We start from the raw sequence: 285,821 nt of genomic DNA, 5'->3' as shown, positions 1-285,821 counted from the left end.
CCATAATTTAATGTTTTCTAATAAAACCACACCACGGATTCTCATACGATAACCAACAGTGCCCACGCCTTGTGTTCCTGACCCTGCGCTGGCGATCCCGGCTCACCCCGCAGGCTTTGCCCCTCTGTCCCGGTCCAGCCCCGCGGGGACAGGATCCATCCCGGATCCTGGATCGCCGCCTCCCTCCAGGGACACGAGCTGGGTGAGAGAAGCCCGGGAGCCCCTGGGGCAGGGCAGAGGAGGAGGATTGAGTCCTGCGGAGGAGCAGGGCTGGGGGCCAGGGAGGGAACGTGGCACTGAGGGGAGCGGGGTGTTGTAAAATGTGGAATATGTCAAGATTATCTTAAGTAGTAATGTTCTTTAATGTAAGATCTTTGCATGCTTTCAGCAAGAAGGAGACGCAAGCCGTGGGGCAGGCAGCAGCCAGCACCACTTACTCAAGGACATCCTGGAACTAATGAGCATTAAGGATGTAGTAAATTCGGATTTTGGTGTACATCTGTGTATACTTTGCTAATTTAGGAGAAGACTCAAGGCCCATGTATCCTATAGCTATGTTCTATGTTCATTATAATTCTAAAGACCCTGTGAAGACCCTTCCCCTTAGCATGTGGGCAACTTCTACAAGTTAGCTGAGGTTATGCAACTTGTAAATTACTAATCAATCCCGATATATGGGCAGTACTTGGAAAGTTAGTTAACTCTGAACTGAGTATAAACAATGGTGTGAAAAGCCCGGTGGGGTGTGCTGGATTTGTGGAACACCACGGAGCACCACGGCTCGCGCAACTCTGAAATAACCCATCAATGTGTCCGTCGAGTGTGTCACGACTGGCTTGCGGCACACCGGGAAAGCAATCCGAATTTGTGGGATGAGGGCTTGAGGGAGCGGGGTGGAAAGGGCAGCCATGAGGGGAGCGGGGTCTGAGGGGACAAGGGTGGGAAGGGCGGCCATGAGGGGAGCGGGGTCTGAGGGGACAGGGGTGGGAAGGGCGGCCATGAGGGGAGCGGGGTCTGAGGGGACAGGGGTGGGAAGGGCGGCCATGAGGGGAGCGGGGTCTGAGGGGACAGGGCTGGGAAGGGCGGCCATGAGGGGAGCAGGGTCTGAGGGGCCGGGAGGCGCTGGGGGGAGCGGGCTGAAAGGTCATGAGGCGATGAGGGGAGCGGGCTGAAGGGGTGGGGGACGCCGAGAGGAGCAGGGCTGAACGGCCACGAGGCGCTGAAGGGCCGGGAGCAGCTGAGAGAACGGGGCTGAAGGGCCGTGAGGAGCTGAGGCACGGCCATGAGAGGAGCGGGCCTAAGGTGTCGGGGGGACTGAGGAGAGCGGCTCACACGGCGGCCGAGCCCGTCCCGCGGCGGCCGCGCTGCCCCGGAAGAGGCGGAGCGGGCGGGCGGCCCCACGTGCGGCAGCGGTGGCGGCATGGCGGGGATGGAGCTGGGGGAGCAGACGGAGCCGCGGGGCGGCGGCGCGGCGGTGACCGACCCCCGCGGGGTGCTGCGGCAGGGCCGCGCCTTCCTCGACTTCTTCTGGGACATCGCTAAGCCGGAGCAGGAGGTGCGGCTGGCGGCCACTGAGAGCCTCCTGCGGCACCTGCGGGAGGGCAAGAAGGTGAGGCGGGGGCCGGAGGGTGCGGGCGGGCAGTGCAGAGCTCCTCACACGGCTCATCCCTCCGCTCCCCGGGGGAACGCGGCAGTGCGGACGGGGCACGGGCCGGGCGCGGGGGTCTGGCAGCCGGGCCGCGCTCGGAGCAGCCCGGACACCTTCCAGCTCGGTCTCTCTTGCAGGATGATGAACTCAAGTACACCCTGAAGCGGCTGGTGGAGGGACTGGGAGCCACCCGCGAGGCCGCCCGCCCTGGCTTCAGCTTGGCCTTGGCGCAGGTCAGTGCTTCCCAGCGCGGGTCAGAACCGTCGGCAGCCTCTGTCCATGCTCGGCGTCACTTTTGCTCTCTGTGCAAGGCTGGAGGATTCTCTTCTGTGCATATGGGAGGGAAGGCTCTCACAATAACCGTAATTTTAAATGGTGCTACTCTTCTTTAGAAACTTACAAAGTTATGAAATATACCAATATCACATTCATATTACAGTGTTCAGTCCTGCTTCAAGGACCATCCTTGATTTACAGATTTTGACCAAGTTTTCAATTATTCTGCATTTAGTACTATTACTGCTGCTTAAAACTGTTTTGCTCTTGGTCTTGGTTGGTTGATGTGGGATACCTGCCCTTCCTCTAGACCAGATTGCTCCAAGTCCAATCCAGCCTGGCCTTGAACATTTCCAGGGATGGGGCAGCCACAGCTTCTCTGGGCAATCTGTGCCAGGGCCTCCCCCCCTTCACAGGGAATGATTTCTTCTTAATATCTAACCTAAATTTGCCTTCTGTTAATGTGAAGTCATTCCTCCTTGTCCTGGCACTCTGGGACTCCAGAGCCCCTCTGCAGCTCTCTTGGAGTCTCTTTAGGCACTGGGAGAAGCTCTGAGCTCTCCCTGGAGCCTTCTCCAAGCTGCACAGCCCCAGCTCTCCCAGCCTACTTCCTGTTCTAGACATCTTTACTGATCTGGTTGTCTCTATTCTGGCCTGATAAAGCAGCACGTCTGCTGCTGTGCTGAACAACTCTTCAGCTCTATTTTAGCTTAACCCAGGATAATGTCATGAAATGGAAGAACTGCAAACAGCTACTCCATCTCTCTCCTCAGGTTTTGCAGGCTTTTGAGGAAATTCCACTGTGCAGCATTTTGGAACAGATAAAAGAAAAACACAATCTGGAAAAAGTGAAAAAAGTAAGTCAGCTCATGGCAACATTTGCCAACTGCTACCTTAAATGAATTGTTCTCTATTCTTTGAAGTCTTGGTGTATAGTGTAGTTTTGGGGTTTGTGTTAAAGCAGGTGACTATAATGAAGTAACAAATATTTCTAGAAATTGGAAGTTGACATTGTAATCTAACCCTGTTTTAGCTGAGATTTGTCACTGTGATGAAGAGGTACTTTAGGACAGTTCTTAAACATTGTGCAGGGGGTTGCTTTTCAGTATGCTCTCTTCCCATGGTGGGATGGGGTTCAAGGCAGGATTTTCCTGCCATCTTGCTCCACTGATTGTGTAGCTGTGTGTGAGCTCTAGCCTCTCAGGAAAGTAGATTTTTACCTATTTTCCTTTTTTTTTTCCCTTTCAGAAACTTGTGAGAAATGCTGCTTTTGGGAACTTTTTTGGAGTGATGGCTCTGTTCCAGTCTGGGCGGCTTGTGAAGGTAACACTGCTGTCAGGTGTGGCAGTTCTGCTCCTGGGGCTTCTGATGTGGAAAGAGGATTGACAGAGAAAGGCTGGACCACTGGCTAATCAGTGTAGTGGCACTTGAAGCATCAAGTTCAGTTCATTTCTGTTGTGCCATCCATGGACTCTTTGTGCCTTTTTAAAGTCTGTTCCTGAGTAGAGTGTAGGAACTGTGTCAAATAGTGCAGGAGGCTTCTACCTCTCCTGGAGGGAGGGGATCTGTTGTCATATCTGGCTGGAAAACACGTTTTTGGAAAAAGCTGAGTGACCAACAAGAAACAAAATTGTGTTTCTTATTACAAGTAGCCATAAGCATCTAAAGAGTGGATTATCAGCTGAGCCTTCAGCTGAATTTCTGATGTATGTCCTCTGCTTTTGGCTTATCTTTCCTTTGTAGGACCGGAAAGCTCTGCTGGAGAGCATCCAGCTTCTGCAGCAGCTGACAAATCACCAAACACACCTCAGAGATCTCCCACGCAAAACTCTCATTGACATCACCTCTGAGGTACAGGCACAGCGTGGGGCTTGGGGCTTGTGGGCCAGGGGGAAGAGAGGCTTTGCCTTTGGGGTCAGATTTTCCTTTAGTTTGTTCATAGCTGGAAGTTATAGGGGGTGTGGAAGAGTGAGTGTGGACTGTGGGAGCTGTCCCTATATTGCCTGTGGGCAGATGCTTGTGTTCTGGGAAAGGTGCTCTGCTTTAGCTTGGTTTGACTTCATTGTGGACAATCCCACAGCCTGTTGTGTCCATTTTCACTTGCTTGGATTATGTGCTCCTTTAGACAGATGTATGCTGAAAACTCTGAACAGCAAACCACCTTTTTTATGCAGCAAACCTGGGCCTAAGGTTGAACTTTGGGCCGTTGGGAATGAAATTATGTAGGGACAAGGAGTAAAGAGCTCTGAGTATGCAGTAAAAGAATAGAGTTTCTTTCCTTTTTGTAAATGGATATTATTTGTAGACATGAAGACTAGCAGTGTTAAATAAAAATAGAGAGTTTCCTTGGCCCTGGGTTGCCTGGCTGTACAGGCAGAGCAGTCAGACAGCAAGAGAACAATTGCAGCTGGAGTCAGTTGACCAGAATTGCTGTCTGATGACAGCATCCTCTCCTACTCCCCATGGTTCAGCACCTGCGACTGTCTGGCAGTCATGGACACATCCATTATTTATTTTTCATTGTGTCACCATAAAGACTATTTCTAGAGTTTCCAGAACACTGCAGGCTTTTAGTAAAATGTCCTCTAGTGCAGATACTTTAATGTGCTTACTTCACTGCAAGTTAGTAAAATGCCCTCAGCTATTTCTTACATGCTCTCACCCTCGTTCCTGTTTAGGTACCTGAAGCTGTGTTTGAGGAGGTCCTGTTTGACATCTTGCAAGGTGACCTCTCTTCAGCCTTCACATCTCCAGAGAACCTGCACCTTTTGCTTGTGGGTATGCAGAAATTCCCTGGTGTTCTGAAACCTAAAAAGCTGAAGAAGCTGTTTGGCTCATCTACTGTTGTAAATAAGGAAAATGTTTCCAGGTAAGCTCTTAAATAAGGAGGTTTAAATGAACGTTATTTTTCTCTTGGCTAGGAGTGAGAGAAATGTGGTTGTGATTCTGATTCCTGCTTGTATTTGCTACTGCAGGTGCTGCTAAGGGTTAGGTGTTAATTGTTCTGCAGGTTCCCAAGTTATAGTTGTGTCATTTCTCCCAGGGGGCACAGCCTGCAGTTTATAGAAATGTTCTGTGTCTTTCAGCAGGATGATCTGGCCTTCAGCAATTCCCTTTCAGGTCAGATCTCTCACATTATTTTATTTCTTCTTCTAGACTTGTAGAGCTTCTGAAAAGTGCTGCCAAGTCTGAGAAGGAAGACAAGAAATTGCCCAGTGTAGTGTTTGATTTGCTACAAGTTGCACTGAAGGAAGATGCCTTTGAATTGTTCTGGAATGAAGTTGTGGAGAATGGGCTATTGAAGGAGAAATCAGGACCTGTCAGGTTTGTTTTAACAAGCACTCTTTGTGGTTTCCCATGTTACCCTTCTGTTTCTTGACCCAGAGGCTTTGACTTCATCTCCCTGCATGCTCCTGTACCCTGCCCCAGCACTTCCTCTCTGTCTTAGCCCTGTGTGTGGGTTTGCTGCTGTGCTTTAGCCTGAGGGAATGTTCTTTGTTCCCACTCAGTTACATGTGCTACCGATTGCTGGGCAGTGCTCTCCCCTTGCTGTCCCTGGAGCAGCTGCAGCTGGTTCTCAAAGGGAAGGTGATGCTGCATTATGGAGAACACGTGGTAGCGACTCAGGTAGGTCTTGGAACAAGCTAAAGGCACAAGGAAGTCTCTGCCCCACTTCTAGTTTCAAATCATCTTGTATAAAAAAAGCTGATGTAATTTTAGACATTGAACTCTTACTAAAAGCAAGGTTATTGTATGACCACTGGTTGCAGTGGACTGAGTATAGCCTGTGTTTGATTGTCATTGCCTATTTTAAGGGTGTGGAAACTGTTCAGCACTGTCTCACCTGCTTTCAATGCTGCTGCCAAGAAAGCTCTACTGATGGGGAGGCAGAGGAAGGGCAGCCCTCAGCAAATTGACAGTGTCATGTGTTGTCCTTTAACAGTCCCATTGCTTTTGTGTGTCCAGAAGCTCCTTTTTGTTTATCATTGTGCTGGGTGTTGCATGAACATTGGAAGACAAAGGCAAAAAGGGACAACTCGTGCTTTTGTTTGTTAGTGCTTTTTTCAATAAGCACATCTGAGGTTTTAGCACAAAAATTATTTGGGATTGGATTTTGGAGCTCCTCTTCCTCTTTCCCTACTGGGAAGCCAGCAAACAACACAAACCTGCAATAAACAGAGGAAAAGTAAAAAGGGAGTACTGATAGAACTGGCTTTTAGCTTGGCTTTTTGTGGTAACACAATCCCAAACCTCCTCACGTGTGCCCAGAAATAGTTGTTGTATCTTGGGAGATAGGTCTGTGTGATCTTTTTGTATCAGAGCAGCTACAAGTGTGTGGGTTTGCTCTGCAAATACTGCATACTATGGTGCCTCCCTAAATGGACCAGCTTTCTCCAGGATCTATCCACTGGCTTAATAGTTTCCCTATTTCTTACTTTTTTGTGCTTGTTACACAGTAAATTAGGCTGTGATCTTCCATGTGCTTCACATTTTTTTTTATTTGGTTCCTGTCAGAAATCCCTGAAGCCAATGAGGTTAAATGGAAGAAGCTGCTAATGTTGTTGATAATGACAGAATAGAAAAGATCTTTGTTTGAATTTGATTCTGGTTTTGGGGTTTGTTTTGTTTTGTTTCTTGACATAGGCTGTTTGTTTCGAGAAGTAAATGCTGTTACCTTGTACATCCTTATGAGATTCTGGTGATTGTTGGAGATGGAGCTAGACAAAGCTGGAGTCTGATATTTACTGGCAGTTTTCTTCCTGATTCCACTTTTTTAATCAACAAGGGAGTAAAGAAACCTGATTCACTTGAGAGGTCCCTTCCAACCCAGGCTATTCTGTGATTCTATGATTTTTATTTACAGAGCCATTCAGTCTGAGTGTGAAGTTGCTGACCTGCTTCTTTGACCATGTTTTTCAGTCTCCCCAGGGATTTAAGTTTGCTGCAGAAATGGAGGGATATATAGATACATTTCTGAGTGGCTGCGATGACCCAGAGAGGCAGCTGGCTGTGATGATGGGCTTCTCTACCCTTACCAATCAGGGCAGGCCAGTGTTGCTGAGTGCTTCCAGGGTAGTCAGACACCTGCAGGCAGTGGCCTTGCAAAAATACATCTGCTGGCTCAAAGACATGTTCCTCAGGCCAGACCTGGACTGTTGTTTAGACTTCTCAAGTAACCGGCAGAAACAGAACCGGCAAAACGCAGACGTGTGAGTACCTGGGTGCTGCACCTTCCTCTCAGCATTTGCTGCTTCCCTTGCCATGGATTGACAATTGTTTATTTCCTCTGTCTCAGAAAGTTTAGCCCCAGCATCTGACTCTTTCACTGGGATGAAATTCAATTCTGCAAATTCTGCAAGCATATTGAGAACCAGCCAGCCTGCCCAAAGCAGACTGGATCACCAAAAGAGCCTTTTCTCTTCTAGTCCTGCCAATTGCTTTGGAGAATATGTCTGGTGGTTTCCTCTTTCACTTCTCAGGTCTTTCTAGGAAATGTGCCTCCCTTTTATTTGTGTGTTAGAGAGGCTGGCATTCAGGCCAGGTGATGTGTTACCTGGCACCTATAAACCTCACTCTACTGACTGCTGCAGTTCTTGAAGTGCTTTTTGCTCATCTGCAGACTCTCTGTGGGATAAATAGATCACCTTTTGCATAGTAAAAAGCAAACTTGAGAAGATTATATCTCTTCTTTTGTACTTTGTTACTACATAACTTTGCCAGTTTTAGTGTAAAGCCTCTAAATATCTGTAAGTCATCTCTTGATGCAGTGGATTGTGCAGTGTATTTATGTTGGCTTAGTGGTCAAACTGCTGACTGTGCCCACCTTCTTATTCAAAGAGCACAACAGAAGATTGCTCGATTGAGAAGATGGATCATGCACAGACTGGTTAGCATCATTGAAAGTGCCACCAGAAAAGAAGAGAGCCTTGTGATGGACATTGCCAGGTGAGACTGATGTAAAGACACACGTGTAGCTCAACAGCAGTATTCCAGATAAGCTGTCCCCCTGACACTAGGCAAATCCAGTAGTGGAAATGCTCCATAACAAATCATTTAGGAGACTAGGTTTTGTTTTCAAAATACCTTCTGCATAATTGGACTAACCTGTGTCCTAAGTAGTTGGCATTTAAAATCACATTAGTTCCATTTATTTTTAATAAATTTTCCATTCCTGCTTGCCTAAACTGCTTGAAGATACTACTTTTAACATCAGGTCTTAATAAGTGTTTATCTGTCACTAAAGTGCCTTGTAGAGTATGACCCACATCTGCCAGTCTTAGTATTGTGTTTTGTGGCCTTAAGTGTTGGTGCTTCAGTTTTGTGAAGTCCTGAGCATCTTTTTCTCTTCTTTACCCTGTGTATCTTGACAGAACAGTCTCATTGTAAATAGTGCTTTTTTCAGTGCTTGGACCTCCTTGAATGTGGAGCTGTTTGGTTTGCATGCATGGGCTGATTTTGCTTTGTTATGACCAATCTGGGTTTTCATTCTGTTCCTCTTTCTGTCTGTTCTAGGTTTTGCTTCTTCCATGCTTTCTTTGTTGCTAAGAAGAAGAATTCCCAGGTAGCTGAAGCCAGTGTCCTTCCATCAGAGCCCCTGAATGAACGGGATCATACAGAGACAGAAAACTACTTCTTTGGGTAAGGGTTTGATTGCATGCTTTAAGCTTGGAAATGTCTCTTTTTTCCTGAGGATAAGATGAGCTTGTGAATGGCAGGGCAAGAGGTTTGGAATGCTAGGCTGCTATTGGAACATTTCTTTGACTCTAGCACCAGGAAATGGCTTTTTTTATAGAGATGGATTTTTCAAAGATTGTGTTTTGTCCATGACAAATGAGTATATATGGGATGATGAGTATATGTGAGATGATATGGCAGGTGTGGAGTTGAGCTCATACTGCTTTTCCCCATAGTATTTCCATTGCCTCTATTGCAAACTGGAAGGGGAAGAACCCAAGAGGGGGGTGCTGGGGTTGTGCTGGTGGATTTCTGGCCACTCTGTGTGCGAGGTGCTGGTGACTCCACAGCCCTTCCTGTGCTAAGGAAGATAGATTGGTAATAGATGCTTTTAGATGATTGCCAAACCTCAGTAGAAGGAAAGCAGAGGACATGGTGGGACACAGAGTGAGAAGCAACTGAGATTAATAGTGTCCTTAAGAGCACTGGATGGCTTGGGACCACCAAGGTAATGAGCTTTTCACTTGGCTGGATGTGTGGGTTGAAAGTTGGGCACTGTCAGTCTGGGCTGCAGTGAGTGACCAGAGCTCTGGGATGAGAGTGCTTTGCTGCTGGGTATTATTTTAGTAAGTAGGAGGAACCATTTGATTCCTCTGACAATAACATGGTGGCTGTCTTTCTTTGCAGGTTACTTCAGACATTAAACACCCTGCCTGTTTTGGGGGATACAGCAAAGGCTGCAGCCTTGAGAGAGAAGCATGTCCATGGTGTGACTGCAGATGGGAAGCTGTGGATCTTTCTCCTTGTGGAGTATGCCAACAAGCTGCTCTCCACTGAGCATGTCAAAGCTGTGAAACCTTTTACCAAGGAACAGAGGGATATCTGGGAGAGGTGAGATGCTTGGGAAACTGGGTGCTGGGTTGGTGAAGTGAGAAAGGTGGGAGCCTTGATCTTGGTTTCTCTTTGGGACAGTAAAAGAGATGTTATGTTCTCTTTGCCTCGTGATGTTCTGCTTGCTGCAGCACAGCCATTTCACAGGCAGTGCCAGTTGGTTTTGTTCCCTTTGAGTATCCTGCACCTGACTGGGTTTCAGAGTATCTTTCTGTTTCTTTTCACCCCATTCCTTTCTTCCTCTTCCTTCTGTGTGTTAACTATGTGATTTTTTCTATGGTCCTTCTCCCACACATGATTGTAACCATCTACTTATCTTTTCTCTTAAAGATGCCTGTACAGACTTCTCAATGACTCCTTTCTGAGAGTCTTTTTGATTCCCCATTAAGGTCTAGCCTTGGCTGTGGTAGTAGGAATGTAGTCTGTGCACAAGTGCAGTTTTTTTATAACCCACATTCAGTCAGATACTATTATTGGGTTAAGATTGTGTACTAAAAGAGTATCCAATGCCAATAGATGAAATGTTAAGTACACAAAACAGTACTGTAGTTTTGGTCATGTTTTTAGTCTGGTCATACAAGATGATTTGCTGTTGTAGTTGTGAAAACTCAGAGAGGTTTCTTTTTTCAGAACACTTCAGTCTGTGAAGAATCTGCAGAAAAAGGAAAACAAATCAGACAGTGCCAAAGTTGGTGCTTTCCAACAACTTCTGCTTTCAATAGCCATTCATCTTTTCAAGGTAAGATCTCTGATGACTATTTTTGTAGCATAAAATAGCCTGATAGCTGGGCTTTCTGAACACAAAGATGGGGAGTTCCTCTGTGTTCAGAGATCCAGCCTTTCAGAACCTCTGGCTTCTGAAAACAGGCAACTTACACTGTCTGTAGACACATAGTGGGCAAAGCTTGGCCTGACTATTAGTTCTGCCCTTGATTTGCTGCTGACTGGAGCAATTTTTACTTAATTCCATGGATTTTTTTTGCAAAAAAGTTGTAGTTGTTGAATGTAATATTTGTACCTGTTTAGAGGGTCCTTAGATTTGGAGCATGTTCCTTCTGTTGTTGGTAGTGGAGAGTTCTGAGCCTGTTTCCTGTCTGCTTGTGATCAAACAGAATCAGTCTGAAACAGTGGAGGTTCTGGGTGACCTTCTGAACTGCACAGAGAAGGCATTCAGCAAAGAAGCCAAGAAGAAGAAGGCTGGTGAGTCCTCCCTACAGAAAGAAAGGGAGTGGGATTGTTAGTGAAGCACTCTGCATTGGTTCTGGCTTGATGCACTTACCCCCAGGAGAATCCCTTCATTCTCTTTCCACTCTAAGTCTTGTGCTCCAGCTCTCTGTGTGCACTGTCAGTGGGTTGTGTTCCTGTGTGCCTTGGGAAGGAGAGCTCAGCTTGAGCTGAGCTGAGCACAGCTGCCCTTGTTTGGGTGAGCACTCCAAGGGAGTTCATTCTCCTTGAGGCACTGTTCTGGGTGGGCCAGTGCCTGGTGGTCACCTGGTGGTGTCTGCCTGGCAGAGCTGTGGGCTCAAACACCCAGCAGGCATCAAACATGTTTCCTTCTTAGCTTGAGTTCTGAGCAAGCTAAATGTGTCCTCTGGGTAAACACAGCATGTTTGGAGATGGAGGCTGATCCTTGTTTAGGGCCTGTGGACCTCTAGGTTGGGACCTGACCAGGAAAAAACTTGGCTTGATCTTTTGATTTCCTCTCCGACTGTGGTCTTGTTCTCCTGAAATCTGTGTAAATCTATTTGAGGACACTGAAAATAAAAGCTGTAATTCTTTGGTGGTTTGGTTGGTTGTAGAGCAGGATTCCCAAACTTTTGGACTAAAGGATGAATTTCAAACGCCATCACTTTTCATGGGCTGCTGTGATTTCACTGGAAACACTATAAAATGCACATACCTTTGCTGACCAGCTGCTTTAATGTGACCAAGTATGTACCAGGCAACTTGCAGAACTGCTAATCTAAGTAATGATTTAATAAATAGTAGCTTTTGTTACCTGGTAAGCCTTTGCAGTGGTCAAAAGACCATTTCAAACATGTTTCTCCCTGTGGTTTCTTCCTCCCTGCCTTCTGCTCTGTGTTGTTGAGTGGTACTTTTCAGAGTCAGCTAGAAGGACAATTTTAATTTTTATTCCTTGGTGAATTTTTCTGTAGTTTCTTACTGATATACCAATGCCTCTTCCTGTCATTGTTTGTTTGTTCCTGTGCAGACAGCTCAGAGCCAGGATGGGTTGAGGTGATGGTGGAAATCCTTCTCTCCCTCCTTGCCCAGCCCAGCCTCCTCTTACGTCGGATTTCCAAGAGTGTCTTTGTGTGGATTTGCCCCAGCCTGACCAAGAAGGGCTTGCAGCTCATCCTGGATGTAAGTGAGGCACTAGCAGGGCCTTGTGCTGTTTGCCTGTTTAGCCCCTAACAGATGTATGTACAAGCATGTCTCAATTTTGGGTTTAATTTAAAGTCTACTTGATTTAGGAACTGTCCGATGATGTGTGCTACTGAATTTGAGCTGTAATTTAGAGAGTGTTTAGGCTATTTTTTGTTTTTGTGGGGGAGGAGTTTGGTTGTTTTTTTTACAGGAGCCTGAGATCTGCTAACTTCAAGCTGTATTATTTGATAGTTTTAGGCTGAAGAAATTCCTGGGTCAATTTATATAACTAGTAGATTTTATATGTGAGTATAAATGGTAACATTTCTTTTTTCTAGAAAGGTGCTTTTTTCGTAGAGGTCCTAAAAATAAGTGACACTAAAAATCTGAATTGGTCATACCACTAAGAAAGGTGATGCCTACTGAGAAAATAATATGTGGATTGCTAAAATGGGCTGTCAGGTACTTTGTGATGAACCTAATACTTCATTTCTAACAAACCAAGGTGTGTGATGCCACCAGCATCTTCAGTGTTCTCCACCTTTTTTGTTACTTACAGAAAGAACTTGGCATGTTAATTAGCAGAAATTGAATGCCCTTACTTAAAATTCCATTATTCAGCTGGTTTACTGTGCTGAAGTTTCTGTCTGTTGTACACAGGAAATGGTTAAAAACAAAACAAAAAATGCAAATCCCTTTTTTTTTTTTTTTTTGTAGGTTTTTGACCCTAACCAAGAACAAAATGAAGAAAGTGCAGTCGTTGTGATGGAAGAATCAAACAAAAAGACCAAATCTGCCCAGGACACGGTAATTGTGCCATTGCCAGTGACAAACACTCCTCGTATCCTCAATATTTAATGGTTCTCCTGAGCTGTGTTAATAGATGAACATAATTTCTCTACTTGAGGAAAATTGCTGTCACTCTATTAAGGTTTATTTAGAAGGTTCCACACACAAAAGCCTTGTTGGAAGTGCATGCTCGAGTCTCTTGGCCTGCAGCTGTAGGTGTGGCTGGTTGAACAGATGCCTTTCTGAGAAGAAATTGCTGCATCCTGAAAGGAGCACAGGCCTGGCCTTTCTGCAGCCACACACAGAATCGTGGCTGTGCTGCACAGCCAGCTGGATTCCAGATCTCACGTTTTTAGGACTGTAGATATTCAAGTCATGAAGCATTACAGGCATCAGCAGAGAGGAGGGTCAGATGGGAGCTGTTCCTTGGAAGCTTCTCTTTGATGCTTATTTAATGTGACAGAGAAGTCTGTATTATATTCCACTGTTAGCTCTTGTGGAGACCTGGTACCCCATTATCTGAGTGTCTCTACTTGGATCTGAGGGCTAGAAGGAAGGCAGGAGGGAAGGGGAGGGTTGAGGTTTTATTTCTGAGAATTGAGTTGGGCTTGTGTGGTGGGCTCAGGAGATGAACTTTCCTTCCTTAGGATGAAGAAGGAAGCGAGGACTCCTCGGATGAAGACAACACTGACAGTGAAGATGAGGAGAGTGAAGAAGTTGATGATAATTTTCGCAGTCAGCTGATGAAAGTTCTCCAAGGAGGGAATGCTTTGGTATGTTTTCACTGCCTACCTTGGTACAGATACCAGGAGGTTGGGGTGGTGAGAGATGATCTAGTAACCCTCATCCTGCCTGAACTCATGCAGTCTCAACCCTTGCATCCATCTTTGTATGGCACTTGAAACACTCATGATCTTAGGTGAGCTGTAGGAATAAGTCACTTGTCCTTTTATTTATTGTTCATATATCTTGAGCACTTTAGCTTGTTCAGTCTAGCCTGACACAGCTTGTGCTCCTGCCTGTAATAAAGGAGATTGATGAGAGCTAAAGCACTGAGGTACTGTTACGTGTGTTGGCTGGCCTGTGTGGAGGAGTGTTCCCTGAAGGCCACTCTGGAGACTTACTGTAGCAGTGATAGAGTTTGATTTAATGATCCCAATAAAGGCTGCAGACATAGCAACATATGAACCTCTTTACTGAAGGATCAACAGCACAGAGGGAGTCAGGTCAAAACCTCAGCCTCTTTCCTCTCCTGATTCTCTCTACATGTTAGTGCTGTGCAGCCAGATTACCTGATGGGAGATGTAAGTGAGATTTCTCATGGGTCTGAGCATCTGTGTTCCCTCCCTACAGTATTATTATGTTACACCCCTACTTGAGTCTGGTCTTGGCTCTAGTTCCCTCCCCACTGTCCTTTTGAAGTGTATGAGTTGATGTGTTCGGTTTTCTCTCCCAAAATCAAAAGGAAGAAGATAAGAGTGATGAAGAGCTGGATGATGAGGCCATGATGGCTCTTGACAAGAACATCTCAGCCCTTTTTGCTGAGCAGCAGAAACGGATCCAGGCGAAGAAAGATGAGAAGGACAGAACGCGGAAAGAGAAGATCCTGCGGAGGGATTTCAAGGCTAAGGTGGGAGAGAAGTGTTTGTGTGAAGACCTGTGCCTTATAGCATGTCAATTGAAGCCTCTGCATGCTGTGAGCTACCTAACACTGAACAGCTTGGACATTCTCCTATGTCATGAGTCCCTGGAAGCTGGGACTGGATTGTTCTGGCTTTGTGCAGCACCTGGCACAGCACTGTTGGGCTCAGTGATTGGGGCTTCACAGGCCTGTTTGAAAACCAGGATTTTGCTGTCAAAAAGGGCATCATGGTTTTCATTTGCTGATCTGAAATGCTTGAATTGATAAGATCCTTTCCCCCAGCTACCTGGGGGAACCCAAAGATCTCCCAGGACAACCCTTGTATTCCTGAATGCATAAAGTGCCATTTTCGGGTCATTTTGCAACATGAGCTTTTCTTGCCAGTAAAATTGGGGTTTTTACTAAACCCCCTGGTTGGTTGTGACTGTAATGCTGAGGTCAGGCCGCCTGGTGTCAGCATGGACCTTCTGGGACATTCCAGCACCCAGGGACAGCTCCAGCTGCTCCCAGACAAAAATGGGAGTCAGGAGTCAGTTAGCCAAGCTGAATAGTGAAGTGAGCCAGTGGCTCTACTGCATTTCCCTTTCTGTAGATGCTGTTCTATAAAAAGGCTGATTTTCTGCTGGTGCACTGTCTGTAATTCAGGGGGGCTTGCAGGAGTGAGATCTGTCAGTCAGTGCTGCTAACAGGGACCTGTGCCAGGTGACACTGATTCTTTTAACTGTTCTTTCTAAATGGTGTCACTGCACAAAATAGAGTTGGAACCAACAGACAACTCTCAATCTTCAGTTTCAAATTTTAATTTTCAGTTTCCTATGCCTTAACAGTAGAAATGATACCAGAATGTGTACAGATCTCAACTGTAAATAATTTTCTTCAGCCCTCTCCAGCTGCTCCTACTGGTAGGTGCTCTGGGTAAATCCATCTTATTTCCCTGTCTGCTGTACTCCTCACATGGATAACTGTGTTTGCAGGTGTTGGATCTGATTGATGTGTTCCTGGTTAAGCAAGCAGAGAACCCCTTGGTGTTTGATATCATTGAGCCCCTGCTTCAGTTGATTGAACAGTGCATGAGCTCAGACTCTGACAAGCAGGAGGTGGATTTCCTCCAGAAAACAGCTAGTATCTTCAAGTAAGTGTCCTTAGATCTCCAGGTAATGGACAATGGCTTTTGATAAACAGCTGTGGTATTGGTTGACCACCAGGAGCTGCTCTTTCTAAGGTTGAAGGCAATTGCTGTGCTTAGAGATTGTGTAGGTTAGATTACCAGCACCACACACATACACAGTGCTTAGTCATAACCTGCAGGAAAGGAATTAGGATCTGTATTTTCTAGGCTAAAGGACTTAAAATGTCAAACCTGTTTGCAGGTGGAAGCCTCAAGAACAAACACAGGTATTGCAGGTATGGAGCCATGTCACTGAACACCTCCATGGGCCTCTGACCTCTGGGTCAGACCACAGAACAACTCCCAAGGCTGACAGAGTTGCTGCTGTGGCTGGAACAAACTCTCAACAAGTTATTTCTGAGACAGGCAGAGTGCAAATTCTCTGTTAGGGCCAGAAGAGAGGGATCATACCAGCTCGAGACAGATAGAATGCATAGTGTGTCACATCTGTCCTCTGTGCACCACTTCTTGACATCCTCAGCACTCTCTAAAGCATTTTCAGTGCTGCTCTCTCCCCAGTTGAGAACCAGTTGTGAAGTAACAAGCTTGAGGTAGTCAGTCCCCTTTGTGGGAGCTCTGAGGGAAAGTCATCTCTGAAGCCTGAATTTGTGCTTGAAGGTGAGGAGTGTTCAGAGTCCTGACCTTTCTTGCCACAGCCATGTGCTGCAGGGCTTGTCTGCTAGCATTGTTTGTTAGCACTCACTGAGTTCTGCTTTTGCTCTCCCTCACCCTGACAAGTGCTAAGCACTCCTGGCCATCTGCTCCCAGAGCTCTGTCTGTGGGTGATGTTGGTGTTTGTTTCATGCTGTGCAGGAACTCGCTGTGCCGCAATAAGCAGTACTGCAAGAGAGTGGCCTCCCTGCAGGAGGATGTGCATGCCTTAGTGCAGAGACTGGTCAAGAAAGCCTGCAAGCACACTGACTCTGCAGTGGCTCTCTACTACTTCAGGTGAGTGTTCACAAGGAGCTTCTCTACTGATGCTGTGACATCTGAGCAGGTGTGATGTTGTGTGTTTGGAGGTCTGGGAAGCAAGAACCTTTCAGAAGGCTTCATACCAGCATCTGTGTCTTGCATAAGGACTAGTCAGTCCTGGCAGTCTGAAGCATTTTCAGCTATGTCTATTTTTTGGTGATTGTCTTTTATAGCTTCTGTGATACAGAAATGGTCTGGTACAGTGCTGCTGCTGGGAAATGCTTTCTTGAGGCTTCCTCTGGGAGTAATGCAGTGTGTGTGCTTCAGTGGGGGATGAGTGTATTTCCTTATTAACCTGTGATGATTGTTCTTTAAATGTGATGTTTGCTGTCTCCATGATAGCACACTGAGGGCAATAGCCATTGAGTCCTTCCTGTACATGCCAGCATTTTCTCCTTTGCTGTAGAATACAGGAAAATTAGGATAAGCCAGATACATATTTGTTAGAAAGATGAGTGATCTTGCTGTTCTGTAGAAAGGAGTGCTATTTACCAGCAGGCTCTCTTGTGACATGCAGCCAGTTTCATGAGGGTTTTCATACTCAATCTGGGATTTTTCAGCTCAGCTGTGTGTGCAGTGGGTACCATGTTGCATGGTCAACCCAGTGCCATTGGACATTGTTGGCTCTGCAGCACATCTCCCCCATGACTGTGCAGGAACCGTGGTACTTCTGGCAACATGGGGCTGGCTGTGTGTGCTGCACAGTTCCCTGGCAGCTTCCCAGCAGTGCCAGTCCTCAGTGGAGCAGTGCCCACTAAATTCTGCATTTCCCACAAGCACAGAGGTCTGCATGCTGTCCCAATGGAGAGTTCTCCAGCCTGAGTTCTCCAGTGCATGGCAGCTGAGGCTGAGGCCATGCTGCAGCACTGGCTGAGCTGTGCAGGCTCAGAAATCCTGGGCAAGGTGCAGAACTCCTCCAGCAGTGCCAGTCAAAAGCATGAGCTTGAGGAAACCAGGCTGACAGTGGAGATATCTGACTGTGATGACACATAATGAAATTATTCAGCTTCCTGTGGTTTCTCTGTCTTTAGGTCTGGCCAGAGTGGGTTAGACTGAGAGATGGGACCCTCTCAAATTCTGTAACCATCTTTGCTACAGAGTAAGCTGCCTGTGCCTCTTGGCCTCTGCCCTTAGGTAGCTTCACTGTGCCACTGTGCTAACTGCTGTGTTCTCCCCTTTTCTTTGATAGTGCCTCATTGTACCTGCTCAAAGTGTTGAAAGGAAACACATCCTCAACTGCTCCTCCCCCTGAGCCTGAGAAACAGAGTGACAGCAGAGCAAAGCAGGCATGTCAGGTAAGACATGAGGCTGCTCCTGAGGCTGTGTTTTTGCCAGTAAAGCTGCATTACCTGGTTTTGCAGGTGGGCCTTCCTTGTTCATTGTCACTGGGCCTGCTGCTTTCAGGTACCTGTCTACCTGATTTCCATGTCACTGAAAAGTTCCCCATCCCTTTCTGGCCCTCACCCTCCTGGCTTTCACCCTTTCCTGCCTGCTTGCCCGTAGGCACAGGGGCTGCTGATTTAGTGAATCCAGGTTGATGTCCAAAGAAGCCTCATGTGTATTTGTGCTTTCTCCTCCCTGATATGCTGTTTTTCCATTAAACTCCTGGCAGTCACTCTTGAGTTTTTTCCAGAGGCTGCTGAGGAGCAGGAAGACACACAACAGTGGTGGATGAGAGTAGACTCCTATTCCCCTGAGGTTTGGGCTAAGGTGAAGGGTGAAGAGTGTTTGGAACAGCCCTGATTTCAGTGGTAGTTGTTTGAAGGGAGACTTCATCTGCTTGTGCTGCAGGTGTCCATTACTAGGAGACCCTTAGTCTGATCCCCTTTCACCTACTGTCTCTGCTGCATTTCACAGGTCTCAGAGTAGGTGACCCTTTATATTGGGCAGCCCACTCCAGTCTCCTCCACTAGAAACTCAGCAAGCAGTGTCTCAGTCTCAGCAGCTGACCCTGGCCTTGCCTCTGAACCCCTCACATTGATCACAGGAATTAGTGCCTTCATCTTGCTGACATCTTGTGGGGTAGAAAAACAAACAGAGCTCCCTCCTGGAAATTACACACATGGAAGTATTGCTGGAGGCTGAACAGACAGCCAGTGTTTCTAGGGCTTAGGGAGAGCTGGAGGGTGTTAATCCAGGTAGCTCCTGTGCAGTGCTGGGCCTGTACAGATCTGGGGAGAATATAAACAACATCCTTGACTTTGAGGCTATAGTGAGGCATGCTTCACAGCATCCTTGTGCAGGGAAGCCTCTTGTTCCAGTGGGAGCAGTGTTCTGGTCCTGGCCAGGCAGGGACAGAGCCAGCAGCTGACATGAGCTGCCAGTTTGAGGGAAATGACAGCTCAGCTCATGTCATGCTGCTGATGCTGACTGACATTGTGTTGAGGCCAGGGAGGTTTTGCAGTGGGGAACCAGAGACAGAGGTGTTGTGTGTTTCCAGTGAGCTGTGCTCTGTGAGCATAATTTGGAGCTTTTTGATAAGCAGGAAAGTGGAACTAGAGCAGACACTAGGATGGAGTAGCCAAATTTATGGAAAAGCTATAGAAGAATTTTTTTTAGTAAATGTATGCATGGAAGGAGAAATAAATTGTTTCCCCTGCAGGTGTGTGTATCAAATAAGTGCTAAGTGGAGACACTCACCTAGAAAAAACTGAGGTCATATTTCAAGACCCATCTTCCTTGTTCTACTTTAGCCTTTAGTGTTCAGCTGCAGTAGCAGTGTGAGTTTGACCTGGGAACAGCACACCACATTAACTTCACTTTAGATTTCCATGGGGCTGTGGAAAAATTCCTTGGGCAAAGGTTCACTGCTGTGAAGATCACAGCTTTTTCCTCCTGGGCCCGAATTTTTCCCTCTTCCCAAAGAGCAGTTCTGCCCTGGCAGTGTGAGAACAGTCAGGAATGTTGGGATGCAGTGCTCCACACCTGGCTCTGCTGTGACTCCTGTTTGTGTAGATCCATGTAGCCTGAGCAGGTCTCAGCTGGTTGCTGTGTGTCTGGGATTCTCATTCCCCACCAGAGGGGGATATTGGAGCATGGACACGGTTTTGGGATTGCTGGATCCCTGAGCAGTGCTAGGGCTTGTCTGTGGAGTACCTAGGAGTCCTGGACATAGGTGCTAAGTGTATGTAGATACAGATATGTACATACACTAAAATATACAGATACCAGGAGCTCTTCAGCTGAGAACAAACACCATGTGCACAGCCCAGCTCCTGCAGGATGGGCTTGCAGTGCCCTGTGAGCCTTGTGTACTAGACATGCCAACCACAAACATAGAGCACAGCCCCCATACTGCATGGAGTGTGTGTAGTCCTGCTAGGAAGCTGTGCTGCCCTTCAGTGACAAGGTCATATGGGAGAGCATATTTGGGGCCCACTTGACTGTTTATTCATGTTTCTGTGTCATATCTCAAGCATAACTAGTTGTTGGGAAAACCTCTTAGAACTGATGAAAATTAATTTATTCATGGTTAGTGATTCATTCTTGTGTTTTACTGGAAATGCTTTTATTTTGTTTTCTTCCCTCCAGCTTTTGAACCCAGGCTGTTTGAATGTGAAGAAGGTGGCTGCTGTCTATCAGCAGGCACTGACCCAGTTCCTCAGCAAAAGGAACAGTCCCCTCACATGCTCCATGTTCCATGATCTCTTCAAACGCTTCCCAGTAAGTGCTGATGGCTCTGTTGTCTTCTGGTGCCTCCAAAGTATGATTATAATTCTGGGCAAAGTAGGGGGAGAAACTTCTCTGCTTTATTGCAGACTTTTGAAATTGCTGTGAGGTTCCCTTGGATTTTCACCTGCTCAGACTCTTAAACTCAGTTTTTATAACAACACTGGAGGAGGCCAGGATCTTATTTATGGTTTGGACTGGGATACTGCATGCAGAAAGCAGGTGAACAGCAGGCTGCTCTTTAAAACATCCTAAGAAGCTTTAAATTTTTACCAGTATTTAAGACAACATGGATGAGCAAGGTTTGCACACAGGCAAAGGTCACCTTGTTTGAACAACCAAGGTAGCTCCAGCTCTGCTCCCACTGCATGCTCAGTTTCTCAGTTTTCTTCCAAGAAGGCTGAAGAGTGTGAAGTCTAATTGGAATCTAATCTTCAAGCCTGATATTCAGACAGTGCAAGTGTCTGAAATGTTTGATGTATTTCCTGCAAGCTTGACCTAAGCCTGGGGCTGCTCTCCTCAATGAGGACAGCCAGTTTTTAAGAAACAGGCCATGGGCCTGAATGTCACAATTCTTCAGGGGGTTTTAGGTCAGAGCAAGCTAGAGACAGCTGCCAGAAGCCCTTTCTCCAAACCTTGGAGAATTGATGTCTGGTGTGAGGGTGGGAGGAGATGTAACTGGGACAGGATGCTTTCAGACTGAGGACTCCATCCAGCAGAGAGTTCTGCTTGCCAGCTTTCTTAGGGCACCAGCCCACCATGCCTTGTTTGAGAAATGGAGGGAGAGCAGGGCTGTGTGTTGCCCACATGGACAGCAAACTTAACATCCCATCTGCAGATTTCTAAAACCTCTAGATTCCATATAACTGTTCCTTGTGGAATTATCTTCTAAAATCACCACATCCACAGTCTTTCTAAATACCTCCAGGGATGGTGACTCAACCATTTCCCTGAGAAGCCTGTGCCAGTGCCTAACAACCCTTTCAGTGAAGAGATTGTTCCTTATACCTAATGTAAACCTCCCCATGTGCAACCTTAGGTCCTTTCCTTTTATCCTGTTATTTGTTCCCTGGGAGAAGAGACCAACCCACACCTGGCTACAACTCAACTTGTTCTTCTTTGCCTGGGTCTGGGGCTGTGCACAATGTGAATAGACACTACAGAAAGTGTCAGCCAGATGCAGACTTTAGTTTTCCCTTAGCTGAACACAGGGAGTGAAAAATGCTTGCCTGATTTTTCCAGGTGAAAAGAGGTGAAAAGTTTTGCTGCTGCTTTTTTGTTGTGATCAAGATTTCACTCAGAGCTGGTGTGAAAAAAGCTGTTAATTTTCAAATAAACTGCTGCTGATTTCTGGGTGCTTCTCTTTCTTGTGTCATTTTCTTGTTACTCAGGAGGCTGTGTAAAATATAGACTATTTTGCTTGAAAAACAAACCTGTCAGCAAACCACTAATGAGAGACTGTGTCTTTCTTTGTTACAGATCATGTGTAAGCCATTAGTAGATACTCTGGTTGAGTTTATCACAGCAGCAGCCAGGCAACATCAGCAGGTAAGAATGAAAGTAAACAAACAAAGCTGTGTAACAGTCAATCAGAGAAGTAACTTAACCATGGCAGCTCAGATGATTTTTAATATGTTTATAATATGCTTTTAGGGCTGCCCAGTTTTGGAAGTGGCTTTCAAGGAGGGCAGAGCTTTTGCAAACACTGCCTTGCTGCTTCAGGGGTGTGAAGCTGTGGAAGTGCCACACAATATGTCCACAATCACGGGGGTTCTTGGGTAGAATCTCCTTCAAAAACTGCCTGCAGCTCTCAGGGTTGAGGCCTGATTGTGATGGGGGCTGACTCCTTATTCCTTGATTACCTCCTTCTTGCTAAGATGTTCCTTGGTATTGATGGAGTGTGCTGTGGTCCCTGCCTCCTCAAGCTGCCCAGGGTCAGGTTCTTGAGTCTGTTGTCCTTGCTATCTCTCCTGCATTTTAAAGTCTGTGTGCTGCTGTATTTAGTTGAAAACCACCTGTACCACAGATCTGATTTTTGATGGTTGGTTGCCTGTGCCTGACTAACACAAAATTAGTGGAGCCTTATCAATAAAACATTGCAGGGTGAGTGCACAGCTCAGTGTTCTGGAGCAGGGAATGAGGCCTGTCTGGGTTTTCACTGCATTGGGGGGGCCTTCCACACAGTTAATAACCAAAACCCCTCTGGGCCAGTAGCACTGTCTCAAACTTTCCCACCCCCCAGCTGTACCCTGTGTCTGTCCCCTGCAGAAGTACATCCTAGATTGATCTCCCTGTGTCATAAATAGCTGCTTTATTGTTTCTGATCATTGGTGGGAATGTGAAAGGGTAGGTATGTGTTCACAGTAGGGCTGCTTTACATTGTCAGTGTAAATTGCAGCTTTACCCAACAGGAATGGCTTTGGTTTAAAGAAGACCAAAAAAAAAAAAAAAAGAGTGAATTGAGCTATTAATAATTTCAGTGGATGGTAATAAGGATGTGTTACACAAACAACAAATTAATTGTAAGGCACATACTTGATCCCATCCTCAAGAGACCAGAACAGCATCCCAAGCAGACAGCTCCATTATGTGGAGCTTCCATTATCTTTGTCTCTCCACAGGGAATAGCATTCTCCTTCTTCCAGGGCTTCCACCAAGCTGCTTGAGCTTTGTTTGCAGAGCCTGTTTGCCTGTGGGTGGGAGGAGTAGGGGAGGACATGTGGAGTGTGTGGGAGCTGGGCACAGAACATGGATATACTGCTGTTCAAACAGAGGCACATGGAGAGTGAGCTCTGGAAAGCCTGTGCAGCTTGGAGTTACAGCTTTACATTTTTCACACAGTGCTTCCTTTTCAGGAATATTGGCTTCCCAGCATCAAATGTCCAATTTGTCAGGTCTTCAGTTAAATTTCCCACTGATTCTCAGTGCAAATGTGTTTTGGTGGTATCCTAGTGGGTAGGGTAGGAGTCAGGCTAGGTGGCAAAGTGATGTGGGTAAAGCAGGGGGGTAACTTCTCCCTGGCAGGCTCTGGGAAATGAGTTGGAAGGACTCAGCTTCCAAAAGGGCTGTACTAACTCAAGAGTCCTGAAAACACCAAGGCTCTCATGATACTCTGCATTTGGCCAGCCCTGATGACTGAGAGGCAGGTGGGGTGGTCTTCTACTTTTAGCCCTGAATATTGGCTTGTAATCATTAAACTAGCTTAGTCCCAGGGACTAGGTAGCTTAGTCCCAGGGACTGGAACTTAGTCCCAGGGACTTAGTTCCTGTTCTAACACTCCCCTTGTTAGTGCTGACTGTTCTCTGGGTATGGCTGCTGCATCTATGGACAGCTGATCCATAGGGATTCTGATTTCCTGGCTGTGCAGACAGCTTCAGCAGGGTGTCCCAGGGCCACAGCAGCTGGGAAGAGCCATGCTCTGCACAGGAAGGTGGAGGCTCAGCTCTGGCTGTTCCTGTATTTACAGCAGGGCTGCTGCCCACTGCCCCAGCCAGCCTGGGGGAGAAGGAGAGGCACCTTCAGCTCGAGCTTTAAGGTAGTTGGGAACAAAATGAAAATGATGAGTGAAGAACACTAATTCTGCCTGCTCATCCTCTATACCTGGGAGGTTTGTGAGAGCAGCATGGAGGCAGGGGGTCTGCTAGACTGGTCCCTCTTTTTAGGGCCTGTAAGTAAGATGCTGTGGCCACTGGCCTACATGCCCAGCTCTTACTTGGAGAAGCTCTGCTCTTGCTGGGGCCTCTAGTGTAAAGTTAAACTTGGTCCTTAAGTGATTGCCCTGGACCAGCCTGGCTGAGGTGATTGCAGAACATTGTGTGCAGCAAGACTGGGGGCTGGTTAAGAAACAGCAAACCTGGACTGTGTGTGCCCTGTTGTTCCTGTGCCTGCTGCAGGTCTGTCCAACTCAGTTTCTGGGCAGGGGTAGCAGAGAAGATCCTGTGGGAAATGCAGGAGCCATTCAGATGCTGCTCAGCAGCTTGGAGAGGAGCAGCCTGGCCTCTCCAGCCCCAGCCATTTTTCCTGGGGACCTCTCTGCCTGCCTGCTGCCCAGGTGTTCCTGTATTTACATCACAAAATGGGACATGAGGGTGATTTGGCTGAAAACTCCCCTTGCCCTTGCACATGTAGTTTTTCTCCCCCTTTTGCCATGTTAGTTAACTTCAGTCAGGTCACTTACAGCAGAGACAGTCTGTGCAGGGGCAGGAGTGTCTGGCTGAAAGCTGTGATTTATTTCATCAGAGGCAGTGCTCATTAACATGAAATTATAGCTTCTGTGAACTCAGTACAAGAATATTGTAAAGGAGAGAACAATCTCTGATACAAATGTGGACTGGCTGATGAGCCAGCCAACTGTGTCTTGCAGTGCTGCAGCCTTTCTGTGCATCCTGTGTCCCTCAGTTGGTCACCTCTAAACCCTGGAGAGCAGCAAACCCTCAGTGGCAGTGCTGTGTATTTACAAGCAGAGATGTCTGTAGCTATTGGATGGGTTCTCCATGTTTTTCTGAGAGCTACTTTCCTTTGACCTGGGTGTTTGCTGTGGAGTGTTTTGGAGATATTTCAAGGTTGCATCTTGATGCAGAGTTTAGCAAAAGAAAAGAAAGCTTTAAAACTTTAGCTACTGTGAGTGACATTGTCAGCCCTTTTCCTCTGACACTGTTCCTACATGCCTAAAGGAGCAGTGAGGTTGTTCAGCTCCATGTTGAAGCAATTTGTGAGATAAAACAACACTTTAGGGGGGGTGAGAGCTCTCAAGGCAGTTTTAAGTGTGGCTGACAGTGATAGGGTTGGTTTTCTCAGCAGTAAGCTCAACCTGTGTAACAAGTTTTAAACTGTAAAGGTGAATTTGCAGCAGTCTTACTGGGACTGAAGCTTGTACCTGTGGCCAAGCTCTGCTCCTCTGATGTTACAACTGAGGCACAGATGCCTGCAGGAGACAGAAATGCAGCAGTTTCCCTGGAAAAGGAAAGAGATGGAGAGATTGGTGTTATTTGTGGGTGGGGAAACAAAGGCAAGGGATGTTTTAACCAGGGAAAGGGGGTGGTCATCCCACCCTGAATTCATTTATTACCTGTTTAAACCTCTACAGCAGAAAGATACAAGATGTGTGTGAGAGTGGGTCTGCAAAATCACCTTGTTCCAGGCAGTTCATGCTTCTCAGCTGGACTTCTCACCCATTGTGAGGCCACCCTGGCTGCAGGACCTCTGCTGGTTCAGATGCATTGTGCCTGTGGCAGCTGCTGCTCAGAATGCTCAGTGATATTGGCTGGCCTGTTTTCAAACTCTGCCTTTCTTCAAGTGGGAAGTTGAAGTCCCAAACATGCCTGTGTGAAAGTTAAAATGCTTCAGGCTTTAAAAAAATAGTGTTTGGTTGTCAGTTATTTATTGAACTGAGCAATCTGGTGGGGTTTGTGATGGTGTGGGTGGGTTTTTTGTTTTGTTTTGTTTGTGGGCTTTTTAATTTTGTTTTTTTTCTACAGTAGCAGTTGGGATGCCTTTCACAAACTTTTGTTGATCCTTACCATCCCATATGTATGTTAAACCAACATATAACTTAAGGCTGTACTTTCTTCTCAGAATATGGCCTGCCTCATCCCTGCCACGTGTCCTTGCAGTGTTCTCTGTTGTAGAAAGAAGTGACTAGAAACTATACAAAATCACTTGATTGCAAGCAGCAACTGTGAAGCTTTTAAAGAGGACCTTTAGAGTGGGAGAAGTGCTGCAAGTTAAAGTAAAAAAAGGAAGAAAGAGGTAAAGAGTGACTTTGTAGTGCAGTCTCATCTAAGTTGTTGAATGCAGTTCTGCAGACTGAGGTCTTAACAATCAGTCACACTGTGACCTTGTCCTTGCAGAAATGTCATCAGTGGCAGGAGAATGGGGCCAGTGCCCACATCACAATGTTTTGGTACATGCAGGTGGGTCTGAGAGCTTCCCTTTACACACAAGGTGCTACAGCAGAGTGAAGTGCAGCTGCCATTCCTGGGGGGCAGTGACCAGGCACACACTGGTGCTCTGAGTGCTCAGGCACAAATGGCAGCTGGGGAAAGAGACCCAGGGATAACTGGTATGGGACAGTGACACTGGAGCTTGCATTGTCCCTTTGAGTTGTTCTGCTGTTAGGGGATTGTGCTGTCTGGCACAGATATCTCACTGGCAGTGCAATTAGCCAGCAGAAAGTGAGTGGTGCTGACAGCATGGGGGAGGCTTGTGCTGTTTCATGGATGAGGGATGTTCCTGTCAGCCTGATGTCCTCCACAAGCACTAAACATGTTCTCTCAAATTCTGTGTGTGAGCCAGTCCTCACTTCCTCCTCTCTTAGGACAATTCATTCTCACTGCTGCAGTTGCTTTCCAGGAGACCTTGACCTTCAGATTTCCTTGTGCCTGTTTCAGTGGGTGTAGTGTTGCTCTTTCAATATGCACAAAAGCCTGGTTTTTTAGTTTGTGCTGATGGAGCATAAAGCAGGGATCAAGATGTGTTTAATTTAATGATTATTGCATGACTCAGCTACATACCAGAACCCTCCTGAGCCTTAGGTGAGGAATGTCTTCCTGGTTTATTTTTAGCTGTATTGGTCTGATGAGCAGAGCTACAGTAACATCTCATTCTGTAACTGTGCAGTCCTGGGCTGTTGCAGCACAAACCCCTCAGGGCTGCTCTGGTAATTGTGGTGAGGTTCTCACTGCAGTATCCCCCCATTCCCATTTATGGGGACTGCATGAGTCCATGAACTAATGTTTCTACCCTAAAAGCTCTCTCTGGTGAGCATGAGGATGAGGTGAAGAGGGACAAGTGTGGCTCCCTGCACTGCAGTTCCCAGCTGTGCAGCTGATGCAGGCTCCTGCAGGCCAGGGCTCCTCCCTGGAGCACAGCCTCTCTGGAAGCCTGGCCTGCAACAGCTCTGCTTTTCCCTCAGAGCTCCAGCTTGGTGGCCAGCAGCATTGGAACCAGTTTGGAAATGAGCACTGATAAATGAAAAGTACTGCTGCCAGGAGTAAGGTGTTGTGTCCATCTTGCTCGTGGCAGACACTTAAAACCTCTTTTAGTGTGAAACTTTCTCCATGGGTTTACAGAAATGGTTTCATGTCCATCCCTTGTTCTTTTCCTTTGGGAAAGGCACTGGGAGTGCACACATCAACACAATTGCTGAGAGCCTCTGCAATTACTTTTGCACTGTGGTCATATATCCATTTGAATACATTCCTGCCTTCTTATTTACATTCAAAGCTATATTAATTGAGGATGTTGCAGTAGCTGGAAGCATAATGAGGCTGTATTTGTCCATCAAGTGAGTTTATTTTCTGTGATTTGGCTGGAACTCTGCAGAGCTGATGTAAGTGCAGAGCTGTCATGAAACTAATAAAAGTAATTTTACTTAGTGTGGAAATGAGAATGGGCACTGAGACAGAGTTCAAAATGTCATCTTATGTCATACAGATTCATTAGTATTTCAGAATGTGTTTTTATAAAGCTGTCTGTGTCAAGGAACCCTTTAAGATCTATCTGATAGAGAGTGTATTTTAGGTAAGTTGCTAATTCATCTTGGTGCTTTGGCAGTCTCCCCAAAGGGATCAAACATATATAGACAGAATTTTACAGAACTGAAGCAGGTCTGTGCCAGAGCTGCCATCACCAGAAGAGTAAAATATGATCCCCAATTCCTGCCAAAGAGGTCTTGGCTGGTTGACAGTTGTCCTTCTGAACAGTTTATGTTCTGTGTAAATATCTAAGTTAAAAATTAATTAAACTTTAATGCAGCAAGAGCAGTGAAAGTGCTGCAAAGCCCCAGAAGCCAGCACCCCTCTGTGTGAGTGTTTGGGAGTATTTCACTTCATGCTGGGGGAGATGAATGGATCCCCACATTAATGCACCATGCCCTGCCTGTGTGCTCACAGATAGCTGCCAGCAGGTAGTGCAGGAAGAGCTTGTTGTGGAACATTTTGCATAAGCTGTTACTAAAAATGAAGCAAAATAAACCTCCCCAGATAAGAACCAGCACCAGTTCAGCTCTACCTCCTCTGCATGAGGAGTGAGCCCTGGGCAGGCAGCTGGTGAGAGCTGAGCAATGGGCCATGAGTGAAAGGCTCCCTTCCCTCAGAGCTCCTCTGTCCCCTGGACAGGGCACACACCCTGTGCCTGTGTCCTCTCTCAGCTGTCACTGTGGTCAGATTCAGGAGGTGAATTGTCCCCAGGCACTGAGATCCAAGGGATGCTGAGCTGGAGGGGCTGCTGCCTGTCTAATCCATCCTTTTCATCTTCCTGGGGTCAGTATGTGCCCTCTCCTCAATAAAAAGAAATCATTTGCAGCTGGAAAATCCATGTCAAACTGACATGCTTTGGCTCTAGCCAGTGTCCTGTTGCTGTTTTTGTTTTGTGTAAGGGGATGGTCAAGGAGAGTCTGTGTTTTGCAAGGTGAAGCTGAGCTATGGGTGGGCTCTTGGGCATTTTAGATCTATTTCATCACAAGCCAGCAAAGCCCTGTGACATGAGCTAGCTCTAGATATGCAAACTGTCCACTGAAGTGGAAGGGAAAGCAGTTGAATGCTGAAATGCTTTGCTGGGTCAGAGCCGGAGTGCTCTACATTTTTGTATTTAGTTCCCAGACCTTTAGGATGCTTGTGCATGTGGATTATTGCATCCCAACCTTGCATTTTTGAGAGTGCTTCTTGCAGTGGGATTGCACAGAAAAAACATTTTCCTTTGCTGAGCAGGAGAACATTGACAGCATCTATAAATAGTCTCTGATGTTCTTTGGAAAGGTGTCTGATGCCACAGCAGAACGTGTCTCCCTGAGGAGTTGCTTTCTAAGCTGTGTTTCTCTCTTACTTGTGTGAGATGGTTGAAAATTCAAAAAGGTGTGTTTACATTTCTCAGGTCCTCCTGACTGCATTTAAAGCTGAGTGCTCAAAATCCCATGGCATGAGTTTTTACTTGTATTTGCATTGAGAACTTGGTGTGTTTGTGGTATATTTCAGTTTAATGTGGGACCCCTGTCACTGAGTCTGCAGGGTCCTTTGGGAGCATCATACATGCTGTGACCTGTTTATATTTGTTTGTTTTCCCTTCATACAGGTTTGGGGTTTTTTTTGTTATACTTCTTGGTGCCTTCTAATGGCCTCTGTCTCTTGCCAGAAGTGTCAGACACTTGCCTGCATTGCCCACAAACAAACCCATAGTGACACCAGGCATTAATTGACTGGCACAGAGACACTGCCTGTTATCTTTATATTCCACCATACTCAGTGTAGCAAAGCAGAGCATGAAAAAGCTTCTGTTTACCTCTTTATTGTGATTCTGGAGATCTAAGCTGTGTTTATTCTGCTAACTGCTGTTCAGCTGATTGTGTTGATGATCATGTAGCAAATGGAGGAAACATTCTAGTTGGTTGCTGGGAAGAAAGAAGAAAATAAAAAGGTCACAGAAGCTCTAATTCTTGCTGTAGACACAGCTGCTGGTGAGAGCTGTCCAAGGAGGGAAGTGCTCCAGAGCAGTGACAACCCTGCATGTAGGATGGACTTGCTGAGTTAGATCTAAACCATATTGCAGTGATTTTCCAACTCTGAGTAATTTCCTAGCCTACTAAATTAAACTTGCCATCTGACACATGGGGAGTTGATAGTTTTTAAAAAGAGATTGAACCACCCAAGTGTGTTGTGCTCAGCCTCTCAAACACAGCTCCTCCAACAGTTTGAGAAGTAGGTGTTGGTGTGGAGCAAATGGGATAAATTTGCTCAGAGACAAGGTCATTGCCATGTATTTAATAATGGCATAACAAACACAGGAGGGGAAGAAGTTGCTGTGGTGTGAGAAAATGAGCTACTCTGTCATATGGACTCAAGATATATTAATGTTAAAAATATAAAAAAAATCAGGATAGAATCCTGTTGAAGTTCTGGGGAATGATTTATGTTCTCTTTACAGTGAGATCTTGCTGTGGGAGTACTAGGAGGTGTGTTGGAAGGGTGTTTTGTTGGCAAGTGAAATAAGATTAGGGCTCCTGCAGCATAAAATGAAATGGCAGTCTGGGCTCTGCTCAGTGACAAGGATGTCCCCAGGTGTCTGTACCAAATTTTGGTCCATTTTTGTTGTGGTATGGGGCTGTGGGGGTAGTGGGGTTGGGCTGCTTCTCTTCCTGCTCTCCCTTGGCACAGATTCAAATGCCACTCTGCAGAAGTTGAACACAAGAAAGGGGTTCAGGTGTCCCTGCAGGATTTCTCAGCAGCCTCCACACAGAGCAGAGTCTCCAGCCCTGTCCCTCTCCCCAAGGGGACTGTGCCCTCTGTCTTGTCATCCTGCCTCTCTCCATGGATTCTGCAAAATGAAAAGAGGTCTGCTGGTGAGCATCCAAAACCATGAATCTTCAAAGTTCAGCCCAGTACAATTTCCAACTTTTTTCTTTTTTTGCTTAGCAATGCTTTTCATTTCAATATTCCAAGCTAACAATTTTACTGTGCAAGTACCTTTTTTAATACTGTATGAAGGCTAAACTTCAGTGGCTGATGCTTGAGTGAATTGGAATTCTAATTTCTCATTATCTACTGATAAATGTTCTCAAAAGATGAAAACCTTTGTTCTTGCAACATCAAGCCTGGTCTGGTGTATCAGGGGCAGCAGCTAAAAGCACACAGTGCCTAGGCAACATGGGCTTTTTTTAAACATGTGCTGCTCTTAAGTCTCCTAAATTATTAAATTAGGCTTCAGCAAAGTCTCCTTAAATAGGCAGCATTATGCTGTAGCTGCTTTCTGAATTGCCTCAAGAAAATCCTGCTGCAAGTCTCTTCTGAATGGAGGGTTTGGCTGTGCAGAGGAGACAACTGGATTGGAAAGTGTTGGGAGGACCAGTGAGGGTGAGGCAACTTTGGTCTTGGTCTTGTGTGAGTAACTTGAGGTGTCAGTGGAGCCTCTTGGTGTTCAATACTACAATAGAAAAGTAATAAATAAATAGAAATTGACAAAATTAAAGCTCTGGGGCTGGTTGGTTTGTGGTTTGTTTTTTGTTTTTGTTTTGTTTTTTTTTTTTTTTTTTTGTTTTTTGTTTTTTGTTTTTTTTTTTTTTTTTTTTTGTTTTTTTTTTTTTTTTTGTTTTTTTTTTTGATAGGAAAGCCAGAGTTGAGAGAAAGTAGAATGTCCCAGATGATTTCCTGAGAGGTTTCTTGGTCATGTTTCTTTGAGCCTCAGATACTGGGTTGTCCTGTAAGAGTCTTTGCTTTGATTTCTTAACAAAAGAACATTTCCTGTTCTGATGTTTAGAGTGAGAAACTTGTAAAAACAAAGTAGAAATGGTCCAAAATAAACAGGGTCATATTAAGAAACCAAATTGTTTTACATTATTTTTTAAAATTGTGACTGTATCCTTAACAGGGGAGTGAAGAAGAAAATGGGCATATTTTCTGATTATTATTTTAATGTGGGAAAGGGAGGCTTGGTTGCATTGCCCAGAGTCCATTCCTGTTCTTTTCTCCTGTGCTCTCAGTGTGTTCCATGGTGCCAGTATTCCCCTCCAGGGTTTCACTCCTGTAACTCTGCACTACAGGAAGAGCAAAAAAACCATCAGAGCTCATGGATGCTAATTTGTGCTCTGCTGCTGATTTATCTTGTGTCCTCATGGCTCACTTAATTATGGCATCTTTTCATTTTTCAAGAATTTAGGGTAATAATAGATTGACCTTTTTTTTTTTTTTTTGAGCAAAATGTTAAGACTGATTTGCCTTCCTGATATGGTGAGTGGTTACCCCAGGGAGAAATAAATCTCTGTGTTGACCATAGCATCAGTCCAGTGTCTGCATTGCTGTGTCCCAGGGGTCTGCCTGTTGGCCTCTGTGAAAGAAGAGCACAAGGTTTTCCCCAGCCCTGAGTGCTCATGAGGGCTGATTTGAGATGATTGGTTTAAAGCATTTACAGCATGGTGTGGCTAAAGCTGACAGGCCAAGAAACACTTAAAATGTATTGCAATTAGCTGGTTTTTGATTGTGATGGCATTAATTAGAACATCTGTATTGTCTCACCCTTCTCATGAGACTGAAAATAGAATAAAAGGTTTTAAAACACCTCTCAGTTGCCCCATCTCTGGGTCAGAAAAGGGCTTAGTCAAACACTCACCATTCTGTTGTTTGCCAGTGAAATACTCAGAGCTGGTGGCTAATACCTGGCCTGGCCCAGGAGTGCTGTGTAATATTTTATAGGTTTATTGTTTTGAGTGCTCAAATCTCCTGCAGACCCTTCATCTGAGGCAGAAAACCTGCCCAGTATTTATCATGCAGGTATCCTCTGAAAAACTGCACTGTCAGATCTCTCTGTGGGTATGGACTCCTCTCTACTCCCTTTAAAACACAGCAACTTCTTATTTGTACCATTACATCTTGTTAGACTGTGGTGACCATAGGAGGAAGCTTTAATTTGTCTCCTAATTATTTTTTGCCTCTCCTATCTGCCAACAGAGCAGGGCTGAAGGAAGCAGCTGTACCTGTGCACTCTTGTATTGGGCTGTCCTGCTGCAATGAGCAGACTCTCCCAAGTGACCCCTCTGGTTTGTCAAGTGCAAGTTGAGGCTTTTCCTCTGGCAAGAACATCCTCCAGAGCACTGTTTGTAGGAGAACCAAGCATGGAAAAAGTCCATTCCTTGGCAGAGTGTGGTTTGCAGAGTCCCTGGCTGAACAAAGTAATAATGGTTTAGGGCATGAAGAAGCCTGTGTGGGTGAATGCTGTGTTTATGCTCTGCAGGCTGTATATTTAACCTGCCAGGACTGCTGGTCCTGGGATTTCTGCTGTCTCAAGTACATTTAAAACCCATCTGTTGTGACTGTGTCAGTGAAATCAATGAGTGCCTTTACCTGTAGGGTCTGGGCTGACACAGCTCATGCAGGTGCAGCTGCATTATACAAAGATGGTTTGTGTGGGATGGAGCTCAATCCACATTTTCAGCCAGACTGAGCAGCAGTGGTTAAAGTGCTTGTCATGCTGTAGCCATTTTCATGTTGTGGAGGAGGATGTGCCAGTGCAACTTATGGATAAACTTTCTGTTGTCTGGGAAGTGCTCAGTCACAGCAGAATGAGATGAGCAGCTCATTGATCAATCAACTGCTGCTCTTCAGAGCCCTGGAATCATAACAGGTTGCTCAACTTCTTGCTACTGCCCAGAGCAGGACATCTGAGCCACAGGTGGAGAGATTTATTAAGGATAATAAAAATAGAGAGGAGAGGGAGTTGGCAGGAGGAGTAGGAAGATGGAGATTCCTTCACAGCCAGTTTTGTCTCTGCTTCCAGGAGGCTTTGTTCTTTTTCAGAGGAAAGGTAGCAAAACTTGAAACCCAAAAGTAGAGCATCCAAAGTAGGGACCAAGGTCTGATCTAGCTCCACATCCTGGGGTTTTCCTCTACTTGGAGGCACTTTTGCCATCCCTGAGTCTTGGTCTTGAGCCTTTCTCATGGAGATGAGGGATCCAGTTCACCTGCTGCTTCAGCAGCTGATGAGCAGGTGATTGCTTTTCCATTTTTTCCATGGCTGAGATGGTGGCTGGGAAGTTGACCTGCACTGGGAATTCCTGTATGGATGTGTGTTCTAACAGTCCCAGGAGGACACACAACCCCTTTGGTTTGCAAATTGCTGTTCTGCATGTTTAAACCAGCCAGAGAGAGGGAGAGGTTTGGGAATAAAAGTTAAACCCATTCATCATTTATCATTTTTCATTCATCATTTTTGTGCTCAAGAAGGCCTAAACAGATCATCTGTACAATGGTGATGGCCAAATAAGCAAAACATGTCTTGTATGGCAGTTATTTCCATTTACTAATTGTATGTAAGCTGTTGTGAGTGGTTTTAAGGTTCCTGACAGATCTTTGGAATTCTGCATTTTTCCTGGGAAGGAGGAGCAGGTAAAGGTGCCTGAAGCTGGGCTGCAGTGCAGGTTGGCTGGTTCCAAACCACTGAAGATTCCAAGGGTTTGATGACCTAGGATGTTTGGTGGGAGTACACTGTAATTGCCTTTCTTGTCCAAGGTTGTAAAATGTGATTTAGGTGTCACTTAAATGCTTTGCATGTTGTAATTACCCAGCCTTACAAAATTTTTCTCATCCATTTGTGGCAGGAACTTAATTTAAGCTGTAAAACATCATTTGTTTTCATCACTTTTTAGCACAGAGAATTTTATTCCTGAGCTCATAAATCTCAAAAAAAATCTTTTTTTTTTTTTTTATTTTGGCAAGGCCAGGCTGAGGGAGGAACCTCCTTTCTGGCCCAGAGCCTGGTGCTGGGAGCACTGTGAAGGTGTGGGAGCAGGGGATGGTGGATGGGGGTTTCTGATAAGTTTTTATTTCTGCATTCTTCTGTGATCTCTGTTTCTGGAGGCAGAAGGACAGACCTGGAAATTGTCATCTGTGTCCTGCTCATGTTCTGCTGACCTTGGACAGCACCATCACACCTTGTCAGGGCTGGCTGAGGGAAGGCCTTGAAAAAGCCATTTCCTTGGTCTGAGGACACTGGGTGGTAGCAGGAATAACTGAATTCAGCTCCAGAGCCAGGTGATCATACAGGAGATGTTTTCATGGTCTTTGTGGGAGTGTGGGCTCCCTGTGACTGTGCTTTGAGGCACCAGGAGTCTGTCTAGTGACTGACAGTGTCCTTGTGCCAGCCAGGAACAGGGTCAGGGAAGGCTCTTTTGGGTCCCTTAATCAGAGGGATAAATTTGGGGTGAGAGTTGATGTCTGATTTTTAAACCAATAAATAGTTGTGTTGTTGCTCAAGGGTCCTTGAATGGTCAGTTCTGCACAGCTGAACATGCCAGCCACATTCTCCTGACTTACCCCAGAAGGTGTGAGCATTTTCCACACTGAAACCTTTCAGACAGCTACTAAATATCAGTCTTGGCTCTACTATTTGTGTGTGCCTTGTTTCAGTGGTGGTAAATGGGAAAAATTAGCTTTTGTTACCAAAAATAGTTTTCTTAAGCCACAGCCAGGGCTTTGTCTTGTCCTCCCTCCCTGTTGGATTTGAAGTGTGTATGAATCACATCTGTGTGCACCTGCTGTGTGAGGGATACTGCAGTGACATCTTGGGGATTGAGGAAAAGTCACTGGGCAAATGTTTCTTGAGCACCTCTGGCTTTCACTTTTTATATCTAAAGCATTCAAATAAGTTTGGTATGTTTTAAGTAAATAATTGGTGTTTGATGCTTGTTCAGTGAGGATACATGTTAAGGATCTTGAAGCATAATTTCTTGTTTGTACTTAAATTTGGGAGGAATCTTTGTCTTCCCCCAAGGAGGCCATGGAGATGCTCCAAGGGCTGAAGCCAGGCCAGAAGAGTGGGGGTGCTCACCTGGAGAGGAGAAGCTCCAGGGACACCTCAGAGCCCCTTCCAGTGCCTAAAGGGGCTCCAGGAGAGCTGGGGAGGGACTGGGGACAAGGGATGGAGGGACAGGACACAGGGAATGGCTCCCAGTGCCAGAGGGCAGGGATGGGTGGGATATTGGGAATTAGGAATTCTCCCCTGTGAGGGTGCTGGGGCCCTGGCACAGGGGGCCCAGAGCAGCTGGCAGAACTTCTCTGGAAGTGCTCAAGGTCAGGCTGGATGGGGCTTGGAGCAGCTGGGACAGTGGAAGCCATGGTAGGGGTGGAACAGGATGGGCTTCAAGGTGTCCCATTCCATGATTGTGTGGGACACAGAGCACACCTGACACCTACAGCCACTGCCTCTGAGCAGCCTGCTGGCAATGGGAACAGATCCATTGTTGTGGTTTATTGTCCCATCCCTCTCAGAATTTGTCCTTTTGAATAACCTCCAAGGCTGAGTTCCTAACTGGGACTCAGCTCCCAAACCAGTATCAAGCAGACTTGTAGCTGCTGGGCTCAGAAATACTCAAATGGATGAATCAAACATGGTTGAGAAATAAGAAGCCTTGAAACTCAAGACTGCTTCATTGGAGCCTTTGTCTCCAATGTGAATGTAAAATTAAAATAGTTTGACTGTATGAGCAGAAATGGGGGTAGATTGGCACTTGCTTCATGGCTTTGGATGCTCTTTGTTTTCTTTTTAAAAAAGATAAAAGGGTAATTGGAAGAGGCTTTTGCTGTGGTGCTCTGGATCTCCTGCTCTGTGGCTATAAATGACAGGTTGTTCTCCTGTAACCAATACCACTGTAAGGTGCAGCTTTTGGATTTTGGAGTGGGTTGGTTGGTTTATTTTAATCATGTAATAAATTACAGATAGCTGAGGAATTTATTTCATAGTTTAATTATTCACTGAAATTCAAAGAAAACTCATTTAGAATTACTCATAATCTTGGCCTCTGTTCTTTTACCCAGCTTTCCTGGTAGCATTTGTCACAAATGCAGCATCTGATTCATGAGATTGCAGTCTCAGAGGGCTTGGGAGGAGAGAATTTCTAGAAGTGCAATTATTTTTTGCCATATCCCTGTTGCTGTAGAATAGTCCTAATGCTGAGGATTACACACTGAGAGCTGCTGTTCTATGCTGTGTGCTGGCACTGAGTCAGATGAGCTGGCAGGGCAGGCTCTGTGCCACAAGGGAGACATCAGTGCTCTGGAATATCTGGTGTGATACCAGCTGTATAATTCTCTCTCCTGGACTTCCAAGAGCAGTGGAATGTTGATACTACTAAAAATCCTGATGCTTCTTCACTTCTAAAAGTGTATTTGAGTTGCACACACCTGTAATTTTCCAGGTAAAATGTTTTCTTTAAATATATATATATATATATATTTAACATAAAGGGAACGAGATCCTCTTGCCACACAGGTTGCAAGTTTCGTGTGGATGAACTTTGTTCATGCTGCAAAAATAACAGGCAAAAAGATGAGGAAAATCCATCTTCATGTCTTGGGTTAGCATTTAAACTCCCCACTCCTTACAAAGTGTAAGGAGATGTGATAAGCTCTTACAGTGTCCTGGGTCAGATTCAGTGAGAGTTTTTGTCCTGCCATGTGCTTGAGGCAAGCCAGGTGAACTGAAAGCTGGAATTGGCTGCCAGGGAATTTGGAAGGGTTACTCAGCTCTAACCTGCAAACTGCTTTGGGATCACCCAGCAGAGCAGCTGTGTGAAAACTCAGAGCTGGGCTTGGGCGTGTCACAGTGCAGGCACATCTTAAGGCTCCTGCTCCTCTGATGGGGGCAGTGGTGGCTGCTGATTTCAGTCTCTTTTCTCTCAGCAGTGTGCCTGGGTGCCAGGTTGTTTTCATTTGTTTGCAAAACCACCTCCAGCCAGTATCCTAAACCACCTGGGACTGAAAAGTGTGTACTTTTGCATCAGAAACAAATGTCCTTATATTAACAGAGTGCTCTTCCATGGAAAAACAACTCTGAATTTAGGTCATGCCTTCATCTCTTCAGGATTGCAAACAGAATCTCTACAGTATTGCCAAGGCTTATTTGTTCTGTTCTTTTTCTCTTTCACAACTGCAGTGATTGAAAACCTCTTGATCTGTTCCCCTCCATCCACCTCACCTGGCTGGTGACTGGGGAGAGCAACTTGTGACCTACTTGTGCTAGATCTCTGCTTTCAATGGGAGAGCAGGGGCTTTGCTAGGGGTTTAATCCATATTTCCCATATTCCATGGTTTGGCCAGATGTGTTATTATGCCTGTATATTGTTATGCATATATATTGTTATGCATGTATATATATATTGATATGCACAGATATCCCTGTGCAGGACAAAGCTGGGTTGTGTGCAAACTCCTCTCACATTCCTTTTTTAGTATCTAGGATCCTTTTTAGTATCTGGCTGAGGTGGGTGAGCACACCTGGCAATTACCAGCACATCTTGGTTACTGCAGAGAGCACATTGCCTGCTTCAGAAAGAAAGCACAGCCCTTTGCACAGAGTGGTATTTTGTGTAATTGTTGTAGATAAGAGAGAAATGAACAAAGGCACAGAAAACCTTAGGGTCAGCACTGCCCTTAGTTATTGTTTCTCTGCTCCCACATGGACTGATAATGAGCCTTTCTGCCTTATTTAGTTGTATGCTTGATCAAATATGTGGGAGTCTGTATGTCTATCTACTGTCCCTGCTTGTGCAGACTTCCCTTGTTTTTTTTTTTTTTACTATTTTTACTATTTTATAGTCTTTTTAAAAACTGACATTAAGGATAAAATGTTTTGATTAAGCAGCTGAGTGGCTTCTAGTGCACAGGATGCACTGCAGCATACATCCCTATAGGAAAAGCTCTAATCTGGCTGTCATCTGCTTGTAACTGTTCTCACACATTCTCATTTCAGAGTCTGTGCATATGGGGGGATCACAGTCCTCTTTCCTGAGCTGGACTGGAGTTTGGTAGCTGGGACTCCTGAGTCTTCTGCTATTTCTGTCCATTTGTGAAGTGTTGAGCGTGCTTGGCTCTCTCATAGAACACTCTGTCAGGAACACAGCAGGCTTGATTTGGCACTGAGAAAATGCAGAGAATCTTCTCTGACATTCTTGGGGACTGTATTGTTCTGCCAGCCTCCAAAATTGCCAAATGCTTGTAAGGCACTCTAAAATACCAGTGTTGCTGGGGAGGGCAGGAGGGACAGACACAACTGGGCTGTCAAGTGGTTGAACTCCAGCTCTGGATTTTGTGGAAATACTCTCCAAACTTCAAATTGCTGCTGGTCTGTGATTTGGTGGTAAAACATTTGTAAAAGACACATCATGAATATATTAGGGGTAAATAATGAGCTGTGAGAAATGACAAGGGTTGAAAGTATTGATGCAAAAGGTTGGAACTAGCTGGGGTGGCTTGGCTCCTCCTCAGGTGCTCTGTGGGTGGTTTTGTTGCTGACTGGAGCAGTTCCCCAGCTGCCCCTTGGCACTGGTGCCTCTGGAGTTCACCTGTGCTGCTGAGATAGCCCAGCACACCTCCACAGAACACCTCCACAGAACCCTTCTCTCTGCTCTACACCCACTTGCAGTATAAATGTGTTGGTAATTGCCAGAGAAGAGCTGGTGCCTGGGGGTTTGTGACCCTGCCTGGGCCTTTCAGGATGAATTGCCGTCTTTCATCCACTCCAAGGGTCACATTCTCTTTTTAATTGCACTGAAGTGACTTTCCACTCCATTTGGTAGACACATGCCATGATTTGTTCTGTAAGACACAGCCTCCCCATAATTACAAGGAATATGTAAGCCTGCCTGCCTTGAAGATGGTGTTGGGGTGTTCTCTGTCACTGAATGAGCATAAATCTTCTGACATGGCCTCACTGGTTCCCTGCTGCATTTTCACCTTGCAGTGAAGAGCAGAATTTCTGTGTGTAATAAAAGCTCTTTCTATTTGGATAGTTCTCTTCACTGGCCATACTGGTGCAAACTGGAGGTAAGCTTACAAGGCTGTGTGGCATTATCTGTTGTGAAACAGATACAAGTGCTGATATTCTCCAGGGAGCACCCTGTGTTCCAGTATCCATCTGGAATGTGTTGTGTGGGAAACACAGAGCTCCTTGAGCCTGTGACATGTTCTGTTTGCCTGCCCAGCACTCTGGCTGGTCACACTGCTTCCAGGAATTCCAGGGATTTCTTCTCTTTGCTCACTTTGAATTATTCAGTAAATAGCTCCCTAGAAGTTGAAACCCTAGAAACCCAATAGGAGTTTTCCCTAGCAATGAGCCAATGGAAGTTTTTATCCTCCTGCTCCATGTTTTTCAGGTTGTTTTTCTCTGACTCCAGGGGTCCCTGGAGGCCAGGTTGGGAATCACCAGGTTGCTTTTATCCTTTGAGGTCTCAGACTCTTAATCTCAATGATGTCTTTTGTAAGGAGCTTTACAAACTTTGCTCATTTGTTTTCTGTGATATGTGGTTAAAGAACAGCAGCTGTTGCTTTCTTTGGATGAGATTAGCTCTTGTAAATCCTTCTGATTTTTGATATTTGTAGCTGCATTCAATTTTGGTCTGTGTGATGGCAACTAGAGGCAACATTTTTTTGTTTTATGAGTAGAATTTGCTCACTAACTGTGCTGCTACAAAAATGTCCCTCTTAAATCCTCAAAGCTATTTGTACTAATCCTCATTACTGTATTTTGTGCATTTCTCTATTTTGCCTTTGACTAATGCTGCATTTTTCTCTTGTACCTAAGAAAGTCTTAAAACAGGAATTCTGGAATAGAAAAGGATATGTAAGAAGATTGCAGATTACTGTTGCTTTCTAGTGGCCATTCTTTTCATGGCTGTGTTAATGTAGAGGCTTAATGAGCAAGTTTGACCGCAGGCAAGGCCCAGTGTTGCTCTGAACAGCAGTTCCCATCCAGTGTTCCTTTGAGATGAAGCATTTGCTGTCCTGCCAGCTTTTATTTTTTATTATTTGTGCCTATTGCATTGGTCAGGGCGCAGTAAAGGTGCAGTCACTCAAAGGTGCTGCCTGAAAACTTGGGGGGACTGGCAATGATGCCCTTGGAGCAGCTGCTGAAGCATGTTTTGGGTATTTGTGCCTGAATCTAGAACTGTAATGATCCCTGCACTCCCCATTGAGCTTCTCTTTTCTATATGTGCATTCAGCCAAACCCCACCACCCTGTCTCCTGAGGGGTGACTCTGGAATGAGCTGGGGAAGGTTTCAAACAGAGCCTTTTGCTGAAGGAGAGCAGGTTTAGGTTGGATATTGGCAAGAAATTCTTCCTTGTGAGGGTGGTGGGGCCCTGGCACAGGGTGCCCAGGAAAGCTGTGGCTGCCCCATCCCTGGCAGTGCCCAAGGCCAGGTTGGATGGAAGTGGTCCATGTCCCTGTTCTGGTCCCTGGCAGGGCAGCAGAGATGATCTTTAGGCTCCCTTCCAGCCCAAATCAGTGTGTGACACCTGTTTGGTGAGGATGTGCAGCTTTGTAAGCTGGCCTCCCCTGGATGGTGTGTGCAGCTGTTTACTTAGCAGGGTATTTTCATTGCTGACACCTTCCCTGGAGAGTTTCATGTTCTTCTCTCCCCTTTCTCTTTCAGGCCATGGCCTGTTTGCTTCTCCACAGAGTTCTGCTACTTCATGAACTGAAGCTCTTCATTACAGAGGAGGAGTGGGAGGAATTGATCACCAGGAGCATCAGCCAAGTGACACAGGTAACAAACCCCAGCATGTTTGAGTTCAGGTGACCCCTCATGGGTGCTGCTCTCATTTGTCTGCTGCTTGGTCTCAGAGCTGCACTCTGGGATGGGCTCAGCTTAAATGGTCTTAGAGACCTTGTGGCTGATGGCAGCAGCTCTGAGTAGTGCCTGCCAGGTTCCAGAGTTCTTGCAACACCACTGGGATGTTCCTGGTCCAGCTCAGTGAGGCTGTGTATACATCCAAGAGAGACAGCTTGAATTTTAGGGAATGCACTCATACAGATCAATTTAAGGTGTTAAAGAAAGAAAAAGGAAAAACAATGGAATTGTATTGTGAACATTAATTTCAGGACATGTCATGCAAATTCTGTGTTGGAATGAACTTCAGGGCCACAAAAGCAGAGCTGAGGTGCACTGGACTTGTGACTCCTGGTGCATGGCAGACATTATGGACCAGACTGCCTTGCTGATATTGCTCATCAGGGAAACCTTAAAATACATTGGAAAATCCTTTGTGCAGAAGAAACAGTGACAGAAATTGCAGGGCTCCTGAGTACAAGTTGTACCTGAGGACAGTGTTTGGGTGCAGCTGTTACCTGGGAGATAGATGATCTGTGGGCCAGGAGGTTGAAGAAGCAAATGCCATTCACTTTTATTCTTGTGGATTGATGTGGGGGGAACCAAGCAGCCAAATTAATGTTGTGATGTGGTGACTAAACTTGATGACATGGGAGATTCCAGTCCTGGAGTTTCTATGTAACTGTAATAATGACCTCTTTCATTACTTACTCACATGCTGGCTACATGGCAATTTAGGCTGTTCTGTAATTTGCTATATTGAACAAGGACAATTAGATCTGTTTGTTTCTGTCAAGGAGGGACCAAATCTAACCAAGTTTAAAACCGGGAATTTAAAGATGTTTATAATCTGGATCCTCAGTTGCTTTACACACTTTTTATTTAAAGATTACATCAGGAATCCAGTGGGTGGAGTCAGGTATGATTTTGTTTCTCAGCTCCATAAAACATGCCACTCCTCCCAGCCTGCTCATTTCCATGCTTCTCTCTAGCAGCTGAATGCATGCAGAACTCAGTGATTCACTGGGAAACCACAAACATTTACAATGCCTTTATGTTGTTCTTGTCAGGGAGAGTTTAGCAACTTGCAACCCATCCAAGATTATGATGAGCTTTGCTATTAAAGTTTCCTCAGTGCCTCTCATTTCTGTGGTCATGTGTGTTTAAAGAAAAATTCCTGAGAAATACTGTCAGTTTGTTTGGGTTGTCCAAGGTTTACCCTGTGGGCAGGAGGCCTCCCATACTGTTAAGAAGCAGTGGCATATAGCTGCTGGTTCTCTTTTTGGCCTGAAAAAGTCCTGAGATAACATTTTTACAGACTGCTGGTGGTGTTCATACATGTGGGGGTTTGTCTCCCTTCCTCCTGCTTCCCCCATGTACTTGGCCCAGCTAGTGTGGGGCTGGGCCAGCTGCACAGAAGGGGTCAAGGACTTTATATTCCACATAAAAATAGTTTTGATTCATAACCAAAGGCTGTCACTTGTGCTGAAAGACTTTCTAAAGCTGCAAAAGAAATGCTGTGTCTTTTTGGTGGTGCAGAAATGCTCACTTCTCTGGTTAAGAGCTGTAAAAACATGTAGTGGCTCTGTGGTGTAGTAAAGCAATACTCACAGTGTCACTGATCTCTTTTAAAGATGGTAAAAAATGTCTTGTAGTAGAAGTCAGAGGCTGGGAACTGAGCAAATTTAGAATCTGTAGAAAGTATGTATTTGTCAAAGAGACTATTGCAGCACTCAAGTAACTTGCTGAAGGGTTTATGAGCCCTGAATCTCCAGGTGGAAGCTGTGTGCTTGGCTGACAGAGAAGCTGCAGGTGGGGTGGAAGTTCCAGGACAATGCTGGAGTTATGGGCTGAGTTTGTTTGGGAAGAGCTTGGACTGAGCAGCCCTTTCTGCCCTGCTGTCCCCACACACTCCTGCTGGGCTGGAGGATGTTTGCAGAGCTCTGAGCTCTCCTGCAGCTCAGACTCATCCCTTTTTCTTCTTCTTGTTTCCATGGGCCATTCCAGGCCAGCTGTGGTGTTAGAGGTGAGTTTGTCAGTGAGTAGGTGCTGGCTGATGTGGCTGCTTACCTGGGAGAACCTGGACTGGAAGCTGTGGGATGCTGTGGAAAATGATGATATTTATTGCCCTGCCTCTGGCTGAAATGTCTGTATTGGCCATTCCTGCCACTGTCCCTCACAAATAGCTGTTTTAAGAGAAAAAAAAAGATAATTGTGAATTCTGTACCTTTCTTTGACCCAGGGAGAGGTTTGCAACTCTTTAACTGATGTGCTCTTGTAATTCAGGTGGTGCTGCTGCTCACAAGGACACTGTCACCTGTGCCACACTCTGTGTCCTGGGTTACACTGGCAGCTAGGAGGCTCCCCATGTGCAGGACTGCCCTGGCAGGCTTAAGGCTGAGGACAGGATATTATCTCCTGGTGTCTTTCCTCAGGGGTTGCACTGCATACCTGCTGAGATCCCTCAGTGAGGAGCATCCTCACCAGGGAGATGTGGGGCTGGCTGAGACAGGGATGTGAGCTGGAACTGGGAAGGGGCAATGTGAGCCAAGTGCAGTCTTGGCTATCACTGAATTATGCAGGCAAAGCAAGAGGGAGATGAGGGAGAATCAACAGCCAGGAACATTAAGTGAAGAGACAGATTCCTGAAATAGCAGCTCTGGCTGCTGCAAGGCAGTGGCTCTTGTGCTTACATAAGCTAACTTGACCTTATTTGTTCCCAAATTGTTTAAGCATGCTTATAAAACATACATCACAGCCATGAGGGATCCATGTTTGCCTCTCCTTGGTCAGTGAGGCAGCTCTGGATGTGCCATCAGGTACTTTGGAGTTGATTTCTTTGTGTGAGAGCCCTGCTTGCTGTTGGTGCTCTTGGCTGGTGCTGCTGGGTCACCTGGGCAGAAAGTGTTGTCCACAGCCCTGCACTGCAATAGGTGAGGAAACAGAAAAACACCTCTGGCACAGTTTTAGCCTCCCAAATCCTAAATAATTACTTTACACAAAGCAGAATCTTGCTACAGTTGTTCAGGTCTGTTCTAACTGGGGATCTGGCTCAGTTGTGTTCATGGTATAAAGAAATAGAGTTCATGTTGTAAGTGACAGAGCTCACCTGGGATGCTGGAACATTTGACAGGAACATCTTCCTCTTGGAGAGCTTTGTTCTTTATCAGTTGCTCTCAAAGTGCTTTACAAAGGAGGTTCAAAGCAGTGAGTTGTTGATGTAATGGAGAAGGTATTTTGCAGAAACCCAAGACATAATGGATTTGGTTTGGTAGAGCTGCTCATCCTGTTTTACTGGTGACACTCCTTGGCTGGGAGCTGAGCCAAGAATCAAACTTGGCTCTCCTGAGACACCTCAGAGACCCTTTTTGTGCATGGACAATCTGACCATCTCTTCAGAACATCCCTGTGTGCTGGGCACTCATCTCTGTCCCAGCTCACCTGTGCTCACTGAGGCTGCCCTCAGGAGCAGGGAGGGAGCTGCAGAGCCCAACTCTCACCCACTTTTGGTGAGAGATCCCTGGGTTTGCTGCTAGGGCCCACACACTCTTCTTTACTATCTCCAGCATCTCTCCATTTGATCTTTCAGCTCTCCCAGTTGTCACTGTAGGCATGGTTTGGTGTTTGTTTCTCTTGTTAGATATATTCATGTTTTGTTTTTATTTGTTACAAAATTGCTGTCTTGGCTTTGGAGTGACCTGCACCAATTTTCCAGTAACTCACAGACAGATTCAGGGCAGGAAGTGCCAGGTTCTGAATACATAATTTCATTACCTTTTTTTTGTCATCCCTTTCCTAGGGACCAGCTTGCTCTCCTGAACTGAGGTGTTCTGTGTAACTCCCAACTTATGCTGAAACTCCCAGTTATGATGAGAAAGTCAAAGGGAGTGGGAGTAGTCCAGAAAATACATGTTTTGATGGCTGTGGGCTTCAAAACAGAACAGCCCTCAGAAAACTGTTGTTAAAACTCCTTTCTCTGCCTTGAACACAGTGATTTCCTGAGGGTTTCCTTTTTCTTCTGCAATAATTTCATAAGAAGAGACAAACTTTACTGCTGATTTTCCCTCTGCTTGTTTTGTCAGTGTGATAAGGATTGGGCAGGGCAGACAGGGTTCCACTTGGCTCTTTGAAACCCAGATGGGATCAAGGCACCCTGCACTGACAGAATCCAATACCTGGGTTCAGGGCAAGACCAAAGCACTGCCAGTCACCAGTTCTGGATAATTCAGATAATTCCCATAATCCCATGAGATGCATTTGATGCCTCCAGGTGTTGGGTAGGCTTGGACTAGGCAGGCATGGATGAGGACAGGTAGGGAATGACATGGCCTGGGAAGGGATGGCACAGATAACCCCAGAGCATGAGGGAGTTCCTGTCTGCTCCCTGAAGACCATTGTTGTACAGCATTCCAGGGTTTTGTTAATATGGTGCTGTTCAGCAAAGGGTTTAAAAGAATATCTGGAGTTACTGAGAGTTTGTAGGGGAGAGAGGGATACACTATCTGCCCTTCCAGTGCAGACATGCCCTTAATTTCTGAAGGGCATCACATTTGATTATCAGTGTCTTAATTTGTAGTGAGATAAATTATTAAAGTGCCTTCATCAAATCTCTAAAAAACCCATCCTTCATTTTTTTTCCTTGAAGATTGCCTGAACCTTTATCTGTCCATCTTTATAAATTCTTAATTCATTGCCCTTTCTCAGCCTCTTAGCTTGTAAAATGAGGCCAGTACTGATTTAACTGATAACTTTCAGAATACTGGATGTCTCTGTGGAGATTTCCTTTTCCTCTGTTCCCTCAGCTGTCCTGTGTGGTTTTTCCCTGCTGCATTTTCATATGGCATTTGGGAAAAAAAAAATAAATCATTAAACTTGGGAAAGTGTTGACATCTTCTGTGAGGATGGCTTCTGGATTTTTTGTCTCCTCCCTCTAATAGCTGCCAAATTACACATCACCAGAAATGTCTTTATTTACACCCTTCAGCATGTGGGTCTGCTTACTCCCCTGCCTTCCCTTCTTCTCAGTCAGGGGCAAGCAGAGACTTGGTGGTTCCCCCCCTTTGGGGGCATTTCTTCATGACTTGTTTGTGTCAGAGATGCAAGGGAATAAGGTTTGAACATTTACACTTTCAGTCTTCAGAAACTTAGTGAGAGAAAGTGGATGGAGGAGGGACTGTCAGTGCTTCTTTTCTGCCTGGAAGTGCTCCCAGCAGAGCTGCTGCTGGGCAGGTGAGTGCTGGGACAGCCTCTCCTGTGTGCCTGTGGTGTCCATGGGCTGGAAATGGATTTGGCTCTGGATAGATGAAAACTGGAGTGAAGAGACATCCTGCTCTGCCCTCCTCTCTTCTTTGTCTTCCACAGTTTAGCCCTGAGTTCTGCTTTGGGATCTGTTGTACAGTGATTATTATCATGAGAGGAAGGAAGTATTTGGGGCTGTTTGTCAGGGTTTGGGAAGCTCAGAGTTGATTCCTGGCTCTGTCCTGCTTTGTGTGGCAGCCTCTCTGTGAATAGGGGGATGATGCTGGTTCACCTCCTTCCTCTCAGGAGAGGCACAAGCAGTGACAGGTGAGGGGATACTGAGCACCTGTATGGGACAGTGACAGGAGCTGGGAGCACACAGAGCACTGCAGGCCCTCAGCTGCTGCTCAGTTTATGCTCAGCCTCTCAGTAACACAGGAAGGCTCTGCCCTGCCTGAGCCTCACCTGCCTGGTGACATGGGAAATCCTGTGCTTTGGCTACACAGCCTGTAGAACCCCAAATGAGCTCACTGGGCCCCTCTGGGTGTGATTCCACCCCAGGGACCTGAGCCACACCACAGCAAATCCCAGGCTGTGCCTTTGCTCTGGGATCCTGGTGCAGCATGGAGCTGGGGCACAGCTGGGAGCTCAGACCTCTGGGGTTGAACCTTTGCTGAGCTCTGCTGCTGGAGGAGAGGCTTTACTGAGAGCCCCAGGCTGTCCAGGGCTGTGAGGAGCTGCAGGGGTGTGTCTGCAGCAGGATTTGGTGGCCAGCCATGAATGCACACATTGATCCATCAGCTCCTGGTGTGCTGTGTGGGAGAAGGGCAGGGCTGGAGGTGGCACAGCAGGAATGCGGGCTGGCTGGGCTTCTGCAGCTCCCAGTGATGGATCTGGCAGGCTGATCCCATGGAGGGGAAGGGCTGCTTGTTTCAACTAGGCTGAAGGACATGCTGGGAATGCATAACTTTTGTATTTGCTGGGAATGTCCCAACAAAGGCAGGAATGATGCATCTGACTCCATGTTCTCAGAAGGCTGATTTATTACTTTATGATACTATCATATATTAAAGAATACTATACTAACTATACTAAAGAATACAGAAAGGATACTTACAGAATGCTAAAAAGATAATAATGAAAACTCCTGAGTCTCTCCAGAGTCCTGACACAGCTTGGCCCTGATTGGCCCAAGAGTGAAAACAACTCCCAGCAGAATGCAATGGAACAATCACCTGTGGGTAAACAATCTCCAAACACATTCCACAGGAGCACAACACAGGAGAAGCAAATGAGATCAGAATTGTTTTCCTTTTCTCTGAGGCTTCTCAGCTTCCCAGGAGAAAAATCCTGGGCAAAGGGATTTTGTTCAGAGAATGTGAATGCCAGACATAAATATGAAATGCTGTTCAGGCTCCCAGCTGGGAGCTGAGCTTGTCTCTGGTGGCAGAGCACTCTGTGGCACTTGGAGCTCTGCTGTGTCTTGTGAGTCTGGGCTGAGCATGGTCCCTGGGAAGGGCAGAGGTGCAGGCAGGTGTGGATGTGGGGCTTGCAGGAGCATTGCATGGCTCCCTGCAACAGCACATTGGCATCTCCCCTGCAGGGGAGCTGGGCCCTGCCTGGGATGCTGGCTTTGGCTCCAAGTGTTCCTACAGCCCTTGTGCTGTATGAATTTTTCACCAGAAGAATAATAAAGTGCTGGAATGCTCTGCCCAGGGAGGTGCTGGAATCACCATCTCTGGATGTGTTTAAAGAAAGCCTGGACATGGCACTGGGTGCTACAGTCTGGTTGAGGTGTTGGGGCATAGGTTGGACTCGATGATCTTAGAGGTCTCTTCCAACCCCATCATTCTGTGGTTCTGTGCTGTGTGAGGGGTTTCAGGGGAGTTTTGGACTTTGGGCTGTGTGGTTATAACTACCTGCCAGCTCTCTGTCCTACCTGTGTGACTGAATTACTGCAGGTATTCACCTCCTGTGCTCTAACTTGTTTCACACTTTGTGAAGATGGGGGAATGCTGTGAAGTGCAGTGTGGCATGGAATGAAGGCTGGATCCTGCAGTAGTTGGGATGTATCCATGTGTGATACAGGAATGAGTGATGTAATAAACCCCACTGATTGTTAAGATGCTGGCAATGTGCAGTTCTTGTAGGAATCTGAGAAGCAGAGAGCTTTGGATCCAGCAGTGCCCTCCTCCAGAAACAGCCAGAGGCTTTGGAAGCAGCATGTCTGACATAACAAGACAGAACCATCTCTGCCAGCTGCATCCACACAGGGTGAGGCAGCAGCTCTATTGCTGTGCTGCCTTGAGCTGAGATGGGAGTTCCAGCTGTGAAAATTGCCTCCATAGTTTTTCCTTTTGGAAAATGACCTGCCCAGATCTGCTGACAGCTCAGATGCGCAGACATGATTTACCATCACAGGTATTGCTGAGCTGGAGCTGGAACTACCCTGTGAAATGGGACTGGCTGTCCTGAAGCAGCAGAGTAAGAGAAGCAGAAAATGGCAGAAAAGCAACATAAATCAGCAAGTGATGGCAGTGTAGCTGTTGGGTATAAATCATGAGCTCTCTCTGCTTTTAGTCTTGTGTGATTGGGTTGTGTGACCCTTGGGCTGGTAGAGCTTTCAGAGGCCAGGGAGCTGGATACCTGTGGAACAGCTCATGGCAGAGAATCAAGGAGCAGTGGTTAGACAAGTTCTTCTGGGTTTTCCTTTCACTCTCCAGCACTGACCTGCAGCATAGCTGGAAGCAAAGCCCTGCTTTGTAAAACACATCTTTACCAGCCTTGTGCAAGTGTTTGTGATCTGATCAGTGTTCAAGGCTCTCCCAAGGGTGCTGCAGAGGACTGAAATACAACCTCTCTTTTAAAGGCATGTTTGCCATCTGTTACATAATAGCTTTTGCTTTGATTTTATGGTTGGATGGTGAACATTCCCCAAATAAAATCAGGCTAGGCCTGTAAAATCATTGACCTCTGCAATTGGGGTGGCAGAGCTGATTTCATCTTCAGGGACCTGAGTGAGGGAGCAGAACAATGCATGCAGACACTGCTTGGTGTCCTATGTAGGAAGTTTTATAATTACTTGAGATTAAATTATGTAAATTCTTGGGAAAGCTGCTTTTGACTTCTGGACCCAGTTCCCATTGAAGGGGTTTGGGTTTCATTCCCTGGGATCCATTTCCTCAGGCTTGCCAGCACTCCCAGCCCAGAGTCAGCTTCTTTTACATAACCAGAGTGAGCATGTTTGTGTTGGTGTCTCATGCTAACACAAATAACACAAATCCCATGGAAGCAAACAGTGCAGATAACACAAATCCCATGGAAGCAAATGCTCCATTCTGTGCACTCCCTGCTGCTGGAGGAGGAGAATGAAGCAATGCCTAATCAGAGATAGCATCTCATGGAATGCTGATGGGAAGTGCTCTGAGTGCTGAGATGAAGATAATGAGACTCTGGGCTGAGCAGGAATTGGGCTCAAGTCTTCAGGGAGGCTTGACTGTCTCTGCCTGCCACATACAGAGCTGCTGCTGGTTCTGTGTTATAGCAGCAAATTTGTTTTACACCCTTTGTAGCAGAAGGGAAAGGGAGGAGGCAAATGTTGAGAAAAAGTAAAACTTTATGTGAATCCAGCTTCCTTAAAGCCTTTCCTTCTTCTGGGCTAGAGAAAATTGTTCAGTCTGTAGGGATGAATTACCTGCTGCTACACCCTCCTTGTTCCTTCCTGGTCTTGCAGAGCTGTTTTCAAGTGATCCATTTCAGCAGGGAGCTCTTTGTTTGCAGAGCATCTCAATTGTACCAGTTTGCTTCTGGCTATTTATACTGGTGGAAGTGTGGTTGTGTTCCAGATCCATGCAAAACATTGCTTTAAATAAAGATGTTTAGTCACTAGACCAGTGATGTTTTCCATCTCCAGCTGGGCCAGCCACTCTTTTCTTTCCACAGATCTGCATGAACTTTTGGGTACCCCCCAACAGATGCATGTCCCAGTTTCCCCAGCACCTGGGGAAAAAAACCAAAACCTTGAAAATTTGTGTACTGCTGAAAATCAGCTCCTCAGATGCTGTTTCAGAGCTACAGAACTTTTCTGTTGACTTCAGTTGGATTTATTTCAAACCCTTCAAAGCATCAGGGCAGCAAGAACAGGCAGAGCCAAACCAGCATGATTTAAATGCACTTGTCCACATCACTCATGTACAGTGAGGAGAGAATGCAATTTATTTTTAACACCTTTTTAATTCTAAAGTGTTTGTATATTGAAAGGATGAAATGACAGTTGACTTCACTTTGGCTCCATCTCACAGCACTGCCCTGATTCTTCCTGTCCCAAGGAGCTGACAATCCATGCTGATTTTCTCACTGGGAACTAGTGCACAACTTAGCAAAATAAGGATCTCAACTCAATAGTCTCTCTGAAATGTGATCTAAGCACAAGGAAGACCATTGGCAATATTTTGTTCTTCAAATTACAAAGAGAAATGTTTGAAGAAGATGTTTATGTATATCAGTCTTTTTTGTTCATTATTATTTTATTATTAGTGGTAAGCTTAATAAACTGAATGTGCCTGACCCATGGGGTGTTACATCCTACATGTAAAGATTTCTTTTTTTCCAATCACACCTCCTATATTTGTCCCTGTTTTTACCTGGGTGACTTCAGAGCTGTGGCATTGTGTGACCTTGCAGGCTAATGACAGCTCTGGAATAGAGTTGCAGTGCATCTGCCTATATCAGGAGGGAGTAATTAGCAAGTTATTGATAGTCAGATGAAGTTGCAGCTTGAATTCCAGCCAGCAGAATGGCTTTCTAATACAGGGCTTGAGTGGACCATCCTGAACAGGACATAACTGTATCTTTATTATTTAAAAAAGGTTCTCCCAGGATGGGGAGCCTGTACAGATATAATAATTCTACTTGAAGGCTGCTGGTTTTGCAGACATGTTACCTTGTCTCCCCACTTTCTGTGCTGAAAGTGTTCCCTACATTCTTGCTGGCCATCGTTATTTTGTCTGTTGTGAGTGTCATTCCTGACAGAATTTGTTTTGGGGAATAAATTTCCTACATCTCTCAGTGTCTGCAAGGATTTTTTATTTTATTTGTCAACTTCATGCTGATGTAGATGGAGAAGAGTTTGCTGAGTCCTTAAATTGTTCCCATCAGGTTGGAATACAGGATCTGTGAGAGAGCCATGACACACAAGGCTGGGTACAGGCTTGGGGCAGGCACTTCTCAGCCTGGGGAACTGAGGATGCTGAGCATGGCATGGGCTTGGCTGTGTTGAAATGTCCAAATTCCAAGGAAGGGAGAGCTTGGCCACAAGTGCAGCCTTCTCTGGAGGAACAGGCTGTGATGGACAGGCCAGTGTCTGCAGCACACTTGTCCCTGCAAATCCTGTTTGATATTAGTGTGATCTGTATGGGCTTTGCTGTGCTGTGTGCCACACAGAAATGGAGTGGGGAGCAAAAGGATCATGTCCATGTAAGCAGGGATGAAGGACCAGCTGCAGGCAGAGGATCAGTGCCCCTGAGCCACTGGGCTGCCTCTTTATGGCTATTTTCTGCCCTTTCTGTAAATAACTGGCTTTTATTTGACTGTCTTTGACATGCTTTTCCTCTAAGCCAGGAGGAAAAGCAGGGTTCCAGTGTCTCAGAAACCCTGCAGCACACAGAGAGAGCACAGGGGGGATTTTCCCCTCAGTTACTTCAGGGAACCTTAGACTGACAAGCCCTGTTGCAGGCTGGCACCTGGGATTTCCTGGGCATAAGTATCCTTGGATTTTTGCAGTAATGCTTTATGTGTAAATGCCAGCTCCTGAAGCTGAGAAGCTTTGGTCCATCAGGTGTGTCTGTTGTCTGGCAGCTCCTGGGCCTTTCTAGGGTGGGCTCAGGGATTATTGTACCTCTTCTCCTCCAGGACAGCATCTCCACTGCAGGATCTCACAGATCCTGTATCTCCACTTGTGCTTTAGTGTAGAAGCTGTGGACAGCAGCAAGCTTGTGCTTCTGTAATATGTTTGCTCTCACTTTGTCCAGCTGTTTCTTAATTAAACTGGGTATCAGAAGCTTTCACCAAGTGCCTTCCTGAACTTTTCCAGAGTCTGGTGGGGTTTGTGTTCCAGAATTGCTTTGCTTACAGGTGAATCCTGCCATTCGTTACTTGTTTTCTGCTTTCTCCTGTGAAGTGTGATTTGTTTCCCCATCTCATGTCTGTTTCTTCTCAATCTTCTAATTTAATTTGCAGTGTTTGAAAACACTTGGAAAACCCATCATGAAGGCTGAGAAAGAGAAAGTTGCCAAGAGCTTGGAGCTGTTGAACTTTCTCCTTAAAACCGTGAAAGGGCAGGTGAGTGTGTGACCCAGTATGTGGCTGTTTTCTGAGGATTTTCTAAATGCCACACTTGGATTTTGCCATGTGATTGCTACATCCCACCCCCCTTCCTACCAAAAGTACCTCTAGAGGGAATGCCTGGTTGGATCTGAGGGCAGAGCAGCTCTCCTGTCTGAAGGAGTGATCCACAGTCTTCATGAGCTGATCTCCAGAGGAGAATCTGTGCAGTGTTCAGCAAACACTTGTGGCATCTGCTTTCTTAGCAGCAGAAATACAGCCTGAGGTACAGTGAGGGTGGGTTTTATCCCAGCTGATTGCTCTTTCCTCTCCACTGAACTCCAGAGATCATGATTCCCAAAACCAGACTTTACAGCTTTAAGAGCAGAGGTGAAGCTTTGTTCTGGGGCTTTGTTTCCCCTAATTAAAAAATACTTTTTTGAGCATGCATGGATTTTCTATAGGTGACAAAATACATCCTTAATGTGGTCTTATTTACTGGAGGAAAACACCACAAGCAGCAGAATTGCTGACGCCCAGTTTCCTACTGATAAGCCCAGAGCTCAGACCACAGCCTGTTAATTGTGAAGACCTAATAGGAAAATGGGTGGAGAAGAGAGATTATTTCCAAGGCTCTTGTAGGAGCTGAACAGCCTTTGAGACAGCCCTTTCTGCCTGGTTTGACTGAGGTTATGCAGTGGGTTACAGAAGAGGGTGCCAGATCTTTAGAAACCAGACTGAACACGCTGCTGCTTTTCTCCTGGATGGGTACAGAGTCAGTCCTGTGTCTTCTTCTCCCTGCTCCCAGCCATGCACAGGAAAGGAGAGCAGACTGAAGGACCCTCCAGTTCTTTTTATGCCACTGCAGTTCTCTCAGACTCCTGCCTCTCATGCTGGAAACTCAGGTGTTCAGGCAAACCTGATGGTGTGGTGTGACTCACCAGACTGGAGCGGTGCAAACAGGCTCCAGGAGGAGCCAGGCAGGATTGGCAATTCCTGCCAAAGCCTTCCCTAGGAATGGCCTGTGCCCTGCTGCTGTGAGTGCCCCTCCCCAGTCACTGTGCAGACTGCCTCTCCTTGCTCTTGCAGAAGCTGAGTGTGGAGCTGGCAGAGGTGGAGAAGGTGCTGCTGCCCCTGCAGCAGCTGGAGGACATTGGGAGCTCTCCTCGGCTGGACTCTCTCTACTGGAACGTCATGCGCTGGCTCGATCACACGTGCGTGGCCTTGCTCCCTGGGGGCCTGTCTGTCTGTCTGTCCTGCTGCTCTGCAGGGAGCTGGGGAGGGAAAGGAGCTCAAGGCAGCACCTTCAGGGTGGAGTTTAATGGAGCTCCTTGGTTGGTGGGGCTGAGACCCTCATTAATGCTCGTTTGGAATAATAGCAGCTCATTGTTCTGTGTGCTTACATCTTGGGATTTGTCCTTGATGGAAGGGCTGTACCAGGTGACTGACATGTGTGATGGGAACAGTGTAACATGTGACTGACATGTGTGATGGGAACAGTGTAACAGGGACTGACATGTGTGATGGGAACAGTGTAACAGGGACTGACATGCCTGATAGGAACAGTGTAACAGGGACTGACATGTCTGATGGGAACAGTGTAACAGGGACTGACATGTGTGATGGGAACAGTGTAACAGGGACTGACATGTCTGATGGAAGGGGTGTAACAGGGACTGACATGTCTGATGGGAACAGTGTAACAGGGACTGACATACCTGGTGGGAAGGGGCTCTGACAGGTGACAGGTGACATGTCTGCTGTCCTGTGCTGCCAGAAGACAGCAAAGCCAGGGCCACAGGCAGGCTTTACCCACCTCCATGGGTGATACTCATCCTCACAGCCTTGATCCTCACCCTGTGCTTCCTGCACCTTTCTGGCGCTGCTGCCTGTTTGTGGACTGCCTGTCACATGGCTCACACTGTTCCCTGGCTGTGAATTGTTGGTTTTTGGCATTCTCTCTGCAGGAAGCCCAAGAAGGAGAAGACAAGCACCAAGCCCAGGCAGGGAGCGGAGCCGCTGAAGCGGAAGAAGAAAGGATTCCTGCCAGAGACCAAGAAACGCAAGAATCGCAAGAAAGGCGTCCAGGAGAACGGGGTGGAAGCAGGGGAGGATGGAGAGCCAGCCCCAGAGGAGCAGCCCCTGCAAACACAAACCCCCAAGAACAAGAAAGGCCTCGTGCCTGGTGGCAGCAAAAAGCACCCAAGCAAGGGGGTCAGGGAGAATGGGGTGGCAAAGGCGGGAGGTGGGGACCTCCCCACTGCTGATGGAGGAGATGCTGTGGCTGACAAGAAGAAAAAAAGGAAGAGGAAAAACAGAAAAAGAAAAGGTGCTGCAGGTGATGAAGCTGAGCAGGTTTCAGCTGCAAAGAAAACCAAGGGGAGTGTTGTCCAGGAGACCCAGAAGAAGCAAGACAAAGCCAAGAAGAAAAGAAAAGTGAAACAAGCTCCAATGGTGCAGGAGTAAACTCCATGGACTCAGCCAGGTCTGGCATGGCTAGTATGGCTCAGTAGACTGCTGAAATATCTTCAATATCTATAGTTTTTATACTCTCCATGACTTTTAAATAAACCTTCCATCATGCTGAGCTCTAAAGCTGTGGGTCAGGCTTGTGTGAAGGGTTCAGCCTAGAGCACAGAGAGCTTCAGGAGGTTACATACCCTCAGGCTATGGGCACTCTCTCTTCTCTGGCAGTGACAGAGAATTCTGTCTCCATGATTTCCCAAGGCAGAAGCAAGAGTCTGGTTTGGATTCCTTGGGGAGTTGGGGTGGGTGTGCTGGCACTGCTGAGTTGGTGGTCAAGCCCTGTGGGAGATTCAAAACTCCTAAAGGCTCATCCCTGTCCTGCCCAGGCCCAGCAGTGCTCTCAGCTTTTCCAGTGTGGGACATGCAGCCTCTGAAATGGTTGGGGTTGAATGGGTTTGCACAGGCAAACTCTGGGGTCAGCTGTTCCCAGTTTGACCACCCTGGTATTGTCCATAACCACCATGGTCTGGTTTTTCTTGCCTTTTTGCTGCTGGGTGCTGGAGGGGTCATGGCCCCTGTGGTAGTGCAGGGAATCAATAAATCAGTGAAACAATTGAAGTGGTTCATTGATTGGCCACTGTGCCAGGCCTGCAGCAGGCTGGAAGTGACTGCCTGGAATTGCATCTGCTTATCTATCCCCGGGCTCCTGAGTGCTGGGATGCCACCCTCCCTTTGGAGAGTGCCAGGAGCAACTTCTGCCATCCCAGGGTACCTGGTCCTTGTTGAGAGCTGAGGCTCAAAGTGTTTGAAATGCTGCTCGTGCTGCAGTTGCCACCAAAGCCTCCCTGCTCCTCCCCACCTGCCCAGCACCCTGCTCCTGGATCCAGAACGTGGGTGTTGGTGCCTGGCCTGACTCCTCTCCAGCATCTGAGGGAGCAGTGCTGTGTTAATGCTTGGACCTGATAATCTTGAAGGTCTTTTCCAGCCTGAGTGATTTCTGTGATTCTCTGAAGGCCTCACTGCTCTCCTCCCTGCTGCAGGGGAGTTGGGTGCTGGCTCCTGGCAGAAGCTTTGCTGGGAGCAGGGCTGTGCCTGTTGTGCCTTCAGCTCTCATCCTGCAGGTGGGTCTGTACCACCAGGCAGAGATAAGGGCACTGGAAATGTCATATTGCTTTTGGAGGGGCTGAGAGAAGAGCTGCAAAGGGCTGGGTTTGCCTGGGGCTGTTTATGTGCCTTTGCAATGATTCTCTGCTGAGATGGCACAGAACTCCTGGGAGACAGCAGCACAGACATCCCACTGCAGACCCACAGCTTCCCCTGTCCCAGCACTGATCCCCCAGGCTGAGCTGCACATCCAAGGTCTGTGCTGGCTCCCGTGAGCAGCAGGTGAGGCTGGAGTTTCTGTGCCCAGGTTCAGCAGGGAATCCTTCCTGTGCCTCCCCCGCAGGTGCTCCCTCTGCACTGGGGCAGTCAGGGCTCAGGGCACTGCCTGTGGTGCTGCCTTGTGCAGGCTGGATGAGGAGGGCTTGGCAGGCTCTGGGCTCTCCAGGTCAAGATTGGCACAGATTGGGCAGGAGGTGAAGGGCAGCTCTCCTTGTGCCCACCCTGGGTGACTGTTGGGTACCAGACAGGTGGAGATTTGGGCTGCAGGTGTCCCCAGGACATTGCAGGAGGTGGCTGATTCCTGCTCTCCATGGTGCCCCCACGCTTGTCTGAGCAATTCAGGGCTGCACTCACCCTGCTGGACCTTTTCTCCCAAACCCTTTACTCATCTGGAGGTGGCTGTAGGCTGGAATTGCTGCTGTTGCAGCCTAAAGAGCTGCAAATCTCTATTCCCAGGCAGAAGGTGTTGGCAATTACTGCCAATCCTGTCTCCAGGAAAAAGGGCACCTCTGCTCCCAATGGGCCTGGGATTGACCCTGGGGATGCTGCCCTGCCTCTGCCATTTACTGCTGAGAGCTGCTTCATTGCCTCGTTAAAACCTCAATCCCAGCTAAGCCCCTCCAGCTGTCCCCAGTGATGACTTTTCATGTATTATGCAAATGCAGCACACAGGAGGCCAGCAGGTCACGGCTGCCCCTGGTTTAATGATCCAGGGGGGTTCCAAAGGGGACAAGGGGCTTCAGATCTGAAATGTCTCACTAATGATTTCTTTCTTTGTGCTTGTTATGTAGGACATGCTGGGATTTTGTGCCTCTGCTGTGTGGGACCAGAGGAGGAGCAGCAGCCAGGTGTGCTGGGTGTGGGAGGCAAGAGGGAGCAGGAGGAGAGGGCTCTGTCCAGGGAATCCTCACCTGCCTGCAGAGAGCAGCTGTGGCACCCAGAGCCACCACACTGAGGCCACAGGGCCTGGCTGAGCTCTCTGGGATTCCTGGCAGGGCCACTGCAGTGAGGAGCTCGTGTGGATCAGTTTGTCACTGTCACTGTCACCGTGGGAAGGGCAGAGCATGAGGCCAGAGCGGTGCCAGCTGCTGTTCCTGACACAGGGATGGACACTGGGCAGTGCCAGCTGTCAGCCTGGCTGGCCTCTGCTTTCTGTGTTCATGGGTGTGCTCAGCCTCCAGGACTGGCAGAGTGGGCAAGGGGGAAAGGGACAGGAGAGCTGCAGGGCACAGTGCAAGTCATGGTGCCCTCTTCTGCCAGTGAAATTCCCTGATTCTGGGCTGGCTTTGATGCACTGCTTATAGAATGCAGTCACTAATCCAACAAGTCAAATTGTGCTTCACCAGCTCTTATTTGGGCTTTTTTAATAATCACAAAGGTTTTGTTTTACTTGATTTCAGGTCCTGTCTGTGGCTTGACCATTAGGCCTTAGATGGCTGAGCATGCTCTGATTTAATGAAGCCTTTTCTTCTCAGCTGTCCTGGGCTCAGAGCTCAGAGCTCCGTGGCTCTTTTGGGTGCAGGAGAACAGCGCCAGGCCCTGGGCACTGAGCTCAGGGGAGGGTGCAGTGCTGGAGAATGGCCAAAGCCATGGGATAAATCCAGGGAGTCCTGTGAGGGTGGGCAGGCCCTGGCACAGGTGCCCAGAGCAGCTGGGGCTGCCCCATCCCTACAATTGCCCAAGGCCAGGCTTGGAGCACCCTGGGACAGGGAAAGGTGTCCCTGTCCATGGTAGGGGGATGGAATTAACTGGTCTTTATGGTCCTTCCAGCCCATTCCATGATTCTATGATTTCTGATGTAATATCCAGAGAGATTTTGCCAGGGACTCTGGGCAATGGGTGCAGTGTTGGAGTTGCTCAGGAGAGGTTGCCATGCAATCAGCACCTCTCTGTACAGAGTGATAATTGTACATGCACCAGTGACACCAGGGCCCTCAGCACACAGAACACGCAGACCAGCTCAGGAGAGGGTCAGGGCAGCCCATGGGGCTGCTGTTTGTCACAGCATGGGTGGCCCTGTGAGAGCTCTACAGGCACTGAGGGGCTTGGGAGGGTTTGTGAAGCAGGGATGGGGAGGGAGCAAATGTGTGGGGGCACACACATAACACATAACACACACACACACACACACACATAACACACACATAACTCACACATAAATAACACACAGACATAACACACATAACACACATAACACACACATAACACACATAACACACACATAACACACACACACATAACACACACACACACACACACATAACACACACACACACACACACACATAACACACACACACACACAGGGGTATGGCCCTGATCCAAACCCAGTGTGCACAGCACACTCTTCCTAGCAGTAGTTGATGGATGGAAGCTAAAGCTGCTGAGCTTCAAAGCTTATCTGTCTATCTGCTGGAACATCAGAATTTGGAAAATGATTCTTAATCAGGTAATTTACAAGAATGATGAAGCTGAAAGCCCCGAGAGGCACTGACAAAAGGCCATCAGGGATGGGTGTTTGAAGTGACAGAGCCTTTGCTTTTGTGGTTTCCTGGTGTGCACAGTGCCCTGTGCTGGGGGAGGGCTCTGAAGGAAGGCCCTGCTGTGGGGGGTCTCTCCCAGCTGGTCAGGGGAGCCTCAGGCCCCTTTGTCTGAGTGTCCCAGCAGCCAAGGCTGAGCTGCAGGGCTCTGATGCAGCAGGACCAGCCCCTTCTCTCCTTTATCCTGTGAGTTTGGTGGCCGTGGCTGCTGTGGGATCACTGGAGAGGGGCAGCCTTGATGCCCACTGTGGAACCACTGGGAATCATTTCCTGCCTTCCTGAGCACCCAGCCCATGAGCACTGAGCCATTCCCATCAGCCAAGCTCCTCTGCTGTGCTGTGAGGGCCTGAATGGGGCTGGAGCAGCCCCACCTCGGGCAGGCCCACACTGACTCCTTCCCCCAGCTCTGGGGAATGGGAGCTGAAATCCACCACCTTCCCTGCTCCTGCTGTTACTTCTCCACAATCTCTAGCCAGGCTGGTGTCCAGGGAAGTTCTTGGCAGCCCTGTGGCTGCTGGAGCTTGGAGCATCCTCAGCCCAGGGACCACAGGAGTGCACAGCCAAGAGGTGACACAAGAAAAGGAGCCAGGGGGTACATTTTAAATACTTTTATTTCTTAATTTACATAAAGGTATATATTTGGCTTATCTTTTTTTTTTATACTCTGAGATTCACAATCAATTGCTCTTAAAAAATAAAATAGTAATTTGCTTCTGAAAGAAATCAGAAAACTATTTTATACTCCTCCCTTGTATAACAAGAAAATGTGCTAATACTCCCATACATCACGCAGTAAAAGTGATTGTAAGTGCTGGTTTGCCAGACAATAAAGCCAATGGAGAAGAGAAGAAGCATTTGGGGTGGAGCTTGGGAGAGCTCTGCTTCCCAGAGCACAGCCAGACATTTCTGGGGTTCAGTCACCCTGACCTAAGGGGAGAGGCTCTTGGGGCCACCCAGACCTGCTCCAGCAGGAGCCCCTTGGGGTGGCACTTGCTGCCTTCTGGGTCATTCTCTTGCTTCTTTGGGCAGGTGCCATTGCCTCAGTGTCCCACACTGTACAAACCACCTGACTGCCAGTGCAGGATCAGCTGGGGGGAGTTCATGCTTTAAAAAAATCCCCTTTATAGAGTGGAGTAGAAGGAAACCCTCGTGATTAACTGAGGGGCAGCTGGAGCCTCCCTGGTGCCTCTGGACACTTGCACAGACCCCACTGAATGCAGCAAGGATCTGAAGAAGCCTGAGCCTCCCTCTCTTAGCCTGGAACATGTGGCAGCAGGGATTCAGGGACCCCTTGGTGAAGGCAGGACTCATTTCTCACTCCTTTGTTTGCTCCCTTCCCTCTGTCCTTGTTTAAACAGAATCCAGAGCATTTCCTTCAGGTGCACAAAGGATAAAACCAGCACTGAGCTCTGGCAGGGACTGGAGCCTGTCACAAACAAGGATTGCCAGTGACACTACAGAACACTTCAGTTCCCTTTTCATTGCTGACTCCTGAGAATTAAGTTTAAGGAGAATTCCTAATCTCTGACCCTTAGCAGAAATGTTCCATTTTGTTGACAATAAATGCTACAACAGAGAGCCTATCAGAAAAGCAATTTAGAAAATGTGGTTAATCTTCTTTGGTCTCTGAGATGAAATGACTGATTGTTGGGTTGCTTTTTGTTTCCTTTTAAACAGCTTACAAAGGAATTTCTTAATGGGAATCAGAAATTCATGTGCCTTTAAAGCCAAGTGTTTGGCTCCCAGACTACAGCTGCTGTGTTTCCCCTCTGAGTGTAAATAGTGGCACGAGGTAGGAAGTGAAGCACTGCTGGGATTTGCTTTGCTTTGTTATTTCTAGCACCTGCTTGCTCAGGCACTAGAGGAACACTCCTGGCTCTGGTTCTTTAGCCAACTCTTAGAGCTATTGTTAAGGAATTTCAGGTGACAGAACCCTTGCAGAGGAGTCCTGTGAGCTCTGGGGAGGAGGGAAGGCTCAGGGGATTACAGGAATCCCCAGCCTGGGCAGGGATTTGCCATGGGGTGAGCACCTGGCACTAGAACCATCTGTGCTGCAGGGCTGTGCTGTAGGTCCCAGCACATCCTGGCAGGGGATGGGAGATAAACCCAGATTTACCAACAGTACCCTGCTGTGCCTGAGAAATCTTATGGCACAGCCAGGACAGCAGCTCCAGCCTTGACTCACACCTAGTTCTGCTCTGGCATTTCCTGAGCTGATTTATTCCTCCTAGGAGCCCAAGTGCCCTTCATGGGGCAGCCTGGCCCTCTTCAGGACCTGTGCTCCCCTTCCTTCCTCCCCCATCCAGCTGACACAGCACAGCTTTGGCCTGTGGAGGTCCAGCAAACAAGACTCCAGTGGAATGGCACCATGGCAGCCTCTGCATTCGAGTCTCACCCAGTTCAGGCACTGGCCTTGTCTGACAGCTCTCAAGGCACCTTTGTAAAGGTACAAGAACACCCCAGTGCCAGCTCAGGCTGGGTGTGCAGGAGCCCAAGCACTGCTCTAAAGGCAGTGCCAGCCACCTGCTCTGGGCTCTTGCAGGGAGAATTAGCATTGACAGTCTGATATGGTATCATGTAAACAAAGCACGAGGTCACAGCAGTATTGCACTCCCAGGCCCAAGGTGTAGCCATTCAGCCAGGTGGATTTTGGTATTTTAAAAGCCTGTGAACCTCCTAGGAAGGCTGAATTTAGCATATGGAAAACTCTTAGAGCCTGTAGGAATTTCTGTCCAACGTTCTTCTGGGCCTTTCTGTGACAACCACCAGCATACCCAGTGCAGTGAACTCTCTCCTCTGTCCCATTGCTCACGCTCAGTGACAGGTGGGGCAGCCACTGGAAGTTTTCCTGTGGTGCCCTTGCAGGCCCTGGCACCAGAGCACTGAGAGGAGGAGAGCTATGGACGTTATTCATGTCTGCTGTGGTTGCACAGGCAGCTCCAGATTTCAAATGTTTAAATAAAAAATTTATCTAAGTATATATATATATATATATATATATCTCATCTAATGTCTCCAGCAGAGATAAAGCATCTTATAACATATTTAAATAAAAAATAATAATCTGAATCAAGCCTTCAGTGTCAAAGAAAAGGTGATGTACAGAACAGGTCCTCAACTAGTGCAGTCTGTGGGAGTGGGAGTGCTGGCAGAGCAGCAGCATTCCATAGGACACCAGCTGCCCTACAAACAATGTGGACTTCATTGCCTACAACTAACACCATGTACACAATCTACAGTTGCTCACTTGGGCAGCTTTTTCTGGCTCAGTGGACAGTTGGTTTCCATGCTCAGGGGACCCTCTGAATGTCCTCCCGTTCCAGAAGTTGCCACGTTCCCGCTGCCCTGCTCATCTCCTGGTGCCTGACCCTGCAGGCTGGGGAGAGGGATGGATCTGGTGTGGAGGCCCCCTCTGTGATGTGGAGCTGAAGGATCCACTGATACCCAGCACAGGAGGGCTTCCAGCTTGAGATTGGTGTGGTGGGAGCAGGAGTCCACGTGTCCTGGCCTTCACTGGCAGCTGCAAACAGGGAACAGAAGGTGTTACTGGGGAGCTCCAGGGATGGATGGCTGCTGGGGTGGTGGGGCCAGCTAAGAGACTGCCCTGGTTTGAAAAGGAAGTGAGTTTTGTTGGAGGCTGTGGTCAAACCAATGGGTGCTCAGAACTGAATATTGGCACCTGGTGTGGCCACTTAGGACATGGATACACCCCTGAGAACACAGGGGGTTAAAAGCAGAGAACTCCCAGGGGAACTCCCTCTTGGTTCTGGTCCATGAAAGAGTTCAGACCTCATTCATACTGGAAGTTAATAAAGTTCTTTCCTTTATTCCTAAGCTGGAGCCTGCTTTGCTCAATTTCTGGTCACATCTCACAGCAGACATTAGGGAGAATATATTTTCATGGGTGCACTGGCATTGCACTGTGTCAAACCATGACAGAGACCCCTGTGTCTGTGCAAGCAGGGGGCTGGCAAAGCCTGCCCATGGGGATGTGCTGAAGCCATTTGGAATGGGAACAGAGGCACTGTGACCCTGGCCCAGCCTGCTCCAGGAGGTCCCTGAGGGCAGCTGTGCAGGCACACCTGCTCCTGCTGTGGGCTGAGGCAGCACAGGACAGGCTCCACTCTTGCAGACTGCTTTGACCCCCTCAGTTTACTAAAGAGGGGCTGCCTTGTGCCTTAAATGGACATTTTAGAAACAGCTGTCCCCTGGAGGGCCCAGCTCAGTGTGCTGCTGGCACGGCAGGGCAGGCACTGCTGGTGGCCATGCTGCCTTCAGGGACGTGTCAGCACCTCTGCTCACTGCTGAGGCACCACTGGGTGGCCTCTCTAGCAGCCAACTGCTGTCCTAGACAATGGGGCAAGGATAACCAGTCCTCTCAGTGCAGGATTTCCTGTGACAGGGCTTATGCAGGAAATTGCCCCTGACCTTAAAAATTAGTGGCTGCTGCATTATAGAAAAATTCCCCTCTGATGGTGCCCTGGTTTCTTTCAAGCTGTATAAAACTGGACCAAAAAACAGAGAAGTGTAGTGAAAAACCTTGGTGTGCCCAGGACACAGGTAGTGTGGTTTATAAGTCACTGGTTTATAAAGCAAGTTTCAGCAACAGCACCAAGGATTTCTTCCCAGATTTGTTTATGGCATTTTTAAAAAAAAACCTCCAACTTTATCTAAAAGCTACTGCTAAATAATACTGTGTGAATGCACATCCAGCCCAGAGCCTGCAAACTCCAGGCAGCCCCATGCCCACATCTACTCCCCTCTGTGGAAATAACACATCTGCTGTGCTAGAGATTGCATGAAATCTTTTCCCTCAAAAGGCCATTCTGAAGTGTCTTATTGAGTTCTGATTTTCTGATTAGTCTTTCAATGCATTTAATTTATGGGAAAGAAATCTCCTCTTCAAAAAACTTGCTTTAATTAATTTTGGCTGCAGTAAAATGCTGGGAAGTGTTTATCCCTTGAGGCAGCTCCAAGCAGCAGCGCTGTGGCTGTGGGGGAGTGATAAGGGCAGCATGAACACAAGGACAGGGTGGGCAGCAGGAAGGGGACAGGCCCTGCTCCCTCTGGCTCAGAGGTGTCACCCTGGGTCCAGGGTTGCAGAGGGGACAGGGTCAGGTGCTGCCAGGGAACACTTTCTGCAGAAAATCTGGACTGTGCCAGAAGTGGTGGTGTGGCAGCAGCCCATGTTTGACCCCGAGGAGGGCAGCAGGAGGTTTTGTGGACACCAAAAGGTTTTCAGTTCTGGCCTGGGACAGTCACATTGGTCAAGGGACATGGGTAACGTGGGCTTTTCTGCTCAAAGAAGGAACACCAGGTTCTGGAAGCAACTTGATACCACAAAGGACACTTGAGTTGACCCCTGGTCTTGATTTGCCCTGCTTTGGGCTGAGGGTGGCAAAGGTGCAAACCAGAGCAGGCTAAGGAAACTTCTCTGCAATTGGTAAGGAAAGAGATGGGCTGACAGGGGTTTGGAGCAGAGCTGTAGCTTGGAACCTGCAGCTGGTTTGGGTCACTCACCGTCTCAGACTTTCACAGAGGCTGGTGGCATCACAAGCTGATTCACCCTGGTGGAGAGAAAATAAAAGTGTTGTGTGAGAGCTGCAATTAGCAAAGAAATGGATTCCTAATAACACACCAGCCTGGCAAATCCAGGGTTTGGTTGCTTAACAGTGTCCAAAGAAGTGGGACATTAAAAATTGTCCTGCACAATGGTATGAAGCTGCAACCTTGTCACACAGGGGTGCCTGACAGCAGTGCTGACAATGGCTGGAACATGCCAAATAACACTGCTGGCACCAACTGACAAGGATTTGGGAAGGGCCCAGAGGCATCCAGGTAGCTACGATTTCCCTAAGCCAGTACAAGATTGTGCAGTGGCTGTTGGTGTCCTTCAGCCTGACAGCACAAATGTAAATCACTGATAAAAATGAAGTTAAGGAAAAGTGAGTTGTCTTTCAGTTTGCAGCTCCTGAAGTCCTGCTGCTGTTCCAGGCAGCTGCTCCCCGGTGATGGGCAGCGTGTGGCAGGGACTGCTGTGCCACCAGGCAGGAGCTGTCCTGCAGGACAGTGAGGGATTGCTCCTGTCTGCTCTGAGGGACCAGGGACAGCAGCAATGGTCCTGCCAAGGCCATCCCTCACCCCTGCTGCTTGTCCTTGCAGAACATGCCCTGGAAAATCCGACCTTCCTCAGCAGCAGCTCCTCTCCCATCCCCTCCCACACTGTTCTTGTTACTGCCTTTGACAGTGACACACACAGCAGGGCCTGGGTGCATCCTCACACTCCAAGACCTTTGGATCTCTGTGGGAACACCTGGATTCTTACAACACTGGGATCCCCAATAATTACCATCCTCATCTAATTAGCACCCTCAGAAGCCATGTGGAGTCTCCTTGCCTGCCAGTGACCATACAGCTTAGGGGGACCCTGGGACTCCCCAGGGACCCTCAGATGAACCCCACCACCCCAGCAGTGGTTTGTAAATCTGCTGTCCCAGGCAGCTTCTCCCTGCAATAGTGAAACCTTCAGACAGTGCACAGGGAGCATCACAGAGCTGCCACTGCCCGAGGCCCTGCCAGGTGACAAATTCTCAGCAAACACCACACTCCTTTGGACACATTAAAACTTAGCTGTGGGTCTTCACCACACTGTGTCCCTGACCCAGAACACTTGTTTGTCACTGAAATGGGTTCAAATGTTCCAGGATAAAAATTAGGCAGTACTCAGGGGACACCTTCCAAGAAACCTCTGCATCAGGATCAGGTCCAGTTCAGCCCACAGCTCTTAAGTTCACACCAACCCCACAGCTCTCCAAGGTGCACAGAAGCCTCTGTGCTTTTTCTGCCTTTCCAGGCTATAGACTGAAATATTTCTAATGGAAGAGCTGACCCAAGTTTCTTCGTGCAAGTCCCATTCTTGGTAACCCCAGTGCACTGGAAATCACATTGTATTGAACATTGGTATTGTGCAGAATACACCAGAGAAAACTACCTGGGAGTGCTACAGCCAGCTTCAATAGTAGGAAGCAAGCTATGGAATGTCACAAAACTATCAGAGAACACTGAAACTCCAGAGGTTTGAGTGAGCCATAATGTTTGAAAGTCCTGTCCCTTGACACATCCTTCCACATTCTTAGAGGACACAGAATCGATGAAAATAAAGTCAGTTTTGCCATGACTTTATCATGGACCTGCATTGCTGACACAACTGGAAATAGACACAACTTTGCTGCTTGAATAACAGTCCAGCCTCCCATGGGATAAAATGTACCACCCTTTTATTTTAACACATTTCTCTCAAGTTCTGATTTATCTCTGTTTCACAGATGGGAACAGAGGCCTGGAGGGGCAAATCCTGAAATGTTTTTTGAAGATTTGATGGGAAATTAGACTGCATGTGACTTGTGAACCTGCTGGGGAGAGAAATGACTTTCAGGGATCACACAGGAAGCTGGTGGACAGGAGAGAGCACTGAAACAGTTCCCAAATTTGGGACAGTGCCTCCTCAGTCCCTCTGAAGCCCCGAGCTGCAGACAGTGGTCACTGCCACAACCAGTGACAGTGGGGCTCAGTTTATGGGTCAGGTGGGATTTTGTTTACTTTTCTTAAAGCAAATCTACAAATAATACATTTTAAACTCTATTAGGTGGCAAAATGTAGTACATGGGCTTAAAATAACAAGGCTCAAGAGCATCTAAATCCCTCATTAAGTACCACTTGCCTTTCTAATAATGATAATCCCACACTGAATGGATCACTGAGCATGGGCTCCCAAATTGTTCTGTTTGCTCTGCAGTGTTTTTTTAAGATTGTGAATGTTTTCATTCCTTGAAGAGAGCAGGGTGGGAACCAGTCTGTTATTTCTGGAGGAGGAGGAGGAAACTCACCCAAACTGCCTTTCAAGAACAGAAACTTTTTGGTTTTTTTTTTAGGAACTCCTCTAGCAGTTAAAAATGTGGCTGATTCTCTCTAACTCCATCACTTCCTCTCCTGTCAAACCTAAATATTTCTCCTAGATCCTATCAAGTCATTTCCATGTACTGTGACAGCATCTATAATTCTGAAGTATTTATAAGACTGTCTGTTTAATATTAAACTACATGCTCTAGAGCTGTTAAATATTTATGCTATGTAAAATGGATCTAATTTCACTGCACCTCGGCCGCTTAGAGACCTGCAAGAGGACAAGACAGCCAATTTAAGATAACAGATGACTGGCCAGGATCTTTTACAGGTGAGCCATGCTCTATTTCAGGAACTGGGCAGGATTATTCTCCAGATGCTCTGTGCCTTCCAGCCTTGCTGGTCCCCAGGCCAGCAGCTAATGGAGATTACAGGTTGTAGTGCAGCCAGCCCTGCTGGGCACTCCCAGGGCTTTGAAAGGATTCCTGCTGCCTACATCCAGAGCAAGAACCTTCTGCTCCACCCTGGGCAGCAAGGGGAGAGCCAGATGGCCCTGCTCAGCTGTCTGCTGCAGCTGTGAGGAGCACTGTGGATGTGTGTGCTCCTGCTGAGCTCCAGGCATGTGTCACCCCTGTCCCTGAGCTCCAGCCAGGAGCAGGGGGCCAGGAAGGAGGACACACCTCAGAGTGCTGTGCCCAAGGCTCCAGGAGAGGCTTTTGGGAATGCTGCCAGCCTGGTTCATGTCAAGTTTCATGCCTAAGTTAAACACCACCTGTGTTTCAGTATCCTGCAGCTTTCCCAAAGCCCAGTTTTCTTGATATCTACACAAGCCAGACTCTGGCTTTTGTAACTGAGAAGCACATTAGGAAATGTTGTCCTGGGTTTTACAGCCTGCTGTACTTAACATCACTTAATTTTTACAACCAACAATAAAATGCTTCAGTAGGGTCCTTCTAGACTGAAAATAAATCAGTTTTTGAGTTATTGAGCAGGAATTTTTTAGTATTGAGTTGTTGAGCTGGACCTCATTCAGCAGACAGAAGTACAGGGGCTACAGGGGCAGCTGGACCACTGAACTTAGCAGCAATTCCTGCCGGTGATTAAGGATCCTTGTCCTTAATTTCAGTGGAGAGAATTGTGTGTTCCTACTGCAATGTGCCATCAAGTGCCTGTTTGAAGCAGGTCTTTGGGAAGGGACACAGGGGGACCAGTCACTAATGGCAGCCCCCAGTAGATTCCTCCTGTCTGAACTTCCTCAGATGCTGGGAGGTCAAAAACATCTCCAGAAGGCCTTGTAAACACACTGAAACCTGAAATTTTAGATGATGAAAACTTCATGGCCAGACATCCTTCAAAGGTAAGGAGAATTTATGGCCTTAATCTATGAAAAACAAATCTATTTTCAAATACAGCCAGTTAAAGAGCTTTGCATCAGAGCAACATCACCCTCCAGCTGTGCCTCAGGGATGATGAGCAGCCCAGCCAGATGCAGCAGGCTGAAATTCCAGCTACTGAACCAGCAGCATTCAGAGCTGATGTTGCTGCCTGAGACTGGAGAAGGAAAACAGAGGCTAAGGATGGTCACTTGTAGCTCCACACCTGCTCTAAGAGTGAATTCATCACCTGATCCATGAGCACAGAAGGGACTTGCACTGCTGCTGCTGTTATCACTAATTCCTGCAGATAACTGCTGGAAGAGTTATGGAATAGGAGAGCTGGAGCAGCCCCTGGAACAAAGCAAAGCCACAGCTGCTCTTTCACTATTTTGCTCACTGCAGAAGCCAAAACAAACCAGAGATCTCTCAGCTGGACTCTGCCACACCCTGAGTGCAAACACTGGTGTCAGCCCTGCGCCACCTTTGCACCAAACACTTCAGGAGGAGCAAACCCAGCAGGGTGGACACTCCAGTTCCAGTGTGCACCTCCTCTGCCCTTCATTAGAGAGTTTTGGTAACAGTGCAGCAGGTAGCTGGGTTAGCCAGCACTGCCCTGCAGCAGCTAAGCTCAGTTCCCATTTTCACCTGCAGCTGGAAGGAGATGGCTTTGGTTCCCTGCTCCACAGCAGCTCTCCTGGGATGCTGAACAAGCTGCCACAGCCTCCAATCCTCCCCAAAAAAGCTGCAGAACATTAACCCTCACTCTGACCTGTTGCCTTCAGCAAGAACAGCAGAATCAAGGATTGCTCCCAGAGAGCAGCTCCTGCTCTGACTGACCTCAAGCTGTTCTGATGGTGAAGTCAGGAATTCTGGGACAAGATGTGATTGACAACATGAATTCCTGCAGAACTTCAGACTGCAAGCAGGCTGCAGCTGGAAACAGTGACTGAAAGGGAAGGAGAGCAACAGTGATCCATCAGCCTAGAGCTCCCAGTGAGTGGCACAAGGACAGGATGGCACAGTTAAAAATAGTCCAAGCACTGAGCTTCCTGATGCATCTGACAGGTTATCCAGCCTGCAGGAACGGGCTGTTGATGGAGCTGAGGTCAGTTTGCTGGAGGAAAAGGATGCTAAGAGAACTCTAACAAAATTCAGCCAACAGTCTGGCACAGCAGGAGTTTGCTTTGGAGCAGGAGCAGTGCTCACTGTGGCTGCTGCTTGTCTGTGCTCTCATCATTGCCAAGCAGGGGCTCTGTGCTCTCCACCCCAGGCTCACACAGGAGCTGGCTGTGCCCAGCCCTCCTGCACAGCTGCCCTTGCCTCTGCTCTGTCACTGCCCTCTGTCACTGCTGTCACTGCAGGGTCACAGCTCTCTGCTGGGGACAGGGGCTCTTCCAGCTGCACTGAAGAAATGAATTGGCTCAAATCCCCTTTTCTTCCTGCATGTCAGTGGGTTTAGTAAACAAAATATGATAATCATGTACAGCAAATATGTTTCCCCCTCTATTTGGTTCAACCCCTCAAAGCTGCACAGACTGTCAGTATTTTCCATCTGTTCATTTAATCCAGGTGCAGATTTGTCTCCAGAGGCAGAAACATGGGTCAGCTTCCCTTTTTCCTCTTTCACACATCTTTACTGAGGAGAAAACTGGCATAAAGGAAAAATCAATAACCTTTCCTGCTATTTTCCCAGGCAGCAGAACAGATGTGAGGATGAGCAGTTTACAGCATCAATCAGGGTCCCAAGGACCTAGATGGAAACGAGCTCCAGAGCTCACCAATCTTTGGGGGTTCTCTGCCACAGACCCCTGAAGTCTGTGAAGATGTGGCTCTTGAAACTTTGTGCCTGTCTCTGTAAGGATGATTCTGCCAGATATTGATGGGCTCAGTACTGAGGTGGAGGGTTTTAGTGCCACAGAAGATGTGTGTAACAACATACAATTATGTCCTCTGAAATAATGGAGAAAAGAGGCAGTGAAGTGCCTCACTTTTGATTGAATGATTGGATGGCAAGGGGGAGAAAACATGACATAAAAAGCAGATAAGAACGAATTAAATCTTAAAATAGAAAATCCTGTAGAACATCCTGATGGCACTTGATTAAAAACATACTTCTTATCCTCCAAAAGAACTGCCTCATGCTACAGCTCTTTTCACCAGCCTCTGAGCTCCCAGGTGTGGGAAATAACAGAACCATGGAAGGGGCTGGGCTGGAAGGGACCTTGAAGATCACCTCATTCCCACCCTTGCCATGGGCAGGGACACATGCCAGTAGATCAGGAGGCTCCAAGCCCTGTCCAACCTGGCCTGGAGGCCTCAAGGAAACATCCATGCATTCCACTCCACTGTTACAGTCCTGGCAATCCCCTGGCTTGCAGTGGTCTGGCAGAAACTTTGGGAATGACCAAGCCAGAGCACTTAGGACACACCTTACTGCATCACTGGAGATAATACTGCAACTGCTTGTCCCTGTTTCTCTAAAAGATGTCACTCAGCCTGTGCTGGGTTTGGCTGGAGTAGATTTGATTGAATTTTCCTCCCAGTGTCTGGAGTGGGGCTGTGTTTTGGATTTGTGCTGAACATGGGTGATAATATAGAGATGTTTTTGTTATTCCTGAACAGGGCTTGCATGGAGCCAAGGCCTTTTCTGCTCCTTGTCCTGCCATGCTGGTGAGGAATTGGGTGTCCATGGCAAGAGACCCAAACTGATATTCCACACCCTATGACACTGTGCTCAGGATACAAAGTGGGGGAGGAAGGAGGAAGGGAGCATGTTTGGAGGGAAGGTGTTTGTCCTTCATGTAATTTGTGTCTAAAGGGACCCTGCTCTCCTGGGGGATGGCTCAACACCCACCTGCCATGGGAAGTGGGGAGTGAATTCCTTGGTTTGTTGTGCTTTGTTTGGGGTGCAGCTTTTGCTTTCCCTATTAAACTGTACTCAACCCACAGGTTTTCCAGCTCTTACCCTTCCAATTCTCCCAGTGCTCTGGGGTGGCTGTGAGGGGTTAAAGCCTGACCCAGGTCAAGGACCCAGCCACAAGTAAGTTGCTCTAACACACCCACAGGCACAGGATCTGCCTTGCAGACTGCTGCACAAGGAGAGGTCATTGCTGCTCAGAAAAGCCAATACCTTTGCAAAATGCTCTGACATCAGGAAACAGCATGGCTGAATTTTTCATGATTTCTTCCATTTCCTTGTGTCAGAGATTGTTTCTTGCTTGGAAGGCTGCTGCTTTCTGCTCAGTGCTCCAGTCACCTGCGTGGGATCTGATCAGATTTTGTCTCTGTGCCAGGGCAGCCTTAGCAAAGGATCTGTCTCAGTGAGAATTTAAAATCTCCTCCTGCATGGCAAAGTCCCTGTATGCCAAGAATTCTCCTTTGCCATGCCAGTGCCAATTGACATGCTGGGTCCATTGGTAGCATATGATTTCAGTGCCCCTTGCACCCTGTGGGAAGGTGCCTTCAATCCTGATTTACATTCTAGGGACAACCTCTGCCTTCCTGGGGCTCACAGCACAGTCAGTAGCCAAGACAGCAGGAGAACTCCCACGTAGTTCTTGATCTGGAGCTCTTGGAAAAGTGAGCTTTGGCTTCCCTACAGCATAAGGCTCATGGAGAAGTTCCATTCTTGCTGTGGGAGAGCACTGAGGAGTAGCTGGGAATAGTGCAGGAATGTTGTTTTCCTTTCTCTGGCCCAGGGGATGGACCTGGGAAGGTCAGTTTGGTTTGGAGAACCCAGAGCTCTGCCCACAGCCCCTTCCACAGATCAGGGGTTCCCAGAGCTGTGCCAGCAGCAGCCTCCCCCATCCTTCTGCAAAGCTCCTGCTGCCAACACTGAGCTCTGACAGAGCATTTCCAACACCCTGCCAGGACCACAGCCGAGCTCAAACTGCCTGTGAGAACCCACCCTGACCTTTGCCACCCCCTGCATGACCTGCAGGAAATCCACAAGGTGGCTGAAGTGGCACAACAAATCAGCAATTGCTCTGCATGAGAATATTTTCCACCTGCATAGCACCAGCAGTTCCCAGCTGCAGCAGCATTTAAAATTCAAGCTCCAAGCTGTTACATTCTTGGTTTTGCTAGCTGCTTATGGAGTTACAAACATGGCCAGTAAGCAGGTGAGAAACCAACAGCTCTACAAGGAGCTTTTCCAGCCAATAGTAGAACCACTTACATTTTCACCACCTCTCCCCTTTGTATTCTTACCACAGATTCCATATAAACCATCTAATAGTCTAATCTTGTTCATCTGCAGTCTGTGAGTTTTTATCATGCCACTGTCAGATACTCAAAACTCACTCCTTGCCTCTCTCCTCCCATCACCACAGACCCTCTGCATTTAATCCAGGCTTTTTGCTGTTAATTCATGTGGCTTCAAAGGCCAACAATGTCTTATTTGGGCTAAAAAAAACATTGTGAGTTTCTACCACTGTAGAAATGTTTAATTATTGTTCTTTTGTAAAGTCAAAACAAATGAAGCAATGATATTCTTCCCCATAAGCAGCTGAGTGTCAACAGTGAGCAAACTGTTCTCAAAAATCCCTTTTTGGGAGTTGTTAAAATCCACTTGCAGCTTCTGAAATCCTCAAATCCAAACCCTGCCTCAATGCAGCACTGACACATCTCTCTAAAATAAGTGTCCAGCATCCCATAAACCCCTCTGTGATACAGCTCCAGCAATTTCAGAGAAGGAATGTTCTCTTTGGCAATGCAAACTACCAGAATGGGGCACACTCAGCACCAGTCAGCTGCCACCTCAACACCTGGGAAATGGTTAATGGCAGCAGCATCAGGTCACCTGGTGGGTCCTTTCTGCCTCCAGCTGCTGCCACAGAAAAATGAGAGAAAGGGAGGTTTGACAGCTCTGTGAGTCCTTCCCCTGTCCCACATAATAGAATCTGCAAAGCAAAAATAAGGTCAGACACTTTCAAATTGCTGCAATAGGAGAACTGGGAGATAATTTTGTATCCAGTTCTGCAAAAGGCTAAAAATAAGCCTGATAGGAGGCAGAAGAAAGAGCCTGAAAATGGATTATTCTCATTTTTCCTGTAATGCAATTTGAAGATGTGCCATGTTTAAGACAGCAGAAGTGTCTGGACTAGGGATGGTTCTTTTTGTGGATTTTGCTATCTCCTCTGTAGAGGATTTTTTTTCTAGTGTTTGTACATACCACTTTTAAAATTAAATGTCCACCAGCACTTCTACTCACCAAGAGCTTCCACATCAGATCACAGGTGTTAAGAGTAATTTTTTTTTTCTTATTAAATGTTTAATTTTCATTTTAGAAGAAAAGAAATACCTTGAGTTGTTTAAATAACCTAATTCTTATTATGCAAACAAAGGGGTGAAGGATTCAGGCTTGCAGGCTCTCAGGTGCTGAGTGGTCACTGGTTAAAGGCTTGAATTCTTTTGTTCTCAATATCTGCATCAGTGCAGCTTCAGCTTCAGTTTTGTTCTCAATATCTGCATCAGTTTATTCCTGCTCTGGCTGCACCAGGGATCCCCTCTGCAGTTGCATCCTGCTGCCTGATCTGCATTGCTGTGTCCTTGGCAGAAACATCAGCCTCTACCATGCACAGAGGGACTGAGCCAGTATAAAACTTGGACACCCATCCTAAGCATCTTTTCATACCTCTGGAAAAAACCAGAAAATCTAATGTTTCCAGGTGTAAAACCAGGGATTAAGTTTAAAAAAATGAACCAAACAAAGAAGAAGTTAAAAGAACAAAATCCTTTGAGGAGCAGAGTATCCCACACCTGCACAGGGTGATTTTTCAGGAAGAATCCAGATGAATTTGGTTTTCCCTCAGCAGCAGCTGGGAGTGGCCATGGCTGGGGACAGGGCTGCAGGATCACTGCACTCACTGCCCAGGAGAGGACCCTGCTACACACTAATTATGGTGATTTATATCCCTGGGACCCAAAAGCTGTCACAGCTTGGGAAAGGGACTTTTTTGAATCCCTTTTTCTAATTAAAAAATAGCACATTTTTCCTAATTATTGATGGAGTTTCTATCAAATACCCAATGTGGGCTTTTCTTCTGCAGCCCTGCAGGGTGAAGCTTTGTTTGTGTGCTCCACACTGTGAGTGAGGAAGGGATGCACACAAACCACAGACACAACTCAGCACTGCTGGGCTTCTACTTCCATGGAGAGAAGAACCTGGACTGCTCCCAGCCTTGGAAATGGCTCCTTAGCAGGGCTGCACAGGTACCTGGGATGGAGCTTGAGGATAAAAGTGCAATTATCAGATTTCTGATCCACTCCAGAGGGCTCTGCCATGGCAGGAGAGTCTAAAATCTAGCTTGGGTCTCACCAATGTCCCTCAGGCAGGTAAGAGAATTACAGGTCAGAGTGCTGATGTTTGGAAATTAAACACAACTGCTTTAAGTCTCCTCTGCAGAGTGCAGAGCAGGAAAGAAACAACAACACAGTCAAGTGATATCACAGAAGGATTGTACTTGAGTGGTTTAAAAAACAATTGAAGTATTTATCATTGCTAGTGCCTAAGACCTCTTACAGAACCCATTCTTTACTGTTTATTCTTTCTTATCACTTTGGAATGGTGGGATTAAATTTGTGTTATAGAACTAGTCCCCAGAATGACTGGATTATTAGCACAGAGTGATGTGCTATCCTGTTCTCTGCTAGTACTACATTTTCTAAAAGCCTCTCTAGGATGTCAGACTTCTGAAGCAGCATGAAAATGGTAATAAAAGAATTTTGGTTTAAAAAAAGAATTTCTATGGAAAGAATTTTTTCATTTGTGTTTTGTGAGCAGCCTTGTTGACTGGAATTCCTGTGCTAAAAAAATACAAAATATGCCAGGAATTGTGGCAATGATAAAAGTAGTGTGAAAGCCTGGAAATTCTTTTTTTTTGAAAGGAAGCATGGTGGAAACTGGAGGAAGCTTTACAGGAAAGAGTTGCTATCCTGGTATCTGCCCTGCCTGGAAGAAGAAATTATTTCTAAACAAATGCCCAGAGACGGTTACACAAAGAAACAAACAAACTCAGAAATCCCAGCAATAATTCCCTGAATGACATTTCACAGGAGTGTGGCAGCTAAAGCAGGGACAGCTCAGCTTCCAGGGGCTGTGGGAGCAGTGTTCCACTCCTCCCTTCCGTGCTGGGTCACTAGGGAGGTGGTGCAGTGCCCTGTGCCCTGTGCCTGGCAGTGATGGATGGCGTTAATCCCTGGCGTGCGGCGCCGCTCCCGCAGGTTAATTGATTTCTTTTGGCAAAGCCAGCTCCCAGCTCCTGCTGTCTGAGCAGCAGGACTGGCTGCACAGGGAAAACAAGGCAGCCTGAAATAGAAATTCCTCTGCACCCAGCAAGTAATAGGTAGGATGGAGGGGAGGACTGGCTGGGCAGAAAGCAGCCCCTGCCAAAGGTGTGTGATGCCAAGGGCAGATGGACTGACAGGTGGGAGCTGGACGGTGCATCTGGGGTTTTTATCCACTAATAGCAAAATGCTGTTACCTCTCCTCTCACAGGCAAGCATGGAGATGCTAACAAATAAATCCTGCCCCATAAATTCTGAGAAGCCACTGCAGCTGCTGGAGGGGGCAGATGGGACCTGGTTGACAGCACAGACCCTGCTGCACAAGGGTCCCTCCACAGTCTCCAGCCTTACTTCTCTCTCACTCCACTCTCACTTCTCAGTATCTTGAGGGAAGCTGCACTCCAGGAATCTCACTGCAGGATGCCACAGTGTATTTTTAACATAGGAGTGGGCACACCCCAGAAAGAGTACCCTTCCGAGGTGTCACTTGAGAGAAATTATTTTATTAACCATTATTTATGACACTTGTTCTCCCCAGTTTGCAACACAAAATATCTGTGACTGACTAATAAAAAATTCATAAACAAAGTGTGAGTTAGGAAAGGGAATGATGCTGAAAGAGAAACAAAACCAGATTTGAAACCTGAATGTTTTTCAGGTTTCAAAATTTCTAGATTTGAAACCTGAATGTTTTTCTTCTAAGAATGGAGCAGTGGCTGTTTGTGAGGTTGGTTGCTCTGGATGTGGACAGAGTACAACCAAAGCTGCTAAGGGCAGACAGCAGCAGAGGAATAAAATCCCTTTTCTGTAGGAGCAATTAGAGGTGTGGATGTGATCTCCCTCCCACATTAACACTGCTGTGCAAGCTGGGGCTTTGGCAGAACACCTGTGTAAGGCACAGCAGTGCTGGCAGCCAAGCAGAGCCACCCAGCTGGTGACCAGCCTGAGACCTGTGGTGTCTCCTGAGTGAACCAAACCCTCCTCCTTGAGATCTGCCCTGGAGCTGAGAACAGCTGGATACCACAGTGCCCTGCTCAGCATAAAGGTCCAGGTGGGCTTGACATGCTAAAAAATGGGAGTGACCTGGGACTCTTCACTGTCTGAACCCTGAGCCCCTCCTTCACCACCTGAGGTGCCTCATGACACACTGGCAGCACGTGTGATGCAAAGGGACACAAATCACCACAGCCAGAAGTGCAATGAGCACTCTCCTCTCTGAACACAGGAAAGACAAGCCCAGAAGCTTTGCTATTATCAGGTGAGCACCTTAAGCAAAGGAAAATGCTGCAGAGGGGGTTTCATCTGCTGCACTGACACCAAGTAGGACTTTTGGATCCTTGCAGCAAAAAAACCCCACCCTGAGCACTCAGAAACTTCTGTTCACCTTGCCATGTCACCAGGTGGTCACTGCCTGGGCTGGCATGGACAGCTTATCTGCACAAGCACAAAACAGGGCTGGAGAGCAGATCCATAGCTGGAGAGCAGATCCCACCTTCCTGCCTCATGCCATGCCAGGGAGGGAAACAAGGGACAGCTTTCGTGGCTTACCCAAATAATCTGCTGTAGGATTTACCTTGTTTTCTCTTAGAAAGTCCTTCCTAGCACCTAATCTCCAACTTCCCTTCCTGCCATTTAAGACTCTTGTATGCAGATAACAAACCAGGCACACACATCCTGGCAAAACCAGGATGTGATGATGTCCCCAAAGCCACACTGAAGGTCAACTCTGTAGGACTTCCCATCATTATGACATGAGGTCTTGTTTTTCCACAATGTTTAATAAAATAAAATAGAGGAACTTCTCCTTTCTTTGGTATTTCTGTATGCTAGTAAAAGGAGGGTGGAACTGCACTTACAGGGCCACAGCACCATCTGTGGCACTGCTTCCAAATCTCCTTCATCCATCTGATAAGACAGTGTGAGCCAGAAAGTATCACCCAAACTGTTCACACACTTATGTCAACTCCAAACATCTAATTTTCCTTCCACCTCTACTACACCTGGATTGATATTCCAGGGCCCTCCTCCTTAAGGTAAATCAAGGCTCCCATTCTCCAGCGAGGGAAAAGCAAAGGCAACTCACAGCCAACACCAGACTAGTCACCTACCCACATATTCAGCATGACATTACACATAGTAACTCTTATTTTTCAACAATGATGAGAAAGAGACTAACCCCAGAAGTTTGTATGTCATGTGGAAGCGTCTTCTGAATTACTGTAGTTGCCAACCGTGAGATGATCCGAATCGGTTTCTTTACTGAAAAACAGTAGCTTTTCTTTCATGAAGCTGGAAGAAGGGACTGGGAAAGACTCTTTATCATAGCAACCCTTGAGTGCACATGTCCCCACACACAGCTTGCTGCTTCCTTGCCTCATGTTCTTGGCTGGCAGAGGTGCTGAGTGGGGCTCTGGGGATGGAGGTGGGCGGGTGCAGCCTTGACCACCAAGCTCTGGGGAGCACCTCCTGCTCCTCACCTCACACTCCACCAGTTCCAGCACCCAGCAGCCCCTCACCATGGACAGCCTGGGCTCTGACATGCTCAGGCAAGGGTGTGAGGGGCCTGTGCTCCCCTCTGAGCCACGTGGTCAACAACTGAGATCCACCAGAGCAGAAGCGTGTAAAGGATGCCCAGCCAGCATGACCCAAGCCCCTGTGCTTCGTGCAGCCTCATGCACTCTGCTGAGCCCAGGTTCTGAACACACAACCCAACATCCTTTACCTGGAAGGGCCAAAGCCAGGGGAAGAGGACAAGCATAAGGTTCAAGAGAGCAAACAGGCTGTGGTGCCTCCCCGTTGGCAATGGCCAGGCTACTCACTGTTGCTCAGCTTTGGCTCGGTCACTGAGGAAGAAGAGGGCTGTGGCCAGGAAGAACATCCCTCCCAGGACAACCACGAACGGGCAGAGCATGAGAGCATAACCCAGGCTGAGGAACTCCCACACTGGAGACTCCTTTGTGCTTTGTCGTATCAGGTCGGAGATCTACGAGAGAGGAGCAGAAAAATGAATCACTCAGATGAAAAAGAGACACCATGAGAGTGAAGGGAACACAACTCCTGAAACAACCACCCACCAAACATGTGTGAGCTTTAAAATGGAACAGTGTGTTCAGTACAAGCTGAATGTCCCTCACACCCTTCAGCCTTCCACACTGGAGCCTGGGCAGTTTCTGCTCTGAGGCTGGGCAGGGGCTCTCCTCTTGCTGTCACTCCTCTGGCCTGATCTAATATTATTCCCACAGCCCTTTCCATGTTCTCCCAGGCAGTGCCAGTGACAGCATCAGTGGGTGTGTGACCTTGCTGCCCTGCCCAAACACCCTGGGGAGCCAGCAGGGCCATGCTGGTGCTGCTCAGGGCTGAGGCAGTGACCAATCTTCTGCAGTTCCTATCAGGTCCTGCTCACTCCCACACCTGATCTACCTTTCAGCAAAGGAAGGTATTAAATTCCATTTCTGTGTACTGAGTGGGAAGGGGGGAAATTGTTTTCCAAAGAACAAAAAAAAAAAAAAACCAAACCAGATCCCATCTGATTTGGAGAAAAATGATTGGAACCTGGGGGCTTTATGCCCATGTCTGAGGTATATGGGGCTCATTCCTCCTTCCAACCCCCCAAGCTTGAAGTGTAATTGTGTACAAGACATGGCTCTGTCCCAGGCTCAGACATGGGGCTGTGCTGGCACTGCACACCACCAAATTTATGGATCAAGTCAATCTGCACCTTCTGACAACCAAAAAGCATCATTACATGAAAGCAAACACAAATTATTTACACCTACACAAAGGAGCAGAGACATACAACAGCACTATTTAGTTTGTTATGAAAAGCTTTTGCTAAAACTCAGAAAAATGTAATGCACGTCTGTAGTTTAAACTTCCACATTTTAATATTTACTGCCCAGCAAACAATTTTACTCTCCATAAATCCAAGAGAGAGGTAGCAGCAGCTGGGGTGGGTCTCAAGGCATTGGGTATTTAAATGTCCAGCTCTGTTTTTATCCATGACCTTTTGTTGGGGGAGAAACACTAATTTATACCAAAAGACTGCAGGGAATTTGGAACAAAAAAATCCTGCTACTGTGCACACACACAAATCAGCTCCAGAAATAGTCAAAGCTTGTGCAGCAACTTCAAAACTGCCACAACACTGGTAATGGAAAAGTTGGAGTCAAACACAACCTACAAGCAAGTTCTGACATTCAAGGCTTAAATCTTGACAGAGAAAAGAAGAACTGTCACATGCAGGAGCAATCACCAGCTCACACCCTGCAGTGACACCGAAGGTAAATGTGTGTGAGGAGGTGCCTGACCAACAGAAGGTGCCAGGAGCATGATGCTCATGGGGGCTCCAAAGAACAGGTCACTGGCTGTGTTTGAGCAGGGAGATTTGGGCACTGGGGGTCTCAGTGTGTTTAGGCCCCTCTCACAGCCCAGCCTGGCTCCTGGGGAGGGATGAAAGGAGGAGCTGCCAGCCCAGTGCTGGAGGGACACTACTGCACATGCACATCCTGCCCTCCAGGATGGAGCCCCCTCCAATAAGGGGTGTGAATCAACACTGGAAGAGTGTAACTACAGAAAGAATTGAAGGGTTTTAGCCTCATTTCTCTGTTTCATTCCCTGCCCTAGAAAGGATGAGGAGAACATTTCAGTGCTTGGGATGTAGAAGAGTTCTAGTCCTCTCAAAAAGAACTTTATTCACAGTGTAAAACACACGAAGAAAAACACGAGTGTTGCAAACAATTCTTATGTGAGACTCAAGGAAAATAAAGTGACCATTAGTCAGAGAGATTTATTAAAAAACAGCAACAAGACTTGCATGTGAAAAGGATGCACCACAGGAAAGTAGCAGAATGTGCTCTGCATTCAGGGACATCAGCTGGTCATTAATTCCCTTTTGTATCCACACACCTTAATTCCAAACATTTCCCTTACTCTTCATTATGAACCAGAATTTGGCATCGAGTCAATGTCTCTGTCAGACTGCAATAGCCAGAATTGAGGATATTCTATAACAGAAATCTAAAGCACTTTTCATTTTGGGGAATGGATAAAATTATTCTCTAAAAGGAGCAGACAATAAATCACTTGACAAATTGACATGGTAAGTCAGCAGCAGAGGATGAAAAGCCATGCATGTGGTTCTGATTGCTTTCTCCATGGATGGTATGACATTCTAGGCTAAAAAACAGCTTTGAAAGTGTAAAGTCTCCAAAAGATAAATCTCCCAATGCAGTTTGTCTCACACCTTCCCTTCTAATGCAGCAAATTGTGTTGACCTTTTCTAGCAACAAATCATGTTATTATTAAATCTGCTGTATTTTTCATTTTTAACCAAACACATTCTGTAAATGCACAGTTTAGAAAAAAAATGCCTTTCCTCCCTTTCAAGGTATAATTCTTTCCACCAAGCCTGCTGGGCTTCCTCACCCAAGTTCCATATATAATACACTCCCCAGGGTCTTCATCTCTAAACTCTAGGATTTTACCAGGGTCCACATATATGTTTTTGCTGCTCTCTGTTAGCTTGTTCCAAACCACCTGCTAAGGCTGGAACTTTGGCATCTCCTCTCAAGAGGACACAGGACATAATTACAGACCTAGGCTCCAAGAATGACACACCGTTTGCCAAATGCTCTGCTCTGTACTGCCAATTCTGGGTTTTCCTTGCAATGACAGCATCCTGAGCTGGCCAACTGTGATTTGGCAGGACCCAATCAAGCATAATTTTTGGTGTCTTCTCTCTAAGATGAGTAACAAACTGCGGGGGCTGCGTGTGGCCGGTGCCAGCTCTGCAGCACGGAGTCGTGTGTGGGATTCCTTCCTTTGTTCCTCCAGCTGGGAGGTGCCAAAAAGCTTCAAAACATCTATGCAGAACGTGGGGGTGGAAAATCAAGAGGGAAGTCCTGTTGCTGCTCTGCAGTTTAATCACAAGTCTTTGATACCAACTGTAAGAGCCTGAATTAGAGATGCAGTGAAAATGCAATTTATTGGATCCAAAGTGTTCCAGCACTCCAGGGTGGTGGGTGACAGAGCTGTGCCCACAGCTGTCAGCTCCAGCTGCAGGCAGGCCCTGAGACCCTGAGTTTTGGTTACAATGCATTATAGACTTTTCTTTTGGTTACAATGCATTATAGACTTTGGGTTTGGTTACATTGCATTATAGACTTTTCTTTGCTGACCATCTTAATGCAGTAGAACCAGTCTGTACCTTAACTTTTATCTATAGCCTATCATAACTGCTATAATTACCATATTCATGTTACTGTTCTCCAATCACTAAAAGTTGGTACATTACAGTTTAAGCTAGAAGTTGTGTTTCAGTTTTCTTGCAGTGGAAAATTCTGAGATCTTTTTTTCTACTGGCAACATTGGCAGACTTGTTTGCCTGTGCTCTCTTTCTGCTTGGTAAAAACATCTTCTTGTTTGGGGTGGGTTTATCCTTTGCTCTAAGCCATAAAAACCCTTCTAACTCACACACCCTTTGCCTCCTTGGTTATCCAGTGAGACTGGCTCAGCAATTCTTTTCTTCTAGATCAAAACTTGCTTTCATTTCTATTCCTTCTTCAGATTCTACATTCAAAAATCTTTCTGCTAAGCATCTGTGAGACTTTCTTGTCAAACTTTCATCCTTCCCAACAACCAACCTAGCTGTGAAATTCACATCTCCTCCCTTGCTGTGCAGCACAGAGCTCAGAGCAAGAGGAATGACTTTGCTGAATAAACTCAGCTTGAGGCACTTTGAGAGCAGAACAGGACAGTGTGTGCTCAGCTGGTGGCAGCACCTGGATGGAGCCCAGCTGCAGACAGCTCCTGCTTTCTGCAGAACCAGCAGTGCAGCTGCAGTGGCACCATCCCAGCCCCAAACCCCCACCTGTGTCTCCATCTGAGTGCAGGAGACATCAGGGGAACAAAGGGAAGCTTCCTTACTGTCTTGGGAAGAGTGTGGTGTGTGCTTTGGAACAGGCTGCAGGCCATGGAGACAGGAGATGCCAAGGTGGGCTGGAGCCCAAGGAAGGCATCTGGATTCCATGTTCTGTCCCTCCTGAACAGTCTGGGTGGGTAAATTAACTGATTTATTAATTACACAGTGTAATGGTAAGAACATCTCTGAAATCACTGTTTCATTTGCTCCTCTCTTGTTGCTGAGTCAATATTTCAATTCCTCCGCAATTGGCTTCTCTAAGTTTCTGATGTTGCCACTTGGGCACAAATCCTGCTACATAAAAGAGTTTTTCTGGTACAAATATCTGATTTCCATGATTACCAGTTTGATACAAGCCAGGTTCTCCCTGGCTGATCATTTCAGTACAGTTCCTAACACAGTATTCCCTGTAACCCCACAGTGGTTTGAGATCCACCCACTCTCAAGTCAGAGTGAATATGAAAGATTTCTTTAATTTTCTTAAAAAATGGACTGTGAATGAAAATGAAGCTGAGAAAGCAAAAAGAAGGGATTTTATAAAGTAAACAATTTGCTGGGCCTGGGGGGGAGCAGAAGAGTTTACACTGTGCTAAGTGGCATGAGGAACAGTTTATAATAAGAGGAAGCAAACCTGTTTTTTTAATGATATTGTCCCTCTCCCAGGATGACCAGGCTGCATTAAATACATGGTGCTGCCTTGAAAAAGGCTACAGTAAATAAAGATACTCCATAGGGATGCTGCTTGCTGTGCCAGGACATGGACTTGGTACATCAGAGCAATATCTGCCCCATTTACCCTGGAGAGGGCTGGAAGTCTCTTTTCCTCAAATCATTAACTGCACTTCTCTCTGGTCTGGTGTGCCCAGGGATTTTCTAAGTTGAGATTGGCCTTTCTCTGGTCCCAGAGAGAGATGCCTCCTACCATGGGGCATGTGAAGGAACTGCCATGACCCAGGTAGGTGAATGTGCAGGGATGGGGGTGCCCATTCCCATGCAGAAACAGGTCTGGGGCACAGAACCTTTAGCAGAATCCCTGTCCCCACCTCCCCTGGCTGCATGGGCCCCTTCCCTGTCTGTATATCCCACAAAAGCAAAGTGAATCCTTGTGTTGAAGAGAATCTGGACACATTCTGAAAGGTGCTCAGCACCATGAAAACTGCCCATCTTGGGAGCATGCAGGATCCTTGGCAGCTCAGAGGAAGAAAACATTTATTTAAGGAGGTTTTCAGTGCACAGAGGAGTGACAGAGCAGATGAGACAGAGCTTGAAATACTCGAGTGCAACAATGACCTGCTTTGGATTTCTGGGCTTTCTCAACTGAGATACTTTCACCTACATGAAACATTTATCAAAAATACTGAGAACCTGAACATCTAACAAGGTCATGAACATGACAGATGCACAGAACTCTGAAAGAAAAAACACCAAAACCAGGCTGTGAACCCTGGGTAGAGAGCATTTTAGAGATGGGAAGTCATTTGGTATTTTATTAACAGACTTAAATTTTATCTGTTCCTGACTCATCAGAAGTGGGAAGCTTGTTAGCTCGCTGCAATGAGGAGATCAATCCCATGAGGACTGGTCTCCAGGTGGTTAATTCTCCTCTTCTTTTGCAGCTGACAGCTATGTCAAAAATTTGGCCTCCAGTGCACTATGAAAAAGGCTTTTAATTACTCAGGACCAGAGAAATCTTCAACTTGCAGTTACTGCTTGAAGAAACAGGTAATAAGGAGGAGGGGCTGGAGGTTCTCACCCTCACATCATTTCCCTGGCAAGCACAGTGGATGTTCAGACTGGCAAGGCCAAGTCCCATTTCACCCACCACAGTGTGGGTCACACCCAAGCATGAATGTGGGGAGAGATCTCTGCAGGAGGAGTGGTGCCATCAGGGTCTCACCACACCTGTCAGGCAGCTGGCACTTGGGAAAGAAAAAACACTAAAAACCATAAATGTGTGTCACAATTCATCTACCAACTCTATCAGCTGATGGGAGATGCTGCTTATACAGACCCATGTACACTATATTAGAACATGGCTGCAAAAGGCAACAAGACAGAGACCTCTGTTCCATCCTCAGCCCCACAAGAGCACTGGGATATCTCCTGATGGTCCATGAACCAGAGAGGGATGGCAGGATATTGTATTTGCTGGGAAATGGCCCAACAAATACAGGAATGATGAATCTGACTCCATGTTCTCAGAAAGCTAATTTATTACTTTATGATACTATCATATATTAAAGAATACTAAACTATACTAAAGAATACAGAAAGGATACTTACAGAATGCTAAAAGATAATAATGAAAACTGGTGACTCTCTCCAGCTTGGAGACACAGCTTGGCCCTGATTGGCCCAAGAGTGAAAACAACTCCCAGCAGAATGCAATGGAACAATCACCTGTGGGTAAACAATCTCCAAACCCATTCCACAGGAGCACAACACAGGAGAAGCAAATGAGATCAGAATTGTTTTCCTTTTCTCTGAGGCTTCTCAGCTTCCCAGGAGAAGAACCCTGGGAGAAAGGATTTTTTCAGAGAATGTGAATGTTACAGCAGGGGAGTATTTTGCACATTTTTGTTTCAGGACAATACTGCCTTTTTGACCTTGAGCTCATCTCTTAGCCTGCTTTGGCAGGAGGGACAGGGCTGTGTAACCCCCAGCAGGCACCTAATGGGCCATGTTTGAGGAATGGCTGCATGGGTCACCCAGGGACAGAACACCCAGACTGCAGCATCACATCCCAACCCCACCCTTCATTGCTATACCCTGGTTTTAAGTCAGACAGAAGTGGATTTGACTCCCAGTGGGCTGAGGTCTGTTTTAGTCTAGCAAACTAAACTGGAAAAAATATCCTTCCAGAGTAAGCATGTCCTACTCTGAAGCAGCCATAGCATTTTAAGCCATAAAATATAAATTTTAAACCATAATACATTAATTCTGCTTCCTCAGGCAGGCAAGTCTTTACACATAGAGCTACTTTCCATACAGATATCCTTGGTGAGGTAAACTCCTTCAAACCAAATCAACAAAAAGGCTGTTTCAAACTGGGCCAAGACTCTGTGAAATCTGCACCTCCAGGTATAACTTTCATTAAAAAGTATCTTAATTGCTGCATTTACCACAGTTTTTCTTGCCTTGCCCCTAATGAAATTCTGATCTGCTTGCCCTGACACTCTGCACCAGGGATAATTAACACTGCTCTGCTAACTACTTGCTAAAGGAAGGTCATTAGTATTCTTGCTGCTTAAATAGCTCATTAGGTTTATCAACCTGCTCAGAGGGAAGCTGGGGAAGGAGAAAAGCGAAAGGTGCCAAGGCTGGAGGTGGTGTCCCTCCAGTAAAACTGGAACAGCCCAGGAGGGCAGGAAGGATGGGAGCCACCACCAGAGGAGTCCAGGGAGCAGTGCTGGTCCATCCAAGGTGCTCCTGGAGGAGAGCAACCTCTGGCACTTCAGAACAGCCTCTCACAGGCTGATGTGGCCAGGGGACAAGGAGATACAGACTGGTTTTCATCCTCAGACCTTCTGAACAGCTGCACAGAGGAGATGGGAGGGAGCTGAAGCAAACAGCAGCAGGGCAGTGAGGGCAGTGTGTGCCCACAGAGCACCTGCCTGGCACACAGGGACAGCACCTCCTGCAGCAGGTCCTGCAGTTGGCATCACAGGCAAGGGTGGAAGAGAAAAGTGCTCAGCAAATTACAGACTTGGAAGAGAAAAAAGAAAAGGAAGGGAAGGAAGGGAAGGAAAGAAAGGAAAGGAAAGTGCTCAGCAAATTACAGACTTGAAAGAGAAAGAAGGAAGGAAGGAAAGAAAGAAAGGAAAGGAAAGAAGGAAAAGAAAGAAAAGAAATGAAGGAAAGAAGGAAAGGAAAGAAAGAAAGGAAAGAAAGAAAAAGTCCCAAGCCACAGCCTTGAAATAAAACTCTCCTTCTGCCTGCATTCAGATTTCCAGAAGCAGAAGAGCAGTCAGGGAGTGGAGGGGGACACAAGGAGAAGGATGATGTAAACCCTGAGCAGGGAAGACAGGTTCATGCCTGTGCACAGATGGACACAGGAGCATGGACTTACAACTGTTTTATTTTAAAGGGCAACCAAGATCAAACCAGAGTTAGTGATACAAAGAGCTGGAGTTGTGATGCAGCCTGACTAGAGTTAACTATTTCATGTGCTGCTGCCAGCTCCCTCCACTTGCTCTTCTGAGTCTGAAATGCTGTCTGGGCAGCAGTTGAAGACCTTTATCTGATACTCAACAGTAATGGTGGGATTTGGGGCATTTCTCTTCACACTTCTGTGCTCCAGCAATCGTGGGAGTGGTCAGAGACAGAAAAGTACTACACATATTTGGGTGCAATGCACTGAGCAGGTGAGATTTCTCACCTACTGCCTCAAGAATAAAGTGTGGAGTGACTCTGGAGGTGTTAAAAAGGAGTTATTTAAACCACAGGTTGGTTATCACAAAGATCTTGAAAAAAACTGCAGCTCTCTAGGAATAAAAGCTGTCTCATCTACTGAACTTCTGCAGCAATATCTATTCTTATTTGGAAATAAGCAGGCAGTGCTGATTTACAGTAAATGATCTCAGAGCTTGCCATGTAGAAAAGCTTTATGCAAATTGCAGCTGCCACCCTAAAGCTGTATTTGCATAACTCCTTTGTAAGTCAATCTTAAGCCTTTTTACCACAATAGAAGTTATCAATATTTAAAGAGACATGAAAAATAGCCACACATATGTGCTCCCTGCCACTCAGCTTTTAAGCACTAACGTGTATTTGCTGCTTGGGGTGGTTTAAGGAGCTGCAGTGCAAGATTTGGAATGGAGTGAAGTGACAGAAAGTCTGAGTGTGACCCTGAGCTCCAGGACACACCACAGAGCACAGCAGCAACTGCACACCTGAGGCTGTGGCTGATCAGCACCTTCTGTGTTTTATACAGGGATTTTAAGATCAATACCACCTTTATTGGTATCCAGCAGAGATAACTGCCTGCCACAGCTCGGTCCTACAAGGACAAGGGTCCCCAGCTCTTTATTAAGAGCATTGCTGGAAGGAATCTCACTATTAACTCATCCAAACCATGTAGGATTCCAGCCATGTTTGATCAAGGCACTGATCATCTAGTGGGGGAACTCCAGGGGAATTCTGAAGCAGTTGGAAGACACAGCAGATCCCAGGTGAACCCAAGTGATGAGGAGGTTGAGTTTCACCCATTCTGAGCCTGCCTGTTACTGCAGCTCACAGAATCATTAATGTTGGAAAAGATCTCTGAGATGGTAAAGTCCAACCTGTGACTGAATACCACCTTGTAAACCAGACCAGAGCACTGAGTGCCACATCCAATCCTTCCTTGGACACCTCCAGGGCCTTCTGCTGCTCTCCTTCAAAACCTTCCCCTGCTCCTGGTCTGCCTTGTGAAGAGTCTGGAGTCACAGCAGTGGGAGCTGATGCCCTCAGGGTGGGGATTCCCAGAAGGACTGTGGGAATCAGGTTCCCAAATTTCCCTGAAATCCAGCAGGAGCAGGTTCCTCAGCCCTCACACACTGCCTTGAAAATCCTGGTCAGAATCTGAGCCCCTTCTGCAGCCTGCCCAGCTGGGGTTTAATGCTGCATGGGGTTTCTCCATCCTGCACTGCAGCTGGACAATTCCTGTGGTTTCTAACACTCAGGGTCAGTGCCTGCCTTAGCTCTGGTGCAGAAGTTGGCTGTCCTTTCACTTTAAATAGTATTTGCTTTCTATGTTATGTGGAGCTGTGGCTGACCTTTCAGTCCTGGTACAGGGGGAGGATGAATCAGCCCAGCCAGAAAAGAGGCTGCACAAAGGGATGCTGGCTCCATCATGGCATGAGGGCTTCACTCCTCCTCTGCTGCACAGAGCCTTGGACCTGCCTCACCTCCTCCCAAATCACAACTGCCCAAAAATTACAGCATTGGAAAACGAAAATAATTCAAAAATAATAGCGAAGAATTCAGAAATAATTAAAAATAATAACGAATATTTTCCCAGTCTAAAGAAAGCCTAAAGCAGCTATTAAACTGGGGCTCTACATATTTCAGCCAGAAATCCTTAAGTAACTCACAACTTGCTTGATCTCTGAATACCAGGAGGGCAAGGCACATTATTTCTACAACCAAAGACCTTTTATTTTTAATCTATGACATCAAAGAGCCCCAGGCAACTTTCAAGAATAATTGCAATCATTCAGGGCCCTAGGAATTCCTCGTGGACATCCCTCTTCTGTAGGGGAAAGGATGAACATGCAGCAGTCACCTGAGGCAGCCTGGCCTGCCCCAGCCCTGCCTGGCTCCTTCTCCTCTCCCACACTCCCCACATCCTGCCCTGCATGAAGCAGCCTCTCCTGCAATTCCTTTGTTCTTGCCACCTTCAAATAACTTCTAAAATAAGATTGTTTCTCCCCAGGTGCCCAGAACATTGAAGTAAATAAGGAGTTAAGCTAAATTGTGCATTTTTATTCTCTTGAGAGATTTCTCATTTCTTTGGTCTTCTCAGTCTTATCTGTATCTGCCTTTTCCTGTGTGCTTCAGAGGGCTACAGAGCAGCCACAGCACTGCCACTCAAAAGTAAACATTGATGTATATTTAAACAGATATACTCACAAAATTAAGAATATATAAATAAATATGTGTAGCTACACACACTGGTGTCTACAGGATGAATAGATGAGCAATGATGGTTGTAAAAAATAAAAAAAGCCCCACAGCACCCAGCAGCTCTGTGTGAGCTGGAGGAGCACATCAAAGTCCTGTCTCTCAGGAGATGGGACCAGTGAAGATCCCAGTTACATCCCTGGGAAGCAGCACTTTCAACACACCAGGAACAGGGTCGCTTATGGATTTCTGTGGAAGCTGCTATATTTTATAAATTATGATCTGTGATCTCTGAAACTCCATGCAGCAAACTCCACTGAAGGAAAAAGACATTTCCCCAGTATATCCAGATTTCTTTTCCTCATTACACTTCCCAGGGTATTTATTTTCAGCTGTTCTCTCTCTGAGTGCCAGGTTTTGGAGCTGGGTCTCTTGTTCTGTTCTGCAGGAGGATAAGGGTGGCAAAGGAAGGGAGATCCTCAGTCAGACCAAGGCCACTGAAGCAATTTCACAGAAATGAACCCAGAGTGAACACCCCAGGAAGGAGCACTAACAAAACCCCTGGCTGGGCACTGCCCAGGCTCCCCAGGGCATGGCCATGGCCCCAGGGCTGCCAGAGCTCCAGGAGAGTTTGGACACTGCCCTCAGGCACAGCGTGGGATTGTTGGTGTGTCTGTGCAGGGCCAGGGGCTGGACTGCATGATCCTTGTCAGTCCCTTCCAGCCCAGAATATTCTGTGGTTCTGTGATTTACTGTCACACAAAGCAGGTACAGCTGCGTGCTGCTGCCCATAAACAAACAAGTATTTGGTTTCTGAGGTCAGTTAACAGCTAAACACACACATGACTCTCTTCCAACCTAATTTCTCTGGGCCCCATGTCCACACCACAGCAAGAACACTCTCTCTTTCCAGAGCTGGAAACACCTCAGGCTAAAAAGATGTGGAAGCTCATTTCCCACACCCAAGTAGTCCCCCCTGGCTTGAACTGCAGGTCACAACAACCCAACCAGGTAAAGAAAGTGGCACTGCTCTGCAGCACTTCCCATTCTGCTGACAGACACAGGCCTTCCTTCCCAGCAGGACCTAACCTGGCATTTCAGATGAGCAGTTTGGAAACCAGAGCAAACCCTGCCAGAGCCTGCTGTGAGCACTTACAAATCCAATGAGATAAGGACTGCCAGCATCTCCCAGGAGGTGTGAAGTGAAACTCTGCAAGGCCACTGCGGTTGCACGGCGAGTTGGAATGACCACGTACTGCAGAGAAGGGGAAAGAAACAAAAACAGGTAAAGAAGCTGAAATAAGAACCTGCCCATCTGCCTTGTACTGCTCAGGGCAGCACAAAACAAACCAGCTACCCAGACAGAGCACTGGCCAGTCCATGGCTGGCTCAGGCAGCTGGGAGCCACAGAAACCCTTCCTGCTCTGTTGGCAGGGGCTGAGGGGAGGAAGCTCTGCCCTCTCTGCTCCACTCTCAGCTTGCATTATCAGCTTTGCCCACAAGACACTTTGCTGTTGCTCCTCAGACTGCATTTTGCTTTGCTGATGGGAAGAATAAAATGTAAAGTTGCTCAACTGTTGGGGAAGATGAAACAGGAAAGCCTTATAAATATAATTGCCTGGGAAAAGATTTTGAGAATATGGAAACTATAAGTGAGATTGGAATGAAAGCAAGCTTTGAGATACCTCAGTTACTGAACAACTGGAAAACAATGGTGTGGCCAGCTGAAGGTGATCCCCTTTTGATGGAACAACACCCTCTGCTTGCAGACAGGCCCAAGGGTCAGAGCAGACCCCACAGCTTGGCAGAAGGGGCCCAAAGAGGAGTTTTTAGGGTTTAAAATGTAACACAGGATGGTAATGTAATGATTCTTACAGGCTGCATGTAAATGCTATAGGATTTGTATCTTGGATTGGATTGGTTAGTGAGAATGAGAATATTCAACACAGAAGAAGATTTATGGTATTGCAATGGGAACCTCACTCTCTCATCCTCTGTACCAGGCTCTTGCCTTCTCTCTCTTTATTTCTCTCAGTCCTGCTCTGAGCTGTGGCTGCAGCTCCCAGCAGGGCCCTGCACCCAGGCCCTTTTCAATAAACCCCAAGTTCCAAGCCCTGGTTTCAGAGATCTCTGTCTCTGTCCATCCCCACCATCCTGCCCCTGATGCTCCTACACTCAACACCATCAGCCTTCCCCTCAAGGACTGAGCTGCAACCTGGGAAATTTGCTTTGTTCCACAACAAAAGTTATTTTGTTTCCTCAACTACCAGCAATCCACATCAGTATGCAAGGTCATGGTCACACAGCCTCCCTTCCCACTCCATCTCTAGCCACTTCACATTTTTCTCAAAAATTTGTGATTCCATTTGTGAAAGTGACAAAGTCACCTTAGGAAAATTTTCCACAGCCAAGATCCTGTATTTTGGCCTCCACTCCTCTAATAGGACATGACACCCTTAGCCAGGTCATGCAGAATCAGTCAGATTACACAGGAGCAGTGGAAAACACAAATTACTTCCCCATGAAGGGACTAGAGCTCAGAGATAACAGAGCCCTAACCACGGAAGGGGATGAAAAATTAAAAAATAAAAAACCCAGCAACTCCCTGTCCTGTGGAATGACCTTAATTTTATAATAGACTTTTTAGAGGCAGAAGAAAGTAATTGTCTCTGGCATAAATTGTTAAAGACACTGGCTAAGGACATCTGCATCAAGTCCACATATCCCAGTTTATGAATTGATCCTGTCTTGATTTAAAGGCTGGAAGTAATGAAGAATTCAATAGGTCTCTGAATCCAAGTGAGCATTGTTTCTGCCTGTAAGCACTGATCTCACTGTGCTTTTTGCTGTGCCTCTGACAGGAGTGACTCTTGTTTAGCCCTTTGGAGACCATGATCACTTTTATTTATCCCCTTTCTCTCTGATGGGCTGCCTCCATCTTTCTTTAGAATCCCTGCCTTGCCAGGATCCTGCAATCCTTTCCCAAAGTAATTTATAAATGAAATGTGACATTTCAGGAATGGCCAGAGATACACAGAGATCCTTTACCTGGGCTGGCTGGCAGGGAGGACTCATTCAGGGCACAGGACTAAAGCACATTGCAGTGCTTGAACTATTCCTCACAGGGCAGGGGAAAGAATCACCAGAGAACCAGAAACAAAATAAAGAGCATTGAGAAAATCCACACTACAAGAGAACTGATGCCTATTTAAAATTATCATCTCATTCCAAGCACAGACAATTCTGAATTATGACTTAAATTAGATTAAATGCTTTTCCTTAGGGTTTACCATGTGAGATCAGATGAGCTGCCAGTTCTTTCATCCCTGCTTTGACAAAGCTGCAAAGGCACACTGCTAATGCACTTTCATGCCATGTATTAAGCAGGCACCCTGTTCAACTTCTTTTGTGCAACAGAAGAGCAAGATATGTTCAGATCCAGAGCACCCAGCCAGCTGTGGATGTCAGGCCCTGCCCTCCTTTTGCATCCAGGATCTCAGAACACGACTTGAAGGGAGAAATCCCAAGAGGAAAATTAGCTCTAAACTTCATTAGAGACACAGAAATGTGCTAAAGGTCAGGATGTGAACAGTAGCACAGCCTCACAATTCATTCCCACTCCCCCAAGAGGCAGATAATGGATGCAACCTGGATAGACCAGACAGAAGAAAAAAATAAAATTAAGAGTGAGTTATTTTTGTTCTTCCCACCTGGCCCAGTTCACACAGGGGCAGTGGAGAAATATTCTGCAGGAGCTCTTTGGGAAAGGGCATCTGAGTAGATAAAGTGAAATTCTACCTAATTCAAGAGTTGTGCATAAATGTGAAACACAAAATTTAAAACCTAAAATATTTTTTCTTTCTGTAAAGTTTATGTTAATCTGGAGAAAATAATCTGCCTGGTTCTGTATTCTATCAATTTTTTGTAGCAAAAAGACAAAATAACTGGCACATTTATTAAACATTTACCACTTTCAGGGAGTGGCAGTGAATTGATGCTAATAAGAGGAAGAAATCTTAATGATAGCTGTATCATATGTGTGCATGCATATATAAATATTTATGCACATGAATACACATTTATATATCTGTATATATGAATATAATATATTCTAATATGGATATATTAGACATAATTTTGCATGTGTAGCTATATTATGCAAACACAGTTTTGCAAATAGGAGTTCAGTTTCCAGCTTAACTGAAGAAGTTATTGATAGCTGAAACACCATGAAGTGCAAAAAACTTGGTATATTTGTTCTGGAATTCAAGAGACAAAGCCCCCCTCAAAGCAAAAACCCAACATGTAGCAAGCAAATGAATATGATATCCTTGAAAAACATATTGGAAAGAAAGAAAAAAAAAGTTTAAACCAGCACCTCCAAAAAACAACAAAAAATACTCCACCCTATCCCTACTTAAAAAAAACCATTTTGTTCAGATGGACAGGAAGCAGCTGGTAGCAAACATCTACTGTTCTTGGAAGACAGAAGTAAATTATAACTCTAAATGGGCATTTCAATACTAAAATAGACCTAAATTCAAACCATGCACAGCCTGGTTTGGACATCCCACAGAAACTGGAGGTGGGAGAGCCACAGCAGCCAAGGAGGAAGCCTGTGGGATTGCCCTGGCTCATCCCTGATTCCAGGTTCAGAGGCAGCACAGAGGATGGGCAGGGGGGCTGACCAAGCAGCCCTGCTCTTTAAATAGAGGTTCAGAAAGGCCAGGGATGGCTGCTGACATCTCCTCCCTGTGATGAAACCAGCAGGAGATGGTCTGAGAAAAGATAATGGGGAAAGCACAGGAGAGATCACTGCTCTCCCAGGAAAAGGCCACGAGCCAAAGAGGGAAGTTCTGATGTTTATGTCTAAGCTTGAATAGAAACTCTACTCTCTCAAGCACTCTGCTGCCCTTTCTGGGTCAGGACAATTCAAACTGGCCTCTTTCAGCACCAAAGACAAAGAAAACATGCACTAGCACTGTTCAGCCACTGCCAGAACCTGGAAAGAGCCCAGCTGTCCCTGCTGCTCAGAAAAGGGCAAGGCTGGGATCCAGAGAGACCCTCCACAAAAGCCAGGCAGACACTCTCTAAAAACAATGCTCCTAAATGAAGAGAAAGGAGGCTGCTGTGGTTTGCAGTTCCCAGAGCAGAACACCTCCACCTGCAGCCCTTGGGTGGTTTGGGGTGGGCTGTGCTCCCTCATTCCCAGGCATTCCTCCCCTGCCTTCAAATCTAACCTGCAGCACTTGAGTATTGTGTGGAGACACTCTGAGAAACAACAAGAAGAACCTCTGGAAATGCAATTTATCTTTGGCTATAAAAATAGGGCAGCATTTTGTACTAAATAAATAACTGGGTTTTATTTTTAGGGAAGGTAATCAGAATAAAAGCAACATTCCTACATGCCTATGGCACAGCTGAGCACCAGTCTGTGCCTGTTTCAAGCCTAAAGGAAGACTCTGACTTTATAACAAAACATCAAAGCAGCTTCTCCATGGCAGGTCATGACCACTTAGAAAGAACTCGTGTTTTAAAAGAAAATAGAAATATGCAGAGCAATTTTTTTGCATGAATGTCAGGACTATGAATAAACTGGAGGATGGCTTTTCTCAGCAAAGTCCTAAAGAGACTGTGATTGAAATAGAGGCACTTTAAATTGCTTCATGGCTCTTACACAAAAATTCCAAGCCGCTGTCCATCACCTCTGCTTTTGAGATGTGGGATGGATGAAACCCCCACTATTAGCTCCAGATTCCCACAAAGCCCCACACACTGCACATGTCTCAGAGTGTTCCACACTTGCCTGATGCACTGAAGCTCATTCATTGTTGCTGTTATGAGGCAGTTTTAATGCTACTTTGGGGTTCTGGTAATTTTAAGGCCAATTTGCAAAGATGGCTGATGAAATCTGTTTCATAATTAGCAAGCTCCATACAAAACATCCCCCCTTTCCCCAAGCACCATCTGAGCATGTGCCTGGGAGGAGATATGGAGAGTTGTGCTCAGGAGAATCAGACCTGTTTTGTACAGATTTGCATTCAGAACAAATATCAGCCTTTCAGGATCTCAGGCAGTGCAGAGCTCTGCAGCACTGACAGCTTATCAGAGCCAGCACTTGGCACCTTGGACTGCAGAAAAAACAGGAGCAGGGGATGCAATGCAAGCACACAGCTAGGAAGAGCCAACAATTAAATTGGAAGATAATAAGCAAACATCCTTGTTTTGCCACGGAAATTAAACTTGCAAAGCCTCTGGAGGTCCTTAACAACTTGCCCGATAGGATTCTTGAGCAATCATGGGATCTGTAAAACTTGGGAAAGCTGTGAGAGATCATCTGGGAGGCAGGTTCCAAAAGCCTCATTCCTGGCATAATGAAATCAGTGTTCAGGCAGTATTGAGAGCTTTTATCCATGAAAACAGGGTAATATTTATGTATAGGATAAAAGTGTTGTTAAGCTTAGGCTAATAATGCTTTTAAACTCCTTCCCAGCCTCAGGCAAGAGCAGACACACTTCTGATTACACCAAATAAATAGTAATCAGGAAAATTAATTTGCCAAACATATAAAGTGCATCTGCTAAAGCATTTCCACATCTTTGTCTGGCAAGGACTTCCCACCAAGCTGTCTGTCAAACGTGGCTGTAGCCTTGGCTCTCACCTATTGTCAGCCTGAGCCCCCTCTCATCCCCTGTGTGCTCTGTCTGCTCTCCAGCCTGTCTGCTTCTACTCTGACCTCATCTAAGTGGTGTTTACATTTATTTCTTTAAAACTTTCACACATCCACTCATGCTGTTAATGCATCAAGCTGGGCATGATATACAACACTTAGTCCATTTTCCAAAACAGACCAGAGAACAGTGAGCTGAAAAGCTGGCAGCAATTACCAAAATCCATTTTTCAACATGGCTTTAGTTTCTTTGCTGTGTTTTGGAAAATTGAGCTATTATTTCCAATCATTTCTTATGGAACTCTTTTGCACTAAAGCAACATAAATAACTGCAAATGCATCCCTACAAAATGCAACTGACTATAGGATGCTGGTAAGACAGATGGCAAATCCTATAAAAGCTGTTAAAAAGCTACAGGACATTGAAGTCACATTGAAATCAACACAAAAACCTCTGTAATTAAATGGGCCAATGATGGTAGCCCTAATACCCTTGACAGAACAGAGCAGTTGGTTGAAAATATCTTTTGGGGTTACCTTGAGACAACACAGGTCAAATTTCAGGTCTGTCTCTGGCCCAGATTTTCTGGAAGACCTTGAACATGTCTGACAGGATCCTCCCTCCTGGCAGCTGGGACCACCCCAGCTGAGCCCTTACCTGTGCCAGCCAGTGTTAAGAAGGGTATAAACCAGCTGCTATTTAAACCTCTCCACTAATTCTGAGTGGAGAGAGCTGGGATTGCTCCTGGGAACACCACAGCCAGGGGCAGGATGCAACAGGAAGCTCTGACAGGAGGCAGGAATGAGCAGCTACACACATTGTACTGTCATTTCTTCCTCAGCACAGCTGTCTCCAGGCTGCACATCTGTGCAAGTGTTGAGATCCCAATTATGAATGGCCACAGCAGCCTTGAACTCAGCACAAGCTGCAAAATCCCATGGAAGCCCCAGGGAAGCCCCACAGAGCTGGCAGGAGGAACCTTGGGCATTAAAAGCCACCCAAGGCTACCAGAGTACACTGACAACCTTTGTTTCTCTGAGCTTACCCACACTGAGAGGAGAGGATTTAACCACCCCACCCCACCTCTCAAAGAGCTCCCTGCACAAAGGAGTGAAAGATGGAAAGTTCATCAGGCAATGCAGTGATGGCAACTGCAGAGCTACTTCAAAATATAAACACAACCTTGAACTTCAACATAAACACAGCTTAAGCACAGAGGCTTGAAGTTCTTTGCTGAACCAATACATCAACACCATTATCTTTACATCTCAGAATACTGAACCCGATTGTTTCCTTGCTGGTGTTAGCATAACCAGCAAATACAAGTCAAGGGAGTTTTCTATTGATGCCAGACTGATTATATTTTTAGTTCTGTCAACAAGCTGACAAAAGACCTCAGGAAAGTCCTGTAATGGTCCTGTGCCTTAGTGCCTTTCTTTTCATACAATTAGCAACACCTCCTTCACAACAGGGCTTCAACACAAGTTCTGTTTGATGGGCTCTGATGGAAACCTCTACAAAACATGCAGAGCTCTTGAACAAATGTCCAGACTGTTTCATGTGAAAATGGGGCTGCTGAGGTCAGCTTGCTGATTTGAAAGACTTAAAAAGCTCTGTGGTGGAGAAAGAATAGAAAATGAAGGACATGAGTTGAAAAGTCCCTGACAGTTTCCTCTTGGACAAGGTGAACATGGTCCAAAAATTCTTTATACTTTCTTTTCCTCTCTGCTCTCCCAGAGGTGGGTTTCTATTGTGTATGTGTTGAATGGTAGGTAGATGGGCTGCCTTTGTGGTCACAGGAGGGAGGGAAGGATTTCCTATTGCAGAACAAAGCTGAGTTATTGCTAACAGAGCCCACATCCATGCTGACCATTAGGAAATGCTCCCTGAATTCTCTGCATGTGGGGGTCTTGCAAAAACACTTAAAATTTTGGGAAATTATTTGAATTCAGAAATGTTGTCCTTTCTGGACATCTCTCCCTGGTGCTCAGAACAAAGGATCTTTTTTCTCTCTTTCTTTCTCCCTATGTCACTTTTCAGTAAGTAAAAATACTAAGAATGAAAACCAGAACAGGCTAAAGTAGGGACTAGGATCTAGAAGAAATTGTGAACTTCAGGTTGCTCTTGCAAGTTGCCAAACAGCTCTGAGCACAGAAAGAGGCTGTTCCAAAGTGCACTCACCATTAGTATGTCTGCTGTGATAGCCCAGTTTGAGAACAGAAGAGTTTCTCCGATAAAAATGCAAATCTGTTGTAACAAAACACACAAAAAGGAGAAGATTTATTCACTTGGCATTCAGAGGAAAAATAACCTGCCACAAACTTTCTTTTGTTGTGTATTTTTCTCATACCTACACAGCACACTCCTTGTTGCTGTTGTGGTTTATCCTGACTATCAAGAAACCATAGACTTGTATCAGAGCTCTAGAGGGCTGAAATGTTGTTATTGTAAACTAAGTTTATGATCTACAGAGCAGCTAAATTAAAGGCTGACACATTTGATTTTAGAAGAACATGAAAAACCAGCATGAAGAGACAGCCCCAGGCTTGCATACTTAGAATCACAGAATTGTTGAGGTTGGAAAAGCCCTTTAAGGATCATCAAGTCCAACTTGCACTATTCTTTTCCAAAAAGCCAGTTAGAAAAGGCAAGAAAGCCACAGCTCCCCAAAAGCACAGCTATTTCCATTCCTGGGAACCAAGTTTTGTGTTCAGCTCTGCAGCAAAGCAGCTGAGGTTCTCTGCAGAGAGCTCTGGAGGATCCCTTCCCTCCCTGACAGCCTTCCACAGGTAATTCCTGTCCAGTGGAGACTGGAATTGACTCTGGCCTTTGCTACATCAGTGTCTTGTGGTGAAATACAATCCTTGCCTCTGTGGAGGTGGTCAGCAAGAGACATTAAAAGCCACAGAACTGCAAGAGTGGCAGCTGTGCCATGATGTGACCACTGCCACTGTCTGTCCCACACACCAGATGAGGTTGCTCAAACCCCTCAGACCACCCTGTCACTGCCAGGAATAATGTGCTTTATTTAGCAAGTCTTATGCACTGGCCTACAGAAGCTTCCTCTATTTGTTTCTAAAATTGTCTTTGTTTCCCAAATACTTTCCCTCCCCATCCCCTTTTTCTGTGTAACTGGATCTGCTTCCTCTGTGATGGTGTCTGAGCCAGTCATTACAGCCCAGCTGCACTTATGAAATCTCTATTTCCATTTTCCCACTGTCCATGGGTCTGCCTTGAGACTGGCTCTCCCTGGAAATGACAACTGCCAAGGTAAGAACACATCCAATAAACCAAGGTGCTTCTCAGGAGTTGATGCCATGTGTCCCATGGGTACCAGATCCATACTCAGACCTGCTCTGAAATCTGTCCTGCTACAGCTTTGCAGCTGCTCTTGCTGGGTTCTGTGGCTGGAGAGACCAAACTGAGCTTGGCAACAGTGGAATCACACTTCTCAATGCAGCATCAGCCTGTCCTGCCAGCACTGCAAGCAGGCAACTGCTGCCTTCAGCTGGTATGAACTGCACACATTTGAATTGCTACAGGCAGCAAGAACGTGTCCCTTGTGCAGGAATTTAGCACAAGTCCTTTAAATAAATCACTGAAATGCTGCAAACTTCAGAGCACACCAGTTCTGAGCTGATGAATGTGTGTTTCAACCAATCCATGAAACATGTGATTAATAGCTGGGTACTGGTAAAAGAAAAAGAGGAACAAGAGGAAGATCAAAAAGCAGGATAGAAGATACATTAAAAAGTCTGTCCTTCAGCTGCTGATGGGGGCTTGTAAAAATGAGTTCACCCACTGCAAAGGGCATGTGAGGATATGTGGCATTTCTGCAGAAGGGAGGCTCCAGGGAAGCTTCCAGCAAATAGGGCAGCCCCAGAGCAGATTATAGCTCCTGAAATGCTCACAGTTTTGACTCCTCACACACTTTTTGAAGCCTCATTTTACACTGAGACTTCACCTCTACATATAAATCTGTTTCTGGCTCCAGCTGTGCTGTGTAACATCTCACCACGTCCATTTGGTGTCTGACTGCTCATCTGTGCTTTTCTGTTTAAGTGATCAGTTATCCAGTTCTGACTCCCAAAAATGATAAATAAAGCAGGGTTCAGAGTGGACACACCAGCAGCTCTCACAGCAAGTTCTAAGCAGGTGACAAATGCCTTCCATGACTGCTTGCAAAGGGTGTATCTATCAGTATCTTCATTATTTGTATTTCTCTCTGAAATGGTGGGTAACACACCCTCATGTACTCCTGAATTTGGAGCAATTCTGCCTCCAGCTCAGTTCTGGGCAATATTGATGCCTCAGAAGCAGGCAGGTCACCAACAACATGACAACAGAAAGTCCCTGGGGTTGAGACTAAGCTGCTGTAAAAGCTCTCTGGCAAGGTTTTACCCTGGGATTTGCTGTTTCTGCAAGACCATAAAATGTCTTTGAGGAATTGAAATAGATGTTGAAATTGAGGAATTTGGAACAGTGTCAAAGGAAGGCAAAGCAGAGCACCTCTCTCCAGTCACTTGGAGATTTAAACAAGTGTAAAATCTGCAGTTGAAAAGTCTGAGCACTGTGAGATGATGATGCCACACACATAATGGGTTTCCAGAGACAGGTTTGAAAACCAAGTTTCAAAGAGTTTGCATTTCAGGAAAAGTGGGACTTACAGATATGCAAATTGGTGCTTTAAGGAGCTGGATTACAACACACAAATCCACACGCTGCAAGGCAAACTGAGTAAGAAGTGATTGGACTATACAGCCAAGCAAGATAGTAAAATAGAGAAATACAGGTGTCTGGGCAGCTAAATTATACAGAATTGTTGTTTTAGTCCACCTTGCCAGCCACTTTACCACTGCCAATAATTTACTGGATCAGTATGAAAAGATTGGCTGGAATAAAGTCACCTGTCTACCTGCCTCAGGTGGGAGTGGCTGCTACAGAATGGGAACAGCAACTGCCCCCAGGGACCAAAATCAATTGCAAGAAAGGACAAAGCAGGAGAGAAACAGTACAGAGCTCAGGGGAGGGAGAGAGCAGACAGTACACAGCATGTAAGGGGCAGGGTGATCCTGTTAATGGAAATTCAGGTCTTTTCCAGAAAGATAAAAACCTATAAAACCAAGAAATTAAAAAGCAAGGGCTCTGCAGGCTCTTGCTGGAGTGCTGAACACTTCATTGAAGCTGATGCCTGTATCAGTCAGCAATAAAGCTCCCAACTGTTAACTAAAGCAGGGAGGAACATGGTGATCTGGTGGCCACTGCAGCTCTCTCTCCCAGTGAGAGAGAACATCATCTCATGGGAACTCACCTAATGGCTTGGAAGTGAGAATTTTAAGGCTCTGAGCCAAGGAGGGTTGCAAAAACATTCACTGTCAATTTTTGCACGGTGTGATCCATGACAGAAGCCTGAGGACAGCCACAGTACAGAAGGTTGGCAAATACCACCATGCTGGGGGACAGACATTGCCTTGCCTTCCACAGACACAGAACTCAAGGATGTGAGCCAGCACAAGCTGTCAAGGAAGACATCAGAGACAGGAAAATCAACCCATAAATTTTACTGCACTGTTTCCAGGAGATTTCATCATGGACTTTGAGATAAGGAACCTGGCCCATCATTCTGCCCACCAGCCACAGAACTCTTCATTATGGACCAATGAGACTTAAAACAAAGAGCAATGAGAAACTGCTACACCATGCAACCTGGCAATGCAGGCCCCCTACTCCTCTTCTCCTTGAAATACAAGGGAATGGAACTCTCTGGAAGTCTGCAAGATTGCAATAGCTCTCTGAATGGCATGGAAAAACATGAGTTTGTCTTAGAAACTTGCCTTGGAAAGTCAATTCAGTGTGGCTCTGCTACAATAATGAGACACTGGTAGCTCCAAGCCAGACCTGTCCCCTCTTTCTGGGCATCAGGTTTCCAGCAGCAGAGTATTTGGGGCTGTGGAGAGGCAGAGCTTCTTGCTCCAGCCTAATAGATCACAAATAGGCTCATATTCCCTACACCACCTCCATATGCAGCTCTAACTTCCTTTGCAAATCATTGACTCTTTATTAGATTTACTGCTCATCCATAATAAAATAAATTGCTTCAAGGATTGTTTAAATGATACCATCTATATTTATATACTTAAACAATGCAGAATAGTCACATGGCTATTAAAAAAATAGAAAAAAAAAAGATAAAAATGAGATTAATAGCCACCTCCTGCTGCACAATTTCTGAAAACAGTATTTCCAGCCTAGAAAGGGAGAAGTTTCTGTATAAAGAGACTGAACACCACAAATGAACATGTCTGTCACTAGGTCTGGGAAAGGAGAAAATCACAGCTCTGTCTGCACAAAGAGGTGGAGGGAGCAGGTGAGGGGTGTGATAGATCAATGAAAGGAGGGTAACCAGTAACACCTTCTAACAGGCTGGCTGAGGTGAGCATTTTCTGCCAGTTCAAATGTTAGTTCATGGTCACAAACCAGAGACCTGAATCTTAAATAGCCAGAGGAGGTATTCTTGGCTGTGTCTTAATGATTTTGAACTTTCACTCTTTCTGGTTGTGCTTGCCCATAAGTGTGGCAGCTGCTGAGAGACTCAGCAAATAACCATGGCCAGGCCTGTGTGGAAACACAGAGAAAGGAGGAACAGCACTTGGCTGGTCACTTGTACAGGAATTCTCCTTGCTGGATGAGCAGGTGCTGCAGTGTGGAAGGGAAGGGTGGGCTTCAGAAGGGAGCCCACTACTCCAAACATCTCATACTTTCCCTTTATAAACTTCTCCCAGGTCCCAGGCTTCTCTCATTCCGACATTAAAAGGGAAGCAGAGACTTGTTCAGTGCCTGGATTTCTACTCCCTGCTGAAAGCAAGATTCTAGCCTGAGGCTGGATTATTTCAGTTGAGCTTTTCTTTTTCCCTTTAGTCTAACTAAAAGAGGGTTGGTTTAGATGGGATGTAAGGAAGGAGTTTTTTTAAAAGGTGGTAAAGCATTGGCACAGGGTGGCCAGGAGGTGGTGGATGCCTCATTCCTGGAAATATTCAAGGCCGGATTGGAGGGGGCTCTCAGCAGCAAGGTCTAGTGCAAGTGGGGGTTGGATGACCTCCAAAAGTCCCTTCCAACCCAAACCATTCTATTTATCTGGATCTATTTGATATCTTTTCATATAATTCAATTATAAGCACTCAGGGAGGGGCCACATTTTAATCTGCATTTGTGCAGCATCAAGCACTGTAGGTTCCTGGGCTATGGTAACACAGATAACAAATTGAAATCACTGGGTTATTAATACTGGCCTGGTGCAATCCACCTGGTTGTGGAAATGAATGGTACTGGAAGGGAGCCAGAAGCTTGCCCACAGACAAATTACACTGTAATTGTCATCTGGTACCACTGCAGCTACATCACCCTCACTGCAAGGGAAGTGCTCAATCTTCCTGTACCAAAACATTAGGCAAGAGCAATAAAGGTGTGGATTGAGGTGCAGATAGAACAGCCCAAAGGCTGTGGGTTTCCATGGAGCTCTGAATTCTGATGGCAGCAGGGATAAGCAGCTGAGATTTCAGGCACACTTAGATGGTGCCAGCATGCCAAGAGGCAAAAAGAAGGACATTCAGAAGGGCAAAGAGAACATCCCAGGCTTTCTGCAGGGGACAGAAACGCACACAGCCCTCAAGGAGTTTGCTAGGGGCTGGCATATGGAAAGGATTTTACTTACATAGGCTCCCACAATGCTGCTCTTGGCTGCCACGAAGATCAGACAGATGAAGATGGCTGAGCCCAGCATCCCAACAGCACAGACAAGAGGATCAGCTCGCTGGGTCTTGGACCTGCACCATTTGGTGGCTCCTGCCCCTGTGATTACACCCAGGAAGCCAGTGAAGCACGTGATTGCTCCAAAAATCAAACTGTCCAAAAATAAAAAATGAAAAAAAAAAGGAAAGAAAGAAAGAAAATAAGAGAAATGTGGGAGGATTTTTTTGGAGTTTTTCCCCAAAATGGGCATAGTCTCTGGGTATTATATTTTATTAGGTACTATTATTTTATTATGTATTATTGTTTTATTAGTTATTATTATTTTATTAGGTATTGTTATTTTATTATTAATAATATAATTATTAGGGTAAACTGACTAATTTGCACCATTTGCATAATGGCTTTGCAAATTTTAAATAAAACAAATGCTCATGATTTTAGCCCTTTCCCCCTGCAATTAAGAAAAACACAGCACAGGAAATTGATCATTGTACACAGGTTGTGATCTATGGGCAAAGGGGTGCAAAGGGCTCACACTGCTTCCCTCAGTGGAACTGGGATTCCTAGGAAGAGCCTGCCCAGCTAATTATGTATGCAAAAAACTAATTAATAACATTTCATTGATCACATGAGGGGAAATCATGGACAGGCACCAGGAAGCTTCAGGGCAAGGAAACCTAACAGGACTCTTAAACACCAGTGATTTCCAACATACTTTGACTTTATAACTCCTTTCAGGCCACTTCAAAGAAGCTTTTTGCTGTTAGGTTATACATTTGAAATGAGTTAATTTCAATTTAAAGAGCCAGGAGGATTCTCCATATGATATGTGCAGGACTTGGATTACAGGGCCTTGGGCAACCACATCAGAGTAGCTTGAGGACAGCTCAAAATTGAGGTGTCATCAAGGAGGGGGAAATTCTCTTTGTAAACAGCAGGCAGGCAGTCAGGCTGGAGCTGTGTGTTTGGCTCACTGCATTTTTGTGGAACAGCCTGAGCTTGCCTGCTGGACACCCTGGTTGATGGACTCCACACCACTAACTACCTTAATTGAGATGGGATTATGTTATGGCAAGAAGGTTTCCCTAATATTATTTTCCCTCATGAGCTAAAAAGCAAAAGATCTGACAAAAAGCTTTTTTAGTATCTGTTATTTACCTGGAGGAATGCTTTTATAGCATTTCTTGGTTTGTGCCCCCAATGTAAATCACAAAATGAAGAATTACTTTTCACAGCTTATGTGTTGCAAGTGATATTCCATAACCAGGACTGAAAACAAACCACTGTAAAACATCAAACACTCCAGCCCAAAGTGTCCCAGATCTCTGGGACATCTTCAGCAAAACTCAGCACACACAGCAGTTTACAGAGCAATAAAACAGAGAAGTCCTGCCTCACACAGAAACAAAAGCCTACAGGATTAGTCCCTGCAGCTTTAGGGAAACCATTCCAACCTCTGAATTACAGGCACCACTGGGGCTTCCTAACCTGCCAGCTTATTCTGGGTCCTAAGGAACCAAATTCTCAGCTCTCCAAACATCCTCCTTAGAGGATTTCTCTTTTCTGCTCTGCACCACAGCCTGGGAACTAAGACAGAGCTGAGGTCATTGCTTCTCCCTCGGTTTGACTTCATGCAATGAAGAAGAGAAATAAAGCCTAGTTTACAACCCCAGCATTTCCTATCATTGTTACAAGGACCTAGAGGAAATTACAGACATTCTAGTACCTTGTCTCTGTGGGACTTGCCTGTTTCCTCTGGTAAATAACCCCCACCCCCTCTCCCCCTGTGTGAAGCAGCTGACTCTGGCTCTCACCTATCTTTGGTGCCACAGGGCTGGGAGCTGCAGGTCTCTGCTGTCTTCTGCACAACCTGTGCTCTGTGAAGGTACAGAGGGATCCACATTCCAAGGGCCCCCGTGGCAAAGGAGACAGCTGAGGTGGCCAGGGATGAGAACACATAGCTGCGGCTGGGAGACAAAACCAAGAGAAGGTTCAGTGAAACAAATGGAAAAGCAGGACCCCCATGCAGGGGCCAGGGCTTCAGTGACAAAGGCCAGTGTCCCCCCACACCTGCCACTTCTCTTTGCCAAGGGGCAGAGGTAACACAAGGCAAAAAGGAATGGAGAATAAGAAGCATGGAATATCCACATGTGATGCTCCACTTATAATAACAAACTGAACTCATCAGAGTGCTACCCAGGGGCTGTTTGAGAAGGCAATCAGAACTTGGTCACTAAGACAGGATATGTGACTTTCAGGGCTTTCACCCTAATGTCACCTGTTTACTTGGAGGAGCAGTGTCACTTCTCCCTCCCCATCCATGCCACCATGTGGTTACTACTTACACAAACTACCAAAGGCAGTAACATAGAAATAATGCTAAATTAGCTCACATTGCTCTTCATAGTCCTTTGGCCCTGGATGACAATACCAGGGAGGTGTTCTAGCCAGTAGTTCCATCATAAATTTCCCATCAGAATTACAGGGTAACCCTGAATTCACAAGTGAAAGTATTTGCACATTCACAGGCCAGACTTCTGGAAGGAAGTGCAGCTGCTGAAGCACTTGTGAGCATGTGAACCTTTATGCACACAGACAAGTGCCCAAGCACATTCAGTTCTCATGGATTCAGCCACCTGTGGTTGTTCAGATATATTTAAACTTGCCATAGTTCAAGCTTCTGTGTGGTTTTTTATCTTAAATTGCTGAAACTCTTTTCCCCCTCAGCAGAATAGCTCTTTTAAAGAAGAAAAAGGATCTAAGTGTCTGAACAGCAGTGGCACAACAATTAATACAGGAACACAGCAATTTCTACACTTCAAAGGCCCTGATTTGTGTGAAGTATGAGCCAAGCAAAGCAAGCTTTTTCTTAGATGCCAATCTTGGAAAGGTTAGAGCAAAACTTGGAATTCATCATTGTCACAGCAGTCAATACCTCATGTAAGTGTGATTTTCTTCCCTAGGTCCACAGACTAAACTTCCTGCAACTCCCTGCATGTCATCACTTTCCAGTCTCACTGTGCTAAATCCAGACCACTGGATGTTCCAGAGGCAAAACATGGTTTTTACTCATGCTCTTACTTTCTAATCAATGCTTTCATGTCTCTCAGCCATGAAGTCCGAGCCTTCAGCTGTCCCCCAAGCTGTTCAGCATTTCCTCTTTTAGCAGCAGGCACAAAAATCAAGATGAGTGTCCCTGTTATCATTCCCAGGAGTGGAGATACCTGCAAGAAAGGAGCAGGGAATTAGCACAGGAGCCAGGAGGGTTTGCTTTGACTGGTCAGGAAGAAGCAGAAGACATCCTTTTGGTTTCAGTGACTGCTCCTCACAGCCAGCCAGAACCTGTGAGCATCGAGGCATCTGCTCCTGTCCTTCCTCCATGTCATTCTCTGGGCTCTCTCATCTCACTCTGGACACATGCAGCTTTGAAATTACCCTGAGTAAGGCAGTCCATTGTGTTAATAAGTACCAAGATTCATCTAAACATGATTCTTGAGTGATGTTTAACTCTTTGGAAACCTACTCCCAGCTGGCCTGAGAGACCAGCTGGTTTCTGGGTGAGTGCAGAGGCCATTTAAAGGCAATTAAGATTGAGCTGAAAGATCTCTGGATGTAGGGAACATGCTGGTTTTGAAAACCCTTGCTTGATACACATCCCTCTTCCAGCCAACCCACAATGGCTTCCTGTTTTCAGGCATCTTCCTCGACCAAGAACACTGAAAGACACCGACCAAGAAACACTGAAATTCAGGCTGGAAGATAGGGAAACAACACATTCAAAGGCTTGGTTTCCCAATATCCAACCCTTTCTCCCAAGTACTAGGCAAAATTACAAAGATCCCACAGCATTTATAAGAACTATTCTTGTTTTGACACTGAAATTCCATTATTGTCAGAATGGAAAACAGCTCCATCAGGAAAATAGGAACATGGATTTCACTGAACTATCATCTCATCTAGACATGCTATTTAAAAAATAATTCCTGTTCAAGAAAAAAAAAAAAAGCTTCCATTATTAACCTAAGAATTGCCTTTACACATGGAGCAGTGTTTCATGTCCAAAGATGACAAACTCACAATCCTTCTAGGAAAGGAAAGACAAAAGTATTTCAGAATTTAAAAGTCAGGAAAATCACTCATCCAGGAATACATTGAAGCCTGATACAGTATCCTAATGACACGTGAACAGAAGACACAGAACTGGTAAAAAATATTGGAAATGCTGTTTTTTCTACAGCCAAATGATTGCAAGTGTCTTTGATTTTTATCTAAAAGCTTAAGTACCCATCAGGACAATATCCATGGGCACTCAGTAATGCTGCAGTGAAACACTTGCTTTATTGTTAGATCTAGAGACAAAGCTGCCACTTGTCCATGTGCCCTGCTGTCTTTTTCAGCCCACTGAAGTGTGGATTATTCCTGACCTCTTCTGTATTTGGAGCCTACAGGAGATCACAGAGGGAAGCATCATCTTGGGGAGTCATTCCCATCTTGTAAGAGCACACAATTGCCACAGGGATGGAAGCTGCTTTACACTGATGTCTGGATGCTTTTTAGATGTGCTGTGTGACTACAAAGACTGAGCAATGGTGTTCAAAGCAACCCCCACAGATGTGTGCAGCCCATCAGATTCCCCAGATTTTGTACAGCCAGGGAGTCCTGCCCCAATGTGTCATTTATAGTAGAAATCATGAGCTGTAAGGGGTACAGTCTTGCAGATAGCTGGATTTCTCAGGATAACTATGAAGACACCACCTGAAAAGTTCTAGTAGTGATCTCTTTTCACAGATTAACCATTTGGGTTTTCCAAGAGTGCTCCAGTTAAAGCCCACTGACCAGAGGACAGGCTTTGGGGTTTTTACTTCTTGTGTTTGCCTCTGCTCAAAAGTTCATGTTACTCTTAAATATTTCTGCTAATGAGGCAGCATCCTCCTGGTGGGAAGCTTTAGGCTACTCCACTTTCCACTCCAGGTGCACAGCTGGAAACTGCCCTCCACTCTCCCAGATGAACCATTCATGGTGATGCTCCTGGCTTTGCTTACCCTGGGCACGGCCTGTGTCACAGAGGGTGTATTTGCTTCAGATGGGAACCCTTGCATTTCATCACCAACTGTTATAAACAGTGCTGGCCTGAGCTTCATGAGATTCATGGTCCCCATGAAGTGCCAGAGCCAGAGAATGCACCTCACATGCCACCCACAGCACCAAAGGTCAGAAACCAGTTCTGCTGGGCCACTTCCTCTCGGCTCTTTCAAGACATCTTTGTGTGCAGAAGCTGTTTGTGAGCATGTGATTGGAGTGGATTATCTTTTCAGCCCATTTATCAGGGTCCCAAGAGGTTAAAATAGAAGGAAATGGAGTGTCTCAGGGCAGAAAAACAAGCGGAAACTGGAACAAAGTGTTTTTTCCTCAAAGCCGGAAGCCATTCTCAGAGTTTCTTGACAGCAGGAGACTGAAAGACTGTGGAGTTGATTTAAGGCCAATGCCTCATCTTCCTGCCCCCATCAAAAAGTCATGATTGATTGATTGATTGATAACAAAGTGATTGGAAAATTCTTGCTCCCAAGCAGGGAAAACTCCAAGTCCCACAAGCTCACAAATCTTTGCTTAGAGAGTGCATCTGCCGTGCACTCAACACCCACAGATGTAACCTCCAATCCTTCACCTTTCAGGTACAATAACAGGTTGGGCCATTGTGTGATGGAACTCTTGCTAACACTAATCAACCAACCAGCTCTCATTAAGGTGTGCCATTAAGAGGGACTTACCCGCAGTGCCCAGTGCCAGTCTCCAGCAACCTGCTTCACACTCGAGCCAGTGATGTACCCCAAGCCACTGCAAGAAAGGCCAAGAGAGAGCTGGTCAGAGCCTGAAGTGTGCCACACTCACAGCTGTTCTTAGACAAAGGCAAAGAGAGGCACAACCAACTGTGTGCCCTCAGCTCTCTTGTCCTACAGGAAGAGAGATGGGGATTGAAGCAGATGGTGGCTACTATGTGACTCTACCCAGCAGTGCTGATCTAAAAATGTCCAAATCTGATGGAAATTTGGAAGTTTATAGCTGACCTTTCAATCTACAGTGGATGGAAAGAAAGACTTTAAAAGAATTTATTTCCCAATTTCACTTCTACATCAGGCCTTTCTCTGTACTTATATGAATATTGAACAATTTTATGTTCAAGCTTTCAGTTAAAAAGTGCCCTTCAAGGACAGGCCGTATTCCATCATTAGATTATTTTTCTTCTTGCCACTAAATAATACTTGGTTCTAATTAAGCAGGAAGAGACTGCTTGCTGTTAGCTTGGAAGAAAAACCAAGAAGAACATACAAGAAGTTTGCTGGGAGACCTTCAGCCACATGTAAGACAAAAGGTGCATCACAAGAGACTAAAGGTGAACATACCACATACATTTCTTTCAACATGAACTGAAGGTAAATACCCTTTTTCAAAACTGCTGCATTTGTTGCTGAGACTGCCTTGGCTAAAGTTGCCAGGATTGCAATGGGACAACTGTGAACCCCCCTCCCTGACCCCCCTTCCTTTATTGAAGAGTCTGCTAAGCTTTGGAGGTTGTCAGACCTCCCTAGAACTGGGCATTTTACCCAGACAGGCCCCAAAATCAAGCCATGAATCATCACAGACTGGTTTGGGTTGGGAAGAAACTTAAAATTCATCCAGTTCTATCCCCTGCCATGGCAGGGACACCTCCCACTGTCCCAGGCTGCTCCAAGGCCTGTCCAGCCTTGGGCACTTCCAGGGATCCAGGGGCAGCCACAGCTGCTCTGGGAACCTGTGCCAGGGCTTCACCACCTTCACAGGGAGGAATTTCTTCCTAATATCCAATCAAAGCCTCTTTCAGTTTACAGCCCTTGTCCTATCCTCCATGGCTTTGTAATCCACGCTGCTGCTGGATGTTGAGACAATGAAGTCCCAGAATCAGGTTCAACAGGATGAATATTTGTAATTTCTTTTAAGTTCATTGAATTTTCTATGTGAATCCTTGGTCCTCTTGGCAAATTACTCTTTTCACCAGTTAAGGATCTGTTTCTCTCTATTTCCTCAAGAGCAAAAGGATGTTTGTGAGTTTTATCTCACAGGTAAGTGCTCCAGCTTGTAAAATGCACCACCAGAAGTTTTTCTCTGAGTTTGGAACATGTTGCCCATGGATTCCCTGCTGGAAATGAACCCATATTGCCCTTTTTCCCAGGATGTTGTCCAGCTCTGGGAAACTATGCAAACTATGCAAAGCCACCTTGCTGACAATACCACAATAGAGGGTCAGCCATTATTTTAAAAAATAAAAATAATGACAGATTCCCTCCTGTCCCAACAATCAGATACTGTGTTGGGCTGATAAAGAAATTCCACTGGAATAAAAAGTCAGCTAAAATATTTTTATTCCATTTCCACCCCATTGCTGTAAAAATGGAGGAAAAAAACTAAATAAACCAACAACGAACTTCCCATTAGTTCCCAAAAGTCACACATGAACCAGTAACAGGGCAAAAAAAAGAATCTAATTCCTGCAACTAATTAGTCACTGCTCACAATATTTTCCTGTCTACATTCCAGCCAAGGTCAAGAACTATCATCATTAGCAATTTCAGATCTATGTGAGTTTATTTAAGAGAGAAGCCATAAGCAGATTGAAGAATCTTTGTGTCACTTACCTGCCCAGAGGAATTGCAAAGTAGAAAACAGAGAGCATCAGGGTCCTTGTGTTTTTGGTGAACAGGTCTCCGATGATGGTTGGTGCAATAGTAGAATAACTCGCTTCACCAATGCCAACCAAACCCCGGGAGAGCACAAAGAGCCAGAAATACTGAGAAAAGAAATAGAAACATTAGCAGGTCCCCCCTTGGCTTTTTTAATTCAGGATGGACAGCAGTCAGGGAAATACAAGTTCATGTGACTGGAAAATGATGCTCCTGTATGCATTTATTTTTAGAACTTCAGAGCTGTTTCATTTGTCTTTTGCCCAGAAGAAAGGGACTATAAGTTTTTGTGAATATTTATAGGCATGAAAGAAAAGTAATAATAAAACATTTACTCAGTGACATTCAAGAACATGTCCTAAAAGAGGCAGAAGACCCCCAGTTTGTTGCCAGATCCCAGCTCACTCTTGCTGCTTTGGGAAGGCCTGGGGAGGTGGGTGAGTGTAACAAACCCTGCTCTGGGATCCAGGAACAGCAACTCCTGCTGAGCACAACCCATCCTTCCCAGTGTGCCAAGGACAGGTTCTACTGGGAAATCCTAAAGGCTATTCAAAGCTGGGAAAGAGTGGAACCTGCAACCCCCCAAACTAAATGTCTTCCTTCACTAAAAGCTATGGAGTAATGGAATCTTTCAAAGGTGCTAAGCACCCATCTCACTCCACTTGCCTTGAACAGCAGCAGACACCTCCCCAGAACTCTCAGAGGAGACCTGAGCTTCACTGGGAGCCCAGGAACATCTGTGTCCTCTGCAAGCAGGACCTGCAGGGAATGATCCAGAGCCACACAGGGCAGGGGCATGCAGGAGGCATTCAGCTGCCCAGGGAGCACTGCCTGGCTGGCTGAAGGGCAATCCCACAGGGTGAGGATATATCAAAAAACAGGCGACCCCAACATCTGGGAATGACTGGCAGCTGACTCCATTGATCCAGAATGCTGAACAATTGCTTTATTAAAACTACATTATATTACATTATACTGTACTATATTAAAGAATACTAAAAGGATACTATACTATACTATACTGTACTATACTATATATACTAAAGAAAGATCATGACTGTCTCCAGACAGTCAGGACACAGCTTCTTCCAACTGGCCAAGGAAACAAAACAATCCTCAGCAGAATCCAACTGACAAATCACTTCAGGTAAACAATCTTCCTAATATTCCACATGTGCAAAAACAACAGGAGCAGCAAGTAAAGATAAGAGTTGTTTTCTCTTTCCTCTCTCTGTTCAGAGAATGTGAATGCCACAAGGATACACCTCACATTCAGCACAACTCAATCTAAAATGGCCACAAAGAATTTGCTTATCCAGTAGAATTTTTTTAATGGGCCATTTCAATCAACACTTTCATGAACTGTGAGGACCTGATTTTCAACCTAAGCTCTTTCACTGCCCCTGCAGTTTTCTGGGTGCTGCTAAGTGCAGGCTAAGACACAATGCTTTGATGCCTGAATACCAGATACATGAGAACAAACAAACTCTCAGCCATCTAAGCAGCTTGAGCTACACCCAGAAATAATTGCAGGGACAGAAATGAAGCAGTCAATGCAGAAAGTTGTAAGCACGGGGAAATGTATTTCTACAAATTTAACCTCTATAAATCCTCAATTTGCTGTCATTATTCTGTAGATCATTTGTGAGAAGAACAGCAGGGATTTAAACTGAAGGAAGGCATGCTTAAATTAGATATTAGGAAGAAATTGTTCCCTGTGAGGATGGTGAGGCCCTGGCACAGGATGCCCAGAGCAGCTGTGGCTGCCCCATCCTTGGAAGTGTCTAAGGCAAGTTTGGATGGGATTTGGAGTAACCTGGGACAGTGGAAGGTGCCCCTGCCCATGGCAGGGGGTGGGATGGGATGAATTTTAAGTTCCTTCCCTTCCTCTGTGATTCTGTGCTTATGATATGTCCTTAACCATGAAAGTGCTTTGGGAAAAACGAGCAATTACCAATTCTCCTTCTTCAGATAGGAAAAAGTCAAGGGAAATGACTGATTTTGTGCCTACAACAAATCCAAGCTAGAGTACAAGTCTCATTCACAAACATGGAAAACACCATGCAGACTCCAAGCCATGTGCCTCAGTCATAAATACATCCATCAGCAGACAAAAATCTACCACTGACACGTTTGCATTGTTTACCTCACTGGATTCCCTGGTTGAAAAGAACATTTTGAGGATTCCAACAGCCACAAAAACAAAATACTTTTGTGTACTCTTCACTTCCTCATATTTTGGTGTGAATTGTGGAGCAATATGCATTTTCTGCAGGAATACAGGTTCCTTGTTTGCTGGCAGGGTGCGTGCAGTGCTGCTCACGTTCATACATCTCCCACAAGCTGCACACACGGAACTCACACACGTGGGTGTGAGCAGAAAGGGCAATACTGTGACTCAAGGGATTTAATTTCTGCCAATTTCCCAATGCTCAACCACTCCACTGCAGAAATATGCTGGCAGTCATTGGTGCACAGGTAACCAATGTATTTTGAATGAGCAACAGTATTTATAACGTGCTGAAAGGCTTAGTCATGCAGAATTAGAAAGCAGGGAACTGCAGGCTGGCTGTGGTTTCTGAGGAGGTTTAGAGCTGGATCACAGAGAGGGTGACAGGCAAAGTAGTCACCTGCCTGGGATGAAATGGGCAGTGTTACCTACAACTGGAGAATGACAAGTTTGTAAATGCACTGGATGTTCCTGAAATTTGAAATACCTACAGCAAAATGACACAAGTCTGTGCTCACCAGCTGGTATTGCCCCCAGTGAATGCACTGGGTAGGAATTTCCTCCAAACAATGCTGTGAGAAGGTTCCTCTTACAATCCTTGTGCAAAGCAGGAAAACTGTACCAAGTGTTCCTTTTGTGGTAGAGTGACTCAGTTTCATCAATACCATGGAATCAGATGCCCAATACCATGAAATCATCTGCAACAAGTAACACATACACTCTTCCCTCTCAGTTCCTCCTCAGATCCTTCTCCCTGGCTTATCCCATGCTGACACACTCCAAATATCTGTTTAATATTTAAACTATGTTTTTTGAACCAGTGGTATTCAAACTTAAGTAATAAGATTTTTATTTCATCTGGGAATAAAAGCAGTCTTAAAAAACATAATCCACATAAAGACCTGAATAGTATTGCCCTTCTGAGATCAGATATGCAAGACTACAGACCATCCAGCCATTAGGTTGTGACAACTAGATTAAACATACAAAAATCTAAAACAATTTAGGGAATTATTTATAGTTGGTTCTATGCTGTGCCTGGGTTTGGAGCTCTATATCTAGGATTAAAGAGCTAATTCCTCTTCTTACCAGTTCTTTGGGATCTTTGGCTAGCATGCACCCTGTTGGAATTTATATGATAAAATTAATTTGCTAAAATGAGCTGGGACCCCCCGTCTTCCATCTCTAATCAGTCACTCAAAATTTATGTTTTAGCTCTGAAGAGGGACAGCTGGGGAGCTCCCCAAGGCAAAAAGTGGCTCCATCCATGACAGGCCTTGTCTTTTTGTCTTCCATATAAGAAGAAAAAAATACAAACAACAAAACAACTCTAAAATTCTTATGCTGCTGCTCATTTGCACCACAGGCAAATTCCATGAACCACTCAGAAACTGGTCCCAAACCCACTCCATATGCAGTACAGACAACTGCTATTTTTTGTGTACATTTGTACAATTCCACCCATAGAACATCCCTTTTCCTCTCCAAGTGTATGTGGACATGACAACCTGCACAAACACATGGCAAAGTCAGATATTCCACATGCTGAGGGAAATTGTGTTCTCTTCCACAGCTGTAGCAGAACCTCTGCCATTTCCTCTGCACTGGATTTTCCCCCCACTGCTTTTCCATTTATGTACTACCTCAGGGTTCTCAGGAGTTTAATGAAAGAAAAAGGGCTGACACCAGCTCAATTCTGCCAGTGCTCAAAGCAGAACAGGCAGCTCAGACTTTAACTGAATTTCACTGTTCCCCAAGCAGAAATTGATATATATTGAAGAAGCCAGTTTCTTTCTATATGACTTGGTAACTCTGCTGTAATTTGTTCATCTGTGCAAGTAGGTTTCTGGCAGGAAAATTGAAAATATCTGAGTCAGCTTTCAGGACCTGAACTAATTCCCTCCCCATAGGTTAAGCCCCAGCAGCCTCAACACTTACCAGCAGTGTTTTCCTAAAATTAAATGCCTGAAATGGAAGTTTTTTTGAAACAAGGTGCTATTAGGGCAAGCAATTAATTTGTCTTTAATTTTGGAACGCAGTTATATCAGAGACTGTCTGCACCTCCATGAGAGCTGCCACCACCTCCAGGTTTGGAGAGATGCAGAGGGTTTTCATAGCCTCAATCCCCCTCGTTGCCTGTGTGCCAGCCCAAGGTGCAGCTCCCTGGCTGTGCTGGATTCTGCAGCCACAGAGCAGCTCTGTGGCACCAGCCTGGCTGTGGCACTGGGAAGGGACACCTGGCCCACACAACCTGCCTGCTACGAGCTCCAGGAGCAAGCCAGGGTACAAAATCTGCTCCTGGAACTCACAGCAGGCAGGTTGTGGGGCTCAGGGCTTCCAGTCCCTTTCTCCAGCTTGTGTGGCTGGTGAGACACAAGCCAGGGAAGATTCCAGTACACCATAAACCATCAACATATGGAAAGAATGTTGGCTGCAGAGACCCAGAACTGTCACAGCCTTCCTGGGAATTTCCCTTCAAGAGATGTCATCAGCAGAAATTAATGCATGGAGAAAGCACCCACACCTATGAATGGGAGGTACAAGGGTCAATGGATGTGCTCTCTTCTTCCCATCTCCCAAATACATAGAAGGAAAAACAGCCTCTAGCCATAAAACAAAAGAAACCAAATTCCCCAAAATAGAAGTGAGTTTCAGAAGGGATACAAATCTTTATCCCTTGGGGATGTGCCAATAAGGAATAGAACATTTTACCTGCCAACTTCTACATTTCTTAAACTATCAGCAAGGCATAGACAGCAAGAGTGACAGATCATGAGGTCCAAGGGACCTGGTCTCATTACTGTCACCAGTGTCACCAAACACCAAAAGCTATGGATGTGACACTCCTTCCAGAATTTACAGCTGAAAAAAGCTTTCACAGTTGGAGTTAAATATTCATAATACAGAACCATTGAATTGTTTAGGTTGGAAAAGACCTCTAAGAACATCAGGTCCCACAGATAAAAAGTACAATGTGGTTTCTAGTCACACCTTCATACTGACTTTACTCTCAATCTCCTGCACACATAAATGTTTGATGGCCTAGGACACATGACTGGCTTTAATCATGTTTGCTGAAAGCTCCTAATTATACATTTATCCTGGTTGTATAGACCATTCAGGGAGTAATATGTGTTTTAAGAGGTCTAATTACAGCTTGAAGTTCTTTCTCCTTTTTTAATTAGCTAACAAAAGGAGTAAAGCCACTGGGTCTTTAAAAGATTATCTGCCAGTGGTAAACCTATAATCTGCCAAATATGTGTACAACTCTGAGCCACCAGATTTACTGTCTAAAGAATCATATGATCCTTAAGCTTTGTTTATTAAGTATTTGCATTTGAATGTGGAATAGCTTGTAAGGGTCTCAAGAGAAGCTGAACACATGCTGCTTTCAGATGAGGGACACATGGACTGAGAGATCCCACAGACAGAGACACTCTAGAGTTATGAATTCCTGGGTGTGCACAGCACCAATGCAATCCATGTTTAAATCTGCTGTTGCTGGCCTAAAAGAAGGATCTTTTACACTGCTGTACCTGTACCCTTCCCTATATGAGGATGCTGATAACTCCTGTGGATAATGCATTTAGCTGATGTAAAAGAGGACTCAGTACCATTCAATTCCTCTCTGAGCTGAGTTTTGCCATATATTCCTTCTTTTATTTTATAAACATTATGCAAAATCAAGAATATGGAATCAGAGTTTGCATCTTTTGAAAGAAGATGTGCATGAAGTCATTCCTCCCACAGGCAGCTGGGGTTGCCACACAGAGCCTAAAATGTGGTGAAATGACAATAAACTAAGGAGAAAGCATTGGGATTGACCTAATTTCCCTGAGTTACACTCCTGTATTTCTCCAGCTGGCTGAGCCTTGCACTAGGCAGCCAGGGTAGCACAGCAGTCCCAAGTGATCAGTTGGATAAATCTGAGACACTGCAGGAGCCATTTGATCAAAGTAAAGCCCACAGGGCTCCAATATTGATCCAAGGGCTGCACAACAGTGCTTCCCTTTGACAGCTGCACTCACAGGCAAGAATTTGCCCTCCTTGAACAGACCCTGCATTTTCTGGCCAGGCAAACACCACTTCCTCCTCTGCTCCAGTAAGTTTCCCCAGCACTTTGCAGGGTTTCAGTGGTTGATGATGACACACCACACCTTTTGCCAAAAGATGCACCATTAACTATGAGGTAAGCCAAAGCAGGAACCTGCTCTGAGTATCGGGGTGGTGACTAAGAGCATTGACTCCTGCACAGTCACAGCTCAGATTCCAGCTCATTAGCTGAGAGTCACTGCAGAGCTGAGCACTGGAATGACATAACATATTTGCTTAAACACAAAAAGCTCCAATTCTCTCAGCCCTCCCAGGAATGAGGGCTCACCTTGAAAAATATGAGAGTTTCTAAGTCAAACAAGGACACTGACATTGCACAAGAGACAAGCTGACATTAAACAATGAGGTTGGTGTTTCAAATTCCATTCTGTGCCTGGCTGCATGACAAAGGCCACAGCAGAACAGATGAGCTTAAATACATTTTCCAACAGTGTGCACCCCTAAAGCTTTAAGAATTTTGCATATATATCAGCAAGGCACCTGGCTTCCATTGCTGGATACAAGTTCTGGGCACAAATACTTGATGGGAATGCTATGTCAAATCTAGATATGAAACTCAAAGTTACATGCCTCACCTTTTCAAACATCAATGGTTCTAACTCTTCTCTAATAAAAGCAGAATAAATATTGTAAAGAGCTAGAGAAGGACTACACAGTACTGGTGAATTGTTCCATGCCAATCCTGAAGAACATGTCCTCCTGTCAAGTTCAGCCCAGATTTTTAAGTAACTGAATATTCATTCCAAATTTTGGCCATCTGATGTCTTACCATCTGGGAGATCTTTGAGCAGAAACAAAGAAAGATGAATTTCTTTTTCTTTATTGACAAGTAATCTTACCTAATCCCTCATGGGAATTGCCAGCCAAGAGACCAAAATACAAACCAGCATGAGGGCAAAACCGTGCACTGAGATGTTTTGTTGATCAGTACTTTCCTCCCCTGTTCAGGGGTTGGCCAAGCACTGGTTTCAGGATTTCCTACAAGCAAAGGGAAATTTCATTTACGTTTAAATGAAATTTCCAGTATTTTAGTTTGTGCCCCTTGCCTCATCTTTTCACTGGGAACCTTTGAGAACAGTCTGGCTGCATCTTCACAGCTCCCATCAGGTTATGCTCAGTCTCTGGGTGGTACAGAGGGACCAGCAGGGCACATGCTCAGGTGGAGACTGGCTGGAGACAGGCTGATGGGTTATCAGCTCTGAGTCAATGCTGACAGCTATCAGTGTTTATCTGTTTGCTGTAGAGATACCAGTGCACTGAGTAGCTCATGCTAGAGCTACCTGTCAGATAAATCTAATTATGAACCACCCTTCTCACCTCCACCAAGAGTTCTCCCCTTATCAGCCCTGAGTCCTGCACCCAGGGCAGAGGCACTGCAGCTGCTGCTTCTGCCGTTTATCCCTATGCAGGGAAGTGATTGGGTTTAAACTCCTCTTTTCTTCCCTCATTGTGTGTATTATCTCTCACTCCTGCCTGCTTCTCACTCCCCATCTCTACTATCACACCCACTCTGTAAGTCATGACTGCACACAACATTTCCCAGAACTTCCATCACCACTGGATTCTATTTGAGTTCTACAGTTTCCTCCCTTCAAAGGGAACTCTTGATGCTAAGTCCATCTTCCATCACCATTTTTAAACTGCTCTTCTCCTTTGCAGACACTCACAGAATAAGAGAATACCTGAGACTGGGAGGAGTTTTGGAGATAGTCTGGTCCCTGTCCCCTGGTCACAGCAGGACCAACAACAGGCTGACCAGGATAATGTCCAATTGAGCTTTGAGTAGCTCCAAAGATGGAGGAGCCACAGCCAGGCTGGACAGCCTGTGGCAGTGTGGGACCATCCTCAAAAATTGCTTCTTCTTACGTTTAAATGAAATTTCCAGTATTTTAGTTTGTGCCCCTTGCCTCATCTTTCCACTGGGAACCTTTGAGAACAGTCTGGCTGCATCTTCAGAGCTCCCATCAGGTATCAACACACACCAAAGCAGCACTAGGGGCTCTATGGGGACAGCAGCACTTCTGGAGTGAGGATGCCACTTTGACAAAGGTAAAGTATTTAAATTCAGTTAAATCCATATGGCAGACACCATCTCACGTTTGCTGTGTCTCTGCCACATTCACACCAGCCAGGTTTTGCTTCACTCCTTTTCCCTCAAGCCTGCTTGGCATAGAAAGTATCCTAGTTTAAATATTTATGTCTGGCAAAGGATGCTTCTCTTACCCAAAGATCCTCCCCTCAACTCTCACAAGCAGGTCACTAAAATTCAAGTGCAAATGCTCCAGGCTTTCTTCCTTCAAGTGTTCACAGGTTTTATTTCCACATTCACATTAGTTTTATTCACATGTATTTATTCCACATATGCTGGCTGGAGGTTATAACTGTGTTACAGATGAGACCACACCAAAATTTAACAGCAAGCAACTGATTTACTGAAACCTTAATCCATTTGATTAATCATTTCCTCAAGGGTCAATACTGAAACCCTTTGCATTTAGGATGGACTTTTACAACAGCTTCTAAAGCAGGTCTGATTCCTCTGCAGCATCCATTTACACTTTGTCAAACACTTCCAAACTTCAGCTCATTTGGATGCATTAAGTGTCTCACTGATTCTCAGCTCTGAACACCTCACCTTTGAACAATTCCCTTTTGGGAAAATTCAGCTGCTACTCAGAGCCCTAAGAGGAGAAAAGAGACTACAGCAGGCAGAAAGAGGTCAAAATACATATTTAAATATAAAAATGAGCAAGGGACATGAAGCAAAGTCCACTCACCTTTCCTTTGATTGCCTCTAGTATTTGTTAATGGCTTTAGTTCTCCCAGGTAGCCTGTTCAGGCACACTCAATAGAATGTGGAAAGTTTTATTTGGGAATGCATTTAAGATTCTGGCTGATTAAAGCATCCCTATTTTATGAGATTTATATTATTATTTAGTATATAAAAACAACCAGTAAAGACTGTAAGATACTCCTTTTTCAACTCATCACACCCTTCAATCAGCAACTAAAGTGTTTAACAACTGCAAACCTACAAGGAGGTTCTAAGGTGAAACACCCAATTAAGTGCTCTGGAGATAAAAAACAAACCCAAAGGACCTTGGAAGTAGCAAAACTCCCACAGCCCTTCTTCCACAGAGCTGCTTTGTGCTTCACAGGGCCAAAAATCTGTGGCAAGGTTTTCTGAGCTATTTACAAATACTGAATGTGAAAATCCCTTTCAACACTAAAATTTCAGTGTCTGAAATCCAGCTTCCCATCACTCTCCTCCTTGCAAAGCTGTGGCACTCCTGAGGGAATCCTCTGATGCTTTTCAGTCATTTTTGGGCAGCACAAAGAAAAACCAAAAAACCAAAGCAAGCCCAATTCCCATTCTCCATCCCATTAGAGAGTGTAATTACAAGACACTGGGTGATGAAGCAGCACCACCAGGTCCTGACAATAAACTGAGTAAAGACAAAGCAGCATTTTAGCTCCCTAACTGAAGGGCTTTTCATTTGATTGACCTGCTCATGGTAAAAATACTACAACATGCAAATGGTGGGATTTACATTCTCCTCAGTTTAGTTTCTTGGTCATTAATATTGGATTAATGACAGGGACCTGGGATGAAATTAGGAGGGAGGTACCAGGTTACTCACACACCAAACCCCATCCAGCAGATGCAATGTTGCTGTAAAATAGACCTGAAGAAAAAGGCTGATGTTCAAATAAATCACAGGGTTCATAAAGAGCCCCATGTTCCCAGTGCCTGGTAGAAGACAGTTAAAACATTTCTTTTCATCCTTGGCTCTGGTGTAAGGCCCAGAGGAGCCCATGGCCCTTCACATGGCTGAAATAGTGATCATTTGTCCCTGTTACAAAACCATTACACCAGAATGTATCTTCCAAAAGTGTTCCCCTAAGAACACTGATAGTTCTGGGTCGGAAGCAAATGGCTGCTTTTTGTTCCAGATCTGTCAGGTGGGACACACTCACCAGCACTTGCCTCCAATATCTCTGGCATTAGGCACTATCACAGTTTCCTTCCTGAGATGTGCAAACACAGCCATAATCACAAAAATAGGCACTGGAAAAAATGCAATGTATTTTTGCAACTGTGGAAACACTGCAAGGTTTTTGACAGACTCAGGTTGCCAAATGCAGCTGGAATATGGGGTGGCATTCACTGAACCAAAGGATATTCACAGGCAGTAATGGGCTACTGTGGCCCAGCCACAGATGAGCCACAAGCAAAGCCTAAATCCAAGCAACAAAGAGATGCCACATTTTTCAGAACAAACATTTTGAGGCATTGGTACCTAGCACTAACAACATCTGCACCTCCAGTGATGTCTATAGAAATGTGTGAGATCCAGCCTCTTTAACATGATGGGCCATCTTGGCTCAAACTCCTTAGTTTGGACCAATTCTTAAGCAAAAATTTAGTCAAATCCATCAGGTTGGATTGGAGATTCTTGGAGAGCACAACCCCATGTCCCTACCCCTGAAACCATTGCAGAAACAGTTTTCTCAGTTTCTCAGCATCCTTTGAAAAAAGCTTCATCCAACTGACTGAGACACCCAGGTGAGAACACTTTGCCTCCACTGGACAGGTTTTCAAGTGTAGAACAAGTTTTGAGAGTGCATGAAGGACACATTTTAAGGGAATCCCTCAAGGTTTAAATGAAATTAGCACAAAGTTACAGTCCCTGCAACTTTTCCCATACTGTTGGTTCTGCTGATTCTTGGCATCTTTTGCTTTGCATATGCTAAAAGCCAAGTACACCAGCAGGTCAGCTCTTGCAGCAACTTTGCTGAAGAGCCATTGAAATCATTCCAAACTCTGATTTTTGCTCCTGCTTTCTCTTTTCACGCTTCCCTGGGCTTGCTGACTCAATCAAGATCCAGAGGCCTCCAAGAACCCTGCAGAAGGCTGAGCTTGCATTATGTTTGGCCCATATCTGAGAGATGCCTCTCTTCTAGCATCAGATTTCCAGAGAGAAAGTGGTGCACCCACCAATTCCTTCTACTTTGGAGTTGCTTCTTTTTCATGATCTTCCTTGAACAGTTGTCATGTTCCTTTTTGAAGTGTTATTAATTGACAAGGTTTTGTCGTGCTGTAGCTTAATTTCATTCTTTAAATCCAGCCTATCTGACAAAATGACAGCCTATTAAACCACACTAAACACATTTGGATGTTTTGTGACTATCTTCTCATGAGGCTTCATCACTCATGTTTTCAGATTTGATGATCATCACCACTGCCAGGGATTTCCAGCTCAAAATCTATCAAGGAGGGTTGAGATTAGTACTCTAATTTGACTTATCTGAATTGCAAATGCAGTGTTTTGTGTAGCCTGGGAACTTTATACATTTAAAAGAAATGTCAACACTTCAAAAGACTAATTTAGCACCTGGTACTGTAAAACATTTCCCTTTTTCCCACTATTTGCACATGACTTAGAACATAATGGTCCTTTTCTCAGCCTTTATGCACAACCCAGGAGGCCAAGGCTGTGTGGCCATTGAGGCAGCACTTACACTTCCCAAGGAGTGACTGATGCATTTGGATCAGCAGGCAAGCAGGAGCTCAACCAAAGAAAGGCTCAAATCCATACTTTTGCATCTGAACAGAAGCCAGAGCCTGAATAACACATTCTTTCTCTCCTGCATCCTTGTTTTTCAGGACAATACACACAACCTTCAAGAACCATCCTGCTAATGGAAAGTTTAGATTTGTTTCCAGGCCTCCTAATGAGCCTAAACCTGGGATGAATGGATTGTTTTCTTTGTGAGGCACCATTAACCAAACTCTGCTGAAGCATTGTGCTTCCTCCCAAGGCAGAAGCTCCAAGAACACCATCCTTAAACTGTCTCACATATATCCATGCTGAACACACATCAGTTTACAGCCTTCAAAAATGGTAACATTTCTCCAGACCCATATCTGACCATCCCAGTGGATCATGAAGGCACACCTTCCACACCACCACCTTGGCACCCTCCCTGTACCCTGAGTACACAGCTAGTTGGGAACTCATTCCCAAACTAACAGGGCCACCCAGGCACTGCAGCAGTGACTGCTTTGCCCTCTCAACTCGTCTGAGCAAGCCAGGCACCCCCTGTGGAAGCCCAGCATGCAGCCATGGACCCCACACCAGGAATGATGGTGTGTCCCTCAGGCCACAGCACCACTGCAAGGATCCTGCCAGGCTGATAGGAAATTTAACAATTCCTTTGTATTTTAACATTTGCTTGGAAACTCACATGCAGCACTACTGGGGTTTTCTTTCATTTATTTTTTTCACACCAACTGATTAAACCACAATCTATTTAAGGAACATTTTCCCTTTCTTCCTTTCCTTCAATGTTTTGAACAAGGTTGAGCTTAAGATACTGTCATAATTACTTATAAAACATAATGCTAAAGCATTATAGAGATTTCCACTTACACAGAGTTAAGAAATAAGACATCATTTGTGTTCCATCAGCATGGCCTGGGGTTAGGCCTCTGCTGCAGCATGACAAGCAGAACATACATTTTAACAGACAAGACAAGAAGAAGGAATATTTCCAAGACACACACAGCCTGGAAATAAAACAATCATGCCTTCTTCCCTCTGCCTCCTTAGCAAATAACTGGCCCAGGTGAGATTCCCTGCTCAGGCACAACAAAAGCAGGACAGGTGGAATGTTACAGGCAGGCATTGCTCCCACACCATCCATCAGCTGACACAGCAGATTAACTTTCCTACTCTTCAACCCAGATACTATAAATTCAGCTTTCTGCAAAAAAAGTGGGACAAACCTGTAAAGGTCTTTGGCCTGCAAAAATCTTTCATGCACCATGCTGCTGTCTCTAAGCTTTTCCATGATCCAGTGAAACAGCACCAAATGTGTGTTGATGTAGGGTCTGACTCAATTGCCACAGACACACAAAAGGTTCCCACAGACTTCTAAAGAAGGAGCTGAATCAGAGCCACAATCACAGACCCTGTGATAATGGTTTCAACATCTTCCAGTAACCCAGATAACAAAGAGTGCTCTGAAACAGGACAGGCAATTACAGAGGGCCCTCACTGGGACCCTGTGCACACCAGCACTGAGCTCTGAGCCTGTTCCTGGGGCTCTCCCAGCACAAACCTCTGTCCACCTGCTCCAGAAAATGCCTGAGCTCTGAGGGGCAGCTCTGACATCTCAGTGCCAGTACCTGTCCTCATTCCACTGAACTGGAATCACAGCCTCTGCTGCAGTACACAGTGAGCGAGTTCTGATGCTAAGCAATGGAAACATCTCTTCTTTCATACCCACAGTGTTTGATTCAGATACTGTGTGATTTCAGACCAACTAATGACCTAAAAGGAGGTGCAGGAAGCACATTTGTGGACACATAGCTGCACACAGCTGGGGTGATTTGAGGAATTTGAATAGGACACGGTGCCAGACTGACCCCAACTGGGGGGTGCATCTGGGCTGCTCTCAGGTCCCAGAAGGGAGAGCAAAACCATTCCTGTTCTAGACAGCTGCAGATGGGAAATGCAATGTGTGGTAGAGATATTCCTTATGATAGTTACTCGAGGCTCATTTTCCTCATCACAGGAATAAGCCTTCTGAGCAGGCTGTGGAACTGTGCCGTGTCTCTCCTGGCAGCCACCACCAGCTGTGTTGTCAATAACTCTTCCCAAATGCTTCACAGGTACATGGACACAGATACTGGATGGAAAAACCCCAACACTGAGCAGAAAATACACTTCAATTTCTGGTAACACCTTTGAAAAGCTGCCTGCTCTCACAGATTGGCTTTTCTGGGTCTGATGCTCTGAGAACACCTTAATCTAGTTTTCATTTATAGTTTCCCTTGGAAGAGTGACAGGTACAAAGGGACAAGGTAAGAACATAAAATGACCAGGAGACAAACACATGACAGTAATTCTGCACTCTACAACTATTTCATTTATATAAATCTTTTCCCAGTGCTTCCATCCTTGGTTAGCAAAATCTGAGGGAGCAGTGAGGACCCAAGATTGAAGAGTTCAAATCATTGCACTTGTCCGTGCAAGAGAAGATGTTCTTACAGAAAAACAGTTTTTCATACAATATTTGGAATCAGCTGTGCTGAAGATGATAGCAGACTTGACAGATACCCAGAGTACTTTAAGACCAGCTCAGTCAGTGCTCCATTATTAAAGGAATAACCAACAGTGTATTTTTTACTACAGTACACCTCATATAATCCATATTAAAAGGTGTGAGATAGTGACACATACAAGAGCACTGGGAAGACCACTTGGAAGGAACAGCAGGTGCCTTCTTGCTGCTGAGGGGTTAAAAAAATGGTGCTCTTCAATTTCCACATGGTGATGCTGGGTTAATGGCTGGACTCCATGATCTCAGAGGTCTTTTCCAGCCTTAACAATTCTATAATTCTAAAAGGGGCTGTGGGAACTATCTCTCTTTAAATTACCTCTCAGAAATACAAGAGAGGGCCAGTGGGGCAGAATCAGTGCATACAGAATTCCACTCTGCAGTGTAAAGCAGAGATGAGAGCCCTTATCCTTTCCCTCTCTTACTGGGACTTCTGGGCCACCTTAGCCCAGCACCTCCTGCAGCTGGCACCCAGTGAGCCCAGTGCCCCTTGCAGAGGAGGGAGCTCTGCCAGCTGGAAGGAGAGGACATGCAGGGACTGCCACATCTCCCTTCAGAGAGCAGAGGGCATCTTGTGGTGCAGGGGCACTGGGGCAGCACAAAGGGGCAGAGCTGCACCTGGGAGGGATTTTGGAGCTGACACCACCCACACAGGGAGCACCAGCACCCACCTGATGCTGGTAACAGAGTCCACAGCAGGGAGCATTTCTCCTGAGCAGTGTGCAGAAATCCCAATGTCAACAGCACTTGCTTGTCTGCAGGGCTCCTGTGCCACATCAGAGCTGGTAACCACAGCAGAGCCAGCCAGGAGCTCTGGCCATGCCCCTCTTTAGTGCTCCAGCATCACCTGTGTGACAGCCTGGGCTGCTGGGAAGTGCCTGTGAGGGAAGGGACTGGATGCACACACAGCTGCCTGCCCAAAGCTGCTGGGAGAATCCCTTTGGCCTTTTTCCTACAAGAGAGCTCTGCTCAAAAATAACAGGCCGGAACAGTAGGATATAAACATTCCAGTAATTCAGGGGGACTTCAAAGACAACACTCAGTCTCCTAACATTTAAATGTTGGCTTGGGGATTTCAGTTTTGTTTATGTTTTTCAGGCTGTGTATTTTTCTAGCACAGTGGAACCACAGGCACAGGAGCTGTATGTTTTATATTACAACTTCTGCTGGAGCACTTAAAACTAAAGGCTTTTCTTTTTTTCCTATAGTGAATCATCATGTGTAGGGGGTGGTTGGATTATATTTATGTTTTTAAAATTAACCCAGCTAACCATTTGTTCCATACTGCACACAATTTGTTGCTTCTCTTTTAGAAACTCCTTGAAAGACAAGTTTTGGAAATAAAAATACATCTGGCAAGTCTGAAAGACAGGACTTGAGCAAGCACTGCAGACTAACTGGAACCCCACCGTGGACAATTTGCTTCCTCTTCCAGAGATAAATCAAAATAAAAGGAAAAGAAAACAACACTAAGAGAAATACCTATCCAGAGGTAAATTGCAGTGGGAGCAAAAAGGTTTTATCATGTCAGCTATATCAAAGTCTGAACAGAAATATTTACCCCAAGAACTGGAGAATTCACAAGCACATTCCTGGTTTACCTTGTCAATGCTTTGCTTTTCCATTTCCCAATTTTCTGGCTGGTGTCTCCCAGCCAACCCCCATTCCCACAGCCTGCCCTGGCTGCTGATGAGGACTCCTGGTCTCCCAGCCTGATGGAACAGAAGCCTTGGCTCATTGGTAAGCCAGCACATCCTTTACACAGGAATATGCTTTATTCAAGGTATTTACATGGACATAGCAGTATTTCAGAAGACTAGAGAACAGCCTGCAAATGTTCACCTCCAAGCTCTTTCTTGCTTTAAGATAGAGGTGTCTGCCTATCTTAGGGGAGAGGGATCCTGGTGTCCCAGAGGGCTGTGCTGAGAGGGGCAGGAAGTTTAGCACCAAACCCCAGGGCTCACCTAAGACAATCTGCTGCTCAGACAAACCAGCTGAGAACATTTATCATGACCAATAGATGTGGAGATCCAAGCAGCCAGAAACAAACTCTCCTGATGATCACTCCTGGTAACCAGGTTGCTTCATATTAAGCTGTTCAGAAAGAGAGAAATGGTGCAGTTGGGATTACAGACCCTTCCCAATGACACCTTGGAATATAAACCACCTCAGGGTGATCAGCCACCACATGCAATCAGGCACTGTGCTCATCAAAATGCTACCCAGGGAAATAAACTGGTTACTTATTAAATCAGAGTTTATATTGATGCAGAGGAAGACAAACATATATTTAGCTTTTTGTGTGGTGGGAAACATATCCAGGTAAAGAAACTCTATGAAGATTGTGCCCTTGGTGCATTAATATCCAGGTAAAGAAACTCTATGAAGATTGTGCCCTTGGTGCATTACTTTGGGATATGACTCTATACCACACAAAAGCCTTCTGATTTTTTGTTGCTTTATTACAGTTCATGAACCAACAACCAGCAAGTGTTTTCCCCAAACGCCTGGCAAAAGCCAAAAACGACACAAGAAAGGGTTTTGCAGGTGAAAGTGCCAAAAGTTGTGCTGATAGGTGCAGACCTGATTTAAAGTCAGGTTTAAAGGGAGGAAATCTCTAAGCAGGTGTTTTTGTACTCAGAAAATAAAAATTAAGATACATAGATTATTTATTGAAGCTTCTATAAATGGAGTTAATCTGGAGATATGTCTGGATATGTACCAACTTTACATAATTTTAGATCATTGAACAAGTTTGTTAATGATTTCTTAATGGAACTTTTATTTTAGTAAGTGCTAAACAGTGTTACAGAGGAGAAATATGCAAGTACCAAAGCAGAGGAGGCCTCATGTGTTATCCTTCCATAGAGAAATTTTGTACTAACATAAATCAGCAAACAACATTAAAAAGTGAGCTTATCAATGTTATCTCAGTCTTACTACTTCTGGTGATTTTCTTGAGTTAAATTTATCATTAGCTATTTTTATCCATGGAAACAGGTGTATTTATGGAATCAATCTGTGATACAGTATTTATTTGGTTTCTTACTATGATTTGTTTCAAAATTAATTTAAGATCTCATGAACAATAACCAAGCTTTTAAGCATGAGTTGTCCTGTTTCTATTTTGCTATGTGTGGAATTCATGCATTGCTCTTTTCTATCACCCCCTACATGCACTGGAACTACCTCCAAATTTTGGTCTAATTTTCTTTTTCATTGTGAGAGTCTATTATCTAATTATTTAGTACTTACCAGCAGATAAGACATTAATTCTACATTTATTTGACAGTTATTATTCCATTTTAGGAACCCAGAGATACTTGATAATAAATAACTAATGATATTTTAAAAAGGCAGAGCTCTCTAATAACTGTCTGCATGGCACATGTATCCAATTCCTGATTTATCTGCTAATTTTCAGTTACTTTTTTTAACCCAAGCAGAATAAAATAGCATTTAGACAGTATCTTAGATGAGCTGTTTACTGCACTCCAATCCCTTTGTGCTGGGACAGAGTTAATTTGGGTTAATTTTTGGCTGGGACAGAGTTAATTTTCTTCCCAGTAGCTGGGATGGGACCATGTTTTAGATTTGTGCTGAGAACAGAGCTGATAACACAGGGATGTTTTCATTGCTGAGCAAGGGTTACACAGAGCCAAGGTCCTTTCTGCTCCTCAGCCCCCAGAGAAGGGCTGGGGACACAGGAATTGGGGGGACACAGCTGACCCCAGGGACAGCCAGACCACAGGGCACCATGCTCAGCAGATGAAGCTGTGGCAGGACAGTAGCACAAATAAGAATGAACATGCCTCTCTCTGTACATTTGTCTGCACAATAATCTAGCCATTGACCCAAACAACTGCATTTTTCATGGCTTCCTTTAGATGTTCAAATTTTAGCCAGGATCTGACACGGTACCAAAGAGCTTTACAAACTGGGTGCCTTCAGAGTTCACCAGCTCTGTAGCTGCTCTTGGCCTTTGTTAAGCTGTCTCTTTCCATTTGCACTCCAGATTTCAGCTGTGTGCTGTGCATTCTATTTAATTACACAGAGACAGGATGCATGAGGCACTAGGCTCCATCAAAATGTGGAGAAAGGCAATCCCTGAAGACAGGGGTTCTGCTATTCCTCCTGAATTCCTCACCTAATTCAGGGTTTTTGGTGCTGCCACATAAAGGAGTTCTCTACCAGGCTCAGCCTGTGTCAACTTGCTCCTTCCAGCCCTGAGTTCTCTTGTCAGCTTGCATGTGAGAACTTCTCTGCTCACAGTAGTTTTACTACTGCTTTTGTTTGTGCCAGCAAAGAATTTTTGATATTTCAGCTCCCTGTCCTCCTTCCCAACAAATACATATACTGTCTTAAAAGGAAAAAAAGTGTTGAGAGAAAAAGCAACATTTTACTCCTCAAATGAATCCTAGACAACAAAGATCAGGAAAAATGCCTACATGTGAAAAAAAAAAAAATAAAAAAAGCTCTTCTCTGACCCTTTTAGCATGTCAGGAATTCACCTTGTTCAATGTGGCATGTCTTCCCAATTAGGGATCAGGGCTCCAACATGGGCACCAAAGTGGGAGAAATAACATGGAAAGCTGGATTATTCTTAGGACCTTGCTCAGCTGCTGCAGCCACTGGGTAGAGAACATCCTTACAGCAGCTGCAACATTTTCCATTACCTCCTGGAGCCAGTAACAGGAGCTGGGCATGAGAACTCTGGATTAATAGCAAAGTCTTCTGCTGCAGTTGAGGATTGCGGGAAAATCAGGACAGGGGATTTTTCCAAGTATCATGGTGGTTTTTGTCAAGATGGTCTTTGGAGTCCAGAGTTAGTACTGATGCATATCCAGGATGACTTAAAACAGGTCTGGCTATGTTGATCTTGTCTCTCTTATGACTTCCAAAACATTGGGGTTTGGATTGCAAACATAGGCTACTGCCACCCTGAGCCCCTGTGTATAACTATATATATTAATCCCTGAACTACTTCAGCTAATAAGCTCCAAATCCTTAAACTGCAATTCAAGTCTGAAAACATCAGTCCAGTTCCAGTGTTCTCCTACTTCCAGCTGTGGGACCCAGTTGCAGGGAGATCAATGAGAACCTAAGCATAAATATAATGTCTGTAACACAGGAAGTGTTTATAAGAAGGTCACTGGTTCTCTCTAAAATGCTTCTGCCTTTGGGCTCTGATCAAAGCTGCTTTTGCAGAATGTTATGAGAAACATTTAAAGAAAAAAAATTAAAGAGAAAACAAAAAAAATCCTTCTTTATTTTAGATGAGAGACATTCTTTCTCTGGTAAAGGTGCTTCCTGGCCAAGGGTAACCCAGAACAATTTCCTGAGTTAAAGGCTTCCACATTTGGCCACATGCATTTTGCTTTAGAAATGCAGCAACAGCCAATCCTGGTGAAAGCCCCACTGACATGAGTGCCACTACCTGCTTTAAGTGGAAACTCTCTTTTTTTAAAGACTGAAGAGCATGTGGGTGGGCAGGATGGAGAAGGGTGGAGAGGTTTAGTCCCTGGCTGTCATTCTTTAGGCGTGACCACAATGCTGCAATCTCTGGAACGCAGCTGGACAGAAAGGATGAGGAATGCCCCTGCCTCCCCTGGGGAAACCAGTCTGATGATGCCAGGAGCTGTGATTTGTCTCTGCAGGAATGTTGCCACCTGCAGCAATTAAATCTCTGCTATAATTTGATTTAAACAAGAGGATATTTTCCCCCAGAAACTGCCAGATCATTGTTTCCTCCAAATGCCTCTGACAAGAAAATGAATGCAGTGAGGAGTGCTCAGAATGGGGCACTGCAGCTGTCCTGGGAGCAAGAGAGGGATGCAGAGCTTGACAAAATTAGGTGAGCCTGACAACTCCATCGCCAGTTTCCCCAGATAAATCCATTGACAAGTGTTAAAGGAGCTGAAACTGTGTCTGATCTCTGGGTTATCATCCAGTTTCTCTGCCTTGGTGGACAGAAACCAAAGTGCATCTGTAAAACCACTGCTGGATGCATTTTGTTATTCCACATACCACGAGCAGACTTTCCAACAAAATCCAATGGCTTTAGTTACATATCAGAAGACAAAAGAACCACTTGTAGCCATAGATTCATTTTCCCAAGACTTTTGTAAAGCCTTTTAAAGCTTCTTTAGGATCTCCCTCAAAACAAAGCCCTTATGTCAACAGAAACTCTTGCTTAGATATGCTTCATCTGTTCCTTTTTATGAATATGCACAATCAAAGGGTGACAGCTTTCACAGTTAAGCAAACACAGTTACACAGAGCACACTTCTCCCACAAAAGGTCAGATAATACAGCATGCTAAATGTTAAATACACACTGGAGGGATGTGTTCCCCTTGAGCACACTGCAATGGGGAGTTATTTAGGAATATATTGTCCATCTTTTCAGGACAACCTGCAAAGTGTCTTTGCAAAGATCTTACCTGTTCAGTGATGAAGGAGCTTGAAAAAGTGACAGCTGACCAAAAGAAGATGCCACAGCTGAGAATGATCTTTCTGTTGAAGCGGTCACCAAGGTAACCAAAGATCGGCGCCGCGACCATGAAACTACAGATAAAAACTGAAAGGAGAGAAAAAGGGAAGAAACATTTAATAAACATCAGACCAAGAACAGGAAGACTAATTTTCTGCAAGCCAAACCCTCTAGAGAACAGTCCCAAATAATTAGACACTCTGCAGCCCTGCCTTGCAGAGTTGTGCAGGCCAATAGGCTTTCTGATGTCAGTGCTTCCTTAGTGAAACAGATTCTTCATTCTCAGAGAAACTCTGGCCATGGAACTCATATTACTTGAAAGCACCAGCCCCTCACAGTCAGCTGAGCTCAGATCTAGGGATGGGCAAAACCAGGACAGAATAAATTAAGAGCTTCTGCTAAATGTTACTGAGAAGGTGGAGGTTGGAAGGAGTTTCAAGCAAACAGAAAACAAGGGAAGGGCTCCTGTTGGCTCTTGCAGCAGAGACCTGAGAGAAATGGGCCACAGAAGCTGAGGTTCTTTCACCCTTCCTATTTAAATAAAATTATGAAACAGTGAGGAAAACCAGTAAACACCACTATCATCCTACTGACACCAGCCCTGTCTCCTCACTAGGTCCTTTCACCATCACTAAACTTGTATTTAAACCCATTACTGAGTAGCAGCCTCACTAGAACAAAGAGTTTTAACCTACAAAGTCCAAACAGGCCAGGATTGTCCTCATCTGAAAGACTTCAAGTTGACCCGTGGTTCCCTCCAAACCCCCAAAGCATTAACCTAAGAGCTCCTGTCCTGTAGGAATGAGGCTCCTGACAGAGAAACTTCTGCAAAATCACCTCAATTCAGAGTTCATTCCTCTGCCCATCTCAGAACAACCTGGCCCGTGAACCCTCTGAGAACACCTGAAAAGGGGCACACACAACATGTTCCTTATTAATTTGGATTTTGGCAAAAATTGCCATGTTTTAAGCTGATTTTTACCTGGCTTTTGTCTGTCCACATTAGAGAATTGGATAAGGGCAATTACATGGATTTTATTGGTGTGTAGTATGAACTCTGACTATAACTGGCTGTCTGGGATTCAGCAAGTCCAAAAGGATTTGGGTAGGACACCAGAACACCCTGAGGTCTCTCTTTGGTCACACAGTCCTGACACTCATTTGTTATCAGGCAGTCTTGGAGGGCACTGTGGGCTTTTGGCACAGCCTAACCCCAGCTGTCTACTTTTCATTGTATAAAATGGGTTGGGGGGTAGAATAGATTAAAAAAAAACCAAAAAAGAGCAGAGCACACACCCTCTTGTGGGTGGAATTTGCATATAAAATTAAAATGGTTAAGACCCAAATAATGAATTTTTCACAGATGATGATATAAGATAGTTCAAAAATGTGCAGAATGCTGAACTATGACTAAATGTCTTTTTTTTAGTATAGTAAGATGTCAAAGCTGCTTTATAAATAATACACATTCATTTGCATCTGTGTTTTGTGATCTATGTGAATGTGTATGTATTTTGCACTGTGATATTTGATCTTAATTTCAGGATTACTCTTTTTACATTTAGAGTAAAATAAATCAAGATAATAGAGAAATGTTGAGGCCTGAAATGCAGCACATGCAACATATCACACATTCTTCACTAGTAATTTTAAGAACAGTTTTGCTGTTTAACTCACACATAAACCCTACAGATAGAACTCAGTCCCTGCATCTATCCCAAAATCCTTGTGCAAACAAAACCTACCAGTAGAACTCCAAGCAGTGTTTTCATCTCTGTTTTACAGAGAAGCTAGACCAGCAGCAGCTCACAAATCTCTGCTCAGCAAGGGCACATCTGCACTGGCCCCACTCCAACAAGGCACTTAAGCACATGCTTATAGGAGGTACTTGAGAGTCATCAATTCCATGATTAAGTGCTTTCCTGAATTAACACCAAGGGCTTGGCACCTTGCAGGGCTGGTGCAACAACCTGGCATGAAGGATACGTGGCTGTTCATTGGGAATGAGAAGCAGAAAATGACTGTGACTCGTCCAGACCAGTGTGAGCACTGCCATTTGATCTTTCTCTTGGAAGGACACTACAATTCATTCAGCTCTGAATCCCATTTTCTGCCATTTTTACGATGTAAAAAGACACAAAACTGAAAAAGCTTCCAAGGGAACATTAGAAACATCCAAGTCAGCATCCCACCATTTCAAGTATCAAATAAATATGGTTAATTCGACTTTGAGACAAGCAGGGTGTTCATTCAAAACTCATATTAATCAGTGGGATTATTAGCTTCAATGACCTCTGGATCATAAATGACAAGTCTAATTCTGGAATCTGAGCAAAATGGACAAAGCTACTCTTTCAAATTAAACAAACAAAAAAAAAGATTGTCCAATGACTTTCCAACAGTATACATCCTTCTGCTGCTCAAATCCCTTTGGGGGATTTATTTTTTGAAGACTCTGAGCTGTGAGCTTTGTCAGTGGCAAGCAGCTGACTTGACAGCTCCACAAGGTGTAAAATGAAAGGACAACAGAGCCAAATAAATAACAGGTAATAGAACACAGCTGTCACAAGAATAAATGCAATTTATATCAGAGTATTTATGACCCAAATATGCATCAGAGCATTGATTGACTCAAATAAATGCAGGGTATGATGGCTGTGTGGTCTGTCAAAAGGATTTTCCTGTTAGAGGCATTTCCCATGAATCAATTTTTGCAATGACTCCTGCCAGTGACAGCCGAGACTCCTGCACCCAGCCTGGGCTGGCAGAACTGAGGTGAGCAAAAGTGGGGCACATCCCCAGGTGGGATAGAAACCTGAGGTACCCTGCAACAGGAGGTTCTGGGAGGTTCTGGGACAACAAAACACCACAAAGGAGAGACCTCATCCACGAGACACAAACCTGCAGCACGTTCAGTGGGAGAAGGGGCAGCAGAAATGTTCAAAAAAAGTTCACAATTTACTCAATAATACACAAGATGCAGTGCTTGGAAGAGTTCAGTACTGATAATTCCCCCCCTTTTCCTGACTGCAGAAACAAGATTCTTCCAAGGGTTAGCCCCTATGTTCCCAGCAAAGGATATCCTGAAGTTTGCTTTGTTCACCTTAACTGAACAGGTAGGCAAGAGCATAAGGCACTAGGCATAAAATGCACTCCAGCAAAGGATCCTGGCACTTGTGCCAGCCTCTTCCTCTCTGGCTTCTCTCCCTTCTTCCACAGCATTTTCTGTTCCTTGCACTCCCCCACTCCCAAATTAATAAAACTGAAGTGACACCACAGCAGCTGCTGCTTCAGCTCAACCACAGCCACAAATCTTTTCTATTAGGGCAGCAGTGGGACAGAGGTTGGCATTGCACTTTCCTCTTCCCAATCAACAGCTCCTCTTCCCATTTTCACTTAGAGACATCCTAGAATATTACAGCTCTTGAAGAGACATAGAGTGCAAGTCAGGGCAGAGTCAGAAACCCACTGGGATTTCAGATGAGCTACTGTGAAGGCAGTGATGGCACTGGAGCAGCTGTGGGCAGGTATAGCTCTGGCAGTCCCATTATGGATGTGTACAGCTCATTTCTCCTGGTAAATGATCTCCAGCAGTGCCAGCAAAAGTGGCTCAGTCCCAGCACAGGGTGGAGCTGAGATACATTTCTGGAGGAGTAAATTATTATGTGAGCAAGGGCTGAATAAACAGACACACAGTGAATGCCATCAAGGAGGGAGGTTCTTTTAAATACAGGTATTTTCAAAAGGAGAACCCATTTGTCTTTATTCCTCCCTTTGTGGCTTAGCCACTGAAACACTGCCTGTGGTGAGAAGGCAGGAAGAGTGTAATTGCCCAAACAGGATGGCTTGGTGTCTATTTCTGCCTCTGGATGCCTGTCCCACCCTGTACAGGTGCACAAGCACTTTCTCAGCCAGCACTGCCCAGCTTTTTCTGTGCATGGCTGGAATTACAACAATGTGCAGCATAAAAAGTCTTACATGTCCCACCCAAACACCCACCAGACAAGGAAATCATCCTCCCAAGCCTCTATTGCTGCTCCATGTGCTGCAGCTTCAGTCCTATTTCAGGATTATGGCCAGGGAGCTGCTATTCAGACACACTTTCCCCTCTAAAGAGCTGCCTGTGTACCCAGGGGAAAAGTAAATCCAACAGTGGAAGCAAAGGAGATGAGAGAAGAGGAAGGAACTCTATATAAACTTTATATTCAACAGTCACAAAAAGCTCCTGCCTCCTGGAACTAGACACCATCACTTTTATTTTTCTCTTCTTTCTCTCCAAACAAAAACTTTACCAGCTTGACATTACAGCTGTTCCCTGGAAAGGCTCTGACCTGCCCAGCTCTCCACCCTGTGATTCCAAAGACACTTGCCTCCATCTCTTCTCTTTAGTGGACTTTTGTTTAGTGGACTTATCAACCCAGGGATAACCTCAGAGAGGGGCTTCTCCTGCCAGCAGGTCATCCACAGAGTAGAATCAAGAAGGAAGAGAAGCAGTGACAGAGGCACACACAGGAGCTGCTGTTCCTCAGTTCCTGGAAGGTTGAGCAGATCACAGGCACCTCTGAAAAAAGGTCCCTTCTTTTGGTTTTGACTCTAAGCACACAGGGATTATTTTTTCCTATCAGGAATAATGCTGGAAAGGTCCAGGGTCAGGTGAAAATAGCTTTCTCTACACAAGGATGCTCAACAAAAAAACCCTAGTGGGTATCTTTGAGCTTTGAGTCAGCAGAAATCGTGTGTACACTCTAATTGAGTGCTGACACTGAGCTTGGCTCTGTGGAGGGCAAACCCAGACAGCCTCTGCCTCAAGGGACTGGCATCCACTGAGACACTGCTGAGAACTATGTGCTGAGAGGCTGATAACATCTTCCCAACAACAAATTTCCAAACAATGAGAACACCTAAACAGGCAGCTTGCCCTGGATGGGATGCTTTATGGGTGTGTACAAGTACAACCCTGGGATTTGGTCAAGCCACTTCTACCCCAGGGACTTTCAGTCATGAGTGCACGTGTTTCCCAAGCTGCTTGTGACACCAGTTACCATCTACCTGCAATGGGGAATAAAACTCTCCAACATCCCAACCAGCTCCTCTACTCCAAAGACATGGTTTTGCAACGCTTCCCTCTTTTAATTTTTATTTTGTCTATGATTTTATGCTATAATAATAGCATAAATTCAGTACATCCAACACATTTAATCACGGTGAGGCATGGGACAATTTAGAAAGAAAGTTAAACATTAATTTCTACTTTAGGGCTAAGGAAATTAAGATACAGGAGAGTGACCTGCCCATGATGAACTACAGACATCTGGAACACATACACATCTTCCAGCTTCAGCAGTGTCCTCTTTATATGATCATCTCTATGTTGGAGGGATTTCTGAAGGTCTACAGCCACAATTAGAAGTGTTTTTTTTTCTTACAGCACCATTTAAGGTAAGAAAGAACAAAGATCCCTTCATGCTACTTAACCATTGAACCTGATCTGTGCCACAGTGCAGGCACAATGTGGTGATGGGCAAGCACTGGAGCTGCACTGCCCAGGGCAGCAGAGAAATCACCATCCCTGGAGTGTCCATGAACTGTGTATTGTGGCATTGAGGGCATGGGTTAGTGGTGGAGTCAGCAGTGCTGGATCAATGGTTGGACCTGATGATCTTGGAGGTCTTCAACCTTATTTGTATGATTCAACCTGGACTGTATGATATGACCAAGGTAAAATTGATACCCAATGGTGGGGCAGTCCAAGGCCCCAGGAACCTCAGCAACGTGATTTTACACATTCATCTTTTGAAGGAGGATGAATTAATACAATAGAATTTACTTCAGAAAATACCACCCTGAAAACCATTCCTGCCACAGACATTATTATAGGTACTCTGTTACATCCCTCTGCACATGGGCTTTGTTTTACTTCATTGCTAATTCAGCAGCCAACAGATGGATCATGTTACTGCACTTTGCTGGGTGCAAAACACGAGACCACCAGGTTCCAGACTCATGCAGACAAGAAGTTTCTGACAAGTGTGAGGAGCTTTGAAACACCATCAGTTCCATATGCCATGCAAAGCTGTCACACAGTGACAATGTTGAACACAGGAACATTAAAAAAGAAATTAAAAGCTTGAGAATGCACCAAATCAATTGGAGTTAGGTATATGAAGGTTTGGGTTGGATGTGGTCTGAAATGTTCTCCCAGAACAGACCACAGGACAAAATGGAGAATTTTATAAATGCCTCATTGTGTCCTTGTGCTTGCTCAGGATGGCAAAGTGAAAAATCCTGCACTTCAGCCACAGCCCAAGGCAGTGCCACAGGCTGGGGACAAAGTGGCTAGAAAGCTGCCCAGTGGGAAAGGATCTGGGTGTGATGGGAAAGGATCTGGGTGTGAAGGCCAAGAGGGGCTGAACATGAGCCCAGATGTGCCCAGGTGGCCAAGAGTCCGATGGCATCCTGTCAGGAAAGCGTGGCCAGCAGGAGCAGGGACACTGTCCCTGCAGTGACCATGGGTGAGGCCCCAGCTTGAGTGCTGCACCCAGTTCTGGGCCCCTCACTGCAGGAACAGCATGGAGGGGCTGCAGCACGCCCAGGGAAGGGCAGCAGAGCTGGGGAGGGGTCTGGAGCACAAGGATGGTAAGATGCAGCTGAGGGAGCTGGGGGAGGGCTCAGCTTGGAGAAAAGGAGCTTCAGGGGGGACCTCCTGGTTCTCCAAACTCCCTGACAGGAGGAGACAGCCCATGGTGTTCAGACTCTGCTCCCAGGGAACAGGGACAGGACACAAAGGAACAGCCCCAAGCTGTGCCAGGGAACACTCAGGCTGGGCTTCAGCAGGAATTTCTTCACTGAAAGGGTGTCCAGGCATTGGAAGGGGCTTCTCAGGGAGGTGGAGGAGTCCCTATTCCTATAGATGTTCAAGGATCACCTGGACATGGCACTCGGTGCTCTAGGCTGGGTGCCAAGGTGGGAATGGGTCAGAAGTTGGGAAGAGAGGAGAATAAATGTTTTGAAGGTGTGGCCCTAACTCCTCACAGTGTCTGTGTTTTCCAGTGTGTGTTTCTGTTTCCCAGGACACTCTAGACCGTGTTTCCCTCACTGCAGATGCCACTCATCAGTATTCAAGCTCCAGTCCTGTCTTTTCCATAGGGAGAACACTGCACCATGAGGTGCCAGTTTTTTTCCTTAGCACAAGCTGATACAAAATGTAAACAACATGTTTAGGATGAGTATGTGCACACACAGTTGACACACACAGAGAAGGAGGCTGTGGTACAACACCACTCAGTCCCATTTGCTGAGACAGGGTCAGAACCTGGTTACAAAAACACCACTTCAGGAGCCAGACAAGGCCTGCACACAGCTTGTCTGGCAAGTTCACAATTCCCTCAATAATACACAAGATGCAGTGCTTGGAAGAGTTCAGTACTGATAATTCCCCCCCCTTTTCCTGACTGCAGAAACAAGATTCTTCCAAGGGTTAGCCCCTATGTTCCCAGCAAAGGATATCCTGAAGCTTGCTTTGTTCACCTTAACTAACAAGAATAATTGCTTCAGTGGGAAATGCTGGGAAATCCACTCCTTGGAAACAGAAAGTAAGATAAGACTATCCAGAAACCCAGCACTCAATTTTTAACTGCTTTTTTATTAATTTTCTATATTATGTCCATTGAAGCTGTACTTAAATATTCAGCCACTCATATCTTCATTATTGCTGAAGTCATAAGGAGATAGTTACAGTTATCAATTCACAACACTTCTATACATCTGAGGTTCAACTCCATCCTGCTGTACTTCAAAATTTTTACCTAAGTGTACAGTGGAAAAGCCAGAATTCTACTGTACTGTTTTATCTCTCTGGATGTCCAGCAAATTTACTTGGAGCAGGAGCTGACCTGCTACAAGATTAAATTTTGAACAGCTGTACAGAGACAACATCATTTAAATAGAAAAGAGGAAACCCCATACTTCTGCTTTTCATTGTGGGAATTACAGTGATCACATTAGCACTGTTTTAAAGGGATTTAAACCTGAACATCAATAGAACTGTTACTCAAGGGATGGCTCCAGCATCCAGCTCCCAGTCCATCAGTTTCCTTGTGCCTGAACTCCAGCCCTGTGGAGCAGCTTTTCCAATCAAATAAGAGCAGCAGAATGTCTTCTGTGGCTATGAGAGCACTTGAGGAGGAGCAGACACCACCTCTCCTCATCAATTAAAAAAATAATATTCACATTAGTGAGTTCCCCAGTCTGGTTCATTCCATGCAGAGGGAAGAGGAGGCTGTGGCACAGCTGGGTTTCCATAGCAGTGCCATACAAAGCCATGCAGATTATTGCCTAAAACAGCATTAGATTGCTGGCACTTGACAGCAAAGCCCAGAAAACGTGCTTTTCTGGCAGTGTTTAAACTCTGCTTTTGCATTTCTTACTGTTCAGAAGTGATGGATTAAATAAGCCAAGGCCAATTCTGTTTTACAGCTACTTCCACTTTGAGTTGTTTTCCTGCAAAATGCTTTCAGTGTGGTTTCATTTAGACTCCTGACCAAAGCTGATGGAAGACTCCTTGATTCAGTGGGCATTACAGCTGAGAATTTTGTTTAGATAGAACTGCTCATGGCTTCTGATGGCAGCAGAGATCAGAACCTCTGTGCCAATAAAAACACTTCTGCACTAGTAAGTTTACTGCATCCCTGTAATATTTAAGGTTATTACTGAGAAAGGCACAGTAGGCATCAAAAAGAATTGCCAAAAGGACAAAACAAGTCCTTTTACAGTAAAACATTAAACAACTGGAAAAGGAACAACCAGTGTAAGATATGGAGGAGATCTAATACCATCAGTGACAAGGGAAAGGGGAAAACTGAATCACCTCCTCTCTTAGAAGACTGACCAGCCAGGTGGCATCAAATAAGACTGGCAGCTGAAAAACACAAATCAAAGGAGACCTTAATTCACAAAACTTAACTAAACACTGGAATTTTAGCACAGGATGCCCCAGGAGCTAAGAGTTTATGGTTTTTACAAAACAGGATGGAACAAGACCCTGCAGGAATACTAACTGAAGGGCTGCTAAAGGTAGCTCCTCTTGTTCAGGACATCCTCAGCTAGCCAGATGATTTGGTATACCCAGGAACTACCACCACAATCTTGTCCTGTTCATCTTTTTCTTCCCTACATATGTGATCACAACAAAAGACTGGCTAATATACTGAAAGGATGTGGTCTGGAAATCACAACTGTTCTCACAGTATTCTGGGAAAAAAAAAAATAATAAAACAAACAAAATTTAGGAAGACAAAACTGCATCTGCATCACTTCCACCAGCTTGATCAGGCAATAACTTATTAACAGATCCCTGAGCTGCACCTAACTTATATTCCAAAAGCTGGAATGTGGCTCACAGTTACATTTCTAAAACCACTAGTTACTTTGACCCTGTACATACACAGATATGAAGCTCCCAGTCAGAGCTTTGTCCTGTTGCAGTTTCTCCTCCATTTGACTTAAGCAGCTCTGAGTGTTTGAGAACCTTCTGGTGACCCAGGGCAGCAGGACATGTCAGCCCTGCCCGGTGCGGTGCTCACACAGTGCGTGACAGGGCCGGTTTGCCATTGTGCAGTCAGTTGCAGGGAAAGTTCATTAACTTAGTTAGCCAATTAGGATGGATTTGTATCCGTTCTGGTCAATCCTGAATTAGACATGAGATCCCAGAGGTGCAGAGACTGGTCAATAGCTGTGCAGCACTGCAGCATCATGAGTGACACAGCTACGACATGACCAAAATATACCTAAACCAGTCCTGGCTGCTGTTACAGACACAGCCAGCAACCACTCTAGCACTCATGAAAGTCTGCATCTGAACAAACAGCAGTTTTGCTTTTCCCTTTCTGTACAGTTTTCCAGGATGTTCTGCCTGTTTTCCATCCCTCTGAGAGCTGCAGTCACAAATAACCCTCCAGCTGGGAAGAGGCTGCTCCTATTTGCCAGGAGGATGAAACACCTACACCCAGGGCTCACAGCCAGAGAAAGGTGTCTTAAAAAAGCATTTAAATAGCCACAAACCCCAAAGGAGCTTTATTTTGTTCTGCTCCCTTCCTCTACTTGAAGAGCTCTTTCTTTAACCATTGCAATTATGACTCCAGGCACACGCACAGCACCACATCCGCAGGAGCCTTCGGAAGCAAAGGTGAGATCTCCTCAAGGAACTGCTCAGACTTTCCCTGGTGCCAGTGCAGAGCTTGTGTGACCATCTGGAGAGCAAAGTCTGGGGCCTGCTGAGGGCTGAAAACAAATCTTGTCTCTTTTCTGGCAGCATGAGCTGGAGGCTGGAACTACAGTGAGTCCCTGGGGGCAGGGACAGGGACGTGCACCTTCGCCCTCAAAGCCTTTCCAAGCACAGCAGACACTGAAACACATCAAGAAAGGACAGCCTAAAGCTGGTAATGCAGGATAATCTAAATCCCTTGATCCTTGAAATCTGCATTGAGTACCATGAATTAGATTTAACTAGCAATAAAATACTTTAAATCTGTTATTCTCATAATAGAATGATGCTTCATTTGTATGAGGTATAAAGAGAAATAATGTTCCTGGTTCCTATTTGAGATAGAGAGGGAAGACTGTTTTCATACTAAAATGAGCTTTGCCATCCTTCTTTACAACAGCACTGCTAATCCTGCATCCTTCCTCAACGAACATTTTAATTTCAAATAATTAACTAGGATGCAATAAGAATTATTCTGTCTCAATCTCAAAATCTACTTCCTGCAGCAATAGAGAACAGGATAGAGAGGAGACACTTCTACTGGGTATTACTAATAAATTCCTTGCTACATGTTATTTACTGACAACAGCAGTTTCCTCAGAAAAAAAAAAAAAAAGAAAAACAAGGCAATAGGAAGTGCTTCCCCTTCTCTTTAGAGTGGAATCAAGAGCTCCTCATGTATTTGTGAGGGAGATCATCTGATATATTCCCATCCCACATCTTTCAGACTTAAGGTTTGTTTGGGTTTGTTTTTTAAATGAAAACCCTAAATAAATGACTATTCCACAGTGGGAATGCCTCGCTGACCTCTACACACAGCTCTCAATATCTGCTGGTTGCATTACAGAGCGTTACAAACTCTGCAGGAACCAAACATTCCCTCCCCAAACACGGCCCACGCAGCCGGGGCTCAGGAGCTCGCTGGTCCCTCCCGGTGCCAGGGATTTGGGCAAGGCTGGGACAGGGACTGGTTTTGCCAGCAGTCTTGGCCACAAGGAGACCCCCAGCCCCTGCCTTCCACCAGGGCCACAAGCCCAGGGGATTTTGGAGCTACCAGTCCTGATGGCTACGCTGCTGGGAGCCAAGCAAATGCTGAGAGCAGCGAGGAAAAGCTGCATCAAAGCCTTGAAATCCACACGGATCTGCTTTGGGAATGGGGAGGGGGACACAGCTCTTTGCTGCCATTCTCCCCAGGCTGGCAGTGGCACTGATTGATTTCTTTTTAATTATTTTTACAGTTCTTTAGGGGGCTGTTGTAGCATCTATTGTGGGCTTGGCAAAACACATGCTCCCTCTTTGGAAGGGAAAATGGCCAGAGCTGCATTTTAATGATGGAATTGGCTGACAACTACTACAGCACTGACAGCCTTGGGACAGCATCTAATCTGGTAGGACACAAGGAGTAAATGAAAGTTTCCTCTCAATTCTAATGTCTGTCATTGGCATCCACCAAAGAGAGTTAAAACTGGAGACATTTCTGCAGATTATGTGCTCAGGAAAGCACGTAAGCACAGGCACATGGGCAGGAAATGCTCTGGGGTGAATGAGAGACATGCAGGACACCCCAGATCTTGTTGCAGTGTTATCACCAAGGCACAGGAGCAAAGCACTGATGTCCAGAGAGGGAAGGACAAGGGATCACATTCACACTGTGTGTTTGTGCATGTGCAGATAAAAGTGTGTCAGAGCTTGGCAGCAAACTCCTTCCACACCATTTTGCACAAAACTGTTCCCTTTCCAACTCAAGCCATACATCTTCAAGAGTGCTTGTAGCAGATCAGTAAAATGCCATCTTTTGAAATCAATAAACTCAATAAATAATGAAATTATCAATCTGAGGGGAAAAAATACAGATTCATCTCTGTATTAGAGCTGACTTCCTTCACAGGGGTCAGTTCACATCTTTCTGATTTTCCAAACACACTGACTTCACCCTGGTCTCACACTGCCTGCCTCTAGATATGTGGAGGAAGGCAAACATTTGTCAAATTAAACTGAATTCTAAGGGATGAAAATATATTACTTCTCATCACGAAAACTTCAAGAGGACATCTAAAATATCTGATTTTTATTCACTTGCTCTGAGATGCAGGCGGTGCCAGCAAGGGGTACTGCTCTTTAAATCCTACCATCTGCAGCCTTATGCTAATTCACTTTTTTTAGGAATAGAAATCACTGTGAAATGAGAATATGCTAAAATTCACAGAAGATATGGATATTAAAGCCTTTGTGGGTAATTGCTTTGGTTTGATGCTTATCCAACAACTCAGAATTGTATTATTTTCCTCAAAGATTTCCCTCCTCCCAGGGCCATTAGTGCTATTGATAGGTTCACCTTTATTTGCAGAGGAAACACACACATTTCATAACACTGCCCAGCCAATCCTTACTTCTGAACAGCTTTTTGCTGGTCACAGAGGGAATTTCAGTACTTTTCCTGCTCAATTACCTATTTTTTTCTGGGTTGCCTGTAAAATGCAAAGTACCTTGTGCAATGACAGCTTTCTCTATAAGCTGCCACCCATTAGGGACTGGCCCAAAACCACACTAACTTTACAGGGGAAATTTCTGCAGTGCTGAGTGGGTTTCAATTCAAAGCACCAACACAGAAAGAGAAAAAAAAAATCATCTCACTGTGGAATCTCACAGTTTCTCCCTAGCAGCCATGTCCATCTTTCTGCCTGAGGCATTGCCAGTGAATAAATAAGTCCCCCAGTAAGATATCTTTCATTTAACCTCAGGAGACCACTTCATAAGAACACAAGAACAATGACAACAGATCAGAAAACCATGTAGTAGCCTTGCATCCTGTCTGTGGCAGGGACAGCAATCAGATCCTTCCGAGGAAAGTACACAGAATTCCTACACAGGCAGCTGAACCACTCAGAGGCTGCCTTCAGCACTCCCAAGAATTATAATGGGTTATCCACACAAAGATCTGGTCTTTTAAGCTCAGGTCCTGACAATATTCCTCGTGATATTCCACTCTTCCTTGAGAAGTTTTTGGAATGCTTTCCAGCAAACTGACCCCTTTCTGCATTGTGAGGAAAAAAATCAGAAAAACATACACTCCACATCCTTTTCAGGACATTCATTATGTTATGTGATTTTACATTACCCCCTCTTATTTTTGAGGACAAGCAAAACAGAACAATAATTTTTGAAACTTCTCCTGTCAGAAGGAAGTGCAGGGTGTACGTGAGAGTACAACAGGGGCCAGGGCTAGCTGCTCTGGACCAGACATGCTGGCCCAAAGTGTGGTTTGTGTGTAAATGTGCTCACTGTCTGGTTTCATTATGAATCACAAGTCCTCTACAAGCAAGGAAGGAACCATTTGCTCTCACTTACCCTGAGCCCTGATGTGATTCTCATTTATTACCCATCATTAAACTCACCCAGGCACAGAAACCGTGAGCTCGGACACAAACAATCACCACCAGCTGCAAGAGACAGGTAATAAAGTGCTGCACCATTTCCTAGGCTGATTAGCAGCACTGTGAGGGTCAGAGAGGAGTCTGAGCCACCAGACAGCAAGATCTGCTTTTGGAAGAAAACAAGGCTCCAGCCCCTCAGCAGTTGTCAAGCTGCTTTCTCCTGTGGTAAAGCACACCAGGTAACTCCACCTATTCTCCTCTGAGAGTCTGGCACCTAAACTACAACACAGATATAGATATAAAAAACTATCTACTGATTCATCTATCTAGATATAGATAGATAAATAAAGACATCTTTATTTTAAAATACTACAGGCTTTCCAGACAACCACCAAACCCCAAGTAACAAGATCCACAAGCAGGCCAGAGGCATTTTGAAGATGACCTTAGGACATCCATAATACCCTCATCTCCCACCGTTTTTTATGTCCAGCAAGCTTTAGAGAGAGTCTCACCATCATTCAAGCACCAGTGGTCTGAGAACAGCTCAGGGACCATAAATATTTTCTGCTTCCTATCCCATGCCACACGATGCCCATCAGCACTTCCATGGGCTGATCCATCTATTATTCCTGATGCCAGTAACATTTCAAAAGGCTTTGGCATCACAGAGTAAATGCAAGAAACCATCATCATTGACTGCCATTTGCAACTGTATGTTGAGGACTAGGACAAGAGCTGAACAACCAGCAGGCCACAAATAAACACCTGCAGTGACAGCAGCCTTCACCCCACAGTGAAGAGAAGCCCCAGGATGCAGGGAAGCCTCTCACACCACTGCAGGTGCTGTGCAACAGAATTATTTGCCAAGTCAATGTTGTGTGCAGTATTTAGAAAAGCTCCTGCCTCTCACTGTTATAAATGACAATTTAGACAAAGAGCAAGTGTTTCACAGTGGCTGGGGGGCCTTCAAAAAGGGACAAATTAGTTTAAGGAAATTGTTGAAATACTGGTATATCCCAGTGTTTAACTTGCCACAGTTCAGAAAAGGATCACAGCTACACTGGAGAATGAATCTCTGTGTGCCTTACAGAATCTCTGTTTTACACTTGTTATTTCTAAGATTATCACCCATGTGTCATTCCTGACTTGGAAAAATATTCTAATGCCAAGCTGAGCTGCAGTTCCAGGAATGAGCTTTGCAACCGAACTTGCTCCTGTGGATAAAAGAACATGATATCTGTAGAAGACTCCAGGGTTAATCACAGTGTGAACAGCCATGGAGTGTGACTGGACCCTGTTAAATAATCCCTCAGTTTAAATTTCTTTGGACCAGTATCTTTCTGGGGGAACAAGTACCACTGGGTAAAAAAACACCCTGAACAAACACTGCAATGCGCAAGGTCTGCAAACGCAATTCCTTCATGCATCATCAATTACATTAATGGAGAAAAGGAAAGGCAACACTGGCTAAATCCAGGGATTGTCAAGGTATTAAAGAAGCCCATTTCAATTAGGTCTAAAAAATGTAGAAGGTGGGCCTGGGGAGTGACCAGTGGCCCATCTGGTGTTGGTTTGTGTTCAGTGCCTGCTCCACTCCCTCCCAGGAGCCCAGAAATGCCCCAGGCACCAGCTGAGCTCTGCTATCACAGCCCTGCTCAGCTGGAACTGAACCTTGGGGGAACACTTGGCATGGTGCTGCCCCAAGTTTATTTGTCTGGTGACTGGACAAGAAACCAGTTTCTGCATTATGAACCCAGAAAGAATAACTTCAGTAAGTACAAATGAGACAATTTAACACATCTTTTATATACAATGCAAATATTTTCTCTGCTCAGTGTGTAATACACTGTCCCAGGCTCTGGAAGGTGGAACATTAGCAGCTGGTAGCAATATCTCACTGGGGAGCTTTCAGTGAAAATTCAATATCCCTTGTATAACATCCTTTATTATACCTCTTCTGCCATAGAACATCCTCTATGAAAACAAGGAAAACTTTGGACAATTTGCTTTTAAGGAAAATGTTTGCTCTCCTCATGTTTTTTGGTTTTTTTTTTTCCCCAGACATACTTTCTTTTAATATTTTCTCTTTGTTTTGCCACCCTCCCCCTCGATATGACATATTTGCTGTCACACTTGCTAATAATTTTCCCCATTATTACATCCATGGGTTTCAAAGCAGTTGACTTCTAGCCAAAAGATAGAAGTCACTGAAGGCTCTGGGTGGGTATAGCAGGAATGAATCCACCTACATTTTTATAAGAATTTTCTAAGAATTGCAACCCAATAACTCTTAGAGCCTCTTTCCAGGCCCCCATGACTAAGCCACAGAGCTGAGGCAGTCTCAGCTCCCTGAGCTGTAACAGCAGTGGTGCCTCACTGGTGCTCCAATGTGATGGTGGGAGATGCCAATTTAAAAATAAAGCAGGAGATGGTGAGAACTAAACCAGCAAAAATCATGAGACGTTTTCATGCTCCTGTTCTGTAGTTTTACTTTCAAGAAGACAGATAAAGGAGATGGATTTATCTAGTGAAATATTGCATGGTTCTCACTGTAACTACTGTTTACATCAGCTCTTCTGAAATAATATCTATTTTTAGTATCAGGCTTTTAAAAGATTCTTAGCTCAATCACTAATTTTGAGCTTTTAATTTACCCTGGGAGCAATTTTTCAGGTGGAATTAGTGCCACTTCACTTTGATTTGCAGGCACAATTAGTAAGTTAAGCATTTCTATATCCTAAACTACACCTGGAAAATGGAAGGCTGCTTTTCAAAAAAGCCCATATGCTTAAATTGAATCGAACTCGGTGAAGACTTTCTTCTTTTCCTTTTCTTTCCTTTTTTTTTAATTGGTGGTAAAATTATTCTTTAACTCACCCATCTTTCTTAACATGACTCATTCTATCACAAAGGCTCTCATGAAACAATTCCTTTCTTTGTCAGACTTTGTCAATGATTTCTAGTGCTCAAGAGGTGTGGCCAAGGGCACTACAAGAATTTTATTGTTATTTGTACTCCAGGTAGGTTGGACAAAACCACAGGATGTTGAAGACACAAACACAGTGCTGACAACTGATACCATCAATTGCTGAGGTGACCAGGACCACTCACAGCCCTGGGTGAGGCAGAGCCAAGGAAAAATACAGTAATTGTGAATAAGGCAGAATTAAAAACAAAGAATTCAGAGCATACTTCAAACATCCTTCAAGGAAAACAAACCAAATCCAACCCAACCCCAGACAGACAAATCCTCTGCTGAAAATGTCACTGTGTAACTCTTAGCAAGGTCAGCTTTAACAGGCATTCCTCAGAGGCTGACAGGGGATCCTCCTGCCTCCACAAGCTGATGATGCAGACAAAGAAGGAAGCAGGCAAATGGCACAGAGAAGAGAGCACCTTGGCCACCACTGTCAGTGGAATGATCCCAGGCACAGGGTGGGATTGTTGGGGTGCCCTGTGCAGGGCCAGGAGTTGGACTTCATGATCCTTGTGGGTCCCTGCCAACTCAGAACTCTCTATGATTCTATGAATTGTAAATTCATAGAATTTACAATAAATAAATCAATTAAAGCTCAAACTGTTTTACCTGTACTGCCTCCCTAATTCACTTCCAAGTCCACCCCAAAAGTTATTTATTTTAACCATCCATTTAAAGTTAGTGCAGCTTCAAATAAGCATGTTTTTGTAATTCCTTAGCTCTTTAGGGCAAATCTTTGCAGGAAAGGTCTATTACTATTAAAGTTCTCACTTCAACACCACTGTCCCACAAGGAAATAAATTAGAGGTGCCTCATCTCCAACTCAGCTCACCTACAAAGAACAAGGGCAATGATGCAGTAGGAGAATATGTAAAGTGAGTCTTCTGTAAACATTGGTGGATGAAAGGTTTGGAAGGAGCAAATGGTTAAAACTGTTCAAATGTTTAATTACTAATAACCTAATGCATAACTGAGGGGGGGAATAAAAGACATCAGAACTGAACTTTCCCTAGAAATGTCCTTTCCACTGAAAACCAAACCACTTCCCTGCTTGCAGCAGCAAAGACCACAAGAATGTGTGAACCCCTCCTTCTACTACTCATCCCATCAAAGAACTGTTTGTTTTTCACCTGTGATTTAAAAACCTGAGCCTTCCACAGTCATTTGACTACCTTGAAAACAACTGAAGAGAGTTTTAGCAAAAATGTTTATATACATTTACATAACTGTACATGTACAGTGAATTAGGGTAAGTAAAGGAACATGATCAGTAATATTTTCTCTCCAAAACTAGGCTTCCCACATAATTTAAGCAGAAAATGGGTCTTTGCTCTATAATCTTACATCAGCATACAGGAAACATCCCCAAATATGTGCATGTACTGGGAGCAGGTGGAGAGCATGGGGAGATTGCTACAACAATTCACCATTCATGCAAGTCAGGCTTACTGGTGTTAATTGGAATCTAGTTCTGCAGGCTGCTAACACTACCCAATACCACGAGGAATGTTCACTTTTTACATAAGTGATGCCCTGGAATTCATTTGCAAAGCCAGGTACAAGTGCCTATGAATGAGTCACTCCTCCTCAGGTGCATTTGGGTCTTTATATGGGAATGACTGCAGCCCTGCTGACCTGTTCTTGCTTCTGCCATGGCTACAGATCCCAGAACTGTGGCCCACAACATAACAGAATGCTCTTTCCAGCCAGACATGTAGCAATGCTACTTTTATAGTGATAAATCACTACACAAATTTGATTGTAAGGATGCAGAGTGGTCTGGTACACAGCCCAAAAGGTTTGAGAAGCACTGGTTTGGAGGAAAAGTCACCTGGAATTCCAGACAGGACATGAGAGAAGGAAAACAATTGCATGGCCTGGTCCAGGACCCAACATTCCCACTCCTGCAGACACAGCCCTGGATGCCTGCTGTGTTACAGGAACCAACCTCAGAGCTCTTCATTCCCACCTTCAGTGCTCCAGAGTCCTTCACACTCTGTCAAGAATATTTGGGGTGTCCAAGTGATCCCTCTCTCAAATCCAACAGTACTGTGTCACCTTGGGGATGTCCCAGTGGGCACAGACCAAGCCTGACCCCTTTGTCACCTGAGCTCACCCAGCTGTTCTCATTCTCACTACACCATACACTGCCCTGCAGAACTGCAGGGCTGTGCTCTGAGAAAACTGAGAGTTCTCCAGGTGTGGGAGAAGAGACAAAACCAAAACAACCTTAAAATAAATCTTTTCAGAGAAAGCACTTGAGGCTCCCCTGGGATGAAGCATGCTAAATATATAAAATGTACTATAAAAATTAGGCCTATTTTCTCACTCTCAGTTAATAGAAGACCCTGATTCAACTTCACTTAAAGTCAAGGCAAAAAAACCTTTCTCTTCTGAGCTAACACTTACCTTTACATTGGGCCCAAGGTGTATCAACAGCAACTGATACCATACTGAGGCCACACACAAACACTCCCCTGGTCACCCCACTTGAAAATTAAATTTATAGGCACAGTGAAAGCAAGAATTAAAGATAAGCAGCTTTTCCACTTACTACCAAAAGCTTTTAGTGCCACTGAAGAAGGGGAGGAAAAAAAATAACCTACTTAGAAGGTTTTTGAATATAAGTCCATGCTTCCTTTGCAGCAACTGGTAGCCATAAAATACATAATAACTGATAATGTAAATGTTCATTTCCCTCTTTCATAATCACAGCTACTGTGGTAATGAAAAAAGTCAAGGGAGCCAGACCAGCCCTTCTGAACTATTTGTGCACAAAACTGTGCAGATACCAATTACATGAGACTGCACTGCTGGTACTAAGAGGAAAGTGTTGTTTGAAAGTATTACACAATACCAACAAAAATCCTGTCTTGCACTCTACAGTGCTTGAATCAAATTCTGAGGTCTGAGGAACATACATGGGGGGATGGACAGGCTGTGTTAAAAGATGTGGGACTTTGGGTGGAATAACAACTACTTCTCTAAAATCTGTGGGAAATCTTTCCCCTCATTATTATAATAAATTGCAGAAGTGAAGACAACCCTGGCAAGAGGTGTCTGAACTACAGCCTGAGGGAAAATAGGCCAATTTCTACTAATAGAACAGATGTGCCACAGGCAGCAAAAGTGCAAGTTTCCCTCACAACACCCAGCCCAAGTACCTGAAAGGCCAATAGTGAGGACAAACTTGCCTTGTGCTAAGCAGAAAGACAGGATGGAGGAATGAATTTTTATCTTGTGCTACTGGCCATGCATTATCATAAAGTGAAGATATTGATGTGAAGATTTTAATGAAGACAAGGCAGTCGGGAGAGTTTCCCTGCTCTAGTAGCCTGCACTCACTGCCACAAAGAGCAGAAAGACAAAATACAAGAGCAGCTGAAGCACTTCCCTCCTCTCAGCAGGAAGCAAGGACACCTTCCCTTCCCACCCTGACCATTTCATCCCCCCCAGAGAAGATTTACTTTGCAATCCAGGGCTGTCCAGTGAGAGCACAGGCTGTAAATGGCATTTTTATAGTTCAGTCCTTGGTGCATGGGCACTGGGCCAGGGCACAAACACGTTTTCCTCCAACCTGCTCACTGATTCAAGACAATACTCTTCTCCTTCTTGATTGCAGAGGCATTTCCAAATAGGTTTAAGGGCTTTCATGAATCAGACCCTCAGACTGCCATGACTTCTCAGGAAATCAGACTGTTCTAGCACGCAGGAAAAAAAGACTGAACTTGTAAAGGATGTAGGTGGGAAATGATCAAGCTCTGGACTTTGTCAGCTCACTCCAGTAAAATAAGATCAACCCTTGTCCCAACATTAATGAAGGCATATTGAAAGTGCCCTGCTTTTTCCTCTTCATTGCTTAAACTGACCTTGCTTAATCCCTACATCAGCAGAATCCTACAGAAGGTAGAAAAATGTCAGAGAAAAGGACTCAAAGTCAGGGATGGAGAGGGAAATGGGGAGAAAGGTTTTGCTCATTGTTGAAAGGCCTTGGAGGATCTCCTGGCAGAAAGAGAGGTCCACCTTGTCCTGCCACTTTGAGCCAGACTGCCAGAGAAGTAACCTGGATTTAAGAATGTTTAGTGTTGTTGGAAGCAGGGTAGGACATGGTGGACCAAACCATTTGCAGTCAAAAGAAGAGCAAGCACAAAGTATTCTATAAGCATTCTATCTGACCTCCTGGCTTGGACACCTGAGGAACCACCTCCTTGGGAAGTGCTCAGGTGCAGGAAGCCTTTACCCAACAGGAAAGCCCATGAAGTTGAAATAGAAAACAGAAAGTGTTTAGATTATGATTTTGTCTGTTCTAGAAAGAAGAACAGTTAAGTGGTGGAGTAGGAAGCAAAATGTGAAGATGTAGTCCAGTTCTGCAGAGCACAGCTGAGGAGAAAGTGTCCATTTAGGGAGAAGCAGTGGGAAAAGAAACAAGCAGCACCTGCACCTCATGTAATGTACACATATTCAGGGGTAGCACCTGGAGAATGCGGTTTCTGCATGGAATAAATAAAAATGTTAGAGAGGTACAGCTGCCACAATAAGCCAATGACAAGAAGATGGGAGTCAAAGGGAACTGAATTTCATCAAGTCTGATTTATCCCACCATTGTGCTGCAATCCACTATGTCAAGACCCATTCTCAATGCATGTGTTTATAGCTTGGTGGGAACAATCAAAGCACAAGAGAGCTGATTGTGTATTTGTGAGGTTGTAACCTCCTGAAAGGTTACACCATGTCAGCTCAAGAGGTAGGGCAACACAGGAAGATAAAAGTTCCACTTTTCAAATGAACAGAGATTGTAGCTGGAATTGACCCTTACAGGAAAAGTGAGCTCACAATAAGATTTATGAAAAAGTACCTGGCAAGGCTTGGCTTTCTGGGAAATCAGGGGCTGAAAGGCATCTGGGGGAATGCCCATCCCTCTGCACATGAGGAAAGATAAGGTCCTTCAGAGCCCCAGTTATCTGTGATTATTCACCTTTCATGAGTCCTTGCTGACCTCTCACCTCCTTACATTTCCTGGCTTGTGACCTTACACTGCACACTTCTGCCTGCCAGGGTTTCCTCTAATGACATCTCTAAGCTCCTCCTGGAGACAGACTTCCCCCTCTGCATTTCCATGGAATCCTTGCAATAACCTCCATTTGATACCTCTCAGTTTCCCCCTGCAGAAATCCCTGAGCTGGAGCTGTCTGGGTTGGAGGATGCCCAGTAACAAGCACCCAATCTCTGGGTCTAAACATTAACCTCATTAATTAATTAATTCATAAACTAATGCTGCATGTTCAGGAACAGGACTGTAGTTCTCATCCTGGCTCTGCCTCAGACCTGCTGTGCCACTTTGGGCAGGTAATTTTTCCCATTTGGCTTTCTTGGTTTCCCCATGTATAAGGCCCAGCCTTATAAGCCCTCCTGATATAAAACATCCTGAAATCTTCGGGCAACAAACTGTATCATGAGCCAACCACTGCTATTATTAGAGCTCTTGTGTGCTACAGAGACACTGGCAAGAGACACAAAAGCAAAATAAATTCAAGGGCAGAGAGAGCAGACAGAGCAATAAAGCACAAAAATTGTAGAAGGAAGAGAAAATAATCTAGTGAAAACCAGAGCACAGCACTGGGGCATTACTCCCATGGTGTAGTGTATATGGAAGGATAACACTATTCTGAAGCAGTTTAAAATCCAGCTGAAGCAGTACAAATCCAGTTGTCCACCACCTTCTTAGTCTTTGTGTTCCTAGTGGCTGTAGCTCTGTAGCTGCTCCTAACTCCACACATAGATAAGACTTTTTGTATGGCTGGGTTTATAAATGTATTGACTGGATACAGCCAGGTTTATCCTTTCTCTGGCTGGGAAAAGCAGCCAGTAAGAACTGAAAAGCACAAGAAAGCTTGGATGCAGACCTATGGGATGGTCAACTAAACCAATATTTACACAACTGCATATGTAGTGCTTTAAAAGGGAAGAACAGCACACAGTTCCCAGCATCATCTGGAGATAAGTGGAGCTCAGATCACCAGTTTTATGGGTGCTACTCTAGAATGCTACTGAGCAAGCAGCAGTTGTGCTCCATCTGTCAGTGTGTCCTCTGCTGTCACTGGATGCTTGCTGTAGAGCAGACCATGGTCTGCTTCTTTCCATTATGGATGAGGCTGGATTGTCCTGTGATTTTTCTGTACAGAGAATTACAGTGTATCTATAACCAGTTTCTCTTGGTTAAAGAGCAGCTTGTGTGTCAGGATTAATATAAATGAAGACAAAAATTCTATTTGTGTCTGCAATTCCTAAGGAACAAGTCACCTTTGCTTTCCAGACAGCATGAGAAGCTGAGAGTATGGACTGGTTTGGAAGTGATCAGAGGGATACCAGATCAGCTGTGCCTGCCAAGAGCGGGGAGTGGATGAACACAGGGTCAAACATTATCCTTGGTAGATTTCTTTTCCCTGCTTTCTGTTTGGATTTTCAGAACCATTTCCTCCTAAAAATTTGTGCAACCTTGTTTCTCAGTTAAAAGGCTTTTTGAATTTTTTAAAGTTTTTTTTATTTTATTGCCTTCTTGATGAGTGATATGAACTGCATATATACTACATTTCACTCCCCCTCATTAACGTTGTAAATTAATTTAGGACTGATTTAGATGCAGGATTAACAACCTGAGGACTAATCCACTCTTTATTCAGAGGACATAATCAGGATGAGCAGTCTTTCATCTCACATCACTCCATTAGTTGGCAGGACCATCTCATGGGAAGCAAACAGTATTTGTATGTCTGCTGGCATAGGAACTGTTCAGGGTTAGGGCAGGAGGGTGGGAGACACCTGGCCTGGCCCCAGCTTTGCTCCAGGCTTCTTCTGCAACCCTGGGCAAGGGCTTCTACACTGCACCATTTCCCCTGATTTTACCATTGGGAAGTCTGGTTTAGAGAAAAGACAAAAGATTAGAAGAATGTTTGTGGTGGTTTAGGGCAGCATCTTTTATTTAAGCAGGATTAAGGATACCTTAATGGCCCTGGGCCATGGGCCACCTGCCAACACAGAAACTTGGGAGGCTGGAGGAATAGATTTAATAAGCCTTCAGTTACATGCCTCTATCCTTATTTACATGAAATGGTGGTCTATTTTCTGAGCACTCTTTTCCTCTGATAGCATTGTGATTAGTACATTATTATCTATATTGCAGAAGCAAAGTCCTCAGTTTTCAGATCAGCAAAAAAAAAGAGAAAACACTGCTTTTCTAAAAGCAACAATTACCTGTTAAAAAACTTGACACACTCAAGAAAAACCCTGCACTATCTCAGTGATGCTGTTTTCAGATGCCCCATGTATTTGCTATAGAAATAAATAATATATCTTGCAATTAACAAATGAATATCCTGCTGAAGTTAGCTTTTACTTGCTGTCAATGAATAATCTTCAGAAGGATTTCATCCACTGAAGTGAATAAAGATTAAATATGTGCTTTGGCAAGTGTCCTTTTCCACCAGAATATTTTCTTGAAAGCACTTTGTGTCTAATGATACATTGAGGACCTGTTCCCCTGAGTACAATAAATAAATACAAATAATTGCTGTAGAAAAGAATCTGACAGACAGGCAGTGCCATTTTGGGCATAACTGATTGATGCTTTGTATAATCAGTGACACTTTTAAAGCTGAAACCTTCTGTTCTGGACACATGCTGCTCACATCAGATGAGCTGAGCTCTGCTGTCCCACAAGGACAGCATTTTGTAAAAATTTAATACAAATTGTTATTAATTGTTTGCATTACAACATTACCAAGAAGCTGCAAGCACAGATGAGGGCCCTGCTGTGCCATGGGCTGCAGGAAATAAAAAAGGAGGGGATATTGCAGTGGTTCACATTGTTTGAAATCAAAGACCAATTGATGGAGCTCCAGAACAGTCTCACCTTTAGTGAGATCATAAAGAATGAATGATGTTCTACAATTCAGTGTTGGCCACAATTTCACAGACAAGCTCCTGACAGGTGCTGGGTATCCACCCATGATAGCACAGGAAAACATGTCATGCTGGCACACTATTTCAAAACCTAACAGAATTCTCCCTTTTTCAGAGATGTAATTGTTCCAGCATAGTTCCCTCAGACAGATGACAGTGACGAGACAGCTACAGCACCACAAATCCATGACTCTAATTAATAGTTCTGGAGGAGCTTTTCAAAGCAGACTGTGTTCTTAAAATCCTGCATTTCTTAAAAATCCTGCTACTCCTTTCCACTCTCCACGAGGATCCAACTGTGCTGCGGTGTCTGCACGAGACTGACTCAGTGTCAGCCTGTGCAGCTCACTGATACAGGCCCTCCTCTAAACCCCTCAGCACCAGAGGCCACAGAAGCTGAGCCTCTTTCTCCTGGGCTTGTTCAGCTCTGCCTAAAGATGTCTGAGACATGAAAATGCCTGCTCCATTAAAAGGACATCAGAATTGAAATAATCCTTCCTTACACAACAAGGGAAATGCTGGAAGCTAACAGCAGAATTCCAGGGCTGTTGTTAATCCAGGAGTTCTCATGGATGCAGTGGTTGTTAGCCTTGCCTCAGCTTTCATCCTCGGGTTCTTGCCCCAGTGAGTTTTACATTTTCATGCCACACCATGCTCCCAGGGACTGTCCATTCAGCAGATTCTCTGTCAAGCACTTGAAGGGCAAAATACATCACACTTATTACCAATTAAATAAGTGAACAGGATCCTGTGTTGGTTTATCATGAGTTTTCTAATCTAGGGGAAGGAACCATCTCCTGTTTGAATTTAGTTTCTTGTAAATAAAATAATTATTGGTCCATTCTACACTTAAGTCATTCTGAGACCCAACCTGCTGCCCAACAGCAAATCAAGGCCAAAAAAACCCCTTTATGTTCATTTAGCTTCCCAGTAGGAGTGTACTTATTCACCTTTCTACAAGTAGATTTCACAACCAGTAATGCCCATGCATCAGAATGAAGAAATCTTAGGCACCCATCAGACAAATGGAATGTTTCAGAGAGCAGGGAGAGAGGAAACCCTTTCTTACCTGTCTGCAGCAAGCCAGCCCCACTGTCTTTGACTCCAAAGTGCTGCTGGATGTCCAGTAAAACACCTACAAGGAAAACAGAGAATATGCTCAGTGCCTTCAGCCTTTGACAAGCATTCAACTCAGACCTTTTGTGATGCATCAGCAAAGCTTCAAATGCCAGTTTAAACACATAACTTCTAAAGGCTGTACTTTTTTTTTTTCCCTAATCATGCACTCACAGTAATTTTGGGCTACTACAATAAAAGCAGAGGTGGGCAGATGCAATATCAAACAATGAGCCTGGGAATTAAATCCTCATGAATGGAAACTGGTCTTTTCTTTCTACTTAAATAAGATCAGACTTTTCTTTTTGTGTAGGTTTTTTTTTCATAATCCAGACCTCTTACTTCTGTTATTTCACAGAAATACAGGGAAACTGATTCTGCACCTAAGGTGCTTCAAATGGTTTGACAAGACAGATTGAATCCAAGACAAGTTTTAACAAATCTCTGCTGGGAGGAGATATGACAGAATGATAGCAATGATGAAAGGTTTCATATTTAACTAGTTCTGGGGAGTTTCTACTTTCAAAGCCAATATAACAAATATATTTAAAATACCTTAGTTTCTACTTTCAAAGCCAATATAACAAATATATTTAAAATACCTTAGTAAAGGTGGGTAAGTGACCAGATGCTCAGATTTAAAGCAACTACAAGCAGAACCAAACCAAATCTTCTGTCTTCCTTCAACCCCAATATATTAATTGGCACAAGCAAAATTAACAGGTTTTGAAGTATCTACACATTCAACTAGATTTAACATTTTTGTACCAAACATTTTCACACATGTAACATCAGGTATATGGGACAGCCATGGTTTTGTAACCAACAAACCAAGATGAAAACCCAGAGCAGAGCTTCCATAGCTCATTTGGGGGCACTCAGGTTTGCCAAGCCCTACGTGGCCCAGTGGTCTGAGATGCAAAGCCATAGGCCTGAATATTTGTCAGTGGTCCAAATAACCAGCATCTGACTTCCTGGGTCTGGAATTGAGGCTGTTGCTCTCTTTAGATCTGGGACTTCCTTGTTTTGACCACTGCCTTCCCCAAACCTGAGTTATGCAAGTTTCTTTTCTAAAAAGAAGAAAACCATTCTCTAACTATGCTCGACATCCACAGAAGTTCACCTCCAGCTCAAATTCTGATCCAAGGCTTTATCCAAAGCCATTCTTCTCATCTCTGCAGGTTACAGAAATCAGCAACCTGAATCATTCACCATAAATGTCCCAGCTTTTGGGACTGCCAAGATCACACTAAATGACAAACACAGAGAGATAAAAGACCCTGAGATAACTATTCCCAGAAGACATCCGGGACAATGCCAAGGGAACAGTCATAAATTAAAGATACTGAAGGAAAAGAAGATGGAGAGAAGGAAAGAAAAAGCAAGAAAGCTCATTTGAGCTATTCTGTACTATTTCTATATCACTATTCACTCAGGACAGGATTCAGGTGGGCTTCAGGCCTCATTATCTGCCCAGAAACATTAGTTCAACCTCCTGCAACACCTCCCACTTCCCAATTCTCTCATCAGACTGCTTAGCCCCAAACAAGAGGGCTGAGGGTGGGGAAGGGTGTGACCCTAACTAATGTATGTCACTGCTGATAAAAGTGGGTAGATGCAGAGCCAGGCTCCTCACACTGGTGCCCAGTTAAAGAGGCAAAGGGCAACAACTGAAATCTGGCAAAGTCCATGTAAACATAAGGAAATGAATTTTTACTGTCAGAGAGGTCAAGCCTGGATGTTCAGAGAGGTTGTGGGTTCCCCATCCCTGGAGATATTCAGAACCCAACAGGACACACTCCTGTGCACCCTGCTCTAGCTCACCCTGCTTTTAGCTTGGATTAGATGATCTCCAGAGGTCACTTCTGACCTAATTATTCTGTGATTCTATACTTTTCTGAAGCATTAAGTGCCTGATTACTTCCATTCTGACACAGTGTTCCCCTGGCCTTTCTTTTCCTTTGGAACATTGCTGTCTACTACAATTTCAATTTGTAGAAATCTTTGCTTTCTCTTGGATGGTAGGTTTAACTCCATTTACAAAGTGCCCTGGCATTTTCTTGTCTGTGCTTTTCTAGTTTGCTCCATTAACAACTGAGCAACTGATGAGCAAAAATAAATTTGCATTTGCCTAGCAAACCCCTCAGTGGTGTAGCTGACCTACCTGCTCCCCTTGGTTTTCCACCCTTCCACAAAAGAAATGTTTCTCATGCCACCCAACTTAGAAACCTCACTGAGCTTAAGCAGCTCTGAGCACTTTGTGCTCCAGTACTGCTCGGTCCCAGACTGCCACATCAGGTAAAGCTCAACAAGTCAAAACAACTCCTGGGCACTATCATCCCAATTTTAGGGACAATGAACTCAACAACATCCCCAAGAACAACGTGGAAGAGAGAGGAAATGCCAAGTACAATATTTTCTCATGCTCTCCTATCATCACTCAGTTGTGCTGCACAGAAATGCAATATCCTACTCATTGCTTGCAGGTGAGCAGGGGGTTGGACTGGATGGAATATATTCCACCAGGGAACACACACACATGTCAAGAGCTCCATCCAGCACCCTGAAAGGTGGCTCTCCTACCTTCAGCACATATTCCCAGCCATGACAGAATGCCAAAGAGGCACATTAAACTTCTAAAAGTATGAGAAGCAGGAGCCTGGGATGTGATGGAAAACAGACTTTTGTGGATTTGCATGAAAAACATGAACAGAAAGTAGAGGGGAATATAATGGTGCCTACACAAAACAGCAGAGGAGAGTTTCCAGTTTGTGACAAGTTATTTGTCCAGTGACAGTGGTTTTGCCATCCTGCAGACCTTAATGAGTTTTACAAGCTTGAACTCCTGTAGCCACAAATTAAATACATTTTGGACACAGACATGCAGACACTTGGATTAATCCTACAATTTTATCCTGGTGGTGGAAAGTAGGTTCTGTGGAGAGTCAGTGCAACAGGACAATGCAGAACCACAATTATAAGTCCTGTGTGACCTTGGAAGGTCTCAGAGGATTAAGAGAGATCTGCATGTCTAAATGGCATGGATTTCCTACTCCAAGTTATTTTATATTCTCTTTAGACTACAGGTGTTTTGATTTGGGTTTAGAGCATTAAATTAGAGGCAACAGTGGGCAGATGATGCAACACCCCTGTGAAGTGATAGTGGCTGTCTGCTGTGGGAGTTTTCCTGCTCAGCCACTCACCTGGGAAGACACTCCTCCTCTCCTGAATTCACTCAGCTCTGTTTCCACCTCACTGTGGCAATGACTCACCCCAGAATTTAATAAGATTTAGGGATACAATTAAGCAATGATAGACCAGGGGAGAATACAGGAAAATGATAGAGCTTTTGACTTTCCCTTCTGCTCTAGATGATGGGAAGGGAGAGAGCTGGAGCCAGGCTGCAGACAATGACCACGTTGCTTGCAGTGCTGTGTCTCACAGCACCTGATGCAATCCAAGAGGTGAAAACACACACGTGGCTGGCGAGGTCTTTCTTGGATTAAAGCTCATACCTATGACCCAGGAGGATCTCAAAATAGCCAAGAGCAGCCAGCAGGCACCAGCTGGCTGGTTCCTGAGAGCCTCTCTGGAGGGCTGCTGCCTTTTGGGATGTCTCTGTGATTACATAGCACCTCGTGCTCTCCCACCTATTATTTCTTAAGCACATTGTGTATTTTCAGGGCTGAGCAAACATACAGGAAATGGGGTGCCAATCTCCCAGAGCATCTCAGCAGCTGAACCAGACACTGTTAATGCTGATGTAGATTTGGAGCTCGATGAGATGAAACACAGGCAGCACCCAGCCAAAGAGTGCAGATCAAGATGGGCACAGGGACAGGAGTTACTGGGAACCCAGACAGAAGAGCAAAGACTGGTTACTGCAGCCATCTCCAGGGGACTTGTACCAGGCCTAATGTCTAGGAACCTGACAGACACCAAGGCAGCTATCAGACTTTTGTGGGCACTGGGCACAAGAGGACTTTGAGGAGCAATTTGGAGGATAAAAGGGCATGGAGTGCTACAGATAGGGAGGGACATGCCTCACCTCATCCACTCACAGGGTCAGAGGGTTTCTAGGGTACTGCTGATATTTTTACTGATCACTTCACAATCAGGGATTGTAAAAGACCTGATTCTGAGGCTTTTGGAATGCAAAGCCACGTTTAATGGCTCAGGTTATCTCTGTTTTAGGGGAAATACTTTGGGAAAGCCAAATTTTCCTGGAAGTGAGCAGTTCACACTTCAAACAGGGAGGTAGGTGGCCCAGATGAGACATGAGGCAATCTGCTTGCCTAAATAGGTTTTGTGTCCCTGATCTAAATAGGTTTTGTGTCCCTGATCTAAACTACAACAAATCAAAAGCTGCAGGATTCTGTGTGGGATCTTCACCAAATACTGCTGCCTCTATACATTGGCATGATCAGAAACAGTGTCCATTAGCTAAACCACAGTGAAATGACAATTTCAAAGCAAAAACACATTAGAGCTTCCCTGGGACAGCCCCATTTTCCAATCACCAAAACAAAACATCATGATTTGCTTTCAAACTGCTTCCAAGGCAGGTGCCAAATGTAGAGCTGGCCTGTGCACAGAGTGCAGAGCTATAGAAGTGAAGGCACAGGTTTGCAGCTCACATTCTTCAATACTCTGTGTGTGCTGCAACACAACTGGCCAGCATAACTACTTACTTAAGAAAGCATGTTCATTTTTAATGGAGAAAAAGGACAGTGCTTGAAAGGAACCAGCACATGGTTCTCCACAGGATACAGGATGTGTGCCCCTAGCACCCTCCCTCCTGCCCCACTGCAGGTCTGGACCTCCCTATATGGAACTCACACTCTCAGCTCCCTGAGAGCCAGTGCAGACTCTGTACTGGCAATACTGTTTCTTCTATTACCTCTTGCTGCCCACCTCTCTTCCTTACAAAGGCATTTCCTTCCCAGACTCTGGTCCCTGGTACTTCCAGGGCCTTCCTCAGAGGGAGGTAGCTAAGCAGGGATAGCCAAGCCCTGGCCTTGTATGCATTAAAGACACAAACCACCTTCCTCCCATCAGGCTCTTCCTCATGCCTGCAGCCATATTCAACCTCCTTCAAATAAAGCATTAAGGAGGCAGAGGGGTGGTGCAACACACCTGTCTCTTTAGAGACATGTGAACAGATTAGGTGGAGAGAAGTTTATTCTGAAGTCTCTGTGATTGTATCTTCTCTGCAACCCCAAGGTGTAGCAGCAGTTCACACACTGATCCCTGAGCTTCAAACGAGCTGCTTCAGCTCAGCCACCCACCAGCTATTAAACACCAGCGTCACAATTTGACTCCTATTTAAATATTCAGCTGCAGAAAACCACCGTGGTAGCCCTAGTGATATTTGTACCTCAAGATAAATTCCCACTGCTGCCAGAACTAGCAAGTCTAGAATATAAATGCAGTATTACCTTCTTTGGATTGCCATGAAAGCATTCCCTGCCTGCTCTTCAAGTACTGATAAATGCCTGGTGACATCTGGCTTGAAAACATTGACAGGAGCTTCCTTAGGATATAAACACCAACTTTCATTTTGCAAAACTAGTTTCCACTGTTGCATGACACGACAATACACACTGGTGAAACAGTCTTTGGTTTCGAAATAATGCTGCAGGATTAAAAAGAAACAAACAAAACAAACCCAGCAATTAGACAAATCAAAACAAGGGTTTCCTAAGATCTGCTCACACTGGAATGCATGAAACTTGTGACCTAGAAAGCACTGAAAAGCAACTGCCAACACCCACAGCAGCGTCCTTTGGAAGGGGTTTCCCTGAGTAATAGAGTAGAGTGCTGGGAAGAGACAATCACAGCAGCTTGAGCTGAAGATCAGAGTGAGACAGGATCCTGATGTCATTCACAGGACATGAAACAGTTGCTTAAAAATCACAGAATAGAATCAGAGAATACCCTGAGCTGGAAGGAACCCACAGGGATTATCCAATCCAGCCCCTGGCCCTGCACAGACACCCCAACAATCCCACCCTGGGCATCCCTAGAGCTTTGTCCAAACTCTGCTGGAGCTCTGGCAGCCTCGGGGCTGTGCCCATTCCCTGGGGAGCCTGGGCAGTGCCAGCACCCTCTGGGGAAAGAAAGTTCTCCTGATATCCAGCATAAACCTCCCCTGACAAAGCTCCAGCCATCTCCTAACAAAACCCCAGAGAAGTGTGAGAGTTCACAGCCTTCACAGGCACTGAGAGCCTCCCACACCTGCAGAAGGAGATGAGGTGGAGGCTTCTCTGAGATGATGGTGCTGGACTGTCAGGACACAGCAGAGGAATTGCTGCTCACTCCAAGCAGCATTTGCAGTGGGTTTTTGGAAGGACAGGTGCTGTGGGCTCTGCAAAGCACACACTACTGCTAGGTAATGAAACAGAAATGCCTGTCTGAGGTGACATCCCTCTTCTGAATCAAAACCAGTGTTACCCTCAGAGACTCACACCACCTGTCACACCCACTTTTTCCATTCACTGTTTTTGTCATTATTAGAGTATCAGCAGGGAAGTATCTGAGCTATTCATTTATTCATTCATTCCCAAAGGCTACTGCTGGCTTACCTGCATAGCTCGTAACAAGTAATTAAGCATCAGGGAAAAAAAATAAGGAATGCGATTAATCAAGAACATGGCAAAGAAGTATATTAAAAAAGCAACTTCTTGCTCTGGCAGTAATAAATGATGGTTTCTCTAACACAGCTCAAACTCCACTGTAATGTGGTATGCAAAGCCTGAGCACAAAATTGCCTGGAAGACTGGGAGGAGATAAAAAAGTTCATCAGGTGTAGAATCGATTAGCACAAGGCATAATTAACACAGGGTCAGGGTGTCTGGGGAAGGCAGCACAGGACGGCCAGTCTTGTTGGGATTCAAAAAAAACCAAACCAAAACAAATAAGAGTTTGAATGCAACCATGGCTGCCAAATGCTGGGTGCCTCATTGGTAAACCCACACCCTAATCAAATCCTTCATCTCCTTAATTACAGTGTATGTCTGTTCCCAGGACTATGGCTGGGGAGGATGTTCCCTTGTCAAATAGGGAACATGGGATGCTTGGCCAGCATGAAACAAAGAGCTTAAATAATTTCCAAAACATGGAACATTTTCCATTTATGACCCATTTCAACAAAAGCTCTCAGCAGTAAGACTTAAAAATGACATGGGCCAGATGTGAGGAGAAGCTCACAGTGTCACCTCCCTGTCCTCTCCATCTGGGACACAGCTCCCTGCAAGGAGATCCCTCATGTCACCCCTGCCTCATCTCACTTGCAGACTCCTGCTTAGCCTATATAATCAGCCTGGCAGCTCCCACAAGCCAAGGGAAGACTTCAATTAGAGATAAGTGACAGGATTTGGCTCAAAAGACAGACTAAAATGAATTGGCACCTAGACCTGAACTTAAAACCAAACTTATTTATTGAGACTTGGAACAGCTCCTTTATGTGGAATGGGAAAAATCAGAACCTCTTACAAATCTGAAAAACCAACAGAAACTGAAGTAGTAGCTGAGGTTTATATTAGTCATCTGAAAGGATAGGAACCATTAACTTTCAGGCAATGCTTTCTCCCACACCCAGCATCTCCAGCTCGAGACTCAGTTTAGACCAAATTTCTGGGGGTTTTTATCTCATGCAAACACAGAATGAAACACAATCTTTACCAGAGGAAAAAAACCTACTCTTGGGACATTTTAGATCTAAGCAGCAGCCTCACCAGATTTTCACATCAAAGAGGAGAGCCTCAAAAAATAATTTTATTATTTAAATTATTCAAGTCTCAGAAAATTCAGATACTCCCCCAATTCACATTCTCCTCATGGACTCTGTAGCAGAAAAAATTGGGCCTGCCACCAGAAGCTCTACTTGTCTTCTGCCTTTCTAATCTTTAGACAAGACTAACAAGTTGAGCTAATTCATGCAGTGAAACATATCTCAGAGACTTTGTACATGAACTAATTAAAATAAAGAAAACCAGTATGGATAATGATAGAGCAAATCAAGTGCATATGAATTCAGTCAGTGACTCACTGCTCCCTTGTTTTCCTTATTGGAAAACTTGGCTTATCACCATACCGGGGTGACGATGAGTCAGGAAACTGGCATGAGCCACAAATTGCAAGGAAATTAAAATAAGTATCTACAGAATCTCTTTTTTGGAGAGATTTTGGAGATTTTTTGCTGTCTTTGTATGGATGTGGTTATACAGTTCACAGTTGGAACCTCATGCTTTTCTGACTAGATAAAATCAAGAAAGGAAAGAGGCATTTATGAGTTCCAGAGACAATACATAGTGATTGGGCTCTTAGAATCAGGTTGATACCTTTACTTTCATAAAAGTAAATATTTTAACCAAATACATTTGAAGCATATTACCATATTCTACTGAATGCTTGATACTACCTTATCAAGTAAATAGGTGGGTATTAATCACTTGGAACCAATCAAAGCACATGCAAATATTTTAACAGCCCTAAACTGAGAACTAACAGCGTGCATGGCATGAGGTTAACAGTTCTAAACCCAAGTCTGTGCCAGCACAACCACTTTGCTGCCAGCTCACTCACACAGACCATGAGAACTTGCTCTGTTACACCTTCTGACACAGCACCTGTTGGATTTGAGGTTTTCAGGCAGGTTGGGAACACAAATCCCACCAAAAATCCTGGGCTATTATGTGCACTTCTATGTACAAGCAGCTGTGTCGCTGGAGCTCATTGAGTTTATTTCAAAATAATAAAATTCAATTCAAACAGTTAAACTAAAAAAAAAGAAAATCAGAGAGACAAAAAAATGTAAATTTCAAGGTTGTGACGGTGAAAGGAAGAAATCCTCAATGCTCTCTAGTTCCACACTCCAGCACTTTTTACCCACTTCCTTTTCTCCTACAGCTATGCACAGTTCTGTGACACAGGAGACTGAATGAACTGGGCTAATTAGTGACTGATGATTTACAGCAGATGACAGCTAATTTCTTCAGTTAAGAAGATTTCTATCAAATCTGTAGAAATGTGCACTCAGATTGGACATACTTCCAAGTGACTGCCTCTCAACTCTCATTTGCATTTTGCTCTGCTTGGCAGTGCCTTGCAGCTATTTCAGAACATCACAAGCTGTCCAGGGCACATTGCTATATTGTATGGAATTGTAAGGAGCTCGCTATTCTTTTTTACCACAAAGAATGTTCTACAGAATGCAAGGGAGATGCCAGATGCAGAGGTACCTTGTACAGGGTGATCTGCAGAAGGGCAGCAGCCAGGAGCAGAGCAGCCCATCAGGGAATGTCAGGCACATTCCAGGCAGGTTTCTGCAGTGCACGACTGTCACATTTCTCAGTCAAAGAATGAAACATCCACTGCCATGGTCCTGGGCTAACAAAGAGCTCCTGTCACCAACTTCCTGCCAGTACAGGGGTGTAAGAGCACACCTTCAGTGCTCCTGCACGCTGATTTTCACAAGGGACTGTGCAATGGTAATGCCCACCACACAAATCTCCCTCTGTGACCTAGACCTGGACAGGCTCATGAGGCTTTAGGTGGACAAGCAGGAAAAGCTGGAATTGTCCACAGCATCTCATCCACAGATTAAAACCTGGAAAAAACTGGGATACAAACTTGGTGCTGCCACCCTTTTTTAAGACAACAGGAAGGAAATCTGTAAAAGAACCCAAGGCCCCACTATTTCAAGTAGCTACTTAAACCTTGTTTAAAATTCCAGATGAAGAGGCTTTTGGACTCAGCTAAAAATACTTCCCCTAACTTTAGTAATCCAGAATAGCCTTTTACTCCTGGACACATGCTTTAAACACCCCTGAGACTGCTGCTGAACATGGCAGGTAGGTTCATGAATCTCTCATCCTGCATAAAGAATCATGGAATGGTTTAGGTTGGAATGGCTGTTAAAGCTCATCTTGTTCCAAACCCCTGCCATGGCAGGGACACCTTCCACTGTCCCAGGCTGCTCCAAGCCCTGTCCAACCTGGCCTTGGGCACTTGCAGGGATGGGGCAGCCACAGCTGCTCTGGGCACCCTGTGCCAGGGCCTCACCACCCTCAGAAGGGAGAATTCCTTCCCAACATCCCATCTATCCCTGCCCTCTGGCAGTTTGAAGCAATTCCCCTTGTCCTGGCACTCCAGGCCCTTGTCCAAAGTCCTCCTTCAGCTCTCCTGGAGCCCCTTCAGGCACTGGAAGGGGCTCTACGCTCTCCCCTGAGCCTGCTCTTCTCCAGGCTGACCAAGCCCAACTCTCTTGGCCTGTGCTCATAAGAGGGAGGATAAGAAGGGAGGATAAAGCTGCTCCAGGGCCACCATAACACAGTGCTTCCTTTCATCCACCTCTTTTCTCTCTAGAGCACCATAATTAGGACTTTTGGGGTCCCCTCACCCACCCTGATCTGGAGGGCACTGTGACCACTACAGTAGCTTCTCATATCCAACACACGTTCCCTTCCTCCTGTTCCTTCTCTCCATCCTGGTATTGAGCTGGGAACTTTCCAACACAAGTGCACTGATCTGCAAAAATCCCACTATCTGCATGATGTGAATAAATCCAAAGGTCCTGTTTTATCCTCACATGCTCTGAGGGAGATGTTTTTCCCACAGATGAGGCTGAATGGGGCTACATTCCTACACACTGCCCATGTTTGGTTGCTGGAACCACCCTGAGCTTTCTGTCACAAGTGTTTAAAGCAGACACTGCAAGGTTCTAATCATGGGCATATTTTGATTTATGTATGAGTGGGAATGCCCTCCTGTCACTGCCCATTCCAACATCTCCCTCAGATTAAAACACCTTTCCCTGAGCACAAAGCAATGTGACACTCCTCACATGCATTTATCTCCCACAGAAACACACTGAGTGTTTTTATTTCATTCTGGGTCCTGATCAAGCTGTGTTAGGTCACAAGTGAGTATGGTGCCCACCTGTCCATTAGTTATTCTAAGCAAAGTGTCTTTAAATTAATCTCACTGACAAAGCAAGTGCCTTTAATTAGTAAGAGCACACAGGTATTCAAAGATCTGTGTAGGGCACAAAAGCCTGTTAAGGAACCCACAGCTTACCCACAGCACTATTAGAGAAAAGAAACCAGCTCTGGAGTTATCACAGGAGATATTTAAATGCATTGGTCTAACTTCTTAAAATGGTCTAGAAAAGAATTTCCTATGTTCCACAATGGGTGGAATGGCTGATATAGCAAAAATCTGTGGAAAAAAAACCTTATACCTGCATGAGAGTGTGTACTCAGATGAGAACAGGGGACACTAAAATAAGCATGGGTTATTTTTTAGAAGTGAGGGCCTCTCCAGACCTGCAGGGACTCAGTGATGTGGGCATGTGGCTGCAGTGAGACCAGGAAGTCCTCACAGCACAAAAAGGGCTTGTCCTTTTTTCTTTCTTCTTCTTCTGTTTGTTTTTTTTTTTTTTTTTTTTTTTTTTTAATAGAGTGTTTTATTCAGTGTAAGTTGCAGTGGTTTCTGAAGCTAAAACACCCTTCACAGCAAGGTTTGTGATTCTGCCAAGCTGCACTGCCACAGGATCTCCATGAGAAGGGCCATGGTAACAGCACAGTGATGCACACTCCTAGGTGACAGAGCAAAACCTGAATTCAGCCCTGAATTAGGAGATAGGGCTGCTCTGTTCTCAATCCTGACACTACATCACTGTTTAACCTTGGGCATGTTACTTGATCATGCAGAATTTCAGAGTCTGTATTAGCCTAATGAAGATAATAACAATAATCATGTGTGTCACAGATACAGTTGGGCTTGGTTATTATGTTCTCATGAAGTGCTTGGAAGAGCCCCAGATGAAAGGGAAATTAGGAGAAGGAAGATTAATTATAAGATGTGCATCCTAAATAAAAACCAGACAGGAACATTGTTGTTGCTGCTATTAGTGGAGAGTCTGTCTTATTTAGGCCAGCTTTTACTTCTCTGTTGGTAAAGCAGACCCATTTTAATCACTTTCCACGTTCAAATGTTATTTGTAGATGGTAGGCAGCTGATAAAGGCTGCTGAGCTTCTGATACTGCAGACATAAAAGCCTTTGATTGAAGGTCTGATTTCACAGTAACCACTGTCTGTGATAGGACAGGCCTGCCTGTGTTTTTACTGTTGTGAGTCAAAACAAGGAACCAAAAGTTTACTGCCACTCTGAAGGAAATTGGGATTGAAGAAAAGGAAACATTTCCTGTGGCTAAACCCACCACTGTGAGCATAGTCAGAGTGGGAAACATTACACTGAAATTATATTAACAAGCACTTGGGTATTTAACAAAAACTTGTGCAAATGGAAGCATCTTTCCTACAGTGATTTTGTCTCAGGAAGTACCAAGTATTTCTCATTTAGATTAGTATCACTGCCTGTTTCAGCATGGGAAAGGGACACAGGGAAAGGCACAGTGATGCATCTGAGCTCACATCTAACTGAGCAGGAAAAGGGACACAGGGAAAGGCACAGAGATGCATCTGAGCTCACATCTAACTGAGCAGGGAAAGGGGACACAGGGAAAGGCACAGTGATGCATCTGAGCTCACATCTAACTGAGCAGGGAAAGGACACAGGGAAAGGCACAGTGATGCATCTGAGCTCACATCTCACTGAGCAGGGAAAGGCACAGAGGTGCATCTGAGCTCACATCTAACTGAGCAGGGAAAGGGACACAGGGAAAGGCACAGAGATGCATCTGAGCTCACATCTAACTGAGCAGGGAAAGGGACACAGGGAAAGGCACAGAGATGCATCTGAGCTCACATCTAACTGAGCAGGGAAAGGGACACAGGGAAAGGCACAGAGATGCATCTGAGCTCACATCTAACTGAGCAGGGAAAGGGACAGAGATGCATCTGAGCTCACATCTAACTGAGCAGGGAAAGGCACAGAGATGCATCTGAGCTCACATCTAACTGAGCAGGGAAAGGCACAGAGATGCATCTGAGCTCACATCTAACTGAGCAGGGAAAGGGACACAGGGAAAGGCACAGTGATGCATCTGAGCTCACATCTAACTGAGCAGGGAAAGGACACAGGGAAAGGCACAGAGATGTATCTGAGCTCACATCTAACTGAGCAGGGAAGGGGACACAGGGAAAGGCACAGTGATGCATCTGAGCTCACATCTAACTGAGCAGCACAGCCCACAGAGACCCAAGAGTTTCTCTGAGCCTCAGCCTGGGCTGTTTTCCCCTGGAGCTGCCTTCCTCCTCTGCCAGACACCAACCCTTGTTCCTCCTGCTGAGAGCATCCCAGACACCCCAGAATCACTGAGGGAGGAAAAGATGTCCCAGATCATGGAATCCAACCTGTGCCTGATTCCCACCTTGTCACCCAGCCCAGAGCACTGAGTGCCACCTCCAGTCATTCCTTGGACACTTCCAGGAATGGGAACTCCATCACCTCCCTGGGCAGCTCCTTCCAATGCCTGAGCACCCTTTCCATGGGAAAATTCCTCCTCTTGTCCAATGTGAGTCTTCCCTGGTGCAACTTGAGGCTGTTTCCTCTTATCCAGTCCCTGTTCCCTGGAGCAGAGCCCCACCTTCCCCTGGCTGTCCCCTCCTGTCAGGAGCTGTGCAGAGCCAGAAGGTCCCCCTGAGGCTCCTTTTCTCCAGGCTGAGCCCCTTTCCCAGCTCCCCCAGCCATTCCTCATGTAACTGACTCTCCAGACCCTTCCCCAGCTCCACTGCCCTTCTCTGCACATGCTGCAGCTCCTCAATGAATGCCAAACTTAAATTCAGCATCATCCAGTGACAAATACAGTTCCAACTCTTACTCCACTGTGATACCAAATTTTATTAAATATCCCTTGGGGTATTCAGTAATGAATTGCTTAAAAAATAGATGAGTACAGGAACCTGGGAAAAAAATTAATAATTGCAGATAGTTTCCAGGACACACAAACTCCTTGCTTTCACCTTGCATAGAAAGTTTTCAGGTTTAAAAAAAAAATAGAATGGTATTGAACCCTTCATTTCTCAAGAGTCAGATTTTTGAAAATTGCTGTCAGCAAGTCACCTACACCTTAATTTGTGGTCATTTACAATGCAGTAGAAGAAATAAAGTACATAGCCTCCACTTGTTTCAGGAGACACTGCAAGACAGCTAAAGAAGGAGTTTCACCCCTTAACTATAAACAGTGAAAGGCTCTAATTTGTTCAGCTTCTGCTCATGAAATGTGCATTAATTCCTTAATGACAGGTGCACCTTGGAGTCAGGACAGCTAATCACTAGATCAGGAGTTAACCACAGTACAGGGCTCAGAGAAGCCCACATCTTTTTCAAAGAAAGCCTTGGCAAGGTCCCACAAGCCAGTTCACAGCAAGTTTATAGCAAAAGGTTATTTCCTAAAAGCAGAACTAATGATCCCTCTTTTTCTATGGCTTTATGCTTGAGACAGCAATCTCCAAGCTTTTTCAGAGGTGGTGGATATTTAAAATCTTTTGCCTTTGTGGTTTCTTTCACATCTCATAAACATTAAGCTCATCTTCCAGGGACTCCCTCCCTTCCCTGGCTCCAAATGTCTGTGAAACCTCCAGCAGTATTGTATCATGAAGAAATCTTCCTTCTAGTGTGGCCAAAATTGCCAATGGATTAAAACAGTTAGGGAGGAGGGAAATAATGAATAATCCAGAGAGAAAGCAACTTACAAAATACTCTCTGTTTAAAAGAAACTGTTTCCATTGCAATTCACGTCTCCATTTATTGGAATTGCTGAAGTTCTTCTATTTTCTATTCCCCATTCTTTCCCATAGTGACTTTCCTGTTTCAGAACAGCCATCTGCTGTACAGGTCCAGAGTCAGCCCCAGCAGCTCCTCCCCTCCATACAGAAGCAGTATTATTCCACTGCATCTATGAACTTGGAAATGTGTGCATGATCCCTTGTCTCCTACAACTCTCTCTTCTGTTAATCAACACTGTCAGTCATTTAGTAAGATAAACACCACATAACTTTGGTGGTGGTTGGTTTTTGGGGTAGTCCCTAACTCCCATTCCTCATCTCAGGATGTTATGTAAGAAGTAGAAAGCTGTGAAAAGTTCAGAGATAATCAAAATCAGTCACAGGTGCTGCACACAAGGGACTAACACTGAAATAAAGCAAACAGACCCTTCTTTTGCACAGAAATACCTAAACAGCTGAAGAGATGGGGTCAGGAAGAATCTGCTTAGCCACCAAATGGAACTCAAAAGGCAGAGCTTTGATGAAGAAGCCTCTTGGTGTCCCGTGAACTTCCTTTCTCACTGAGAGAAGAAAAAGAAAAGATCCATTTCAAAAGTAAAAGGCAACTCAGTCCTGAATCTGGACAGTCAGTAATCCACACACTGGTCCTGCACTTCAGTCACTGGTATCAAAGGCACTTCTTTCAGGAAAAATGTCAATCCTTTTGTTCATTTATTCTTGAGTTATACAGCAAGCAGAAAATGAAACACTTGAGCTGTATGCCCATTAGAATGCTGCATTATGTCTAGGGGAAGAAATAAAAACAGTGCCAGTCTGAAGCAAAAGGAAAACCAGCCTCAGTGTTTGGGTATTGCAGGCAATGCACATTATAGCAAAATGCTTGTGTGACCAGTAAATTTAGAGTAAATGAGGATTCAGGAAGTACTGCAAACTCTGAGCACTGAGACCATCAGAAAAAGTGATTGTTGGATATAAGAAACTCTGTGTCAAGCATTCTGCTGTGGGACATGCATGTTGGAGGTGGAGAGCAGGCTTAAGACCTCACCTAAGGGTGCTGTGTCCCACAGACTTTATCCTGCTCCTGCCACTGGCTGGAATCATGCCTGGCTCCAAGCACCCTCCTGGTGCATGAGGGCTTTGCTGGGCTGTGGAGCACCTGCTGACCCTGCTCCCATCAGTCCCTCCCCTGCATGAGGCGTTTGCTGGGCTCTAGAGCACCTGCTGATCCCTGCTCCCATCAGTGCCTCCTCTAACATGAGGGGTTTGCTGGGCCCTAGAGCACCTGCTGATTGATCCCTGCTCCCATCAGTGCCTGTCCTACATGAGGGCTTTGCTGGGCTGTGGAGCACCGGCTGACCCTGCTCCCATCAGTGCCTGCCCTAACATGAGGGGTTTGCTGGGCTCTAGAGCACCTGCTGATCCCTGCTCCCATCAGTCCCTCTCCTACATGAGGGGTTTGCTGGGCTGTGGAGCACCTGCTGATTGATCCCTGCTCCCATCAGTGCCTCCCCTAACATGAGGGCTTTGCTGGGCTGTGGAACACCTGCTGATTGATCCCTGCTCCCATCAGTCCCTGTCCTACATGAGGGGTTTGCTGGGCTGTGGAGCACCTGCTGATTGATCCCTGCTCCCATCAGTCCCTGTCCTACATGAGGGGTTTGCTGGGCTGTGGAGCACCTGCTGATTGATCCCTGCTCCCATCAGTGCCTCCCCTAACATGAGGGGTTTGCTGGGCTGTGGAGCACCTGCTGATTGATCCCTGCTCCCATCAGTCCCTGCCCTACATGAGGGGTTTGCTGGGCTGTGGAGCACCTGCTGATTGATCCCTGCTCCCATCAGTGCCTCCCCTAACATGAGGGGTTTGCTGGGCTGTGGAGCACCTGCTGACCCTGCTCCCATAAGCCCCTCTGTGGAGAAGGAGGAGGCTGCTGTGGAGGGAAGTGCAGCACACCCCATGGTGCAGACACAGGTGCCACTCAACATGTCTGAGCACATAAGGGCAGCAGGTAAATCCACCAGGACCTGACAGGAGACACAGGTGAGCTGCCCCAGCACAAAGAGCTGTTTTCAAACAGGCCAGAGCCAAGCTAGCCAGGGTGCTTTCAACTCAGGCCAAACCCTGCTGTGAGTGCCACCCAAAGCCAGCAGATCCCTGTGCAGGTCTGAACAGGCAGCCAGGTGCCCCCAGGAGGGGTGCACTCCACCAAGGGAGTGCAGCATTCCTCAGCAGCCTCCGCACTGCCATGGTTTTCAGCCAGGGCCCCAGAAGCAGTTTATTCCTTAAGCTCTTCCCCGCAAGGTATTGGGGATGATGGAAATGAGAACAAGAGAAAATTAATCTTTTTATTAATTTAGAAAGATGCAATTCATGACTCATAGCCAGCTTGTATAAATAATGACATTGTTTAAATCTTATTTGTAATTATACTTAAAGCCAGAGACTTTCAAAGCTGCACTGAGAATAAGGCATCCAACTGTCTAATTTATTGTTATTTTAAGCAGGTACTGTATGCCCAAATTCCCTTGGCAGATTATATCTCAGTTTAAGTGTTTTGCTAGAGGTAATTTTCACATGTTCATGACAGCAGCAATGAGAGGAAGGAAATCAAACAAAAGAGAATTCCATCTATGTCATCCAATTTCTTCCTCTCTCTGGCAAGCCTGGAAGTGCTTTGTGCATGACTGAGAAACTGCACATTCCCTCTGCTCCACCTGGTTTGGCAGGGAAGAGAAAGTGGAAGTGAGGAAGGACCAAATGCAAGTGGTTTGGGAAAGAAAACAAACCAATAGGCTTTCTTTATCTTCAGTGCAACCTTAGAAAAATGAAAAACTGCTCTTTGTGCAACTTCTCATTTCTATGAGGCACCTGTTCAGTCATTACAGCAACGGTAATAAGGAAACACAAACTCACTAGTAGATCATCTTGAAAGTCTTGTTCATACTTCTTCAGACTCCTGCAATCCCCAACCACAGACTTAAATTTAATAAGGATCAAAAAATATGTATAGAAAACTAGAAGTTACCAAGGGGAAAATAATTTGTGCTAATGCATATATAAACCTGGAACAGCAATCTGCCTGGGAAATTAGTCCTATTAACACCTCTCTTGAAATACCCATGGCATGCTTGGAGGGCACCTGCTGATCCTCAAGGAAATTGATGCAATTTTGAGGACCTGTCATACAGCTGGTTGATCTGGAAAAGTTGGACAGAGAACAAAAATGGTTGGAGAAGTGCCTAACATGTATCTACTGCTTTTAAATCCTTATCACAGTGCTGCACTTGTTGCATGAAATCCCAGATGTAGCAAACACATGGAAAATTATCAGCCTCCTAATATATAGAACTGCTAGTAGCCAGAAGGATCACAGTCACTCATTTATTCAGAGCAGAAGTTGGGCTGGGAAAAAGTTACCATCCATCTTTCCTTGAGATTCTGTTTTAACCATGAGAATTTCTACATGTAAGTATAATCAAATCCTAAAATCCTATATTTACTAAGACTGCAGGATATGTACTATATATTCAGAAAAATTACACCCTAAATCAGTTTAACTTTTTTCTTTCCCTGCTCCTAGGAATCTGGGCTGCTCCTCCCAAAATGAAGAAACTTGCCTTTCATGTCAACTCCAATTCCCATGCAAGGGATTTCATTTTTGTTTTTTCTCCTACTCATTTTGTTCCCACTTTGTGATGGAACTGACACTGAGAAATCAGAGCTGCTCCTTGCACACTGAAACTGAAACCAAATAGAGCAGATTTTCCTTCTGTGTTCACAGCCAGGATCAGCAGTTTGACTTTTACATGGCCATTATTTAAAAACACACAAACAGCCTTTTCCAACCTGGAACTGATTTTCAGTTTCTTTCTTGATTTAGCTGTATCCCTGTCAGTGTCTGCTACAGGTAAGAAAATACAGCTTGATAACTTCAATGGCAGAGACTGAGAAATCTCTTGCAATTAATCCATTTTAAATGACCTGTAATTCCAGAGAACATCATTAATTCACCTCCTCACGTGTGGGGTCACAAACTGCTCTTCCCTCTCTTCTGATACACTAAGGGCCCAGAGGAGCACTGCAGATATTGAGGGACAATAGACATTAGATGTTAAAAATTCAAGTGTTAGAAATGAAAAAGACATTTATCAAATGCAGACACACTCCATCCTACTCCTAGCCCTCTTTTTTGTATAATTTCCTCCTTTTTATATTGTTATTAATGCCATATTTTGGGGAGAGAGGAGGAAAGAATATTCACCTCAAGCACACCACCCTAGGATACATGAAAAAGAAAAGACTGCATAAAACATCTCTAGACATAAAGTTCCTGCTGTTTGCTGGAGGCAGAGTATATCACCATTCAGCTAAATGGTGCAATATGGAAGTGGAGAAAAACTACAGAAATTGCTCTGAAAACAAAAACAAAAAACTGCTTTCCTGGAGCTATCATCAGGTTTGCTTGTCAGATCGAATGCTTTTTTTCCTATGCTCCATTCAAATGCAAAGAAAATGCTTGAGGAAAATTGCTAGTTCTGATATTTACACCCTTCACATATGCAGCTGGAATGAGATTTCTGCTGTGGTGGAGCAACAGCATCAACAAAATAGTCTAAGCCTAATGGCAGTCACACTGCAAGCACTAATTAAACATATGCAAAGGATTTCTTGATTCCCTGCTACATATTTTCTAGTAAACTTCATGCTTATATAATTTTTAAGTACTTATTTTTACAGCAAATTTTAGGAAAAGGGGCCAACTCAGGGTAAGATGAGTTTGCAAGTAGAAGTGGAGGAAGGAGGTTACTAAAGGTAGATGGAGTAATCTGTAGATGTGGGATTTAGGGACATGGTGACCTTGGCAGTGCTGGGAATACACTTACACTTAAAGGCCTTAAAGGTCTTTTCCAATCTAAACAATTCTTTTATTCCCTGAAAAGCCTCCCCACTGCAGCAAGGAAAGCAGAAGCTTCACAGGAGTTCCACACAAGGCAAATCTTCCCTGAGTCACCAGCAAACGTTTGTTGTGTTTTAGTTTCCATCTGACAGCAGCGCACGCTCTGCCTCATGCCATGGCTTTCCAAGGAAGCACTCACAGAATCAAACCAAATTTTTAGAGAAGTAGGATTTAAGAAATGCCATCTCCTATGAGATTTGGCGTTCTCCTAAAACAGCTGTTACTGAATACTATAAGACTAAGCTCTACAAACCCACATGGTTGTACAAAAAATCCCCCAAACAGGAAAAAAACAGGCTCCAAATGCAGAATACAACTCTGTCACATCCAAAAGCTATTTATCTTTCAGTTCAATAGCAAAATTGAAAGGTCTCATCATTATAGTGGCCACAGTTGTGGCAATTATTATCTGTAGGGTGTAAATTTCCATCAGACTTCAGCACCATATCTTTTATTTTTTTGCAAACAGAAAAATGATGATTCCTGACACAAAAATCTTGCTCAGACATAAGACCACAGATTAATAGAAACACAAATGAAAGGAGAATACAAGAAAACAATGCATGATTTCTGTTCCAGAGTTTTAGGGTGGAATATCTTCACTGAAAGGGTTGCCAGCCCTGGCACAGCTGCCCAGGGCAGTGGGGGAAGCACCATCCCTGGAGGGGTGTAACAGATGTGAGGATGTGGCACTTGGGGACATGGGGCAGTGCTGGCCTTGACAGTGCTGGGGGAATGGTTGGACTCAATCTTGGAGATCTTTCCCAACCTGAAGGAATCTATGATTGTATGCTGATCAACCCAAGGCTTCTTTTTACAATAGAACTGCTGCAAAACAAACTCTGCAGCCACAGAGCTACAAGTAAATAAAATCCTCTGCCTTTTGATTTGTTAACAAAATACTACTATGCCTTAAGGATGTTGTCTGGGCTTTTGCCCCCACAAAAATTTCATTGCCTAATCTGTTTTATCCAATCAGCTGCTTATCTCCAGAAACCTGCCCTGCCCTGATCCTCTCACTGCTGCTCCCCAAGTCACCTGCCAAAGCAACTGCTTGTGTGGCCATGGCCAGAGTAGAGAGGGAGCAAAATCACCTGGAAGGGAAAGGGAAGGGAAAGGGAGAGGTGTGTTATTGAATTACTTTCCCCTCTCTGCAGAAAACAATGGCTGATTTGCCTTATAAGACAAAATTAACAATGCTCCTGCCTAAAAATATTCCAGCAAGCCTTCAGAAAGGACCAAACATATTATTCCAGCTGAAGTTTGTCCTAATCCTCACCTCCATTGCTCCAGGTAGATACAGGCTGGTTCCAGAGCCTCCTAAAGTGCTCTGAGTCGCATCAATTTCCTCTTCAAGTCCTTTATACCAACTGATAGGTTCTGAAACACATCCATTTCTGTCACAGTACAGGTATTTAAAAGCCCTCCATCAACCTATTTTTACTTCCAGCCCTTGCCCTCTTTCTCCCTTTCACACACACACACTCTCAGAATAAGCAGGGAAAGCTTCCTGTTTTAATGCACACTTCCATCAGTAGCAAACAAGAGGTGTGAAAGGAAATTAGGCATGCAAGTCAGCTCATTCACAAATTAAGTGCCTATTCATTTGCAGGAGCACTGGAAGGCCCTGCCAAATAACAGGAGGTGAGCAGCAGTGCTTTTCTAGCAGCCTGGAAACAACTGGAGCAGGTAGATGACAGACACCTCCATTTCTCTGAGAAGCCATTTCAGGATCAACTCCTGGTTGCTGCTCCCAGTTTCCAAGCACAAGGCAGACATCAGCATCATCACCAACTCTACAGTATTGATGACCAACTACTGACTTACAGGGCCACTGTGAGCACTGATTATTTGGGAGGAGTTTTCATGTGCCAGAGAGCCTTGCTGTGCTGAGTTATCCCAGGGCATACAGCAGGTCTGAAGAATGGACCTGGAATGGAAGAATGGAATGGAGCTTGTCCCTGTGCACTCCTTGTGTGCCTGCTGAAGGACCCTGACATGACTGAGCCTCCCCTCTGTCCTTTTAACCCTTGCTGTCCTGCTGCCAGCACCACTGCCAGGGTGCAGCAGCTGAAGAGCACAGAGGCTTCTGCAAGAGGATCTGCCCCTGTGGATCTGTGGGCTCTGGGCTAATACAAACAGCAACACTCCATGGCAGTGCCCAAAACCAAGCTTGAGCTCTCTGTCCCTTCACCCATTTATCCTGACACAGGGAAATCAAATAGTGAAATCCAGATCTCAGTTGTACAATATAAACACTCTGCAACTGCCCTGTGTTCACACTAAGAGACTTGAGCCCAGCTATTTTCCTTCCAAACTATATATTACTCAACTTTGATCAAGATAAGCCTATCCTTTCCTCTCTGAAACTTTTCTCCCCAAAATAAACATTCCTCTTTCACAATTTAATGTCTTTCTAGAAACCCACTACTAACATTTCACAGCACATTTGAAAAATAGATGCTTGCAGCCTATCAAGTAAAGCATTTTGCTTAAATTACACACTCCTCTTTCATGAAATTCCAGCATGTGGTTTTGCCTTCTCTCCATTGCTGGGCCTGCACTAGAGAACACTGCTGTCCATATTCTGCTTCATGTTAATCAACATAAAACCCCATCAGTGTGTTGAGGAGCAGATAAAGATGGTCAACCTTATCACTGAGGGCTGCCAAGGGCAGAGAGATGGAGGTAAGGAAAAGGCAGTGAAGGAATCCATGCCTCTGGCTAGGGCACAGGTGATCCATGTGCTAAGCAGAGCTCAGATCCTGGAAGAGCCCTTAACTGCAATTCCTGAGTGTGAATGGAAACAGTCCCTAATTGCTGTATAACCAAGGAGCCTTCCCCAGGCATTTCAGACTCAAGATGCATCCATGACTGCTTTAGTAAGCATCAAGACTTCAGTAAACTTTAGAGCTGAGCAGAAAAGTAAAAATACCAAGAGCTGAAAGTACCTTTGTACTTGAGACTGACCTCCACCCACAGCTTCAGTGGCCTCACAAGCCCCTGAAGATCTGAATAGTTGGTTAATTGCATTTACTTCTCATGTCCTCCTATTGAGAGATCCACACTGAGGCTATGAGAGCAGTGACAGTCAGAACAACAGCAGATGCCAAGAGGATAAAACCGATGTAAAAAGCAAACAACAAAGAGTAAGGTTAAATTTCTTTGGACTCCAAAAAAACCCCAAACACAACAAAACCAAGATAAAACCCAACTGAAATGATGAAAACCAGATCAAAGTGCAACTCACATCCATCTCTCCTTTCATCTCAGCATTTCAAGTTCTGAGATAAGATAAAAAATGATATATTCTTTCAGTTTATGACATAACAGTTAAATATATGGCATTAAATGAAGAGAATGGGTGCTAGCTGAACCTCAAAGCATGTAGCTAATGATTTCAAACCAGCCAAAAGCTCATAGCAATAGCTGATCCTTCCAGCAGCTGATAGGAATTATACAGCAGGGCACAATATTTGGAAAATTCTTGGATTTTCCATAACAGAATTCTTCCCACAGTGTCTTGATCTCACACATTGAAGTATTGCAAAGAGGACAGCCAGTTTCTCCAGCACACCCTTCTGCTGGATGGCTGCAGTGCTTTCCACAGGGTACACATTTACAGCTAACACACAACCCAGGTGCTGCCTCCACACTCCCAGCAGCCACCTCCTGCACCCCTGCTCATCCTCCCTGCCTGCCCAGGGCTTTCTGTCCCAGCAAACCCAGAGCTGCTCATCCTCCCTGCCAGGCAGGAGCCTCTACCTCCACCAAACACAGAAAAACCAGGCTGAAGAGTTTAAAGTGCTCAGAATTCCAGCTCAGAAAGAGAGAGCTGCCCATGGCCAACATTTCTAAAGGCAAAATTACAGCATGTGGGAATTACAGATCTGCAGGCAAACCAGCAATTTGTGAGGAATTCAAGTCACCAGGAGCGACAAATTAGGACCACAACGCTAACAAAATTAGACACAGTCTCCTTTTAACCCCATCTCTATTTAAAGAGCTTTTTTTTTTTTTTTTAAAAAGAGAGGGTTTGTATTTATTTTGTTGTTAGTTTCCATGACATTGGGCTGAGACTATTTAAGAGCAATATTCCTCCATCATTTACTCTCTTTACCTTAGGATGTGTAAAATTATGCCCATGCCTTTACAAGGAGGTTTCTCTCAGCCATTGAACAGTGACAAAGTCACCCAGCAGAGATAAAATTCAGTAGCCACGTGAAAATTTCAAACATGCTGCTTGACTGAAGGCTGTCAGCTCTGGGATTTTTTTTTTAGGTTCCCTTGCATTCTTCAGTCTTCTCCCAACTGGAGGCAATGCTAGAATCAAAAGGCAGCTCTTTCCCAATGAGATTCTCACTCATCTACAAGTCAATAGACTGAACTATGGAAAAACAAAACAAGAACCGAGCCAATTTCCACCCTCTCCACTCAGTAACAATAAAATCACACAACAGCATCTTTAAAACCCTGCCTGTTCATTTGGATAATTACTCTAACAGCCCATCTAAGCATAGCCTCAGCCCTGTCCCCAATGGAGAGACCCAAACCTGAAAGAGAAGGAGGAAACAGCTCATCTGCTGAACACAATGTTCGGAAATGTGAGGTGAACATTCCTCACCACAGCAAGATATATGTTCCCACCCCACAAAGAAAGGGTTCATATTTCATATATTTTCCATTGTTTGAGCTTGCTTATACATAAGCAACTACATTTAGCAATTACCAATGGGAGAGAGTGAGCAGCTAAAAAGATTATCAGGTTTTTAACAATGCAACAGCAGAATCAATGAGGGAGGCTACACCCTGTTCAGTTCCACTAATGCTCCCCAATTGCAGCAGAGAGACACCTTTCCATGGGTACTGTTACCTGCCACACTCACTCATGGGATGTGCATCATCTGCTGCACAAATGAACATTACCCATCACAGGAGAAGTCAAACACCACCAATTTAGTGCTTAATCTCACCAGGGCTCTTATAAAGATCCCCTGTGCTCATCCTGTCTCACTGGTGTCTTTAGTGGTAGAAAGGCAGTGGATACACATCTGTATGGAACCACAGAATTCTGGATTGAAACAAGTCAGTACTTTGAAACATGAAATATCACAATGAGATGGCTTTGTGACATAAGGAAATACCCTGTAGGTAGTGATGGAGATGGTGGTTTTGGACTGGTTTGACTCCAAGGAGTTCATCAGGCAGTGAAGAGCACAGAGGAAGGACTTGCACAGCCCTGGCAAGTCTCACAGCCTGGTGCCTGTTCCACACTCGTGCTGCTGCATCTCCACCTTGCCCAGACAGCAGCTGCTGTGGCTGGCACAGGGTCCTGCCCAGGGAGAGGGCAGCAGTCCCATACTCAGGGAAGGCACAGTGCCCAAGGATCTCAATAGAAACAGCAAGAAAGGCTTTACTGACCTACAAAGGGTTTCAAAGAGAAGTCTGCAGTGTTGCACGAGTGACTGCTCCAGCTCCAATGACACAGCATCCTCACACAGTTATCACTGCCCAGCAAGTGCTGCCTTTATGTGTTTAACAGAAACTTCCTAACACTGCCTGCTCTAGCTTTCACTCTGTGCTCTGAAAGCACTCTTCTACTGGGCCCTTACAAAAATAATGCAGAGTGTTTATGGACAAAGACAAGCTTTAGCAGGCTGGCAAGGAATTAAGTGTCCTTAGAACTATTAATTGGGATGGAAGGAACAGGGAATGCTTATCAGCACAGGCTGCTGGCACACGAGGTCACAGCAGCAGCCAGACACGGCAGGTGCAAGCGCTGAAATCTGTGTGCACGCTCTGGAGGGACAGCTTCAAACAGAGCTGCTCTTCTCTGCTGTGGCTGCTGCTGCTGCTGGTTAATTTGATCACACACAAGTGAGGCCGGGGGGAGGGAGGGGAGGGAAGCCAGGCCAGGAGCAGAGGAGGAGGGCCCTCGGGCACCCGTGTGGAAGGCGCTGGGTGCCCGCAGCTGCGGTCTGAGCCCCGGGAAATGACAGGGGCACCAGGGAGCTGACACGGCACGAGCCTCCGCGAGACACAAGAGGCCTTGCTTTCCCCTCAGCAAACCACATGCCACATAGCAATTTGGAGTGGAAAAATGCTATTCTGGATTTAAAGGGAAAGGAATCTGCTAAAAGAAACAGATGCTGGAGCAGAAGGGTCAGCAGTCCCCGTGTGAACACCCCTCACACACACTGAGACACTTGGGCCCTAACACTTCTGGGTGCTCCATTCTTCCAGCTGCCCACCAACCAAGTCTTCCACTACCTGGCTTTCTAAGAGCTGCCAAGAGACTCTTTTGTAAGAATAATCTCTAACCTGAAATTATCCAAAGCGTGCTCTTGCTTCCCTCTAGCCCTGACATCTTACAGAAGAAGCCTAGGAGAAGAAGCCTGTCCTTTAAAAGACAGAATAATTCAGTCTCTACTGAATTCTGGGTTAAAAGGAAAAAAACCCAAAGCAAAAAACCCAGAGTCTAGAATCAGGTCCTCCACACTAAGCCTAAGAATATCACTAAAGAAAAATTTTTCTTGTTGGGATATTTAGATACAAGATATTTTTAAATCTACCTTAAAATGTTATGACACTACCTACCAAAGTCTAATTATACTTTCATAATTATATGTATTAATATCTAAAGTGTGTAATTACAAAGGAGCCGATATATTTTAGAAATGCCATACTTATAAACCTATTTTTTTAAATAGAAACTTCCTGCATGACTTTAAGATCTGTATTTTAGTTCTTCTGTCTTGATGACTCAATACTAGCAGAGGCAACTGGAGTCCACATGTTTGAATGGAAGCTGCAAACAGGGATCTTCTATATTATGTCAAAGGCATTGATCAAAAAACCCACCAAAACCTTGCTCCTGTAGAATAAAAGAAACACCTGAAAACAGTGGAGAAATAAAATAAAATAAAATAAATAGTAAATAATTAATGATAATAAATTTTCTTTTTAGCAGCTTCCTCATAAAAGCAAAAACTTTTATGCATTTGTTTTAATCTACAAAGAGAACTGGAGCATTGAAAAATAGAGATCTTGCCAGCCAAAAGGGTGATTAATGGAATTTACAAACCTCTTAATTATCAGATCAGTGGTACAAACCTACTAACTAGGGGTGCCCACTCCAGGGCTGAGCCTGCCTGCTGTTTTCTGGACAGAGAGCACAGGTGGAACATCCATGGCTGCCTGGACAATGGGAGCTCTCCCACTGCTGGGCTCATGCTGTGCACACAGAGCTCTTCTGCAGGCAGCAGTGGCCCAGGAAATCTCTGCCACTCAGGACTGAAGAGGTTTGTGCTTCAATTGCACAAGTCTGAGTGAATAAAACCAAACATCATCAGGTTACAAAGCCCAGTAATTTCTAAATGGTGATGAATGTATTTCCCATTCATGTAGAAAATGAGAAGGGATGGTATAATAGAGCTTGACTAACTATGTAAATCAAAAATGTTAAATCCTGATTCAGATTTGATTGCATCTGCTTACAGACAGAGACCTTCCTCCAGCCACTCACATAACTTCTGGTTTTATTCAAACATCAGCTCCACTTCTGATTTATTCTTGTTAAGTGGCTTTCAGCAATGCAATGATTTAAATGCACACTTGAGAGGCAAATGTAAGCTTGCAATAAGGTGCAGTTTGACATTTAAACCATTACATATTTTTGAACATAATATGACTACAGAAGCTTTACTAATTTTGGCCACTTCCAAATAGAAGTTTAAAAAGCACAATGAAATGCAGACCAAAAGCGATTTATTTCTCTTTTCTCCAGCAACTGTTGCAACTCTCTTGATTCACAGCCCAAAACCCTGAAAATTTTGGTAGCTTTGTAGTAACATAAAGTACTGCCACTGCACCTTAAACAGCTGGAATTGCCAACATGTAAGAGCTAAAAATTTTGACTACTTAAAAATATGTTTGATGAAGGAAATAGCAAGTGACCCTAAACTTTAGCAGATGTGCTAAGACTCTTCTATAATGAAGTAATGAAGAGAAGTCGTTGATTTGATTGCCTTGGCAGCTCTTCTGTACAGTTCAAGGTACACCCCAGAGCTGAAAAGCACACAGCAACAGACACTGGGGAGGTGTTGCTAACTGCTCCTGAGCACCCAGCATCTCTGTACCTGTAAAAAGGAGATCAAATAAACAGGAGGTAAAGGAAATCAAGTTACTGCCTCAATATGCTAAGAAATGCTGTTGGAGAGAAGGGCAAGGGAGGAGAGCAGGAGATGTACTCACTCTGTGGGGCACCAGTGGCTCCCAACAACCTCATGTTCTGAGCAGCGGCTCAAGGTTTTTCATTATGGATTGAGTAATTGCTTGTGCAGTCTGTATGTAAGTGCAGATGAGCAAAAGCACCATGATTCCTCTCATTTAAAAAAAAAAAAGCCTGGATGTGGCACTTGGTGCCATGATCTAGTTGAGGTGTTAGAACATGGCTTGGACTCGATGATCTTAAAGGTCTCTTCCAACCTAGAAATTCTGTGATTCTGTGATTTAGAGGAAAAAAAAAATCTTCCTTGTCTTAATACCAGCTGGGAATAAAATAGGCAAACACCAGATATTAACTGATCAGCACATTGTTCTTACAGTCAAAAATCAGTGACTAGAAGCCAACACTTGGCATTTTCTGTACCTTGTTATAGGAAAGTCATCATGCAGAGATTAATGTTGGCCCTTCCAAGCACTATTACTCAGATACTTTGGTACTTCTGAGTTATAAATTCCTGGAAAATTGCAAAGGAAAAAAAAAAAGTCTCATATCCTAATACTATTAGATTAAATAATTTTTTGTCCTCTGTCTTCTCTTCCCATGAGAAAAGAAACTAACATCCAAGACAGAGCTGATCAGGAACTGTCAGTTTTAATCAGAGCACTGTAGCTGTCAGTCACCAGTGGCCCTTGGGTATTTTGTTTCCTGAATATATAAAAGATTGTTATCCTGAAAGTTAGTCAGCATTTCTGCCTGCTGCACGGAAATAACAAGACTATTAGAAATGTTTTAACACTGGTATAGCTGCAGCAGAATTTGAGTTCTAATAGCTCAGCACACCAACACAGGCAATGACCTCTCTTTATGAGCCACACTAGTGCAATAGAAATAATTTCTCCTTATTGCATAGTTTGCACTGTTGGTATTTATTAATACTGTTGCAATTCTGTATTAATTATTATTTAGCACTGAGAACACGCCTGAAACTGCACAAAATTAGTGCCTGGCCCAAAGTGCTTAAGCAGCTCTGATTCAGCATCCCATAAACAACATTTCATCCACCAACCTGCCCAGGGACTGAGGCCTGGCCAGCAGTGGCACTTGGTCAGCTGATGTCACATCAAATTATTCACATCCTACAGCTTGGGACAGCCAAGCCCCAGTGGGTCTGGCTGGGGCAAAGTTTACAAGCACCAGTCTGATGGAAAAAACACCACACACTAAAGGCAATGTGAAAATGAGAATACAGTATCTTATGCAAAATTCTTAGAAAAGAAATCCTGTCACAGTCTCCCATTTTCAAATGAAAAGTCTCGCTGAAGAGGACCAGAGCAAGAGCACTCAGTGATTTGTGAACTCCCCAAACTGCCCACCTGGTAGGAAAGCTGCACTAAAGCAGCTGCCTCAGCCAGGATGAAAAGCAAAACTTCCAAGGTCATGACCACCACACAGGCACAAATCATGAAATGCAAACGTGACAGGCAGAGAGAAGTGAAAATCACAAAATCACAAATCACCAGCAGGGCAAGCCCCCCCCCACACACCTTTCAGATCCATACTGCTTTGTTGGCAAAGCCTCCTGAGGGATCACTTGTCTGCAGTGAGAATATGCAGAGAGCACAGATCAGCAAATGCCAGGACAGCCATGGGAATCAGAGGTAACCTTCAGGCAGGTTTAATTCAGGCCCTGCAGACTTCACACACACACCAGTCCTGCTGCCACTGTCAGTTCACCCATTTTTGTTGTTTTCCATGTTGCCAAGAACACAGAGCTGTATTCTAGGACAATAATGATATGTTACTAATACAAATAGGGAAAATAGGAAGCTATGAAACAAATAATTAACTGTGATCTGTTATTTACATAATTATTGGCAGAAGCCTGAGCAAGGAGTAAGATGGATTACTGCAGTTTTGGTTCAGTGCAGCCTTAAAATAAAAAAATTAAACAAAAAATCATCACATGCCAAGGCTGAAAGGATTTTCATTCCAGCATGGGGTTCTCTCACTGTGCCAGCCAAACTCCAAGCTGTTACTGCAGCTATTCTCCAGATAAACACTGGTCTTTTCCCCCTGCTCTTCTGTTCAACTACTGAAGTTGCTGGCCACCAGCAGAAGCATAAGAAATATATTTAAAAAGAAAACAACAAACCAACAAAACACCCAAAAAAAGAAACAAACAAGAAATCTCTATATGAGATAATATTGTTCACCAACAACATAAGCCTGGTATGTTCATATTGCTCAAGCCTGAACTTAGGAAAGGCAAGGCATAAAGCCTAGTTTTTCTTCTGTATTTCTCTCCCTTCTCTAAAGCTAAAATTGCTCAATGATTTCAGTTGTGGCAGGAGATCAGTTCTGGAGAAGGAGGATTGATCGATTGATTGATTGATTGATACCTATCTCCTCAAAACCAGAAGCACAGATTAGGTGGGATGTTGTTCTCACAACATGCTCCATTGCTGTCTAGAAGGTTCAGCCTGACAGAAGAATTCTTTCATTTTTTGATGGTGAGAGATAATGTGGTGGTTCCAGCCATGCCTTGTGCAGAGGCTTCCCTGAAAACACAGAGCAGCATGAAGAGTGGACAGAGCCACCAGAGCATCCTCAACAGCTCGTTCAGGAGCCTTCCAAAAGAAACCTTCAGCCACCCCTGCCTGGAGACAGGTCCAAAGTAATGACCTCAAGTGGGAATGATTCCACATCCCTTCAGTCAGCCAGGACCCCTCACATTGCCATCCTCCTGATTTTCTACACGCTGCTGTAAAACCAGGAGCACGGATATGAGTGCTCCCTCCCTTTCACTTCCTTTGCCTGCAACCCTACAGAAATAGCTGGGTTACATCAGACAAAAACACTCAAAATAACAATGAACACAGATGTGTCAAGAAAAGAAAAGCCATGCCTGAGATGCCTGCTGTGCTCAGCAGTTCAGCAGTTCTAGGTGGGGTACTCATTCAGTTGATGAATTGCAGGGTGAGAGGTTTTACAGCACCAGAGTCAAAGGGGGCATCTAGTACTTAAAAACTCATAGTAATGACTGGGGGATTGTTGTTTGGTTCAGGTTGTTTGGGGGTTTCTTTCTCTTATTTTGCCCCTACCTATCTCAGATTTGCCTCTTGATTTTCAGACCAAGAATTTCAGACCAGTTCACCAAAAATGCAATTTACAGGAAAGGTCCATGCCCAGATGTGTACTCAAAACTTCTCTGGAAACCATGAGGAGTTGTTCACCTCACTTACACCTCTCTGGGCTCTGAGCCCAAGCCCATTTTGCTCAGCTCCCATTACCTTCCCTGGCCCCTTAGGCACCTCACAAGTTCTTTGTAGAATTCATTTTACACGCACACATTTTTTCTAGAACATTCATCACCCTACATCCACAGTACCAATTTCCACAAAACTCTCTCAGCCAGAAGGGCATCAACCATTTCCAACAGACATCTTCATCCTTTCTCCTGTGATGCTCATCATTTTTGGAAGATGCTGTTTGGAAACTCTTGTTGAAAGTTGCACTTCTCTTCCCTCAAGTCCCTCCTCACCCCTTGGCTATACTGCCTACCAAAAAGCCACATCTGCTCATCTTCTGGGACCCCTCCCACTGACCAGTGCTGTCTCTTGTGTCCCTCTGACTCTCCACCCTTGGCCTGCAGCTTTCTGATACATCTTGGAGATATGGAGATAGATGTGGACCATAAATACTTTGGAGGCACCACCTAATTCCATAGAAACTGCACAACAATGTCCTGGTCTATAATGTCCATCAAGCACTGATGATGCAAACAAGCAACACAAAAGAGTTCTGATATCTGGAGTTCCTAATTTTTATCTGTCAAAGAAAGTCATGGTTTCCCATTGAATCTCCTGAAGAGGTACCAGGAGCTTTTTCTGATAGTTATAAGGACCCTCAAGACCTTTACAAACCTTATTTGATGTAAGTGATGCATTATAACACCTTTCAACCACGAGTTCCTCAGCAATTGAAATACCAAGCAAGAGCTATGGGATTTTGTATTGCAGGAAAAGTCACCAGTTTTTAACAGTATCTGTTCAAATTTATAACCATCATGCTACATCATCAGCAGCTTATTTGCTTCTCATGCACAGTGTACCAGAAAAAATGAAGAGTAAATGTTCTCAGTTAGTCCCATTTATTAGAATTGAACCCTCTTGCAGCTTGGTGTGGTATTTGAAAAGTCTGAAGGAATGATTACAGATTTCCCACACTTTTGACCAGAGAAGCTTTATCACAAAGCTTCTGGTGTTGACAGTCACAGAGATCAAGGGACTAGTAAGATCATTACATTATTCTTAAGAACACACTCAATATTTATGAGCATATTAACTCCATGTAATAAAGGCCACATTCTCTGGCTGTGATGTCTTGGATGCTTTGGGGATAAAATTAATCAACATGCATGAAAGAGGATCTCAGAGTCAAACAGGAAAATCTGCACATAATAACAAAGATAGTTAGTATCTGGCAAACCTACAGCACAAGGAAGAAAAAAATACTATGATTAAACATAATAAGACTTCACTTGAAATGTAAAATACTCTGGAACAAACCCTGCCAACTCGCATAAGAATCAGCAAAGAGGAAGCAGCAGCCCTTGCAATAAAGCCCATCACACAGGGAAAACAACACCAGGGAACAAGATGCTGTGGCACAGTCCCCATCACTGTGCTGCAGAGCACTTTGTCTCCTGCTTTTGAAGGCATGAGGTTCAAGTCTAATTTCTGCTCCCAAAGCAGGACTTGTTGAATTTGAGTCAGTAGCAGGTCCCTGCTGCCCAAGTAAAACACTGTTATCCTTTCACCAACTCTCACATGTGTGAGCTGGCAGCACTGCTGCCTCAAGTGCATTCTGTCAGTATCATTTTCTAATATTTTCCAGCATTACAGCCCCTCCAGAGCTGTGTCCTGGGTGCTTGCACAGCCTCTTAATACTTCCCTCCCTGAAGCTATGAGCACTGAGCATAGTCTTGTTACAAGGGGAGAAGGGGCTCTTTTTATCCCGTTCCACGTGAATTCTCTGACTACATTCACTAAGATACCCTCAATGGGGCACTATGCCACTGTCAGAAATGTGAGCTCACAAGTAAAAAGAAGCAGTTTTGGCTCACAAAGCTCTTGAATGTCTTTGCACTTGAGAGTTAGCGCTGAACCTTTCCTAACCCTTCAGCTGAGTCTGTACTACATAGTTGTAAACTTGACTTTCAACTTTCAGTGATCATTTGCATGTGTGTATCTTCAAAGAATGGCATTTGATTTGCAACTGTGTGTTGTAATGAGAGGCTAATTAACACAAATACAGTTATTAGCAAGTTGCAGACATTTAAAGGACAAAACCAGCAGACCAAAGTCTGTGACATACTGTGTGACAGGGATGGAGATCCTCAAGGATGAACTGATACCAGCCAAGGCTCTGCCACTAACTCCATTACCACAGGCAAATCACCAACATTCTACTACTTGGTTTCCCCTTCTGTAGTGGGATAGTGAGACTCATTTACTTTGCTGGGTAGTTCTCCAGCTTAATTAAATCGTTACCTTTAAATTAAAGCACTACAGAAATGCCAGGAAGTAGCATCTGAATTAGAAGGTGGAGGTGACACCCTAATGAAGCAAGAATATTTTCATCGTCAACAGCAGGCACAGTAAAAGGTCACCCATGGTATAATTGTGAAACCACATTCCAAGCTTCTGAAGGCAAGATGACTTTTCCCAAAACTTCATTAAGGAAGAAGATATGTCCTAGCATCATGGGATGGCTGAAATCCTGTGCAGTTTCACAGGAAAACTGCAATGGTTTCATTATTTTTGTTTTCCCCTTGTTTGCTATCCTAATAACAGCAAAATATCACAGCTTTTGAAAGAATGCTTTCTCCACAGGCAGCTGTTATCAGTATGGTCAAAGACCCATTAAGAAAATTGCAGAGGATCATTTCCCTTCAAGTTGGTAATGCTCAGCACTGATTGAGTTTTCAATCTTTTCTTTACAAGAGCCACAGTAGCAGCACTGGCACTTTTTGTCTGGGACTGCTTTTCCCAAGTATCAGTATGTTCCACATACTCCACACACGCTGGAAATTTCCAACTCTTTGTAAACATAAGGACCTTATTGGAATACACACTACTGCTGTGCAGACTCTTTATTTTTAAGTACTGGAAGAAACTCATTCTGAAACATTAAGAAACAGGCCAGTCCTCAGTGGAGGCCCATTTTCATCATGTATTCCCAAAAAAGCTGCAAACTTAGTGTCAGGTTGAAGCTGTGTGTGCCCTGTATCTTGGAAACTGCACTCAAGCTCTGTCCCAGATACCAAAAAGGCACATCCCATCATAAGCTCATTTAGTCCATACTGGGAAGTCATTAAACCAAAACCAGGAAAACAGGCAGCTACTTCCTTGTGGGTTGCACTTGAAAAAACAGATTACCCAAACCCAACTCATTTTACACAATGTTTATGTTTCCAGAGTGCAAACACCAAGAAACAACACATTTGCTGTTTGCTTTGTAGCAATGCAAAAGCTTTTTTACTTTTAAGGGCAAGATGTGCTATAGGACAGGTCAGCCTAGTTCTTTCTATTACATAAGATGCTCTTACATTGACTGGATACATGGCACCCAGCTTCTGTGAGGCTGTGTTAGAAAACAGTGGAAGATACTCAGGAAATTACAACTGGAAATAACTCTGTATATGATTTCCCCCCCCCTGTAAATAAATACATACTTGAATATACTTGTTACATATATATATATATAAAATTTTTATTTATATATGTTAAATATATATATATATACACACTAAATATATACTTGCTTTTTCTTATACTTTTTGGCCAACTAAAATGATTGCAACTAAGTTCTCAAGGAAGACAGAGGATGTACTTGGAGTATTGTGCCCATACAGCTGGATACTCTGTTTGCTTATGTCTGTCTGTCTGTCAGCTGCCTGCTAATTGCTTTTGAGGCCACTGACCTACCTTTAACTAAATGTGACAGCAGGAAGAAGTCCCAAAGCTTCCAACACTTTCATTTTAAAAAAATGATTGGGTAGATGCAACTTTTATAAGACAAGAAGAGAAAGGCTAATGACAAAGGTCAACTTATTTGACATCAGAGAATCCACAGCAGGGATCACCCTGGAGACAAATCCTCAGGAACCAGTTTCCATTGGAACTGCTGCTCTTCTAACACTTGTTTCAAATAGAGCTGGAACCAGAAATTAATTCCAGTTCTCACAACATCCACTGGCCTTAGGTAAATCATAACTTCTGACGCTACTTCCCCTGCCATAACGTGGCTGGTGTTAAAATCCCTTATTACGTTGCTGCAACAATTCATATTTGAAATGTACTTTGAAGGTCTGGAGAGTTGTATTTACTAATTATTACCTGTCTTGAGACATGAGCTGCATATTCAAAGTGCTAGCTTGATTCATCTGCAAGTGCGCATCACATAAGCATGTGGTATGCACTAAGACTCAAAATACAAAAGTAAAGATTACTTTTAGAGAAGACTTTATAATCAAGTCAGTTTTGAGCTCAAAACATATAATTTTTATTACCACAACTCTTCCATTACACTGGATTTAAATTATTTCATGTTTTAGATTAGCACTTTATATAAGACCAGTTTGAAAAGTAAATACCAATTGACAGAAGACAAAAAGCCCATGCAAAGTTTGATTCTGTCCCCAAAGGCAAGTCTGATGTCTGAGATCTGAAACCTTTGATACCAAGCTGAATGTTAATAGATAAGCTCCACAGGGCAGTTATTGAGCACAGTAATACCAGAGCTTGTCCTAGGAATACCAGCAATCACAGCACTGGGTTTGGCAATGCCACATTACAGTAAGCAGGCATTTTTATCTTCTGCTTGGTCAGGCACTTTCCAGCCTTTCCAGAAAAGAAGATGCTTTCAGTTCTTGCAGGCAGAAAAATCAGATGGCAAATGTCTCGGTGGAAGTGCTAAAGCAAACAGGTGAACTAGATGTGATTTTTTTTTTTTTTTTTAAGATTGCATGATGGGGGAAATAGCTTCCTAAAAAGGAAACTTGCCATGCATTAAAGGTGCTTTGTAGAAAAACTCCACTTAGAGAGGTCCCTATTTGAGGGCAAGGGAGTACACTACAATTTCCTTCAACAATAACAGGTTAACCTTCTATCTTCAAGCTTCCTTCTGTAACAGACTGACTACCAGCTGAGTACTTAATATCTTCCAATACTGGCCTTTACATTTCCTGAAGGAACAAGCCACATCTAAAAAGAAAAACAAAAAAGCCACAATGGTGCCAGCTAAATTCTCCTTCTAATCCTCCCCATCTCCTTACTCCAGACAAAATAAATACAACCTGGCCAATTTATTCTAACAACAGTGATTTAGATTTATGTCCCTTGGTCTCTATCACTGCCTACAAACATATATTATTTTAATGTAGTATAAACAAATATTGGATTTGCTTAACACCACATTGAGTCCTAGTGATTAAAACATATATATGCATAGAGAAACATTTATACATGCACAAACCCCTTTGTAAGCTCTAAAGATAAAATTATCAGTATTGCCAAACAGAGAATATGTATTATATTCTAATGACATGAGACAGTTGATTACCAACAAGCCTACTTCATTTCTAATTAGAAAAAGTTCAGTGATGATCTCCTTCCCTGCTGTTATTGCCTGACAAGAATAAACAAGGAGTCCTCTCTAGGGATGGCACAGTAAACACCCAAACAGACATTTGCTTTGGAGCTGAGCTTCACCGTAGTAGTGAGTACTGAGGAACATAGTGGCTCACTCACTACGGCTGGTCACACATCCAGCAGCGCATGATTTTGAGTGTTTACCTTCAGAAAACCGAGCTTTGCAAAGTGCATTGCAGCTGCCTAGCCGCTCCTCCTGCGCCCGCTCCTGCCAGCTCTGCTGTCACCCGCTCGGGAGTTCTGCTGGGAAGGGACCCTCCTTGGCACAGGGCTGAAGGGCAGCCGGCTGCTCCAGGCTGGACGCACTCCGCAGAAACAAAGCAAAGGGGATTTGCTTCGCTGCGATTTTCACCCAAGGACACCCCGCTCGCCCGTCTCCCCCCGTGTGGCAGCAGGCTGTGTGTGTCTCTCCGGCCGCAGCTGCACCTGTCGCCCGCAGCGCTCGCCCTGTGCCGGGATCGATAACGCGTCTGCCATCACCCCGAGCCTCGCCGAGCGCCCTCCGCTCTCACCGCGCTGCGGACACCGGTCCCTCCCGAATCCCAGCGAGCACCCATTCCATTTCATCGAGCCCACACAAACAAAGGGCGCTCCTCTTATTTTCGATAAAATTCACACAAACTAGAGAACAATACCGGAGGGGCCGCACAATGGGCACCGGCCGCGCCGCATCCCTCACGCCATCCCTCCTCCCCAGCCCCGGCACGGCGGACGAGCCCCGCTGACCCGAGCCCACGATAACCCTGGGGACGGCGGCGGCTGCACCGTGCCCGGGAAGGGCTGTCCCCGGGCAGCGGGGGATGCCCTCACAGCCGCGGGGTGCGCTCACCTGCCACGGTGTACCGGTCCAGGTAGTTGAGCACGTTGCCCACACTGAGGATGCCGGCGGCCGCTACCCGGGCCCGGCCGAGGGTCGGCGCCTTGCGGAGGGCGGCGGGGCGGTCGGGGTGCTTGCCGGCCGCCGGGGGGTTCATCCTGCCCGACAGGGTCTGCACCTCGCCCTCGGCACCCCGGCCGCAGCAGCCCCGCTCGCCGTCCTCCTCCTCCTCCTCGTCGCCAGCTCGGAGCCGCCCGCCGCAGACCGGGCTGCTGCCGGAGGAACCGTCGCTTTCCAGGCACATCATGGGCTGCGGGAGGGAATCTCGGCGTGCGGGAGCCCGGGCGGGGAGACCGATGGACGGACGGACAGACGGAGAGAGCGAGCGGAGCGCGCTCAGCGCCGCATCCCGCGGTCGCCCCGAGCCTGCCCGGGACAGGCCGGTTTCTGACAGCCCGGGCGGGGCCGGGGGCCGGCGGGGCGGGGGCCGGGGGAGGCTCCGCCCCTGCCCGCGCCCCGCCCCGGCGGCCGTGCGCGCCCCGCCCCAGCGGCCCCGAGGGGTCCGTGCGGCCGGCCCGGGGCGGCGCAGTAGGGCGGTGCCTCAGCCGTCCTTGAACCGGCCCTAACCAGTGCCCCGTCAGCTGTGCTCTGTACCGGCCCTTCAGCCGTCCAGGGACCAGTCCGTAGGGGTGTCCCCTCAGCCCGCCTCGGGGCGCCTCCTCAGACCGGCCCTGAGGGGTCCGTCAGCCGCTTCAGGTCGGCACCTCATCTGTTTTCAATGTGGCCCTCAGGGTGTCCCTCCAGCCCTGAGGGAATCCCTCAGCCCAGCCAGGAGCGGGTTCTCCCTCAGCCCGCCTCAGACTGAGGCTGTTCCTCAGAAAGTTCAGCTCGGCCCTGAGGGGATCCCCCTCAGCCCAGCCCTGCCCGGGCATGAGGAGGTTTTCCCTCTGTCCGCCTCAGGTGATCCCTCAGCCGGGCTGTGAGGGGATTCTCCCTCAGCCGTGCCCGGGCATGAGGAGGTTTTCCCTCTGTCCGCCTCAGGTGATCCCTCAGCCCGGCTGTGAGGGGATTCTCCCTCAGCCGTGCCCGGGCATGAGGAGGTTTTCCCTCTGTCCGCCTCAGGTGATCCCTCAGCCCGGCTGTGAGGGGATTCTCCCGCAGCTCACCTCAGCCCGGGAGAGGCCGGGTCTTACCTACGCAGCATCACCAGAGCATTGGGTCATGTAATGAATTTCCTTTATCTGCCTTTGTTATTCTTCAGCACTGCACAACGAGCTTCAAACACACGGGTGGGTGGAAGCGTGGAGGTAGCTGGAAGAAAAACGAACCCACCAAACAAAACCAATGGCTCAAGCATACCGGCTTGTACCCAACAATGAACTCCATGGGGGTTGTGCGGGCCCACCCTCAGATGTGGATTTTAAAAATAAATCTGTCCAAAAGTTCTTCTTGCTTATCCTGAGTGCCCAGAGCTGTTTCCTGGGCAGGGAAGGGACAGTGCCATGCAGGGCGAGGGCTCGCTGGGATGTGCCACAGACCTCACAACTTCCTGCTTGGCCCCAGATGATTTTCCTATTCCACAAAAGTAGCTTCAGGAGCAACACACATCTTCAAAGGAAGTAAAATTGCTCTGGAGTTCCCCCCACTGCAAACAGTTCCATCCCGCTCCCTATAAAATTCCACCTTTGAGCTAAGAACGGCCAAGAAACATTTTATTTCAAAAGGAGAATCTTCAAAGACATAAAAGTGTTCACAAGCAGAGTGGCTCCAGCCTGTCATACCTGTCATAAAACTACAAAAGGTAACTAAAACCAGAGAAATAAAAAGGCTGCTGGAGAACCAACACATGTCCAAAACCAGCATGTTACAATTTCAGATTTCTCTCAGTTTGTTGATATTACCTAAGAAAATGTGTCGTGATTAAAGTCTTTGTCTCTCGGGTATTTAAAGAAATCAAGAAATCCCCCCTGCCTTTCCCTGAGGAACACAGAGCTGCTTGCAGCACAACCCGTGTGTGTGTGTGTGTGTGTGTGTGTGTGTGTGTGTGTGTGTGTGTGCTCAGCATACCTGGCTGTGTCACACCCTGCCCACCAATGACACCAGATTCAGACTATGCCAGAAATCTGGGGAGATACCACCAACGTAACCCTCAGGATGCTACCAGAGAAAAGGGCACTTTTTGGTGAGTCACCTGCAATTCAGGGCTGTTTGTGCAACGCTGCTGAGGACAGGAGCAAACACCATTTCCGGTGATAGGTGACACTCCCAGACTGTGAGAGGTGACAATGCAGACCATTGGGAATGGGTCTGCACAGATGTTGCAGAGTTCATTCCCAAAACAGAAACAACATATCAGGTTTAATGATAATGTTCAGGTTGACTTATTGAAGTCTGGGTGATCATTTTTTGCTCCATAGCAGCATCTGCAGTTCAGATGTATATGGGAACAGTTACATTGACAAAAGTGCTTATTCATGCCCCCACTAATTTCAGAATTCTAGTGGTGTACCTCATTTGGTTAAGTCACGGTGCTCACATGTTATATAGCCCAAAAGGAAACACAAAAACAAACCAACCAAAACCAACAGAAAATGGTAGAACTGAAAAGAAGAAAAAGAAAGAAAAAAAGGAAAAGGTAGAAAATAAGAAAAAGGAAAAAAGAAATGAATTGGCTTCACAAGGACCACTTGGCTTGCACAGCAGTGGCGGCAAAACTCATGGTTTTTTTAACTTATCAGGCACTAAACACAGCTGAAGTGCCACTTCAAGGAGTCCCACAGAGAGCAGCCAAAGGGTCCAGGAGCCCTCAGATACAAATGGTCTGCTCCACAGTCTATTCTACTCTCTGCTATTAGACTCTCACAGTCTATTTTCTCACTGCTTGGTCTACCCCAGGCTCTGCACACAGAAAACAATGTTCAGAAAATGTCAATGAGATTAAAAGGTAGGGTAAAATTAAAGACCTTAGTATCCTGAGTCAGATGGTTCTCCTGAAAGCAGCTAAGAAAGAACAGTTTTCTTAAGGAACAGGTGTTTAATTTCATTTTTTCTTTTCATTTAACCAGTATCAAGCACACAAACACAGCTAACACTGGAGCCATGGTGGCTTAATGCACATTAGAATAACTGCCTAAAAAGACTAGGGAGTGACTTCTCCAAATCTCCTCAATCCAGCAAATCCCCAAGAAAAGAAAAAATCATCCCAAACACCAACTTACTGTTAAAGGTCAACATATATGTTCCAAAGACTAGGCAGACTTCTGCTGGCCATTGAACATGCAGCAATGTTCATGCTCCTGAAGGAGCATGGAAGAGCATCCTTTTATTCCTGATGTAGGGAGAAGTTTCAGCTCAGAGACAACCACAGATACAGCACAAAGACCTTGGTTGGGCAGTGAGTTATGTGGACATACAGGGTCCTGCAGCCAACCCTAACACCTTCAACTGTTCATGGAAAACTCACAGACAAACACAGACGATGCCAGTGCATCCATGTCATGAGATTTATGTAAAGAGAAAGCAGAGGGAACTGGAAAAAGTGTAATAGAATGGTCTTTACTGGCAGGATGAATCATATAACTGAGCTGCTTTTAAGAGGAACAGCACAGATTCTAGCTCAGAGACATTGCTGGGCTTGGCTGTTAAGGGTATTGAGAGGCAGGTTGATTACACTGTGCAAGTTCTAACATGGGGAGAAAAACACCAGTTTTAAGAGCTTTAATCAAGGGGGAAAAGGCATAGCAGGAACCAGAACAATGCTGAGAGCTGGAGTTAGAAAAATTCTAATGAATCATCTGGTTCATATTTGTTACAGAGTGATTATTCTCTGGAACAAAATACTAAAGGAGTGTATTCTCTATCCCTTTCTGTCCTCTGATCCAGGTTTGATTGCCTTTCTGGAAAGTGCATTATTGAATTCAAGATGAGCTCTTGCACTCCCTGCAGAGAGAATGAGCTGTAATTTGATGATACAGGAGCTCAGGCTAGGCGGGTTGAAGTCCTAGCCCTGAAGATACCAGTTCTCACTCTGCTTACCAAGCACACATTTTCTGCACCTACCTCAGTCATTAGATTGATCTGAGCACAACCCTAGGAAAGCACATGACAACAACCCAGTCTTGAAATGGTGACTGCACAACAGCAGTGTCCACATAGCCCAGGTGACAAAGATGGACAGCATCCTCCTGGTACTGGGCATACTTTGTTTGGTCTAAAAGCTAGGAGTCTCCATCCTGGGACCACTACCAAGAGGTGTGTGGATACATTGAAAAGCAAGTCTGAGCTCAGCTAGCTCATCTTCCAGCTTCTTCCACATTAGGCATGTCATCCCTGCTTCAGAATGAGCCCTGGCCAGTTCCTGTAGAATCAAGGGAATTTAGTAGGACTGGTAGAATTAGCAGCCTTGCTGGTCTCTGAGAGCCCCTCAGCCCAAACCCCATCCCTGTCTGGTGCCAGTGCCACAAACACAATGTTTGGGTGAGACCAAAGCAAGCCAGGCCCTAGTCCTGTGCTCAGGGAACTTGCAGGCTGCATACTCTGTGAGGAACAAACAGACTCACTTGTCAGTAGCCCTGCTCTCTCCCAGGGCAGTCAGCAGAGTGTATCCCTTCAGGGATTATTTTCTTCCTTTCAGTATTTTGTTAGTATCGTAAAAGCTTGAAAATGTTTATTTTAGTTTATCCTGGTCTGTGCTTATTGATTTTTCCTCATCTCCAGAGTTCTAGAGAGGGTCAGTATGAGCAGAAGTGCTTCTGTTTGACAACAGAACTTATCTTTGAGGAAACAAACCCACACTTGCCAGTGCACCAATATGAACTTCAGTGACATAGTCCAGCAGCTGACCCAGGGGCTGTTCCTGGCCTGCAGGAAGGTTATGAGCAGACTCCCACCTTCTCTCCCAAGGGAACATGGCTGTTTGCAAAGAAGGATGGGGAGCTGGACCACCTGTGGAAGGAAAACCCAGATGATTGATAAGCAGGCTGGACCTTACCTACGTTAAGCAGTTACTGGAGGCTGAGGAACTGGACCATCACGAGAACATCACATTGCCCTTTTGGAAGTAATGGAAATTTGCCTAGCTTGTTTCAAATCCAGTTTTCTTCTTCAGTTAGTAAAAATCTTGGGAAAAACATCCTCACTTTTTTGTCTTCAGAAAGTCACAACAATCTCTAAACCAGAACTGTCAAAGGGCTGGAGTCTCCCTGAAGTAATGCTTTGCCAAAATGTACACCAGTGTAGCCCCTACCATCATCAGGAGCAGTGACTGCATACAAGAGTCTGACATGTTCAACTGTAAATAATTATGCCTCAATGCTATTATTGTCCTTTTCCTGTTTTGCTTTATCTGATTCAAAATCAGGACTCACACACAGACACACAGAGACACACAGCTTCTCACTTAAGAAAAATAGAGCCACACAGAATACCACACTACAGGATCACAAACCCCAGATTTTGGGTTATCCAGATATGAGCCTCAAACTGATGAAATTCTATGAAAAGTCATATCATCAGGTGGTCATCCAGGCTGTGAGGGCAAAACACAGGACAATGACACAACTGTCTGTAGCACTGTGCATTCTTGGGCTTCAAACAGATTGCAGCTCTGCAGAACGAGAATCACAACCCTGCAATTACACACCTGCATTCCCATTCTGCCCATGGTTATACCATGGCTTCTTTTTTCTTCACAAATTTCTCAGCTGAATTAACCTGTGTTACTGACACTCAATATTACACAGTAGCATTTACAAGCTCAGAGGTTTCTTGTGAGATGCTGCACCAGGGAGACGTGAGAAGGATCAAACAGCTCTCCCAAGGCAGTGAAGGGGGATATACATTAGCACACATCTCCGTGTTTTCCAGCAGTCACTATCTCAGGCAGGCTCTGTACTCTAAACCACCTCTGGAGACCATCCTCTGGATCTTATTTAATGCATCCAATGCTCATTGATGTGAATAACCTTCTGGTCATTATCCGTTTCCCTCCATCCACATCTCACACATCTCACTGAGGAGAGCTCTGGACATTGACCATGGCACCTCCAGAATAATTTCATTAAACAAAGAAGATACAAACAGTGCCCCAAGATGCGCAAAAGTTTTAAAATCTCCCAGAAGCCAAATGAGACTTAATATTGAAAGTGTAGCAGTGTTTTATTTCATTGAATTCAACAGAAACATGGAGGCAAAACAGTGAATCAAAAGAAAAATCCATGAACAGAAGCTGGCATCCCCAGGCCCAGTTCTTTTCTGATCCTCACATTGTTGTGCCTGAAAAGATAAATTGGATGCAGAAGAAGCTGTATTTCCATGAAAACATTTAGCTTTTCAAACAATACAAGCAGCTGCTCTCACCCTCCACTACGATCCTACATAAATGCTGGAATATTTGCTTGTGACTTTTTCAGTTACAACATTTGTATAATGTTCCAGGCTGCCTTGCATAGAATAGCTCATGCCAACCAAAACCAAATTAAAAGGAAAAAAACCAAAAAAGCCCCACACAAAAAAACCAAGCACTCCAAACAACCTTGTTCTCTCCACTCCCAGAGGCAGTTGGTACAGAAGACAAACACTGCCACTGCCCTTTGTGATGTCTTAGTAAATGGCCTTTGATGTTCAGATTTGTTGAGTGCCATGATCCATTTCTAGAAGTCCTTGCCTTCATTATACTCAGAGGAATCCTAATGCTCCAAATAAATGGAGTTTGTGGTGTCACCTCAAGTCCCAGCAGGGACTACAATTACTAGTGTGCCACATTTTTGGCAAGTTCTGTTCCGTTTGGATGAAGGATGTAGACTCTGAACTTCTGCCTCTGCCCACTGGAGCAGTTGGACTCTGCAGATGATAAGATGTATCTTTGCCTTTAGCCCCACTTCTCAGAACTGCCAAATACTTGAGGTCTGATTTACTGGTATTTAAGAAGCCAGTGTGGAATGGATAGCTACAGAAATAGCATTCTTGCACTACCCCAGCATTTTAGGAAGAGACTGCCAGATCCATGTGGGAGCAGAGGAATCCTAAAACAATAAGGACAGACCCAGCAGTTACCAATTCATAAACAGCTTCCTGGCATCTTACAGAAGGGTTCAAGCCATGAGAAGGGGATGCAAAAACATTAACAGAAATGGTTCCCTTCTTTGCTTTGCCCGCTTGAGGACAGGTAAAAGATGCAGTCACAGAGCATGGAACAGGCTGGAACTGTACAGCTCTAACTGTGTGGTTTACTCATTCGAGTTGACTTAACTAATTTCAAGACCAAATATCCTCAAGCAACTTGGAAAATTCTGGATTAATCCTAGCAGCTCGAAATAGGACTGAGCATCCATTGCCCCAGACATTGTCATGAAAATTGCAAGCCCAGTGCCAAAACATCATGTGCTTTATGTTAGTACATCATCAGGGTCACTTGAATTTATAGGGTTCTAAGTACACAAGCATTTTCAGTTAAACAAAATCCATCTAGAACCTTATCACCCAAAGGGTCAATCTGAGCTTTCTGAAGAGGGGTTTATTTTATATCACACTTAGTAATTTTCACGCCTTTTCAGCATTTACAGTGAAGCCATTTGGTTCACAATAGGGTATTGGGAATGCAGCCTTCTAGACTACCAGCAGTTACATCCTGGGACTGAATGGCTGCCTGCAATTCTGTGGGACAGGATCTGACAACCAGGTAGAGAGGAGGGAAGGAACCAGCAGCTGTTCCTAGTGGTTCTACACTTAGTTCAGCAGTTTCAAACTCTGAAGTCCTCACTGGGGACTGATTCACTTGATCAAACAGAACAGAACATGCAGGGGTTTCTTCACTGGTGTGTTGCCCTGCCCAGCTTGTAAAGAGATCAAGAACATCTGCGAAGAACTCTTTGTGTATCACAGCAAATTCTGTACCATGAGCATTAAAATTAAAAAAAAAAAAAAAAAAAAAAAAAAAGGAAGAAAATGAAAGGCAGTTGTTCTTCAAAGCCAAAGTGCTACTCCAAATTTAGAAAGCTGAGCTAGGTTTCTACCCAAGGTAGCAGTGGCTGCAGGTACTAGTGAGGTGCTTTGAAGGGATCACAGTTTGAATGTAGCCAGGATCAAGGAATTTAAGAGCAATTTGAGAAAGAACATCCAAATTATTCTCAGATCATTCACGTCTTAAAAGGAAAGAGAAAGTGCACTGTCTAGGTAAAGTAGCATAGGGTAAGGGGTGGGTACACTTGAACTTACCTCTTATAGAATGGAGAGATAAGGGAAAGAAAAAAATTAGATACTAAGTAAAGGGATGTGTGCTGCCAATTACAAAGTTACCTGCAACTCTGGATATTATTAGCAGTTTCTATTTCTTAGTGCAAGTAATCCTGTATCCTAATGAGAGAAGCTTTAAATTAGGCTTCATTTTTGACACTGGAGGGAAGTGACCACAGAACCAAATGTTGGTTGTGACTGGTGTAGGTGTGCTTTCACTTGGGTCATCTTTCCTGTATGCAAACAGAACACAGTCACTGAGTGCTTGGTGTTTTAACAGGGACTGTTTCACAAAGCTGAAACAATCAGGAGTCCAAGTGGTCAAGGGAAGGGTTAGACAACAGAATATAAAGCCACCTACTGAGAAAGAGGCTACAAAAACCATACTGTTACCACAGAAGGGACAAATTTTGATAACTTGAATATAAAAATAAAAGAAGTTGATAACAAAACAAAGGACACAGAATATTCTGTAAGCAATATTTTTGTTTTCCAGTCAGTTTTAACATAAGAGCAGTGCTGACAGCATAGTGCCTCCTCATTAGCTAATGGGATAGAGCTGTCAGCAGTAGGCCAGGCTGCAGGCTGAAGCTAAGGAGGCCTAGACAGAACTTTACAGGCTGTAAAAAAAGCTGGATGAGGGGGCTCTGATCTGCTGACACAGGACTTGCTGATAACTGTTCACAGAGAGAACTTCTAGGAACCTGGAAGGATGCTCATGTTGTGCCAACATTTTAAACAGAAATGCTGGTCTGCCAGCCAGGCATCAGTCCTGAGTAAAATTAAAAAGGGCTGACTTGATTAATAGAAAAACAGGGGGGATCATATAATTAGTACCAACAAACAAGTGTTTATCAGAAGGTAGAACTTGCTAAATGAATCTGATTTTTATTTTAAATGGATTAAAAGTTTCCTTGCCTGTTGAAAGGTATCAGTGTCACTGGACTGGACTCTTGGACATTTCACTGATATTATGTGACATGCTGATCAGGGAACTATGGCAGCTGAGATTTACCATGACACATTAAATGAATTAAACCTGGCTCTACAACATGTCATACGACAGAACTGGGGATATTTTACTAAGTGTGATTCTGAAGGAGTTCCTCAGGAATTTCAGCTCTGTTTTCTTTAATATATTGTTAGCAACAAGGGAGGACACAATCAACAACCCCATCCTAATGCTACATTAGCTTTTAGTAAATGAGGACAGCAGAGCTCACTGCTGGAGTGATGCGGGTTGCTTGGCAAGTTGGAATGTTTTAGTGTCTAAGAACATAGACCTGAGTCTTCCAGCCAAAGGATCTTGCTTTGGAGGGCAGTCCCTTTGGAAGGGTGGTTAGGCTGACAGCAAGAAGCCCAAAGTTCAGGAGCTGCCAGCACAGAGCTGTAGGGAAAGGGGCTCCCAGCACTGGGACAGGCAGCGAGTGCTGTCACTGCTCCATTGCAGAGTCACATCCACCCCAGACACAGCAAGTGCAGCTTTGTTGACTGCCACTCAGGAAGGCTGTTGATAAACAGAAGAGCACTCAGGAAACAGCTGCAAGAAAGATGAAGGGGCTGGGAATGATGTTTGATAACAACAGATTCAAGAAGCACACATGGGTTTGGATTTTTAGGCCAACGGCTGATTTGAACAGGGTTGTGTTCATGTACATAGGAAGACCAATTCAATTGTTACAATTGTCTGTGTGACAAAACTGCAAAAAAGCCCTCACCAGCTGGATACAAACAGCAAACAAGGCACATGTTTATTAGTAATGAGGATAATTAGCTGGAGCAATTCACCAGCAATTGTAGCAATTCTACGTTACCAAAAATTATTCAAGTCAAAATTAGATCTTTTTCTGAAAACCTGTGTAGTTCAAACAGGAACAAAATTTACAGAAGCCTACAGCTAAAACATAGAGGTTATCTATTTATAGAGATTAAATAGGCAGAAATGGTCTCATCTGCTCTGACAATCTGTTTTTAAATAGAGTCAAATTCAAATGTATATACACATATGTATATATGTATTTGTACATACATATATATACATATTAAATAAGAATTTAATATAAATATTAAATAATAATCTTAGGGCAAGCGTTTCTGTCTGTTCAAATGCTTTTTTCTTTCTGAGCAAGTGCAAAGATAGAGAAAATGGCTTTAACTGCAGTGGCAAGTGGTGCTACTGAAGAGCATAAATGCCAACTCTTCTTATCACTTGTCTATTTCTATGCTCATTGCTGCAAAACCTAATGAACCACGATTGATATGTGGCAAGAGGGCAAGGTTTGTAAGCTTTGCTAAATTACAGAGAATTACAAAGTCAGAACAAAGCTAGAGGGCATTGCTTAAGTGCTTAATTCTCAAGAATAGAACAAACCTCTCAGGATTGCTGTTTCCAACTAGCTCTTTTTAGCAGCTAATTCTTCTAAGATGTGTATCAGAGTAGCTACTGCTCATTTGAGCTGCTGGAGCAGCTCAGATCTCATCCTGGAATGTAACCTGCAGCAAGACCAGTCACACAACCCTGCCAGCCAGGTAAAAGGAACAAGGTGAACTCTATCTGCACGTGTAGCACTGAAACTGTCACTCTCCTGCTGTTCAGGGACATCTGCCTGAACACCTGCAAGAACCCTCCTTCCCTTCAAAGCACCAGATCCCAAACACAGCTGAGGTAATGTGGCCTCTGACAGATCAGCTCTTGCCACGTTGCAGTTTCCTACTGGGCAGTAACTGGCAGACAACATCACTGCAAAGGGGGCTGGGCTGTGTGCTGGGAAATACCTACTTGGGCAGGAAGAATATTGTAAAGTTTCCAACCTGCATCATTTCCTAAAATGACTCAAGCAGCAATACTCACACAGATGTATCCTATGGCTGATTTTACAAATTCCACACATTCATCAGTGTAGTTGTAAAGAACATTAAAAATAAAACCTTTGCAAGCAAGGTCCATGTCTTGCAATGGAGGATCTGGTTCAATGCATCTGTAGCTCACGTTTTCCTACCATTCATAAACTGCACAAAGTGCCATCAGCAGTTCCTTTAATTGAATTGGAGCCAGGTTGTAGAATCAGGAAACATTCTCTACTCCAAGGGCATGAGGATGTAGGCACGTGTTCTTTAAGAATGCATATGTTCAACTCTGGTTCCCAGGCAGGTCTGAAAGCATTGTGGCAAAATGTGTATTGGCCTGAAACTCGCCCTGTTGTCCCAAAAGCCAGAGGTGAATGGCCTTTGGCAAACACTGGTGGAGATAACCACACTCTACCTGAATGTCACTTCTGAAAAAAGGGTTCCGTTTCCTGCCACCTAGAACAAAATTATTATCTCCTGATGGCACCTGGTGCTTTTAATGTCAACTTGTTCAGCTGTGTCTGCATTATCATTTCTATCAATCAAGGGGGTGGAAAGGCCTTCCAGACCTCTGTTTTCTAGAATAAGTTACTTCTCTCCACAGCATCAGTTTGGAGACTCTTTTAAAAAAAGTCTCCCAGTTCAGAGGCTTATAGGTATATGTCTTGTTTCAAGAGCAAGTTTATGCCTGGCCCAGTCATACCCTTTTGCTCTTTGACTAATACTATCCTTTGGTTTAAATATGTTTCTCTTCCTGTTGTTGATTCCTGCAGTGTATTTATAGATGGTAGACTCTTTCCTTCTCTCATCCAGGAGGTTTCTAGGGTTACTGGGAAATTAATAACCTTTTTCTGCACTTGTTTCAGAGCTAAGTACCCGCAAAGCTAGTTAAAGCTTCATCCCTGCTTTGTACAATGCATCAATAACCCCTCATCCTTCCCTGATTACCAGGACTGCAATTGCATTTTTCCCACCTGGCAGGTCAGATCCAGGCTGTGACTGGCCCTCCCATCCTTCTCCCCCATCTGACTACACTTACCTGCCATGTACAGCAGAAATCTCTCTTGATCTGTGGACTCATAATCACGTTTTGTGTTGCTGAATTGTATCCATTTCAATTCTATTACATTTTAAAATTCTCCATGAAAGCAAACCAATACAAATATTAAAATCACAGGTATTGTTAGGAACATCATTACCCTCTACCCTCATCTCATTTCCAAGCAGCCTGCTTTGTCTCCTCCACCTGTATGGTTCTATTCTCAGAGGACAAGGCTGCTCAAACCCTTTGTGCTGCTCTCCAGCTCTTTCTGAATGCTGCAGTGAAAATCCCTATATTTGGGTAAGATCCTGGTAATAATTGTACAACAGCTGACAAAGAAATGCCAAACCTTTATCCATATTCAAGTATGTTGGTTTCCCTAATCAGTTCTCCCTTTGAAAGAAGAAAATCTGAATCACAAACCTACTTTTGTTTATCCTTAGAGTTAATTTAAATAGAATCAATCTATGATCACCCCAGCTAGCATGTTTTTCAGCAACCTCTTTATCATATCATTAACACTTGGAAGAATCACATTTGAAGTTGTATCATCCCTTGTTGATGCAGGCATATTTTGATGAGGAAGATCTGTTAGATATTATATCTGACCTCACATTGATGAGCATTTGCTCTCCAGTCCATTATCTGGGAGGTTTGTCTCTGTGTAACAGTCCCCAGGAATAGATGGCTCTTTAATAACACCACACAGATTTAACCCAGATATCATTCTGCTAAAAGAGAGAAGCCTCCTAGCATCAACAGGCAGAATGTTTTATCCATGCAGTCCTCCATGGGTCCTTACCAGCTGCCTTGTCCTGAGCAAAAGATAAAAAGGGGGCCAGTGGTCATGTTTTGAATTTTCTGGATAATACAGATGGATTCCAGAGAAGTAATTTAGACAAAATCCAGGTTACAAGGAAGATTGAGAAGTTTGAAACCTCACCACAGAGTCAATCTTCTATGCTAGAACAAACAAATAACAGGGCACCTGCCATTAGTTCTGTTTGCACAAGTGCCAGACCCTGCCTCAGCAAGAAGGGAGTAGCTGGGAAAGCTGATTTTATTATTCATTCAAAAAACAATTCTTACCATTATGAAAAATAGTCTTAGTGATACCCTTGAATCTGAATCTCAAAGCAAAACCAATGCCTTGGAAATATTACAGTTGAAAAAAGCTGCCACATCTTTGTCTCTGAAGAAGCCACAATTTGTTGAACTGTGAAGTCCTTCACAATACACAAGCCACAGCACTTTTATCACCACAAAGCAGCTGGCCCTTGATACCACATGAATGTGTTGTGGGTTTTCTCTTCCATACAAGTATTTTTAGCATTTGGGCTTTCCCTGATTTTTGGTGGACTGCACTCCCTGAGGAATAGGTGGTGGAATGAAATGAACTTCCTCACATCTGAGCACCATGGGAATAGCTCTGCCCTCTGCTTCCAGCCCATGGAGAAGTGTGCCATAAAAACAACATGCTAAGTGACTGACTTAAATTGCAGCTTTCCTCCCAAGCATTTGGAAACATCCTCCTGCCACACAAACATGGTAGAGCTGATTTACAGCTTGTTTGAGTCTCACAGGTAGGAGCTGATTTACTTTTGTCAGCTATCAGCAAGAGGGTGAGAAAAACTAGTTTTAGAGGAGGCAGAAGCCTTGCTGACTCCAGGCTGTAAGAATGCTCTGCTCCATCCAACCAGCTCACCTGAGAGGTGTGGCTTTGGCACAGCACTGGGGAAAATTACACCAGATAAATAAATGCAGTTCTGACAGATTCCATTCCTGTCCCTGGACAAGCAGCTCCACTTCCTTTGTTCCTCCATTCAATAGGCACCCACCAAGGTGTCCTCAGACAGATCAGACTGACCATTTTGGTGGAAACAAGTCAAAAAATGAGGCCAGATGAGTGCAAGGCTTTGCACAGGTAAACCCACTGCAAGGCTCTCTTCTTCACAGGCACTTAAAGAACAAATCAGAAGTGTCCCTTTCAAGGTCCAATCAAACATCTACAGGTCCAAACAAACATCTCTAGGTTATACCTGTACAATTTTCTCATGCCAACAATCTCCAGCTTATCTGTGAGCATTTCCAAATGTCTGTAATCATCTTTAGAGTGATGCAGAAACTCAATGTCTGTAATCATCTTTAGAGTGATGCAGAAGTGCTCAAGCATCCACTCAGTCCCACTATGAGTCTAGGTGGGCAGTGGGTTACTCTGCTGGGCTGCAGTGAGGCTGAGCAGATGGAAGGCAGGTGACACTAGGAAAGCTCCTGCCACAAAGGGACACAACAGGAGTTCCCATAAATACTGTGCAGTGGCCATGGAAACATCCCAGTGGCATTTTCATTCCTTACATAGAAAATCCAAGCTAGAGGATAACTTCTTCCAGAATCATCATGTAGGTTTGTAGAAGCAGAAGGAAGGGATCCCTTCAGAAAGGGCATAGCAGCAACCTGACTTGTCCTTCTGGTCCTTGAGAGTGGGAAAGAGCAGCAATGTATCCACTCATGGAGTGTCAGGCCTCAAACACAATGAGCTAGCTACAATCACTCTGTGAGGAGGCAAAACACTGGGAACAAACCAAAGCAAGCCACTTCCATGGGACTTGTTGCAAGGACAAAACATTTTATAGCTACAGATCTATATGCAGGAGCAAAGAAATAAGCAGAGAAGTCATAGTTAAAGTTAAGAGACTGACTATAGTCCTAGTTAGGAGTTTTAGTTAAAATATTTGAATGCTTCATAAAAGAAATTGCAGGAGAGTCACCCAATGTTTTGGATGAAGCAGTATTCCCTCAGGAAATGATCCATGACTGCTCCAGGGTCCCAGTGGAGCTGTGCCATCATCCTGGCATGTGGAGCAAGGGGCAAGGTCCTGCCCCGTGGGTGTTTGAGGCAGAACAAGCCCAGGAGCACAAATATTTCTATCATTGCAGCATTTTTACCTCACTGAGCAGCCTGGTAGCACTTCCAGATTCTTCAAATTGCCATGAGGCATCCAGCTAATCTTTTATGCTTCTCTCATAACTGAGTTCACTCTGCAAGTCTGGAAACAGAGCTAGACTGCACCAGGTCTGTGCTGCCCAGGGTTAAGTCTTCTCCTCACACCTCCCATGAAGCACAATACAAGAAAGCACAAGAACTTGCTCCTGTTTCCTGGTGGCAGCAGGACTTTGGCATAGCTTGCCAAACACTTTGCATGTTTCTGATAGCAGGTGCAATAGAAACATTATTTACCACTATATTTTCCTGGCATCTTTCCTAGATCTTCCACAGAGCAGATGGAGAATGAGCAGCACCGAGGCTGAGCTGTGGGTGCAATCATTCTCACATGCCTAATACTCCTCTCAGTACAGAAAAGTGTGCTTACCATCACTACTACAAGAGCCAGAGCCCTTGCTCAGCAATGCAGAAAACAAAGTTCCCAAGTGCTCCCTGCCACTTGCAAGGGGCTCCTTGCTGCCACAAGCTCAGAGAGACCAGGGCTGAGAGTTACAGCACAAGAGCAGTGATGAGGAAAAATATGTGAAGTATTTTCCTGCACCCCCAGGGGACAGGTCACAGCCCTATCAGCATGAAGCAAGAGAAGGGGGGGAAGAAGGCTTTGAGTATTGTAACCACCTCTCAGGGCAAAGGAAATGCTCTGTTCTTGCAGAACAGTGTGAGCAAGCAGATGCATTGGAAGTCCCAAATCTCACATCCCCTGTGCTGCTTCCTCAGCTTTTGTTTCCCCTCTCCCAGGAGCTGAGAGCAGGTGCTCTGTGTGACCAGGATGGTGTGCTCAGCCTGGCAGGGCAGCAGCAGGTGCAGAGCCCTCCTTCATGGGGAGTGTTCCACTGGGTGCAGCCATGCACTGCCCTCATGGAACACAAGTAAGGTTTTCCTGGATCAGCCCCAATTTCTTCTGTCAGAACAAATACAACAGGAAAAATACACAAAGAAATTTAAGAGTATTTGTATAGGGAAGCCTATTACACCAGCAAAGTCACAGCAGTTTAAATGCATTTCCTGGTGAATGCTGGCATTCCTTTCCCATGTTTACTGGGTTCCCAAAGCTAATACCCTGCAGTTTTCTGGACCCAATGATTTTGTTGTGGCCATCCCAGCCAGGCAGGCAAAGTGTCACTTCCACTGGAGCCTCACTGTCTCTAAGGAAAATGGTGGGAACAAACACCTCTCTGGCCTTGAAAAAGGCCAATGCAGGACCCCTTCATGTCCTCTGCTTCCCTTCCATCTTCTGAAGGCTCAGGTGACAAACTGAGCCGTGAGGGGCGGGACAGGGCCCAGCCAGGTCCTGCCTTGCCCTACAACCACAGCACCACTGCTCCTTCTGAGGGCGGGCAGCCCCCTCTCCTGGTGAAGGGTTACCTGCAGCTCCTGCTTACCTATGGAGACAATTCTATAAGGACCAAGTTTCCCAATCCCATTCGAGCTTATTTGACAAGCACAGACTGACTTCTCTACATATCACCAACAGTCTCCAGACAAAAAGCAAAAATAGGAAAAAATTAGAAGACAGCATGGTCTAGATCTTCCATCAAAACCAGATAGCCCTCACCCTGCAGTTCGGCCAGGTTAGTTTACAAATATTCCTTCTAGGTGAAGGAAATGCTTGGAGATAAAAGAGGTGCTGAGTTATCTGCATTGCAGTCAGCCCTGCTGGGTGGTGGGGCCCCATTCTTCACACACACACAGTGAAAAACTGTCCCTGGCACATGTGGCTCTGTGGGAATTCAGAAAACACAAGGTGCAGTAGAACCCCTCCATGGCAGGTGGGGGCTGTGACACAGAGCAATTAGCTGATATCCTAAAGGTGTCACTCTAAGTCTGTAGCACAGCCAAGGATTGGATAAAGATGGCAAATACCAGTCATTCCTGTGTTTTCCTCGGGGGATTATCTAAAAATCAAGGCTATAAAAACTCACCTAGGTGATACAGGCATGGATGAAAATACATTCCCTGGCAAATTCCATCCCTACCTCCATTGTTCAGAAGCTCTCCCTGTCCATCCCTCCCCTGACCTCTAGTGGCTCAGGCTCTGTTCAAAGAGAAGCCTTACCAAGCTGCAGGGACAAGTGACTCTGTAGTTCTGGCCCAGTAAAATGCAGTCTTTTTCTACTGAGAATAATTGTATAAAAAGGAACTGAATCCCAACCACCTCTAAATGACATTTGGAACTTGCAGAGTTTGAACTAGACAAGCCTGGTTTGCTTTTACTATTTGTAGGCCTGTTCCTGTAGAAAGCAAAGGAGACTTTTCAGAGGAAATATTAACCTTGGCTTAGCCCTTCCTAAGCTCAAGCATGTGCAGGTTTCTAAGGGATTTGTCTGTTCCTCCTGCAGACTAAACATGGGAGGGAAGAGTAGGGAAGGTGCCTTACAAACCCAGAGAACACAGGGACAGGAGAAGCTGGGACAGAGACATGCAGCAGCTCAGCAATGGCCACTTAAAACATTCCTGTTCCTGTAACCCACATGTGTCTGCCTAGGAAATATTCTTGCACAGGTAAATGGTGCAAACATGGCATGCTTTAATTTTGGGCTTTGGGTGGAGGGTGCCATAGACACACAAAGTCCTGTTGGCCTCTGCAGGGGTGTGCAGGGCACTTTATAAGTCTGGATACTTTATGAAGTACTAAGACTCAAACCAGAACATGCCCAATATCCAATTTCTTTGCTGAATTAATGCACTGCTCATAAATACAGCTGCAAGGTCATTGTGCCTTAGCAATCAAAACTCTGTGGCACAAATATGGACATGCCAATATGTGGAAAAGATTAGAGAAGAAATTGATTCTGCATTTTCTAACCAGGAATAATTCCAGGTAGTCAATGGCTCATAAGTTGCTATTGACTTAGAAATGGATTTTCCATAATCTCCTTGCCCAGAGGATGTGGTAAATAGCAAGATAAAAGTGGGAAAAGGAATCTGGAAAAGATTTATTATTGCTCAGTAAAAGGCAAAGGAGACGTTCCCTGTATTTTTAACTTAACGTTCCCTGTATATTTATCAAGGACCTGCTCTCCCTTCCCAGCTTCAAGTCTGGAATTTCAGCCAAAAAAAGCAGTTCCCAGACTACCTTCAGAGCCATTCCAGGTGATGGTAAAACATTCAGATACCAGCAGGAGTCCCTGCATGCACTTGTCAGTAACGCTAAGAATAAAACCATTTGCAGGATGAGATCCGCTTGTGAACGGAAAAAGAAAAAAATTTTCTCCTGAATTTCTTTGCAATCAGTTTTTAAACTCTCCCTGTTCCTGGCATCACACAGGTTCCTTGAGGTAAGTACGAATTACATTCCACTACAAAATACATTTTCTGTGTCAGAATAAAAGATACATGGGTGGAAGCTGATGCAAGAGACCTCCAGTGTGCTTAGAGCTGCCCCTCAGTCACACACCTGCAGAACACCCAGTGTCACACAGCACTTGGCAGGCACCATTGAACAGCACATCTGTAAAAATAAATCACCCAAGGTGAGGGCAGAGGGTGCATGGAGGAGCACAGAGTATTCCAGCTTTCCTACAGAAATTACAAAAATAGAAATGCTGGTTTTACAGCAATGCATTTTATTGGCTTGCCTTCATCCATGAACTTTCCTAGAAGAGATTGTTATTTCCAATCTTCTACCCAGCCCATTGAGATGGGTGAGAGCCAGTATATTCTCCTGAAAGCTGAAGTTTCTACCTCACCAATTGATCCTCAGCCCAGGTTTGCTCAGTGGAAGCCAAGCCAGAGCTGCTGAGGCATTTCCAGCTGCCATGGTTCAGATCCCTCTGTTCTGTGACCATCCCAGAACTTTCCCTAGCTCTTGGATTCACATCTACAGAAATTGGCAGCTGCCCATCAGGCCCCATTCCCCCTCAGAACTGCCCTGTGTCCATGCAGAAATTCTGAGATTCACTTGCCCGTTCCTAAAACTTATCCTGCCCCAGTTTCCTGTTGCAGGGCTGGTTTGGCCATTTGTGCTTTTTGGAAAGGAAAGACTTGTATCTGAAACCAAATGAGATTTTGACATGTGTCCAGTGTTCTGCTACTTTTTTTCCCTCAAGACACTACTTTGAAGCAGCTAAAATAATTTGTTTGGGTTAAAGGTAACATCAGTTATTATATTTCTTTTCAGATATCTGTGATTCTAGTGAGGGATGGGTAGGAATGTCACACTCCAAGGGCCACTCTGACATTTGGCCCAGCTGCCAGATCCATTCCCTGCTGGATGCACAGGGCACCCTCCAGGGCAGGCCCAAAATTTGACAATCAACCACAAGTCCCTGAGAACACAGAAAGAGTCAAATCATTCCCTTCACAGCACAGCTGGCACTTGCTGCCCCAGCAATACCTGAATATCTCTTCTAGACTGTGATGCCTCCTCCCTTTCTTCATCTCTCCTGCTAAATAAATAAAGGGAAGAATATCTGGCCTTGATTTCTCTGCAGGTATGATCTGAACTCTTCTCATGATTGTAACTAAATTCTAGAGCCCTGCAAATTGGTCACCATGCTTTAAAGCATGAAGATGAATCTGTGCTGACTTCACTTCCAAATCAGTTCCTCTCAGCTGTTATTGCTTCTGGCTACATCAAGGGTAGGGTAGAAGCACCCACCCACCCTGACACCTTGGCTCAGCTTCCAGGACTGTGCTGACCCCACAGCCAAACTCCTGATGCTGGGGGTGGGAGGCACTGCAGGGTTCCCCAGGGAACAAACCTGCATTTCCAGGCTCTGAATCAGCCCTGTGCCAGCAGCAGAGGACTGTTACTGACCTCCACTACAGCTGTAGGCCCAGAGCAGACAGGAATGGTGCATTCAGCCTGCAGGACCCACTGGAGGTGGAAAGCACCTTGTGCCCCAGGCTGGGGTCACTTGGCCATTGCTGACCAGCACCTGGGTGTCTCCACATTTCTCCTCACAAGGCACATCTTCCCAAGAATATTTCTGAGATTCACATTCTCTGAACCTCAGAGAAGGGAAGGACAAGTCTTATCTTATTTGCAGTGCCTGTGTTTGTGCAAAAGTAGAATGCAATGTGGAGATTGCTTACCAAAGTGATGGTGCTTTGTTTCCTTGGCCTCTCAGGGCCAGGTGTGTGTGTGTGTGTGTGTTGGGGCTGTGGGCTGACAGTCACCAGATGCAGTTGAGTGCTTGGCAGATTCAGTTTAGATGTAGTGTAATATAGAATAATATAAGCTAATAAAGTAATTAATCAGCCTTCTGATACCAATGGAGTTCTCCTCATCATTTCTCCCTGCCACAGGGGCAGTCCTGATTCAACACCTGGGCATGGGGAGCAGAAGAATTTCACTTCAGCTTAGAAAATCCTGCTACCACTGGAATCCATGGTACCTGGGACTTCCATGGATGCTGATGCCAAGTGTTTTTGAGTTGTTTCACCCTCCCTCCCTGTTTAGACCAGTTCAAAGGGTATTTTATTTCTTTGCACCTTTGTCCCTAAACATCTGAACCCAGAGCCACAACCTGCATTGCATGAGTGAAAAAGGTGCCTTATGTTCAGTACTGGCTCAAGTTGGGTTTTAGGGGAGATTTCAACACAAGCTCAGCATCAGCTGCCCAGCTGAGTCCTCTTCTAAGCTCTGAGGCTAATTTCTGAAACCCCTGAGAGGATTTTATCCAGGGTCTATTAGCCATTGTGCAGCAGGAGGCACATTACCATGGAACAACAACTCCAAGGAAATAGCTCAGATTTACAGTGCAACTGAACAGAGTGGGAAATTAAATAGTCCCAGGTGTAGCCTGAGAAAACTCCTTGTAACAGGAAGCAAAAAAAAAAAAAAAAAAAAAAAAAACAGTGAAAACTGAACAGGAATAGCTCCTGGAAGGTGTGCATGTCTTTCACTCATTTTCCTATTTAATATTAACAATTGTATATTTTATCCAAATTTTTACCCTAGTCCCATTGGTGTGTTGTTGTTCTATTATTTCTAGAGTCCCATATTGTTGTTCTATCAGATTTCTAAAGTCCATACCTCTTTGGTGTATTCTCATGGCTGCAGATCTTCACTGACTCCTTCTGCTGCATGTTGGTCTTTCTCAGGTCAGGGCCCCTCCAAGGCTCTCCCTGACTGGCTAACCCACTCCCTTTTATCCCAGTTCTCTTCATTGGTCACAGCTGCAGCCCAATTAAGGACATGGCAGCTGCAGCCCATCAAGGGCAATCAGGACCTCTAGGGCAAAGCCTCTATACAGATATTCAAATACATTTCCTCTACTATATTTCCCCCTTTTCTTTTATATAGGTTAACAGTTGTACAGATGTTTAAGTACAATACATACATTTCCCCATGACTCACAGGCCATGTACAACACACATAGCTCCTTGCTCAAAGGCCATGTACAACCCACATAGCTCCTTGCTCAAAGGCCATACTCTTTCACAGCTCCCTGACACAAAGGCTGTGTTCTGTCACAGCCCTTGGCTGCCACAGTTCTTGGCTGTCTTATCTTCTGTTAACCATCACATCAGGGTCACCAATTGTTGTTGTTCTAGTATTTCCAGAGTCCCATATTGTTGCTCTATCAGATTTCTAAAGTCCATACCTCCTTGGTGTATTCTCATAGCTGCAGACCTTCACTGACTCCTTCTGCTGCATGTTGTTCTTTCTCAGGTCAGGACCCCTCCAAGGCTCTCCCTGACTGGCCAACCCACCTCCTTTTATCCCAGTTCTCTTCATTGGTCACAGCTGCAGCCCAATGAAGGACATGGCAGCTGCAACCCATCAAGGGCAACCGGGACCTCTAGAGCAAAGCCTCTATACAGATATTCAAATACAAAACATTTCCTCTACTATATGGGTGTACAACAAATAGGCTTTAACACATTATATACATGGATAGAAATATAAATGCAACTAATATTGTACACATACAGAAAATTACAACCTTCTAAGTGAAAAATTCTTTACCAAAACATTAATGTGCAGTTGTTTGTAAGTTTTTGCTACTGTGAAATACTACTTAGTCTAGAATACACACAGAAGTATCATGTGTGGGTCATAGTCCTGTAGTGTCATGAGGATGTGATGCTAAAGTACTGAAAACTCAGGTGGAGCCTGTTCCCTGCCAGCCTAGAACAAGCTGTGGAGATGCAAACACTGTTACACAGACAGGAGCAGTGAGGAGCATGAACATTGCACATTTACACCTAGGGACATCCCAGAGAGCCTCTGGCAGGAGTCCCCTGTGTCTCTACTGGGATTGTTTTGCTTTAAATGTGATCCACTCAATGGTCTCCTGCCTTGCCTCTGCCAATTGGATCCTCCAGGGGTGCCAAAATGTAAAGCAACAGTAAGCAGACAAAAAAATCAGAAAGCCTGATTCAAAGACATATCCCCATGACAGCACAGGTGTTTTACTCTCACCCTATTCTGATGCTTTTTGGAAGTGACAGAACTTCCTCATCACAAGGAAGACAAAGGCCTTGCTCAGGGCTCTGATAAACAACTCCTCACACGGTCCCAGTACAGTAATGCAGTCAGTAAAAGTCTGAACTGCTTCTGTGTCACAACATGAAGCCTGTCAGATTAATGATACACAGATTAATGATACACTTAATGCTCTGATACTCTTAGGAGACAGCAAGGACTAACTTAAAAATAAGCACAATGGGAGTTAATTTCTGCAGCATGAAAATATCACCTCAAATTGTAGCTCCACACACAATGCAGGTATTCTCAAGTGCTTGGGATTGCTCATCATGGCCAAGTATCTCCATATGGCAGATAAGAAGTAGCTGAAAGGGAAGAACTTTGCTGCTTGTGGGCTTTGCAAGTCAGGGCACTGGTACAAACTGAGGATATCTAGATAAAGAATTTCCTGTTCACAGTTTGGAGCAGCCCAGTTCCAAAGAAGGAACCCCTCCTACAGAATTGCTGCCAAGAAACCTTGAGTGAATCAGCCTCAGACACATCCCATCCAGGGTATAAGGCACATTCTGACAAACTCTAAAATTATTAATGACAGAAAATGAGGCTTTATTGAAGTCATTTTCTATTGGTCTCTCCTTGTAGGACTTTATCCTGGATCCCAAGGTGCTTCCTATCAGATGACCATTTAAGCACTGCAGAAATCACTGAGAAAACCCAGGAGGAGCTCCTTGGACCACATCTTTCAGAAGTTTAAAACAGCCTAGTCTAGCTTGGAATCCAATATTCACCATGCCCTAGAAGGATGGATGGGGCCACTCTAAAACATCAATAGTACAGTCTCTCTGTCCTTTAAGCAATTACTTCATTCCTCTTGCTACTGTCTGGAAAATAAATCCTTCAGCAATGATGGACCTGAGCTTTGTGCTGTATCAGTCAGGACTTGAATCCTGCTGTTTTCTCACTCAGACTTTGCCTTGCTGCTCTGCATATCACAGCCAAGGTTTATCCCAGAGGTCATTGTTTTAATCAACATTTTTAAATCCCTATGAATGGAAAACACTACATCAATTGTCAGGGCTTTTTTCTCTTGTTTTTTTGTTTGTTTGTTTGTTTGGGTTTTTTGTTTTGTTTTTTGTTGTTGTTGTTTTTGTTTTGGTGTTTGTTGTTGTTGTTTTGGGGGTTTTGGGGGGTTTTTTTTGTTTGGTTGGTTTTTTTAAATAAACCGATATTCTGTTTCTTAATAGGTTTAGTTCTCACCAGTGCTCAATTCTTACTCATTTGTTAAGTCTAATTAGTCAGTATTCAAATGTGCCATGCATTAATTTGGCCACTGCTCAAATCTCACACAGATTTCATAGGAAAATGGATTATTTAAATTTTAAACACAGTCTGCTCCATCAATTCTGACATATTAAGCAAACTCACAAGCCATTAGGGCCATAAAATGCCAGTTGACCTAACAGCCTGCAACAGTAGAGAGTGAAAAAGCTATTTCTGTTATTAACTGGTGCTCTGAAGTGAGAGCTGCACGCTGCAGCTGATCCTGTATAATTTGATTTCTCCAGGATTTGGGTGCAGCCCAGATGCTCGGCTCCTTCAGCCCCAGCACGGAACTGTTGCCATCAGACACAGAAGCAGAGCCTGGAGATTGCCCAGAGCCAGGACTCACTGCAGCCTTCTCAGGAAGCATCATCCTGCCTGCTTCACCTCTTTAATATGGTAATTAGGGCATTTTAGCTAATGGGCTTTAAATACATCTTTTAGGGTAGTCTAGACAACTCCTTAGCATTGTCATCAGGGCTGGGAGGGATCTTCTGTATTTCTGACAGATCAGAGGCTGATAGAGCTTGAGGCAATCAGTTTAAGACAAGCCTAAGCCCCACTCCTCCTCTCACTGGTGGAATTTCCCTGTCTCTGTCAAGTTTACCGAGGGGTTTTGCCTTCACTCAGAACACTCAAATTCTCCTTTCAGAGCTGAGGGAACAGTTGGACACTGCAGCCTTTCCAGGTTCCCCCAGTGCCTCTGGCACACGAGGCTGTGGCCATTAGCTCGTCTAGACAGGGGTGTTGGGGTGGCAGCTGGGCTGCTGATGTTAGCAGAGGAAAAGGAAAATGCATTTCTGACAAGTCTGCTCTGCCTCTGCTCCTGCACTTGGGGGGCACAGCACAGCCCCTGTCCCTTCAGCCAGTCCAGACCAGGCCACAGGGACTCTGGGACCTGGGCTGAGCACTCAGCTCACATTTCCTCAAGCTGCAATAGCTTTGTTGTAATTCAGCACGACAGCACTTTCCAAACACAGCAACCTGTGAAATAAATGTTTCAGGGTTCAAATCAGGGTTAGCCTGACTCCTTTGGCAACACTTCCTCCTCCAAATAAGTGCAGAAATTACAGGAGAAAAGCAAGTCCACCCAAACCATGGCAACAGTCCAGGACAAGGATGATTCATAAAATCACCTTAAGGTGAAAAAACACAGGGCTGCCGAGATCTCTGCAAATAACAAGCTCTGAAATTCCACCACTGAAGCTTCCATGAGGCAGCAGTGTGCAGAAGGGTGATAGAATCCTCACAATGGGCAAGAGCAAAAGAAAGGGAACCTTCCAGCTCTGCCTCTCTACACAGGGTCAGAGAAAAACAAAGGACAAGAGCAAAGTGGGGCTCTTTGGCTGCCACAGTTTTTAAGCATCACTGATTTGATAATTCTTCTCAAAATGAACATGGGACTTGGCAAATCATCCACAAAGCTTTGCACAACCCTGCCCTGGCAATGGGATCAGTTCCATCAACATGATGTGAAAACTGATCAACTTCTTCAGGTTCTATGGACCCAGAGATGAGCAAATAAAAGATTTCTCTTTTAGTCCAATAATGAAATTGCACATACAGATGAGAAACTGGGGGGTGGGAGAGACAAATTCTCTGAGTGGGGAGGTGTAGAGACAGATTTGCTTGGGGATAAATGAGGTTTTTCAGGTGCACAGAAAGAGCCTGTAGCTCTTGACTGAAGAGCTTTCCAGCCCAAATGAAGTATTTTACTTTGCCTTTGTATTATGCAAGACTTAGATAATTTAAATTTTTTTCCCCATTTCAAACTTTATATTTCTTAAGTAAAAGTCAGTTTTTCAACTGGCAGTCTTAGGGCAAAATGCTTTGGTATTTTAAAAGTGCTGTCCTTTATCCTTTTGAGTTAAAATTATTTGCAAACTTCTTTAAAGGCCAGCAGAGCTGGTCAGGCATGTAGTGCTGAGCACAGCCATGGTGCTTCTTGTTGCAGTCCCAGTCCTCTGGGATTATGGCACAATGCAGCATGGACACATCCTGTGTATTCATGTCTGATAACATTTTTTAAGTTATCAAGGACTTTGAACACTCAATATATAAGGACACCCTTGCAATTTCTGGTTTGGTCTGTTTTAAAACTTCTTGTCAGCACAACAGGACTAAGAAGACTGAATTTAAGAGGAGGGACAAAGAATGGCTAAAGCTCCCTGTGCCTTTACTGTCCCAGATTTTCCACAACTGTCTTTCCAGCAGTTTTTATCTGGATATAATTGAGCTGGCAAAGAAGAGCCCAAAGAGCTCTGTGTGATCACTGCAGCAGAGATTAAACTAAAGCTCTTGTATCACAGGCCACTGGGTTTTCTTCCCTCAGGTGCTGATGCAAACACTTTAGTAATGAGTGAGAGCCCAACTTCTGTTCACAAGGAGAGAAAACTCCAAGGGTTTGGTGCTTCTGTCCAAGAAATGGACAGTGACAAGCCAGCAGAGCCTTCCCTTTGCTGTGCTGCTGTGCCTGACCCAGAGGATGGGACTGGGTCACTGAGTCCCTGCTCCTCCCTGAGCTCTGCGTTCACTCCTCTGTGCAGGGCTGAGCACAACCCACAGCTTTCCCCTCAGCACCACTCCCAGCTGCTCCAGGAGCAGTTTCCCATGAACTGTGGGGGGAAATGCACCTTTCAGGGCAGTGAGAGATTGTGAGAAGTCCCTGGGAGACTGGGAAATGCACAGAATGCAAGGGCTGCCAGCAACTGCTCAGGCAGCCCCTCCAGCCCTTGCTGGACACCTCCAGCTCCACCTCTGCTGCTGCTGCTGCCCACCTGCCCTGCACTGCCACCACCCCTGTGCCCCAGGAGCAGCTCATCAGCATCACAATCACACCAACCTTCACAAATAACAGCTTTGCCCTTCACTCTCTGACTATCAAGAAGCGTTTGGAAGTGCTGATAGAAGAAAAAGGGAAAAAAATCTTTCCCTTCAGAAGAATCCCAGCAGGAGCCTTCTGTGTCTCCCTCTGAGCAGAACTGGGAACCACACAGTGCAACAGGCAGAGGCAACAAGCAACACCCTCCACAACTTGCAAGCTTCCATGCTGCTCCCAGTGCTGCAGATGTGCCTCCCAATGCATCCCCCATCCAGAGCCCCTCTGGGAAGCCTGTGGGAAGCAAAGGCATTCAGTCAATTTGACTGTCACTCACTCAGACAGATCAGTACCAAAATGAGTCAGTCCAGAGCTTAGATTCCTAAACTTCTTTCTCCATTGTCACCAAAACCTACTTTTCAAGCAGGACTTGCCAAGGCTTCAAATCTTAACCAAATGAATCAATCTAAATTATGAAATTGGAAAAAATAGAAACTGAAGAAATCTTATAAAGCACAGAGCTGTCCTACCACACAGGCAGATGAGGTCACAGGTATAGGAAATACACTTTGCTGTCTGAAGTGGAAAAATGATGAGCTATGGGATGTGTTTTTCAATGGAAGATCAAGTTTCCATTACCCTTATCATTCATAGGTCAAAGTCATTGAAACTCTACAGCAAAAAGCAAAGAAATGCACCTGTGCTACCAGAGAGTCAAGGATGAGGACAAAGAAAGAGAATCAGAGACAGAGAGGACTTTGACATTCCTCAGGAGAGAAAGGCTTTTTCATGGATTTAAATTAAAACTGTGCACAGAGAGCACTTTGCTGGGAAGTGAGATGGAGGGCTGCCATTAGCATGAAAAGCTTGTCTGACACATTTTGTCTGTGACCCTTTGCTGTGACAGGGAAGGCAGAACCTCACCAGATGGTTGGGCTAAAAAATTATAAATCACCAGAAGAGTGGTGAAATGAAATAATTTTAAATAATATTTTTCAATCCACTTACCATTAAGAATTCAACACCAACATGTATTTCCTTTATAGAAACAGGGAAAAGTTACTTTATGCCCAACTTAACATTAATTGGGTTTGTGTAGCAAGGTTTGGTAGCAGGGGTACAGGATGGCTGCTGTGAGAAGCTGCCAGAGAGTTGCTGTGTCTGAGGGAGCCAACTCCAGCTGGCTCCACAGTGGAGCCACTGCTGGCCAAGGCTGAGACAGAGCCTCACATCCAGCATGGCACTTGACCCAGCACATTTGATACCAGCAAAGGGCATCAGGTGTTTCTGATCCAGACTGAGCAGCAGAGCAGGCAGCAGCAGGACAGTGTGGGGTGCAGGCCTGGCCAGTAGCAATGACTCCTCTGCATTTTCCATGACCTTCTCACCCTCTGGACTCTATGGCAGCTGCTGCTTAGCAGGCCAGCCACTGCCAGGGCTGAGCACTGCCAGGTGCCAGAAGGATTTGTGCTCTCAGGTTAGCTGCTTCTCTCTTCCATAACAACAGCAGCATTATCTCCCAAAGTGCATCTGCCCAGCAATCCAGGCTGGCTCCAGCACTGTATCCTGGATGTGACAGTGAACCATTCCAGTGCCAAAACACCCCCTCACCCCTCCAGAATGCTTCATGATGAATGAAGCACTCCATTTGTTCTCAGTAGTTAAACATTTGAGGCAGATAGTGTATGACATGGGAGATGAGGGTGCACTGAACTTGTACCAGGCCCCAGCTTTCCCCTGTTTGCAGAGCCAGGTGTGTGATAGAGGTGTCCAGCACACACCACATCAGCGTGATTCAATGGAGCTCCCATCACTGTTCCTGGAGCACAGCCTCTCCCACAGAGAGGAGAGCAGAGACAGGCTCAGATAAGCATGTTTCAGAAGGAAACAGGAGTATTTCTCCTAACTTTGTTCTTTGAATGTGTATGAAGACATAAACTCTTGGTGTTCTGGAAGAGGACAGGGCTGCTCCTGTGCCATGAGTGGCTGTCCCTTAGGGAGCCAGCAGCTCTCCAGAGCACCTGGTGCCTCTCCAGCTTCCAGCCTGCTTCCTGCTGGGCACTCTGCTCCATTCATATCTGATCCTGTTCCCTGGGAAGTGAGGGAGCAATGAGCTGGGTACAGCCCCAGTCCCTCAGCAAGGGGCACCCAGAGCAGGGCTCAGCTGCAGAACTGTCCTGACCATCACTGCCAAAGCTCCACAAACCCCCCAGGATCACAGCCACGGGCTCTGAGGGAGGCAGAAGTGTAACAGCAATGGGAGAAAAGCTCAGGACTCTCCAGATGTCCCAGTGCTCTCGAAGTCAAAGACAAAAATAAAAATACCTGCCATGCATTAGAAGTGTTAGTTCAACTGAGTCTTCTGTGGCACTGAGGTCAATCATCAGTGTTAGATGAAAAATTACCAGCAACTCCAGATTGTTAATTCTCCTTAAGGTCTCAAATGTCCATGGGTAATGGATGTGAACCCAGATTCACTTTATGCAGGGGCTGAGAGCAGCTTTCACCCATAAGCTAATCTCAGAAAGCTAAACCAAAAAACTATAAAAACAGTTTTGATTGAATCAAACAGACAAATCCACAAGAATGATGTGCTAAGCTGTGCTGTACAATGAGCCCCTCCTTTCCCAAGCAGAGCTTTTCAATAACAGTGAAGATTCCTGAAATCTAATTCATTTCTTTTAATTATTAAGATGTTGTCCAGGAAATAACATTTAAAGCTGATGTCAGACACTGGAGTTGTTTGGATTGCTTCTGAAACAGCCTCATGCAGCAGAGTCCAGGATTTTGGCAGTCAGCAGCAACAGGTATTACATGAGAGCTCAGAAATCAGTTCTTTCCTGTGATCTCATCCCCCTGATGGACAAACCCTTTAATTAACCAAGTAGTGCAGTTGCCTCACTCCTGTAGCAGCACCACTCACTGTGTGAAGAAAAGCTGCTGCAGAGAGGATGAGTCCATTAAAGAAAAACTGCCCTGCAATCTCTCAGGGAGATTATACAACTGCATCAAAATTAAATTGACATCAATCCAATTCTCATTTCACTGTTTGACAACAAAAGCCCGTGTGTGATGTGGAACAGTCTCTTTACTTTTTAACCAAAGTCTGGAATGCAAATTCAATTTTTATTTTGTCTTTGGTCTAACCTTAGGGGAAGCCTGCAAGGTGATTCTTTCAGGTTGTAATTCACTAGTGATCTCCTGAGGCACCAGCCTGGGTCGATGCCCTTCCCTTCCCCTATAAATTGCTCTGCTGCCCAAGAACTTCACCCACACAGAGCCATGGGTTTCCTTTTGTGTGCTGGGGATCACTGGGCACCTTCCAGCTCCCTTCCCCAGGCGCAGGTTTGTGTCAGCAGGGAGTTTTTAGCGGGTCCTAAAGCTTGGTGGGCACAGAGCGCACCCGCAGGGCGCTGTCCTGGCCCCAGCTCCTGGCACACCGGGCAGGGGCTGGGGCTGTTCCCCGGAGCTCAGAGAGCTGGGCACTGAGGAGCAGCGCTGGCAGGAACCCAGCCAGGGGGCACCAGCCCTTCGCCCCGGCCGGATGGAGGTGCCAGCTCAGCCCTGGGGGGAGCGACACTCAGCTCCTTTCAGGAGCCATCAGCTCCTGCTGTGCCCCGTTGTTGAAACCAATGCGAATGTGACCGCAGCAGGGACTTGTCAAACCTTCAACATTTAATTTGGGGCACTATGATAAGACTCAAAATTCAGCTGGATCCAGGGCAAAGTAATTAAAAACATGACTGGGGAATGGTCCTACTCACATCTGCCTCAGGCTCCTGGATCTGCCGCAGAAACACATCCGCGTCTCCCTGCGGGATTCAGAGAGAGCCACCCTCCCCAGCAGCACCATTCGAGACTCTGAAGTCGCAAAAGCTGCATGAATGCCAGAGGGAATCTTTTTGTTCACCCTGATGGCATTCACTGCAGGGATTATCGCTAGGAACAGCAAATGAGGTGAGCATGGGTGCAGTGTAATCTGAAATCTACTGGGACAGCTTTACATCAGCCCTGCTGCCTGTATCCACTGCCTGATGACAGCAGCACCTTTCAGTCTTCTGTTCTAATCTACACGGTCCTTAAAATTCACTTTTCAACAATTACCTGACATAAATTTTAGGAGAAGTTTGGGGTGTTGAAAGCTGCAGAGTCAGAGCCCCACAGTGCTCTGGGCTCCCGTTGGACTCAGAATTGAATTTCCCTTCAATAGCTTGGGCAGTGGTGGAATATTCACATAAGTTGTTCACACAGAACCAAAACTGAAAACTCATTCCTGGTAATTCTATCTGGAGAGGATCTGCCTCACATAAGCCAGAGGAGACTCCACAGCTGAAGCCCTTTCTACCAAAGCAGCACCAAACCTCTTTGCTAACTCTAGACAAGGGCAATGATTGGAGCAGGGAACATTGTCCATCTCCACTAAGCAAGAAAAACACAATAAACTTGGCAGCTTTTTTTAGAAAACGTCCAGGACTGCTGGATTCTAGCACATCTCCCCAGCCAGCAGCATCTTCCCTCCTGCTGTTCAGTGACAGCACACACAGAGCAGCCTCCATCAGCCAGTGCATGGGGAATTGTTGGGAAAAGCTGTTTCGAGGGTGGTTTCAGTCTGAAGTAGAATGCTGTGTAATCTCCAGTTATCTGTTATTATTCCTTATTAGAGAAAGGAGAGCCTCCCAGTGATCACTGACCCAGTCAGATGTACCAGAACTGCCAGGGCTGACTCTCAGTGCAGTCAGCAGAGCCCAGCACATGCACCAGCCCCTTCATGGTGCTCCACAATGGGAAAGCACATCCCAGCTCCTTGTCCAGGTGCACAGAGGACCCAGGGTTTATGGGACTGGGAAAGGTCCTATTTTCTTTTTTTGTTACCCAGTTCATGCCCTGCCCACACTTCCAGGACCTTGCTGTCATTCAGAAATGAAAGCATTTTGATGTGTGTGTGCTTCATTACAGAAAATCATGCTCAGAGCAAATCTGTAGTAAATCACATAGAAAAAAAAAATATCTACAGGAGAAGAGATTCCCAAAGCACCCCAGCCAGCCCTGCAATTATTCAACAGCTAGTGTGGGGAGAAAATGGAGCTAAACAAAGGCTGCAGCATGTGCAGTGCTCTCACTCAGAGCACAACTTGAACATGGTACAGAAAACGGGCCTGTCAGCCAAACAGGGATTCCAGGCAATGTCTTAATTCCCAAACCCAGTCTATTGCCAGTGATTCACATGTGACAGGAAGGCTCCCGAGCAGATGGGAAGCTGGCAGGCTGTTAGGATAGCTGCAGTCCAAGGAAGATTGCCACTGAATGCTCCAACAGTTCTATAGAGCACACACAAACTAAATATGCAAACTGTAAATGTAATTAAAAGGACTGGAGGGATTGGTTAGGAAGGAGAAGGGTTTGAAAGGTATATGTGGAAATATTTAGACTAACACGTGGGTTTGTATGACAACATGAGGAGGGATGAGTATCAGACAAAGAATAAATTTAGGGGGAAATCCACAAGGCTGTTTACTAATGCTACTGATACACTTAACTAAGATAATTTAAAGCTATAAGCTGACATGCCATTTAAGGAAAAAAATATTATAGGAAACAGCCTGGCATCAGCAAAGAATAAATTGGTCCAATATACATTTCTTGAGTAAGTCTCACAAAGGATGCTCTGCAAACCACAGATCCAATACACACACACACAATCCTCCTCTGCCACCCCAACACTTGCTTGGGTTCTACATTTTTAGGTCTCCCAGTTTTCAGCACTGACATCATCATTTCTCATGGGATATTAAGACTTGTGTCCTCAGAGGCAGCATTTAGTTCTGTCCCTTAGGAACTCATATTCCAATTTCCACATGTGCCAGTGGGAGGACTTTGCTGTGTGGCAGCACTGAGAAACCATTTTAAGGAGCAGGTCCTGAACTAAATGCTCTGTAATAAACACAGTGAGTGCCTCAGCTGGAGCTTCTCAGTGACACAGAGAATCCAGAGCTGCCAGCCCAGCAGGGGAAGCCAGGAGTTAAACCAGGCCTTGGTCAGCCAGGTGAGGAATTCTGACCATGGAGAGCCCCAGACAGTCTGACACAGAGATGTTAAAATATCCCTCCCCTTGGCTGGCTGGGAGTGTGCAGCTCCTTCCCTCCCTTACAGCCAGGTCCATGTCTTTAAAAGCAAGTGGATAGATTTGCCTTGTGCCATTTCAAGCCTTTTAACCATAGAACAGAGCAAGACTCTCTATTTTTTTAAAGCAGGGTGCTGAGTGGCTCTGGGCTTGGCCAATCTTCCAGCAGACACCAGGGCTGTTTACTCTTGACAGACTCAGACACACTCCAGCACCTGTGGAAAAGGCTCTTCATTCCTATTTCCACTTAGGTAGTTCATTTCTCCTTCAGATAATTTCTAAAATTAATCAGCACACGTCCTTTATTGTGCATTTTATCCTGTAATTCAGAAAATGGGCTTGTTGCCACTGAAGCTGCTCTACAAAATACTCCTAAAGCTGATTTTCACCAGATGACACTTACTAGGAGCAGGAGCTGTGCTGGCCCAATAGAGCTTCTCTGTGCTCCCTGTGTCCCTGCTGCTGTCACAGAGGGACAGATGGCCCATCTGAGCACCACCAAGAGTTCAGAGTTTGCTTTGCTCCAGCTCCAAGTGTTTGGAAGCAGCAGTCAGGAGTCAGTCCCATCTACCTCCCCCCAGTTAATGGGATCAGATTTTCCCAACTCCTCTGCAAGTACCTCCATCCTGTAGGGATGCTGGCCTTCCCTTCCTCTGAAGTGACAAAATATTCTGGAACACTCAGGATGTCTTTAGGTAGCTTCTGGGGATTGTTCAATGAATTTTCCAGTGGTTAAATCCATATTCTTCTTTTATGTGTCAGAGTCATTTAAAGTGAGATCTTGCATCTTGTTCAACCAGACCATGACAATATTACTCAAAGTTAGTTTCAAACTCTACATCATTGCTGTGTATCAGCAGTTTTTGCAGATATTAACAAAAAATTCTGTTTTCACTGAAATTTTGAAGGATCTTCAATCAGGGAAGATGAAGGAGTAGTTTTATCAGATCAGAGAAGAAGTAATCTCTTGCCTCAATCAGGGACCAGCTGGAGTTACTTCAGGAAAAAATGAAAGAAACTGTACAGGGTTTAAAGCTACTGCCTAATTTTAGATTAAAACACTTCCCTGAGGATCTTTAAAGGAACTTTCATTCATGGCAGGGATTTTTTTTTCTTGCCCACCAAAAACCCTTGGAAATGTTCACATGCAGTGAACACAGCACTGCAGGGCCACAGGAAGGTGCCCTGTGGGTACAGCAGGTACAGATGTATTTTACAGCTGCTCCACTGGCTCAAGCCAAGCTGGAGTCCCAGTATCTCCTCAGGACTGTATTTTGTGTGTGTACATGGCAAACATCAGACTGCAATGTCTTCTGTACCCATAAAATTATAATGCAACCATAAACAGACATTGAAGAACGTCCTGATTTTATAAACAGATATAAATTGTCTCCAAAGTTCCTACCTCACTTCAAAAAGCAGTGTCCCAGACATCACTTTTTACAACCAAACCCAGCCCATGGTTGCCACAAGGTGTGAAGGAAAGCAGTGCTTGGGCAGCATTTCTATTCCCCATTGTTACCTGGAAGCATCAGAGGAATACAAAATGCTTCAATCTAAGGAAGAGGCAGTGCAGGATTCCAGGTAGAGTTTAGCATGAATGTATTTCATTAAAAGCTTCATTAACCTGAACTGTTTTACATCTCATTAGCCTCAGACACTCTGGTTTAGCCTGTGTTTACCTTCTTCCACTTTTGCACTCCTTCCTCCTCTGTCAGAAGGTTCCTGAGCATCTTCTACCACTTCTGGACACTTCTGCTCCAGTAAAAGCTGCTGATTCTGGAAATGCTTCAGCTGGCAATAAAGCCTTCCAAGGGAAGGCCCCAAGCAGCATTCCTCTTGCTACAGAAAATTGATTTTTCTAAAGTTTACATTTACTTGGCATTCAGGAGAGAGTTGCTGTCCACATCCCTCTTGACACAGGATCTAGTCAAGAAAAATGGGTGAAACCTCCATGTCCTGCAGTCCCAGAGATCCCAGGGACAGAGGCCATCAAACCTTTGTCCTGGCATCCCTGTGTGAAAGCCAGAACAGCTGCCCCCCTCCCTGGAGCACATCTTTTACTCAGACATGTGGCAGCCCCTTTTCTTCTCTCTGTGGATCCCTCTAATCCAAATTCCACTCCTTTGATTTTCCCATCTTCAGCTTTCTTCTTGTTACAGTCCCAACTTCCTCTGCCATTTCCTACTTTCAGGTTATAGCACTCAAAGCATTTTAAATTTTAAATATTATTTTTATATTTATTTATTTTATGTATTATTTATTTTAATTTATATATTTTAAAAATATTTTCAATTCCTGCCAATCAAACCTGCAGAGCAGGAGCCTCTCCTGAGAACACCCACCTGTTTTCTGCTGCTTTAGGCTGAAGGAATTGAATATTTGAAATCTTTACTTTGGTGTCCATGAAGGTCAGACTTTGGAGATGGCACTGTCAGGGGCCCCTCACTGACACATCCTTGCACTGGTGGCTGTTTCCTCAAGGCCTTTCAGAACACTCTTGAGAAGATGAAAAAGTGAAACTAAAGAAATCTGGAGAGAAGTCAGCACTGAACTGCCACAAAATAGTCATGGCTCAGGTACTTAATCTCAACTCATTGCAGGACACTCCTCTAGTTCTAACAGGAACAGCAGGAGAATTGAAATCTCACCTGTTCTGGCAGCACTATCAGTGAATACCATTGGGAATATTTTTAATTAGCATTTTAATTATCAGCATCTACACTGGAACCCTCTTAAAACCTTTCTAAAGAGATCTGTGCAGAGCACCTTAAAAATACATGAGGATGCAAGGCTGGATCCCAGTTCCATGAGCTCCCTCCCTACCAGGCAAGGGCAGTTTGTTGACTGGCACTAAGACTCCATTGCTCCTCTAATCTGTGTTAGGAAAAGTGCTGGAAATCCAAGGGCACCACTGCTAGGGACAAGGCTCAGGGACACTCTGAACCTGTCTGTGTGAGCTCTGACACTCCTCAGAGGGAGGCACTGAGCAGGGAACAAACAGCCTGAGTCAGTCAGGCTCAGATCCCAGCTCTACCTGATCAAGACACTTCTCTGGGCTTTACTACCATTAAAAACAACCCTACAGATGACACTGTTCCCTCTCAGTAAAATACTGCTCAGCAGGGGTTTTTTTGGTTACTTACAAAGGAATTGAGTATTATACTCTTCCTTCCCTCCCATTTCATTCTTTTTTCAAGAGACACAATTTCAAAAGATGGGATAAAACTGCAATTCTGGTGCTAAAGTTGTCCTGTTGGTCTCTTCAGAAGCTGAGAACTGCTGGCACTAGCCCAGGAAAAGCAACAAAGAACAGGAGGAGTCTGGAGAGCAGCTAGACTTGCAAACCCCAGAGCAGTGTAGAATAAACCCAACACAAAACAGAAAGATGATTGGCAGGGATGGGATGACTCTGCTGCTGCAAATGAAAGTGCTATGAATAATCAGGCACCTCTGACCCAGGAAAGCATTGACTTCATTTGCAACACAAAACTGATTGCAGATGGTATTTGGGGAGGGGAATCCAGCTATTCACTGTGCTTTCCCCTCACCAGAAAAATTCATTTCCTCTGTACTGTTGAGCAATGAAATGCACCTGATTGGATCTGCTGAGACAGCTGCACAGAGAAGGTCTGGAATGAAAAATTAAAGAGTCCATGGGGTTGATGCTAAAGGTAATCCTATTAAAACAGTGGGCTGAGGGGGAAATGCACATATAACTCCTATTTTAATAAAGAATTAAAACAAATCCCTTAAAGGAACAAATGTATTTGGACATTTCTTTGAAGATAATGAGATTGTTGCTGAATTGGATGCTGGATGTCAGTGCACAAACAAGGACAATCCTCCCATTTGTTCCTATGGCTGCTCACCCCTTCCTGCACTTCCAGCTGCTCCCTGCTCCCATCTGGCTGTGCTGGGCTCACCTGCCAGCCCTCTCTGCCCTGGCTCACATCCCTGTCAGTGCTCCTGCTGCCCCTCTGCAGGGACAGGTGCCTGCTGGCCCTCTCAGTGACACATTTCCACAGCCAGGGCTCCGAGAGAGAAGGGAGAGAAGCAGCAAAGGCCCATCCTTGCAGCAGCTGATGGCCCTGCCTGCTCCTGACAAACACCTTGTCCTGTCCCCAGCTGACACCACAAGAGTGAGGCAGCTCCCTCCCACTGGAAAGAAGCCTGAAGGTACAGAATGACATTATCCCTCCTCACCTGTGGGCTCAGGGGAGAACAGGGTGGAGCAAAGCCTGGCTGGCAGCAAAACAGCCCAGACTGCCCTGAGTCCCTCTGGCACCTCCATTGCCTTCAGCATGTGCATGTCTGACATGCACAGCTCCTTGCTGCAGCTCAGGTGTCCCAGCCCCTCTGAACAAATGAGGTTAACACTGGCTTCCCAGGGCCACTGGAAATAAAGTCCAGAGGTGAGGAGGAGGAGGAGGACGAGGACAAGGAGGATGAGGAGGATGAGGAGGAGCACAAGGAGGAGGAGGAGGAAGAGGACAAGGACAAGGAGGAGGAGGACGAGGAGGAGGATGCATTTGAATTTTTTCTTGCACCTCCCCAGCATCACTGGAGGGCAGATGTTTGTCACATCCGGAAATAAAATGGGGGAGGAAGAGGAAGCTCAGCTTGGGCTTAAGGCAGGTTTGCCTCAAGAAGCAGCAGATATTTTCCTGTTGCAACACAAGCAGGGTATTTTCCTTTCTTTTACTAAAGAAAATGCCTACAACCAAGATTTCAAATGCATATGACTAAGATTAGGCTCCTAAAGCAATAATTAAATCTTTAAGCAAATGGCCTGATCTTCTTCAGTGTTGATCACACAGTGACTTAACCCACCTTCATTAGGAGCTGAGGGATGCAGGGCTCTTGGGAAAACAGGAATGAAAAAAGAAAAATGTCAGGCCCCTTCCTAGGGTACATGCTGGTAGAATTAAACAGGTAGCTTGAAGTCAGCACTTTCAAAAATTATTCCCTCCCTCCTCTTACATCAGTTTCAAGCCTACTGCTCAACACATTTGATACTGAAAAGCAAATTATATCTGCATACATGAATGCATAAATTTACCTCTCAATTCAATTGAAAAGAATTTTTTACAATAATATAGAGAAATATTAACTGTAGGAAAAGACTCACCAGAGTTTATGAGCAGATAAAGTCAGACCTTGGTGCCACAGTGTGAGTGAGTCCTGGGCAGGTTGGGTTTGCTCATTGCACAGATTCCTGGTTTTTTTTTTTTGGGATTTGTTTCTTAAGCCTGCTCCAGCTCCCTGGGCAGGGTCAGGCCTGCTGGGATACAAACACATTCCAGACCTGGGCACTTCCAACAGGGCATTTACAAAGCACCTTCCTGCCATGGGATTTGACAGCATGTACATTAATCTCTCCAATTACAGCCATTTGACTCTTGCAGGGTATGTAGGCAATTTACATATTAATAAAAAATCTGTTAGGAAACATGAAATTACACAAAGTGAGACCCACACAATTTTGATCAGCTACACAGCATCAGGATCAAGAGCCTCTTCATATTAACCTTTGTTTCCCTTGTAAGCCAAAAGCTTTCTAAGAACCTTTCCAAGGCTTTATTGGATTACAAAGAGGGTAATTATAGCACTGAGATGAATCCAGTGGCTCTCTTGTAATGGAATAAAGCCAGTTCCAGATACTTGACAGCCAGCCTGACTTGGCAGGGCCCCACAGACACTCTTCTTTCGTGGGTTTTTGCTTTTCCAAGGGATGAGGTGACTGCTCCCCAGTCCCAGGCACCCTCACAGGCAGAATGGGAGAACCCAGTGCTCAAAGGAGGACTGAAGAATGAACAGTGTTTGCAAACCAGCAGAAGTATCTCTCAAGAAAACTTTTGCCATAAAAGTTTGGGGATAATGGAGGACTTTTAACTTTCTTAATTATTTCAGAATTTATTTCAACAGACACTGCACATGCATTGTATTGTGGGGAAGGGAAAGAAAGAGCAGAGGTGATGGATCTACTGCTAAGAAAAACTGAAATCAGCTACAGCATAAATATGGCTGATTGGGCCTCTCTACACTCCTATGATGCTGTTCTCAGATGGAGAGTGTCTATCTCCTTTAGCTTACTTTCCATACAGGAATTCTACAGATTCTGAGCCAAGAGGACACATGTGCCTAATGGTAAAGGCACCAGGAGGGCTCCAGTCACTGGGCACTGCAGGGCTGCAAGGGGAGAGGAACAAGACAGAATTCAGCCATCCATTCTGAAATAGAATATAGGGGAAACACCAATTCTCATTGCTGGAGTACTGACCCAGGGCACCTGGGCAGGTGCTGAATTTTTCAGTGGAAGTGAATGAGTTAGTAAACAATCAGCCACCAGGGCTGGTACAACTCTGAGTAGTCATAACTGACCCAAGCTCAGCACCATCAGAACCATCCCCTGAGACTTTTTCCCCACTTTTGACACCCAGGGCTACCTCAGCAGCATTATAAACTTCACAGCTGTTGTACAAAACAGTTTGCAGAAGACATTGCAGCTGCAGAAGTAATGAGGGCAAAGAGGAATAAACCACAAGATGTTCTTAGGAACAACCCAGACAGGATCTCCAAAGCCTGGGAGGCCAAGCTGTGCCATTGCACCTTCAGCTGTGGCACAGGGAGTTCCTGAGGTGCTGTGAAATCCCTTCCCAGGGCAGAGCACAGGCTACTGGTGTGGGAAGGAGAGAAAAACTTACATTAAACATCTCTGGCAATTCAATTTCTCCTGACAGCAATGTCACACCACATCACGAGTGGAAGAAGTGAACCCTCTGGAGAAGTGGTTACACACCTGGTATTGTGACTCAGACATGTCCTGTGCACTGGATGCCTTTACAAGCATTTGGCAGATCCTAGAAATAATCACAGCTCTGAAGGCAATTTTTATGCAAAGCAGAGCTCTAAAACTTGTTTAAAAAATATCCACATAAACAACAATAAAGGTCACCCGTCCCTGCTTTGGGAATGAGGGAAGATGAGGAAAAGATCACAAGGATTACCTGAATACTTATAAAATCCCACCTTTTGGAGCTGTTTCAAAATGCCTCTTACTCACTATCTTGACTGGAAAGAGCAAAGAACAAATATTAAGGGTAGGAGGAGAATATACAAACAATTACAAAAAAGATACATTTTAACAACTTGTTTGATTATCCTCACTTGCAGCAAGGGACAGATTCCCTGCAGCAGGAATGCTGCAAAACAAACAATCTCAACAACCAGCAGCAGCTCTTTCCAGTGTAGACAGAGCAGCTGATTTAGTAACTTTATTTAAAGCACTTAATTTTTCTCTTACTTGTACTTAATTAGCAGCATAGAAAACAACTGGTATTTCAGTTGAGGCCTGAAAATCTCAGTTCCCCCACTGGCCATGTGCCAGGACTCTGTGACTTTCCCTAACACAGGTTGTTGGTGGCATGAAAAGACTGTAATGTCTGAAACAGCTCCAGTGCAGCACAGCCCCCTCCAGCACCAAGGGAGCCCCTCCATGCAGAATTTGGTGACACCCACTAAGAAGCAAAATCAAGATCTGCAGAAAATGTTGAGATTCTACTCCTCATACAAATCCCAGTGAGGAAGTTCCATCCTTAAGAGACAGGACCAAGCAGCTGATGGAAGCAGCTTCCCTGCCATGGAGGCAGAGCTCCCTGGGCTATTCCATGCAGGGGCTGCATCTCTCCATGGCCCCTGCCAGCAGCTCTCAGTGACACAGCACAGGGCAGCTCCAGGGAGGCCCAGGCACAGCTCAGATTATCCAGTTGTTAGTCCTGCTAAAGGCAGAAAAAAATAACAAAAATACACATTCTTTGCCCATAAATTGAAATGAAAGGGAGAGGCATTTGAAAAGATGGGATGAGTAGTCAGTGTGATCCTGCTCATTTCTAGGCACTGACTTTCACAGAGGAGATGGAGTAGGAGGAGGGAGGAGTTTGCCATGGACTGCTTGTACCATTTACAGAACAGCATTTGGCATCTCTTGCTCATATGTCAAATACGTGCCTGCACCGTGGGCCAGATGCAGCTCCTGATGAATTTTTTTAAGAGGAATTTAATGCTGACATAACAAAAGTGATAAATTGCTCAACTGTTTGCAGGGCAAATCCTGAATGTACCAATAGAGAAGCACATGGAGCTGCTGACATCCTGCCATGGGGCTGAAGCACTTAGGACCTTTGCAAGCATTCATATCCAAGAGCAAAAATCCCTCCTTGGATATGGGGTCCCTGGCAGCACAGGGGTTTCCAAAAGGTCAGTGCTATAATGGCCATGGCTGGTTTTTACAATCAGAAAGAGTTGCTCAATCTTTCAGAATACAAACTTTTATTTTAAAGACAATTATTACACTCTCACTGAGTACCACTAAGCTTGTCTATTATTTCCCATAATGGTCACATTTCACTACCTAAGTCAGATTTCAGAACAGATTTTTTAAATATTAGGTAGACAGAGAGAAGAACAAAAACCTGCAGTAGCTGAATTATGCTATTTACAGTGACATTAGACATTCACAGTCATTACAGGAATATTGTGCCTTATGATCCTTATGATTTACTGGGAGAATCATGCAAAATTTACAACACTTTACAATTCACTTGCCAATATCTTGCTTAGGCTTTAAGGTGCTACTGGGAACTAAGCCAGGGCAAACAATGGAAGTTGGCCACAGTGGTCATGTCCTGTTTGGTGCCTGGCATGATATTGTGACAACAGATAGCACATCCAAAATCCCCTTCACTTTGGAGATAAGAGTTTGAATGGACAGTGATAGTTAAGTGGTTTTACAGGTCCTACTGCTCACTCATGAGAGGAGGTACTTACCCAAGGCCTGAGGATACAGTGAGGAGCCTCCAAGTATTTGGAAGAGGCACACCATTAAGAGGTTACATATAAAACTATCACAACCCTCCAGTCTTGAATCTGACATGACTTTGATCATTTTTGCTTGACTTTGATTGTTTCTGCTTCTCTTGGTCATTTTAGACAACTTAAACTCTTTTTACTGCCTACATTTTCTGAATTCTACAGGCAAATCTCATCCTGCTGAGAACTCACAGGCCTCCCTAATCTCCAGGAGATGTTGTGCCTCCAGAGCTCCTGCCTTGTTGAGGTCAGCAGCCATGCTGGTGACAGCTCTGTAAAACACCCTCTGGAGCTCCCCAGCCCACAGAGGACAAGGGCCTGGTTGTGGATGGGGGAGGAGAGTTGCCATATGCCAATGCATGAGCAATTTTTGACTCGCAGTCAAAAGCATCCAAAAATTCTGTGTGCAGGATTTTGTGCCATATGGAGGAATTGTGATTTGGCCTTTTCCCCAGCTGTATCTCATTAAGCAAAAAAGGGAAGAAAAAAGGGAGGACATTCTTTTCTTCTGTGCAAATCTCTCCCCAGAGTTCATCTTCCTTTGAGGGACAGTTCATTGCTGGTGCCTGGAAAACCAAGTCTGAGCAGAAGGGGGCTGTAAGAATCCAGGTGCTTGAGGACAGGGCTCTGTCCAACCCAAAAGTTTTTTTTGTAAATCTTCTATACTTTGAACGTGACTTCTTTTGGAAAGAGGGAGAAGTGCTACAGAGAGACAGGACTGGTTCTACAGGGCTAGAAAGAGCAGAGTAGAAATAGAACCTCATGTTCCATGAAGTCTGCAGGGGTGCACTACAGTAAAGGCTGTTGTTTCCATGTACTGCAGCTTTTTGCACTAACAGCATTTTGCTTGTGAGCTCTGTGGTCTGTTTGTGTGAAAGGTTTGTTTAATCTGAGGCTTCACTGAAATTTTGTCCTTATCTTTTTTATAGACACGGATGTGGCATTACCATAAGGCAGACATTAACATGGTTTAATGTTACAGAGACAATCCCATGGCTGGTGTCACACAGGTGACACCACATCCAGGTTTCAAAGTTACAAAGACACACAGACACCTCAGATCCTCTGTGCTTCTTTCCGATCTTCCTCGATGTAGAAAGATGTCAGGAGGAAAAATCCTCCTCCAAAGACCCCCACAAAGGCACAGGTGACAAAGCTGTACTGCATGCTCCTGAAACTCCACTGCAGCGAGGGCACGTTCCTGGCCTGGATGGCATTGGAGATCTGGGGAGGGAACAAGGCTGCATTAATCTGGAACAGCACCTCCACCCTCTCCTGCTTTAAACAGACTCTTTACACTGTGGGCCTTGAGAAAAATAAAAGAGGCAGACAGGGATGAGAGTCTGCTCCCAAAGTTTGTCACTGCACTGCTCTCCAGCTTATCCATCCTTATTCTGTGATTCTGTGATTCCAAAGGGTCAAGAAATCTCAGGTTGTTTTGCACTTTCAGTGCCTCCAGTCACAAGAGCAGGAAATATGTTTTACCATTTCCTAGCCCACCTCCAGACTGCCAGCACAGGCTGGGCATGGGGCAGTGACCTCTGGCATTTCTTGATCCTGTTCAGTAACTTCTGCCTCCCTTATTGGCATCCAGGGTATAGAAACAGGAGGTCAAGCAGCAATATAGGCACAAACAACAACACTCATTAGACAGGGAAAAAATGGAAATTAACCTAAGACAAGACTGGGGTCTGCTTTTGAGTCAAAAGGCATTTGAGGAGTTATGGAGTGACATTGTGAGTAAGTGGGAGGAAGAAAATACCAGGCAGGTGCTTTTTGCACTGGTGGGACAATGAGGTTGTAAAGGCTATAAATGATACACATTAATTTTATTTTTGTAGACAGAAGGAAAATCTGATTTCCAGAAACTCAGTGAGATTCAACACTTAACCCAGGAACCTGAAATCTCTTCTCAGCATAAACAAAGAGATAAATGGTGAAAGCAGTCATTTTTATTCCCACAGTTGCTCTTGAAGGTTAGAATATACTGTGTGACTTGAAATGCATAAATACAAGACTCTTCAACCTTTACTGGGTTTCTATGATTATTTATGGCAGTTTAGAAAGATAAGAGGAAGATCAACTCTAAATGGGTACCTAGGGATTACAGCAAGCATAATGGCCATGATACAAACCTAATACATTTAATTTTAAAATGCTTAGAGAAAAAAATCTCTGAGGTGCGGAGGGAAGAAAAACAGGCTTTGAAAAAGAAAATTCCCTGATCCTTCAGCCAGATTTTAAGCTAAAAGTTTGGCTGAAGCAGGTTAGGAAACATGGACATGAAAGTAGAAGATTTGGTGTTTAACCATCAGCAGTCATGGGAAATGTTGGTGTGTGGGCTAACAGAACATTCCAGGGGACAATGTGGGTGCTCAATACACAGGAACCCACTTGGACACAGAACAGTTTTATTCCTGGGTTTAATGCCTCTGTTCTGAGATTAATCTCATCTGGTTAAGCTTTTTTTAGGTTTTAGGGTTTTTTTAGAGTCTTCACTCTTTCAAGAGCTGCTCTTTAAGGTGACTTCTGCAGGATGCAGCACAAAGCCTCAGTTCTGCCCGTGCCCCAAAGAGGGCAAAGGACAGAGGGCAAGAGGCACAAACAGTTTAATCTTTCAGGTAGAAAGCTTAAATCAATAGATTGGTCAAAGGGAGAATGAACTAGACACATTTCAGCTTTTGGGGTACCCCCATTTTTGCATGCCATCTCAGCCATTTTCCACAGAGATGTTGGTTGTTGTGGTCCCACACATGTACAGTCAGATATGTGTGAGAGCAGGAGTTCCCTAACACCAAGGAGCAAAGTGGTTTCTTCATTTGCCAAAAAAAGAAAGTCAGCAGGGGTAATCCCTCAGGGAGAGAGGCTCTCTTCTTTGCCAGACAGATGATACAGTTGAGCCTCTGGTTTCACCCAGCTGAGGACAAGGGGAACCTCCTGTGTGGCTGGGCCAGCAGCAGCTGTGCAGGCACAGCTCACTTGGCCATTGCTGGCCCTGTCTCACCCTGACACTGGTAACAGGGGGTGAACTCTTTAAATAAACTCTCATAAAAACTAAACTTTAAATCACTGACAAAGACTCAATCTCCCATGTCAAGTAAAGCAGAAAACTCAAAATGGGTGCTTTGTTAGCTACTGTGTCTTAAAATAAATGGAGGAAGGAAATGAGACTGTCAGAGTCCACTGGAACTAAAATTAATGAACTGCACAGAGAAAGCAGAATGAAGCTGGTTTGCACAGAAGCACCTAAGATCAAGTAAATGTAAGAAGGGCAGAGAAATCAGGTCTCAAGGAATGTGGGAATTCAGGGTTAAGGTGATTTGAGACCAGAGCTTCAAAGGCCAAGTAGTATCTAAAGACAACCACTGCACCCCTTTTGTTCTGATTTTCAAGACTTATTGCAAGATTTCAAACTTCAAGTTTTGAACTAAGTCTTGGGTTTTAACACACTGAATTAATTTTCATGAAACTCACAAACTTAGCAGAAAGTGCTTAAATCCTATGACACTGTCCCTGCAAAAATGTATGCCTCTAAAAATATATGAGTCTGTAAATTTCTACACACTGGATAGAACTATTCACACCAACAAGCAGTGTCAAAGGACCAAGTGCTTCATGCAGGTCAAAAAAAAATTAGAAAAATGTCTCTGGTCCTAGACTCAGGGCCAGCAATTTGAGTAATTTCTGGTTTTGGACCGGGTAGTGCCTATGATTCTGTGAGTATCAATTTCTAGAAGTTTTACCCTAAGGAAAATTCAGTAAGGAGAGAATTCACTTACAGCTCCAATGAGGTATGGGCTGCCTGCATCTCCCAGCAAATGGCTCACCAAAATCTGCAGGGCAATGGCTGTGGATTGTCGCCTCGGTGCCACCACGTACTGAAACACAGCACAGCCCACAGAGAGGGAACATCAACACAGGGAACTTCAGCAGTGCCCAGTGCTCCAGAATATCCCAGAGACATGGGCAGAGCAACACTGATGTATTTCATATTCAAACACTCTTTACAACTTTGTAAGACAAATTTCATATTCAAACACTGTTTAGAACTTTGGAGACAGAAAAGTTATTCTGAGCAAAAAGGTACACTGCATGTTTTGCTGAGGAAAAAAAACATTCAAGAAAGGAAAACACAGGAGAAAATAACAATAAAGTAACTAAACTGTGGCTCACATGTGTCCATACACAGCTCAGAGCAGCTTGTACAGATCCATTTGGCCAGGCAACCAGCAGAAGCCTCCAGGCAGTATCCCTTGCAGTCACAATGATTTGCTAATAAGGATTCAGCACTGACAGTTTCTCAGAAAAATATCTTATGACCTGGTCTAGACTGCTGAGGGAAAGTGGGGTGCCTGGTACCTGGAGGAGCTGTAAAACATGGCAGCTGAGGCCTTGCAGACCCCTTGAAGACTGAAGGTGGGGACCCAACCTGGCAGACCAGAAAGTGGCTGGTGATGTTTTGATGGTATTGCCTGTAACTGGGAAGCACCTGAGACACAAGGTACTGTAGTAACAACACCTCACACTGATTTGTTTTTCAGTGCACACAGTTTAAATAACAAGCTGGAGAAGAAGATGTGGTGCACATCCAGAACATGGCAAAGCATCATGTAGATTAGAACAATTTTGTCAAGTGAAATATAGTAATTTCAGGGCAATAAGAGCTCTATGCCTGTGCTACTGAAGATCAACTCTGCCTGAAGAAGCCTTTCAATAATACATTTATGCAAAAAGCATTCACAGTCAGAATGTTTCAGAAGCAATTTCAAACCTTCATACCTCTGTTTTCCAACCAGACTTGATTATATCAGAAACAAAATGCTTAATGTTTTCTCAGTCCTCTATTCCACAGTTTGGGGGGTCTTCTTGAAACTCACCTAAATGTCACTGAGTATGTCTCACACACTAATTAATAGTATGATTGGTGTTTTACCAAGGGACAGACTCAAGGTGTATGATCTATACTGTGGCTGTATCACTGCCTTCAAGGAAACATTAACATGCATGATAAATTTGGTTTAAAACTAAAAAAGACCCTGCTCCCACATTTAATTTAGAGTTCTGGTCCTGCTTACTACATCCTGCAACCAGTTTCAGTAGAGAACCAGAGAACACTGGCAGTGCCCCTCTTAGGCACTTGGCCTCAACCCTGGATACACAAATCACTCTTAAACCAGCATTTCTGCACCCAGCAAGAGAGCTCTGAGCAGCTGGATTAGAACAGGCAACCTCCTTCCTTTGCACATGTGCACTAATGCATAACCTGCTCCATTCCTATTCCTCCAAAGCAGGTATTTCTAAGCATGGATAGAAGATTTCTTTCTCATTAGGAATATTTCCCTAGAGTGCTTCAATAATAGTAAATATTAGACCAGAGATGCTTTGGAGATCTCTCCAGAGTTACAGAAAACCACTGTGATGTCATGTTGCCAAAACACTGCATCCAGTGTAGGAGCAGAGTTATGTGAGATTGGCTGTTCTGAAATCCTGGTTGCCCATGGTATGGAGGAACAATCCAACAGCTCCTTCTCACTGAGACCAAAGCACACCATGGCCTAGACTGAGGCTGTGCAGTTCACCCACTTTTTTTTCTCTCAGAACCTACCTGGATGATGAGCATGCACACTGTGTGAACAGGCTCTCTTGTGCAGAGACAAAAAAACGACAAGAGGAAACTCTGAGCTTGGGGAGCAGACCTGGCTGTGGCAGACTGTACTAAACAGGAGACTGTCAGCTCTTGGCTCTCTGAGGTTTTCATGTCATCTGTCCTAGACTCAAATTTCTTTTATGGATAATGACAGGCTGTGTTTGAGAAATGCAAATCAAATATTGTTATGCACTTGATATATCATGGGCATTGCAAGCATGAGAAAAGCTAAATGTACTTTGGCTCTGTCAGTGCCTTGCACCACTTCCTTACTACCTTTACCTAATATCCCATATCTGCAACTACAAGAGATGGAACACGACTGTAACAAGAAAAATACAAGAGAAGGATGGGGTGTTTCCTAAAGTTTCAGGGCTCATACAAACTCTGCCTGTGCTATCACTCAGGTTCTTCTGCACAACAGAAACTATACTCAAGAGCTCAAGGCACTGTGGGATTCACCAGGAAAAGAATTAATAAAACAGTCCCACAGGGACTCTGAAGAAGCCATGGCGTCCTGCTTGGCCACAGGGACTGCCCAGGACCCCACACCTTGGCAGGAGTGGAGGTGACATCCTGCACCCTCCTCCTCTGAGGAGATCCAGCCCAGGTGCCTGGACAGAAGCAGGTGCCCCAAACAGGTGCAGTTTGCAGATCCCTTGTTGTTGCACTGCAATTTCCTATTTTGCCTATCCCATCTCCCTCAGGTGTGCCAACCTTTCCCCCTCCCCCTTTTGCCCTCCTGCCTAAGAGCTGTCCATCAATCTTAACAGGGCAGGGGCATCGTGTGGTTGGCAGACGCTCCTCAGGTCTGGGCTCATTGGCCTGTCCAAGTGTCTGTATCCCAGGAGCCTCCCCCTCCTCACACCTGGTTGGCCCTCACCTGTCCCTCCCCTCCCCCTGTCCTCGGGGCTTAAAAGGACACGAGACCACGTGGCTGTGTGTCTGTCTGAGAGCTGTTACCACATTCAGAGGTCTACCATGCTGAAATAAAACTCTGGATTAAAGACTCTATGACAGAACCCGCTCCTTTTCTCTTCACTGCGGCTTGAATCTTTTCCACCAAAGGTAAACTGAGTTCCTATTTTGCCTGGATTTGTTCTGAGTACCCAGCTGCAGCACCCAGCCAGCCAAAGGTATCTCTGAGGTGAAAACGCCACAGCTGCCGCCTTTGGTCCAGCAGTGAGGCCAGGCGAAGCCAGGCAGGACACACCCGGAAACATTCGGGGTCTAATATTTAATACCTTGTGCTGCCTCTGGAGGTTTCAGAGACTCCCCTGCAGACTCTGCCTCAGAGCTGTCAGCTAAAAAGGCAGATGGATCACTTGGTGGTTCAAACAGGCTGGTGAACAATTCTGTGTCTCCCAGGGCACTTCCAAAGACAGGGACACCTTGGTAGCCTTCCCAAACCCCTCCAGTTCCAACATCTCCTACACTGTTAGCTGCCAAAACCCTGCAAGACAGAGTTCCATAACCTCCCAGATGGCAAACGTGTTTCACAAGGAGCACTCCAAGAGCAGCCTCCCAATAAACCAGCAAGGCAGCTACAGCACTTCTCCACTTGCACATGAGGACTGCAGTGGTTCAGCAGATATCTTTGTGTACACTGAATAGAAGGCACAAAGGTGGCTACATGCAATGCCTCTTGATGCAGCAGCCACAAAGGGAGGAAGTCCTTATCATTCAGTCAGCATCTTCCTTGTCTTCAGCTCCACAGGTCACAGCAGAAATGAATTCCTGGCTACATTGTGTGGTTATAGTGCCATGGGAAGAAAGAAAACTCATTTTCATGGCAAACTAAGAGCATGCATTAGCAAATCCAGCTACATTATCAGAGATCCTACCAGTTCATATAGGAAACAAAGCAGAAATTACTGCTGTTATCTATGGCACCCTTCAGTCAATATAACAGCAGTAATACACTGAACTCCTGGGGTTTCAGCAGGATGAAACACAACTCCCAAGTAAGATTGTCACTGAATGAGCAGACAACTACAAATTCAGCTCAATTCCATCATTTTCTGATAAAACAATTAGTAGCATTTAGAATTCAAGAGATCCAACCCAAAGCACATTTGTGGTAATAAACTTGATGTCTGTTCCCAGGGTAACACAGCACCCCAGAGCTCTGCCAAACTTTTCACCTCCCCACTTGTTCCCAGTTGATACAATATTGCTGGTAAGTAATCTTACAATATTCTAAAATAAATGGAAGTTAGGGATGTTGGTCACTTGGGAGACAACTTCCTTCTCTTCTAGATTTACATGGATCCAGGATATGGCAATGATGCTCCCCACAGGTTTCCTGCAGGCTGCAATGTGATGCAGCATTCCCTCAGACAGCTGAGATTGGAGTGATGGAACTGAACAAAAGCTCTCTTTGGATTCAGGAAGGAATTGAAAGAAAGAGCTGATAGCAACTACCTGCCTTGCTCTCCTCACCATATCACCATTTCCTAACTCAGTGATGTCACCTTCCTCTTTAACGGTGACAGAGGACAGAATTAAAATACAGATGTAGGAGTTCAAAGAAAAGTAAATTGAGAAACTTAAAAAAGTTGGTGCCTCAACTCATGTGAAAAGAATGGCAATGGTATTTATACTTGTTTCTGGTGCAAAAAAAAAAAAACCCAATTATTCCAAAATAAACTGAAATAGAAGATAGATAAGTAAAACCATCAGTCTGGACCAGTGATAGTTTTTCTGCACCTGTTCACTGCTGCAATTATCTCATAGGATAATTCTGTCTGACCATTCTGTGAGAGTTAAATAAGAATCAAAACCCTCCTGGCTGCTGGCTGAGATTTTAAGCAAGCAGCCAATTGACTAATGCTGACTGCATTATTTACTATTTTATTAAAATTCCAGAGTGCAGAAAACTGACATGTAGAGAGCAGCACCGTGAAAGAGAACATAATGCACAGTCAGTGTCAGCAGGGCTTTGCTGAAGACCCATGAAATGTAAGTAGCTCCATTCCTTCATCTCAATCAGGATGTAAAGAGAGGTTCCTCAGCTATGAAATACAAAGATAAACAGACTCACACCAAGGCAAGGTCAGCAGTGGAAGGAGAGCCCTGCAGTGCTTCACAGCTGGTTCCTTTGGTCACTAGAGAGTGCTCAGCACTTGGCAATGTACTTTCTGATCCTTTTACTCTGTAATAGGGATACTTTCATCTCTGCTCAGCTTGTCCACTACCTGGGTTCAGTTAGCCAGTAGAGATACCAAGAAATTTGTATATCTGAGCAATTCAGACCACAGTGCCAGCAATTTCCAGCTCCTGTGATAGCAAGGGCCAATGACCTGTGCTCCACTGGAGCCACAGGCTGCAAGGTTTTTTCCTGTCCTCCTTGTGAACTGCTATTGTGCATCACTGCATGTTGTGCTACACATGAATGCACTCACTGTGGCTCTTAAATGAAAATTGTATTATGACCATGAAGTTTGCAGCAGCAAATGGATTTCAGCTCCCTTAGAATGAAACACTATTACATAAAATGGGAAACACTCACTTGACTTTTGCTTGGGAATAAACAGTCAAAGATCTCTGTTCTGCTGTCCCTTAACTTTGTGCCTTCTCTCACTTGTCCTGATGGCTTTACACAATTTTCCCACCTTCGGTGCCACCTGCAGCAGCATTGTGCCTGTATCACACTTGTCTGAACAGTCCCTGTCTCACAGGCAGCTTCCTGCTTGAAATATTTGGGTTACCATCACATCCACAGTTTCTCAGCACAGGGATCCCAAAGTAGAGTTTGGGTCCCTTGGGTGATCTACTCCTCATAGAAAAGGGTGGTGTCAATTTAAATATTTTGTCTTATGCCCACAGGTAGCAACAAAAAACCTGTCAATCATATAAATAACTTACTTTGGTATTTAAATCAGCTTCCTGCAGTCTATCAGATATGAGCATTTCTTTGCTTGTTGCACTGATAAACCATATTCAACTTGTTCATATTATGGATTATTAAAAAAAAAAGTCATATAAACTACTTGATAAGACTGTCATGCTCTGTGTAGTTCAGCAATCACAGTATCTGCCCCAGGCTTTACACAGACATCTATTACTGACTGTGGAGCTACAACCTAAATGAAAGGTTGCCAAATTTTTATTTATAGTAAAAACTCTAGTAAAATTACTAACTCTAAAAACCTTTGAAATGATAAAAAGAAACTGCTCATCACAGTCTAGACAAACTGTGCTACAAGATGTGTGCTTTTCACATCACTCCTTTCTAAAGAAATTACTGCTGACAGAATCCAAATGAAACCATGCACTGCTATTCCTTGGCTTGTGGTGTCAGCCCTGGAATTCCCAAGAGCCCCTGAAGCATCACTGCTGGCCTGATGCTCTGGAAGTGTAGCACAATTCTGAATTGGACTTGCAAGAGCTGGAATTCATCTGCACTGCATTCTGAACTAAGGGAACTTGCTAATAGTTCATGGATTATCAACTTTGCCTCATTTGGATCATCCTTTCAAACCTCTGGAAAACAAATAGAAAACCTGATTATAGGCACAAAATGACCTTGTTTCTGGTGCAGACCATTGTCTAGCAGATATCTGACAGCACAGGGCTGTAGAGAGGCCCAAAATACAATGGGTACAGACAGCACTAGAGAGTACCATGTGCATGAGTTCAATCCAAATCAGGACATCTTCCTGGGATTATAATAACCTGGACCACTGCAGCACCACACCCTTACTGCCTCTGGCATCCTTGCCCAGCAGTACATTGTGGCAGTGATTCCAAGCAGGATACCAGGAAGGGGATTCCCTGTAGGAGTTTTTTCAGCTGTCCCCAGAAAGCCACAGAGATGATGCAGGCTTAGGAACAATATTACATTGTCAAAACCTTGAAATAAGGAAATAGTTTAATGAGCACTTACCAGCAGTATGTCTGTCACAACAGCCCAGTTTACAGACAAAAACAGTTCTCCAAATGCAATAAAAATCTGCAAAACAGAAAAAAAGCAGTGACTATACTATACTATACTATACTATACTATACTATACTATACTATACTATACTATACTGTACTATACTATGCTATACTCTGCCTTGCCCTTCCATATTGTGAAGGTGAGGCAGGCTCACTCACTGTGCTTCTCTATGCAAGAGTTGTCCTACATACCCATTACTTCTAAATTAAACACCTCTGTCTATGCTTACAAACACTAACTTAATCTTAAAGGTGGGGAAAAGAATCAAAGAAGGTGTTTGAGTCACAAATGCTCAGCAGAAGAGCCAAAATAGGAAACATACCACCCTCCCAAATTAACTGCTATGAACTACTGAACCCAAGAAGAGAAAAGCAGGATCCATGGAAGAGAAACATTGAGCACAGGTTTACAAAGTGCACAGGGATGCAAATGAAGCCAAGTGAACACCTCTGGGCCAGTACAAGTACTCCTAAGGGCTCCTTCAGAGAGAGAACTTCCAAAATGGGATGGACTCCAAGGAACAGGCAGTGTCAAAACCTGGGTGTCCTGTGGGAAATCCCTAATCCATCACAGATGGAGACCCAGCCATAAGGAAAAGGGGTAGGGCACTGAACAGTTCTTATAGCTGAGGCCTCAGAAAATATTAACCCTTTCAGCCAGCCCTGGACACAGATTGGAGCAGCCTGCCCAGACTAAGAGAGACTTAAAGGAGGAAAAGGATTAAAGTTACACCATTGAGGTGGAGCAGTGCTAGAAAGCACAGTCTCTTCAGAAACAGGCCAAAAGTCACATGGCAGCTGGCACAATATTCTTATCTGCTAATCAGACTGATGGCACATTGTTACAACAAGCACTGGGTTTGGTAAGATCTTGGTCACAATGTTGTCCCTGGTTTATAAAAACACAGCCTAGGAAAGGCACAGTGACAAACTCCAATGTTTTTGGAGTGGTGGCTTACATCCTCCTAAGGAGAACTAGAGCTAGAATACCCAGGATACCTATAGATATCCTGTAGGTAATAGATATAGATAATAGACTAGGATATCCATACATCCTGTGGTTCTTGTCTGTCCTGTTCATTTGTTTTCTTCTCCAAGCCAGTTTGGGGAAAACAGTTCCTTGAAGTACTGATATACTTAGTAGAGACCATTATCCAGACAGCTTTTCCTTCACAATGCTTTACATATGGATATTATAATTAATATATTATTATTAGCTATAAGGAAGAAATTCTTCCCTCTGAGGGTGGTGAGGCCCTGGCACAGGGTGCCCAGAGCAGCTGGGGCTGCCCCATCCCTGCAAGTGTTCAAGGCCAGGTTAGACAGGGCTTGGAGCAGCCTGGGCTAGGGGAAGGTGCCACTGCCCATGGCAGGGGCGTGGAACTGGATGAGCTTTAAAGTCCCTTCCAACCCCAAACCCTGATTCTATGATTCTAATAAAAGGTATGTTTTGGTAGTTCCAACCAAATATATTGATTCACTCATCTATCACAGACTGGCAAATTAAACTGTTGTTCTCTACCTTTAATGACAAAAAAATCCCCTGAGGAACACACTATGAGTGGAGCTTGTGGGATTCTGAGAAGCAGAAAAAGACAATGGCTAATTCTTCTGGGCACTCAGATCCCCACTATTGGATCCAAAATAATCTTCACATTTCACATTCTGCTTTGTGTACACACACTCAGACAGGCCAATCCACTTGTGTTTTCTCTTGGTGTAAAGGTGTTTTTCCACAGGAATACACATTCCTGATGAGTCAGAAGGAAAACCTCTTTGAACAAGCATTATTCTTAGAAGCAAAAAACATGCAAAAGTGCCCTTTTGCAGAGAACTGTTGATTACTGTAATTTACTTTACTTTACATGTTAATCATGGTGATTTTGGCTGTGGAGTCACAGAAAAAATGCACAGGAGTCTTTCCCCAGCTGTTACCAGATTACAGTTGAAATAGGGTTTACATTCAGTTCCCTCTTACAGGGATTTTTTTGTCATTCCTAGTAAGTTTCTGTTTTCCCTTTAACTGAGAATGGAATTTAAGTGATTTATACTTCAGTTTGTATTGCCAAAAGCTTGGCTTTGAAGACAGGCTGGTGATCTGGGCCTTTGAAGGTGAGGGCTAAATTATTCTTAGCAAGAACAGTGTGTATTGTACAGTCCCAACCACACCAACCTTTAAGTATTCAGAGAGCAAAAATAAATAAGAATACTAAACTAGGCACAGAGCATTAAAAATTAACATAAGATTGAGACTTGCTTTAACTACATTTTTGCATAAGGGACATGTTTCAACACAGCTAAATGCATAGTTACTATTCTCTTCTTCAGTGTGGGCACTCTGCAGGACCCCAGGCCCAGTTTTTGTGCTCTGTCTGCCCTTTATACTGCACCAAGGACTGCCCAGTGGGGCTCTCACAGGACAGACCTCAGCTATGGGAGCACCAGAGCCCACAGCTTACCTGGATACCTTGCCACAAGCCACTGAAACCTCTTGATGGTCTAGAAGACTGCAGAAAAATCTGCAAAACCACCCCTCGTCTCCTCCTCCCCCTTCCCCTTCTCCCTAGGATGCCAAAAGACATTTTGCTAATTGTCACTTACAAAAGTGGAAAGGATGTTTGTCTGGGCCACCATCAGAGCTATGTAGAGGCACAGGGCAGACATGAACATGCTTGTGGCACAGATCAGAGGATCAGCTTTGTTGTTTATCTTCCTTAAACGTCTTGCAGCTTCTGCCCCAGCAATAATACCCAAGATTCCTGTCCCAATGGTGATGCCTCCAAATATTAGGCTGGTGACAAAGCAAAGGATTCAGCTGAGCATAGTAAAACTGTACTGTGGAAAAATAAATGGTGTTAGCTTGTACCTGTAGTTTCAGAGGAATCTTTAATAGGGAAGTTGAATTTTATTCCACTTGATGTGACCCTCCCACTCCGTCTAAATGGATGCAATCCCAAGCTCCAGCTGAAGCTATGGCTTTGCAATGGTGGCTGTATCCCCTGGAGAAGACATTTTCCCATTTACAGAGCAGGTGTTATGCACCCAGGCTCAGGGAGGGCTCTGCTCAGTACAATCTGGCTTGGACATGCTGTGATTTAGAGGAGACAGAGTCATTGTGCTTACCCTGTGAATCAATCTAGCCAGCCATGCCTGAAACACAGATGGAGCAACCCTGTATCACAATCTGCTGCCTTGGAAGAGATCCTGGCACGTGGAATGATCCACATCTAAATTACAGCCCTCTGCTTAGCACAGCTGAGATGAGTCACTTCTCTGACTATGGGAAACACCTACCACTTCCCAGAAGAGTTCAAAGAATACTGCAAAGGTAACTACTGCCAGGTCCACGTAGCATTTTCTGAACACAGGGTTTCCAATACTATTCAGCTTTGTGTGTCTGCAAATGCAAATGTGTTCTTCAGCAACCACAAGTTCATGTTTTAAAAGAACATGTCTGAATAGTTGAGAAGATTCAGCTTCCAAAGGGACTTGCATGTGTGCTTTTGTCTCTGTCCCAGTGAGACCCCCCCAATGACAAAGCAAATCTCTTGCACAAGATCAGTGGTGCCACAGCACCATAATTCTCTGAAGGCAAGCAGGGGCAGGATCAATGTATTCTGAGCACAAGCACTTCTGAATATTTTAGAGTGCTACATGGCAAGTTCTGTGCATTTTCCTGAACTTTTTCTAACTGCAAAGCAAAGTAACCAGCTGGGACATGATCTGTTCCTTTAAACTACAGAACATCCACTTCTTAATTTCTTTCCAGCTGATTAGGAAGAACTTAATAAGGCTACAAGGAAAAAAAAAGGTATTGCTATGCAGGATAACAAACTTTAAGAAAATTTGGACTCTCCCTACAAGTTCTTTAGGATTCTGATCCATCACTGACTATAGCTTGATAGTGACATTATAGATTGTCACTTGGCAGAATAATCTCAGACATTTGTTCAAGAGAGGCAAGTTCCAAGGTGACATTAGTTGATTGAAGCATTCATGGAATTGTGTTTAGAATGTTCATGTATTGTAAACTGTAGTTGAAATAAACCTGCAGCTGGAATAAAAGAGAGTGGCCAAAACTAAATCCGAGCACAGTTCAGTTGACAGGGAGTAGAAAGTACAGAAGCCTAGTACAGGGGAAAGGCTCCTATGGGATCCTTTAGGGTCTGAGAATGCTCACTTATCTCTCTGATCTGTTTGAAAGTGTTTGCACAAAGACCTGAACAAAAACTTCACACTGCCTATTTATCTACCTTGAAAGGACTGAGACTTGAATCAGTTGTGGTGCCATTTGAGTCTGTGTTTCCAAGGAGTCTGAGTGACACAGTCCTGATCCTTAAACAAAGTCTGAAACTGCTCAACAGCCAGAGGGAAAAACATCTTTAAAAGTATCCCTGGGCAGGTCTGGTAATGTGCAGCTCAGTTCCTCCAGCACCATCAGGTCTGACATAGTTTATATTCTGTTTCTTTACATCCCCTTGGAAGAACAGTCCAAAGCCAGCTTTATGCTGCTTCTGGCATGAGCTTATGCCAAGGTTATTTTTAAAGCATCCTATAAGAAGCAGTACATGAGGTTAAACTATCAAATGCTCTGTTTCACTTCCCTGAAGACCATGTCTGCTCTAACAACACTACTGTGGAATAATAATTCAGACGTGGATTAGAAAACAAACTAGAGGCCAACACCTTCAGATTAACAAAGGAAGTACTTAAACTGCATCTGTGAACAGATACAGCCAAACATCTTAAACTGTTCAGCTTCCCTCATCTGCCTACCCCGAGCCAGACTCCTGGGCTTCACTCCCTTGCCTGTACTGTTCATTGATAAGTAATGTGCCACTGGTGGCATCCCTGCAAGGACAATTCCTTTCCCATGGAAGGATTCTGGGATGACTCTTCAATCCATCTGGTTTTGCTACAACTCAGAAATCACATCTGAGTTGACTCAGTTATTCCATTGCAGAAAAACAGAAAAATCCCATTAGCAGAGGATACATTCAAGGGGTGATTACTGTTTTTCCCTTTCATTGTCATTACCTGGAAAGGCCATGTAATAAGCACTTAGTTCTCTGAAACAAGACTTGGGATACCTCTGGAAGAAAGGGATACTTGTATGGAGACCACTGCCAGGAGTCAGTCCCAGTGCTCACTGTGACTGAGGGAAGCTGTGAAGACTCAAGAGGAACACAATATATATTTGTATTCTGGACAGCACACTGTGAAGAAAAACTTCTCTTCCTTGGTGGGGAAAAGGGATCTACAAAAAGGTGTGTCAAAGTTTGAATGACTACTTCTAAGTGTTTTACTAGTGTAAATTCCCCTTCTTATACAATATTTGATACTATTCATGAATCTTCATTGGTCTGGACATGCTCTGTAAGCAGAGCTCTGCTGGCAGCTATTCACAAGATCCTGGTTTGATGTGATGATCTGATACCTCATCAAAATCAGCAACCTTTCTTCAAGCTGGGAGCCACAGTGAACTCACCAATATGGCATGGATTACAAAAACAGAATAAGAAGAAGATAATAGGCAAGTTACTAAAACACAGGATTTAAATATACTTAAATGGGTATTTAAATAACTTGAGGTGCACAGTCATTTGTCAACTAAAAACTCCTTGCTAAAGCTGCTCCTTTTTCCCCACAACTGTTGCTATTACTGCTTCTTCCCACTTTACTTAAATAGGGCTGGCAGCATCTTTCCAGTTAACTGAGTATTATAAACAAACAACCAAAGGGGAGTGTCTCAGATACCTGGAGGCAATTAACATTCACACCCCATTCCTTCCCAAGAAGTGCCTGGTCACAGTCATGTGCAAACCCAGGGCACTGGGAATATTTCCCTGTCTGCTCTGGGGTGCCCTGACCCACAGGGCAGCACTGACTTTGACCCTCATCCATGGAGAAAGTTTCCTAGGCTTCAAGAGAGACTGGAATCCACAAAAGTGTGAAATAGATTGTAGAGAGCAGTGTAGGTGTATCACTGGGTAAGAAATTGAGGTTCTGGGATTTTTAGTGTGTAGTGGATGGAAGCAAGATGGAGGGCACAGGGTGTCATCCTGGGCTTCTTCTTCATGGGTTTGGGTGGCTTTTTGTAATTGGGCAGAAAAGTCCCCATTGCGGGCTCTGAGGGATCAGTTATTGGGTTAAAAGGGAAAATAATCCAGGTGTCAGCTCTTAATTGGATGGTTTAGTTGTAAAAGACCTTGGAACAAGAGATTGTTGGCCATTTTGTGGCCAATATGAAAAGCTTCTTTCTAATGAAAAGCTTCTAATGAAAAGCTGCCACACTCACAGTAGTGAGACTGTTTTACTGATAAGAAATAATAAACACCTGAGTCCAAACATGAACTATCATCTCAAGTGCCTTCAAACCAGACCCAGAGAAACCCACAACTGGAACCACCACAACATCCTCCCTTCCCCTCTGGAAAGCAGCTGTGACTGAGCCCCCTGCAGTGTTTCCAGAATGCTCCCAAGGCACAGCTCACCTGTTAGATGAATTGCAGGAGTCCTGGAGGCATGGTGGGACAAGGCCCTGGACAACCTGAGCTCTGTACAGAAACAGTGGCATCCACATTCCCAGGGCTCCAGTGACAAAGGCCATGGCAGTCAGACCCAGTGAGGAACAGACAAAACTACAGCTGAAAGTAAAAAAAAAAACCAAAAAAAAACCTACTGAGAGATATTAGAAAGAATGGTGTGTGAGGAAAAAGGGAAAACCTACCTGCAACACCCAGGATATAGCAATAACACAATAACAAAACAATATGTTCAGACATCTTGCAATCAAAATCCACTCCCTTGAATATCTGAACTCTGATCAGGCTTTATTATGAAATTCAACAATAAAGCACTAATTAGAGCAAAGGGTATGACCCACTGATTTAATGTTAAATCCTGGTCTCTTGCAGATTTCATGCCAACTTCTGCCAAAACAATTGCTGTGAATTTTTTGATAGCAGAAGTATAACAATAGAGAGTGAGCAAGAATTTAATGGCTTAGTACCTAAAGGAAAGGGTTCTATGTTCAAGTCTAAATGTTTCTGTAACCAGTATAAATGAGAGCAACATCTGGGTCTGGGCTGGGCTGGAGCACTCCTTAACTCTACCTGAGTAAAAACAGACTCAATCTCCACAGCAAGTTTCAGACAAAAGGAGAAACATTTTTGAGAACTGTCCAAACCTTGTCTCCTTCCTGCCCTATTCTAGGAGAAAATTAAAATTTTTGCTGGACTCTTTGGCATTAATAGTTCAGGAGAAAACCCCCTTTGAGGTCAATAGGGATGTATGCTGCAAATGATCAGGTGACCACCAAACTAGAGGATTTGTGAAGAAATGAATGGAATTCTTTGTTTCCTAAAGGTAAAGTGCTCTTGATTAAAAGTGGAACCACATAGTTCTTCAGCAGTATGTCTTTATGTTTTGGAAATCAATTGCCCAAGGAAAAGGAAATGGGAATCGATTGCTAAAGGAAAATAAAATTAAAATATATATTTTTACACTGGAACATCTCTGTAGGAAAGAAACTTTGCAGATAGTCTAGTTGTTGAAATGTCAGAAAGGTTCATTTGGGTTTTTGATTCAGGAAAATTTATTTTTTTATTCAATTCAGGATGTAGTGCCTACAAATTGTGATCCGACAAAACTGATCTCTAATGTACCCGCTGATCAGGATGTAAAGAGGATGCAGATTTAGCGGGCAGTTAGAAAACGCTGGATCGTCTGGAAGAACACTCCGAATACAAACCATGTCCCAGGAAAGCAAATCTTTAAACGAAAAGCGTTGGACTGGAAAGCAGCGGCAGGCGCAGGCGGCTCTGGCGCAGCTGCACAGCGGCACCTGCTGTTCCCAAAGGCGGGCAGCGCCTCGTCCTGCCCTGGCACCGCCCGGCACCGCCCGGGGCCACAGGAGTGAGCGACCTGTCCGCTCCGCCCTGCAGGTCAGCTGCATCTTTCATTTTTGTGTGGTTAAAAGGAAGATGGCATCTGCCAGCCACAGCTCAGCCCATCAAAACACGTGGATAATTACTTTATAAAGATATTGGGGTCCCACAAGCTCTGACCTCATGCACAGCAAGGTTCCCAAATATAACAGAGTGCCTGAAACATGCTAATCCAACTTTCCTCAGGTGCTAAGAATTATAAATAAATTTACACCAGAAAATTATGCACTTTTACTAATCTAGCTTCTGTAGGGAAGGGAAAATTTAGTAGAAAGTAGAGCTTTGGATTCAAATAGGAGCAATCTGCCATCATAACTTCATCCCCTCCTCAAAATGGGAGGATAGAAGAAGCCAAGAAGATTTTTATCTCTTTTGCAGCATTCCTGTAAAAAGTGGAAGATTTTTACTAATGGTGTTTCCATCCTCTTGCATACAGCATGTGGCTCAAAGCAGTAAAGTGGGACTCAATGGACATATTTCTCATAATGGAATGGTGACTCCTCAAAAGAGGGAGCCCTTGTAGCTCAAACCACTTACTTCTTCACAAGTGATCCCACATCTTGACACCAACTGGTCCTAGTAGCTCTATATACATCTGGCTTCTCATCTGCTCCTCCTATCATGCCAGAGATGCTGAGTGCTCTGTGGGCTGCTGTCTTTCTCTGGATCCTGTGAGGGACCAGTAGAATCAGGAGAAGCAGTGCCAGTCCTCCCATGCAAGGAGTTACCTGTAGACACAAGGCTGGTTAGCTCAAAGATACCAGGTTTCTTATAGTGAGAACTCCACAGCAATTCCAATTGCATTACAACCACTATTAGAAAACTGCAGATATGTTCAGAAATAGATGTGTGCTGGTTTAGGTCATATTTGTAAAGAAAAAGAGTGACTTTGGTGACTTTGAAGAAAAGATAATAGACCTACCTCCCCATCATACAGATACCTGATCACTCCTCCCTCAGATTTAAAAAAAAAATGTGAAGAAAGAAAACTGTACTGTATTCTAGCCACAAACACAAGAATCACTGATGCAGTCACCAATGTTACCTGAATAGCATCAGTGTTACTCCAATAAATACTCTGCCCCACTCACCTGCCTGTGCTAGCTGATTTTGTATTCAAAGAGGTTGTTCCCAACAGCATTCCAGAAACCTGGTGCTACCAGTATAATGATAATTTTGCCTCCAAATTCCTCTGTTTGAGGAGGTCTTGGTGCAGTAACAACCATTCCAAATGTGCCCTCAGGTAAGAGGAACATCAGCATCTGCCCTGGCTGCTGTACAATTTCACCTACACCTATCAGAGCTAGGCAGAAATCTGTCCTGCAGGAAAACTTCCCCTAAACACCATGTTCCTGACCTGTCAGAGAGTAGGAAGTCCTCCCACTGCTCACCTTTAACATAATGAACATAAAGAATCCAAACCCCAGTGATGATTTTGATGTTAGAGTGAATGAAAGTGACTCACCCTGAATGCCCAGTGCCAGTCACCTGTGCTTTTTGCCATGCCAGCTGCCAGCATATAACCACAGCCACTGCAAACAACAGAGAGGAATGGTCAGTGAGCACCAGTGAATCTTGGATGGCTGAAATGACATGTCCTGCCAGCTAAGGAGAATGTTCTGTCATAGTTTTCCAAAGGGATAAACAGAAATTACCCCCATGGTCTGTGCTTGTCTGCTTGCCAGCCAGCATTAAAAAGAGAGTCTAAGCTCCTCAGAGCAGACTGGAGATGATGACAGTAATGTCCCAGATTCCCCTTGGAACACATATTCTGTAGAATGACACTGCAAACCTGGATCAAAGAGCCCATAAAACATTTTATTACCTACTCCTCCTGTGCTAGCCAAAGGAATTATGCCCTGCAGGAATTTCTTTAGTTTTGATCTGCCTTCTAGGCCAGCCTTGGCTGCCTGCTCTGATACAGAGTATGCCTCTAAACCATTTGAAAAGCTCTTCTCCACCTTTTCTTCAGACACAATGTCAATTTAACTAAAAGAGGAGAGGGAAGTACCAGTTCTTCCTTGGGAGACATTTAATGGAGGATTCTTGAAAAATCTGTCAAATAAACTAATATCTAAAAGCTTTTGCCTTCCAAAACACAGAAATAAGTTACATACTCTCATGCACATAGTTATTTTAGAATTGATTCAATATTTTATTCAAAGCCAGAGTTTCCAGAGTCGAGATTCTCCCTAAAAATGTTAGGGGGAAAAAGTGAATTTTTCTCAAGGTAAGTAGAGAAATACACCTAATCAGCTCTATTCAAACTTGCCAAGGAAGTGACAAATCTCTTTGTAAGAGCCAATGAAGAAATACATCCAAATAAATCTGATTAGGGCTCAGAGTGCATTGAATTGCAGGTGTGGTCAGACAGAATTTCAAAAGGCCACTGCAAGAAACCAACCTGCCCACTGGAATGAAGATGTAGAAGATAGATAACACTGTGGTCCTTTTTCCTTCCTCAAACAGGTCTGCAATGATGGTAGGTGCTATAGTGGAGTAACTGGCAGAGCCAATGCCAACCAGTCCTCGTGAAAGAACAAATATCCTGTAATGCTGCAGGGAAAAGACATATTATAGTCAACAAAAGTCCATGCAAGAAAGAAAAGAGGGGCATTTTAGTGGATGAAATCGACCAGAGGAAATCAGAATTCAACTGCCTTTTGCCTGTGTCTGCATTCCTTCCACTCCCATCTCACTGCTTGGCTTTCTCTCTCTGCACAGCAGTGACTTCTCAGGGTGACACCCAGAGGGAATTTCAGGACAGGGTGGATAGAGCATATGTAACCAACAAAGCTGCCACACTGTAAGGTCATAAACAAAAATCATTCAGGACAAAAATAAAACCCTATCAATCACAACAATAAGGTGTGGGTTCTCTCCTGCCTAGGCTGGACTCAGAGTCCTAGAGTATATTTAGTCCAAGCTTAAGGCTCGGGAAATGAACAGTCACTGATGCTTTTCCAAATGTGATTAGAGAAGAACTCTATCAAGTCTTGCAAGATGTATGCAGGTTATTTTCATAGCACCCTCTAAAAAAGCAACATACTGACTGAGTGATGAATGAGCTCCCCAGGGTCACTCCAGACCAGAAGAAAATCCCAGCTCCAAGGATGATCTTCCTGTTGTAGCGATCTCCCAGGTATCCAAAGATGGGGGCAGCCAGCATGTAACACAAGGTGAAGACTGAAAATCCAACAATGAACAAAGACAATCTTTATCTAAATATTTTTGTCATATGTGCTGCTCAGCCCTCAGATATACTCAGGTTATTTTATGGCAGGCGTTAAAGGCAGGCTCAGTTTCTAGGACTAGGAGGAGGATTGATATTTGGAAAAAGACAAATGCAGACTCAAAATACCTATTCAACAATAAAATGTATGTGAATTGAATTAAACAATGTGAATGTATGTGAATTACTCAACTTTTGTAGTTTTTGGGAAACCCTTCATCTTTTGTGATTCACATACATACTGTGGGATTTTTGAAGAACCCAACTCCAGTGTGACTTTCAGTTTTGCATTATAATCAGCCTGCCCACAAGTGGAAGTGAGCAATACTACCTACAGGAGGAACTAGAGGAGCTAAGTAACTGGACTGTGTTTAAGAGCACACCACAGAGGGGCAAGGCAAAGTCAGCTCTCTGAACTGAGGAGATTTTATTACCTGTCTGCAGTAGACCTGTCTTCCCATCACTGAGCCCAAAGTATTTCTGTATATCCAACAGGATCCCTGCAACAGAGGCACACATTGAATGGCAGCAAAGCACCTTACTTAGTCCTGGTAACTGCCAACCCAAAAACAGGGCTTGCAAGAACTGCAGCACATTTAGATTTTAGTTTAGATGTAAGCCATTACTGCCCCACAAGCACGAGATGCACAGAGAATTAAAACTTCTTATCACTAGAGATAAAATTAATGATCTTCCATAATAAGGGTCTTAGGAGAGTTAGTTTACCCACTGTTTCAACCACTCCTGTTCTGCTTCTTTTGCACCATTAGCACCTAAGAACATGAAAAATTTAGAGTTCAAAGTTTAATGGACACAATGCACAATGCACAGAAATACTACATTAGAGGAATTCAGGTTTGGTCTCATAGAGTATTTAGAACAAATCACAGCTAACAAGACTGGAACAGAACCACAACTTCATCTCAAACTAATATTTACACTGAGCACCATTAAAATGTAATCCTCTCCACATAACTAAAATATAACCCTGCCAGATCCTGGCAAATTACAAAGCATTGATTTGAGCAGTTTGGTGGACAAAAAAGAGGGGTAAAGGTCTGCATGGTCACTAGTTTCAACAAACTGAAATCAGCAGACAGCTAAGGGGAAGAGCTTGTTTTCTGTGATGCAAACCCTGTCAAAGCCTGAGAGCAGAACTATCCGGAAACCACAACTTGGTAACTGCTGCCAGTTTACTTCTGAGCAGATGCTCACACCTCCCCTTCCTCCCCTTCCTGTGAGCTGAATCTGACAACATGGTCACACACTGGGACAGCCAAACTCAAATGCACTGTTGCAAGAATTCTGCAGTGGCACTGAATTCTAGCAGTGAATAGTCAGTATATTGCTGTGCATAAAGTGCAGCTTACAGACTTCCCCATGGCCCAGGAGTCACAGGACCAAGTAAAATGTGCTTTAGTCATGTAGGGTAATTAAAGGGGATGTTTCAAAGGCATGGGCACTATCCCCAGCTCTGCTCTTGAATGCTTGCATGTCCCTGAAGGTACCTCACTCACAAGAGCATGTGGGAGAATTTTAAGCTCTTAACTGGTTCAGGAGCCCCTGAATAGTTCAAAGCCTGGAATGAGCCAAATGGCTTCTTGATCTTAACCCTCCAAGATCTTGATCTTAACCCTTCTAGCATCCAAGCTCTTCCTTGAAGGTATTTTCATCCTCTTCTGTCCCCTGCCCTTCTCCAAGAAAAGTTATTTGACAACAGAATGCACACACAGAAGTTTTTCACCCACAGCCTTGCAGTGACATTCAGCATGCACTCCTACTGCACTCCTACTTTGCTTCCTTCCCTCTTGTGTTGTTAAGAAGTACTCAAAAAACCAAGCTCAAACTCTTCAACCCACTCCACTCTCCATTTCTAAAGATACTGACTGAATGTCCCAAATTTCTGAATGGTTGAAGTAGCAAAATAATCACTCTGTGTACTGTAACTAGGTATTAATTCCAAATTCAGTAATCCATCCTTTGGGTTTTTTCAAGGTTTAAAATATTTCTGTTTCCCAGGCCACTCAGAAGTAAAATACAGCAAGCTCACAACAACTATTTTCCCTATTTTCTAAATCAGATCCCTGGAAGCATGGGAGATGCTTAGGAGTGGTCCTAAATAGAAGAATTTACACAGACCACAATTTATATGGGAGAAAAAACCCCATCTTTTCCCTCCAGTTTACTATAAGCAACTCTTGGTTGTTTTCAGCTGGGAAAAAATAGTTTAAAAATCATATTTTGGAGGAAGGATATTATTTATTAGACAACAAGTCATAACTTGGGTGGGGGAAGGCTTAAGGAAGTGGGTCTCTATTCTTTTTCCACAATCATGTTTCACTCTTATTTGCAGAAATCACACAACTGCCAGCAGCTCACAAGGAAGTTAAGCCTCCTCTAAGCAAACTAACATGGATAACAAAGTTATCACAAAGACCACATCGTTTCTGAATTTGTAATGGAGGGAATAGCATCAGTATTCTTCAGATCAAGGAATACCACATAAATCTATTAGATGCAAAGAAGACCTTGTAAACTGCTGTGCACAGTAAAGAGAAGCTCCTTACTCACACTTCTGTAGAATCCAGCCACAAAAATGGACCAGTTGCCCTGTATGCTAAAGTCTGTTTATAAGAGAACTACATTTTAAAGCATTCTTTTATTTTTATAAGCATTCTACTAACTATTAATACCTAATAAATCCCTCCTACCTAATAAATCCCTCCTAGGTATTTCCAGATTTATAACTGGAAGCTTCATTAAGAGCATGATCAACAGGTTAAAGCAGATAAATGAGAGAAAGTAAAAAGACATAAAGCATATCCTTACTTTAGAAACATTTGTAGAGCTGCTAAGAACTTAAATTTCTTTTTCTTTAGAAGAGGAAAATGGGTTCTCACCTGGCACAATGAACCAATCAATGAAATTTATTAAATTCCCAAAGCACAGCACGGCAACTACCAGGTAATCCCTCTTTGCTGAGCTGTTCCTTGGCACAGCCACTGATGGACACTGGGTCCCATCTGCTGCAGCAGCTCCATAACTCTGTCCCTCCAACAGTGGCTGGAGCAGCAGGCTTGTGTCTTCATGTTCACAGGGGGGTTGCATGTCTCCAGTGCAGGCACTCAGCAGGGATGTTGAAGCATTTCCTCACACAAAATTGATGTGTTGGGGCTATGAGGAACTTCAATCACTACGGTCATTTCCGGACTGAAGCACAGCCACTAAGAACTGAAATGCTCCTTGCAGTCAGAAGAACTTACAAAGAAAAAAGCTGCAGTGCTGTGTTTTGCAAAAGTGCTGAAAACCATGGCCTTGAAGACAAGGCAAAGTAAATGTAAACAAAAACAAAGTATTCCATTGTGCACCCAAGAAATAAAACAACTCCACAGTGATCACACAGAAACTGCAAATGCAAAAATAACAGTGTTCTATGTTGTCGGTGAGTTGTCAGAGCTAGAAATAGTCTTTCTACAGAAGAAAGGGAAAAAGAGAGAAAGAAAGATGGAAGGAAGAAAGAAAGAGAAAAAGAAAGATGGAAGAAGGGGAGAAAGGGAGAAAGAAAGGGAGAAAGAAAGGGAGGGAGAAAGGGAGGGAGAAAGGGAGAAAGAAAGAAAGGGAGAAAGAAAGGGAGAAAGGGAGAAAGAAAGGGAGAAAGAAAGGGAGAAAGGGAGAAAGGAAGAAAGAAAGAAAAAGAAAGAAAGAAAGAAAGAAAAAGAAAGAAAGAAAGAAAGAAAGAAAGAAAGAAAGAAAGAAAGAAAGAAAGAAAGAAAGAAAGAAAGAAAGAAAGAAAGAAAGAAAGAGAAAGAACACAATCAGCCTTTAAAACAGAGATGTTTTCCCCTTTCTCCCCCAAACAGGTCCAAAAGGGGAGGAGGAGCAGGCACAGGAAGGCATTCTTGTTCTTTTAGTGCATGTAGACACTTATCTGCCTTCTTTCTTCTGTCCACTCACATTTTTAGAAGTATTCAGTCACGTCTTTTGAGCGACTTTATGGATTACTAACTTCACAAGCTAATTTATTTTTTGCACCCTGTTAATATAATTTAAAGTGAAAATTGCCAGCAAACTCTAAGAGTTTAAGAGTGAGGCAGCTAATTTGAACAAGGACTGCTTATGGTTCATGACTCATGCATGAAGACACTGGTCTGTGGTTGGGTTTTTTTAAGAACTGGGTATTTCACACTTTAGACTAACTGAAAAACAAAATAGCACCTACCATTTTTGGCCCTTTTTCAAAATGCACACTCCTTTGCTTCCATGTGCCCAACACGAGTATTTCATTCTATCTTTTCCTTCTTTTATCTCCCCTTTTCTCTACCATAGACCACAGGATGTTCTCTGAGCAATGTCATCTGTACTACCCCAGTGCTTAACTAACGCAGCGAAATCAAGAGTTCCTTGGAAGTTCTAGGAAGCAATAAAGAATCAACACGATATTGTAGCCAGTAAGGGTTTTATCTCAACTCCAGCGGTGCCCAAAGGCGAGTCAGAGCCACAGTTCCATCCCGATTCACTCGCTGCAGCGGGAGCGCGCTGTGGCTGCGCTGCCCCGCTGGGTGGCGCCCCAAGGCCGCGGCCGCACCGCCCGCTCCGCCCGGCCCCTGAATCCTTTCCCGGGAATATTTTCCTCTGAATTCTTTCCCGGGAATATTTTCCATGTTTGATGCCCAGCCACAGCTCAGGCCTTGTAAGGAAGGACTCACGGGGCGGCTCATCAGGGTTGAACTCTCACTTTGGATAGTTTCAATGTCTCTTGATCCAAGCGTTGTCGCACATCCTGAATTGCTCTCAGTGAGGTTCACTGATGTTTTGAGATGACCAAAAGCAGGTTTCTAATATAACTGCTGTGGTAAGAACACGATTCTGCTTTTATAGAGCAGAATTTCCAAATTCCAAATTTTCCAAACACAGAGTCAGATTAAACAAAATGTTCCTCACAAACACAAAACCATCAGTTCTGAACACTTCTTTTGATTCCCTTTTTGCCTTTCATTAAAGTTTCCAGATAGCACTTCATGCTTTTTGTTGCTGTACTACCTGGCCACTGGTGCCATCACCTCTGTGTACACATCCCCCTTCTCCCTTCCCTCGATGTCACAAGCCACCTCCTTCACTGCTGGGTACAAATCTGCAGTGGTTTTTAGAAGGGCCCTGTGACTTTGCCTTCCTCAGCTCCTATAGCCACCATTCCTTGATAGCCACCCTGCTTTAACTGCATGCTTGCCCTGTTCTCCAACAACAATTTTCATGTTTGCCCAGACCACACTGCTCCAAAAACTTCCACCAAAAGTTTGTGACAATCCCCATTGTGGGCATATAGAAGGCCACTATACAATACAAGTCAACTTTTGTCAGGCAAGATCACAGCTCACTTCGTTATAGCCAATTAAAATTCTTCCTTATTTGTTCTGTCAGTCAGGCAGTTCCTTTCTTGGAACCAAGTGTGGTGTTTGCCTCCACAGCTTACCCTGGTGGTGCCAGGTGCCCATGCAATATAAAAAGCAGCTTTTTATGCCTGTCATACTCCTTCAGGAGCTCTGTTCTCTTGGTGGCTCATTTGAGCACGAGATCTCATAGCTGTGCCATGCAGTTAAACCCTCCCATGAGAGCAGCAAGTCAGAACCTCATTATTCTCATGTTTGGCACTAGTTCTGACACAGAGCAACATATTTTCTTACACTATTTGGAATCTGGCTGTGGTACCAAAAGTTGTTTTGATGGCTGAACCTGACAGAGGCAACTGAGCCCCTCCAGATGAGCAGAGATGTTTGGTGATAGTTAAAGGGTTGGCTGATCCTCAGCAGGCCAAAAAATGTGCCATGCCTGAATCCCTACAGGACTGCTTACACTCAACCTATGTGAGAGCTTCTGGCTTTCCCTGAGAGGATTTCCCAGTATTTACTACAAAATGCCTTTGAATGTATTTATTTATCCAAATATCCTCTAATGGTGGATGCTGCCACATCTGTGAAGAGCTTTGGAGGTTTGCCAGAGCTTTCCCAGAAAGCTACATTAGAAGGGGCATTAATAGTGAACCAAGATGTCAGAAAGATATAAATTGAAAATATATTGAAAATATATTGTTATATATATATTGTTATTGAAAATATATTGTTATCCTGATTCACTCCAAACCATTTTCATGCATGTAAAGAAAAGAAGCTTATTAAGCCACTGAATAGCAAACAGCAACAAAATCTAAACTAAATTAAAAACTAAATATGAAAATAATATTCATTGTTGACTAGATGTAACAATACTGATTTTAGGAAGAAAGAAATAAGCTGCTTTTGGTATCTCTGTCATGCATTACCCAGACAGAGAACATAAAGTAACCAAAAGAAAATACATACTTGTGTGTATTTGCAAGTATATATTTAATTGCTGCAATATAGTTAGCATCAACAAGCATGCATTTAATGCAGAACATATAAGTCTGGTCTGCATTTTAAGGTGTATATATTTTAAGCCTGTTGTGATGGAAGCAAATTCATAAATCATGAGATTCTGCAAATAATTGACATTTGGATTGGTTCACAACATAATAATTTTAGTGTCTGACAAGATCAAAAAAGTGAAATTTAACATCCATCTGGTAGACAGACAGCTCAATAAATGCGTGTCCAGACCCACCTGAAATATTCCACTCCAAGGAGATTCAAAGACAATTATGGTGACTGCAAAAGAGCTGCAGAGTGAGACATTCAGGTAAGAGGCTGTGGGGGTCTAAGGTTTGTCACTACTTGTACAAAGGCTGCACAATAACTCACTTTGGTTTTGAACCCAGTCTGCAGTGCTAAAACACAAAGGCAGACTTGGAGTGAGACATGAACACCTGGGCTGCATGTCTGGAGGGGCAGAGGTTTGACAGCTCAAACCAAGCAGTGACCAGCCTGACAGGAGGGCAGGCAACTCAAGAAGTGTAATCATGTATAAAAGTAGCATAATTTTCAGTTCCAGATTTATTACAGAATCAACACTTGATCCTGTTCTCATAAGAGTCTATATTACAAAACTCCAGAGATGACTCATCTACTAATGTGGATATTTTTCTTGCCTTTCAGCCCTCCAGACTGATGCACATTTGCCAAGCTGTTATTGCTTTGGAATACACAGCTGAGAGGGAGGGAGCCCAAGCACTCTCCTTCCAAGGGAAGTTTGAGAAATTCTACACCTGGACTTTGCTGAATCTGCTCTATCTCTGTGTGCTGCTTGCAGCTACATTATCCATGATGTCAAAAGCTGTTAGGAAATGTTTTGTATTTTAGCATGAAATTTAGTACTTGAATAATCAAAACTAGATTGCCAACAGTTTTTCTTCACCTTTGCAGGCAGAACTACATGTGTGAGCCATTATTTAATTTGAGTCTCTGTCCTTATCTGCAAGACTAACAATCTTTAATGTAGTCCACTACTACCAAAAACTTCAAGAAAACCAGCTGGACCAGCTGATCCACTCTACACTTAATTGGAAAATATCTGCTAGGAGGATTCTCATTCTGTGAGTTTCAATAAATGCTGGTTTTAGTCACCACATCCTTTTTACCTCCTCACCCCGAATTTCCATCTAAAATGGTTTCTTTATTATTGCCTGATTAATAGCACAAAACCCAGGGTGGATTCACTGGAGCATATTCTAGCATTGTGATAGCAGCAAATAAAATTTACACAGACTAAAGTATAAAACCTACTACTTCATTGTTACTGACAAACAAGCTCTGTATAGATTCCTACTTCCTGGGATGCAGATGATGCTTTTGGTTGGGCAGGGAAGCCAGTTCAGACTCTTCTCCTTCATCCTTTAAATTAGGAAACAAACTGAAATTTTACAAAAAAGTTCTTGGGGCTCTTACCTAGATAACTTATCTCACATGTGACATATTCCTTGGTTGTATCCCTATAATTCTGTCCCAAAAAGAATAGCAGAAGAAATTACAGTTCCAGCACATAATCACAGAGCAGCAAAAGATGAAGACACTTCAATTCTATTAACTGCTCCCTTCTTCTTCTCTGGGAAACCAGAAAGAAAAGCAAAGACCTCCTTTGCAAATGAGAACATTTTGCATTAACATCAGACAAAGGAGAAAGCTGCACATTGCTGGAACAGAGCTGCCTCTTCTAGCTGAGATTTAGTCAGGCACAGAGCAGCTCATGGAGGTCAAGAGAAGTGAGGAATTATGGTAACTGTGCACCAAAGATACTATTTCACCTACCAGTTTATCTGCTTTGGCCCTTACCATTATTTTAGCTCAAGCTTATCTTTATTGGTACAGCTGATAAGAATTTCTTGCATTTTGGGATTCTGGATGCTTCTGACACAATTATAGCAGAAAAGGGCTGTGACATCTGCTTGGAATCTGGAAGAAAACATTGGAATTAAATGTCTATTTAACCTATGTTTTGACCTTTCTACCACAGTGAACCATTCATCCCCAGAAGGATCATTAGTTGACCACTGCAGTCTTCACTGTGATACACCAGAGTCCTTTTCATTAAGACAACAGCAAAGGAGATAGGAGCCATTTATTCTGAGAAATGACAAACAGACAAGCACTGGCAGAACAAAAATGGAGGCCTTTCCCTAGGAGGCCTCTCTCTTTCCAGCCTCACTGCCTCCAGACTGAAAGGGAAGAACTGCAGTGAACACAGCATTTTAACCACTACAGAGAATGTTAAGGTCAGGGTTAACCAAAACTTTGAATAAACATTGATTTAAATTAAAAATAGTCTAATTAAGTATTGAGAATGTCTTTATTTCCCAGAAGTAAATCCTGCACAAAGAGATTTCCTGTCACTCTCAGTGCTTCCAGCAAGGCAAAGTGAGGCTGTATTCACCCTTTGGGGAAGGGTAGGTACATGAATTCACTATAGCCATGACTAAGTGATAGCACTGTGAAACAAATTCTGCCAGCAACAAAAGAAAACTTGGTCCTTTTTAAGCACTAACCCCAGGATGTTGGTTTTTATGATAGTTTTTTAATGATAGTTATTATGCAAATTTTTTGAAGTTTTTAAAGTTATAATGCAATTTAGATAGGAAATTGGGATTAAAATATATCTATACTATCACTGATAGGTACCCACCTTAGGCAGAGGGCAGCTCCCAGTTCAGCAACAAGAGAACAAATGGAGAAAGTAGCTAAAGTCACTCTTTTCCTGGGCATCTTCTGTTTGATTTTAATCCACCAGAGTTAAAAAAAAACTGTAAAAAATTCACTAGTCAAATATCTACTTTTAATGAAGAAAAAAAAAAAGAAAATAAAGAACATGGAGAGAAAAAACATAGAAAGGATCATCTATCAGTTATATTGTAAGAAAAGGGAGAAAAGAGTTGGGAAGAACTCATTTCTCTGCTACTAACTTCCTTTGCTAAAGGAAAGGGACCTCAACCTGCAGTCCTAAAGCAAATGGTACCATAAATAATTTCAAGGGAGAAAGAAAACAATAAACATTCAAACTTTGAAACACTTGCACAGTTCTACTTAATGTCTGATTCATGTTAACTAATGCACAAGATGTTTTCAGGCTTCAGCACTTGGTTCTTAAACCTCTGGTTTGAATACAATGTTCTTCACCAAATTTAAAACCACAGTAATAAAATTATTATATGAATCATTTATTAATTACTTGGCAATATTAAAGTAAAAAGATAGAAATTAAACTTCTTCCTATTCATTTCATTCACAATCTCCTTCCATTCACTCTTGATACCAGAAATTTTACCTGCTCTGGAGATGGTCCCAGGATGCTTTGCATGTAAGATGATGAGGTATTTGAATGAACTCTGGCCTTTCTGTCTTTCCTGGTGTCATGTTGGCATTTCACACTTCACACACTTTTGAGAAAGTACAAGAGCACAGAATCTCAGGCTGCTAATAAAAGAATTTTATTCTCATGATTTTAGAAGCTACTTTTGCTTAAGACAAGTTCAGTACCAGTGGAAGAACTGTTATCTCTTTATTCCTATGAGCCAGCAAGTAGCAAAGTCTCTTTGCCATACTTCAAAGTAGTTTTTTGGATACTGTTCATAATAGAGCATTAATATCAACTTCAGCTCATACATTTGCTTGAAAAAAAAGTGTCATGAGATTTATTATTGTAAATCCTGAAGTTAAATGAAGCTAAGAAGAGGCTTTGTTTCAAAGTTCAGAATGGTTGCAGGAATTAACTGGCACTCATGAAAGAACTGCAATAAATCAGTTTTCCAAACTATAAAAAAAAATAAAAAATCTTTACCTTCCAAAAAGCCTTATGTCAATAGAATATCTTCTGACTTAGTTCATGAAAATGTTTCCTTAAGGAATGATTTAAAAGTACAGAATAAGGACAGTGTAAATCAACAAAGTGATTAATCTGTTCAAAAAGCCAAATATAACTGAAGCCACCTGTGTTTTCACTGCCTCCATTCCCCCTCCCCCTTTTCTCCTCCTCCACCAAGCTCTGAGTCCTGACAGAAACCAAAGCAGTCCCACACAGCCCCACTCTGAGATCCCCACACTCCATGGGTCCGAGCTCTTCGTCCCTTTGTCCACCCACCTGTTGGCACAACAGACCTGCCTGGTGCTCCAAGGCCCAGCTTCTCCCCTGGCCTTCAGGTGAAACTCAACTCAGCTCCACAGTTCCTGGGGATAAGATAAGAATTGTGCTTAGATCATTTTCTAGCAAAGGCAAATTCTGTATAATATGATAACAGTATAGCCCATTGATGGCTGGACTTGCACTCTCCTCACCTATTTTGCCTCCTTGAGGGGACTAATCCTCAGTAACACCTCTAAGTGCATCCACATGAAGGGATTTGGCCCTTGAGCTGTGCAGTGCAGGTTGTGCTGCTCACACAGAGCCCTTGTGCAGGTTACATCTGAATTCCCTGCTCCCTTCATCTCTGGGCACTTCCATCCAATCCCTCCCTGGCTGCAGACATATTTCCTTCCCTTTTGTGCACTGCACTAATTTGGTACTTGCAAAGGCACCAGAATGTGTCAGGTACAAATATGAGAATATCTCAAAGAACTGCAAGTTTACTGCTCCAGGAAAATTCTTGCCAAGCCCTTTATATATCTCATAATCAACAATTTCCAGACACAATTTGAGGTAAGAGGCATCAACTGGGATACATTTTGCAAAATGAATTTTTGGGATATATTTTTATAAAATGTGAGCAAAAGTAAAGAATTTAGCAAGTTATAAGGAAAAACAACTTTTAAAGTGTAATTCTTTATTTTAAACCAAGTATGTCTGTTCTTTTAAAAACAGCCCTATCTAAAATAAAATGTGAAATAAGGGCAGCCCACACGCCATGGAATCCAGCATCACAAAGTACAGAATATACCAGTAGTTCAGGCTTGCTGCAGAAATTTCAGAGAAAGTCAAAACACTGAACTGGTGGGTGTAACTGAGTAAGTGGCTGGAAATAGCATGTGGAGTGCTGAACCAGCTCCTTACAGCAGAGCTTCATCTGCAGGTGCAGAAAGAAATTTCTTCATCTGAGTTTATTCAACAAGTTCATTTTGATACCTGATTCATTAAGAGATGGAAACCAAACAGAGATTTGGAAAAGGAAGCCAGTTTGATTTTTACTTTTCCAAACTTTGTGCAAAATCAAGGTGTGGGATGCTTAGCTCTAACTTGTGGGAGGATGAGATCTGATGATAAGAATATCTTGGAAGCGGGGGGAGCTAAAACCAAATTTTCATTTCTCATTTTTAACAATCCCTTTGTGCATTTTAACAGAATCCCATCAAATGTAACTTAACAGAAAGAAGCAGTTAAAATCTCACAGCATCTAATAAAAAAAATAATACTTGATGGATTAAAGAACAAAATCAGAAGTTTGAAAAGATATAGGTTCACATATCTTAAGTCAATGACTCCAGTCCTACTGACTGTCAGAAAGTAATTTCATGCCAAGCACATGGAATCTGCTATTTAAGAAGGTAATTAAAAATTATAAATATAAAATAAATTATGTAAATTTGTATTTCCAGCTTGCCATTTTAAATCATGAATCAAGTATTTAACTCTCTTGTTTAAGCCAACAACAGAAAAAGGAAGTATTGAAAACAGTATTTTAACTTCTGGCATCAAATTTACATACAAATAACCATTCTCGAGTATATGTCCTTGTTTCTTCAAGAAAGAATTCTGGTGTTTATTTTCTTCCATGCCAGCATGCCAGCATTTCAGAAAAGGCAAATCAATTATGACCTGCCTCATATTTCAATCCTTGTGTTTGTTCCAAGGACTGAACACTGACACAGCAGTGGATCTCATGATCCATCAGGTATATTAAACTGATTGTCAATTAGGTCAGGCTTTCAGGTTGCAGAGCAAAGCTTTCTTACACTCAATTCTTTAGAAATATGAATGAGAAAATTGCAGCTTTCATTTTAGTTTAACCCTCTGCATAATTATGTTGGATTTAAGACAGTCTTTCATCATTAATTTCTGCTGCTTTTGTTTGCAGATTTATTTTGATGATATTTTTAAACTAATAATAAGGAAAGAAATCGAATTCTGAGGAAATCATGTCCACGTTGTGTAAAGTGAACACCTCTCAGGGGTCATTTTACCCTCTCCTACCACTAATGACTAGGCAGGTCTGTTTCCCAGCTGAGAATGTTATCAGTTTAAGTAATAGTTTAAGCTTATATAAATAAAGTTCAGAACAAGGTCATTCTGGTTTACCCAGCTCTGAAACAGCACCTTTCTGCCAAAAGCAGAATCAACATCCCCATAAGAATCCATAAGGATTTCCTGCACTTCCAGAGACTGTTTTACCACAGCCATTCCTGTCAAGCCTGATTCATACCAGAAACCTTACCCAAAAGTCAGGTCAAAACACTTTGCTTAGGCATTACCCTTAGTCTACATCTACATCTGCTCTCCTTAGCTCAAGCAATCATGGTCCATGCTTCATGGCACAACTAAAGCCTTTATCAGTGACCTAGAGGGAATACTGCTGGATTTATTAAGGAATGACAGACACACAGTGAGGTTTGAACATTAGGGTCATTGTGGTTTCATTTCTCAGGGAATGAAAGTCAGGACTAGCCCCTATTTCTGGCTCTAGGGCTTGCTCTGGTATCTTGGGCAGGAAAATTTAGCACCATGTGCATGCTGAGTATTGGGACTGGTAGTGAAGAATGGAGATCCTTACCTGTACAGGAGATCATCAGGGACTGGTGTTAACACAGCAGGACCTGATCTGAGCTGGAGAAGCTCAGCACTGCTACCATACAAGCCAAAGTCAGTATTTCATTGTGCCCTGCACAGAGGCAGGTTCTGGAGAAGCTCAGCACTGCCACCACACAAGCCAAAGTCAGTATTTCATTGTGCCCTGCACAGAGGCAGGCTCTGGAGAAGCTGAGCACTGCTACCACACAAGTCAGTGTCAGTATTTTCATTGTGCCCTGCACAGAGGCAGGTTCTGGAGAAGCTGAGCACTGCTACCACACAAGTCAGTGTCAGTATTTTCATTGTGCCCTGACAGAGGCAGGCTCAGGAGAAGCTGAGCACTGCTATGACACAAGTCAGTGTCAGTATTTTCATTGTGCCCTGACAGAGGCAGGTTCTGGAGAAGCTGAGCACTGCTACCATACAAGTCAGTGTCAGTATTTCATTGTGCCCTGCACAGAGGCAGGTTCTGGAGAAGCTGAGCACTGCTACCACACAAGTCAGTGTCAGTATTTCATTGTGCCCTGACAGAGGCAGGCTCTGGAGAAGCTGAGCACTGCTACCACACAAGTCAGTGTCAGTATTTCATTGTGCCCTGCACAGAGGCAGGCTCTGGAGAAGCTCAGCACTGCTACCACACAAGTCAGTGTCAGTATTTTATCATGCCCTGCACAGAGGCAGGCTCTGGAGAAGCTGAGCACTGCTACCATAGAAGCCAAAGTCAGTATTTCATTGTGCCCTGCACAGAGGCAGGCTCTGGAGAAGCTGAGCACTGCTACCATAGAAGCCAAAGTCAGTATTTCATCATGCCCTGCACAGAGGCAGGTTCTGAAGAGATGCATTACAGCAGCTGCAGCAATTCCTGTGCCAGGCTTCTCTCTGTTTGCCATGCCACTGATTCACTGGTCCAGATTTTTCCAGGAAATCTCACTTCTTCACACACACACCCACTTCAGTGAAACGTGAGCCCAGCGGCATCTGAGTAACAGCTAAACTTTTGAACCTGGTCTGTAGGAGTAGCCTTGAACTCAGCACAAATACTCGAGCCCAGACTGATGTGTTCAGTCCAAGTTTAGTCCCCACTTTATTTATAGGTCACACCGGAGTGGGAACAAACCAGCTTTTAGTCTTTGTTGTGCTCTTATTCAAGGAGCTATCAATCAAACAAAAAATACCATGAATTGCTGCCTCCTTTTTCCCAATTTCTCTCTTCACAAGGAGTTTTCAGAGCACTTTTCTTCATGATGCATATCCCAGTAATGGCCAACTTTTACCTCTATATACAATACAGAAGAAATAACTTAGATTTTACTACTCACAAGTAAAATCAATCAAGGCTTATTCAAAAAAGAGATTCCTTAGAGCAAACTACTTATGTATCAATAAAAGCACAGCAAAACCAAGTGCTAGGGGAGAGGCAGGAACACAGAACTGCTCAGCAAACTGATATTATTTCCTGGTGACAACTTGGATCTGGAAAGCCTTTAAAACACTTAGCCATTACTGTTTGCTAGATATAAACTGCAAGAAACCCAAGCCTGCAAATGTTAAAAAGGACAAATAAATGGTCCCCTTTTGCCTAACAGGAACTGGTTTTAAGCCTAAAAACTGATACTTCACAATGATACCATTTAAAATGTCTTTTCACTGACTCTAGCCTGTAAAATTAGAGGAGCCTTGCAGAACATGTTACAGGGAGCTGTGTCTATCTTACCATCAGCTTTTTGAGTTTGCCAGGTAGCTGAAGCAGGGGAGCAGATGATGTTAACAGTGTGAATGCACCTGGAAGACTCTACAGAACAGAAACAATCTACCAGTGTAATCTGTGATTTGTGTTGTGAAGGAGGAGCTGGGGAGAAAGTCAAACAAAAACCATAATATTCAAGAAAAGTAAGATGCTGAATGTGAAGCTTTGATCCTTTTTAAGGTGACAAAAAGTGCCAGGATTTCTTATTCTAATAATGAGATGAATTATTATGATAATATAGCCTTGCCAAGGGAAAGATTAATGCAGTAAGGACCACAGCAAATGGCTGTCAGAGCTGAACAGTCATTATACCAGAAATGGTCTCAAAAAAGAGAAAGTAATCTAAATTCTTATTGCCTTTCCACTCAATGCAGAGATGGGAGAAATGGCTGCAGAGAGGCTGCATGCCAGGGACAGTAAAACAAATTCAAAAAACCATTCTCACCTATCTTGAGATCTCTTCCTCAAATGTGGTGCATGTTGCCTCAACAAACAGTAGGACAAGGTGTTTGTGCATAGGCAGTACAGAAAGTAGATATTAACAGAAAAAAAGATCCCTTCACCTAGCAGGGAAAGGCTTCTCCCTCTTTGCAGAGAGCCTGGTGTGTTTAAGGACAGGCAACATGAGATGCAAGCCAACAGAGCTCCCCTCTGCTGTGGCAGCTCCATTTTCATGATGGGATTCCACAGAGTCTTTACTGCTGCAAGGAAACACTAAACGAGTTCATGCCTCAGTCACACACCTGCCCTCACCACCGTGGCCATGTTGGACACTCTGCAGCTGCACACAAGGAGATCTCACAGTGTTAGAGCACTTCAAACTGCCAGGGTTTCCCACAAGGACACATGCTACTTTTATAAACCAGGGTTGAATTTGTTGCCAGAATAAAGGAATCCAGGTCATTTGTGACAGCATACACCAAATCCTTTCTTTTCCAACCTACAGGCTCCTGTGTTCTTTACAAGGAAAATCATAGGAGTATAGGAAAGCACAGAAAACTTTCTTTCTTAAGTCAGGTAATTGCCAGCGAGTGACCTAATGGTGAACAATACAGAATGATTTTGATTAACAGAATGTAATAGAAATAGAGTTGTTTCATATAACCTTTCAGTCTTCAGTGCTGTAGTTAGGTCCTCTATTAATAGAACTGTCAGAAAGTGTACTCATGCCTGAACTGACATCAGGTACAGAAAGTTGAGTGAGTGAATCTAGTGCTGGCTTAACTGACATTGTGAACAAAGCCTACTTTTTATTCCTGAAAGAGAAATACCATCCACAATAGTGTCACTTCCCATCAACACGCCTGAATTCCAATCTGGGTAACTGTCTCTTAGCATAATAAGTTTACAAAATGCACTTGCACATCATAGCCTCCTATGGAAAGATTGTTTTTTAAGATTGAATGAACCTGACTGAAGCAATACAAAATACAAATACAAAATACATTTAGGAATTAGAGTCAAGCTACAAAGGAGAAAGGCTTTCACAAAGACTTTCTTTTTGGCTAAGGACACCCTTATGAGATGAATTTCAGTAATGGTATCATACACTATGGGATGTCCTCTGTCATCCCAGTTTAATCATTGAAAAGGACACAGATTTAATCAGAACTGGAAGAATATCTGGGAATAGTGTTCTGATTAATTGTACTAGCACAGTAATGAAACTCAGACTTATACTGGGCCTTCCAAATTGGAGCACAGGAAATGATGTTACCATTGCTCATTCTCTTTCCTTTTGTTGCAAGCCACTTTTGGTGTTCACAAAATAAAGCCCTTGTAGTACAAAAGTAAATTCCAAAAATTCCTTTTTATAAAGGATTTGAACATTTTGGCAAACTGATACAGGCTAAATCAGTTTGCAGTAACTTCTTTCTGCAGTAGAGCAGGGAATTTCCTGCTTTTATCACTGGTAATAATGCTTCATCCAATTACCCAGAAACTGCATATACTTGAGAACTGAAACATAAAACTAGGGAATCCAATGAAATGCTTAAAGCCAGAGGAGCAGATCAGCCCATATGTTTTATTTTAGAATTGCACACACCTATTTATCACACTACCTTTTTCACAGTCAACACGTGAGCCAGCAGACAATTTGTATTTTTGTCAGGCTTCTCCTGGCAATTTTCTTAGTTCCTTGGGATAAAGTATCTTAATTTTTAGCTTTTTCCTTCTTCAGTGCCTGTCCTCAGACTTACAGTCATCCTTCAAAAGTCTGTTTTCTGAAGGTTTTTGCTGGACATCCAAACCCAAGCCTAAGCTGCCCTTCAGGGATACACTAATGCAGGAAAGCCCCTTTGCCTCCTAAGTGTAAGGGTTGATTTAGGCCTTTTATGTCTCTTTTTCTCCCCAGGGCGCACCCTCAGTGCAGTGCTCCAAAGCATCCCCATCACACACAGAGACAAAAATGGACATTTTGCAGCAATCCTGAGAGAGCAGCTTTTACCTGGCAGCTGGTAACCCTTTCAACCTGTTCTGTTTAGCTGCTCGTTTTAGCTGCTCCTCAAAACCTCCTGTCTGTAGTGGGCTGGAAGATGGCAGCAGCCTGAGGGCCAGCAGGGCTCTGAGCACAGACACTGCTGTTACTTACTCCTGTATGTGACAGTCCTGTGCACTGCTGATGAGGGCAGATGTGTCTCAGGGGCTGCTGTACCTCAGCACAATCTCGTTCCACACCTTTCACAATCCCAGTATGCTCCAAAGCCTGCCCAGCTTGGCCTTGGACACTTCCAGGGATCCAGGGGGAGCCACAGCTTCTATGGGCAACTTATGGCAGGGCACCGCCGCCTTCAAAAGGAAGCATTCCTTCCTAATAATGTCGCTCATGAGGGCCTTTGCAGATCCCAGAATGGTTAGGGTTGAAAGGGCTCTCTGGAGATCACCCAGTCTAACCCCTGCCAAGGCAGGGTCACCTGGAGCAGGTGACACAGGAAGGTCCGGGTGAGTTTGGCATTTCTCCAGAGAGGGAGACTCCACGCCCTCCCTGCACAAGTCTGTCCCAGTGCTCTACCACGCTCACAGAAATAAATTCTTCCTCAAGTTGAGGTGGAACTTGCTGTGCTTTAGTTTGTGTCCCTAAATGTCTTTCGTGAGGAGATTCCCCTCACGGAGCGCTCTCCCTTCCTCCCCGCTAACTCAGGCTTGACTCAGGAAAGGCAGGCAGGGACCTTCCCAACATGGCGGCCGAGCGCGGCTCCCCGCCCCTCAGCCGCTCTCAAGATGGCGGCGCGGAAGCCCGGCGGCCGGCCCGACTGCGCCTGCGCGGGCCCGAGTGCGGTGAAATTCCTGGCGGGGGGAGCAGGAGGTGGCGGCGCTGAGGGCTCGGAGCAGGAGGCGGAGGGCGGCTCGGAGCCACGGCCGCGCTGCCCTGCCCGGGACCCTGCGTGCTGTGGCGGCCGGCGCCGAGCCAGACCCCCGGCGGGCGTGGAGCGGACGGGCTGAGGGACGCTCGCCGCCACCTCTCGCAGCGCCAGGAGCCGCGCCGTCCCCGCCGCCGCTGGGACTCCCTCCCCGGGCAGAGCGGGGGAGAATGACGGAGCTCCAGTCCGCCTTGCTACTGCGGAGACAACTAGCAGGTACCTGGGCCGGCGGCGGAGGAAGGAAGGGAGGGCGGCGGGTGATCCGCCGCGGGGGAGCAGCGGCCGGGCGGCCTCGGAGGGGCCGCGGCCCGTAGCGGTGGAAGGAAGGGGCGCCGGCTCGGGGAGGGGGCGGGCGGGAGTGCGTGTGTGTGTGAGGGGGAAGGGGAGATTACGGCCCCCCCTCGCCGTGCTGTGCCCAGCCGGGAGCCGAGGGAACTAGGCCGAGCGGGGGAGGGGGAGCCCGACCGGCGATTGCTGCCAGGGGAGCCGGGGGAGGGGAGCGGGGCCGGCACGGTGGTGGAGCGTCCCCTCGGCTGTCCCCGTCCTGCCGGGGGAGCGCGGAGTGGCACCGGCCGCGCTTGTCGGCACCCCCCAGCCCCCCGGTACCAAGGCTGGAGGACTCCTCGTCCCCTCCCCTTGCGGTCCCGTCTCCCTCTGGCGGGGGGAGAACCGAGCCGGAGCTCGTCCCGCAGCGCGGGGGTTGTGTGCGGGCTGATGTTTGGGGGTGTTTCTGAGGCGCCGGAAAGAAGCGGGGGAAGGAGGATCGTTCCCCCACCCCCGGAACGAGGCACTCCGGGCCCAGGCTGACTCCCCGCACTCGCAGCCCTTCCTGAGGGGACCTGCGGTGCCCTCGTCCCGCCTCCCCTCGCCGGCTCCCCCTCACCTCCCGTGCCCAGGAGGGGGAGGCCGCCGGCCCCTTTGTTGTCAGGAGAAGCGGCGGGGGCTCCGCAGGCACCGGCGGGGGGGACATGACCGGGCAGCAGCGGGTGCGGGCGGGGGAGCGGGTGGGACCGCTGCGGGGGGACCCGCGGGGAGGGGCGGGGGGGTCCGCCGGGGGCGAGAGGGCGGGACGGGCGCGGGGGAGGAGGAGTTGGGGACCGGGCTGGGGGACGGACGCGGCCCGGGTGCTGCGGCCGGGCCGGCGGCCGAGGGGAGCGGGGTGTCATCGGGGTGTCAGACGGGCTCGGTGTCGCCGCGCCCCCTCCCTTTGTCCCCGGGCGGGCGGCCGAGCTGGCCCGGCCCGGCCCCGCCGAGGGGCCCCGCATGCGCGGGGCCGCACAATGCGGCTCCATGTGTGCGCTGCCACACTTAAAGGGAAACGAGCCGGCAGCGCTCCCTTCCTCCCTCCCCCACTTGCACATGTTCGCCGCATCCTCTGCCTGCTGGGCCGGGATACGGCCGGCCACTCGAGGAAGCGCACGGGTCTGCGTGGTGCCTTGGGAGAATCGGGTCGCCTTTTTTGTCCCTTACGTAAAAAATTGCTTCGTACCCTGTCAAGGGGATGTGTGCCAGGTGTACCTAAGCTCGTGCAATCGCCAAGCTGGCTGGAGTTGGCCGAATAGCCATACAAAGGGACAGGGTCGCTGGGTGGCACAGGAATTCCCGGAGCGGGGTTTTGGCCCGAAACTTCAGTTAATGTCGTTGGAAGCCTTAGGGTGGAAAGCAGCATTGTTAGCAGCAAGGAGATGAGGTTGCATAACCGGGTATAGCGAGCTGGATGATGTGTTTGTGCATCTCCAGCACTGTTTTCTGGGTTTGGATGGTGATCAGTTTGAGAAACTTCAATATCGTTAACTACTAGCACAGAACGTTTTGCCCCTTTAAAGTAAAGGTCTTCAAAAAACCCAACAAATCTTGTACTGTGGCTAAAAATCGCATACTGTGGCCTTAGTCCTGAACATCAGCATCTACTTGTTAATGGCCTGGTAACTGCTGAAGTTATTAGTGACACTCAGTGAGGTGTCTGCACGTTCAGATAAGCTAATAATGCCTCGATATGGGCTTACTGAGGAGCTCCAGACTGGATGTGATGTGAAGCTTCTGCTATTCATGATCTCTAAAGGGAAACAGTGTAGAATAGTTGCTTTCTAACTTGATTAAAAAAAAAAAATTGGTAACCTAGAGTAGTTGTTCAGCTGTCTGAAATTTCTCTTTTGATCTAGTAATTGTGCTCCACAAAAGAAAGTTGGACATTTGGTTGAAGTCTCTTGATAGTAAGTATTCAGCTTCTGTGGTGTATTTTTTTTTTCTTTTTTTGGTCTTGTGAGGTCTTAAGGCCTTGTGGAAGCACAGACTGGTTGGATATGTAAGTACATTTGTACACTACTAGATCTAGGGGTTCACTTCTGTTTAACTTTCTGCTCACTCTTATCTGAAGGCTTTATGTGTGCTGGTAAAAACTGGTGAGTTTTTCTAGTTGCCCCTATTACTGATTCAGCTGCACTGAATGCAGCCATTTTCTTGCATCATGCAGCTATTCTGGGGCTTTTGTTTTAAGTAATATCAATACCTTTGGTATCCCTTTACATGTACTAAAAGAAATTGAAACTGTATTAGAAGTGACTTTGTGTGTGCATGAAGTATGGTGAGCGTTGAAGAAGAGTCTTGAACTCTTCAAAGGTCCTACATGGCATAACTGACCTGAGAAAGTTACCACGTATCTATTTCCTATTAAGAAAGGAAGAAACAATTTCCTATGTGACATCTGAACTGGGCTGGCACTGGACTGACCCTGGTTTTTCTGGTGTCAGGCCCCTTGGAGTCATAGTGCAGAGTCTGAGCTTCGTGATTTTCCTTCCCTACTGCTGACTGTCTTCCAAGTCTCACCTGCTCCCTTTGTTAATACCCACGTTGTTTCTTGCACCTCAAGCCAAAAGCCACCACTCTGGTGGTAATTGTCCTGGTGGGACTGATACTCAGTCTCTCTGCTCCACACAGCTTTTGTCTATATCAGGTGTGGTGAGTCATGGAGTTGTACCTGGTGGTTGGGTTTTGGAGAACAGTAAATAGACAGCTGATGTGAGTTATGTGCTCTAAGCTGGTTTAAATTGCTCTAGATCATTCAGTTGTGCTTTGATAATGACAGATTTGAAGCTGAAGCAAAGCATCCAGAAATGAAGGGAGGCTGAAGTGAGAATCTGAAACCTATACCATGGTGGAGGAATTGAGGAGTATAAAAGTTCTGTAATGGTGAGACCCTGACTGTCTCTCTTCAATGCCTAGAATTAAAAACAATGGCAGGAGAGGGAGGAATATTAAACAGTAATTCTCAGAGTAGCTACCTGTTTGGTCCCCCATATGCTTTGGTTCTTAATTATGGGGAAAGGAGGTGTCTGGCATGGAGCACTTTAATGAGCTGGTTTAATTCCTGACTACTTTGGCAAAGTATAGGTCAGCTGATGAGGCTGCTGGCTGTCAGTGAGATGTAAACCAGTGGCTTTACAAACAGAGCAAAACTTGACAGCACAACCTGAAGTTGCTCCAATGAGTGTATGAAGACAGGCTTGGATTTTTCTTTTTCTTTTTTTGCAAGCAAGCTGGCTTGTAACCTGAGCAGGGAGCTGGTACCACAGCACCATGTACAACATGCTTGTGTGCTTCAGTGGCATGTTCTGGATCCTGATAATGCTCAGAGAGAAGGGACCTTCAATGACAGCCACAAAATACAACTTCAAGTTACATGTGGGTTATGTTTAATCTCCCAAATTCTGTGTGGTTTCACAGTGCCTTTGCTAATGAAATACTGAGCTGGATCCCCCAGGGACTAAGTGTAGTAGCTGTTTTTATATTGACATGTGCTTGCCCCCATTTAGGCACAAGAACAATTCAAAGTAGTAAGAACTTTGGGTAGTTTTTATGGGGTTTTTTTAAGTCTTAAGGAAGTGATGATTTGGGATCTCTTAATATCAAAGCCATTTTAAAAGGGTGGTCTAACCAGAGCTAGAGGATCAGATATCTATGGATATCTGTCAAATTAAATGTGGTTCCCTCTCAAATCAAATTACTTAGTTGTAAGCAGTAGCAGCTTCTGGAAATATCTTAAAATTCAAACATATTTGTTCCTACCTTTGGTGGTGTTTGGTTTTTTTGGTGGGTGTTTTATTTTCTTGCGAGGGGGAGGTTTCTTTTTGATTTTAGGGTTTTTGTTTCTTTTGTTTTTGGGGGGGTTTGGGTTTTGGGGGTTTTTTGTTTGTTTGGTTTGGTTTTTTGGGTGTTTTTGGTTTTTTTTTTTTTTTGTGTTTTTTTTTTTTTTTTTGTGTTTTTGTTTTGTTTTGTTTTTGAGGAGGGGGACACTTTGTGGCTTGATAATAATGTGAAACAGAAGCCATGACCTGTCCATTTCTTCCAGGCAGAGTGCAGGAAAAACTAAAAGAAAAAAAGTGCCCCGAACCTAAAAAATGTAGATTGGTGTAGCACTGGGTTAGCAGAGTTCACCCCCCAGGGGACTGGTGGAGGATAACTTCTTTTTACAGCCCCAAAACTTTATGTTCTTTAAAAAGAAATGCAGACAACAGCGTGTAAAGCTTCTCTCCCAGTCTCCAGCGCTGTCAAGCCCAAAGGTTTTACAGACTGAGGTATGTCTCTGAATACTTTCATTTCATCTTTCTGCCAAATTCTTGCTGACACAGAGGCTTTAGAGTAGGCAGACTTGTCTAGTTCAACCAGCAAACTCACACAGGGAGGACGCAGTTAAATCAGCAGCACACAGTGGAACTAGAAGTGCGAGTTCTCTGGAACATAAACATGGAGCATTGGAAATGGGAATAACCATGCCTTTGTTGGCTGAAGTTGAGCTGGGTTGTAAATAATCTCCAACTTAGGATACAGAAAAGCCACTCTAATGCTTTTCTTAAATATGAGAAATGTGGCCTTATTTCAGTTTAAAGTGTATACAGCTTTTGTTTCAAAGCAGAAATGTCTAATTAAAAACTAGCGAGTTGGAAAACTGTATTAAATACTTAATGTGACAGTTGAACAACTTTTACTTTCTTCTGAGGAAGAATCTTACTGGGTAATGTTGAGCTAGTTGAATTTTTGGCAGTTAGATAGGACTTTTTAAAAAATCTATTTCAGTAGTGAATGGAGAGGGAATTGCAGAATGAGGATCACTTTATACATCAAGGCTGAGATGCATGTTTCTGGGGTGGCTGGTGTATAAGCCACCTTTGTTTACAGTAAGTTTGTCTGTAAGAAAGTCATTTGAGTGCCTCTGAGTGAAGGATTCATTTGATATTAGATTTTCTTTTATCTCCCTTGTGAAGGTCTGTTCATATGGACAGTAATACTCTGTATTATCCCAAATAATTAGGACTCCAAGGTCCTGCACATGTAAAACTTAGCATTTTAATTGGTCCTGAAATGATAAACACCGCTGCATATTGTTTTTAGAAGACTTTCATGTTTTTAGATAACCATCAATTTTTTGGCCTGATGCTTTTTGGGGTGCATGTGTGTAGCAGCCACCTTAACCCCTGACAGCCCTGTTACAGCAGATGAGGTAATCCTGTTTCTGTGAGGTTGTGCTGACCGAATTATCAAAGCTGGCTTTATAGACAATATCATTGCTAAGACACAGGCCTTGCTCATATTTCAATCACTACAGCAGCACAAGCAGCCTGAATTTCTGTTGCACTGTAAATAACATGATAAATGTGACTAATGGCAAACTTTGCCTGCTACATGTTAGTTTTCCAAATGCTTCTCTTGTAGAAATAATCTGAACTTTACATCTTCAAAGGAAAGAATATTTTTAACAGCACCACCAGCAAAATTTCAGGGGTGCTGGCAGTTTTGGAAAGTCAGGTTTAGCTAAACAGAATGGAAGGGCTTGATGACTCAACCACTTGCTTAAACAGGATGAAGCAAGAACCTGCCTCACCAAGGAGTCACTGCCTTGGCTCTGCCTAGGTCAGCTTACTAATCTTGCAGGGAAAGAACCAAACTTGCCAGTAGCTCTGAGTGAGTTCTTTCCTTCTCTGCTCCCCCCAAACAAGGCATTGTAAGTTACACCAAAGGAAGGGCATATCTGGATCTGGCACTACAGTGATTTATTCATGTTTGGTTGGAGAATAGTGGAATGGGAGGACATTGCTGGAGATCCTCTGAAGTAAGGAGCAAAATTAATCCCATTTGAGAAAATACTTTCATCAGAATTTCTGCTTTGTTGGGAAGAGCTTCATTTGGAGATGTTAAATCATGCAAAAGCCAACTAAAATGTCTTGACTTCTGTGATTGGTGCTGATTCCAGCCTCAGTGTTGTAGTTATTTGCTGCAGAACTGCAAAGGAAGGATTTATTGATTGGCTGTATATGTGTGTATTTAGGAGAAACTGATAGGGCTAAATCAAGCAGAGTGAATGGTCTTCAGATGAAGCCACATGTAATTATAGCTGATTCTGCCTTGACTTTTCTGTGTGTTGTTGAAATGTCTGTTCAGTGCAAGACAGACTGGGAACAATACATGCATATTCAACTAATGTGGGATTACTTGGTCCCTTCTGTGATTGGTGCAAGTTGGTTTTTAGTACCCCCAATGCCCTGTGTTAAACAGTTTGAAATTAAGTGACCTTTGTAGGTGAAACTTGCTTGCCTCAAGTAGGCATTCTGCTAAATTTTCTTCCTGTAGTGTGTTTAATCAACTTCTGTTTTGATGTAAAATACAACAGTTTGTTCCTAGCATAGAGATGGGGTTCTAATGAAGTGGAACTGATCTGAAGGGTGGCTGCTCTTCTGAAAGCAAGAACTAACTAAATACTAAAATGAGTGTGCAGACTTGGGTGCCTGGAGAAAGGAGAGCAGGTGGCTTGTGTGAGGAAGAGGGTGTGTGACTCCTGAAACTCCTGTCTGCTTTTTGTTCCAGTGTGTGGGAATGGAGTCAGGGCAGTGCAGGCCTTTGCTCTCACCCAGCTGTGCCTCTGCTTCACTTTTCAGTGGTGTGTGCCTACCTTTCAGGGTCTGCCCTTGAGATCTTTCACTGACAGTCTCTCGTAGGCTTGAGCTTTAGGCCACCCTGCGAGTGTGAATGTTCATACTTGCTGTTCTTGCCTACTCTCAGGTCCAAGGCATATCAGCTGGAGCAGAGATCAGATATCCAGACCTTGGAAGAACACTAAGTATAGCAATCTAATTGAAATGGGCTTCCATAAAAATATCTGCTCTCCTGGACAGAAATGTTAGCAGTTGTTGCACAGGTTTAGAGTAATAAAAACTTTCTGATAGAAACCCCTCTGTGAAGGTTTTCCCATACAAGTCTCTGTGTGTGGATTGTTAAGGGAAATGTATTTCTGTGCTGTCATCATACACCTCATAGGTCAAGCTGGCTGGTTTTTTAGCTGGCTGGCATTTGCTGTTGATCTAGAAGATGGTGCTGTCAGGAGTCATTTAAAGGAATGTCTTAAAACAATTCTAGATGACAATGTGGCTCAAGTTAGGATATGCAAACCTGTTATTCATATTATAAGCAGGAGAGAAAACAAGCTGGAAAATTGTTCTCTGCTTGCACAACAGCTTAGATGTTAACAGGTCTCTCAGATGTTAGTACCTCCCTGTGGCACAGGCATGGCATAGAGCCTTTGCAGTGGATTTCTAATGTTGTTCTGGTTTTGTCTGTGAACCAAACTCATCTTAGAGCCCTTGGCTCTGTGCAGTGGAGCTGTTTCATGATTAATGTGTATGTGACTGCTCAGAAGATACTTGGATGGATTTTTTTTTTCCTTAGCTTTAGTCTAATGATAATTAGCTTTTAAGGAGTTAATCAACTTGTCCTGTCCATGGTAAATTCTGCTACATTAATGGCACCTGTCCTGCCAAATTCCAGCAGTTGTGTACAGCAGGCATCTGAAACTTGTAGTCTCTTTGCAGGTGAGAGAAATAAGTGTGTGTAGAGTGTGATTCATCTGACCTGTTTTTGACACCTGCTTTGGGATGGGATAATCAATGGTGCCTCAGGAACCACTTACCCTGATAAGATCTCTTGAATGCTGCTGAGGGTGACCATCTCAAATGCAGGTACCCATTGAATACTTGTCGAACTCTTAAGAGTGAAAACAGGCATGAAACGTGGAGGACAAAGTGGAGGTGGCATTTCTGTGACATTGAGTGTGACAGATGAATGTGGCTCTGTGCTGCAGGTGACTCTGGGCAAAGCACTGCACTGAATATTCCCTGCTGACATAATTGCTTCCTTTTACATCTGGGTTTCCCAATCAGGCTTCTTCCAATTCTTTTTGCTATCCTTGTTTTTCCCTTCCTCATAGCTCTTCCCCTTAAAATTCAGAACTTACAGGGAATGTTGTTGTTGTGGTCTTTTAACAGACCTTATTCAACCTCCATTTTAAGCTGGGTGGTGTAACTGTGCTGGATTCTGCTCTGATGTGATGCACAGCATGCTTCTAGCAGTCTAGTCAAAGAAGGCTGTTCAGGAAATATTTTACCTTGATTTCTACCAAAATTACATGGCTGATGGTAATTTGAACATATATTCTGAACTTCTTCTGAGAACCTTAATTCTGGAAGCATAAGTTTCAAAACTTCAAACAGCACTACAGCATTCAAAGGTTTTCATCAGATGAGTGTTTTCTATTTCCAGTGATTTGGACAGGAAAGAATTGCAACACCACATTTGTTTTGAAAGAAGAGATTTGTGGGCTTAGTAGGCACAATGTGGTCCACAGTAACTTAAGTTTAGATGTTTGCTTCATGGCAAATAATGGCATTGAGGGAGGG

At 44.8% G+C, this 285,821-nt stretch overlaps 4 protein-coding genes across 7 annotated transcripts in view; 2 read left to right on the top strand and 2 right to left on the bottom strand.

Annotated features, from left to right (window-relative positions):
* The first annotated feature begins 1,388 nt into the window (after nucleotides 1–1,388).
* On the top strand, nucleotides 1,389–55,328 carry MYBBP1A (MYB binding protein 1a). Its single transcript, XM_071447731.1, has 27 exons — nucleotides 1,389–1,609; nucleotides 1,786–1,881; nucleotides 2,698–2,781; nucleotides 3,173–3,247; nucleotides 3,668–3,775; nucleotides 4,603–4,793; nucleotides 5,081–5,248; nucleotides 5,434–5,551; nucleotides 6,845–7,134; nucleotides 7,763–7,870; nucleotides 8,438–8,563; nucleotides 9,287–9,490; nucleotides 10,121–10,229; nucleotides 10,603–10,690; nucleotides 11,703–11,854; nucleotides 12,575–12,664; nucleotides 13,294–13,419; nucleotides 14,112–14,276; nucleotides 15,263–15,420; nucleotides 16,270–16,404; nucleotides 17,618–17,723; nucleotides 19,960–20,091; nucleotides 21,577–21,645; nucleotides 41,006–41,119; nucleotides 52,658–52,759; nucleotides 53,831–53,955; nucleotides 54,709–55,328. Exons 1-27 carry the CDS (start codon nucleotides 1,421–1,423, stop codon nucleotides 55,205–55,207), a joined length of 3,927 nt encoding a protein of 1,308 aa, XP_071303832.1. The 5' UTR covers nucleotides 1,389–1,420; the 3' UTR covers nucleotides 55,208–55,328.
* A 4,394-nt stretch (nucleotides 55,329–59,722) lies between these two features.
* On the bottom strand, nucleotides 59,723–195,901 carry LOC139599891 (sphingosine-1-phosphate transporter SPNS2-like). Of its 3 annotated transcripts, XR_011682341.1 has the most exons (14): nucleotides 195,423–195,899; nucleotides 157,957–158,022; nucleotides 132,264–132,400; nucleotides 111,307–111,458; nucleotides 109,405–109,471; nucleotides 106,718–106,860; nucleotides 105,451–105,603; nucleotides 103,599–103,788; nucleotides 98,069–98,134; nucleotides 90,373–90,471; nucleotides 78,514–78,677; nucleotides 77,871–77,953; nucleotides 64,650–64,696; nucleotides 59,723–62,649 (listed from the first exon to the last, which is right to left on the bottom strand). XR_011682341.1 is itself a non-coding variant. In XM_071447582.1 (13 exons), the coding sequence occupies exons 1-12, from the start codon at nucleotides 195,715–195,717 to the stop codon at nucleotides 64,654–64,656; spliced, it is 1,575 nt and encodes a 524-aa protein (XP_071303683.1). In that variant the 5' UTR covers nucleotides 195,718–195,898; the 3' UTR covers nucleotides 59,723–62,649; nucleotides 64,650–64,653. The 3 variants fall into 3 exon arrangements, 1 of the variants encoding a protein (XP_071303683.1); XR_011682342.1 differs by lacking the exon at nucleotides 98,069–98,134 and having other exon boundaries at nucleotides 195,423–195,901; XM_071447582.1 differs by lacking the exon at nucleotides 77,871–77,953 and having other exon boundaries at nucleotides 195,423–195,898.
* Nucleotides 195,902–237,460: 41,559 nt separating this feature from the next.
* On the bottom strand, nucleotides 237,461–262,358 carry LOC139600067 (protein spinster homolog 3-like). Its single transcript, XM_071447933.1, has 11 exons — nucleotides 261,714–262,358; nucleotides 259,248–259,313; nucleotides 258,631–258,767; nucleotides 257,986–258,137; nucleotides 257,047–257,113; nucleotides 256,119–256,309; nucleotides 254,127–254,279; nucleotides 250,234–250,423; nucleotides 247,579–247,644; nucleotides 240,823–240,921; nucleotides 237,461–238,267 (listed from the first exon to the last, which is right to left on the bottom strand). Exons 1-11 carry the CDS (start codon nucleotides 261,919–261,921, stop codon nucleotides 238,100–238,102), a joined length of 1,497 nt encoding a protein of 498 aa, XP_071304034.1. The 5' UTR covers nucleotides 261,922–262,358; the 3' UTR covers nucleotides 237,461–238,099.
* Nucleotides 262,359–276,994: 14,636 nt separating this feature from the next.
* UBE2G1 (ubiquitin conjugating enzyme E2 G1) overlaps nucleotides 276,995–285,821 on the top strand; it is a 25,841-nt gene continuing 17,014 nt past the window's right edge. Inside the window, exon 1 of one of the 2 annotated variants that reach the window (XR_011682445.1) lies at nucleotides 276,995–277,314. Coding sequence is in view for 1 of the 2 variants with exons in the window: in XM_071448241.1 (XP_071304342.1) it covers nucleotides 277,269–277,314 (46 nt within the window). In the remaining variant the exon portion in view is untranslated. The remainder of the gene's footprint in view (nucleotides 277,315–285,821) is intronic. The other variant, XM_071448241.1, reaches the window with a different exon arrangement.

This window comes from Agelaius tricolor, unplaced genomic scaffold (assembly GCF_023055355.1).
Source record: "Agelaius tricolor isolate 1412-34295 unplaced genomic scaffold, bAgeTri1.0.p SCAF_25, whole genome shotgun sequence".
Lineage (NCBI taxonomy): Eukaryota > Metazoa > Chordata > Aves > Passeriformes > Icteridae > Agelaius > Agelaius tricolor.
The sequence above is the reverse complement of the archived record's forward strand: the minus strand, read 5'-3'. Positions and strand labels throughout refer to the sequence as shown.

What these genes read in the sequence shown, in the direction of transcription:
- MYBBP1A (XM_071447731.1), top strand. Translation starts at nt 1,421, where the DNA reads ATGGCGGGGATGGAGCTGGGGGAGCAGACGGAGCCGCGGGGCGGCGGC. An exon ending in AGTCTGGGCGGCTTGTGAAG is followed by an intron (nt 3,248 to 3,667) that starts GTAACACTGCTG and finishes TTTCCTTTGTAG; the next exon opens with GACCGGAAAGCTCTGCTGGA. An exon ending in GCTTGCAGCTCATCCTGGAT is followed by an intron (nt 11,855 to 12,574) that starts GTAAGTGAGGCA and finishes TTTTTTTTGTAG; the next exon opens with GTTTTTGACCCTAACCAAGA.
- LOC139599891 (XM_071447582.1), bottom strand. Translation starts at nt 195,717, where the DNA reads ATGATGTGCCTGGAAAGCGACGGTTCCTCCGGCAGCAGCCCGGTCTGC. An exon ending in ACTGGCACTGGGCACTGCGG is followed by an intron (nt 106,861 to 109,404) that starts GTAAGTCCCTCT and finishes CCTTTCTTGCAG; the next exon opens with GTATCTCCACTCCTGGGAAT. An exon ending in ATGAAAGCATTGATTAGAAA is followed by an intron (nt 105,604 to 106,717) that starts GTAAGAGCATGA and finishes TTTGTCTCCCAG; the next exon opens with CCGCAGCTATGTGTTCTCAT.
- LOC139600067 (XM_071447933.1), bottom strand. Translation starts at nt 261,921, where the DNA reads ATGCAACCCCCCTGTGAACATGAAGACACAAGCCTGCTGCTCCAGCCA. An exon ending in GACAGGTCTACTGCAGACAG is followed by an intron (nt 258,768 to 259,247) that starts GTAATAAAATCT and finishes TTGGATTTTCAG; the next exon opens with TCTTCACCTTGTGTTACATG. An exon ending in TTGTGACAGACATACTGCTG is followed by an intron (nt 240,922 to 247,578) that starts GTAAGTGCTCAT and finishes GCTGTGTTTCAG; the next exon opens with TACGTGGTGGCACCGAGGCG.